This window comes from Nuphar pumila, chromosome 16 (genome assembly GCF_984573655.1).
Source record: "Nuphar pumila chromosome 16, dmNupPumi1.hap1.1, whole genome shotgun sequence".
NCBI classification, from domain to species: domain Eukaryota; kingdom Viridiplantae; phylum Streptophyta; class Magnoliopsida; order Nymphaeales; family Nymphaeaceae; genus Nuphar; species Nuphar pumila.
The window spans coordinates 48,994,761-49,283,118 of record NC_143264.1 but is presented as its reverse complement, the minus strand read 5'-3'; the positions used below and the strand labels follow the sequence as shown (position 1 = coordinate 49,283,118).

General features: G+C 37.7%; 3 protein-coding genes across 3 annotated transcripts; 1 reads left to right on the top strand and 2 right to left on the bottom strand.

Annotated features, from left to right (window-relative positions):
• Positions 1–109,893: 109,893 nt before the first annotated feature.
• Positions 109,894–112,027, top strand: LOC149813229 (sphingolipid delta(4)-desaturase DES1-like). The gene is made up of 2 exons (XM_089991087.1): positions 109,894–110,040; positions 111,125–112,027. Exons 1-2 carry the CDS (start codon positions 109,894–109,896, stop codon positions 111,947–111,949), a joined length of 972 nt encoding a protein of 323 aa, XP_089847213.1. The 3' UTR covers positions 111,950–112,027.
• Positions 112,028–116,377: 4,350 nt separating this feature from the next.
• LOC149813228 (tetraspanin-19-like) lies at positions 116,378–120,546 on the bottom strand. The gene is made up of 5 exons (XM_089991086.1): positions 120,310–120,546; positions 119,283–119,334; positions 117,477–117,557; positions 117,133–117,237; positions 116,378–117,054 (listed from the first exon to the last, which is right to left on the bottom strand). Exons 1-5 carry the CDS (start codon positions 120,474–120,476, stop codon positions 116,833–116,835), a joined length of 627 nt encoding a protein of 208 aa, XP_089847212.1. The 5' UTR covers positions 120,477–120,546; the 3' UTR covers positions 116,378–116,832.
• A 16,058-nt stretch (positions 120,547–136,604) lies between these two features.
• LOC149813227 (transcription factor-like protein) lies at positions 136,605–212,092 on the bottom strand. Its single transcript, XM_089991841.1, has 15 exons — positions 211,845–212,092; positions 210,745–210,912; positions 210,418–210,486; positions 205,945–206,038; positions 205,649–205,749; positions 205,462–205,507; positions 205,319–205,378; positions 172,196–172,264; positions 170,455–170,538; positions 170,261–170,344; positions 143,735–143,820; positions 139,857–139,947; positions 138,068–138,148; positions 137,860–137,934; positions 136,605–137,103 (listed from the first exon to the last, which is right to left on the bottom strand). Exons 1-15 carry the CDS (start codon positions 211,955–211,957, stop codon positions 136,969–136,971), a joined length of 1,356 nt encoding a protein of 451 aa, XP_089847967.1. The 5' UTR covers positions 211,958–212,092; the 3' UTR covers positions 136,605–136,968.
• Positions 212,093–288,358: the final 76,266 nt, after the last annotated feature.

Here is a 288,358-nt window from a genome sequence, read left to right as displayed (position 1 = left end):
GCAGGTGTTGTGCGTGTTGGAGAAATTGTAAAAATCCCCAAAATCGGGTGGATTTACCCAACCGATCTAGGCACCCTAGTATGAGTAATTCTAATTGTAATTTTCTGTTTTAACAAGTATGTAGGTTGTTGGTAATTGTTAATTAGTGGTTAATTAGGGTGCTTTAGTTTAGATTTAATTATGTATTAGTTGAATCTTGATTTAGTAGTGTTTAGATAGATTTTTGCAATAGCTAATTTGTGGGATTTAGATAGATTGTACTGTTTGTTCTTTCTTTGCAATTAGCAGTAGGTTAGTTGATGTTAGCAAGTTAACTTAGATTAATTCATAACTGTAGGTTAGTTCAACTTAGCCTAACCTAGCGTTTTAAATTAGCACCAGTTGTATTTCTCGCAACTAATGTAGATAGTTAATGTAGATTTTGTTGGTTTAGTGTAATTCAATTATTTTCTGTTAGTTTGTTAATTTTATAACTGTAAATGACTGTAAGCATAGGTGTTTTAAGCAACAGTGTAAGCTTTGTATTCATTTAAATGAATAGTGCATTGAAGCAGTAAGTCAGTTTTTGCATTGATTTTCACTCGCTACCTTACATGCAATAGTATAAGTTTTTGTGAAATTACTATTCTATGCTATTTATTAGAGTGTTAACTGCTTGCAAACCAAAAATCAACTCGTTCTGAGTTGATTTAGTTTGCCTTTTAAGCATTCTGCAAAATTAGGTTTTACGCGATTTTAGATTTCGGGTCAAACGATTCTATAATTTTTATCGAACTTGAAACGCTTATATCCGGAGTTCCCGGATGAGTTTTTCAATTCCGTAAAGTCCGTCAAACTCTTGAGTCTGTCAGAAAGAGAACAAAAGAGAAATACTTAGAATCGAACTTAGTTTTCCCCTTCATACTTCCTGTTTGCGAAAACCTATTTGAATTCAATTTTGCACTATTCAGGGACAAAACAGTCATTTACCTAGTTGTCTAATTTTACGTAGTTTTTAGTATTTTCTAACATATAGTTAATGAACTAACAATGGTTAGACTAGTTAGAGTGTGTTTACTTCGTTAGTTTAGTTAGAAACTATAATTTAGTTTTATTTATTTTTAACTATAGTTGAATTCAGTAATTACTTCAGAAATAGTCATAGATATAGCTTAGAATTAATTCTTGATTCCATACTGACTCTTTATTTTTGTGTTTTAGGTTAATAAGTTAGAAATAGATCTACAGGTATATTTACAATGCAAAGTGCAGATGCACGTGTGATGAAAAGACAGAATTACCCCTGGCGATCTGGAGAAGACTTAGCAACTCGTTTTAGTTCATTTTTACTTCTAGATTGTCATTTAATTAGAATTATAATATTAACATAGTTGTAAACCTTTGTGATGTTAATAAATTATAGTTTTAGATATAATGCGAATGTATCTCGTTCTCTGTGGATTCGACCCGTACTCGCCACATCTGTGGAAAGTCGGTTTTTATTATTTTTGGTTGACGATTTTTCAAATGCTTTTAATGAAAAATAATGTGTTAAAAATAACCATTACAAAAGTCAAACCAGGAGCCTTCATAGTCAGTCTGTTGTCACATCCAAGGGAGAGGAGCCCATGTCATTTGACTTGCAACCCACCGCTTCAGAATGGGAAGGTGTGTCACCTCACTCGAGAATTGACTCATGAGCCCCATATCATTTCCACTAACGAGTCGATCTCCATGATACCTCAGCAGAAGGGGCCAGGCCCACAGCATGCATTATCATCATATATTCATAGAGCCCCATTTTCTCAATCTTTAGGATCACCGATTGCTTTTAATAAGCAAGAGGTACAGATGCAGAAGGTGCTTGACCAAGTCAAGCTAGATCATATTCACCACTTGTCTGAAGTTGCATTCATTGATAGTCGGTCGGTCCTAGACTCTCATTTCTTGACCAGTCTCTCAGATGAGACTAATTTTCATTCTTCATGTCGAGGGAGTCATGATATCACATTTAGAGGTAGACAGGATGGAAACACAGTGCGTAGTGTCACAGATGACACTCTTTTTCATAGAGAGCCCAATTGAGCCTGACTTCATGTCCATTGATATCATGGATGATGAAGGTTTTTTCAGGGATCCATCTGGTTGGGGACGTCAAACTTAGCGCTTTATGGGAGGCAACCCATATCTTGTATATTATTAGATTTTCTTAGAATTTGTAGATTTTATTTTGTTCTTCCTTTTTCATTTTACTCATGAGTTTTTCATGTCATGTCATGTCATGTATACATTGCATTCATTACATTCATAGAACGTGCATTTTTAATTCATGTCAAGTTGATTCTACTTTTTTCCCTCATTTATTTCCTCTCATGTGCATTCACGTAGTTTCATATAAGCATGGGGGAGTGCCACTGGGACAGTGTCATTCAAGCATGGGGGAGGGTGTAGTTTGCACACCTTGATATTTTTGTTTACGTTCTTGCACATGTTTACACATCTCTCATGAAAAGTAGGTTTTTAAAGAAAAAGTTTGAACTTATATGAATGTTATTTCAAATATAATGTTTTTAGAGGATTTTTAAGCTCCATGATTTTTTTTTTCTGATATAGATCTAAAAATAATGGTTGTTTATGCGGATTTCGAAGAAATGATGATAGATATATGTTAGAATTTATTTTGAATCACAAATATGAATATGCACAGTTGTATTTTTGAAAAAGTAAGCAAATGAACAAAAGCGTAAAAAAATGAGGTCAAAAGTGAAAAAAAAAGAGCATGCGTAGGTTGTTTGGATAACTTCACAATCCTGAGTAGATGGGACTTAGATGTAAGTTGAAACTTTTGGATTCCATTTTAAAAAGGAGAGTGAAAAACTTTGTGATCCTAAGTAGCTGAGAACATATACAAGTTGAAGTGTTTGACTCTCACGTTGCAAAGGTAAATGAAGAAAGTCACTTTTATGTCTTAGTTGATATCTTTTGGTATGCATTGAAAAAGTATAGAAGATATTGACATTGCACAGGGCATAAAAGCAAACCACACGCAAGCTATAAGAGAAGAATGAATGTGCAAAAAGAAAAAATGTGAAAAAAAAGAAGAAAAAAAGAAAAGAGCTCAAAAAGAAAAAGTTCAGTGCTTAGAAGTGTGGTTGAGAAAACTTGTGCAGAAAACATATGAGTGAGAATGGATAAATAATAACTTGTTTTTATTAAATTTTCTAAGAATAAAACATAAATAATTGTGATATTTAGAAAAGTGAAAGAAATTCTTTTTCTGTGGTGGTATATAAAAGACTCTAATTATATTGTGATTTTAAAATAACAGGAAATATTGGTGAAAATAAAGTCTTTGATTACCTACTACTTATGAGGATGTGTAATATTTTGCATACATGACAGAGATGTTTGTGGGTAGCATCACTGCAAACCCTCACGAGACCTTACTCGTCCACTAGGGTAACCCAGGGGTTGAAAGGGCTTGTTGCATGAGCTAAATGCAACCGTGATTCCTACGAAAGTGAGTTAGGTGATAGTTTGATTTCTCGCATTTTTCTAGTTTGCTCGAGGACTAGCAAAACATAAGCATGGAGGTATTTGATCATGCATATATTTCAGGGTTAATTAACATTAAAATATGCATGATTTCATAAAAAAATATTTTAAAAACCCAATTTTATGTTTGTTTCGAGTAAAAGTGCTAAAAGGATTTAAAAATAGAAAATGCTTGAAAAAGTAGTTTTATTTTGCATTTTAGTACATATTTTAATGTTTGTTAATTACGTAGTAGTTTTAGTTTTTAATAAAAATAAATATATATAAAATAATAATAAGTAGAATTAGATTAGAGTAAACTAGTTTAGTTTTGAGGTTTTTAGCAAATAAAGTTTTTTAAAACAGTTTTTTTAATTTTTGAAAAAAAAATAACAAACCGGTTCAAACCGGTTTGCTGTTTTTAAAAACCGAAAATGGGGAAAAAACAATACGTCTTCCCCTATGCGCCTAACCCATTTCTTTTCCCCTCTTTTCCCTTTCTTCCCTCTCTTCTTCCCCTTCTCCACCACCTGCTATTCCTTACCTCTTTCTTCCCCTTCTCCCTATTTCTCTGTTTCTTTAGTCGGTGGTGCTTCTTCAGTCGGCGGCGACGTACGGGAGGAGTCCAATTTCTCCTCTAACCCTTCCAGCTACAGTCCACGGTAAGTTTTTTTTTCTTCACTTCTTCTATTTCTTCTTCTTCAGCTTCTTCATTCTTCTTATTTGTCTTTTCAATCGGTGCTGCGTTTATTTCAGAAAAGAAAAATGAAAAATGTATCAGATATAGATTTCCTGTTTCATACAATTTTTCTCATCTTATGTTTTTATTCATGTTCGATTTCTCACATTTCCTAAATTCTCTGTTTCACGTATCTGATTTTCTATTTCCTTATTGATTCCCTGTATTTCTTGTGTATTGTTTCAATTCCTGTTATGCATCCAATTTTCAGTTTTTTTCTTGTATACATTTAATTCCCTGTGTTGCTGTTTAGATTTTCCTATTTTGTCGATTTTCCTAATCTTTGTTTAGTGTTTGATTCTCTGCTCTTTCCTTGATTCATCTGTTACAGCATAGCATTTCATTTCATAATCTTCATTCATTCGTTGCTTTTGCATTCTCATTCATTCATCGCATGTTTTGGTTTTCTAATTTTTCTAATTTCCTGTATAATGTCTTGTTTTCAATTGTTGCATTGTTCTCTTTCTTGATTTTCTGCTTTTCTGCATTTTTTCATTTTCAGATTTACTGTTTTTCATTTGTTAAAGTTAATTTCCTGTTTCACATTGTCATGATTTCCTGTAATTTCCTGTTTGTTTTACTTCATGAATTTCCTGTTTGTTTGTTTTTTCCGAATTTCCTACGTTCTTCCTCTGTAATTTTCTGTTTGTTTTACTGTTTACATTAGGTAATCTTTTGTTTTGTATTTTTCAATTTCCTATTTCTTTATTATATGAATTTTTGTTTTACGGTGTTCTTCATTCAGCAACTTTCAATTCTAGTTTTTACATTCATCAGTTTATAGTTTTTCGGTTTTTTTTTTTGTTTCTAATTGTTCCTGTTTTTTTCTGTTTCTAATTTCCTGTTTTTGATTTTTTTTATTTTCCTGTTTTCTTTTCTTTCATTCAAATTCTGTTTTAGTTTCTCTTTTTCTTTACTGAATATCCGTTTTACAATTCCTTTTCATGTTTACATTCAGTTCTCTTAATTAGTTTTTTTTATTCAGTTATTACTTTTTATTCAGTAGCTTACATCAAGTAGTTTTTTTTTTCAAGCCTTATTTTTACGTGATTTCCTATTTTCAGTTTACAAGTATTCCTGTTTCATATTAATTTCTGTTCTTTATTCATCATTCCTTGATTTTACTGTTTTCAATTCCTTAATCATGTGTTTTTCACTAGTTCACTTTCATGTTTTGTTAATGAAGTGTTAGTTGTTAATTGTCTTCACTGTTAGTTAATTGAAATGGTTAGATTTCATGTAGTTAAGTGTTAGTGAATTGAAATTTAGTTAATTGTCATTTGTTCAATATAGTTTTAATTGTCATTAGATGTGTTTCTTATTATCTTTCATGTTGTTAGCACTTGATTAGTATAATATGTTTAGTATAGTTGTTATTTCTATCTCTTGTACTGCTCGTGTTCGTTTGATTTGTGCAGGATAGCACAGGAGTGGAGCTGAAGCGCATACGTGACACGGAAGGGTGCAAGAGTAGAAGCTTCTTTTTACTTTTCAGTTTAGAATTATGAATTTGATTTTGGGTTTGTAAATATCACTTTTTACGCCCTCTGCGAAGGGTATTTATTTGTTATAATATTTAGTTGTTTTTACTTTTCTCGTACATTTTACATTTTATAATTCAGCAATAAAGAAATAGTTTAGATTTGTGTGATTGAATATGAAATATTCCCGTTCCCTGAGTTCGACTCGGTCTCATCCACTAGTGAGAACCGATTTTTATTATTTGATGTCTGGTTTTCACATGTTTTACATATAAAAATCTTTTCAAAAATTACAACGATTTCAAAAGAAGACATCACCAGTCATCTCTCCATAGCCATGGAAGCACTCGCCTTCCTGTACCGAGGGTTGAATCGTTTCACACTCGGAGAGTCCATTTTAGTCGAAGGGTGCACTTTCACACTTCAGTCGTGGTTCTTCTAGCATGTTCCAGCCTGAGCAAGTTCTTTCAGATATAATGGCCAAGAACTCCTTCCCGTGGCGCAATATCGATCCTTGATTGACAACATCCAAGAAGAAGAAGTCATCTGGGACTACTTTGATCGTCAGATATCTCCTCACAGATACACATATGCTTATAGCAAGCGGTTCAAGTTACTGGGACCCTTCTTTTTGCACCTAATATTAGCCAGAGCGATGTGTTTGGCAATTCTCTCAGAGACAGCAGTATGTAGAAGCTCAACTACTATCAGGGGTTATGTCAGAATTTGACCTCACATCCGCGCAATGGTCTGAGGCATATGATTTTGCCCGCTACGGCTGAGATTCCTTTGTTACTCTCAACTTCTTTCCTGATCCTAAAGTGTCTGCCGACTACTATGAATGGTGACAAATTGTTTGCCCGCCTCCTCTTTGTTAAATTCATCATCAATGAAATAAAATTTTCTTTCAAAAAAATTCTTTGTCTCTCTACCATAGTTTGATGATCTCGCATATTTCCTATTCTCTCAAAAGAATGGCAACGTAATTGTCGTGACTCCCGCGACAGCTCATACTCTTCCAATTGTCTGCCATATTTCTAGTAAATACTTTCTTTCAAAATCAATTTTTTTTCTCAGAGTCTAACCAAGTCTTTGCTTGCAGAGAGTATTCTCCACATTTGATGGTTCAGACAAGGTCAGGAAGAAAGACAACCTCATCACAGTGCATCACATACTCATCAGCTTCAAAAGAAGAGATGGACTCCCCACGTTCAGTCAGGAGTCAGGGCCAACAAGAGGGCGATGGCATAGACCCTCAAATGTATGCCATGTTCTAAAAGATGATGAACAAAATGATGAGCGAGCAGGCTGAAACCAGCACAGAAAAGAACCCATTCAGACAAAAGGTTCAGGGTCGCATGGCCAAGAAACCGGTGGAAACTTCAAAGAAGCATGTTCAGCTAGAAGACATTTCAGATGAAGCAGATTCAGCATAAGATACTGATGAAGAATACGAGATAACACCAACTTTCCAAAAATCTACTCAAGAGCAAGGGGTTACATGCAAGATGAAGAATAAGGTCACAGAAAATCCACTGCAAGCTCAGTTCAAGGAAATGGCAAGAGTAGTCAAGGATTTACAAGCCCACGATAGGGGCAAGAAAGTCTTCACTAGTAAAGACTTCTATGATGGCTTAGAAGGGGACGATAATCTCGAAAACCTTTCGAGAAAATTCATCAAGTTCGATGGTTCAGGTGACCCCAAAGCACACCTTGCCATGTTCTTTGTCGAATGCTCCAAGTTCAAGAGAGACAATAGAGCTTTATTCCTTTGCTTTCCCCGCAGCCTAGAAGGAACCGCTGCAAAATGGTATGCGGAACACATAGACCCCATCGAGTTAAAGAAATTTGATAAGGTGGTGAATTTGTTTATTGAGCGATTTTTGTTCAACGCGGAGGCGCTCAAAACATTGAGTCATCTCTTCAACCTCAGGCAAAGAGAAGATTAGAAGGCAAGGGATTTCATTCACCGATGGAGGTCAGCTTGCAACAAGATGAGAGATCCCATATCAGAAAGACAAGCATTGTCACTGATCCTCAACAATTTTTCACAGCCCCTGAGAGGTTTAATCTCCACCTCGTCGTCCAGAACTTTTATTGAGTTGACCAAATGAGTCGAATGGCTCAAACTAAGCGTGGAGAACGAAGTCTATGAAGGCTTCACTTTCACCAAGAACCACCAGAATAAGCAGAAAAAGAAGGCTCATTTCACTTATTCCGCCAACAATAACAACAAGCATAATTATCATAAGGGGCAGAAGAAAGACTACTACTATGGCGCAGGCAATGCAAATACCAAGGGAGATCAGAAAGGAAAACTTGCTCCCCAATACAACAAGCCTCTTCAGCAGGACCAAGGACCAAAACTGCGTGAGAAGACCAAGCATGAATGGTGGAGTTATGACAAAAACTTTACTCCCCTTGACCAATCACTCGAGGATGTGCTCGAGTATATGTTGTCAAAAGAAATGATCAAGTTGCCTAGGTTGGATGATCCTCCTGTGCCCATGGGAAGGTTGAAGGACCAATTCTGCAAGTTCCATCGAGCAGTGTGACACAATACTGAAAATTGTTTTGTACTTAAGAACATCATCTAGGATTATATTGACAAGAATCTCCTAGTGGAAGGAGATGAAGAAGAAAAAATGGACATACTAAAGCAGCCTTTTCTTCGGCATGCTACAATGATGATTACATAACAACCTTTTCAGCCGCAAAAACACATTAAGCCATGTTTCAGTCAAGATCTTTGAGCCCAGTATCAAGTTTTAGTGTTACGGCAAGCACCACCCAACAACAAGAAAATGAACATCATTTCAGCCTTTGGTAAGCTGAAAGTATCTGTAGAACCAGCAAGGGCATCCCCTGAGGTAGCAAGAGGGATTCCCGAATTCCCTAAACATTTCATCAAGTCCATGACAGAAAAAGGAGAGACGTCGACTCAAAAGCCGCTAACCGCTTTATCCAATGTCTCAATTCTGGACTTAGCCCAAGCTTCCACCAAACACCAACAAGTACTGGACAACCTCCTAAGAAAAATCAAAGTAAAGCCCAGTACAACTCCAAAAGACATGGCCCAAATTGTCAATCAGGCCATGACTAATGCGCCGATCACTTTTTCAAATGAGGATCTCTCAAAGCCTCACGCATTCCATAATAATGCGTTGTACATCATTGTTCGAACAAGGGGGATGACTGTACCTCATGTACTAGTGTAAACACCCCAAATTTTCACTCACCTCCCTGACATTTTCACCAAACATCACAATTCGTCCTTTGAGATCGCTGGAGGGTAAAATGGTCATTTTCTGAGCCTAGAACTTATAAAAGTCCAAATTTCATTTGCAACTCTCAAAATTTCTCTATTTCAGCTCAGATGTTCATAATTTTATTCTTGACAGGAGACGGGAATCTTCAAATCCTTGTTCAGGATTGCATTTCATAAGACATGTCATTGCATATCATTGCATGAGCATTTCATATCACTACACTACACAACATGTCATTTCGAGGTCCAGAACTCTCGATTTCAAAACTCTCAATCCAGATTCGAGTCTTTAACTCTTTTCAAAATCGATTTCAAAACCCTGGGTCTTCAAAATTGTCAATTCTTTTCATGTTACCCCAGGACTCTGAATTTCAAAAAAAAATCTTAGGAAAGCGATCTGGATAGTTTTCAATATGGATTTTAGCTTTGAACTTAGCCATTTTATCTCAGATGTTTCCCTCTTGTCAGCAATTTCAAATATCATTCTTTTAAAAATCGCCTTACAGGGGCCACCTCTTTTCAAAATTTCGGCAATTAGGCCAAGTATTTCTTATTTGCTAGTTAATCTAGGTTTTTATGAAAATTCCAAAAAGAGGATTCACTATCTTGCTTTTATTCCAATAAAGAACCGATGTGGGGTCCACCCTGAGGTGTCGCCACATAGACTCTCTTCTTTATAAAACTTGGATTTTGAAAAACCCAAAAATATAGGAGCCTTGTCTCTGAATTGGCGCTTGTCATCATCGCAAAATGTTTCCTCTCGTAATGTTCTCTCTCTTCTTTCTCTTTTCCTTTCTAACCTCTATTTTCCTCCTTTTTGAAGGGAGAAAAATAAAAGAGAGAAAAGAAGAGAGAAGAGAAAAGAAAAGAAAAGAAGAGAGAAGAGGAACTCTTTTGCAGGGTCTCACTTGACCTTAATTTTGAAAATATTTGAGAAAATAACTCGCCTCCATTTTTGAAATATTTGCGGGAAAACTGGGAGACGGGATTCATTCGTCGGTACGACGTTCGACCATTCCTGGCGCCTTTACCAGGGGTAATCGAACCAAGGGTCAAATTTCATGCCTTTTTGCTTTGCTAAAATATTATCTAAGAATTTATCCTAAGTCTAAATGCACAAAGAATCATGCTTGTGCAATGCAAGAATGTATGCTCGCTTTTAAAAAATGATTTTGAAATTTTCCAAGTGTTTTTGAGATGAAAATAGAGTGAAGAAATGGTTTTTGACTCAGAACTTAAGATTTTAAAGTTTCTAAGTTTTTGGAATAATCAGAGTTTGAGACAATAAATTTGAACTTTGAAAGAGATGATTTTGAAGTTTTGAGATAAAAGGAGAAGAAAGGAAATTTCAAAGTCATAAATGGACTTTGAATCAAAACAGAGATGAAATTTGGAATGTAATTTTGGATTTTAATTGTAAAGTTTTGAAATTAAAATCAGATTTGAGAAATCAAAATAGAATTGAGGAATAGAATTGGTTTTTGGATTCAAAGTAAACTTGGAATGGAATTCAGATTTGGAGATAGAATTTGTTTTGAGAGTTCAAAATGGAATTTGAATCAAAGGTTTGGATCCCAAATAGAGTTGAGACTTTAAATTTGAATTCTGGATTTTTAGAAATCGAAATGGGAATTGGATATGAGATCTGGGATGAAATGGAATTGGATTTAAGAATTGGAATCAAGATGGAATTTGAGTCTGAAATTTTGAATGGAATTGGATCCAAGATTTGGAATCCGAGATGAAAGTTGGATCTGAAGTTTGGGATGGAATTTGGATCTGAAGTCTAAGATCCAAAGTAGAATTGGGTCCTGGATCCTAAAATGGACTTTGGATCTGAAGTCTGAGATCAAAAAATGAAGTTGGATTCTGGATCCTAAGATGGAATTGGATCTGAAGTTTGAGATCCAGGGTGAAGTTGGATTCGAGATCCTAAGATGGAATTGGATCTGAAGTTTGAGATCCAAGGTGAATTGGGTTCTGGATCCTAGAATGGAATTGGATCTGAAGTCTGGGATCCAAAGTAGAATTGGGTTCTGGATCCTAGAATGGAATTGGATCTAAAGTCTGGGATCCAAAGTAGAATTGGGTTCTGGATCCTAGAATGGAATTGGATCTGAAGTCTGAGATCCAAAGTAGAATTGAGTTCTGGATCCTAGAATGGAATTGGATATGAAGTCTGAGATCCAAAGTAGAATTTGAGTTCTGAATCCTAAAATAGAATTGGATCTGAAGTCTGAGATCCAAAAGTAGAGATTACACTTGGAAATCTGGATCCAAGTTGGGATTAGGTTTTAACTTTGGATTCGGATTCTGAAAAGTCTAGATAGGACCTTTAAAGATGGATCTGGGTTTTGAAAACCCAAATTGAATTTAAAACTTTAGGAAGATTTAGGTTTTTGAGATTCAAAATCAATCTCAAACTGTGATTGAAGATGAGAAGATAAACTTGATTTTGATTTTGAGAATAAATCAGAAACTTAAAAGTTAAATTTGAACTTTGAAATTTTGAATTTTGAATTGAATTGGAATTTTGAATATAAAATGATTTTGAAATTCCAAAGTCAAATTGGACTTTGAAATTGAGATAAAATTGGAATTTTGAAATAGAAGTTTGAAGAAAAGATGTTCAAAATCACTTGGGTATTTAAAAGAATTTTGGAAATATGATGCAATTCTATCCTAAATGATGAATGAATCTAAATAATTGAAATTGGATTTTGAAAAGCTATTCCATTCTTTAAATGAATTAAGAATGAGGTTGAAGGCATAATACATTCCTGACTATGGTCATTGAATGTATTATGTAATAACCACATTTAAATTCAAGTGAAGAATAAAATACATTTTGGTGCTTTTATAGAATTTAAAATGAAATTAACTCTCAATATACCCTGACTATGGCCATTGGTATATATATTGAGTTAATTTTAGATTAAATTCTGATAAAAGAGGAGAATATTTACAGAAAATATGATGATTTTTTTAAAAAGATCCAGTGTGGATCCAGTGTTATTTTATAAAAGATAAAAATCCTAAGTTTTGTTTACATCTTGACTATGGCCATTGATGTAAATCATCAACTTAGGATTAATTACCTCTTACGAAATGGTGCACGTGCCATTCGTGTTGCCATTTGTGAGAATTTAAGAAATAAAGGCAAAAATGCATGAAAACAAGCAATTCATGATTTTTACAATGCTCATCCATTCTACCTAAGACAGGAAATGTAAAATTCTCATTAATATCTAACTATTACATTATTTGAACTGAATCTGAAAATATCAAGGCTTTCTAGATCAAAGAAGAAATCCTGCAAAACAAAAGTTAGCCTAAACAAGAGACAATACATCACAAGAGATATCCTAATGGAAGCTTAAGACAGCATGATGTATATATCTAAACAAAATACATATATCTGTTATTTGGTATAATGCAGTCACACCTATTGAACTGATGTATAAGGGAAAGATGACATTATGCATATATAGCAGGTGGTTTTGAAAATGAAAATGCAAGGTGGTGAATGAGAAGAGGTACTGCTGCAGGTGAAAATACACAAAGATGCGGGGAGTAAATGCAACTAGTAAAGGCTGTGTGTGTGCCAGAGGACAAATGTAGCCGAGTTGAGAGTGTAAGTGAACATACCCTGTTGTAGGATACACAAGTTTATAGTGAAAGCAACGGGTATAATGATGTTGTAATGAAAAGTGTTGTGAAAGGCATGTATGTGGTGAGTAGCTGCATTAGGCTGGAGGGTGTCCTGGACATAGTTGACAGGTTGCAGGGGTGTTATGAAATAAGGTGCTGGAAGGTGACAGGTGTAACAACTGAGGGTTTTGCTGTTATGTGATATAGCAATGGCATCTAGCAGGATTGCCGTGACATGGAAATAGTGAATAGGAATAGATGCTGAGATAGTAAGGTACCATTGTAGGTGCTGGGAGCACTAACAGCAACATAAAGTATTTGCTGTAAGTGTTTACAGCAATATAAAATATTTGCTGTAAACACTTACAGCAATACAAAGTATCTATTGTAAGTGTTTACAGCAATATAATAGATTTGTTGTAAACACTTATAGCAACACAAAGTATTTACTGTAAGTGTTTACAGCAACATAAAATATTTGTTGTAAGCACTTACAACAATACAAAGTATCTGTTGTAAGCACTTAGGTGGTTGAAGGGTGGTGTACACAGTGGAGTGTAAAAGATGGGTGTGCAGGTGATCAACAATGTAAGGGTAGTGCACAAAGAGTAAAACAGGGAAATAGAGGTATTAAGAAAACAGGAGGAATCAGTGTATGTGTTAGTGAGTAACGATGAACATAAGGAAGCTAGTGGTGAACCTCCTTGAACCTGCCATTCTAAACTATTCGCTCAATGAATCAAATCTGCAATTCAGAGTGAATTCTGCAACCAAACAAACATGTTGTTGCGGCAAGTTGGGTTGAACACTTGCCTTCTCAATAAATCAGATGTAATGTTATAGCTTATCATGAGCCCTTTCCATAAGTAACTTGAATACCTGGTACAGACTATACCAAAACATGAGAAAAGATATCTATGAATAGTTATAAGAGCATTTATCTTTCTAATGAATAGACATTGGCAACTCTATCACTCATAGTAGCCAGAGTGAGATTCCATTAGTTAATGGATTACTCCCTGATTTGCCTAGTTTTAGGAATAATTATAGGGTAATCTGTATTTAAGCACAGCTTCTAAAGAACAAAGGTGATTCGGTGACCCCAGTTGATAGGAAGTCCGGTCTTCTCAAACCCAAAGGGGTGTCATCCTTCATTTTTCTCAGGAGAATTCGCTGGAGCTGGAAAGCAAAGTATCCCTCAACACTGAAGGTGACTAAGTTTACTGCATTTTTTTTTAGACAACTTGGAACTCACTCGCATACTGTAAATAAGAACATGCTGACTATCTGAAATCAAATCGATGAATCAGGAACACTCCACAAATGTCAATCAAGATATCAGTGAAAAGTAAAATAGAAAATAGATGAGAGCTTTGTTTTCCCCTCTTTTTTTTTTTTAGTTGAACCATAAAACCTCAATTGATGATAAAAATAGTTCGAATGTATGAGAACCTGATTATGTATGATGTAAGGCAGGCTAGTGGGTATTGACCTAAAAAGAAAAATATATTACCTAAGCATGAATCACCTAATAACATCCACGCAATAGAGGATGATGGTCATGATTCAATTGCAGAATAAAAATCAATGCTATCACGGTGCCAGGTTTGGAATGATATAATATTATGGTAGAAAAGTATATACAAAATGACAAAAAAAAATGATTCACATATAAACATATCTGATTATGACTAAAAAAAAAACAAAGGTAATTAATCAGAATGAAAAGGAAATAAAGACTAAGGATCAATCGACAGATGGAGAAGGAATCGAATTACTGAATCCGATATTCTGCATTTAATCAAAAAATGAAATCGCAAAAGAAAACAGAAGATGCGAGAAAGATGTAGGAACAAAATTGTTCCCTTTTGATTTTACTTGTTCGTAACTCAGTTTGTTATCCGTGAACTAATGTTACAAAGTATGTATCAATGGGCACAAGTTTGAAATACCAAAAAAAAGAATGTCGGAAAGAGAAAGAAAGGGGAAAAATGAAAGGGAAATGCAGTAAAAAAAAAGGAAATGAGCGATAAAGAGAAGGAGAAAGAAGAGGATGAGGCACCTCCAACATATAAGGCGATGTGAATCATATCAATAGATGCGATGGATTTTCAGCATCTGATGCTATGTATAAATGAAACTAGGAATGAAACGTAAATCATAATTTAGAATGAACATGAGAATCATAAACACTAAATGAGAAATCGCAAACAATGAGACGATTAGAATGCAATAAAACAGAAAGTCAGATACAAGTAAATATTCAAAACCCACGAAAAATCAAAGGGACTCAGAAATGATTTGCAAGGGAAAGAAGAAGAAAAAAAATATATTGGAATTATGAGATTCCATTTATTGTCGCACAGAAGAGGGATTTATTTCGCTAAAAGCAAATCAATGCCCTCGATAGTGCTTAAAAAAAGGGTCGAATTGAAAAGGAAGGAAGCTTAATCAGGAAAATCTAAAAAAAAAATGAAGGAACATAGATAGGGAACTCACCGTAACGAAACTGTGCTTCGATTGATCGAACGGTGCTGTTTTCTTTGAAATTTGAGGCTGGATGGGTCTTCTCCAATCGATCAGAAGGAATTGATCACAGTGTTCGGTAGGCAACGGGTGATGGATGCTAAGAAGAATCAATGGATGGTGCTCCGGTGGATTAGCAGAGAACTCTATCAAGCATGAAGGAAAATGGAGTGTCGATAATGGATGAATGCGATAAAAAAATGGATGATCCTTGTTTTGCAGAGCTTTTCTTTGAAGGAGAGAGCTCGGATGAAGGTGGATTGTAAAGGATCGTTACCGAAGAGACGGATGATCGGGGTGAAAGGATGCTGATAATGGATGCGATCAATTGTAAGAGATGCTTTCGAGAAGTGGTGGAGGCTTCTTCTTAAAGGAGCCGTGGAGGATTCAAGAGTGGGTTTGTTCAAGATCAAAGGTGAAAAAGGGGAAGGGACGTTTGAGATTAACGATGGAGAGAGAAGAAGAGAGGCGCAGGAGAGAATCCGTTAGATTTTTCCACTTTTTCATAAAAGAGGTCCCCTTTTTAGGAAATTTTTATAAAATGGTTTTAAAAATGAGGTTTTCGGCAAAATGACTTCAAAAAGCTTAAAAAACCCTTCGTTTTTTTTGTAGTTTTTCCCAATTTTTTTGGTTTTTTATGTTATTTTTCAAATTTTTTTGTATTTTTAGAATAAAATCCTAAAGTTTGTGAGAAAACAAAGATTAACACTAATTTTTTTGTGATTTTGCAAAAATATTTACAAAGGGAATTTTTCTGAGAATTAAAAAACTATTTTGAGAAAATTTCTTCAGAAATGGGTTTAGATCCGGATTTTGAGGAAATATGGATTTAAAGTACTGGATTCGGATCCGGAATTAAATTTGAATATATCAATATGGAATTTGATTCAGAAAATCTGAAGAATGACTGAAATTTAGCTTTGAAATTGCTTTGATTTTCTCAGAAGATGGAGTTAGGGGCAAAAGGGTCATTTTGCAAATCTTTGAAAAATTTGGAGTGTTCACAGATGCCCCTCTTTGCTACTAAGCCGGTTGAAAGCCGAGCTTAGTGGCAAAGATAACACTCCAAATTTTGAAAAATGCCCCAGTCAGCAGATCTGAACTGGGTGTGGAAGTATTAATTTTTAAAATATGACCTCTCAGGCTTAAAACCTTATCCTGAATGGTTTTGGGGAGCTGAAATCCTCGAAAATGATATGATTGAGTAGAGAATGAGGAAATTGTGATGGGACTTTGGGTGAAAATCCCGAAATGGTGGAAAATCAGAATTTTGATCTGGTCTCATGAGTGAGACGAGATACTCTTTTTGGAATGATTCAGGTTTAGCCCTTAACCTGGATGAGACGAAGATATATCAAGATGAATTTAAGATGAGGAAAGGAATACATGAGGACCTTGATGGGACATTTTTTGGAAAATGCCTCGTGAAATGCAACTCAAGTAGGATCCTGTCCTGGATGGATATACAAAGCATGGATTCCTCGATGGGAAGAGCCATGATGAGACTGGAAGAAAACATCTCGTCAAAACGAGGAATCTCGTTGAAACGAGACTCAGGTTTAACCCAAACCTGAAAGGAAGATACCTCGCGAGGCGAGGTTCCGGGTTAACTCTTAGCCTGAATAAGAAATCTACCATACGGATTTCTCAAATGGAGAAACCATAATGGGACCTTCGGAATTTGGACGAACAAATCCGAAAGGGGTTTTGCGAAAAGAGGAAAATAGGGTCTTCCTAAAGCTTAGAAAAAGGGGTGATTTTGGGCGTCTTATTGCTGAGACTAAAATTGCTTTTTTGAAATCAATGACCTCTCGCAGAAAATTCAGGTTTTGACCCTTAACCTGAGTGGGAACAACCATACAGATTTCTCGAAACTGTGATGGGACAGGAGAGATACTTCAACTGAATGGGGTAACTCTTCTGGAAGATATAAACAATGCTAGGTTGCACCAAAATCGATATTGAATGTTTATTTCATTCTTGGAATAACTAGAAAATTCTGCCCATAAGATAAAATTATAGCTGATTCAAATGCTTGAAAAATGTGCACGTATGTGCGAAGATATTCCCTCCTTTACCTAGAGTATTTCCTCCAATGAGGTTAACTCCTCAGTTCTAAGAGTCAAATTCAAAATTTTTGCGCTGGTGATTTTCTTCAAGGAAGCTATCCATTTCCTTGATATGAGAAGAGAAGAAATATTCTTAATTTCATAAAAGCAAGTAATGAAAAGATATTGATAAAAGAATTTTACATGAGAAAAGATAACTTCTGGCAACTTTGGCAGTTTGATATCTGGGTGTTTTCCCACGATGATCTTTTTTGCACTCTTTTTGAGTCATTGGGCTTTCTCGGGCTTTTACATCATCCTTCATTTGGAGATGTCCTGACTTTTCTCTCTTTTTCAGGGAAGGGTACGTCACAAACTCCTTCATCTTGGAGATGTTTTAATCCTTCTTTTATCTCAGGGATTCTATTGATGACATTGGCTCAAAAGGTCTTTAGATGATAGCAGAAATCAAATATCTTTTAGGGTTTGTCGGTAGGCTCATCACACTCACCTTCATCTTGACGGTGATCTGAACTTTCCCTGGAAGGATCCTTCACAAACTCCTTCATCTCGGAGATGATCCAAATCTTCTTTGACCCCGGGGGTCTGCTCGCATATTCGTCTTCATCTTGACGACAGTTGAGAGATCCCTTTTGCGGATATTTGATTGCAACTTTAAACGAATGAGAAGATATGGGTCGAGTGGATTCTTTCTATAGCTCGAGATATTTTCACTGCCTAATTGCCAAATAGTCATTTTAAAACATGCACCATAGCCAAGATCAATATCAATTCACTTCTGGCTTTTCAACATCATTGAAGATTTCTTTCATTGATCATATCGAGGACATTTCTTACATCCTTTTGGTTGATCAACAAGAAAAGATTTGAATTTTACCTCTTTTTCGCAAAAAGTTTCACCTTTTGGAAGGAAATACTGGAGGTAATCTGAGAAAATTCTTTTTGTGCAGTAAAAATATTTAGAATCAACAAATGCTTTTAGCAAATTGGCAAAGTTTTCATGAATTCTTTGTGAAATAATCACTCAATATAGATTTTGATGAGATCTTGAGTTGCAATCTTTTGATTCTGGAAATACATGACCAGCAAAAAGCTGGGACATTTGAAATACATGACCAGCAGAAGCTGGAACATTTGAAATACCTGACCAGCAAAAACTGGAACATTTGAAATACCTGACCAGCGAAAGCTGGAACATTTGAAATACCTGACCAGCAAAATGCTGGAACGTTTGAAATACATGACCAGCAAAAGCTGGAACGTTTGAAATACATGACCAACGAGTGTTGATCTTTTGGAAATACCTGACCAACGAAAGCTGGAACGTTTGAAATACCTGACCAGCAAGAGCTGGAACGTTTGAAATACTTGACCAGCAAAATGCTGGAACGTTTGAAATACCTGACCAACAAAAGCTGGAACGTTTGAAATACATGACCAACGAGCGTTGATCTTTTGGAAATACCTGACCAGCGAAAGCTGGAACGTTTGAAATACCTGACCAGCAAGAGCTGGAACGTTTGAAATACTTGACCAGCAAAATGCTGGAACGTTTGAAATACCTGACCAGCAAAAGCTGGAACGTTTGAAATACATGATCAACGAGCGTTGATCTTTTGGAAATACCTGACCAGCGAAAGCTGGAACGTTTGAAATACCTTACGAGCAAAAAGCTGGAACGTTTGAAATACATGCCCAACGAGTGTTGGATCTTTCGAAATACCCGACCAACAGAAGCTGGGATGTTTGAAATAGCTGACCAGCGAGAAGCTGGAACGTTTAAAATACATAACCAACGAATGTTGGATCTGACCAACAAAAAGCTGGAACGTTTGAAATACTTGACCAACAAGAAACTGGAACGTTTGAAATACATGCCCAACGAGTGTTGGATCTTTTGAAATACTTGACCAGCAAAAAGCTGGAACGTTTGAAATGCCTGACCAGCAAGAAGCTGGAACGTTTGAAATACATGTCCAACAAGTGTTGGATCTTTTAGAAATACATCAAATTTAAGTCAGATCTTGAATTTTGTAAAAGGAAAGAATTTGATCAGAACACTGAATTTAGAAGGTTACCGGCGCGAGAACTGGATTTTCCAAATGAGCTTAACATATGATTGAGAATTTTGAGAAATAAGATGAGCTAGGAAAGTAAAATTTGATGAGAGATTCTGAATTCAATGGACCATCGCATCCTAACTGCATGTGGTCTGTTTTCAGGATTTATCCTCTTATCCTGAACTGGAAAGGGAGGAAAGAAATACCTCGTTAGCATGAGGCATCAGGTTTATCCCTTAACCTGAAGGGGACAGAAGGATTTTTAAAGAGAGTAAACCTGAATCTTTGAATTTTGGAAATGGACTAGCCGGAAGGCTGGATTTTAGAAGAGGGTCCCGCCTGGCAGTTGGGGTTTCTTTGAAATAGAAGAGAGTCCAAGTTGAAACTCGAATCTTCAGAAATAAAAAGATAAAGAGAAACCCGAGTTTTGAAAACTTGAATTTCTAAACAAATGATTGTTTTCCAATGCGAGGATTGGATTCAAAAGGAAGTCCTGGTCGGAACTCGGAACTCAGAACTTCGAACAAAAAAAAATAGAGGAAAAACCCGAGCTGGAACTCGGATTTCTAAAGAAATGATTGATTTCAATTGCGAGGATTCGATTCAAAAGGAAGTCCTGGTCGGAACTCAGAACTTCGAACAAAAAATAATAGAGGAAAAACCTGAGCTGGAACTCAGATTTCTAAAGAAATGATTGATTTCCAATGCGAGGATTGGATTCAAAAGAAAGTCCTGGTCGAAACTTAGAACTTCGAACGAAAAATAATAGAGGGAAAACCCGAGCTGGAACTCGGATTTCTAAAGAAATGAATGATTTCCAATGCGAGGATTGGATTCAAAAGAAAGTCCTGGTCGGAACTCAGAACTTCAAACGAAAAAAAAATAGAGGGAAAACCCCAGCTGGAACTCGGATTTCTAAAAAAATGATTGATTTCCAATGCAAGGATTGGATTCAAAAGGAAGTCCGGGTCGGAACTCAGAACTTCGAACAAAAAATAATAGAGGGAAAACCCGAGCTGGAACTCGGATTTCTAAAGAAATGATTGATTTCCAATGCGAGGATTGGATTCAAAAGGAAGTCTTGGTCGGAACTCAGAACTTCGAACGAAAAATAATAATGGGAAAACCCGAGCTAGAACTCAGATTTCTAAAGAAATGATTGATTTCCAATGCGAGGATTGGATTCAAAAGGAAGTCCTGGTCGGAACTCAGAACTTCGAACGAAAAATAATAGAGGGAAAACCCGAGCTGAAACTCGGATTTCTAAAGAAATGATTGATTTCCAATGCGAGGATTGGATTCAAAAGGAAGTCTTGGTCGGAACTCAGAACTTCGAACGAAAAATAATAGAGGAAAAACACGAGCTGGAACTCAGATTTCTAAAGAAATGATTGATTTCCAATGCGAGGATTGGATTCAAAAGGAAGTCCTGGTCAGAACTCAGAACTTTGAACAAAAAATAATAGAGGGAAAACTCGAGCTGGAACTCGGATTTCTAAAGAAATGATTGATTTCCAATGCGAGGATTGGATTCAAAAGGAAGTCCTGGTCGGAACTCAGAACTTCGAACGAAAAATAATAGAGGGAAAACCCGAGATGGAACTCGGATTTCTAAAGAAATGATTGATTTCCAATGCGAGGATTGGATTCAAAAGGACGTCCTGATCGGAACTCAGAACTTTGAACGAAAAATAATAGAGGGAAAACCCGAGCTGGAACTCGGATTTCTAAAGAAATGATTGATTTCCAATGCGAGGATTGGATTCAAAAGGAAGTCCTGGTCGGAACTCAGAACTTTGAACGAAAAATAGTAGAGGGAAAACCCAAGCTGAAACTCGGATTTCTAAAGAAATGATTGATTTCCAATGCGAGGATTGGATTCAAAAGGAAGTCCTGGTCGGAACTCAGAACTTCGAACGAAAAATAATAGAGGGAAAACCCGAGCTGGAACTCGGATTTCTAAAGAAATGATTGATTTTCAATGCGAGGATTGGATTCAAAAGGAAGTCTTGGTCGGAACTCAGAACTTCGAACGAAAAATAATAGAGGGAAAACCCGAGCTGGAACTCGGTTTTCTAAAGAAATGATTGATTTCCAATGCGAGGATTGGATTCAAAAGGAAGTCCTGGTCGGAACTCAGAACTTCGAACGAAAAATAATAGAGGAAAAACCCGAGCTGGAACTCAGATTTCTAAAGAAATGATTGATTTCCAATGCGAGGATTGGATTCAAAAGGAAGTTCTGGTCGGAACTCAGAACTTCAAACGAAAGAATAAAGGGAAGAATCCCAAGTGAGAATTTGGGTTTTTGACAGAAAGTCTTTAATCAAAAGATTGAGTTTTGAAAATTTGCCAGTGCGAGGACCGGACCTGGGATTGAGAATGACCGTTTAGAGGACTGAATTTATTTGCATGTGATCTGATTGCCCCCTTATCTCGACTGGAGAAAAAATAAAATTTGAGAAGAACTGACGAGAAGAGATAGAAATTGTTGGAAGATTTGACAAAAGAGAAGAATCAAGAAAAATTTATGGAAATTATAAAAGAATTCTCACAGGTAGCGTTGTTGCTTCTATGAGGGGTTTCAGGATTATCTCTTATCCTGAATGGGAAAGGAATAAAATTTAGGCAAAAGTTGATGAAAAGCTTTGATAAAGAATTGGAAGAATTAAAATTTAATTAAAAAATAAAATTGATAAAATTGGATGAAGAAAAAGATTTAGCAGAGATTAATGAAGCTTTAAAAGAGAAAGACCTTCAGGACTATCCCTTATCCTGAAGAAAGAAGGACCTCGTAAGATGAGGTTTCAGATTTATCCCTTAACCTGAAAAGGGGGGGGGGGGGGGGGGGAGAAAGAAAGAAAAAGAAGGAAAAAGAAATACCTCATGGGAAAAGAGGCATCAGGTTTATCCCTTAACCTGAAAGGGTATGATTTTGAAATAAGAATTGACAATAAGAAATAAAAATGGATGAATAAAATTTTAATAAAATTTGATAAAGGTAAATAAAACTGATAAAGATTGAAAGAAGATTTGAAAAATTTTGAAAAAGAGTTTGATCCTGCCTGCATGTGGGATCTTTTAAAATGAGAGAAGAAGATGAGAAAATCATTTTTGGAAAGAAAGATTAACCGCGAGAGCTAATCTTTGAAAGGGGATCATTCATGAGAGATCATCATGAGGGTTAATTTTTTTGAAGCAATGATTTGAAAACCAATTTTTAGAAAATATGATCAACACGAGGGTTGATATTTGAATGTAATGATTTGAAATCAATTTTTAGAAAATATGATCAACACAAGGGTTGATCTTTGAATGCAATGATTTGAAATCAATTTGTAGAAAAATATGATCAACACAAGGGTTGATCTTTGAATGCAATGATTTGAAATCAATTTTTTAGAAAATATGATCAACACAAGGGTTGATGTTTGAATGTAATGAAATCAATTTTTTGGAAAATGAGATCAACACAAGGGTTGATCTTTGAATGCAATGGTTCGAAATCAATTTTTAGAAAATATGATCAACACAAGGGTTGATCGAATGTAATGATTCGAAGTCAATTTTTGGAAAATATGATCAACGCAAGGGTTGATCTTTGAAATGCAATAATTTGAAATCAATTTTCAGAAAATATGATCAACACAAGGGTTGATGTTTGAATGTAATGAAAATCAATTTTTTGGAAAATGAGATCAACACAAGGGTTGATCTTTGAATGCAATGGTTCGAAACCAATTTTTAGAAAATATGATCAACACAAGGCTTGATCGAATGTAATGATTCAAAGTCAATTTTTGGAAAATATGATCAACGCAAGGGTTGATCTTTGAAATGCAATAATTTGAAATCAATTTTCAGAAAATATGATCAACACAAGGGTTGATCTTTGAAATGCAATGATTTGAAACCAATTTGTAGAAAAATATGATCAACACAAGGGTTGATCTTTAAAAAAGGTTGTAATAAAATATTTGAACTAAAATTTTCATGATTTTTAAAAGACCCTCATAGGTAATAGCATTTCTCTCATGAATGATGTCAGGATTGTCCCAAATTTTGAAAAAGAAATTTAATGGCCCAATATAGCAAAAAGAAGAAAGTATTGAATATCAAAGATATAAAGAAAATCGACATTTCATTGATGAGCAAAATTTGATAACAAAACTGAATATTTACAAGTATTTTAACTAAAAGAAGTCACAAAGACTGGGCCGACTTGCCCCTATAAAGCGACTGACAGAAAGGGATGAAAGCGAAAAACTCTTGGCATCCTCAATTCTCTGATTGGTCTGGAAAAGGTCCGGTTGAACCTGCAGGCTGCTCTTCTCCTTCCTCTGGTACCAGAAGCTCTTTATCAATGTAGTCATGCACAATGTTTTTGAGGATGAAGCAGCGCTCCGTGTCATGCCCCCTTGCTCGATGAAACTTGCAAAAGTGATTCTTCCATTTGCCTTTGGTGACAGAGGAATCATCCTGCTTTGGGAGTTTGATCATTTCTTTCTCGAGCAGGTATTGGAGAACTTATTCGATCGGCTGACCTAGAGGGGTAAGCTGACGATCATAACCCCAACCTTCATGCTTTGCTTTCTTCGGCTTGCTTGACTTCTGTCGAGTGCTGACCCCTGCTTGGTAGCTGGACTGAGCTTGCATGTTTAGGAGATCTGGATGCCTTTCTTCTTCGTTTTTGACGAAGAGATTCTTATCAAGGCAATCCTGAACGATATTCTTGAAGATGAAGCAATGCCCAATGTCATGCCCTGTTACTCGATGGTATCCGCAGAACTGGTCTATATATTTTTCCATGATTGTGGAAGGGCTGGCGGCTTTTGGGAGCCTGAGTAATCCGCTAGACAACATGTACTCAAGGACTTTGTCGAGTGGTTCATTTAAAGGAGTGAAATCTCGATCCTTGCTCCAATCCTTACGCTTTGGTTCTTCTTGCTTCTTGCCTTTTTGCTGAGGACTGTATTGAAGAGGTCTATCACGGTTTTCACAATATTTCCCAATTTGGCCTTTATATTCTCCCAAGTTGCTGCCCTGGTTGCCTTGATTGCTGCCCCTGCTGGCTTTGGAATTTCCTACACTGATGTTGCTGCGTTCATTCATGGGGAAGGTGACCGGTGCCTTTCCTTCTGTGGGAGCTTTTCCGCAATTGGCTTCAGCTTGTTCAGACAATATCTCAACCATCATCCTTTTGAATAATTGGTATATCGCGGGATTGATCTCACTTTTGCTGTCCTGAACGCCCTTTCTGACAGATTTTTTAGAATCCATTCCTTTACTCTCTCTGCTTATAACTGGGATGGTGGAGCAGTGTAATCTTTGAGCTTTGTCTAACTCAACTGATAACGTTGATGCTCTCTGTAGAGCATAAATGGGGTTTTTAGAAAAGATGAAGAAATTTTAATAAAGGAGGAAATCATAATCTGAAAATGAAAACATCCCATTACGAGGGATCGAGTTGTCACCAAAATTTGCGACAACCGCACTGTTTTCTGAAAAAGGATAGACAAGTAAAATGTGAATAAAGATAAATTTTAAAATGGACATATCCTGACAAAAGATGTTTTCTTGTAAATGAGGGTAAGGAATAGAATATAGAAAAGAAATTTTTTGAAGAATTGCAGACAGGATAAAAAAGAATTAGAAGAAATTAAGAGAAGAAAAAGGAAAATACACCTGGGTTTTAAAACAAGGAGAGAAATTTTGAATAATATATACTTAGGGTTTTGGAAAATATAGGGAATATAAAATATCATGCAATCATAGATATATAAACAAGGATGCACAAACAGCAATCCCTAGAGGCTGACCCTAAATGCAATATTTTGAAATGGCTTGTAGGACCTTAATCCTAACTCTATGGTTCAAATCATCTGATTCCAATCAAGATATGCTGATATACCCAAGCCGAAGCTCAAAGTACGTGGCATAGAAATATTCCTCTGGTTGTAAGGTAATGGCTTCCCAACATCCTTGAGCACCTACCGATATACCTCGGACTATGGCCCTTAGGTACATGGCAGGGGGGCGCAAACCCAAATAAGTGGTCCAGTTGTGAGGCTCTCTCCCAAACTATGGTTCAGTGAGACAGCCCAACAACGTGAAGACCGGGACAATATAGGTAAGGAGGTTTTCAAAATATGCTCAACATGCAAGAAATCAGATGGCTCTGATGTAAGTCCTAAAGAGATAGATTAAAATGAAGAGAAGCATACACTTGCATACATTGTTTTGCATTCAATCCCTAGAATTGAGGAGAGTTGTATTTAAGACCTAAGTCTAATGTGAGCATGGAATAATCTCCTCAATATGGTCCTACCAAACCATACTTAGATCCTATACGCAATTGATGTCAGCTTAGGACAGAGTCTGGGCTCCTAAGGTTTGCATGGAAAATGAAGCTGACATATGTAGAATAAAGACTTAGAAAATATCAAAGCAAAAGAAAAAGGCATAATTCGACCGGACAGAGACGAGTCCCATCTCGGTCACCAAAACTGTGATCATCGCAAAATTTTTCATCTCGTAATGTTCTCTCTCTTCTTTCTCTTTTCCTTTCTAACCTCTATTTTCCTCCTTTTTGAAGGGAGAAAAATGAAAGAGAGAAAAGAAGAGAGAAGAGAAAAGAAAAGAAGAGAGAAGAGAAACTCTTTTGCGGGGTCTCACTTGACCTTGTATTAGAAAATATTTGAGAAAATAACTCGCCTCCATTTTTGAAATATTTGCGGGAAAACTGGGAGACGGGATTCGCTCGTCAGTACGAGGTTTGACCGTTCCTGGCGCCTTTACCAGGCGTAATCGAACCAAGGGTCGAATTTCATGCCTTTTTGCTTTGCTAAAATATTATCTAAGAATTTATCCTAAGTCTAAATGCACAAAGAATCATGCTTGTGCAATGCAAGAATGTATGCTCTCTTTTAAAAAATGATTTTGAATTTTTTCAAGTGTTTCTGAGATAAAAATAGAGTGAAGAAATGGTTTTTGACTCAGAACTTAAGATTTTAAAGTTTCTAAGTTTTTGAAATAATCAAAGTTTGAGACAATAAATCTGAACTTTGAAAGAGATGATTTTGAAGTTTTGAGATAAAAGGAGAAGAAAGGAAATTTCAAAGTCATAAATGGACTTTGAATCAAAACAGAGATGAAATTTGGAATGTAATTTTGGATTTTAATTGTAAAGTTTTGAAATTAAAATCAGATTTGAGAAATCAAAATAGAACTGAGGAATAGAATTGGTTTTTGGATTCAAAGTAAACTTGGAATGGAATTCAGATTTGGAGATAGAATTTGTTTTGAGAGTTCAAAATGGAATTTGAATCAAAGGTTTGGATCCCAAATAGAGTTGAGAATTTAAATTTGAATTCTGGATTTTTAGAAATCGAAATGGGAATTGGATATGAGATCTGGGATGAAATGGAATTGGATTTAAGAATTGGAATCAAGATGGAATTTGAGTCTGAAATTTTGAATGGAATTGGATCCAAGATTTGGAATCCGAGATGAAAGTTGGATCTGAAGTTTGGGATGGAATTTGGATCTGAAGTCTAAGATCCAAAGTAGAATTGGGTCCTGGATCCTAAAATGGACTTTGGATCTGAAGTCTGAGATAAAAAAATGAAGTTGGATTCTGGATCCTAAGATGGAATTGGATCTGAAGTTTGAGATCCAAGGTGAAGTTGGATTCGAGATCCTAAGATGGAATTGGATCTGAAGTTTGAGATCCAAGGTGAATTGGGTTCTGGATCCTAGAATGGAATTGGATCTGAAGTCTGGGATCCAAAGTAGAATTGGGTTCTGGATCCTAGAATGGAATTGGATCTAAAGTCTGAGATCCAAAGTAGAATTGGGTTTTGGATCCTAAAATGGAAATGGTTCTGAAGTCTGAGATCCAAACTAGAATTTGGGTTCTGGATCCTAAAATAGAATTGGATCTGAAGTCTGAGATCCAAAAGTAGATATTACACTTGGAAATCTGGATCCAAGTTGGGATTAGCTTTTAACTTTGGATTCGGATTCTGAAAAGTCTAGATAGGACCTTTAAAGATGGATCTGGGTTTTGAAAACCCAAATTGAATTTAAAACTTTAGGAAGATTTAGGTTTTTGAGATTCAAAATCAATCTCAAACTGTGATTGAAGATGAGAAGATAAACTTGATTTTGATTTTGAGAATGAATCAGAAACTTCAAACTTAAATTTGAACTTTGAAATTTTGAATTTTGAATTGAATTGGAATTTTGAATATAAAATGATTTTGAAATTCCAAAGTCAAATTGTACTTTGAAATTGAGATAGAATTGGAATTTTGAAATAGAAGTTTGAAGAAAAGATGTTCAAAATCACTTGGGTATTTAAAAGAATTTTGGAAATATGATGCAATTCTATCCTAAATGATGAATGAATCTAAATAATTGAAATTGGATTTTGAAAAGCTATTCCATTCTTTAAATGAATTAAGAATGAGGTTGAAGGCATAATACATTCCTGACTATGGTCATTGAATGTATTATGTAATAACCACATTTAAATTCAAGTGAAGAATAAAATACATTTTGGTGCTTTTATAGAATTTAAAATGAAATTAACTCTCAATATACCCTGACTATGGCCATTGGTATATATATTGAGTTAATTTTAGATTAAATTCTGATAAAAGAGGAGAATATTTACAGAAAATATGATGATTTTTTTAAAAGGATTCAGTGTGGATCCAGTGTTATTTTATAAAAGATAAAAATCCTAAGTTTTGTTTACATCCTGACTATGGTCATTGATGTAAATCGTCAACTTAAGATTAATTACCTCTTACGAAGTGGTGCACGTGCCATTCGTGTTGCCATTTGTGAGAATTTAAGAAATAAAGGCAAAAATGTATGAAAACAAGCAATTCATGATTTTTACAATGCTCATCCATTCTACCTAAGACATCTAACTATTACATTATTTGAACTGAATCTGAAAATATCAAGGCTTTCTAGATCAAAGAAGAAATCCTACAAAACAAAAGTTAGCCTAAACAAGAGCCAATACATCACAAGAGATATCCTAATGGAAGCTTAAGACAGCATGATGTATATATCTAAACAAAATACATATATCTGTTATTTGGTATAATGCAGTCACACCTATTGAACTGATGTATAAGGGAAAGATGACATTATGCATATATAGCAGGTGGTTTTGAAAATGAAAATGCAAGGTGGTGAATGAGCAGAGGTACAACTGCAGGTGAAAATACACAAAGGTGCGGGGAGTAAATGCAACTAGTAAAGGCTGTGTGTGTGCCAGAGGACAAATGTAGCCGAGTTGAGAGTGTAAGTGAACATACCCTGTTGTAGGATACCCAAGTTTATAGTGAAAGCAATGGGTATAATGATGCTGTAATGAAAAGTGTTATGAAAGGCATGTATGTAGTGAGTAGCTGCATTAGGCTGGAGGGTGTCCTAGACATAGTTGACAGGTTGCAGGGGTGTTATGAAATAAGGTGTTGGAAGGTGACAGGTGTAACAACTGAGGGTTTTGTTGTTATGTGATATAGCAATGGCATCCAGCAGGATTGTCGTGACAAGGAAATAGTGAATAGGAATAGAATGCTGAGATAGTAAGGTACCATTGTAGGTGCTGGGAGTACTAACAACAACATAAAGTATTTGTTGTAAGTGTTTACAGCAATATAAAATATTTGCTGTAAACACTTACAGCAATACAAAGTATCTATTGTAAGTGTTTACAGCAATATAATAGATTTGTTGTAAACACTTATAGCAACACAAAGTATTTACTGTAAGTGTTTACAGCAACATAAAATATTTGTTGTAAGCACTTACAACAATACAAAGTATCTATTGTAAGCACTTAGGTGGTTGAAGGGTGGTGTACACAGTGGAGTGTAAAAGATGGGTGTGCAGGTGATCAACAATGTAAGGGTAGTGCACAAAGAGTAAAACAGGGAAATAGAGGTATTAAGAAAACAGGAGGAATCAGTGTATGTGTTAGTGAGTAACGATGAACATAAGGAAGCTAGTGGTGAACCTCCTTGAACCTGCCATTCTAAACTATTCGCTCAATGAATCAAATCCGCAATTCAGAGTGAATTCTGCAACCAAACAAACATGTTGTTGCGGCAAGTTGGGTTGAACACTTGCCTTCTCAATAAATCAGATGTAATGTTATAGCTTATCATGAGCCCTTTCCATAAGTAACTTGAATACCTGGTACAGACTATACCAAAACATGAGAAAAGATATCTATGAATAGTTATAAGAGCATTTATCTTTCTAATGAATAGACATTGGCAACTCTATCACTCATAGTAGCCAGAGTGAGATTCCATTAGTTAATGGATTACTCCCTGATTTGCCTAGTTTTAGGAATAATTATAGGGTAATCTGTATTTAAGCACAGCTTCTAAAGAACAAAGGTGATTCGGTGACCCCAGTTGATAGGAAGTCCGATCTTCTCAAACCCAAAGGGGTGTCATCCTTCATTTTTCTCAGGAGAATTCGCTGGAGCTGGAAAGCAAAGTATCCCTCAACACTGAAGGTGACTAAGTTTACTGCATTTTTTTTTAGACAACTTGGAACTCACTCGCATACTGTAAATAAGAACATGCTGACTATCTGAAATCAAATCGATGAATCAGGAACACTCCACAAATGTCAATCAAGATATCAGTGAAAAGTAAAATAGAAAATAGATGAGAGCTTTGTTTTCCCCTCTTTTTTTTTTTTAGTTGAACCATAAAACCTCAATTGATGATAAAAATAGTTCGAATGTATGAGAACCTGATTATGTATGATGTAAGGCAGGCTAGTGGGTATTGAACTAAAAATAAAAATGTATTACCTAAGCATGAATCACCTAATAACATCCACGCAATAGCGGATGATGGTCAGGATTCAATTGCAGAATAAAAATCAATGCTATCACGGTGCCAGGTTTAGAATGATATAATATTATGGTAGAAAAGTATATACAAAATGACAAAAAAAAATGATTCACATATAAACATATCTGATTATGACTAAAAAAAAAACAAAGGTAATTAATCAGAATGAAAAGGAAATAAAGACTAAGGATCAATCGACAGATGGAGAAGGAATCGAATTACTGAATCCGATATTCTGCATTTAATCAAAAAATGAAATCGCAAAAGAAAACAGAAGATGCGAGAAAGATGTAGGAACAAAATTGTTCCCTTTTGATTTTACTTGTTCGTAACTCAGTTTGTTATCCGTGAACTAATGTTACAAAGTATGTATCAATGGGCACAAGTTTGAAATACCAAAAAAAAGAATGTCGGAAAGAGAAAGAAAGGGGAAAAATGAAAGGGAAATGCAGTAAAAAAAAAGGAAATGAGCGATAAAGAGAAGGAGAAAGAAGAGGATGAGGCACCTCCAACATATAAGGCGATGTGAATCATATCAATAGATGCGATGGATTTTCAGCATCTGATGCTATGTATAAATGAAACTAGGAATGAAACGTAAATCATAATTTAGAATGAACATGAGAATCATAAACACTAAATGAGAAATCGCAAACAATGAGACGATTAGAATGCAATAAAACAGAAAGTCAGATACAAGTAAATATTCAAAACCCACGAAAAATCAAAGGGACTCAGAAATGATTTGCAAGGGAAAGAAGAAGAAAAAAAATATATTGGAATTATGAGATTCCATTTATTGTCGCACAGAAGAGGGATTTATTTCGCTAAAAGCAAATCAATGCCCTCGATAGTGCTTAAAAAAAGGGTCGAATTGAAAAGGAAGGAAGCTTAATCAGGAAAATCTAAAAAAAAAATGAAGGAACATAGATAGGGAACTCACCGTAACGAAACTGTGCTTCGATTGATCGAACGGTGCTGTTTTCTTTGAAATTTGAGGCTGGATGGGTCTTCTCCAATCGATCAGAAGGAATTGATCACAGTGTTCGGTAGGCAACGGGTGATGGATGCTAAGAAGAATCAATGGATGGTGCTCCGGTGGATTAGCAGAGAACTCTATCAAGCATGAAGGAAAATGGAGTGTCGATAATGGATGAATGCGATAAAAAAATGGATGATCCTTGTTTTGCAGAGCTTTTCTTTGAAGGAGAGAGCTCGGATGAAGGTGGATTGTAAAGGATCGTTACCGAAGAGACGGATGATCGGGGTGAAAGGATGCTGATAATGGATGCGATCAATTGTAAGAGATGCTTTCGAGAAGTGGTGGAGGCTTCTTCTTAAAGGAGCCGTGGAGGATTCAAGAGTGGGTTTGTTCAAGATCAAAGGTGAAAAAGGGGAAGGGACGTTTGAGATTAACGATGGAGAGAGAAGAAGAGAGGCGCAGGAGAGAATCCGTTAGATTTTTCCACTTTTTCATAAAAGAGGTCCCCTTTTTAGGAAATTTTTATAAAATGGTTTTAAAAATGAGGTTTTCGGCAAAATGACTTCAAAAGGCTTAAAAACCCTTCGTTTTTCTTGTAGTTTTTCCCAATTTTTTTGGTTTTTTATGTTATTTTTCAATTCATTTGTATTTTTAGAATAAAATCCTAAAGTTTGTGAGAAAACAAAGATTAACACTAATTTTTTTGTGTTTTTGCAAAAATATTTACAAAAGGGAATTTTTCTGAGGATTAAAAAGCCATTTTGAGAAAATTTCTTCAGAAATGGGTTTAGATCCGGATTTTGAGGAAATATGGATTTAAAGTACTGGATTCGGATCCGGAATTGAATTTGAATATATCAATATGGAATTTAATTTAGAAAATCTGAAGAATGACTGAAATTTAGCTTCAAAATTGCTTTGATTTTCTCAGAAGATGGAGTGAGGGGCAAAAGGGTCATTTTGTAACTCTTTGAAAAATTTGGGGTGTTCACAGCGCCACTCGGTCCTTTCTCTCTCCTTCCATCCTCTGCCATGTGTTAGTGTGGGGTTCACCAAGAGGTGGCACCCCATGTCATTTTCTCTCACCTACCATTTATTTGCCATGTGTCAGTGTGGGGTCACCCTGAGGTGATGCCACGTGTCTCCCTCCCTACATCTTCCTCTTTTTATCTTCTGACATGTGTCAATATGGAGCTTCCCTAATGTAGTGCCACATGTCCACCACCTTTATTTCTCTCTCCCTTGCCACATGGCACCCTGGGGTCACCCTAAGTCGCCACGTGTCCATCTCTGCTTTTTTTAGAAAAAATAGATTTGTCTCCTCCTGAGGTGGCACCATCTGAGGTGTTCTCCCCTGCAATGGACACATGTCACTCTCTGCTCTTCTTAAAAAAAGCAAGTGACACATGTCACTCTCTGTTCTTCTCAAAAAAAGCAAGTGACACATGTCACTCTCGGTTTTTCTTAGAAAAAGCAAGTGACACATGTCACTCTCTGCTTTAATCAGAAAAAGCAAGTGACACATGTCTCTGTCTGCTTTTCTCAGAAAAAGCAAGTGACACATGTCACTCTCTGCTCCTCTCAGAAAAAGCAAGTGACACATGTCTCTCTCTGCTTTTCTCAGAAAAAGCAAGTGACACATGTCTCTCTCTGCTCTTCTCAGAAAAAGCAAGTGACACATGTCTCTCTCTACTTTTCTCAGAAAAAATAAGTGACACGTGTCACTCTCTGCCTCCTTTAGAAAAAGCCATAATTCAAATATTTGAATCCCTCCTGAGGTGGCGCAAATCCTGAACTTTACTTTTTTTTTCTGGTTTGAGATGGTGACACATGTCCTTTGTTCCTTCCTCCTGCCACATGGCACTATGGGGCCACCCTGAGGTGGCGCCACATGGCCACCTTCCATTCTTCCAGAGCCCACCCAATTTGAATTTCAAATTCCTCCTAAGGTGGCGCCATCTGAAGAGTCTCCTCCAGCAAGCTGACACTTGTCAGGTAAGGAACCACCCTGAATTGCCACATGTTCAATTTTCCTTTCTGCAGAAAAAGTAGAATCCCCCCTCTAAGGTGACGCCTATTCTGAAAAGACCTCCCCACAAAAATAGCTCTGCAGCCTGCTTTTAGGAAAAGTAGAAAACCAAAATTCAAATGCTCCTGAGGTGGCATCTTCTGCTTCCTCTACTCTTGCCTTCTGACACATGGCAGTGTGGAGCCACCCTGAGGTGGCGCCACAAGTCTGTCCCTGTTTCCTCCAGAAAAAGCAAAAATTCAAACATTCAAACTCCCTCTGAGGTGGCGCCATCTGATTCCTCTGTCTTTCCTTCTGACACATGTCAGTGTGGTGCCACTCTGAGGTAGCGCCACATGGCAGTCTCTCCTTCTTCCAAAAAAGCAAAATTTTGAATTTCAAACAGAAGCAAACTCCAAGATGGCATCCTCTGAGGTGGCGCCGTATGGGAAGCTCCTGTAGAGAAAATCAAGCCAACTCCTTTGCTGAAGTGTCTCACTTACAAAATTTGTATTTTATTTATTCCAAAAAATCCAAAGTATCGCCCTCTAAGATGGCACCACATGGAAGGTCCAGATTCACTCTGTTTGAATTTCGAAAATCTCCAAAAAGTCTACAAATCCCTAGCCCACACCCATTCCAGGAGGAGGCTCCTTTGGAGAACTGAACTTCAACTTAGAATTTCATTTTTTGTTTTCTTTGGTTTTCCTCTGAATTCACGCCCTCTCTAGAGTCCACTATCAAGGTAGCCGCCCGTCTCTGAGGTGTCAAAGCAGCAAAAGAATATAAGGTGAGTTTCTAATTCTAATTGGCTCTATTGAAATAATTCCCTTGTCTTGATTTGCATATTGAATTTTCGTTTTGAAGAAAGAGTTCGTCTGAATGATGGATTGAGCTATTCTCATAAAACGACATATATCAAAAATAATTATGCTTCCTTGATGATTTTTAATACTCATGCATTAGTTAGATTAAATTCATGTTTTATTTTGTTAATTAGCATATTTTATGAATTAGTTAGTCTTTTTTCAGCATTTATTCCAATTCTGTTCAGTTTCTGTAAGTCTCTGTTTTTGTCAGTCAGTCCACTCATTATTTCATGTTTTTATTTTTCTCTACAAATACCAAAAAACTCATATTACGTGACCTTAGATATTCCTAATAATCTACAAAAAAATAGGAATCATTTGAATTCGTTTGCTATGTTCAAAGTTCAAAATGACAAGTCGGGTTTCATGACCCGAGAAACGTTCTCAATATTTTGTCTCGACTTGTAAAATCGAAATATCCGTCATGTAAGATTTGATTTTCGATCCTAAAAATTCCTTGAACTCGAGATGAAGTCTAGAATTTAATCTGATTTTCTCAGATTTTTATAAATTGTTTTACTGTCTGAAAAAAATACGATAGTTTGGGACATGTGTCAGAGCCTGATTTGAGTCTTTGAGACTCTGGATCGACTTAAGTCGATGGGTTATCTATGGATATAGATTCAAATCTGAATTTGTAAAATGTGAACTTTATGCTCTGAATGTTCTCTATTTGATTCTGAAATTTTGTAATTTTTAGGACAGTCTTCATGTCAGTTTCATATTTTTAATCCCAGTCTCCTGTTTTAGCATTTACATCTGTTTTTCTGAGTTATGCATATAATGTTGTATTTTTATTTCTCATCCAGTTGATCAAATGTTGAATCCATACAAATAAAAGTTGTTTATATGCATGTCAGAAGTTACTCATTTAATTTTCAGAAATGTTTATGGTCTGTTAGTAGTTTTTACCCATTTTCACATCAGATCATACTTATTTTAGTCCCGTCAAAACCAAATCTCTGCTACCGAACTCACCATAGGTCAAATCCTGGAGATGTAAAAGCAAAAGATGTTCATTTTTATTTCCTTGAACATCCTACAAAATATCAGACATTTCTATGGTAGATTTCTGCATTATTGCATTAAATGCTAAGTTTGGTTTGTACCTGTGATCATCGCAAAAAATTTTTCTCTCTGTAATATTTTCTCTCTTCCTTCTCTTTTCCTTTCCAACCTCTTATTTTCTTCCTTTTTGAAGGGAGAAAGATAAAAGAGAGAAAAGAAAGAGAGAAGAGAAAAGAAAGAAAGCGAGAGAGAAGAGGAATTCTTTTGCGGGTCTCACTTGACCTTAATTTTGAAAATATTTGAAATAACTTGCCTCCGTTTTGAAATATTTGCGGGAAAACTGGGAGACGGGATTCGCTCGTCGGTACGAGGTTCGACCGTTCCTGGCGCCTTTACCAGGGGTAATCGAACCAAGGGTCGAATTAATGCCTTTTGCTTTGCTAAGAATTTATCTAAGAATTTATCCTAAGTCTAAATGCACAAAGAAACATGCTTGTGCAAATGCAAAGATGTATGCTCTTTTTGAAAATGTTCTGAAATTTTCCAAGTGTTTCTGAGATGAATCTGATAAAGTGAAGAAATGATTTTAACTTAGAATTTAAAATTAAAGTTCTAAGTTTTAGAATAATCAAGAGCTTGGAAATATGAATCTGGATTTTGGAAAATGATTTTGAAACTGGGAGAAAAGAGAAGAAAGGAAATTTCAAAGTCATAAATGGACTTTGAATTAGAAATTTGAACTTGGATGAATATTTGAAATGGAATTGAATTCTATCTTTGAAATTTTTAGGAGGAAAATGGGGAAAATAGATTTGAAAAATAGAATAGAGTTTGGAATTTCAAGATGAAATCTGAATCCAAGATCTGGACTCTGAATAGAGTTCAAAGCTGAATTTTGAATTTAGGATCTGAAATGGAAGCTTGATTTGAAATCTGGAATAAAAATGGAATTAGTTTTAAGAATTGGAATTAAAGTGGAATTTGGATTTGGAATTTTGAATGGAATTGGATTCAAGATTTGGAATCCAAGATGGTATTTGGATCTGAAATCTGAGATCCAAGATAGGGTTGGAAGATGGAGTTGGATCTGAAGTCTGTGATCCAAAGTAGAATTGGATTCTGGATCCTAAAATGGATTTGGATCTAAAGTCTGAGATCCAAAGTAGCATTGGGTTTTGGATCTTAAATGGAATTTTGGATCTGTGATCTGAGATCCAAAGTAAAAGTCTGGATTTTGGATCTTAAATGGAATTGGATCTGAAGTCTGAGATCCAAAGAAGAATGAGGATCTAGATTTTAAGTGGAATTTGGATCTATAATCTGAGATCCAAAGTAGAGTGGAATTCTGGATCCTAGAATGGATTGGATTCAAGACTTGGAATCCAAGATGAAAGGTGGATCTAAGATCCGAAGTGGAATTGAATTTATACTTGGAAATCTGGATCCAAGTTGAGATTTAACTTTGGATTTGGGCTTTTGAAAGTCCAACTGGGACTTTTGAATTATGGATCTGGGTTTTGAAAACCCAGATTGAATTTAAAATTTAAGAAAAAGTCAAGATTCAAAATCAATCTCAGACTTGTGATTTTTGAATTTGAAGATAAGAAGATAAACTTGATTTTTGAATTTGAAGATGAATAAGAAACTTCAAAGTTAAATTGAACTTTGAAATTGAATTTTGAATTGAGTTGGGAATTTGAAGTTTTGAATATAAAATGATTTTGGAATTTCAAAGTCAAATTGGACTTTGAAATTGAATCTTTGAATCTTGAAATGAAATAGAATTGGATTTGAATAAGATCTGATCTGAGAAATGAAGAAGAAGAATCACTTGGAATTTTGAAAAGTAAATTTTGAAAATATGATGCAATTCTATCCTATATGATGAATGAATTCGAATAAGTTTGAAATTGGATTTAAAAATCATATTTCATTCTTCAAATGAGTTTAAACAAGACTAATGATATAATACACTCTTGACTATGGTCATTGAATGTATTATATAATAGTCATATCTAAATTCAAATGAAGGATAAAATACCCTTTTGGTGCTTTTATAGAATTTAAAATGAAATTAACCCTCAATATACCCTGACTATGGCCATTGGTATATATTTTGAGTTAATTTTAAGTTAAATTCTGATAAAAGAAGAAAATATTTTATTAAAATATGATGAATTTTGAAAATGGATCCAGTGGGGATCTAGTGTTATTTTGTAAAAGATAAAAATGCTAAGTTTTGTCCACACTCTGACTATGGCCATTGATATGGATCATCAACTTAGTATTTATTATCTCTTACAAAGTGGTGCATGTGCCATTCGTGTTTCACCATTGTGAGAATTTTAAGAAATAAAGGCAAAAATGCATGAAAACAGACAATTCATGATATTTTATAATGCTCATCCATTCTACCTAAAGCAGAAAATGTAAATTCTTATTCAAATCTAGCTATTACAACATGTGAAATTAATTTTACAACTTCAAATGATAACTTTATCCACATATTTCCTGCAAAACAGGTTTAGCACTTGACAAAGATGATAAAAGAAATACAAGTGTTAATCATGTTTATGGAAGATATTTAGAAATGAGGAGGAGGTTACAATGCACATGAACCTACTATCTAGAAATAATATAAGGTTGCATTACCAATCGAGACCCAAAACATACAATTATGATATCCCCTGCATGTATTATGACATGTCGAACTTTGGAAAATGAGATAACTGGAAATGGGCTATACTGACATTTAAGGTGAATGGTAACCATCTAAGCTGGAAGTCTAAAGGTTGTGAAGTAATGCAGAGGGTAATGGTGCAGTGAGTGCTGAGAATGGAAATTATGCTGGGCAAATGATGTTACCAGCACAGTTGAGTGCTTGAGTGCATTTGGCAGCAATCACCACAGGTGATATGTTGTAGGCCTAAGGTATGAAGATGTTAGGGACAAGAAAAACCTAAAGAACCAAAATGCAAACTCATAATTGAAAAACAAAGGATCAGCAACACACAGACCTCCACAACATGCTAAAACCGAAGAGGATTTCAAAAATGAATTGCGGAAGAGAAGAAGACTGTAAAAAAAAAATAACAGGGGTTGTTGTTAATGATATGGTGTTACTGTATATGAGAGATAATGAAATGGGAATACCAAAATGTGTATGGATATAAAGATAATAATTTGTTTGTGGTAGTTAATGCAAATGTACAGCAGTGAAGTACTGCTATGAAGAAAGTGATACAGCAAATGGACATACAGGTGGATATGTACTTGCAGGAGACTAGCAGGAAGATGATGTGCAATAGTGATAAAAGGTAAAAAAAAATGAATGGAATATGACAATGACATGGGTGCAGATTGTTGAATCCGCAACAGGATATATATGCATGATGTACAGGGGGTGAAAAAGGTGCATAAGTGGCAGAGGAGTGGAGTGTTTCTCCTGTTTGTATTGCAAAACCAAGTGATTTTATCTCAGTTGCTTGTCTTGAGCGCAACCCTTCCAGAGACATATTTTACCAGTTAAAACTTCTTTCGCATCTTTCAGCACCTGGTATCTTGGGCTTGTAGATTAGCTTGGATACATTAACAGATAGTCGTGGCAATTCCAGGTTACCATATGGTTTCTTCACTATTAAGAGCAGAAAACCTCTTCTTACAGGGACCATAAACAAAGCCTGTCGACTCTTCTAATGTGTCTGGTATTTCAGGAAATATCTAAACACCTGCATCAATCCTTTTCAGCAAACCGAAGTGGTATGAAATCGATAGCCTAAAAAGAGAAACTCCTTAGTGTGACATTTTATTGATGATTACCTAAGCCCTTGTTAGAATGGAGAAGAAACAAGAGACGTCCTAAAACCCCTTTTCAACTACAGCAATCGGTTCCAAGTGACATACTCAAAGCTGGAGAGTGAAAAATTATGGATAGCTGGTAAGACATAATGCTAGAATCATATGTAGATCATGTACTTAGAGGGTAATCGGAACCTGAAAACATATCTGCTATTATAATGCTTTTACAACTTTTCACCCATAGTGCTATTGTCTGTCATGGTTAAAGGAAGATCATTGGTTTATCTTCCATCAGCCATGTTCTGAGTCGGGATCAACCACTGAACCCTGTTTGGAAACCCAGATCTGGAGTGGGAAAAGGATTTTAAATGGGTTTAGAATAGGAGGTATGTCCTATTGAAAAATACTTAATGAGGTCCAGACATGTCATAATCTGCATAAGCAATTCAAAAGTAAATATGAGATATGGCAGATTCAGAAGTCCATCCATCGGCTGATGTCTTGTAGATAAGCTCAATTAGAGCTTCAAAAAAAAAAAATGGTCATGGATGTTACTGAAGGCATAACGTCAAACAGAGAGAACTAGAATTTAAGACCCCTTCCTTATTGATAAACACGTCAAGCTCTTGACATTCCTGTAGCTTTTTTTACCTTCTTCTTTTTGAAAGCTGAATCCCAACATGATCTTGAACAACAACACAACCAGGATGTTTGAATGCACAGGATTGACATTGTACATTTATTAAGAATAGGAAACAGGAAGGCGCATATATCAATAAAGTTTCAGAAACAGCAAAATATTCATTAGTGAAATCATCAAATGACTGAAAATAAAATGGCAGGAACGTAACTCAAAAAAAAAAATCCAGAAAGGGAGGTTTACACAGTTTGAAACAGGGGAATGAAGGGATGTGAGGCTGTGATGCTACAACCCAAATACAGTAAAGCAGCAGAGACTATCAATCGAACCCTTCCTGGTTGACTCACATATCAACGATTATATCCAAATAAAACTTATAATGAGATGGAATGAAGTAATCGCACTATTGGAACAAAATGATAGATATACATAAAAAAAATGAATTAATGGGGAACAAGATGGGAAGGCCGTGTGGGATGAAAAATGTGCTGGTGCGAATGTTGCAGGGTAACATAAAATACAAATGGACTTAAAGGGGTTTAGATTCAGCAAGCAAATGATGCGAGTGAATCATCCTAAAAAAAAAAATGTGATATGAAAACGTGCGGGGGATTAGTATAACGTGATGTTGTGAAACCAACCAGATTGAATGGATGTTGGGGTGAATTAAAGATAAGAAAACACTAAAAGAAGATGAACTAAATATAGAATCAGGATACACCTATTTAACAAAGTAATCAGGAAAATTGAGACATTAAAGGGATTTAGAAACACAACCCACAGTAAGATATATAAAAAAAAGGGAGGATAAAATGCAGAAAACAAAAGAAAAATTGAAAGGGAAACCATGTTGGAGGGAAACATTCCAGTCACTATAGCACATTGGTGGATCAAATGCTGCCATAAGCGATTTTGACATCACCAAAGAGGCTTTGAAAACAGAATCATAGCATCAAAATAAAAAAAATAGTAAGCAAAAGGTGAAGATAAAACTAAAGTTCGAAATTCAGATGAATCGACGATGCCATTGTGAGGCATCGTCGATTATCAGTATGAAAGGAAAGACAATTAAAGTGAAAAGAAAATCGAAAGTCTCCATAGATTCATAACAGAGACAAACATCGAAGACTGAAACACAAAATTATAGATAAAACAGAAGGGATCGAATTCTAAACCAGCACTAATATTTCATGAAAATCAAGACAGATTCAGGGATGATAAAAAGAAAGATCCTTACCTGGTTTGCGGGGGTTTTGAGAAAAAAAGGAGTCCGGCTGAGAGATGTATTTCGATCTTGGGTGGATGGATGCTCCAGCAGAAGGCCAATGGAGGTGGGCGATGGGTATTTTCTTAAGGAGAGATGTCGATCAGAAGGCACGTTGAAGAGAAACCAGTTGAAGTTCATGGATTATAATGGGTGCCGAGAAGGAATTTGGAGGAATTGCTCGAAAGGACACTAGATGATCGACAATGGTGGTGAGTCTTGCTTCTCCCTCCCCCTTGAGAGTTGCTGGAAAGCGATGAAGTGAAGGAGATGGATTGCAAGATGGATGTCCAGAAAAAAAAAATGGGATGTCCAGAAGACAGGAGCTGGCCTCTTCTTAAAGAGGAAATGGAAACTTCGAGAGGGGAAATCTGTTAAGGATTGATGGTGGAAAAGAGAGCATGCGGTTTGAAGATGGAGGGTGGAAAGAGGAGGGGAAAACGCGCGGGAGGATTCCGTTGTAGATTTCCTCATTTTCCAATAAGAGGACTCCTTTTAAGAAATTTTTTGTAAAAAATGGTTGGGGAATGAGTTTTTTGGCAAAAAGGCTTAAGAATCCTTCGTTTTTCTTGTAATTTTTCCCAATTTTTTTGGTCTTTGGTTTATTTTTCAATTTTTTTGTATTTTTAGAATAAAATCCTAAAGCTTTGTGAGAAAACAAAGATTAAAACTAATTTTTTTTATGTTTTTGCAAAAATATTTACAAAAAGGGAATGTTTCTGAGAATTTAAAAAAAAAAACTTATTTTGAGAAAATTTTCTTCAGAAATGGGTTTGGATCCAGGTTTTGAGGAAATATGGATTCAAAGTTCTGGATTCGGATCCGAAATTAACTTTAAATATACCAATATGGAATTTAATTCTGAAAATCTGAAGAATGAGCTTTGAAATTGCTTTGATTTTCTCAAAAAATGGGGTTAGGGGCAAAAGGGTCATTTTTACAAAACTTTAAAAAATTTGGGGTGTTCACATATGCCCCTCTTTGCTACTAAGCCGGTTGAAAGCCGAGCTTAGTGGCAAAGATAACACTCCAAATTTTGAAAATGCCCCAGTCAGCAGGTCTGAATTGGGCGTGGAAGAATTATTTTGAAAATGTGGCTTCTCAGGCTTTGAAACCTTATCTTGAATGGTTTTGGGGGGACGAAATCCTCGAAAATGATATGATTGAGTAGAGAGTGAGGAAATCGTGATGGGACTTTGGGTGAAAATCCCGAAATGATGGGAAATGAGAATTTTGATCAGGTCTCATGAGTGAGACAAGATACTCTTTTTGGAATGATTCAGGTTTAGCCCTTAACCTGGATGGGACGAAGATATATCAAAAAATGAATTTGGAAATGAGGAAAGGAATACATGAGTACCTTGATGGGACATTTTGAAAGATGCCTCATGAAATGAAGCTCAAGTAGGAATCCTATCCTGGATGGATATACAAAGCATGGATTCCTTGATGGGAAGAGCCATGATGGGACTGGAAGAAATCATCTCGCCCAAACGAGGAATCTCGTTGGAACGAGACTCAGGTTTAACCCAAACCTGCAAGGAAGATACCTCGCGAAGCGAGGTTCCGGGTTAACTTTTAACCTGGATAGAAAATCTACCATACGGATTTCTCTAATGGAGAAACCATAATGGGACCTTCGGAATTCGGACGAACAAATCCGAAAGAGGTTTGCAAAAGGAGGAAAATATAGGGCTCCCTAAAGCATGGAAAAAAGAATGATTTTGGACGTCTCATTTGCTGAGACTGAGATAGCTTTTTGAAATCAATGACCTCTCGCAGAAAATTTCAGGTTTTGACCCTTAACCTGAGTGGGAACACCATACGGAATCCTTGACTGAAGAAACCGCGATGGGACAGGAAGAGATACTTCAACTGAGTGAGGCAACTCTTCTGGAAGATATAGACAACGCTAGGTTGCATCAAAAATTGATATTGAATGTTTATTTCTTTCTCGGAATAGCTAGAAAATTTTGCCAATAAGATAAATTGTAGTAAATTCAAATGCTTGAAAATGTGCACGTATGTGCGAAGATATTCCCTCTTTTACCTAGAGTATTTCCTCCAATGAGGTTAACTTCTTGGTCTTAAGAGTCAAATTCACAAAGATTAGTGCCGATGATTTTCTTTAAGGAAGCTATTTATTTTCTTGATATGAGAATAGAAGAAATATTCTTAATTTCATAAAAGCAGGAAATGAAGAGATATTGATAAAAGAATTTTGCATGAGAAAAGATGACTTTTGGCAACTTTGGCAGTTTGATATCCGGGTGTTTTCCTCACGATGATCTTTTTGCACTCTTTTTGAGTCATCGAGCTTTCCCGGTTTTTCACATCATCCTTCATTTGGATGGGTCCTGACTTTTCTCTCTTTTTTTTTTCAGGGAAGGGTACGTTACAAACTCCTTCATCTTGGAGATGTTCCGATCCTTCTTTTATCTCAGGGATTCTATTGATCTCACTAGCTCAAAAGGTCTTTAGATGATATCTGAAATCAAATACCTTTTAGGGTTTGTCGGTAGGTTCATCGCACTCGCCTTCATCTCGACGGTGATCTGAACTTTCCCTGGAAGGATCCGTCACAAAATCCGTCATCTTGGAGATGTTTCAAATCTTCTTTGGCCCTGGGGGTCTACTCGCTTAATTCGCCTTCATCTTGACGACAATTGAAAGATCCCTTTTGCGGATATTTGATTACAGCTTAGAAAATGAGAAGATATGGATTAAGTGGATTCTTTTGTAGCTCAGGATATCCCCACTGCCTGATTGCCAGAAAGTTATTTTGAAACATGCGCCATAGCCAAGATCAATATCAATTTGCTTCTGGCTTTTCAACATCATTGAAGATTTCTTTCATTGATCATATCGAGGACATTTCTTACATCCTTTCGGTTGATCGACAGGAAAAGATTTGAATTTTACCTCTTTTTTGCAAAAAGTTTCACCTTTTTGGAAGGAAATACAGGAGGTAATCTGAGGAAATTCTCTTTGTACAGTAAGAATATTTAGAATCAACGAATGCTTTTAGCAGATTGGCAAAGTTTTCACGAATTCTTTGTGAAATAATCGCTCAATATAGATTTTGATGAGAACTTGAGTTGTATCTTCGATTTTGGAAATACATGACCAGCAAAAGCTGAGACTTTTGAAATACATGACCAGCGAAAGCTGGAACCTTTGAAATACGTGACCAGCGGAAGCTGGAACCTTTTCGAGATACATGACCAGCGAGAGCTGGAACCTTTTGGAATACATGACAAATAGACGTTGAGATTTTTTTGAAATACCTGTCCAACGAAAGCTGGAACCTTTGAAATACATGACCAGCGAGAAACTGGAACCTTTTTGAAATACTTGACCAGTAAAATTGGAATGTTTAGAATACATGACCAACAATAATGCTGGAACATTTTGGAAATACATGACCAACGAGTGTTGGATCCTTTTGGGAAATACATGATTGGTTATGAAAAACTGAATTTTAATAAAAAGGTTGAGAATGGTCGAAATTGGAAGATTATAACCCGAGAGTTTGAGAAGATGGTGAATTTTTTAAAAACATTGTACCCAGAGATTGGAGAATTGATAATCTTGAGAGATTTGGAGATATGAAGGTTTTGGAAATGATAGATTTTGAGAGATTGAAACCCGAAGGTTTGGTAATGAGAGAATGGAGAAATTGCAACCTGAAAGTTTGATTTATGGAATAGTTTGATTTTGGGAGCTCGACAATTGTGAGCAGGGTTTTTTTTTTTTGAAATATATGACTAGCGAGAGCTGGGCCTTTTGAAAATATACGACCAAAAGCTGAGTTCTTTTTTTTTTGGGAATACATGACCAGCAAAGCTGGAACGTTTGAAATGCGCGACCAGCGAAAAGCTGGGACGTTTGAAATACCTGACAAGTGAAAAAGCTAGAATGTTTGAAATACATGACCAACGAGAAGCTGGATCTTTTTCGGAAATACCTGACCAGCGAAAGCTGGAACGTTTGAAATACATGACCAGCGAAATGCTGGAACTTTTGAAATACATGCCCAACGAGTGTTGGATCTTTTGAAATACCTGACCAGCAAAAGTTGGGACGTTTGAAATACCTGACCAGTGAGAAGCTGGAACGTTTAAAATACATAACCAACGAGTGTTGGACCTGACCAGCAAAGAGCTGGAACGTTTGAAATATCTGACCAGCAAGAAGCTGGAACTTTTGAAATACCTGCCCAACGAGTGTTGGATCTTTTGAAATATCTGACCGGCAGAAGCTGGGACATTTGAAATACCTGACCAGCGAGAAGCTGGAACGTTTGAAATATATGACCAACAAGTGTTGGATCTTTTCGGAAATACCTGACCCTGGGACGTTTGAAATACCCGACCAGCAAGAAGCTGGAACGTTTGAAATACATGCCCAACGAGTGTTGGATCTTTTGAAATACTTGACCAGCAAAAGCTGGGACGTTTGAAGTACCTGACCAGCGAGAAGCTGGAACGTTTGAAATAGATGACCAACGAGTGTTGGATCTTTTCGGAAATACCTGACTAGTAAAAAGCTGGAACGTTTGAAGTACCTGACCAGTAAAACAAACTGAGACGTTTGAAATACCTGACCAGTAAAACTGGGACGTTTGAAATACATCAGCTTTTGGAAGATTTTACATCAGAACTTGAATTTTGTAAGAAAGGATTTTGATCAAAAGATTGAATGTAGAAAGTTATTGGTGCGAGGGTCGGATCCTCCAAATGAGCTCAATATATGATTGAAGATTTTGGAAAATACCCTAGTGCGAGGACTGGGTTGTAAAGATGAGCTAAACAAAGTGAATTTTTGAGAAAATAAAGATTCTTTGGTAAAATTTAATGGACCATCATAGTTTATTTGCATGTGGTCGACTTTCAGGATTTTGTTCCCTTGTCCCGAACGGGGGAAATAACAAAAAGAATACCTCATTGATAGAAGGCATCAGGTTTATCCCTTAACCTGAAGGGGTACATTTTAAAGATAAAGGTAGGTGAAAATTTTAATAAGATTGAAAATTTTGTTAAAACTTGACAAAGATGAGCAATAGCTTGAAGAAAATTTGCTCAAACCAACAGGTAAATCAAATGAAATGAGATTTAACAAAATTTGAGAAAAGAGCTTTTGTCTAATCCTGCCTGCATATGATGAAGGGAGATGATTATAGATCAAAGTAAAATGCCCCAGTATCATGGAGGAGAATGTAAGAATTGATAGAAGATCTTTGTTTTATTGAAATGACTCTTTGAATAGTACAAAAAGGCTTTAGAATAAAAATTCTAAGTATAAAATTTCTTCAGATGCAGAGCGTTGATGGGGTCCGGCATTTCCACTCCGTCTGCATTGATTAGACGATATGAATTGCGAGGCAAAGCTTCCTTAACCACATAAGGGCCTTCCCAATTGGGTGACCACTTGCCCCGTGGTCGATGCTTGAGATGAGCTGTCGATCTGAGCACCAAATCGTTAACTCGAAATTTTCTCTCAATGACAGACTTGGCATAATGTCGAGCTATCCTCTGCCGATAAGCTTGAGCGTGCTCTGCTGCTTTGAGCCTCTTCTCATCCAGTAAATCCAGTTGCACCAATCTCTGCTGCTGATACTGATCAAGTGACAATTCTATAAGGGAAGCAAATTTGAGAGCGGGCTTATGGATATGGAGAGGTAATACCACTTCAGTTCCGTAAACAAGCTCTGAAGGAGTGGCATTAGTCGGAGTCCGAATGGTGGTCCGGTATGCCCAAAGTGCGTCATGAATTTTCTCATGCCAATCTCGACCTGTCTTCACAGTCCTTTCCAAAATACGAATCAAGATCTTATTGGTAGCTTCTGCTTGGCCGTTCCCTTGAGGATAATAGGGAGCTGAGAAATGATGGGAAATTCTGAATTTAGAACAAAATGTTTTCATCCTCTCATTTTTGAAATGAGTTCCATTGTCTGAAACAATGTCATATGGTATGCCAAAGCGACAAAGAATGTTCTTGTGAATAAAAGAAACCACATGGCGGCCTTCTACTGTGCGTAGAGTAACAGTTTCAACCCATTTTGTGAAATACTTTGTCGCAGCTAGAAAATATTTGTGACCGTTGGAAGCAGAAGGAGTAATCGGGCCGACGACGTCAAAAGCCCACATAGAAAATGGCCAAGGAGAAACAACTGATTGCAGATATGTGGCCGGAGCATGAATGTAAGGCGCGTGCAATTGGCACTTGACGCATTTTCTCACAAATCGATGACAGTCCTGCTGCATGGTATTCCAATAGTACCCTGCTCGAACGATCTGCTTGACGAGAGTTTGATAGCCGACGTGGCCACCACAAATCCCTTCATGTGCCTCTTGGATAACTTCCATAGCTTCTTCTTTGTCTAAACATCTGGCATATTCAGAACTGAACCCACGGCGGTAAAGGGCATTGGCAAGAATGAAATAACGGGTAGACATACGCTGAATCGCGCGTTGCTCCCTTTTTGGCATTTCTGGTGGAAATTCACCAGTCTCAATGAAATTTTTGATATTTTGATACCAAGGTTTCTCCTTCTGATTAACCTGGTTTTTTTGCATAATTGAATCGAAAGCAGGTTGCTCAAGTCTGCCAACTTCGAAAGAACGACATGATTCACCACCTTTGAAGGATAGAATGTAGCCCAGACTGGCTAAACCATCAGCTATCTGATTATGCTCTCTTTTGATGTGACTGAGCTGAAATTCTTCAAAGCTGTCTACAAGTGCTAAGACGATCTTCTGATACGAAATCAATTTGGAATCTTTCACTTGCCATTCAGTGTTAACTTGACTGACAACAAGTAAAGAGTCGCCAAAGGCGTGCACTCTCTTGACATTGAAATTTTGCAAGATTTTGAGGCCTTGTATTAAAGCTTCATACTCGGCCATATTATGAGTGCATTGGAAACCAAGTTTTAGAGAATAAGGGATCATTTCTTTTTCTGGAGTGATCAACAAAACTCCAATCCCGATGCCAGACATGTTTTTAGAGTCATCGAAGAACAAATTCCAAACTGGGGGCTTTTGGATATTGCAGATGTGCTCATCAGGAAAATCATCTTCTGCTTTAATTTTTTCCATCAAAGGGAAATCTGCCAACTGATCTGCAATCGCTTGGCCCTTAATCGACTTTTGAGAAACATACTCTAAGTTATATTGCATCAGAAGGACTTGCCACTTTGCAATTCGTCCAGTGAGAAATGGTTGTTCCAAAATGTATCTGAGGGGATTAAGCTTCGATAGGAACTTGATTTCAGAAGCCAACAAGTAATGTCTTAACTTCTGGCACATCCAAACCAGAGCTAGACAAGTTTTCTCCATCTGAGAATACTTCTTTTCATAATCAATGAAAGTTTTGCTCGCGTAGTAGATGGCGTGCTCTATCAGGCTGCCTTCTTCATACTGAGCGAGGAATCCACCACAGGCATTCTGATTGACAGAAATGTATAGTAGGAGAGGTTTTCCCAACTTTGGCGGCTTCAAAACTGGTGGATTAAGAAGATACTGCTTGATGCGCGCAAACGAGAGCTGACATTTCGATCCCCATTCAAATTTAACTCCTTTCCTTAGCAAATGGTTAAAAGGCTCGCATCTCATGGCCAGATTAGAGATGAATCTGCGAATAGACTGAATACGCCCTTGAAGGCTTCGCAGTTCTCTGAGATTAGTTGGGGGCGGCATGTCAATAATGGCTTTTGCCTTAGCCGGATCCACCTCGATCCCCTTTTTGCTAATAATGAAGCCGAGCAATTTGCCAGACTCAACTCCAAAGACACATTTCTGAGGGTTAAGTCTCAATTTATAAAGAATAAGTCTTTCAAAGACTTGACTAAGAGCATCGAGATGATCCTCTTCTTCTTTAGACTTAACCAGAATGTCATCCACATATGCATCCATATTTTTGTGCATTTGATCGTGAAAAATAACGGCCATTGCCCTCTGATAAGTTGCTCCAGCATTTTTGAGTCCAAATGGTATGACTGTATAGCAGAAGGTTCCCCATGGGGTAGTAAATGAAGTCTTGGACTGATCACGAACGGCCAACTTAATCTGATTATAACCTGAATATTCGTCCATGAAGGAAAACATGGCATGACCTGCTGTGCTATCGATCAACAGGTCAATGTTGGGAAGTGGATAATCATCTTTCGGGGTGGCCTTATTGAGATCCCTGAAATCGATGCAAATCCAAACTTTTCTGTTCTTTTTAGGGACTGCCACGATATTTGCTAACCAATCTGGGTAATCAATGGCCCGGATGAAGCCTGCTTTCAATAGATCTTCAAGTCCTTCCTTGACTTGTTGCTCAATTCGAGGGTCTAACTTCCTCAGCTTCTGCTTGATTGGTCTGGCTTCTGGTTTCAACTTGAGTCGATGCTCAACCAGCTTGATATCCAATCCTGGCATATCTTCGTAAGTCCAGGCAAATACTTCCTGATGCTTTTCGAGGAATTGGATGAGTCTAGCCTTTTCAATTTCGCTTAGACTCGACCCAATTTTGAGAATTTTTGGATCATCTTCCGACCCAATGTTGATATCCTCAGTTGGATCTTAAACCAAAGATGAGGGTTCATCCTGCTTCTGAATGTGAGCGAATTCTGGCAATTCCTGAATGGTGGAATCAAATTCGGCTGGATCTTCAGTCTGTTCTGCTGCCTGACTGACTTCTGCTCTGTCTTTCATCTCAAGAAACCTTGCCAATTTTAGATACTTGGGATTGATAACAAATCTTGTCATTGATGCAGGAGTTAATAGTCCTGAAAATGTAAGAAAGGTTGTTTAAGAGGAAGTACGAGCCAAATCAAAATTTTTGTATAAAGCAAGAGCAATGACATAGACAAAGTATAAGAAGGAAATAATGGATACTCGAAGAGAAAATTTTGATCTTTCATTGATTGAAGTAAAGTATTTACAAGACTTTAACAAAAGATGGGACTGTATTGTCCCTACAAGATAAAAAGAGAAGAAAAAGAATGCAGGAAAACTAAGGCATCATCTCTTCATTGGCTTCCTTTGACAAAAACTATCCTTTTGCTGGAATCCTGGCCGGTGAACCCCAACCCTGAATTGTCTGCATGCCGAACTGGAATGATGGGCTCTATCATGCCGTCTTCATCTTTCCCCATGCCTCGGAATGGCTGATATCCATGTTTGATCAACAGATCGAATCCCTTTCTTGCTTTAGAAAACTGAGGAAATAAGGGATAATCTTTGAAGGAGGTGTAATTAATGTGTCCTCCTAACTTGAAGAAACAAGGTCCCTGCCATTGGACCGTGGCTGCAACATTCTCTTCATCCATGACATCTTTCAGTTTCAGCATCTCTAGACTGTCACTGAGATTGATCTCATCCGCTTCTCGGATGCTTGGAATATCAGCTGTGAATGTTGGACAAGGAATCATAGGATGTGGCAGCCTTTCTTCAGGATCTTCGCCCAAAATGGTAGTAATCATTCCACCCTTGGACCACTTGATGCACTGGTGGAGAGTTGATGGAACGGCATTGGCGTTATGGATCCATGTTCATCCCAACAAAAGATTATAAGTTGGCGGCACATTGACGACATGGAATAGAACCGTGTGCACTGAGTAGTTGATGAAGATTTCCAAAAAGATCTTGCCTTTGGCAGTTTGCCCGTGATTGTCAAAACCGTAGATGGTGATGAGATCGGGCACGTACTCTTCTTCTTTTAATCCCAGTGCTTTCGCTGTCATCTCTGAGCAAATATTGAGGATGCTGCCTCCATCAACGAGCACATGCGGGACAGTCATGCCCCGGGTCCTTACTACGATGTATAATGCATTGTTGTGGAATGAATGAGGCTTTGGCAAGTCTTCATCTGAAAAGGTAATAGGCGCGTTTGTCATTGCCTGGTTTACAATCTGTGCCATGTCTTCGGGCGTGGTGCCTGGCTTCACCTTGATCTTTCTTAATAGATCATCCAACTTTTCCTGATGCTTGGGAGAATCATGAGTTAATTCGAAGATGGAAATGTTGGAGAGTGCTGTAATTGGCTTCTGAAAATCATCAGCCTGTTCTTCTGCTGCTTTAGAGGTTTCTGCCTTCTCTGCGCAGGCTTCTTTCTTAAGAAAGCTCTTTGGGAAGATTGGAATTCTTTCATCCTTGACTGGTACACTTACTTGGTCAAGAAGTGAGAAGATATCCATTTTCTGAGACATAGGCTGGTCCTGGTGTAGAACCATTACCTGATGCTAGAGTTTTAGCTCTTCACTAGAGCATGGGTGGATATGACTCTGTGGAAGGAAAGAGTGTTCGGAGATGGTTGATGTTGAATGCTTCGGGAATGGAGCAGATAAAATCTCCATTTTGCCCTCCTCTTCATCTTCTACGAGGATGCTTTTGTCGATATAGTCCTAGACCAAATGCTTCAAGACGAAGCAGTGCTTTGTATCATGCCCCATGGCTCTATGAAATTTGTTGTACTGCTCTCTGTATTTCCCCATGAATACTAGAGGGTCTGCAATTTTGGGCAACTTCACCATCTCATGGGACAGCAGGTATTCCAGCACTTTCTCCAGAGGCTGGTCCAAAGGAGTGAATTTCCTATCCCTGCTCCAATTGATGTGTTTTGGTTTTTCTTGAAAGTCCCCTTTTGGTTGAGGACCGGTTGGGAGAGACTTGTCATTGTTCTTGAAGAATTTGTCCTTTCTTCCCCTGCTCTGCTCGGGCCTCATGCTACTGCCGCTGTCATTCTTACTGTTGTTGCCCTGATTGTCTTCGGGGATATCAGCTTAGTAGGTAAAATGGGCCTTTTTCTTTGGGTCCAGGATGTTCTTGGCCGAAGAGACACCTTCGTACATCCCATTCTCTACCCCCATTTCGAGCCATTCTGCTCGCTCCATTAGTTCGATGAAGGATTTGGAGGGATAAAGAAAAAGGAGACTTTTTAGAGGCTGACAGAAATTGTTGAGGATGACCTGGAGGGCATGCTCCTCAGAAATGGGATTCCTCATCTTATTGCAAATACTTCTCCACTTATGAATGAAATTCCTGGCCTTCTCATTGGGCTCCTGTTTGAGGTTGCATAAGTGGTTCAGGGTAGGCAGAGCCTCTGTGTTGAACAGGAAGCGTTCAACAAACATATTAACAACTTTGTCGAAATCCCTCAGTTCAATGGGATTGACATGTTCAGCGTACCACTTCGCTGCTATCCCGTCCAGGCTGCGGGGAAAACAAAGGAAAAGGGCGTGGTTATCTTCACTGAACCGGGCACATTCTGCGAAGAACATTGCTAAATGGGCTTTTGGATCGCCGGTTCCGTCAAACTTAATGAATTTCCGGGGGAGGTTCTCCAGATCCTTGTCCCCTTCTAAACCGAGATAGAAATCCTGCCTGGTGTATGACCTCTTTCCTTTGTCACGGATTTGCAGGTCCTTGACTATCTTGGTCAAAGCTTGAATTGAATCCTCTGCGGGGGCCCCATACTTGGGCTTGTTTACTGATACTGGCTCTTCCACTGGCCTCTTGGACTGCCGCAGGTGCTTTGGAATGTAGATCAACTGCTCATCTTCTTCAGAGACTTCTCCTGCTGACCCGGAATCCTCAGAAGTACTGTCACGCTGCTTCTTCTGCTTGCTGATCTTGACTGGTTTCTTTATGGGCTTCTTCTTAGCCTTGGTCTTAGAAGCTGCCTTCTTGGGAGCAGCTTTGGCCTGCTCAGCCATCATCTTGGTCATCATTTTTTGAAAGATCTGATACATGGCCGAATCAACATCGCTTTCATCCCCGAAATTATTCTTTTTGGATAATCTAGGAGAATTCATCTCCTCTGATTCACTGTTGCTATGTTGTTGAGCAGCCCTCTTATCAGCCCTTGTCTGAACCATTTTCAGATGCCAAAGCTTTCCTGCAGAATATGGGAATGGTTAGAGTATGGAGAAGCTTTTTTGAAAATCACAATTTCTTTGAGAAAAAACAAGAAATGAAGGGATTTGGTAGACAATTTCAAGAGATTATCCCATTACCCGGGATTGGGTCATCACACGATTTGTGATAATTGTGTTACCATTTGATGATAACAGAGAAATGTGCCTTGTTACCTAGGCGAGGTCGTCAACCATGAGAAAAATATATTTGGAGAAAATGTGGAAGGAAAGTCCCTTTTCCTGGGATGAGGTCGTCACCCAAAATTTGTGACCATTTGTGCTATAAACAAAATACAAGAAATAAAATTTTGGCCAAAAAGTAATTTTTATTAATATTAATATTCAAAGACAAAGAGAGGGTGGGCAGACAGTTTGCCACCACTCTTGATATTCAGATGATATATTTGGTCCAGGAAATATAGACAGAGAAATAAAGGAATCCCAGGTATATTTGGCGACATGATATGCCCCAGACCACTAATCCGACTGCAGGTTGAATTCTGGAACGTTGCCCGTCGGGAAGCGGGTGTTGGCACGAACCTGTTGCTGCGAAAACTGCCTCAGACATCGTTCTGGCTGATAATCAACACAAAAGAAAGGGCCCATCAACTTGTAACGCTTGTCACGGGCATATGTGTATCGAGGAGCGGTCTCTCTTCTGTCAAAGAAGTCCCAGGTAATCTCCTCCTGATGCAGCTTCTCGATCAGAGCTCGGCATTGGATGACTGCCTTTGGCTGCTTACTGTTGAACCTGAAAGAACTGGCCTTCGAGGGAATGTGTCGCAGGAACCACGACTGCAGGGCGTAAGTGCATCCTTCTACTAGAATGGTCTCTCCGAGGGCAAATCGAGTCAAGCCTCTGTAAAGGAAGGGTAATGCGGCCATGAAAACTGAAAGCTGACGGGTCTGCTTGCTTCCCCATCTTCGAAAGAGCTGGGCGACTCTGATATCTATGAAATTTTGACCATCTTGGAAGAAAGCTAACCCCACTGTGCACAGGATCATGGCATGCTGAATTCTGTCTCTCGCTGCTCGAGATAAAGTGACAACCTCTTTGTAGGCTTCGTACTTTTGATATAGTTCAAACAGATCGATGAACTGATTCCCACTAATCTCAATAAGGGGCCAGGATCTGCTCCCCGTTGCTCTTGCTAAGGCTTCCCGAACATCCACCCCTTTGATGTTGATCAAAAACTGCTGCTCGACAGGATCATCTGGCTGACCAGCTGGTTCGAGCAATCCCATAATGTCATTGAACTCATCCATCAGTAGAGTCATCTCTCCCCAAGGAAACCAGAATGTGCAGGTACGTGGATTCCACCGTTCTGCCATGACCTGAATCAAAGCTTCGTTGATGGTTCGCTTGCCTACCGTTGATGCCATCTCCAACCCACAGTCATCCAAGTGGTTTGGGAACATACGTGAGAAGGTGGCGAACCATGAATAATACCACCGAGGGAAGAAAGGATGAGACTGGATGACCCGCAGATCTGGGGGTCCATCCTGAATCTGATAGAAGACATGATCTCGGGGAAAGACAGCATCGAGGGAATTTCATGCCATTGAGATGATACTGGGGTAAAGAAAAAATAAGGAGAATTAGATAAAATGCAGGACTTGCGGATAGACTCTTGAAGAATCAAACCTGGAAATTTTAAAAAGGTTGATGAAATTTTAAAGGAATTTTCCAGGGTTTTGAAGAAAATTTGATCTAAAAGAGAAAAGAAATGTTGGTAGAGAGAAATATACACCTGGGGTTTTTGAAAATAAGGGTAAGTTTTGAATAATACACCCAGGGTTTTTGAAAAAGGGTTTGATACATATATATGAGAGAATAAGAGAATTATCATACAACTAAAGCTGCACAAACAAGGATGCGCATTCAGCACTCCCTAAAGGCTGACTCTAAATGCAATATTTGAAATGGCTTGTAGGACCTTAATCCTAACTCTAGGGTTCAGATCATTTGATTCCAATCAAGATATGTCGATATACCCAAGTCGAAGCTCGAAGTACGTGGCATAGAAAATATTTCTCCGGTTCTAAGGTAATGGCTTCCCAACATCCTTGAGCACCTACCGATATACCTCGGACTATGGCCCTTAGGTACGTGGTGGGGGGCGCGAACCCAAATAAGTGGTTCAGTTGTGAGGCTCTCTCCCGAACTATGGTTCAGTGAGACAGCCCAGCAACGTGAAGACCGGGACAAAATTAGGTAGGGAGTTTTTCAAAATATGTGCAACATGCAAGAAATCAGATGGCTCTAATGCAAGTCCTAAAGAGATAGATTTAAATGAAAAGAAGCATACACTTGCATACATTGTTTACATTCAATCCTTAGAATTGAGGAGAGTTGTATTTAAGACCTAAGTCAAATGTGAGCATGGAATAATCTCCTCAATATGGTCCTACCAAACCATACTTAAATCCTATATGCAATGATGTCAGCTTTAGGACAAAATCTAGGCTCCTAAGGGTTTGCATGGAAATGTAGCTGACATTTGTAGAATAAAGATTTAGATAATGTCTAAGCAAAAGAAAAGGCATAATTCGACCGGACGGAGACGAGTCCCATCACGGTCGCCAAACCTGTGATCATCGCAAAAAAAAATTCTCTCTGTAATATTCTCTCACTTCCTTCTCTTTTCCTTTCCAACCTCTTATTTTCCTCCTTTTTGAAGGGAGAAAGATAAAAGAGAGAAAAGAAAGAGAGAAGAGAAAAGAAAGAGAGAGAGAAGAGGAATTCTTTTGCGGGTCTCACTTGACCTTAATTTTGAAAATATTTGAAATAACTCGCCTCCGTTTTGAAATATTTGCGAGAAAACTGGGAGACGGGATCCGCTCGTCGGTACGAGGTTCGACCGTTCCTGGCGCCTTTACCAGGGGTAATCGAACCAAGGGTCGAATTAATGCCTTTTGCTTTGCTAAGAATTTATCTAAGAATTTATCCTAAGTCTAAATGCACAAAGAATCATGCTTGTGCAAATGCAAAGATGTATGCTCTTTTTGAAAATGTTCTGAAATTTTCCAAGTGTTTCTGAGATGAATCTGATAAAGTGAAGAAATGATTTTAACTTAGAATTTAAAATTAAAGTTGTAAGTTTTAGAATAATCAAGAGCTTGGAAATATGAATCTGGATTTTGGAAAATGATTTTGAAACTGGGAGAAAAGAGAAGAAAGGAAATTTCAAAGTCATAAATGGACTTTGAATTAGAAATTTGAACTTGGATGAATATTTGAAATGGAATTGAATTCTATCTTTGAAATTTTTAGGAGGAAAATGGGGAAAATAGATTTGAAAAATAGAATAGAGTTTGGAATTTCAAGATGAAATCTGAATCCAAGATCTGGACTCTGAATAGAGTTCAAAGCTGAATTTTGAATTTAGGATCTGAAATGAAAGCTTGATTTGAAATCTGGAATAAAAATGGAATTAGTTTTAAGAATTGGAATTAAAGTGGAATTTGGATTTGGAATTTTGAATGGAATTGGATTCAAGATTTGGAATCCAAGATGGTATTTGGATCTGAAATCTGAGATCCAAGATAGGGTTGGAAGATGGAGTTGGATCTGAAGTCTGTGATCCAAAGTAGAATTGGATTCTGGATCCTAAAATGGATTTGGATCTAAAGTCTGAGATCCAAAGTAGCATTGGGTTTTGGATCTTAAATGGAATTTTGGATCTGTGATCTGAGATCCAAAGTAAAAGTCTGGATTTTGGATCTTAAATGGAATTGGATCTGAAGTCTGAGATCCAAAGTAGAATGAGGATCTAGATCCTAAGTGGAATTTGGATTTATAATCTGAGATCCAAAGTAGAGTGGAATTCTGGATCCTAGAATGGATTGGATCCAAGACATGGAATCCAAGATGAAAGGTGGATCTAAGATCCGAAGTGGAATTGAATTTATACTTGGAAATCTGGATCCAAGTTGAGATTTAACTTTGGATTTGGGCTTTTGAAAGTCCAACTGGGACTTTTGAATTATGGATCTGGGTTTTGAAAACCCAGATTGAATTTAAAATTTAAGAAAAAGTCAAGATTCAAAATCAATCTCAGACTTGTGATTTTTGAATTTGAAGATAAGAAGATAAACTTGATTTTTGAATTTGAAGATGAATCAGAAACTTCAAAGTTAAATTGAACTTTGAAATTGAATTTTGAATTGAGTTGGAAATTTGAAGTTTTGAATATAAAATGATTTTGGAATTTCAAAGTCAAATTGGACTTTGAAATTGAATCTTTGAATCTTGAAATGAAATAGAATTGGATTTGAATAAGATCTGATCTGAGAAATGAAGAAGAAGAATCACTTGGAATTTTGAAAAGTAAATTTTGAAAATATGATGCAATTCTATCCTATATGATGAATGAATTTCAATAAGTTTGAAATTGGATTTAAAAATCATATTTCATTCTTCAAATGAGTTTAAACAAGACTAATGATATAATACACTCCTGACTATGGTCATTGAATGTATTATATAATAGTCATATCTAAATTCAAATGAAGGATAAAATACCCTTTTTGTGCTTTTATAGAATTTAAAATGAAATTAACCCTCAATATACCCTGACTATGGCCATTGGTATATATTTTGAGTTAATTTTAAGTTAAATTCTGATAAAAGAAGAAAATATTTTAGTAAAATATGATGAATTTTGAAAATGGATCCAGTGGGGATCCAGTGTTATTTTGTAAAAGATAAAAATGCTAAGTTTTGTCCACACCGTGACTATGGCCATTGATATGGATCATCAACTTAGTATTTATTATCTCTTACAAAGTGGTGCATGTGCCATTCGTGTTTCACCATTGTGAGAATTTTAAGAAATAAAGGCAAAAATGCATGAAAACAGACAATTCATGATATTTTATAATGCTCATCCATTCTACCTAAAGCAAAAAATGTAAATTCTTATCCAAATCTAGCTATTACAACATGTGAAATTAATTTTACAACTTCAAATGATAACTTTATCCACATATTTCCTGCAAAACAGGATTAGCACTTGACAAAGATGATAAAAGAAATACAAGTGTTAATCATGTTTATGGAAGACATTTAGAAATGAGGAGGAGGTTAAAATGCACATGAACCTACTATCTAGAAATAATATAAGGTTGCATTACCAATAGAGACCCAAAACATACAATTATGATATCCCCTGCATGTGTTATGACATGTCGAACTTTGGAAAATGAGATAACTGGAAATGGGCTATACTGACATTTAAGGTGAATGGTAACCATCTAAGCTGGAAGTCTAAAGGTTGTGAAGTAATGCAGAGGGTAATGGTGCAGTGAGTGTTGAGAATGGAAATTATGCTGGGCAAATGATGTTACCAGCACAGTTGAGTGCTTGAGTGCATTTGGCAGCAATCACCACAGGTGATATGTTGTAGGCCTAAGGTATGAAGATGTTAGGGACAAGAAAAACCTAAAGAACCAAAATGCAAACTCATAATTGAAAAACAAAGGATCGGCAACACACAGACCTCCACAACATGCTAAAATCGAAGAGGATTTCAAAAATGAATTGCGGAAGAGAAGAAGACTGTAAAAAAAAATAACAGGGGTTGTTGTTAATGATATGGTGTTACTGTATATGAGAGATAATGAAATGGGAATACCAAAATGTGTATGGATATAAAGATAATAATTTGTTTGTGGTAGTTAATGCAAATGTACAGCAGTGAGGTACTGCTATGAAGAAAGTGATACAGCAAATGGACATACAGGTGGATATGTACTTGCAGGAGACTAGCAGGAAGATGATGTGCAATAGTGATAAAAGGTAAAAAAAATGAATGGAATATGACAATGACATGGGTGCAGATTGTTGAATCCGCAACAGGATATATATGCATGATGTACAGGGGGTGAAAAAGGTGCATAAGTGGCAGAGGAGTGGAGTGTTTCTCCTGTTTGTATTGCAGAACCAAGTGATTTTATCTCAGTTGCTTGTCTTGAGCGCAACCCTTCCAGAGACATACTTTACCAGTTAAAACTTCTTTCGCATCTTTCAGCACCTGGTATCTTGGGCTTGTAGATTAGCTTGGATACATTAACAGATACCCGTGGCAATTCCAGGTTACCATATGGTTTCTTCACTATTAAGAGCAGAAAACCTCTTCTTACAGGGATCATAAACAAAGCATGTCGACTCTTCTAATGTGTCTGGTATTTCAGGAAATATCTAAACACCTGCATCAATCCTTTTCAGCAAACTGAAGTGGTATGAAATCGATAGCCTAAAAAGGGAAACTCCTTAGTGTGACATTTTATTGATGATTACCTAAGCCCTTGTTAGAATGGAGAAGAAACAAGAGACGTCCTTAAACCCCTTTTCAACTACAGCAATCGGTTCCAGGTGACATACTCAAAGCTGGAGAGTGAAAAATTATGGATAGCTGGTAAGACATAATGCTAGAATCATATGTAGATCCTGTACTTAGAGGGTAATCGGAACCTGAAAACATATCTACTATTATAATGCTTTTACAACTTTTCACCCATAGTGCTATTGTCTGTCATGGTTAAAGGAAGATCATTGGTTTATCTTCCATCAGCCATGTTCTGAGTCGGGATCAACCACTGAACCCTGTTTGGAAACCCAGATCTGGAGTGGGAAAAGGATTTTAAATGGGTTTAGAATTGGAGGTATGTCCAATTGAAAAATACTTAATGAGGTCCAGACATGTCATAATCTGCATAAGCAATTCAAAAGTAAATATGAGATATGGCAGATTCAGAAGTCCATCCATCGGCTGATGTCTTGTAGATAAGCTCAATTAGAGCTTCAAAAAAAAAATGGTCATGGATGTTACTGAAGGCATAACGTCAAACAGAGAGAACTAGAATTTAAGACCCCTTCCTTATTGATAAACACGTCAAGCTCTTGACATTCCTGTAGCTTTTTTTACCTTCTTCTTTTTGAAAGCTGAATCCCAACATGATCTTGAACAACAACACAACCAGGATGTTTGAATGCACAGGATTGACATTGTACATTTATTAAGAATAGGAAACAGGAAGGCGCATATATCAATAAAGTTTCAGAAACAGCAAAATATTCATTAGTGAAATCATCAAATGACTGAAAATAAAATGGCAGGAACGTAACTCAAAAAAAAAATCCAGAAAGGGAGGTTTACACAGTTTGAAACAGGGGAATGAAGGGATGTGGGGCTGTGATGCTACAACCCAAATACAGTAAAGCAGCAGAGACTATCAATCGAACCCTTCCTGGTTGACTCACATATCAACGATTATATCCAAATAAAACTTATAATGAGATGGAATGAAGTAATCGCACTATTGGAACAAAATGATAGATATACATAAAAAAAAATGAATTAATGGGGAACAAGATGGGAAGGCCGTGTGGGATGAAAAATGTGCTGGTGCGAATGTTGCAGGGTAACATAAAATACAAATGGACTTAAAGGGGTTTAGATTCAGCAAGCAAATGATGCGAGTGAATCATCCTAAAAAAAAAAATGTGATATGAAAACGTGTGGGGGATTAGTATAACGTGATGTTGTGAAACCAACCAGATTGAATGGATGTTGGGGTGAATTAAAGATAAGAAAACACTAAAAGAAGATGAACTAAATATAGAATCAGGATACACCTATTTAACAAAGTAATCAGGAAAATTGAGACATTAAAGGGATTTAGAAACACAACCCACAGTAAGATATATAAAAAAAAGGGAGGATAAAATGCTGAAAACAAAAGAAAAATTGAAAGGGAAACCATGTTGGAGGGAAACATTCCAGTCACTATAGCACATTGGTGGATCAAATGCTGCCATAAGCGATTTTGACATCACCAAAGAGGCTTTGAAAACAGAATCATAGCATCAAAATAAAAAAAATAGTAAGCAAAAGGTGAAGATAAAACTAAAGTTCGAAATTCAGATGAATCGACGATGCCATTGTGAGGCATCGTCGATTATCAGTATGAAAGGAAAGACAATTAAAGTGAAAAGAAAATCGAAAGTCTCCATAGATTCATAACAGAGACAAACATCGAAGACTGAAACACAAAATTATAGATAAAACAGAAGGGATCGAATTCTAAACCAGCACTAATATTTCATGAAAATCAAGACAGATTCAGGGATGATAAAAAGAAAGATCCTTACCTGGTTTGCGGGGGTTTTGAGAAGAAAAGGAGTCCGGCTGAGAGATGTATTTCGATCTTGGGTGGATGGATGCTCCAGCAGAAGGCCAATGGAGGTGGGCGATGGGTATTTTCTTAAGGAGAGATGTCGATCAGAAGGCACGTTGAAGAGAAACCAGTTGAAGTTCATGGATTATAATGGGTGCCGAGAAGGAATTTCTCGAAAGGACACTAGATGATCGACAATGGTGGTGAGTCTTGCTTCTCCCTCCCCCTTGAGAGTTGCTGGAAAGCGATGAAGTGAAGGAGATGGATTGCAAGATGGATGTCCAGAAAAAAAAAAACGGGATGGCCAGAAGACAGGAGCTGGCCTCTTCTTAAAGAGGAAATGGAAACTTCGAGAGGGGAAATCTGTTAAGGATTGATGGTGGAAAAGAGAGCATGCGGTTTGAAGATGGAGGGTGGAAAGAGGAGGGGAAAACGCGCGGGAGGATTCCGTTGTAGATTTACTCATTTTCCAATAAGAGGACTCCTTTTAAGAAATTTTTTGTAAAAAATGGTTGGGGAATGAGTTTTTTGGCAAAAAGGCTTAAGAATCCTTCGTTTTTCTTGTAATTTTTCCCAATTTTTTTCGTCTTTGGTTTATTTTTCAATTTTTTTGTATTTTTAGAATAAAATCCTAAAGCTTTGTGAAAAAACAAAGATTAAAACTAGTTTTTTTTATGTTTTTGCAAAAATATTTACAAAAAGGGAATGTTTCTGAGAATTTAAAAAAAAACTTATTTTGAGAAAATTTTCTTCAGAAATGGGTTTGGATCCAGGTTTTGAGGAAATATGGATTTAAAGTCCTGGATTCGGATCCAAAATTAACTTTAAATATACCAATATGGAATTTAATTCCGAAAATCTGAAGAATGAGCTTTGAAATTGGTTTGATTTTCTCAGAAAACGGGGTTAGGGGCAAAAGGGTCATTTTTACAAAACTTTGAAAAATGTGGGGTGTTCACAGTACCCGTACGCGAAATTTGCTTATTTTAGGGTTTTCTTTAAAATTTTGCATCTAGGCCATATCATTTCATGCATTTTCTCATTCTATATTGTTTTTAAAGGGCGAAGGATGTTCTCTACAGAATTTGGAATGATTTGAGCATCGTTTGATGATCGATTTAGTCGTATTATCAAAACAGGGTTCCCGCGGGACCCTGATCCAAGCGAAAAACAAGCGAAATTCATTATTTTGGCCAAGTTTCAAACTCAAATTCTGATTTTTACAGTTCTAATATATTTAGCATCATGTCATCATGTCTCATCATGCATTTCATCATTATTTGGTTCAATTCAAATTTTAAAATCTCAAATTTTATCAAAATTCCTTAAAAAAACCCTGATTTTAAAGGCATAACTTCAATATTAGGGGTATTTTGGTCATTTTGACCCTAATTCTGAATTTCAAACTATTTATTACTGAATTTTCTTGCATTTGCGTCATTTCAAATATCAAAGAAGTGTGAAAATAGGGTTTATATCCAACTAAGTCCAATAATCTCAAGATATTATTGGAAAATCTTGAAAAAACCCACATATTTGAGCTAACCCCATTCCAAGTTTGGCAGGGACATTCAAAGGAAGGAGCTGATGTCTGCAATTCTCTTTATTTCATTTTATTTAGTGAATGAATAATTTAATGAAATTTTGGAATAAGAGCTTTATTTTTCTGCTTAGATTAGGATGCATATCATATAGTTTGAATTGTTGCAATATCCTGATTATGTGATTCATGCATTTTATTTCAAAATCACTATGGATGTACATGAATGGCATGTGCACCAACTCATAGGGAGTTGATGAACTCGGTGGAGTCCATATTTACGGCCCTAGTCGGAATATGGACGAGACCCAGATTCAGCATCTTTCTACTAGTCACACTGAGCCTACACTCTTAAGCTATCTTCCAAAATTCATTGCATGTCTTCAATAATTACAAAGTATTTTAGAATTAGCTAAGTAAATTACAAGCATATTTACGGCCATAGTCGGAATGTGTAGTAATCTTACCTTAGTTTAATTCTAAAATTACATATTTTCCTTAAAAGAAGCTTTCATAAAAAGACATTCATTCATTCAGGATAATTCACATCATGAAATTATATGCATTTATGTAAAAATTTCATTTCAAGGAAGTCGATTTCTCAAGATGCTCTGAAAAGGTTTTCAAAGATGTGTTTTCCGAAGCTAAGTTTTCCCTGATTCTCCTAGAAAATATTTTTTATCTTAGAATTCATTTCCAAATTTCCAAAGGAAACTTTCCCTCATTTTCCAGAGTCAAAATCGATTTCCAATTTCTCAAGGCTAAGATTTTCTGAATTTCAAGTTCCTAAGATTTGATATCTTTTCTCAAAAGAGTTTTCCTATGAATCTTCAATCATTTTCCAAAGAAAATTTTTGAAGTTGGAGTTCTCCTGACAAGCATTTTCTCTCCAATTGTTTGCCCCTTTTCTCAAGAATTCTCTCTATTTTCTCAAGATTCTCATTCCGTCATGATTTTTCTAAAATCTTTATAAACTTTCTTGAGATTTCAAATCCTTTTATCAGAGTTTTCCTGAGATTGATTTTCATATTTTTCCTTAGAAACATTTTCCAACTCCAAAGCATTTTTTCATGCATACATCATGTATTTCAACCTACATTTTACAAAATTTCATAGCACATGCCTGAATTCTCTATGCATTTAGGATAGAACACGATTTTGTTAATTTAGCTAAGTCAAGCACACATTTGATCCTTGGTTCGATTACCCCTGTTAAAGGCGGCAGGAATGGTCGAATCTCGTACTGATAGGTCGAGTCCCATTCTTTGAAATATTTCCCGCTATTTTCAAATTGGAGGCGAGTATTTCAAAACAATTTTCAAAACTCTGGTCAAGTTTGACTCGCGGAAACGTTTTCCCCTCTCTCCCGCAGGGAAGGGAAGATGAATTTTTGTGATGATAACAGGTTTGGCGACCCAGATGGGACATGTCCTTGTCTGATCAAAAGTGTGCTTAACTTAGTTCAATCATCAAAACTGTGTTCTCAAAATGTCAGTTCTTCTACTTTCTGATATCATGCGAATTTAGGAGCCTAGATTCTGACCTAGCTGACATTGATTGCATATAGGCTAGGCATGGTTTGGTAGGACCAGATTGAGGAGATATTTTCATGTTCACATAGACTTAGGTCTAAATACAACTCTCCTCAATTTAGGATCTAAATGCAAACAATGTATGCTTCTTCAAAGGTTTTCAAAAATCTATCTCTCTAGGACTTAGAGCCCTCTATTTCTTGCATGTGATCATTTTTTTTTCAAACCCCCCTTACCTATCTTTACTCGGTCTTCACATTGCTGGGCTCTCTTCCGGAACCCTAGTTCGGGACAGAGCCTCACAACTGGGTCACTTATTTGGGTTGACGCCCCGTACCACGTACTAAGGGCCACAGTCCAAAGTATATCGGTAGGCGCTCATGGATGTTGGAAAACTTTACCTTAGAACCGGAGTTGAAATTCTATGCCACGTACCTCGGGTCTCAACTCGAGTATATAGGCATAACTGGATTGGACCAAGATGATCTGAACATAGAGTTAGGATTAAGGTCCTACAGCTGCTTTTCAAAATGATGCATCTAGAGTCAGCCTTTTAGGGAGTGTTGTATGTGCATAAGTGTTTGTGCAGGATGTGATTGTATGCACCTTATTTCCTGAATTCCTCATATTTCCCATTTTTTTCCAAACTATTAGACTATTTTTCAAATATCCTCATTTTTCCATTTTCAAAAAATATTTCTCTTATTTTATCTAAACCCTGGACGATTTTCTAAAGTATCCCATTTTCTCAAAACTCCAGGTGATTTTCCATTTCTCCGTTCTACTGGACCTCGAATTTTCAGCTGCATTTTTATCCTACCTGCAATTTTCTAAAATCATATTTTTCTCATACAATTTTCTCTCTTTTATCATAGTTTGACTACCTCGCCTAGGTAACGAGGCACATTTCCCGTTGTTCATTTCTTTTGCAAAGGATAACAACACAATTGTCGTGATTTCCGCGACGACTCAATCTCTAGTAATGGGATAATCTTTCAATGGTCTACCATGTTTTCCTCAATATTTTCTTCCAAAAATCCAAAAATTTTCCTCAAAATATGATCTTGTATCTGCCCTGCAGAGACCTGCAAAGAAAGGGAAAGAAAGAGACACAATAGAGCCTTCGCAGCATTTGATGGTTCAGACAAGGTCAGGGAAGAAGACCGCACCACTACAGCGCATTATCTATTCCTCAGCTTCAGAAGAAGAAATGGACTCACCAAGATCAGTCAAGAGTCAGGGCCAACAAGAAGATAATGGCATAGATCCTCAGACGTATGTCATGTTCCAAAAAATGATGAAGAGGATGTTAAGTGAGCAGGCTGGCACCAGCTCAGACAAAAATCCATTCAGTCAGAGAATTAGAGATCGTGCGGCTAAGAAAGCAACCAAGTCTTCTGAGAAGCATGTTCAAGATACTTCAGACGAAGGAGAATTAGCCGATGATGCCGAGGAAGAATGTGAGTTCATTCAGGAAGCAACTCACAAACCAAAGGTCCAAGCAATGAAGACCCACTGCAAGCTCAATTGAAGGAAATGGCCAGAGTAGTCAAGGATTTGCAAGCCCGCGACAAGGGCAAGAAAGTCTTCACTAGCGAGGACTTCTATGATGGCCTAGAAGGAGACGAAGATCTAGAGAATTTGCCCCACAAATTCATCAAATTCGACGGTTCTGGTGATCCCAAAGCCCACCTCGCCATGTTCTTCGCTGAGTGCTCCAAATTCAAGAAAGACAATAGGACCCTATTTCTCTGTTTTCCTCGCAGCCTGGACGGCACCGCAGCCAAATGGTATGCGGACCATATCAATCCTATAGAACTGAAAGAGTTTGACAAAGTCATGAATTTGTTCGTTGAACGATTCTTGTTCAATACTGAAGTGCTACCAACGTTAAATCATCTCTGTAATCTGAAGCAAGGAGATAGTGAAAAAGCCAAAGACTTCATTCGCAGATGGAGAGAGACCTGCAATAAAATGAGGAGCCCGATTTCAGAGGAGCATGCACTCCAAATTATCCTGAACAACTTTTCACAGCCATTGAGGAGTCTCATTTCTACCTCACCCTCCAAGTCTTTCCTTGAACTCATTGAACGAGCTGAATGGCTCGAGATGGGACTGGAGAATGGGGTCAATGAAGGCATTACTATTGCAAGAAGCAATCAAGATACCAAGAAGAAGGCTCATTTCACTTTTTTGACCAAAAATAGCAAAGGCAACAAGAATAATCATGGTAGCAGTTTGGAGAGATTCAAAAGGCAAAAAGGGAAGGACGTCAACAATAATAAACCTCTCCAATCCAGCCCTCAGCATAAGGAGAAAGATCAAGGAAAACCAAAGCGCAAGGACTGGAGCACTGATCGAGAATTCACTCCTCTAGATCCGACACTCGAGAGTATCCTGGAATATATGCTTGCAAAAGACATTGTCTGTCTGCCTAAAGTCACTAATCCCCCTGCAATTATGGGCAGATTCAAAGAATAGTTTTGCAAGTTTCATCGAGCAGTAGGGCACGATACGGAAAACTGCTTTGTCCTTAAGAACATTGTTCAAGACTGCATTGACAAGAAGCTCCTCGTTGAAGATGAAAATAAGGACCAGCCATCCTGACTAAGCTTTTTCCACAATCATTCCAGAAGCTGACAATGTTGGCACTCTCCCATTTCTCATCTTGCTTTTTCAAAAGACTAATGTAATCCCATTCTCTTTCCTTGATTTTAAAGCATCAATAAAATCATCAAATTTTTCAATAACTTGGCGCCATCTTATTTGTTTCTCCTTCCTTTTCACAATGTCTCTCTTGTGAGAAATGATCTTGAGGACGTCTATCAGTCAAGGAGTTTGTCGCCTTATTCATCAATTATCCTTCTTTTATTCAAAATTTTCCTCCCTAGTTACACTGGGGCATTTTTTGAAAATTTATCTTTACCTCAAAACATCCTGTATGCAGGCAAGATAAACCAATCTCTCATTTTGCATGTATATGCACCCATTTGCATTAATTTTGCATTCATTTGCATCAATTTGCACTCATTCTTCTTCATTTGCACTTCATTTGCATTTCATGCGCATTTGTGTTTCATTTGCATTTATTCTTCACCCAATTCATATTCTCATTCAGGATAAGGGATAAATCCTGAGACTATGAATGATTTTTCATCTTAATCATCAATCCCTACCTTCAGTTTATAATCTCTATTGATTTTTCTCAAAATTCTTCAGATAGAATCCTCTTTCCAAAATCCAGTCCCCGCACTGGCAATTTGCAAAATTTTGATCCTCTAATCGTGTCTTCCTCTGAAGATCTGAATTTCGATTCAGACTTCTTTTTCTTTCAAACCTAACTCTCAAGTTGGTCCATTTTTCTTTTAGAAATTTGAGTTCCGACTCAGATTTCTTCCTTTTCAAAATCCAATTTTCGAGTTGATTTATATTTTTTCCTTAAAGATCCGAGTTCTGACTCGGGTTTTCCTTTAAATTATTTTTCATTTGAAGATCCGAGTTCTGACTCGGGTTTTCCTTTAAATTATTTTCCTTTGAAAGATCTGAGTTCCGACTTGGGTTTTCCTTTAAATTATTTTTCCTTTGAAGATCCGAGTTTCGACTCGGATTTTCCTTTAAATTATTTTTCCTTTGAAGATCCGAGTTCCGACTCGGATTTTTCTTTAAATTATTTTTCCTTTGAAGATCCGAGTTCCGACTCGGATTTTCCTTTAAATTATTTTTCCTTTGAAGATCTGAGTTCCGACTCAGGTTTTCCTTTAAATTATTTTTTTTTTCTTTAAAGATCCTAGTTCTGACTCGGGTCTTTTCTCAAATTATCTCTCCTTTGTTGATCTGGGTTCCGACTCGTGATTTCTTTACCTTGTTCGAGCTCTAACCCGAGCTCTTTATTCTCCTTTGTTGATCCGAGTTCTAACTTGTGATCTCTTTACTTTATTCGAGCTCTGACTCGAACTCTTTATTCTCCTTTGTTGATCCAAGTCACTTTGATCTTCAGGGTTAGTCAATTTCTCTAATTTGACCTTTTGTCCACCAATTTCCAATTTAAATCTTTGGATCATTCAATTCTTCAATTTTGACCCTCGGATCATTCAATCCTTTAATTTCGACCTCCGGGTAACCCAATTTCCAATTTCCAATTTTCAAATTACCAAATTCTCAATTTCGACCATCAGGTCATCCAATTTCTATTTCCCCATTCAGGATAAGAGGATAATCCTGAAACCATTCATAGAAGCGATCCAACTCTCTATAATGGTCCTCGTTCTTCACTGAATTGATAGTGTTCCAAGTGAATTGATAGTCGTTCTTCATTGAACTAATAGTGTTCCAACTGAACTGATAATCGTTCTTCATTGAACTGATAGTGTTCCAACTGAACTGATAGTCGTTCTTCATTGAACGGATAGTGTTCCCAAGTGAACTGATAGTCGTTCTTCATTGAACTGATAGTGTTCCAACTGAACTGATAGTCGTTCTTCATTGAACTGATAGTGTTCCAAGTGAACTGATAGTCGTTCTTCATTGAACTGATAGTGTTCCAAGTGAACTAATAGTCGTTCTTCATTGAACTGATAGTGTTCTAAGCAAACTGATAGTCGTTCTTCATTGAACTGATAGTGTTCCAAGTGAACTGATAATCGTTCTTCATTGAACTAATAGTGTTCCAAGTGAACTGATAGTCGTTCTTCATTGAACTGATAGTGTTCCAACTGAACTTATAGTCGTTCTTCACTGAACTGATAATGTTCCAACTGAACTGATAGTCGTTATTCATTAAACTGATAGTGTTTCAAGTAAACTAATAGTCGTTCTTCATTGAACTGATAGTGTTCCAAGTGAACTGATAGTCGTCCTTAATCAAGCCGATATTGTTCCCAGTGAACCAATGATCGTTCTTAATTGAACTGATATTGTTCTCAGTGAACCGATGATCATTTTGATATAGTTCCTAGCGAACCGATGATCGTTCTTAATTAAACTAATATTATTCTCAGAGATGGTCGTTCTTAATTGAACTGATATTGTTCTCAGTGAACTGATAGTCGCCTCCTTTGGGAAAATGAGAGGATAATTTTTGTCACGGATGGGTTAAGCAGGATTTCAAATGCTCTCTTTCACCAAGGATTTCAAGAACATTTTTTCAATTTGTCAATCATTTATCTGTTGATTTCAGAATTTTATTGCACAAATCTTTACCTTAGTTTACCTTCAGCATTACTTCCAAAAGAGTGAAACTTTTGCGAAAAGAGATTCAAAATTCAAATTCTTTCTATTGGCCAACCAAAAGGATGAAGGATAAATCCTCGATATGGCCAGAAAAGAAGATTCAATGTTATTGCAAAGCCACAAATGATTGATATTGATCGCAGTTATGGCACATCTCTAAAGATTATTCTTGTAAAGATGAGGCAGTAGAAATATTCTGAGCGCTAGAAAAAGAGAGAATTCACCCAAGCCCTGTCTCCTCAAAGTCACCTAAGTTGCAATTAAATATCTGCAAAAGGGATCTCTCAATTGTCGTCAAGATGAAGGCGAATTAAGCGAGTAGACCACCGAGGCCAAAGAAGATTTGAATCATCTCCAAGATGACGGAGTTTGTGACGGATCCTTCCAGGGAAAGTCCAAAGCACTGTCGAGATGAAGGCAAATGCGATGAACCTCCCGACAATCCCTAAAAGATATTTAATTTCCGCTATCATCCAAAGATCTCCAGCCCCATAAGCCAATATCATCAACATGACCGCTGAGGCAAAGAAGGATCGAAGCATCTTCAAGTTGAAGGAGTTTGTGACGTACCCTTTCAAAAAGAGAGAAATAGAGGGAAAAGAAAGAGAGAAAAAGTCAGGACATCTCCAAAATAAAGGATGATGTAATAAACTCTCCTGAAGCCCAAGAGAGCCCAAAAGAGTGCAAAAAGATTATCATGAGAGAAGCTCCCAGGATATCAAACTACCAAATCTATCAAGAATCTTCTTTAAATTTGTGAAATTCTATTATCAATATTCTTTCATCAATTTCTTTCATAATATTAAATTCTCTCTTTCTTGTTCATATCAAGGAAATTGATAGCTTCCTTAAAGAGGGTCAATCACAAGCAATTTGAATTCCAAATCTTGATTCTATGAAGTCAATCTCGTTTGGAGGTAATACTTCAGGTAGAAAAGAAAGAATATTTTTGCAACAATGTGAATCATCTTCAAATACTTTGAATCAACAACAAAATTCTCAATATTTTGACAATACTTTTTAGCTATCCTAGCATGAAGTGAGAGATTGATGTCCGTTCTTGACATGTCCTGACCCCATTTTCCTTCCTTTTGCAAAAACCCATGTCGGATTCATTGTGCAAAATCCGAAGGTTCCATCATTGTTTCTTCCTTCAAGGATTCTATCCATTTTCTGCCCAATCAGGTTAAGGGTACAAACCTGAGCCTCCTTTGATGAGGTATTTCATTCATTTCCTCCCAATCAGGTTAAGGGTACAAACCTGAGCCTCATTTTGATGAGGTATTCTATTTTCTGCCCAATCAGGATAAGGGTACAAACCTGAGCCTCCTTTGATGAGGTATTCCATTTTTCGCCCAATCAGGATAAGGGTACAAACCTCAGCCTCCTTTGATGAGGTATTCCATTTTTCGCCCAATCAGGATAAGGGTACAAACCTGAGCCTCCTTTGATGAGGTATTCCATTTTTCGCCCGATCAGGTTAAGGGTACAAACCTGAGCCGCATTTTGATGAGGTATTTCATTCCCCAATCAGGCCGAAAGTTAAACCTGAGCTTCGTTCCATACGAGACATTTCTGTCCCATCCAAGATAAGGGCAAAAACCTGAACTTCACCCTCGCAGAGTGAATCTTTCTTTGTTCTCCATTTCATATCTACCATCTTCACCAGGCTAATATCTCTATACCCAGTCAGATCTTTCTAACTGGGGAATTTTTGTAGCCCAAATTTGGTGTGTTTTTCTTTGCCACTAAGCTCGGCCACAAGCCGGATTAGTAGCAAAGAGGGGCATCTGTAAACACCCCAAATTTTCACTCACCTCCCCAGCATTTCCACCAAACATCACAATTCATCCCCTAAGATCGCCGAAGGGCAAAATGGTCATTTTCTGAGCCTGGAACTTACAAAAGTCCAAATTTCATCTGCAACTCTCAAAATTTCTCTATTTCAGCTCATATGTTCAAAATTTTATTCCTGACAGGAGACGGGAATCTCCAAATCCTGGTTCAGGATTGCATTTCATAAGACATGTCATTGCATATCATTGCATGAGCATTTCATATCACTACACTGCACAGCATGTCATTTCGAGGTCCAGAACTCTCGATTTAAAAACTCTCAATCCAGATTTCAGTCTTTAACTCTTTTCAAAATCGATTTCAAAACCCTGGGTCTTCAAAATTGTCAATTCTTCTCATGTTACCCCAGGACTTTGAATTTCAAAAGATTTTCTCAGGAAAATGATTTGGATAGTTTTCAATATGGATTTTAGCTTTGAACTTAGCCATTTTATCTCAGATGTTGCCCTCTTGTCAGCAATTTCAAATATCATTTTTTTAAAAATTGCCCTACAGGGGCCACCTCTTTCCAAAATTTTGGCAATTAGGCCAACTATTTTTTATTTGCCAGTTAATCTAGGTTTTTATGAAAATTCCAAAAAGCGGTTTCACGATCTTTCTGTTATTCCAATAATGAACCGATGTGGGGTCCACTCTAAGGTGTCACCACATAGGCTCTCTTTTTGTAAAACTTGGATTTTGAAAAACCCAAAAATATAGGAGCCTTGTCTCTGAATTGGCGCCACTGGGCCCTTTCTCTCTCCTTCCATCCTCTGCATTGTGTCAGCGTGGGGTTCACCCAGAGGTGGCACCCCATGTCATTTTCTCTCACCTACCATTTCTTTGCCATGTGTCAGTGTGGGGTCACCCTGAGGTGACGCCACGTGTCTCCCTCCCTACATCTTCCTCTTTTTATCTTCTGACATGTGTCAATGTGGAGCTTCCCTAATGTAGCGCCACATGTCCACCACCTTTATTTCTCTCTCCCTTGCCACATGGCACCCTGGGGTCACCCTAAGTCGCCACGTGCCCATCTCTGCTTTTTCTAGAAAAAGTAGATTTGTCTCCTCCTGAGGTGGCGCCATCTGAGGTGTTCTCCCCTGCAGTGGACACATGTCACTCTCTGCTCTTCTTAAAAAAAGCAAGTGACACATGTCACTCTCTGTTCTTCTCAAAAAAAGCAAGTGACACATGTCACTCTCTGTTTTTCTCAGAAAAAGCAAGTGACACATGTCACTCTCTGCTCTTCTCAGAAAAAGCAAGTGACACATGTCACTCTCTGCTCCTCTCAGAAAAAGCAAGTGACACATGTCACTCTCTGCTTTTCTTAGAAAATGCAAGTGACACATGTCTCTCTTTTCTCTTCTCAGAAAAAGCAAGTGACACTTGTTTCTCTCTGCTTTTCTCAGAAAAAGCAAGTGACACGTGTCACTCTCTGCCTCCTTCAGAAAAAGCCAGAATTCAAATATTTGAATCCCTCCTGAGGTAGCGCAAATCCTAAACTTTACTTTTTTATCTGGTTTGAGATGGCGCCACATGTCCTCTGTTCCTCCCTTCTGCCACATGGCACTATGGGGCCACCCTGAGGTGGTGCCACATGGCCACCCTCCATTCTTCTAGAGCCCACCCAAATTGAATTTCAAATTCCTCCTCAGGTGGCGCCATCTGAAGAGTCTCCTCCAGCAAGCTGACACTTGCCAGATAAGGAACCACCCTGAATTGCCACATGTCCAATTCTTCTTTCTGCAGAAAAAGTAGAATCCCCCCTCTGAGGTGGCACCATTTGTGAAAAGACCTCCCCACAAAAATAGCTCTGCAGCCTGCTTTTAGGAAAAGTAGAAAACCAAAATTCAAATGCTCCTGAGGTGGCGTCTTCTGCTTCCTCTGCTCCTGCTTTCTGACACATGGTAGTGTGGAGCCACCTTGAGGTGGCGCCATCTGATTCCTCTGTCTTTCCTTCTGACATATGTCAGTGTGGAGCCACTCTGAGGTGGCGCCACATGGCATTCTCTCCTTCTTCCAGAAAAGCAAAATTTTGAATTTCAAACAAAAGCAAACTCCAAGATGGCATCCTCTAAGGTGGCGCCATATGAGAAGCTTCTGCAGAGAAAATCAAGCCAACTCCTTTGCTGAGGTGTCTCACTTACAAAATTTGCATTTTATTTATTCAAAAAATCCAAAGTAGCGCCCTCTGAGATGACGTCACATGGAAGGTCCAGATTCACTCAGTTTGAATTTTGAAAATCTCCAAAAAGTCTACAAATTCCTAGCCCACGCCCAGTCCAGGAGGAGGCTCCATTGGAGATCTGAACTTCAACTTAGAATTCCATTTTTTGTTTTCTTTGGTTTTCCTCTGAATTCACTCCCACTCTGGAGTCCACTATCAAGGTAGCTGCCCGTCTTTGAGGTGTCAAAGCAACAAAAGAATATAAGATGAGTTTCTAATTCTGATTGGCTCTATTAAAATAATGACCTTGTCTTGATTTGCATATTGAATTTTTGTTTTGAAGAAAGAGTTTGTCCGAATGATGGATTGAGCTATTCTCATAAAACGACATATATCAAAAATAATTATGCTTCCTTGATGATTTTTAATATCATGCATTAGTTAGATTCAATTCATGTTTTATTTCGTTAACTTAGCATATTTTATGAATTATTTTTTTCAGCATTTATTTCAATTCTGTTCAGTTTCTATAAGTCTCTGTTTTTGTCAGTCAGTCCACTCGTTATTTCATGTTTTTATTTTTCTTTAAAAATACCAAAAAAATCATATTATGTGCCCTTAGATGTCCCTGATAATCTGCAAAAAAATCGAAGTCATTTGAATTCGTTTGCGGTGTTTAAAATTCAAAATGCCAAGTCGGGTTTCATGACCTGGGAAACATTCTGAATATTTGGTCTCGACTTGTAAAATCGGAATCTCCCTTATGTAAGATCCAATTTTTGATCTGAAAAATGTCCTAAACTCGGGATAGAGTCTAGCATTTAATCTGATTTTCTTAGATGTTTCTAAATTTTTTTACTATCTAACAAATATCCAATAGTTCGGGACACGTGTCAGAGCCTGATTTGAGTCTCTGAGACTCTGAGACTCTGGATCGACTTAAGTCGATGGGTTCTCTATGAATATAGCTCCAAATCCAAATCTGTAAAAAGTGAACTTTATTTTCTAAATGTCCTCTATTTGATTCTGAAATTTTGCAATTTGTAGGATAGTCTTCATGCCAGTTTCGTATTTTTCATCCCAGTTTCCTGTTTTAGCATTTACATCTGTTTTTCTGAGTTATGCATATAATGTTGTATTTTTATTTCTCATCTAGTTGATCAAATGCCGAATTCATACAAATTAAAGTTGTTCATATGTATGTTAGCAATTCCCCATTTACTTTTCAGAAATTTTTATGGTCTGTCAGTAGTTTTTACCCATTTTCACATCAGATCATATTGATTTTAGTCCCGTCAGAACCAAATCTCTGCTACCGAACTCACCATAGGCCAAATCCTGAAGATGTAAAAGCAAAAGATGTTTATTTTTATGTCCTTTAGCAGCCTGAAAAATATCATACATTTCTATGGTAGATTTTTGCATTATTGCGTTAAATGCTAAGTTTGGTTCGTACTCTTACGCGAAATTTGTTTATTTTAGGGTTTTCTTTAAAATTTTGCATCTAGCCCATATCATTTTATGCATTTTCTCACTCTATATTGTTTCTAAAGAGTAAAGGATGTTCTCTACCGAATTTGGCATGATTTGAGCATCGTTTGATGATCGGTTTAGTCATATTATCAAAACAGGGTTCCTGCGAGACCCTGATCCAAGCGAAATTCATTATTTTGGCCAAGTTTCAAACTCAATTTCTGATTTTTACAGTTCTAATATATTTAGCAACATGTCATAATGTCTCATCATGCATTTCATCATCATTTGGTTCAATTTAAATTTCAAAATCTCAAATTTTACCAAAATTTCTTTAAAAAAAACCTGATTTTAAAGGCATAACTTCAATATTAGGGGTATTTTGGTCATTTTAACCTTAATTCCGAATTTCAAACTATTTATTACTGAATTTTCTTACATTTGCATCATTTCAATTATCAAGGAAGTGTGAAAATAGGGTTTATATCCAACTAAGTTCAATAATCTCAAGATATTATTGGAAAATTTTGGAAAAACCCACATATTTGAGCTAACCCCATTCCAAGTTTGGCAGGGACATTCAAAGGAAGGAGCTGAAGTCTGCAATTATCTTTATTTCATTTTATTTAGTGATGTAATAATTTAATGAAAATTTGGAATAAGAGCTTTACTTTTCTGCTTAGATTAGGATGCATATCATATAGTTTGAATTGTTGCAATATCCTGATTATGTGATTTATGCATTTTATTTCAAAATCACTATGGATGTACATGAATGGCACGTGCACCAACTCTTAGGGAGTTGATGAACTCGGTGGAGTCCATATTTACGGCCCTAGTCGGAAAATAGACGAGACTCAGATTTAGCATCTTTCTACTAGTCACACCGAGCCTACACTCTTAGGCTATCTTCCAAAATTCACTGCATGTCTTCAATGATTACAAAGTATTTTAGAATTAGCTAAGTAAATTACAAGCATATTTACGACCATAGTCAGAATGTGTGGTAATCTTACCTTAGTTTAATTCTAAAATTGCATATTTTCCTGAAAAGAAGCTTTCATAAAAAGACATTCATTCATTCAGGATAGTTCACATCATGAAATCATATGCATTTATGTAAAAATTTCATTTCAAGGAAGTTGATTTCTCAAGATGCTCTGAAAAGGTTTTCAAAGATGTGTTTTTTTTCAAGCTAGGTTTTCCCTGATTCTCCCAGAAAATATTTTTTATCTTAGAATTCTTTTTTAAATTTCCAAAGGAAACTTTCCCTCATTTTCCAGAGTCAAAATTGATTTCCAATTTCTCAAGGCTAAGATTTTCTTAATTTCAAGTTCCTAAGATTTGATATCTTTTCTCAAAAGAGTTTTTCTATGAATCTTCAATCATTTTCCAAAGAAAAATTTCGAAGTTGGAGTTCTCCTGACAAGCATTTTCTCTCCAATTGTTTGCCCCTTTTCTCAAAAATTCTCTCTATTTTCTCAAGATTCTCATTCCTTCATGATTTTTCCAAAATCTTTATAAACTTTCTTGAGATTTCAAATCCTTTTATGAGAGTTTTCCTGAGATTGATTTTCATATTTTTCCTTAGAAATATTTTCCAACTCCAAAGCAATTTTTCAAGCATACATCACGTAAACCTGCATTTTACAAAATTTCATAGCACATGCCTGAATTCTCTGTGCATTTAGGATAGAACATGATTTTGTTAATTTAGCTAAGTCAAGCACACATTTGATCATTGGTTCGATTACCCCTGTTAAAGGCGGCAGGAACGGTCGAACCTCATACCGATAGGTCGAGTCCCATTCTTTGAAATATTTCTCTCTATTTTCAAAACAGAGGCAAGTATTTCAAAACAATTTTCAAAACTCTGGTCAAGTTTGACTCGCAGAAACGTTTTCCCCTCTCTCCCGCAGGGAAGGGAAGATGAATTTTTGCGACGATAACAACTAGTCGATGAAGGCAATAGCCTCAACATATGTCGTGAGATGACCACCAAGGCACTTGACATTAAGGAAGAGGATTACATTCTGGATCCTATCACTATCTACGAATTTGACAACCACGACCAAACGGCCAGAGAAAAGATCTTCTTAGAGGTCTTCATCAATTACTCAGTACATTCAGTCATCTTCCATGTGGTTAATGTACCACCTACCTACAATCTGCTGCTCAGAAGGACCTGGATCCATAATGCGAATGCAGTACCTTCTACTCTGCACCAATGCATCAAGTGGTCAAAAGGTGAAATGATCACAACCGTACTAGGAGAAGATTCAGAAGAAAGGCTTCCACAACCTATGATCCCCAGACCCACATTTACTACAAATATCCCTAGCATCAGGGAGAAAGAAGAAATCAGTCTCAGAAAGAGTCCAGAGATACTTCAAGCATCGGCACCATCACTGCATACAATAGCCATGATCCAATGGAGGGGTCTTCAATTTTTCAAGATCGGAGGTCGGCTTAATTACAGTACTTTCAGAGATCATCCATTGTTTCCCCAGTATATGAAAGCTAAGAAAGGATTCGATCTACTACTGAAACATGAGTACCAACCTTTTAAAGGCTTGGGCAAAAACGAAGATAGTTGAATTGAACTAGTGATCCCAGAGCATCATCCTCGCAGAGCAGGATTGGGCTTCTCCGAAAAAAGATCACAGAAGAAGACTATTTTCATCAAGGGGGAACATTGAGAACAATATTTGTCATTCTATTCTTTTCCATCAAAATAATGTCTCATTCTATCAAAGTCTTTGATCAATTCAAATTCAAAAAAAAATCAAGTTTTCTTTGTTTATCTGGATGTCATCTATCTCCTTGATCTATCTCCTCATTTTCTGTTGTCAATATTTGCGATTTCATTTCATTCATGCACCTTTCCAAAAGCTATTTATCTTATAATGGGCAATCTTCCCTGAATAAAGTTTCTTCTCCAATTTTCAGAATGTCATCCCAGTCAATTAAGAGGCTCGTTCTCAACCCGAATGCTTTTTCAAGACCAACAGTAATTCATCGAATCAAAGCAAGAACAAAAGATGGTAAAGTTTCAAGGCAGTCAGAAGAACTTGCGTAGTTTCACCCATCTCTTCAAGAATTAGCAGAGTTTGCCTCAGTTCAGAAGCAAAATGAACCGTCAACTTTGGTCCAAGATCCGACTGAAGATATCAATATTGGTTCAGAAGATACTCCTAAGATTCTCAAAATCGGCACCAGTCTGAGTCCGACAGAAAAAGAGAGGCTCACCAGTTTCCTCAAACAGCATGAGGAAGTGTTCGCATGGACCTACGAAGATATGCCCAGACTAGATCCTAAGTTAGTCGAGCATCGTCTCGTTCTAAAGCCAGACGTCAAGCCAGTCAATCAAAAGATGAGAAAAATGGATACCAGGGTGGAACAACAAGTCAAGGAAGGTCTTGAAGACCTACTCAAGGCAGGATTCATCCGAACAATTGACTACCCGGATTGGCTAGCCAATATCGTCGTCGTTTCCAAGAAGAATGGCAAGGTGAAGATTTGCATAGATTTCAGAGATCTAAACAAAGCAACTCCGAAGGATGATTATCCACTTTCAAACATTGATCTCCTGATTGACAGTACGATGGGGCACGCCATGTTCTCATTCATGGACGGATATTCTGGCTATAATCAGATCAAGTTTGTCGCTCGTGACCAACCCAAGACTTCCTTCACTACACCATGGGGCACTTTCTGCTATACAGTTATGCCATTTGGGCTCAAGAACGCCGGAGCCACATATCAGCGCGCAATGGCTGTCATCTTTCATGACTAGATGCGCAAAATCATGAATGTATATGTTGATTATATCCTCGTGAAGTCTAAAGAGGAGGAGGATCACATTGAAGCTCTTGATCAAGTTTTCAAGTGGCTCATTCTTTATAAATTAAGACTCAATCCACAAAAATGTGTTTTTGGAGTCGAATCAAGCAAATTGCTAGGCTTTCTAGTTAGCAAGAAGGGGATAGAAGTTGATCCCACCAAGGCAAAAGCCATCATCAACATGCCGCCCCCAACTAATCTCAAAGAGCTGCGTAGCCTTCAAGGACACATGTAATCAATCTGGTGATTTATATCTAACTTGGCCATGAGATGTGAGCCCTTCAATCATTTACTCAAAAAAGAAGTAAAATTTGAATGGAAACCAAAGTGTCAGCAATCATTCGATCATATCAAGAAATATCTCCTCAATCCTCCTGTTTTAAAGCTGCCAGAATTAGGGAAACCTCTTTTACTGTACATCTTAGTTAATTAAGTTGTCTGCGGTGGATTCTTGGTGCAATATGAAGAAGGCAGTCTGATCGAGCATGTCATCTATTATGTGAGTAAGACTTTCATAGATTATGAGAAAAAATACTCTCAATTAGAGAAGACCTGCCTAGCCCTGGTCTGGATGTGTCAGAAGTTGAGGCACTATTTGCTGACATCTGAAGTTAAGATCCTGTCAAAATTAAATCCTCTCAAGTACATTCTCGAGCAACCCTTTCTCAGCGAACGGATCACCAAATGGCAAGTCTTACTGATGCAATATGACTTGAAATATGTCTCTCAATAATCGATCAAAGGTCAAGCAATTGCAGATCAATTAGCCAACTTTTCTTTAATAGATGAAGTGAAAATTGAAGATGACTTCTCTGATGAACAAATTTGCAATATTCAGCAATCGCCAGTATGGAATTTATTCTTCGATGGTTCCAAAAACATGGCAGGAATAGGCATTGGGATCTTATTAATCACTCTTGAGAAAGAAATGATTCCCTTCTCCCTCAAGCATGATTTTCCATGCACCCACAACATGGCCAAGTACGAAGCCCTGATACAAGGCCTAAGAATTTTGCAAGACTTCAATGTCAAGAGAGTACACGCCTATGGCGACTCATTGCTCGTTGTCAATCAAGTCCAAGCAGAATGGCAGGTTAAAGATCAAAAGTTGCTTCCTTATCAGAAAATTGTTTTAGCCCTTACCAACAATTTTGAAGAATTTCAGTTATTCCATATCAAAAGCAACTTTAATCAAATAGCCGACAGCCTAGCCAATCTGGGCTCCATTATGGCATTAAAAAATGAAGAACTTTGTCGCTCCTTTGAAATTGGCAGACTTGATCAACCTGTCTTCCTTCTAGCAAAGCAAGTAAACCAGGTCAAGCAAAAGAAGAAGCCATGGTATCATGACATCAAAATTTCCATAAAAATTGAAGAATTTCCTCCAGATCTCTCTAAGAAAGAATAGCGAGCAATTCAGTGCATGTCTATTCGCTATTTCATTCTTGCAAATGTCCTCTATCATCGTGGGTTCAGTTCTAAGTATTCCAGATGCTTAGATGAAGCCCAAGAAGTGGTGCGGGAAGCACACGCAGGCATTTGTGGTGGTCACATCAGCTACCAAACTCTTGTTAAACAGATCATCCGAGCAGGATATTATTGTAAGACCATGCAGCAAGACTGCCACCGATTTGTAAAGAAGTGTGTCCAATGCCAGATGCACGCACCCTCCATCCATGCACCAGCAACATACTTGCAATCTCTTGTATCTCCATGGCCATTTTCTATGTGGGCCTTCGACGTCGTAGGACCCATCACTCCTGCATCAAATGGCCGCATGTATTTCCTTGCTGTAATTGAATACTTCACTAAATGTGTAGAAGTTGTCACTCTTCGTACAGTGGAAGGACGGCACATGGTCTCATTCATCCACAAAAATATCCTTTGTCATTTTGGCATACCGCATGACATCGTGTCGGACAATGGTAGTCATTTCAAGAATGAGAGAATGAGGAAATTCTACTCAAAATTCATCATCATTTCTCTGCTCTGTATTATCCTCAGGGAAATGGTCAAGCAAAAGCCACCAATAAAATCCTGATTCGGATCTTGGAGCGAACTGTGGAAACAGGTCGCAATTGGCATGAAAAGATCCACGATGCGCTCTAGGCATACCGAACTACCATTCGAACGCCAACAAGTGCTACCCCATCAGAACTTGTCTATGAAACAGAAGTAGTGTTGACCCTGCATGTGCAGAAACCCGCTCTAAAATTTGCATCACTTCTAGAATTACCTCTTGATCAATACCAGAAGCAACGATTGGTACATCTCGATCTACTTGATGAAAGAAGGCTAAAAGTAATGGAGCACGCTCAGTCCTACCATGAAAGGATAACCCGATAGTATGCCAAATTTGTCATAGAAAGGAGATTCAGAGTCAATGATCTAGTACTCCGATCCACAACTTATCTCAAGCACCATCCTGGTGGCAAATGATCGCCAAATTGGGAAGGCCCCTATATCATCAAAGAAGCATTACCCCACAATTCTTATCGGCTCATCAATGTTGATGGGGTGGAATTATCAGATCCCATAAATGCTCGACATTTGAAAAAATTCTATACTTGAAGCATCTATACTCTCTTTTGTAATTTTCCAATTTCCTTCAATAATAATCAAATTTCCCTTTCCCAGTTACACTGGGGCATCTTAACTTTTTATCTCTATCCCAAAAATGTCCAGTAGGCAGGCAGGATAAACAAATCTCTCACTTTACACACAGGTATATTCATGTGCATTAATCTGCATTCATTCGCATTTATTCATATTCATTTGCATTCAAGTACATTGATCAAAGTTAACTTACCCATTCAGGATAAGGGATAATCCTGAAACCCCTGCCATCATTCTCATCCTAATTCCTAAACATCTTTAGGACGCTGGTCTCCTTCCAAAATCCAAATTTTCAAATTGGTCCTTTCCAAAACCCAGTTTTACTGGTTAATGTTTTTAAACCTAAGTTGTCACTGGTCTAGTTTCTCCTTCATTAATCCGAGTTCTGACTCATGATCTCTTTCCTTTACTAATCTGAGCTCTCACTCGAGCTCTTTATTCCCCTCTGTTGATCCAAGTTTTGACTCATGATCTCTTTCCTTTATTGATTTGAGCTCCCACTCAAGCTCTTTATTTTCCTTTGAAAACCCGAGTTCCGACTCAGACTTCTTTCATTTTCAAAATTCAACTCTCAAGTTGGTCCATTTTCCCTGAAAACCTGAGTTCCGACTCAGATTTCTTACATTTTAAAATCCAGTGCTTGTACTGGTACATTTTCAAAATTCAGAGCTCATGTTGGTATGTTTGCAAAATCCAGTGCTCGTATTGGTACTTTCCCAAAATCTAACCCTCATGTTAGTGTCTCATCGGTCGCACTAGTCGATCTTTTAGGTTCAGTCTTCGTACGAACCTCTCATCAAAATTCAATTCTCAATTTCGACCTCCGGGTCACTCTATTTCCAATCTTGACCTTCGGGTTCATTAAACTCCAATTTTGACCTTCGGGTCACTCAGTTTCCAAAATTTTGACCTGCGGGTCATCCAATCCAATTTTGACCTTAGGGTCAACAAATTTCGACCTTCGGATCAATTATTTTCGATCTTTGGATCACCCAATTTTGACCTTCGGGTCATTCAATTTCCAATTTCAAATCTTCGGGTATCAATTCTATCCCAATCATTTTAGACCTGTGGGTCACACTTGCCAATCATGGTCATGCATGGCTTGATCTTTGCATCAAATTCATTCCGCCAATTGGCTCAATATCTAATTTCAATCATTTTCTCTTGCGAGAGACCCTTTTTACAGGGAGAGTTCAAGGGAGCTCGTTCTTTTCGCATGCTATCATTCTTTATTCACATAGCCCCTTTTTAGGGAGAGTTGAAGGGACTCGTGTCTTTGTGAACCATTTGCAAAACAATCTTCCAATTTCACACAAGGAACCCTTTTTACAAGGAGAGGCTCGACGGAGGCTCGCTTTCCTTGTGGCCCCCCAATTTTCATACTAGGCCATTTCGTCATGTAGGACCCTCTTTTCAGGGAGAGTGTGATGGACTCGCTCCTTCGTGACCAATTCACTGACCTCACCATTACCGGTCCCTTTCCATAAGAGAAGCCTAATGTTAGGAAGTTTTGACGAAAGCTTAATTTCTCTTTGGAAGTTCATTTTGCAAACACCTCCTCTTCAGGGAAGAGAGGAGTAATTTCTATTTTTCATTTTGAATCTTCTCCTTTGGGGAAAGGAGTGGATAAATTTTGTCATGGATGCAATAAGTCGAACTTCAAATACTCGCTCTCACCTATGATTTCAAGAACATTTTGTCAAGTTGTCGTCAAATACTTATTGATTTCAAAACCTTTATTCCACAAGACTTTACCTCAGAATACCTTCAGTATTACTTCCAAAAGGAGCGAAGCTTTTGCGAAAGAGGATTCAAAATCCAAATTCTTTCTATTGGCCAACCAAAAGGATGAAGAATAAATCCTCGATATGGCCAGCAAAAAAAAATCAATGTTGTCGCGAAGCCATAAGTGATTGATATTGATCGCAGCTATGGCACATCTTTAAAGACCATTCTTGTAAAAATGAGGCAGTCGAAATATCCTAAGTGATAAAGAAAAATCCACTCAATTTTCATATCTCCCCAATCACTTGAATATCCAAAGCTGCATATAAATATCCGCAAAAGGGATCTCTCAATTGTCGCCAAGTTGAAGACGAATATGCGAGTTAGACCACTGGGGCCAAAGAAGATTTGGATCATCTCCAAGATGAAGGAGTTTGTGACGGATCCTTCCAGGGAAAGTTTAGACAATCTCCAAGTTGAAGGCGAATGAGATGAACCTCCCGACAAACCCTAAAAGATATTTAATTTTCGCTATTATCAAGAGACCACCATCTAATGGGCCAATACCGTCAATATAATTCCTGAGACAAAGAAGGATCGAAACATCTCCAAGTTGAAGGAGTTTGTGATGTAGCCTCCCAAAAAAAAAGGAGAGAGAGAAAAGTCAGGACATCTCTAAAATGAAGGATGATGTAATAAACTCCCCAGAAACCCAAGAGAGCTCCAAAAAGTGCAGAAAGATCATCATGAGAAAAGCATCCAGGATATCAAACTGTCGAATCTGCCAATAATCTTCTTTAATTTTGTGAAATTCTATTATCAATATTCTTTCCCAATTTGCTTTCATGATATTAATTCTTTCTTTTTTGCTCATATCAAGGAAATTGATAGCTTCCTTGAAGAAAGTCAGTCGCAAGCAATTTGAATCCAAATCTTGATTCTACGAAGTTAACCCAATTGGAGGTAATACTTCATGTAGAAAAGAGGAAATAATTTTGCACTGATGTGCACCATTTTCAATCATTTTCAAATCAACAATAATTTTCAACATTTTTGACAATATTTTCTAGTTGTCTCAGCACAAAGCGAAAGCTCTATGGTTGGTCTGACGCATTCTGACATCATTTTAATCCCTCTTTAGGACTTTGATTATAAGAGTTTTGAAGCTTTCTTCTCTTCTTTTTATAATCTGAGCACTCGGGCTTTCAAATTTGCACACTTCCCTGTGTTCCCCACTGTTCAGCCATAGACAATTCAATTTTGGTTCGAGGTCGAACCACCAATCATTTTCTCGCAAAAGGCAATTTCAAAAGCTATTTAGTCTCAGCGATGAGACGCCCAAGACCAATCCCTTTTCAAGCTTTAGGGACCCTTTTTTCCTTTCTTTTGCAAAACCTTTATCGGACTTATTGTGCGAAGTCCGAAGGTCCCATCATGGTCTCTTTTTTCGAAGATTCCATTCTTTTACCCAATCAGATTAAGGGTTTAAACCTGAGCCACATTTTGATGAGGTATTCCATTTTCCGATTAGGTTAAGGGTCAAACCTGAGCTTCGTTCCCTACGAAGTATTTTTGTCCCATCCAGGTTAAGGGCAAAACCTGAACTTCACTCTCGCAGAGTGAATCTTTCTTCTTCATTCTCCATTCAGCTTTTCTGCTTTTCCTAACTTGTAGCATATCTTTTTTAAACCCCCTAGCCGACCCCCCTAGGGGGCCATTCAGCTTCTTTTGAATTCCCATTTTTTTCTCTCTCTCTCTCTCTTTGATCCTTAGCCTCCTCCACGCCTAGCCCTTTAGCCTCCGCCATTTTTCTTCACCTGGCAGCCATAGTTCTATGACAAATCACCAACCGGGACCATCACCTTCTCCATTGCCCCAGCCATATCGACTGAAGTATCATCTCCAGCACCACTCATACCGGCAACCATCTCCTCCAAGATAACCTCTACACTGGTGCCGCCACCTCCCTTTAAGTTGTATCTCCCACTGCTGCAAGCCCCACTAGCATACAGTCGATCCTTACCAGCTCAAGCCAATACAAGAAACGCCAAGGTAATAGTCTCTATCCCTTCTTCAATTTTTTTTTTTTTTGTGAATTCATATATAAAATATCATGAGATCAGTTTCAATATTGGGTTCACATTACCGTAATTTGACTTTGAGACATCATTTGAAAAGAAGGACTCGTCCGATCAATGGACTAAACCCCTTCATTAATGGTGTAACAACAAAAGAAATTGACTCCCTTGATTCATTGGGCATCATATCATCATAATCATATTAGATGTATTTTTTATTAATATTTTTGTCATTTATTTTAGCCTGATATGCATATCAGGTGGTTTCATTGCTTTCTGTATGATTTCTGTAATGTTCTGAATTTAGCTTGCAGTCCAGTGATCATTTCATGTTCATATTTTATTTAAAAAATCCTCAAAAAAATCATATATCAAGCGAGTGCTTGTGCCTGATATTCTCCAAAAAAATCAAAAGCATTTGATATCGTTTACTTTATGCAAAGTCCGCAGTACTGAGCTGGGTTTTAAGACCCAAAAAATGTTAAGAGTGTTGGATCCTGAATTATAAAATCGTGATCTCCCTCATGGGAGATCCGATCACTAATCTGAAAAATGTAGTAGTCTTGGGACTAAATCTAGTATTTAATATGATTTTATCATATATTTCTGAAATATGTTGCTGTCCATCAAAAATCTGAGACTACAGGACACGTGTCATAGTCTGATACGAGTTCCTAAGACACTAGATCAACTTGATTTGATTGTTCCTCTATGGGTATAACTCGAAATCTAGGTTAGTAAAAAAGGAATTTAATTTTTGAGATGTCTCCTATTTGGGTTTAAAATTTCATAATTTTTGGGATAGATTTGATCCCTTTTCCATAGTTTTAGAATAAATCAGTAGTTTCAGGACTCATACCCGTCTCTCTGATATGTGTGCCTTTTATCGTATTTTAATTCTTCTGCCAGTGGGTCAAATGCCAAATCTGTAAACATGAAAGTTGTTCATCTGCATGTCAATAGTCTCCCTTTTAAATTTTGGAAATTTTGGTGGCATATTACTATTTTTTTATCTATTTTCATAGATGATTTTGTTAAATTCTTGTGTGTCAGAATTGGATCCCTGCTACCGAACACACCATAGATTAAATTCCAGAGCTGTAAAAACCAAAGTTGTTCATTTTTATATCTGTTAGCAGCCTGCAAAATATCAGACATTTCTATGATGGATTGCTTTGCTATTATGTTTAAACATTGTATTTAGCTCGCGCCCGCAGGTAAAACTCGCATGTTTTAGGATGTTGTTCAAAATTTTATATTTAAATGATATCATTTCATGTATTTTTTTATTCTATTCTATTCGTAAGAGTAGAGGGATGTTCCATGTCGAATTTGGCATTATTTGAAGATCATTTGATATTTGGTTTAACTGTATCATCAAAACAGAGATCCCGTAGGACCCTGACCCAGGCAAAAAACAAGTGAAATTCACTATTACGGCCAAAATTTCAATATTAATTCTAATTTTATAGTCCCATCATGTTTATCAGCATGTCATTATATCCCATCATCAATTTCATTATCATTTGGTTCACTTTGAATTTCAAAATTCCCAACTTTTATCAAAATTTCCTTCAAAGCCCCTAATTTTAAAGTCACACCTTTGTCATTAAGGGGTATTTTGGTCATTTTGACCACAATTCCGAATTTCAAATCCTTATTACCCTATTTTCTGATATTTCTATGATTTCAAATCCTATTCATATCAAGGGAGCATCAGATTGGGTTTATATCCAGGTAAATCCGATAATTTCTGGATATTATCAAAAAATTCTAGAAAAACCTACATATCTACACTAACCCAACTTCGAGTTTTGCAGGGACATTCGAGAGAAGGAGTTGAATTTTTTATTTTATTTTTTTATTTTAGCAATGTAAATGTAAAACAAATATTTGAATAAGAGTTACTTTTGTGCTTAGAATAGGATGCACATCATATAGTTTATTTTTTTATAATATCCTGATATGTGAATCATGCATTTTCTTTAGAAAACCACCATGGATAAACATGAATGGCACATGCACCGACTCTTAGGGAGTTGATGAACTCGGTGGAGCCCGTATTTATGGCCATAGTCAGAATACGGACGAAACCCAGATTCAGCATCTTCCTATTAGACACACTGAGCCTACACTCTTAGGTTATTTTGCAAAGAAATTCATAGCATATTTTCATTTAAAAAAAAACTTTTAGAATTAACTAAGTTAAATTTCAAGCATATTTACGGCCATAGTCAGAATATGTAGTGAGTTTGCCTTAATTCGATTCTAAAATACATATTTTCTCAAAATTTCCATAAGATTTCTTCATAAAATGGCATTCATTTATCTAGGATAGCTTGCATCATTTCTTTTGATAAAAATCAAGACAATCTCATTTCAAGAAAATCGATTTCTCAAAGATATCCTGAAATTTCTTTAAAATTTGATTTTCTCAAATATTCAAATTTTCCATTCTTAAAAGGGTTTTCCAAGAATTCTCGACTATTTTTCAAAGTTCAAAATCGATTTGCAAAGTTGGAATTCTCAGAACATATATATTCTCAAGGATATTTAGATATCAATTTCTCAAAACCCTTTCAATTTTCCAAAAACTTTCAAGAATTTTCCAAATTCAATTCATAAGTTTCCAAATTACATTTTGATCTTGAATTCCAAGATTAGGAAAATCGATTTTTCTTAAATCCTCATGGTTTTCTCAAGGTTATTTTCATCAAAATCATTTTATCAGGATTTCTTTAGGAAATTGATTATTCTTTCTTTCTTGAAAATTCTATCTTTTTTCAAGATATTTTCAAAGCATACATCATGTTTTTCAGTGTGCATTTTACAAAAGTTTCATAGGACATGCCTGAATTCTCTGTGCATTTAGGATAGAACACAAATTTTGATAAGTTAGCTAAGCACATATTTGATCCTTGGTTCGATTACCCCTGGTAAAGGCGCCAGGAATGGTCGAACCTCGTACCGACAGGCGAGCCCCATCCTACGGATATTTCTGCTAATTTTTAAAATGGAGGCGAATATTTTCGAAATCATTTTCAAACTTTGGTCGAGTTTGACTCGCGGACTGGTTCCCCTTTCTCTTGCAGGAAAGGAAAAAATTTTGCGACGATAACAGAGAACCTGTAGCGAGTATGAGAGAAAGTTATCTCGACCTTTTTGTTGTTTAATGTTTGTGATTTCGCAGACGAAATCCTTTTTAAGGAGGGTCGGGTGTAAGACCCGAGAATTTTCTGAGAAAAATTCAATTTATGATAAGAATTTCATATGTATTTTTGAGGGCATACATATATATTTGTATATATGTATATGCATGTGTATGTATTCGTGTGTATATATATATATATACATATGAAACCCTAGAATGAATCAATATATATACATATATGCATACATCGTAATGATATTATACTGAATTCTTAAGTTTTTATTTAACATGCATAGAAACATTTGAATTGATCTACCGAAAAACTTAAATGCCTAAGTTCAATGTATTTTAAAAAATTCTGACAAGAATCGAGGTTTTTAAGAGAATGCTTGAGTTTTTCGAAAGTATAGAAAGACACTTTCAAAACCTAAATGCAATTTCACAAAAAAAAAAGATGGAATAAATAAAATAATGAAAGTTAGTGGGGCCCTTCATGAATAGTGCATGAATAGTGCATGAATAGTGCCTTGGAGGGGCACTATTGAAAGATTTTTAAATTAATTCAAATGAAATAAGCCTAATGGGGCATTTTTGGCCTGGAGGGTTTATTTACAAAAGTATCACCGCCTAGAAGGGTGTGACACTTAAGTGAATGAACCACAATTCTTTATTTTTTAGATTAAGTGTCAACCGTTGGAACAAAACCCGAACTTATAAAACCTTAAGAAAGAGAGAGAAATCGCATTTTCTCTCCTCTCTTTCTCTCTCTCTCTTCCCCCTTCATTTTCTCTCTTCTCTCTCTCACCGAATTCGTGAACCTCCATTAGACCTACATTGAGCTTGTGTGTAGGGCTGGGTACCGAAGAGGGACTCCTCTCTACACTCTAAGCCAAGAGTAGAGTTCGGTTTCCTCCATTCCATGCATCAAGGGTGGGTTTTCTTTTATTCTCCATTTGCATTTTCATTCTTTTCCATGAAGTAATGTATTCTCGTTTTATTGTACACATGAAACCAAATCCTCCAGTGCATGACATGCAACGCATGGTGGATTAGGTGGATTAGAATGGTAATAGCAGCTTTACTTTGTTTTTCGGTGTTGTATGCTATCACATGACAATGACACACACACTCACAGTTTCAAAAAAAAGGGGTATGCATTTAGGTAATTGAAGCATTCGGTTGGCTCATTTTTATTCTTTTGTTTTTTGGCTGTTTGATGGTCCTAACCAGGGTATGAACATTCGGTTCAGACCTGGTTCGATAGCCCAGTCTATACTCGGTTTCTGTCAAGAAACGAGTTTCCTGAATCTAGAGTTGTTAGATATGTCTTTGAGACTGTATCTCTCTAGATACTGGTCAGTTTTTTATGTTCTTGGACATTCTGGAAAGCTCAGACTTAGACCGCTAACTTTGTAGTTAAAAGCATGGCTTGATTCGGTCTGCATCATCCTCTAAAATACTTATCAAAAATATAGTTTTTGCATGCACTGTTTCTTTCCGATTTTCTGAGTTGTCAAAGACAACTCTGCTAAATTGACTTTATCTCTCTGTATATAGGTCGGTTTTTAGTGTTCTTAGACATTATGAAAATCCAAGACACACTCCTACAACTTTGTAGTTAAGAATGTTTCCTGATTCAATCTGTAGGGTCCTTCAAATCTCCTATCAATATATTAAATATTCAAATTTTTGTCAGTCCCTGTTCAGTCCAGAATGCCTTGGACAACGTCCCGTATTTTTGGAATTTCTCATGACTCCCTCAATGAAAAATCGATTGGTTTGATTTTGTGGAAAGCTAAGAGATAGCTCTAAAACTTTTGTGTTTAAGGTCAGGGCTGAATCTTTGCCTAAATATCTCATAAATATTGATCTTTCTTATATTGTAGGAAGTTATGGTTTTTTTTTATCTTGTTTGGATCTTTCTCATTTTTGGCTGAGTTGGGTGCAGCCCAACCGAGGTCCCTAGTTACCCAGCTCACTAGGGTCTGCCCCAATGTGTTGATATCTGCATATATATATATATATATATATATATATATATATATATATATATATATATATATATATATATATATATATATATATATATATATATATATATATATATATATATATGTTAAAGTACGACAGACCCGAGTCAAACCATTTCTTCAAATAACTATAGAAACGCATGAGTTTTCGGTAGTCACTTTTCCGTTGCTCCCAGACCTTAGGGTTCAGTTGGGAAGCATTGACTGAGGTCTGAACCATATGGTTTAGACCTGGTCAGTCCATTGGACAGGCCCTATACTGGTCCAAACACATTCAGTTCAGACCAGGGTGCCTAGGCAACCAGTTTGGGCGGTTGCCGCACAACGGGTGCACCATTCGGCTGGACCGAGTTGGGTGCACCAACTTGCTGCCCTGAAGGCATCCAAACACCTTGGAGATGTGCTTAGTCTGGAGATCCGTCAGTGGGAGTTGGCTGCAATCAAAATTATAAAAATATATTTATAGAGATATGTTATTACGAAATGCGATGACAAGGGAAAATCGGGTAGGCTTTGGCAAATCAGTTTGCATGCAAACTGATTTGTAGCCTCCGAGTGTTGATATTTTGATTGCGTAGGCTGAGTGGGTGAGCTCAGTCCAGTGGGTTAGACCAAGTGGAGGTCTGCCCCTCCTTGTTGCGGCCACTGGGTTACGTGGTACCATATTGTCCTTGTGTGCTACATAGATGAAGTATCGGTTGACCCTTTTCTTGTCGTCGTGGTAGCACCTTGATGGTTGTCATATGTTGGCATCTCACCTTAACACATGAGATATACATTTTATTCGTGCCTAGGGTCATATTTAAAGCAACTCTACGATTATTTGTGCACTTAGATGGATGCTAAGTTACGCTCCACATTTTGGCATGACCTTGATGCGAAACACGTATGGCATACTTAGTTGGCACGATTCATTAAATACGTAAGAAATATGTCAGTGGCATGTCGATGAAATTTAGACACTCACCCAAGCTCTTGATTCATGAAATGTGCAAATGGAATTAACGCTCTTTTTACATCTCACACGATTATGCCACATCACTTGGGCACATCTTGACACGGTTGTGAATTTCTATCGTATGCATGATTATTCAAACATTGTAATGTTTTGAATTATGCTTAATGACGCACCTTACATGGCATAGCTACTTTATAAGCATGATGGTTCAAGTTCGTAAGTTATTTAACTTGTTGTATAAATGATAGTGAATGACAACATGCTTATTGATAGTTCATGTGCAAGTGTCACACATTCTGACACATTTGCAAGTACACAAAAGAACTTGATGTAACATGAAAATATTAATGTTATGGCACGAATGAATATGTTTCACTTGCACATCTTGTCACCAAACTTAGACGTATTGAATGAATTATGTTGATAATTCAAGTGTCTTATATGCAATAACATTTCTCCGCGTATAATGAAAGATAGAATGTTTTTGCGTTTGTCTACTTTGAACACATGATTCACCTTGACACTTGGTTTGTTCCATAAATATAAAGGGGACTTCAGGCACCTTGTAGGGGCGTACCTGTCTGTGAGACCTTATGGAATGTTAGCAACTCCGTGTCGAGTTAGTGTGAGCGATGGACCCACCTCGTGAGTCAAGCTCACTTATGTTAGAAATGTGGGGTTACACATACTTTCACATCTTGTATGATACATTTCATAAATTCTCATATTAGGGTTCTGACACTGGTTTGAAAGTTGTGTTATGTTTGAACTCCGTTGCGAGTAAGCATGGGCGATTGGACCCATGTTGTGAACTAAGCACACTTATCTAAGAGTATCACACCCTGAATGTTAAATGATTGTTATTGACTTCACCGGCGAAGTACTCCTTTTGGTTTGTAGAGCTAGAGCTCTTAAATGTTCTAGTGTGACCTCGACATTTTGATCGTGTTGTCCTGCGAGGAACACAAGGCCGGATGGGCCTAAGTAGCTCGGAAGGAGGGAATGTTGCTAGATATGCCTAATTAAGATTAACAGTTGATTTATGATATAATGATTTTTATCATCATAATTGCTTAAATTGTTCAGTTGCTTATTTACATAATTGCTTAAGGGCTAAAATGCTCAAGTACACTTATGCAATATTTTATTTGTTCTGTCATGATATATTCTCTTGTGATGTTACCTTGGTTATTTATGTTATTGGATGTGTATCATGTTATAAATGCTATGTTTTTTGCAAATGGATAGTCGTGGATGATATCTCACCACCTCGCATGAGTACTAACCCTGTTTTATGGGGATGCAGGTGCTTGACTTCTTGTGGTGCGATGGAGCTTGATGTGCGACGGAGGACTAAACCCACACTCTAGAACTCGATATCTTGGTAGTTGTCTTTTGAAAAGGGAAATGATGTATATTTCTCCTGTATCGTTTTGTAAACTGTGATAATAAGAATGTTTCATGTTCTTGTTGTTCACCCTGTAACTCGCCCAGAAATTCCAACCGATTTTCCTTATGTTTTTCCGCTTTGCATAATGTTTAAAAAAAAATACTCTAAAAATCTAAAGGATTTTCTAAGTTGGAATTTTGGGGCGTTATAGTTGAAACTCTCTCAAGAGGTTTTTTTCTTGTTCTTTTTCTTGAAGGAACCCTTATTTGCCCCAAGCCTATATTTTTCTTGATGAGAAGTTATATGTGCACTCAACACCGTCTCACCCTTCAATCTTTCTTCCTCTTCAACACACTTAGTCAAGATGTTATTAAATGACCACTCATCATTATGTGTGTTATAAGAGATCTTAAAGGGTCCGTATTCAATAGGCAACGAGGTCAAAATTAGATAAACTAGAAAAGAGTATGAAATGACAAACTTCATGTCATTCAACTGAGATGCAATGTTTCTTATTTTCAAGATGTTCTGTCGGATGTGACTATCACCAGAATATTTTATAGACACCGACTTGGACATCAAGGTATTGGCCCTATTAGAACTAGCAAACTGAGTCTTAATGGCTCCTAGGAATTCCTTTACTGTCCTGCAGTGAGGGATGGCATCTCAAATGTTCTTAGCCACTCTAGATTGCAGAAGCAACAAACTAAGTCTATTTGAGTGTTGTCACTTCTTAGAGGTAGCCTTTTGTTCGGTTGTACTCTGCTCTGTAAGCGTGATAGGTTCATCAATTCTAAGAGTCAAATCTAGGTTCATGTAACTCAGAGTGAATAACACTATATTTTTTCAATCCAAAAAATTGGATCTGTCCAAGATGGGGATATTACTAAAAGCATTATTGATCAAAGAACCTCATACTACAAGAACGAAAGGAAAACACCTTATAAATGCTTAAACGAGACTAATGTTGAAAAGGTAAAATTGAGACCCTTTATTTGTAATATCTCATAAATTTTCTTGATATTTTCAAGTTTAAAATATAATTTAAATTAAATACTTATATTTAATATATCTAAAATTAAAAATAATAATTTATTATATATGGGCTGACATCAATATGGGCCTGGACATGGTCCAGGGCTCATTAACGAGATCCATATATAAAATGTAACACTTGTGAATTTTAATCATTTTGACTTTTAAATTCGAGTGAAATTCAAGTTAAATTCAGGCAAAATTGAAGAGTTTAAGTTGAACTAAGACTCGTGTTAGATCCATTATGAGTCGTAGATCTCATAGCAGATTCAATTTGGCGATTTTGTATATAGGTTGGTTTAGAAAATACATTTTTCAAATTAGACCGACCTCTTTTTTGTTTTTTTTTTTAACTTGGATCGGAGTCGACCGGCCTCTCTCTCTCTCTCTCTCTCTCTCTCTCTATATATATATATATATATATATATATATATATATATATATATATATATATATATATATATATATATACATATATATATAGGTTGATGTCAATATGGATCTGGACTTGGTTCAAGATCCATATTGACTAGTACCCATGGATGAACTGAAGTCCAAATGGATTTGAATTTGAGTCATGGTCCAGCCCAGACCCATAATCCATCCATACAGTTTCAAAAAATGAAGAATGAATTTAAACCTTTAAGAAACACACACACACACACACACACACACACACACACACACATATATATATATATATATATATATATATATATATATATATATATATATATATATATATATATATATATTAAAGAAGAAGTTTAGATTTAAGAAGAGTTCTACTCATAGTAGAACTCTACCCCAAATAATGTACTAGAAGGGGAGGGGGCGTCCCCCCTAGAAGGCCTTTATTATATAAAGAGAGAGGCCAAGCTTCTCTCTCTAAAAAAAATGTCAAGTAGAGAGAGAAAGAGATGGACGAAAAGAGGGAAAAAAAGAGAGAGAAAGGAAAAGATGAGAGAGAAAGAGAGAAAAAAATAGAAGGGCACCACCTTCTTCTATTCTTTTTGCATATTTTCAGCAAAGTAAGGTACAAGCTCCTCTCTTTTTTCAATAGAACGAGGGTTTAGCATGGCTTAAATAGTATGAGTTTAAGGGTTGAACATGTCTGCAAATTTTTGCATGTATATTCCATATATTTCTAGTGTTCTTGATGCTTAAAATTGATTTTTTACATCTCTGAATATGTCTGCAAATTTTTGCATGTATATAGTATGTATTTTTGGTATTTTTGAAATTGATTTTCTGCATCTCTGAACATGTTTGCAAATTTTTGCATGTATATATTATATATTTTTGGTGTTCTTGATGCTTAAAATTGACTTTCTGCATCTCTAAACAGGTCTGCAAATTTCTACATGCATATTTCATGTATTTTTGGTGTTCTTTATTGTTTAAAACTTATTTTCTCTGTTCCTCAATATGTCTGCGATCTTGTTGCTGATCAGAGCATATATATATATATATATATATATATATATATATATATATATATATATATATATATATATATATATATATATATATATATATATATATATATATATATATATATATATATATATATATATATATATATATATATATATATTTGTATGCAATTTGGTCAGTGTTCACAGAATATGTGTGTGTGTGTGTGTGTGTGTGTGAAATTTTGATTTCTGTCTCGCAGCATATATATATATATATATATATATATATATATATATATATATATATATATATATATATATAGTGTCTGGATTTTGATGATCGTTCACAACTTATATACATATTGTTGTCTGCGATTGTTGCGATTATACCGTGAATTATGAATGTGAAAATTTTGTTATTTATGTGTGTTTCACATTCACTGAGAAATCTTGCAATGCTAATTTATTGTGGTATTGTCTGATCCACTGCCGTTGAGGGCTATGAGCATGTGTTGCTTACGAAATATTAAATTATGATTTTTGCATTGCAAAATGATTCTATCAAAATTTGGTTTTTTTGAATTAATTAAACTGTTGAAATTGATAGAGCAAGGGCCCAAATTTGTTATTGCATGTGGATTTGCATAATTGTAATTGTGTAAAAGACTCTTAATTAATTAAGATAGTGAAAAAAACTAAACAGTATAATAATTTTTTTCCCTGGCATCCCTTTGAAAGGGTGAGAACCTTGGATGCCAGTCATGAGATACTGTGAGGATACTAAACACTGTGCATTTATTGTCCCTAAGAACCCGATATATAGTTCGTGTTCTCGACCATGGTTGTAGGGAACTTTCAGTCACTTTGCCAGGGGGTAGTGTTATTGACTCAATTGTAGTTATTGGTATATCAAGAAAATGGTGTCAATGATTATGGATTTTTATTGGTATCCCGACATTAAGTATAGATTCCTAATGTTTCGATGGATGATGTGGATTCTTGATATCGATCGGGGAACAAGTATGAAACCCAGTAGTTAAAATATAAATTGTGTATTAAGTTACAATTGAGAGTTGCCTTAAACCTCAAGAACTTTATCCATTTTGAGTATTTGTGTATTTGTAAGAAAGTGAAAATTAAATTTGTGTTTATTAAATAGGGACACACATGCAAAAACAATTTTCATAAATTAACTTAAAAAGTTATTCATGCATGTTGCATTGATTCATACAACCTTAAATGTTTAGTTAATATAAAATTGTTGGTTGCTTGCTTGAACTGCTTAGATGGTAAGTCTGATATGATGATATATACGAGAACTTCGGTTCTTAGCCGGTTTTTAAAAATGTTTTTCAGGTATTGAGGCTCCGTGAGGAGAGGAACCGGTTGGCTAGCGGACTCGAGGTTTATGGTGTGGTGGCCTAGGTTCTGATGTGCACATGATTGGCTAGAGTTGATTTTGGAATTGTTTGAAACTTTATTGACAATTTTTTATTAAATAAATAAAGTTTAGTTCATGGTTTAAATTTATGCTATGTCTGAAATGGTTGATGGGTTGTGAATATTAAATCTATAATGTGCTCCTAGTCATTAGGAGGTTTTTGCAATTGTTTAAAAAAAAAATGTATTTTTTGAGGATCAGTTCGGGGTCATTACATTATTATTTACCTTTTATAAGACAATCATAATTGGGTCATTATCGATCCACTTTGGTAGAAATAAATACTCAATGATGTTTCATCTCCTCAATTCTCAAGGAATCGACTTCAATTGGTAAAACTAAAAGATCATGCAATCAAAGGTAATTCAAAACTATATCTTTGGGTACAAACATGCTTCATGAGCTGGTATACACATCTACTATTACACCCCGTGTGAATTTAGAACACAATGACCTACCTTTGGGTACAATCATTGTTTCATATACTAAATCTTAACATGGTTCAAAAAAAAAAATCAATCAACACAACTTAGATCACTTTGTTGATTGCATGAGTGAGTTAATCGAGTTTTTTTACCTCAACATACTTGAATTATAGAGCATGCTCATGCACACGTGATAATGCATGTATATTCATGATAAATTATGTATTATATCATCAAAAACACAAATTCATGCTTTAACTTATATGAATAAATAAAATTTTGATGAAACACATCACATATGTCATGAATTTAGTCATAATTCATGCTTAAACATCATGGATAACTAAAAATAACATAAAATGTATGCATGAGTCATGCAAAAGTTATGCATTCATGATAATAAATACACATAAAGCATGAGAAAATGACAAAAACATTCTTTTACAGGTAATACTCAGGGTCTCTATGCATGAACCAACAAAAAAGTACTCAGAGTCGGTCTGAAACGGCCTCAAACCGGCCAACCAAGGCTCTGAATCGATCCTGGAATAGTCTAACTGGTCTAAAACATGTACCAAAGCCTATGAACCCCTAAAATCGGATGAGAAACCCCATGTCCCTTTACTAATTCATGAAAACAAAGTCTCTACATGTAGGAACCGGTGAAAGACTTATTGAAACCGGTCAAAAAGGACTCTGAACCGGTCCTGAAACATCCCATATCGGTCACTGAACCAGTTCAGTTCTTTAAAATGGGTAAATAGTGTATGGCCCTATTTTGGACCTGATCTGATCCAGTTTAAATCCATATCTGGCCAAAAAATGGATCCTGAGTTGGATCTCACGATCCAGACCTGATCTGGATCCATACGCGATAATAACCAAATCTCGGGTTGGATCCCATGATCCAAACCTGATCTGGATCCATACACGATAATAACTGGATCCCGGGTTGGATCTCACGATACAAACCTGATATAAATCTAAACCCGACCCAAACTAGATCTTGAGTTGGATCTTATGATCCAAACTCGAGCCCAAACTAGACCCAGTCTAAGCTAGATATCAGATTGGCTCTGGATCCAGGACCCGAAACCGTATTGAATCAGCTTTAGACCTAGACCCGTAATGACAAACAAGTTTGGGTCTGGATCGAGTCTCGGGTCGGGTTTAGACCCGATCCACTCAACGAATCTGAGTCTGGATCGAGTCTCCTCAAGATGGGTGTAGACCCGATCCACCTAGAATCAAGAAATGGTTCAGATCCCCCCTGAGACAGGCGCAAACATGATCCACCCAGAACTAAGAAACGATTCTGGGTTCGGATCGGGTCCCCCGAGATGAGCGCATACCCGATCCACCCAGAATCAAGAACCTGGTTTCGGGTTCGGATCGGGTCCCCGACCTGGTAGGAATCCACTATAGATGCTACGGTGGAACCCGACTGTCACTATCCACAGAAATAATTTTTTTTTTTGCAGATGACCTCCGTCGGTTGTAGCCGTCATCGGTAGCCCACGACGACAGTCGATTGTCGACGATCAGCCTCCAACGACCATCACCATCCACTGATGGCTGTTGTGGTGGAGGGATGCAAACGGGGAACAACGTTCCCTGTTCCCTTCACAGCCTCCGCCAGTCGGTCCTAAATAATGTTGACGTCAGCCATGACCAGAGGTCAATGATGGAGGGTTCATACCCTAAACCAAACCTGTTTTTGGTTTTTCTGTGAACCAGTCCCCACCCAGCGACATCCGGCCTCCGCCGTCGCTAGCGGCGATTAGTTATGGGTAGCCACCGGCGTCGGTCGGCCACTGGAGCGTCGATCGACCCCAATAACTTTGAATGGGGTTCTACTACCCCATCGCCTGATATGCCAACGACAACGACCCTGATCGCTAGTGACAACCACCACCGCCTCCGCAGGGAGGCAACAATAGTTGTCGGCCCGCAGGCGGTGGTGTGTTGGCCTACTCCTTCCCTATCACCATCCGACATCCCAAAGACTGAACAGGAGTCCAGCGAGGAGAAAAGAAAACTAGAAGAGACTTTTCAGCGGGCATCCGGAAGAGCGCGCCAATGCACCCACACGTGCAGCGGTTGCGAAGAGTTTAGGCCCATAACTCATTGTTGGTGAAAACTAGATGGAGAATGAAAACATACCGAAAGCTACCATAGTTGATCTCGATGATGCTAGCGTAGACCCAGGTGCTCAGCGTTCTCCTCAGTCTATTGAGCTCACGATGAGCCCAAGTCGTGAGGTCGAAAAGTGAGCAGAACCCTTGAACCCAAATGAGAGAGAAAACTTCTTGGTTGCACTCTTCAAGCAACCATGCCTCTCTTTATATAAGGGAGAGAGAATGGGGGTTACATGCATGGCATTCATGCATGTGAACCCTTCACATGCCCTTATTAAATGTGAACATTAACATTCATGTAACCCCTTTCCTACTTATGTCTTTCATTAATTGTGCCTTGTGTCAAACTCGGTCACTTTATGTTGGATCTTATCCAAAATGTCCAACACGCTGTGCATTATAAGAAATTTTTTTTTTTCATTAAGCAATCTAAAGGATAACCATGTGGGGTTGTGATAGTTGACCTGAACATCCAGCTAACTCTTTTGATCTTTGTAAGAAATTCTGTTATCTACGATTGTTGTGTAAAACAATGCTGTCAGTATCGGTGAGTATTGCCTGTATGGGCCGATACTTAACGTATCAGCAGAAAATTGATAAGAATCACCCCTGAATCAGCTATTTCTAAATAAATGTAAAAATACTAAAAAATATTTTTAAAATATTATTTTAATGGTTTTAACACTATCACGTTATGATTAACACATAATGTTTTTCTCTTTTTTTTTTGGCCAATACAGAACAATTCACTTGAGGCCAAACGATTCAGGCCTGATACCATACTGACAACATTGGTGTAAAATGTAAGTTGCTTCATCCAAAAATATCTTGAAAAGTGGTGCATATACCAACAAAAATCTTGTCATATGTCTTGGTGTTTAATGCATGTGAAAAAACATATATCCCAAGAGTGTATTGGATACCAATGGGGCTCAGCTCCTTTAGTAGGAGCAGATAGTGCATGTCACTTTGTGTTGGGATGTTGCAGGTTCAAAACCCAATGGTACAGCTGTATAACTGGTAGGGGTCTGCCTAACCCCAGCTTGCCTTTAAAAAAAAGAGTGAATATCATTTTAAAGCTTAATAAATACATCAGAGTGCCTAATGAAAAAAAAAACTAATCCAAAAAATGCATCAGGGTGCTTGGTGTTTTTTTTTATGATGAAGGAACCCTTGTCTAAGCAAGGAAAACTTAGAGTGGGGTTCCAATACAACCCTGACTTACCTGGCCCACCTCTAAAAGGTAAGACACACTCGTGTGCCAGTGGGGTTTGATCAGGTACCTTTATCTTAGCACCCTGACAACCACCACCCCCACTGGCCAAGCTCGCGACTTTAAGCCTCATATTTCAAAGCAGGTTATATGTTCCCCCGCCCCCGAACAGGGCAGTTAGCTACATCTCATGTTCGGGGGTCCCAAAGAGCACCACGTATGTAAGCATGTGTGTCTCGTATCCCCATGTTTGTCCGCATTAATTAGCATTGGAGTTTGATGCGATTGCAAAGACTTAAGTACCCTCTCCTCCATTGGTGCCAAAAAAATGACGATTCTTGAAAAGGAGTGGTTGTAAAGACTTAAGTGCCCCGAAGATGATTATTTAAGACCCAGTCTCTGCACTGCAGGATTATCTGAGAAAGAAATCTCCTCTGGAGATGACCATGAACATCAACCCTCTCACTCTCTCTCTCCCTTCTATTTCTGCTTCTATGCACATCTAACAGAAGATCTTACATTGCTCCATGAAGCACCGACTGACCTGCACATTGACTGTTGTGGAGCCTGATTCAGATTTTTTACCCTTACAGGAGGAGGGTTTGGGGGTTCATCCCAGCGTGGGTAGCATCATTCAACTAAATGAGTTGTAGATCCTGATTCAGAGTTTTTACCCTTATAGGAGAGGGGTCTGGGGGCTCCTCCCAACGTGGGTAGCATCATTCAACTTGAAGAGTTGTGGAGTCTGATTCAAAGTTTTTACCCTTACAGAAAAGGGGGGTCTGAGGTCTCCTCCCAGCGTGGGTAGCATCATTCAACTTGAAGAGTTATGGAGTCTGATTCAGAGTTTTTACCCTTACAGAAGGGGGGTCTGAGGGCTCCTCTTAGCGTGGGTAGCATCATTCAACTTGATGAGTTGTGGAGTCTGATTCACAGTTTTTACCCTTATAGGAGGAGGGTTTGGGGGCTCCTCCCAATGTGGATAGCATCGTTCAACTTGATTTGTTGTGGAGCCTGATTCAGAGTTTTTGCCCTTACAGGAGAAGGTTTTGGGGGCTCCTTCCGATGGTCATCCGACGAAACAAACCTGAGCCATAAAAAATGTTTGTTTGAACTTTTCATCATCATCTTTTTCTTCTTCCTTCTCCGTAAAACATTGTAAAACCCGCTCTCTCTCTCTAGAGAAGAAATCAAGGGAGGCAAAGAGTTCCCCCTGGAGAAGGACATGAACATCAACTATCTCACTCTCTCTCCCTTCTCTCTCTACTTCTGTGCACATTCAACAAACGATCCTGCATTTCTCTATCAAACACCGACTGACCTGCACACTGACTGTAGCATCGTTCAACTTGATGAGTTATGGAGCCTGATTTAGAGTTTTTGCCCTTACAGGAGAGGGGTTTGGGGGCTCCTCCCAGCGTGGGTAGCATCATTCAACTTGAAGAGTTGTGGAGTCTGATTCAAAGTTTTTACCCATTCATGTTTTAAGGCATTTAGATCTCTTGTTTGAACATCCACGCATGTGCAGTTTGCTTTCATCATGTTCAGTTGCTTTCTAGATTATACTTTGAATTCTGGTGCATTTTAGATCTATCGATTTGTATGTAACCAGAGTTCATTTTAATTTGAATTTTTTACTGAAACTTTATGCATATGTCTTCATGCTCTCCACCAAAAATCAGATCATTCTTAGTTTGTTTGACCCACTTTAAAAATCAAGATTCAGAACCTGTTATTTTATACCGTCAGGATTTTAGCAGAATCAGGACCAACTTGCGGGAGTGATTTTTCCCTAACCACAGATGATTTTTCTGATCCGTAAAAAGAGTTGTTTTCTAAATTGAATCTAGTTTGTTTATACCAAATTTTAGTGATTTTTATGGTGTTTTCATACCGGTTTTGGGTCAAAAACCATAACCATGTCACCCTGTGTCATTTTAACGGCTCAGATTTTGATCCATTTTGTTTGAATTTTATTTCCCTAATGGGAGATCATGTTTCAATTCTGTAAAACGGGTTCTCTTATTTTATGTGTCTAGTTTATCCATATAAATTTTCAGAATTTTTCATGGTCAATTACTATTTTATTTTGATTAAATACCAGAACCTTGTATCCAGATTTTATAAATGCTCTGATTTTAGCCCCCATATCATGACTGTTATAGCACTTCTTCAACAAATCGTTATTTGATTGGCAATATTCTTCATCAAATTGTTGTTATGATTTTTTTGGGTCTCTAATGAGTCCCTACTATGATTTGTAGTATTTTTGGGTCTCCAACGAGCCTCACAATGATTTATAGTGTTGTCCGGTCTTTTAACTATGATTTATAGTGCTTTGGGGTCTCCAACGAACCCCACAGCGATTTGTAGTGTTTTTTGGTCTTTTAACTATAATTTATAGTGTTTTCGGGTCTCTAACGAGACCCACAGCGATTTATAGTGTTGTTGGACCTCGCTATAGCGATTTGTAGTGTTTCTCGCTAAACACTACAGCGATTTGTGATACAAATCGCTATCCGAATCAGGACCAACTTGTCAGGGTCATATCTCCCTAACCAAAGATCAGATTTCAAATCCGTAAAAAATGGTGTCTTTTTTATAAAGTCTAGTTTATTCTTGTAAATTTTCAGCGATTTTTATGGTAATTTGCTACCCCATTTTGATTTAAAACCAGACCCCTATCAGTCTGCCTTATTTGAGTGACATAGGTTTTTATTTCATTTTGTAAGAGTCATATCTCCCCAACGGAAGATCATTTCCCAAATCCGTAAAAAGGGTTTTCTTTATCTTTGTGTCTAGTTTATATCTGGAAAGTTTTATAACTTTTTATGCTTATTTCATATTTCAAACCTGTTAAAAACCGAGACATGTCTCCAACAAGTTATAATTAACTTTCATCCACTCTGTTAAAAGGGAATAATAACATGTCTTGGTTTTTAACAGTTTTGAAATATCAAATGAGTATATAAAGTTATAAAACTGTTCAGATATAAACTAGACACATAGAGGAAGAAAACCTTTTTTACGGATTTGGAAAATGATCTTTCGTTGGGGAATTATGACTCTTACAAAATGAAATAAAAACCTATGTCACTCAAATAAGGAAGACTGATAGGGGTCTGGTTTTAGATCCAAATGGGGTATCAAATGACCATAGAAATCACTTAAAATTTACAGTAATAAACTAGACTTCATAACAAAGACACTACTTTTTACGGATTTGAAATTTGATCTCTGGTTAGGGAGATATGGCCCTGACAAGTTGGTCCTGATTCGGATAGCGATTTGTATCACAAATCGCTATAGCGAGGTCCAGCAACACTATAAATAGCTGTGGGTCTCGTTAGAGACCCGAAAACACTATAAATCATAGTTAAAAGACCGAAAAACACTATAAATCGTTGTGGGGCTCGTTGGAGACCCCAAAGCACTATAAATCATAGTTAAAAGACCGAACAACACTATAAATCATTGTGAGGCTCGTTGGAGACCCAAAAATACTACAAATCATAGTAGAGACTCATTAGAGACCCAAAAAAATCATAAAAATGATTTGCTGAAGAATATTGCCAATCAAATAGTGATTTGTTGAAGAAGTGCTACAATAGTCATGATATGGGGGCCAAAATCAGAACATTTATAAAATCTGGATATAAGGTTCTGGTATTTAATCAAAATAAAATAGTAATTGACCATGAAAAATTCTGAAAATTTACAGGGATGAACTAGACACATAAACAAAGATAACCCATTTTTTAGAATTGAAAAATAATCTCCCATTAGGGAAATAAAATTCAAACAAAATAGATCAAAATCTGAGCCATTAAATGACACAGGCTGACATGGTTATGGTTTTTGACCCAAAACTGGTATGAAAACACCATAAAAATCGCTGAAATTTAATATGAACAAACTAGATTCAATTTAAAAAACAACTTTTTTTACGGATCGGAAAGATCATCTCTGGTTAGGGAGAAATCACTCTCGCAAGTTGGTCCTGATTCTGCTAAAATCTTGACGGTGCAAAATAATAGGTTCTGAATCTCGATTTTTAAAGTGGGTCAAACAAACTCAGAATGATCTGATTTTTTATGGAGAGCATGAAGACATATGCATAAAGTTCCAGTAAAAAATTCAAATTAAAATGAGCTCTGGTTACATACAAATCGATAGATCTAAAATACACCATAATTCAAAGTATAATCTAGAAAGCAACTGAACATGATGAAAGCAAACTGCACATGCGTGGATGTTAAACATGAGATCTAATGCCTTAAAATATGAATGGGTAAAAACTTTGAATCAGACTCCACAACTCTTCAAGTTGAATGATGCTACCCATGCTGGGAGGAGCCCCCAAACCCCTCTCCTGTAAGGGCAAAAACTCTAAATCAGGCTCCACAACTCATCAAGTTGAACGATGCTACAGTCAGTGTGCAGGTCAGTCGGTGTTTGTTGGAGAAATGTTGGTTCGTTTGTTGGATGTGCACAGAAGTAAAGAGAGAAGGGAGAGAGAGTGAGATGAGGTTTTACCCCTCTCTTGTAAGGGTAAAAACTCTGAATCAGGATCTACAACTCATTTAGTTGAATGATGCTACCCACGCTGGGAGGAGCCCCCAAACCCTCCTCCTGTAAGGGTAAAAACTCTGAATCAGGCTCCACAACAGTCAATGTACAGGTGAGTCGGTGCTTGATGGAGCAATGTAGGATCTTCTGCTGGATGTGCACAGAAGCAGAAAGAGAAGGGAGAGAGAGTGAGAGGGTTGATGTTCATGGCCTCCTCCAGGAGAGATTTCTTTCTCGGATAATCCTGCAGTGCAAAGACTGGGTCTTAAATAATCATCTTTGAGGCACTTAAGTCTTTTCAAGAATCCTCCCTTGATTTCTTCTCTAGAGAAAGAGAGGGTTTTATAGTGTTTTACGGAGAAAGAAGAAGAAGACTTTGAAGAGTCAACATCATCCTCGACTTTCTGGATGGAGGACATGTTTATCCTTTTTTTGAACTGTTTGTTTTTTCTTTTTTGAATGAAGGGCATTTTTGTCATTTTCTCAAACCATCACTTTATGAGAAGAATAGCAAGAAAGGGTACTTAAGTCTTTGCAACAACACCAGAGTTCGATGCAAAGTTATGTCAACATACACGGGAATACGAGCCCCATGTGCTTGTATACGTGGTGCTCATTCAAAGGCCCGAACACAGACGTGGGATTCAGTGAATCATCGGGGGGGAACATACACCACCCTCTCCTCAGATTTGTTTTGACCAACAGCTAAAAATGAAGTGTGAAGATTAATAAATGATAGGGAAAGGCGATGAGGGAGGCATGATTTTAGGTTTTTCCTTTTCCCTTTTTTCTCTTTCTAAAATTAAAAATGTATATATAGTTAAAAACCTTATAAAAGATAGACTTTGACTACATCCATCCTACAAGTGCCCAATGACTTAGGCTACATGGAATACCGTAAACATAAGAATGTGCTTGAATTGGATCCAACAAGAGCCCGCTTGGGTGACAACCATGTTAGTGTCGGTTCATGTGGTTTTCATTCAAATCTATCATGAACTTAGACGCACCTACCCAAGTGGACCTGATCAAATTAGAGAATCTATGTTAGGCTACTCTTATGCTTGAAAATATAGAAAAGCAGGAAAAATATAAGAAATTCAAGAAAAATGATTAAAATCGCTTGAAATAAAAAAATTTGCAAAAAACTGGAAATACTAAAATTTAATCTCAAATCAACTTTCAACTACCCACTCTAAATAGGGCTTTCATCCTTTTATAGACAAGGTCTCTCAAATATGAGAAATTCAAGAAAATTATTAAAAATTACATGAAATAATAAAATTTAAAATAACTGAAAATACTAAAATTTAATCTCAAATCAACTCTCAACTGCCCACTCTAAATAGAGCTATCATTCTTTTATAGATGAGGTCTCACAAATTTCATTCCAAGTAAACTACTTAATTTGATAAACTCTTAAAAAGATAAATCTTATCTTAATCTAATTAAATTTGAATATTTGATTCAAGATCCATTACAAAATGATCTGAATACTAAAAATATCTAAACTAAATACTATGGATCTCAAATGATCCAATTAAAGAAGTGGACCCTGCTTCACTCCTTCATCATTCTTTTCGGGTTGAAGAAGACTTGCCCTCAAGTCTTGATCTCGCTTACGCTTCTTCTAGTTGAGCTTTAATTGTAATAAATAATGGACTATTAGAACATCTGAAAGGCATAGATCCGCTAGGCACTGGTGCGCTCTGATCCAAAGAATGTTCAAACAAGTGCAAACTGAAAAACCAATCATCCACTGTCTAATGTGGCATGTAACCAAATGGGTCTTCATGTAGAACATCAATAAATCTAAGAAGATCCATCTTAAAATGCACTTAGATACAAATAGAATCAACCAAATCTAAGCTAATCTTAATAAGACCTAAGTGAGTTATGGTAGGTTCAAGGTCAAATGGATAGGTTAGGTCAAGTTGAACTGGATCCAATAGAATTTGGGATGGGTAAAAGTTAGAAATGGGGTTCAAGGGCTCATATGGGTAAGGAAACTGGATTTGGGTCAGATACTTTGGAGTGAGACTCAAAACTTGAGTTTAAAATTGATTCGAAAGAGAATTTGAACTAAAATCAAGGAGTTGGACCTAATCCGGAGGTGGGACCTCCAGGACCAGACCCACAACACATGGAACTGTGGTGTTATGGGTCAGAATCGGTGAGAATCGGTCAGAATCCGAACCCAAAACCACTTGAACCTGGTTTTGTACTTGAGAACTGGGTTGGTAGTCGGTTCCTGGTTATGGAAATTGGTTCGATCAATTCCCATTTCACGTGGTTCCCTACCCGCATCAGGAAACCATGCAAGGGTTTCCTTATACAGGACGGGCGAACGATGGCTTACCTCCACTATCGCTAGCACCAATGGTGCACCGGCAAGGGGCGGACCCCAGGCAGCAGGGAGCGCAAGAGACAAGGGTGGTGGTGGTGAGAGGCATTAGGTGGGGTAGGGTTGAGACCCAAGCCCTTGGTCGGCCACTGTCGACAGCGGGGCTAGTTCCTGTCGGCCTACGCCCTTAGGAGAGTCGAAGGAGGCAGGTGCATGAGAGAGGGCAAACATTCTAGGAGGGAAGGGTAGTGGCAAAAAGGGGAGAGAGGATGGAAACCCTCTTCCTATGTTCTTTTGAGCCATGATGGATGAGGGGTCACTGGCAGTGGTGGTGGTAGTGGTAGTGGGTTTATTGGCAATGGTGATGGAGGACATACCAACATTGGATTTAGCGATGACAGGGTTGGGAGGGCCGGTTGATTCGAGTTCTTGTTGTCATCTCCTATTTTATGCTTGATCTTCTTCATCCAATACTTTGAACGTCGTATGTACTTTTCAAGTATCAAGGCAAACTCTTGATCTACCTTCTTTTGTTGCTCTTCGCTAGCATGCTCTATCATTATAAGTTTCTTACTTATCAGCGCCAATTATTGAGAATGTAAAGAATCTAGCGGTCACGAGGTGTTGTCAGTTGTGCCTCTTGAACCAACTGCCTTGTGATTGATAAAACCAACAAAAACGTCTCTCGAATGAAATCGAGGTGATGATCCCTCACTCTGATACCAAATTGATATAAAATTGAGAGAGCTCTATTTATGAGAAGATCTAAAATAGGCTATTCTTACGCTCTGAAATCTAGAAAAGCAAAAAATATGAGAAATTCAAAGAAATTGCCAAAATTTGCAGAAAATAAAAAGGAAATTAAAATAACCAAAAATACTAAAATTCAATCTCAAATCAACCCTCAACTGCCCACTCAGCATAGGGCTCTCATTCTTTTATAAGTGAGGTCTCCCAAATTTCAATCTAAGTAAACTACCTAATTTGATGAACTCTTAAAAAAAATAAAATTCATCTTAATTATCCTAATCTAATTAAATTTGAATATCAGATCCAAGATTCATTACAAAATGATCTGAGTACTAAAAATATCTAAACTAAGTAATATGGATCTCAAACTATCCAATAAAAAAAGTAGACCCGGATATGCATCAGATGCAGCACGGGCGCTTACTTGAGTCTTGACCAAACTTAGTTTATATAAGAGATTGACTTGTATAGAGTCATTCTTTACTCTAATGTCTAATGGATCTAAATAAAAGCAACCACTGATAAAAGGAAATAGCTACACTACAAGTATGTTAAGGCAAATAGGTCTAGGTTCAAATTCCATGGGCGTCACCACTTGTGCAAGCCAAAGCGTGGCAACTCACTGGGGTGAAGGGATAATTTCAAGTAGTTTTAGGCTATCAAGGCAGCAACCGTAAGTATGGCAGGCAAAACTACCACAACTAGGTCTCTGATTCTGGGGGTGATTTCTCTGTGTAAATATAAAAAAATAGGAACGGGGGACTCGGGGGAGTAGGTGTCTACTAAAGTTAGGTGCTTACCATGTGAATAGGGGTTTTGGAGGTGTTTTCACAAATCTGACTCTACAAATATGTTAGTCGATTTTGCTAGAAGATGATCCTTAATCGTATTTTTTTTTATGAAAAACATGTTTTTTTTTTATGCTTGAATACTTGTAAAAGGTTTAGGCCATTGATTTTCAAACTTTATTATAACCTACCCACATATCGGGATCGGACAAATCAATAATGCATTCCAATAAAATCAACATGTAGAACACATCTCTGTAGCAAGATTTGAGAACAAACATGAACTTTTTTTTTTTACTTCAGAAACCTGGTATACCGGTGGTAGGCACAGATCCGAGTAGGCAGCTACCCCTACCCTCATTCATGGCACAAATCAGTTGTGTAAGTATTTACTCGGCTAGAATTGTAATTGGTGTGTCTGTATTTTGAAAACCGTATCATATAGTGCACCCTTGGATCTGGCGATGGAATGAGACCCTGCAGCAGTAGATCCACTGTAAACTGGTAGTAAAATACATTGATGCTCAATAAGTAACGCAATATTCATCTGGTTGCGCCCTGTTTCAACCTGGATCCAAACGTTCATCTACCCAATTTCAACCTGGATCCAAATGTACACCACCAAATCATTGCCCCAAAGTGGGGTTGGCGTAGTGGGGTGGGGCCTTAGCAGCTAGACGGGCTGTTTAAGGTTCGATTCTCCTGAATGTCACCGCTCTGTGCAAGTCAATGCCTAGCTTAGGCCCCAGAGGTAAGGGTCATAGCCTGAAATTTTATGCTGTCAGTACTACAACCGTAGGTTTGGCAGGCTGAACCAGCACGACCAGGTTTTCATGCCGGATTTTTCGGATTATAAATTTTAAAAAAAGTGCCAATCATTCAATCTGTCGGATCCCGGCCCGACCCATCTCCACCCCGAGGAATAAGCTCCACCGATAATTTTCGTAGAACTATAGGCACCGTCCTTTCAGCGGTGGCTGATCAGGTCCAATGTAATAGCACTCTTTTACCGTGCTGCTTCACCTGATCTCCCTCCACAATTTGCGTGGGCTCCACACTCAAAACTGGAGGGTGATCAGGTACAGCAGCACACTAAAAGCGTGCAATCACATTGCACCTGATCCTCTCTCTTTTCAGCCAATACAAGAAAAGAGGGAGGCTATTTCTGTAAATTTGTCGAAGTACCTCCATAAACCCAGAACGTTTCTCCCGTTCGGTTGCCTCCTCTTCTTCCTCCTCCTCTTCCTTCGTCGTTTTTTTCTTGCTGAGAAGAAGAGAGGAAGGAAAAAGGAGAACAAAGGAATAAATCTTCGTTCTATCCTTGAGCGGCAGAAGGGGGTTTCTGATGGCGAAGGGTGTGGAGGGAGTGATGGCGACTGACTTCTTCTGGTCCTACACAGACGAGCCTCACGCCTCCAGGAGGCGCCAAATCCTCTTCCTCTACCCTCAGATCAAGCAACTCTTCGGCCCCGATCCCTCCGCTCTTCCAAAGGTAACCATCTGTAAACGAAAAAAAATGGTCATCGTTCTTCGATCTTTTGTTTTTATTTTATTTTTCCTTCTATTTTCTTTGCTGTTGTTTTTCACAGAACTAGAAATGCTGATTCTTCAGTATTTCCATGTCCCAAACGATTAAAGGTTTTCTTCTTTCGGGCTTTCGTTTCTCCATGATGAAAATCTTCCGGAATTATTTCACGTTTGCGTAGGAACATATCCCAATATGGCATTGGAACCGTACGTCTGGAAATCGCTGTTCTTGTTGGAGTTTGTTCGAGGTGTCCTGCTATTAGGCCGCCATTTTTTTTTTCTTTTTTCCGTAAAAGATCTGGGAGCAATCCAATGGAAAAAGATTCCGTTGTTGAAAATTACTGGACAAAGCGCATTGATGGTGTTCATATAGCGTGTCTTTCTAGCCATTTCTAAAATGAATTGTCATTTTGTTAAGCTTCTTGTACTTTTTACGAGATTGGTATATTGGTACGATCAGTCCGTCCCCATTTTCAGTTTGATATTGGAAAAGCCAGATTCAATCAAATATTATAATACCGCCTTCTGATCATAGGAGACCGTGTAGGGTTGAACTTTAGTGGTGGGAACCCCATGTGAAAGCCATGTGCTCTCTCCCTCTCTCAATACAGCTTGCACATGTCATTTCTAGCTCGATAGGTCTGTACCTCCAACAGTACCAAATCAAATATTTCCCCTACTTTTAGTATCGTGGTAGGACCCATTCCCATTCTCTCTCTCTCTCTATCTCTGCTAATCAATTTGTTAAAATCAGTCTGAATCGACCTGAATCAGCCAATTCAGATCATATCGGCCCAACGACGATCAAGAGGGGGCCGATTCACAACCGATTCAATTCATTTTTTTAATATTTTTTAAGAAGCTAAAAAATGGTTTAATATTTTATTGTTTAATGACATGTTTCATCTGATAGTAAAAAGTTGTCGATTCACAAACGATTCGATCTTAGGTTTTTTTTAGGAAACCAATTCACTTAGGTGAACCGATTTTAACAACATTGCTGCTAATTAATTACTAAACCAATTGCTTAAAATCTGTTCATGTCACAGATCGCAGCGGTGGTGCTCCTCCAACTATGGACAGCAGCTTCCCTAAGCCACTCGAGCTGGGCCACGATCCTCACGGTGGCCTACTTCTTCGGCTCCTTCCTCAACCACAATCTTTTCCTGGCCATCCACGAGCTCAGCCACAACCTCGCCTTCTCGACGCCGGTCTACAACCGCTGGCTCGGCATATTCGCCAACCTCCCCATTTGCATCCCCATGTCCATCACCTTCCAAAAGTACCACCTCGAGCACCACAGATTCCAAGGTGTTGATGGCATGGACATGGACGTACCCACCCACACGGAAGCGGTCCTGGTCAGGAACGCCTTCACAAAATGCTTATGGGTCTTTCACCAACTCTTCTTCTATGCCCTTAGGCCCCTCTTCGTAAAGCCAAAGCCACCAGGTCTGTGGGAGTTCACCAACCTCCTTGTTCAGCTAACCCTTGATGTTGGTCTTGTCTATTTCTATGGCTGGAGGTCTCTATCCTATCTCATACTGGCCACCTTTCTTGGTGGTGGGTTGCACCCTATGTCAGGCCACTTCATCTCGGAACACTATGTCTTTAAACCTGACCAGGAGACGTATTCTTACTATGGCCCACTCAACCTGCTGACTTGGCACGTTGGTTACCATAATGAGCACCATGATTTCCCAAGGATACCGGGCAACAGGCTTCATAAGGTCAGGGAGATCGCACCTGAGTTCTATAAGGACTTGGATTCTTATAGCTCCTGGAGTCAGGTCATTTACATGTACATCATGGACCGGACCATGGGACCTTTCAGTCGAATGAAGAGAAAGGTTGAGAACACCAAGAGAGAATAGACAACAGGGATGCTTTTTTTATTGCTAATTATTGACAATTAATTATTTGTACGAGGTTGAGGATGGCTATATTTCTCTGAGCTTGCTTTTCTCTTATGCTCTATTATTATGTTTTTTATTTCAAACCTTTTGTTTAAGAAAACGAAAAGTCCAGAGTATAAATTATTGTAAACTGATCACCCAATTGTTCTGGCTATTTCTCTCTCTCTTTCTTTGGGACCTCCTTGGTTACAAATCCAAAATTTTTATATTTTCTTTCTAAAAAACCTATAATGTTCGGATGGAGTTCAAAATTTGGAAGAAAAAAAAAAGAAGATACTTGCATGTTTGCTCGGTTATTTGAAATTCTTGAGAATTGTTTATAATTACCAATAAATTATGATGATAAGCCATTCGTGCACAAAATTATGTGAATCACCCTCGGTTGTAACATAAAAAACACCTAAACCACAATTAATACTTTTCTAGGACTCGAACCAAACTTCCATAAGGCTATGCTCCACGCAGTCTATTGAATCGGACATAATCAGCTGGATCAGAATTTGGAAACAAATCAAAGGAAAAGGAAAGCGATAAAATAACTAGCCAAAGTAAATGTAGGATATAACTAGATAATAATTAGTGAGATGGCAATCCATGCATTTCAACAAAATGGTGGCACACAACTTCGCTTTCTTCGTATGTTCCTAAAAGAAGAATTATAACATTCCAAAAGGACATAATCATGCATTTCAACGAAAAGGTGGCACACAATTACTCCTATCATGTATAGTGACGACAGAGGATAGAATACTTTTAGTCAATTCACATTTTTCTCTCAAAACCAAATGCTTTAATTGGTGCCCCAAAGGGAGGGTGGTGTGTGTTCTCCCCTGGAGACCAACTATTTCCTACAGTGAGTGTTGGGGGGTCTCAATAAGCACCACGTAGGGCTCGTATTCTCGTGTGTGTCGGCATCACTTAGCATTGTAGTATGGTGTGGTTGCAAAGACTTGAGTACCCTTTCTTGCTATTCTTTCCATGAAATGATGATTCGAGAAAATGACAAAAATGTTCTTCATTAAAAAAAAAACAATGGTTCAAAAAAATGGCAAAAATATCCTTCATTTAAAAAGTCGAGGATGATGTTAACTCTTCAAAGTCCAAACAGCGAAACAAACATGAAATACTCTCTTTCTTTTTCGTTTGAACTTTTCATCATCATCTTCTTCTTCCTCCTTCTCCGTGAAACACTGTAAACCCCCCCCCCCCCCCTCCTTCTCTTTAGAGAAGAAATCAAGGGAGGCAAAGAGCCGACGATCCCATGATGATCATCGTCCTCTTTTTGCTAGAAATGACTGAAATGTTGCCCTCATCTAGCGAGCAACCGACTGCGGCGGCCCCTCCGACGCCTTCGAGGGACACCTACAACAGAATCTTCCTTCAGTACACTTACAACGGAGTCTTTCAAAGTACAATCCGTCTACCCCTACATCAACAATACTTCCGATCAGGGCTATGCCTTCCAGGCCACCCTGACGTTGCTCAACACGAGCGTTCGCACTCTCAAGTCTTGGCGGGCATTCATCGGTTTCTAGCACCGCGAGGTCCTCATCTCGACCTCCGACGCCATGCTCTTCGACAGGACCCACCTCCCCGCCAACGTCGGGAATGGCACGTTCCTCTCCAGCTTCCCATCACGAACCTCAAGATTGCCATCGGTACAGCTGGCGACTACAACCTGATCACGGTGAAGATCATGCTCAAGGGGGCAGTGTTCGACATTGCGATTTACAAAAATCGCATAGTATAAAAAAAATGGCAAATCGCAAAATTGAGTAGCGATTTATGAAAATCGCATAGCAAAAAAAAAATGGCAAATCGTTATACAATTTTCATAAATCGTTATATCGAGTAGCGATTTACGGAAATCGCGTAGCAAAAAAAAATAGCAAATCGCTAAATCGAGTAACGATTTACAAAAATCACGTAACAAAAAAATTTAAAAAAATCGCTAAATCGAGTAGCGATTTACGAAAATCACGTAGCAAAAAAAAACAGAAAATTGTGAGAAAGGGTATTACAAAAACCTCGAGCAAGAAACAACCGAAGGAAACATATGAGTGTCACGATCAAACAAAACACTTTATTATTTTTTTTCAACAGTTACAAGAGAGAAAGAAAAGAAAGAATTTATACAAGGCCCAAAAAAAAATTTGTTCTGGGGAGGCGCTGCCCCCCAGATACCCCCCCGCCAGGGGCGGCCCCCCTGGACCCCCGATGACCGCACAACGAGACCCGCACCAGGGAGACCCCCCTCCTGTAAGGGCAAAAACTCCGAATCAGGCTCCACAACTCATCAAGTTGAACCATGATACAGTCAGTGTACAGGTCAGTCGATGCTTGATGGAGCGGCGTAGGACCGTCTGCTGGATGTGCACAAAGGTAAAAAGAGAAGGGAGAGAGAGAGAGGGTTGATATTCATGACCTTCTTCATGGAAATTCCTTACTCGAATAATCCTGCAGCGTAGGGTCTGGGTCTTAAATAACCATCTTCAGGGTACTTGCTTTCCAACCGCTCCTTTTTCTAGAATCATCGTTTTATGGCACCAATGGAAGGAAGGGTACTTAAGTCTTTGCAACCACACCGGACTCCGATGCTAACTGATGCCGACAAACATGGGGATACAAGCCACACGTGCTTACATATGTGGCGCTCATTAGGACCCACGAACACGCGATGTAGCTAACGGACGGAGGGGGGGACATATAACTTTGCCCATTCAAGTATCAAGAATAACTCTATATATATAGTAGAAATTTATTGATTTTGCTCAAAATTTATGAGAAATACGTGAATTCAATGAGAATCCAAAATAAAATGGAGGCAGGAAGAAGAGAGATTTTGGTGAACCTAGTTGTGGGTCGAGCAAAACAGTCAAGAGATTAATGAAAAACGATGGTAAATAGCAGAGAGAGAGAGAGAGAGAGAGAGATAACCATATCACCATAAGGAAACACAGGATGAGGACACATTTTGGTTGGGCAAGAGGTAGCCCGCGTTTTTACAGAACATTTTATACCAAAAATTTTCAGTTTTCCAGAATGATGTTGCAGGCCAAATAAATTTAAAAAAAAAATCATCTCTTTCTTCAGCATCTCTCATATTTGTCATGTCTTTCTCTATTTGTTTATATAATTTTCAAACTTTTTTCAAATATTAAACACGCCAAGTTTTTTGAAAGAAAGTCAACTTATCACGAAGTGATCTCTTGCCCAAGAAAATCCAAATTCCAAGATTTGTAACTATGAATGAAACTAATGTCAATCATCAAAGTGGGACGAGAGCACTGAGACGATGAAGCAAAAAAAAAACTGCAGAGAAATACAACCGTTGCAGCTCACAAACACTAAACTTGCTACAGCAGGATGATATTTAAATTGAGCATAGACAAACTTGGAATTGAAAATCTGAAGTAGATCAACAGAAAAGGGAAAGCTGCAAGACAGCCTGCTCATACTACCTTCACGTATAAGAAGATTACCAGGCAGCCCTGTTTGACAAACCAACTCCAATAAAAGTTTGATGCATGGCATAACGGTGGACAGTGGATATTTTGTCTAAAATACCATCCCTTTTTTATTTTAGTGATGCCTAACACATAACTGACGAAGTAAATGGCAGCAAGAAAATGCTGAGCTGAGTTTTAGATTCTACAGGCGGCCTATAATTACTCGAGAATATAGTAGCTATAGAGAGACTCCAGATAGAATATAAACAAGCCTCCATTGAATTGCTGGCACGTGTATGAAGACGGCAATGCATAGAAAATTCTAGAAACAGAAAGAACATTTGGGAAAAAAAATGTTTTGCTGTACGTACATGGCAGAACAGCAATTAACAGCTTTCTTCCCTGTTTGAAATGCAACAAGGTGGCCATAAAGAGTCTTTTTCTTACAGATAGGTTCATTAGTTTCCCAAAAATAATCTCGTTGCTTCATATTTTCCACTCCTAAAGCAAAACCTTTTGTACCCATGTAATGTATCAAACCAGCTAATAAATATACATGGGAATCAAGATGCACGCATTATCAAACCAAATCAAGACCAGCATAAATGACAACTGAGCGAGTACTTACGGATGCAGCAGCTTCAGGATCACAGATGGAGCCTTGTATGCAGCATCTTTGCATTCTAACCTAATGTTAAAATAAGCACCATTTCTTTATACTGACATGTAATGACAATCCCATGGCTTGCAGTGCGTTGCAAAATCAATCACAAAATTCTACTACTTGTCAAATATTCTCCATGTCGTTCAGACCATAAATGGCCAAAAAAGTTAAATGAAAGAACTAAACTATGCAATAAATGGCCCTCGCTATGAACAAGTTGGAAAGGGCCATTCCTGCACATTCTCCATGAATCATGAAACTGTCAGAAATTAGTACTCATTTGATCGCATAGCAAAAACATCAGTTGTTGATTAGTATTTCAAACCTAAACAAATTACTAGACTTGATCTCATATTCAGATTCCTCCGAGCCAAAATTTAAACATGATTTCCACTATCTGAATATGGTGCCCAGTAGAAAACTTTTTACCTGTAAGACTGTGCATGCAGACAGGAAATCAGTGTCAGAAAGATATCAGTGAAAAAACCTTCAGAAAATCTGTAATCAGGGCAGCTACAAGTAGTGGTAGGCCTTGAATCAGTCCACTCCCAGAATAAATACTGATAAAGATCATTTTAACAAAGTATCTTGGCGACTCAATGAGTTAATTGGTCCTGCAAGTACCAAGCTCCTCAAGGTCATAGGAGACTTGACACAAGCACACGCGCACGCGCACGCGCACACACACACACACCGACTCTCTGCCTGAATACCAAGATGATCTTTACTCAATGGATTTGAGTGATAACTAACTTCTCTTGTATTATGATACCCCAGACTTCATTTTGAGGGGGTAGATGATGCGGGTCAGTAGTGAAAGTGGGTGGCGGGGCAAGATTCCTTAATAGAGGAAGCCTTGCAGGAGCAGAGGAATCATCATCGCTGTCATAGTATTGTCCAGGATCCGGCCCAAGAACTCTGAGGACCATGGCCAAAAGTAGGGAAAAGGCCTGAAGGATGCTAGGATTAATCATCAGAGTTGAAAAATGCTTGGAAGAACAACGAAACATTAAAGATAAACAACGTACCTGTGCAGCCACAATCAACAAGCCTACCCACTTGCACATTTCGAAATTTGATCTTACAAATTCTTTGAACTCATCAAATCTCTCAGTGGGATCTTCAGGGAAATCCTGAAACCGGTGGTGGCAATCAATTAAAAAAGATGGGGACACATTAAGACTAGTACTTTCAACAACTTTTATGAGCACAAACAAGTTCCAGTCATTTCTTTGGAACAAGAAACCCTAATCATATTGACCTAAGAACATTCTATGCCACAATGGAGAAGGTACTTTAATGCCTCCCAACGTCACTTAGTAGCAGGGCAGTTGTTGGTCTAAAATGGACAACAAGAAAGTTTGAGAAGTACCGCTTCCCAGTCTCGATTGAGAAATATGTCTACAGTTATACCTGCCTCCATCAGTATGAGCAAAAAGACAAATGCCATGTACTGTAAACCAATCAAGGCCTCCAATTAAATATTACAATTAACCTCTAGAAGATGAAATGTAACCATTATAACATGGACAAGAAAAGTTCATGATCATTTTATTATGATATAAGCCACAAGCTCCAATAAACAAATGATATGTGTGGCACCTAGCTGATGTTTCTTTCATAATTTGCCTTAACTTTTTTCTTCTTGCATTGCCAATATATGCCTCATAGCCCTCTTGAAGGAATAAGTGATGGCCTTCTAGCTGCTGCTCTTGCAAAAATACAAAGTCTGCCATTGCTGCAGGAAAGGATGCAAACAGCAGAAGAAGAAGAATGCAAATGAGGTTACAAGAAAAAGGGCTAAACAGGCTTCCCCTTAAACCAGTGGCGGATACAGGATTTTGCTTAAAGGTGGGCAAAAAATCAATAAAATTTCATTTTGTTAACATCTTCCACAACAAGACTAACATAATAAAAAATCATGGTAAAAAAATCCTTTTATATATTAGTCAATGGAGCACTAGATTAGTGAGGGGAGTCCTATTCAATATGGGATAGCAACATTTCAGTAAATATCAATGGATTTTGAGTTGTACCAACGGGAGTTGCTTTTTCGTATGGTCTAGATCAAAGTTACCGGAAGCTTCTTAGATAGGTGGAAAGCTCGCTTTGGAAGCATGATACTCCGCGCTTTCGAAACTTGATGAGAACCTCGATTCCCCCACGCTTCTCCTATGCTTTCCACAAGCTTCATCTATTCTTCTAATATTTTTTTTATGTGTATTCTCTCGCTCTTCTCACTCACTTTCATGTGCTTTCTCTAAATTGGTAGTCATCATTTTTAGATTTTATTAAAATTTTAATTCTTACATTAAAAAAATATGAAATTTAATATTTGTCACTTTTATTTTAGTTTTTATTTGTGTTTCATTTTGATTCCCATTCAATTCTTATATTTCTTTTTTTTATTCCTCGCTTCTCGCTTCTTATACATTTTAAAATGCATCGCTTCTTGCTTTCTCTTCCCGTATTGTTTTCCGCTTCCACTTCTTAGTTTGGCAACCTTGGTCTAGATCATTCATCATTGTCAAACTCAAGCTTTTCTCATTTGCTAATGGTGAAAGTTGATCCCTGGAAAATACAAACTGTTTTTATCACAATTGGATGGGTCGAGTATTTGGTGAAGATTTGTTGAGAGTCGCAGATTCAGTACCAAACACAAACTAATGTGGGGAAAACTACAAAGCAACTGAAAAAAAATTTATCGATTGTCTATGAAGCGAGAAAATGATAATATTGTAAAGAATAACAATGAAAGCTAAGATTAACTAGCAGCTACGGTTGTCTAATCAAGCTACTAGAGCAGCTGAGCTAAACTTGAATTTGTTTATTAAACACTTCTTTGAGCTTTGTCAAGCTAAACATGCACTCAAAACACTTTTACACGTTGGAAAGGAATCATGCCAAGCTCACGCAACACCGATCATGGTTCGGTTTGCTAGCTAGCTTGACACTTTTTAAGATAAGTTTAGTAAGATGGCCGTTAATTTTGACTATATTAATTTTCATAACTTTAGAAGGGGCTGGAGCCCCTCCTTGCCCCCCTGGATCCTCCCTTGCCTTAAACCACGTAGGCTAAAAACAACAGCCACCCAAATAAACATTTGCTGAATTCCTAGGCACGTCAAACCACCACCATTCTTCTCAAAGTGCAGTGATTGCATCAATTCAAAAGTACCCACAACAAACTCAATGTGGAATAGACCATTGCAAGTTTCTCCAAAATGCAACTATCAGAGATGCTCATAACTAGAAAACATCTGCCACACAAACGCAAAATGCTTCAAATGAAGAATACATTTCAGGAGTTGTCAACAGTTCAGCAGCGTGAGTTCTACAATTATACAGGAACACTAGTTCGTGTACATGCTTGCCATAAGGACCACAAACAGAAGAACATAAATAAAAAGAGAAAGAGATACAAGTTTTGCTAAAAGAAATGAAACCATTTTACAGTATTATGCTGCCTCACTACGTGGTAGGCAAGAACACAATCAGTAGTCGCACAAAGGCTTTACATAGTGACTCAAGAACTATGCTAAGATAACTCTATTTCTCGTCTACATGCATGTGTAGCCATCGATCATAAAGAAATACAGAATACCCATCAAATAGCATGAGTTAATACAGACTCGAAGAGTAGAGAATGCAAACTCGACGCCAGCCTTGCTATTACATGCATAGCAATTCTGGGGAAAAGAACAGGCAAAAGAAGCCTCTTCAGCATAGCGAACATCAAAATTTTGCAAAGAGATAACTTCATTGAAAAACGAATTCTTCACTACGTTTCCGAACAAACGCTTACGCAATTTACATCGTTATCAAACTCATACAACAAAAAAGGAAAATTAATCTGTTTCACCCAAAAAAGGACCAACAAAAAAACAAGAACCAACAAATTCTCTACAAATGAATATTAAAAATCCTTCATCGGCAAAGAAATTAACGACCCAATTACCCAAAATATTAGACTGCATCGTACAAGGGGGGAAAAACCCTAGAACCAAAATCAAGGCTCGATTCAGATTTCTCACCGAGGTTGAAACTACACAACTCTCAGAAGGAATCAATCCATCGTCCCGACTTGATTGGTCAATCAATCAATCAAAAGAAGAAGAAGAAGAAGAAGAAAAAGAAAGTCTTGCAAGAAGATACGGAAACGATGCAAAAAAATCCTCTTGTTCTTTCCTTTTTTCCCTTCTTACCATGGAGCAGGCGACTGGAAAAGTTTGAGCGAGGGGTCGTGGAGGTGGGAGTTCCAAAGCCTGATCATCCAGAAGGAGTAGAGAATCATGGCGATCCCCTCCATCCCTATGATTGAATTCAACAGTTTGAGCATCGATTGAAGGCAACTCCTCACAACCCTCACCATTCTCCTTCCTCACTTATTCCTGCAAGAAGAAGAAGAAGTATTTTTCAGGAAAAAACGAAAATGAAAACCAAAGTTATATATGTCTAAGGCTTTGTTTGGGAACCAGTTTTGGAGGGATTTGCTAGGAGTTGGTAAATACAAAAACTAAAAGGAAAATGGATTTTAAAAAAGTTGTGGATTCGTTTATAATCACAACTCTAAGAATTTTCAGGCTTTCAATTCCTCTGTTTCGTCACGTTTGGCTGGGTGTGCGTGTAAGCCTTTTGACTACAGCATTATTGCTGTCACGGGCCTATTTCCTTCAATGGGCCAACGCGGCGCGACGGTCCTTCCTTACCGCCGCAAGCCTACTCGTCAGCTCGCTTGCCGGTCGCGGAAGCTTATGATCAGAGTGCAAGAGAGCAAGAGAGAATAGAGGGAGAGAAGTTGCAATCACAAGAAGCAATCACAACGAGGGTGAACAAAAGAAAGCTCAACGCATTTAGTTCATTCACAATTTTGCCCGCAGGCTATTACAGTTCAAGTATACGGGCTGCCCCTTCGGGGTATTAATTCACCTGAACCGGGCAGCTTACATCAGACTCAACAAAAGCAAAACAGACTCTAGCGCAACTGTACACTGTAAGTCGCAAGGGAACATGCTCCCCCCTTCAAATCATGCGCCGTCCTCGGCGCCATCTGTTTCGTGGTAAGCCCTGACTTCAGCTGGGTAGCGGCTGTTCATTCGAAATGCAGGCTCCCACGTTGGTTCCGCTGTTTCCTCCCACTGCACCAAGTATTTCTTCGCTTGTCCCAAGTAGTTGACCTTGTGGCGAAGGATCTGACTGAGGTGCTTCTCGGCCCGTTGTGCTGCCGGGGCCCTCTGCATGATGGGAGCGCGTTGCGGCACATTGCGTTCCGGGTCTCCATCATCTGGATGGAACTGCTTGAGGTTGCACATGTGGAACACCGGGTGCACCTTGAAGTCTGGGGGCAACTCCAGCTTATATGCCAGCTTGCCCACCTTCTTTGTGATGGTGAAGGGTCCCTCATACTTTCTGAGTAGTCCGCGGTGCCGCCCGCGGAAGATGCCTGTGCGACCAGGATATAACTTCACCAACACTTGGTCCCCAACTTGGAACTCTGCGGGCCGACGGTGTTTGTCCGCCCACTTCTTCATTCTCTTCGCCGCTTTGTGTAAGAATGCCTTCGCCAACTCATTCTGCTCGTGTCAGTCGCGAACAAACTGATAGGCGAAGGATGGCCTTCCTTTTTCTTGTGCGGCAAGAGTGTGCGGGGTCAGTGGCTGCTGCCCCGTGGCTATCTCAAACGGGCTGTGGCTTGAAGATTCGCTCTTCTGCAGATTATAACAAAACTGTGCCACATCAAGGAGCTTCACCCAATTTTTCTGATTGGCACTAACAAAGTGCCTAAGGTACTGCTCCAGTATCCCGTTGATGCGCTCTGTCTGCCCATCTGTCTGCGGATGGAAGCTTGTTGAAAACAGCAAATCAGAGCCAAGTAACCGAAATACTTCACGCCAGAACTTGCCCGTGAAGCGAGCATCGCGATCGCTCACAATGCTCTTTGGTATGCCCCAGTGCTTCACCACATGCTTTACGAACAACTCTGCAGGGCACTCCTTGGAAGCTGAGATGAAGGTGGCATACTTTGAGAAACGATCCACCACGACTAAAATAGAACTGAGGCCCTCTACCTTTGGCAGACTAACGATGAAGTCCATAGAGATGCTTTCCCAAGGACGTTCTGGAATTGGTAGAGGCTCAAGGAGACCGGCAGCCTTCTGGTTTGTCCCCTTATCTTGCTGGCAGATGAGGCATGTCCGCACATACCCCTCAACATCGTCTCTCATCTGCGGCCAATAGTAGCCGCGCTCAAGGAGTGCTAAGGTCCGCTCCTGACCAGGATGGTCGGCCCATAGTGTATCATGGCACTCCTTGAGTAGCTCTCGGCGAAGGCTTCCCCACCGTGGTATAAAGATGCGTCCCCCTTTTGTTACCAGGATGCCATCCTGTAGCCAAAATCGTCGAGTCTTCCCTGCCTGCGCCAGAGAAACAAGGTGTTGTGCGGTCGGATCCTGCTGTGTACCCTCGCGGATGCGAATCAGCAATGCACCCTTCAAATGCACTTCAGAAGGCTCTGCGCGCGCAGCAGCTAATTCAGCCCTACGGCTCAAAGCATCCGCCACAACATTGGTTTTTCCAACCTTGTACTCTAAGGCAAAGTCGAACTCAGCCAAAAACATCTGCCATCGAGCTTGCTTGGGCGTCAACTTCTTTTGCGTCTGAAAATAGCTCGTGGCCACATTGTCCGTCTTGACGACGAACTCGGCACCCAAAAGGTAGTGCCGCCAGGTCCTGAGGCAATACACAATGGCGGTCATCTCACGTTCGTGCACTGTGTACCGCCTCTCTGCATCCTTCAGCTTACGACTCTCATATGCGATCGGATGCCCGTCTTGCATAATAACCCCGCCAATGGCAAAGTCTGAGGCATCAGTGTGGACTTCGAAGGGTCTCGAATGATCAGGCAGTCGCAGCACTGGCTCTCTCACTAAGGCTTTCTTCAAGCCCTCGAAGGCATCTTGGCACGCTCCTGTCCAGAGCCATACCCGATTCTTCTTCAACAAATCTGTGAGGGGCGCAGCAATGAGGGAATAACCTTCGATGAAACGCCAATAATAATTTGCCAAGCCGAGGAATGACCGCAATTCTGGCACTTTGCTTGGCGGAACCCATTCCTGGATGGCCCTTATCTTCTGCCCATCCATACGCAGCACACCACGCCCCACAACGTGGCCAAGGAAGCTGATCTCCTCCTGCCCGAAGAGACACTTCTCTCGTTTAACACAGAGGTCATTCTCCTTCAGCACCTGAAACACTGTTCGCAAGTGCCCGACATGTTCCTCCATGTTACTGTTGTAGATCACGATATCATCCAGATAGACTACCACAAACTTGTCTAAGTAAGGGTAGAAAATCTGGTTCATTAAAGTCGTGAACGTGGCTGGAGCATTTGTCAACCCGAATGGCATTACTAGAAATTCGTAAGCACCATAGCGGGTGACACAAGTTGTTTTCGGCTCATCACCTTCGGCAATCCTCACCTGCCAGTAACCCGATCGCAGATCTAGCTTGGAAAAGATACGGGCACTGCCTAGCTGATCGAACAAGTCTGCTATCAATGGCAATGGGTACTTGTTCTTCACCGTGACCTTGTTCAAGGCCCGGTAATCCACACATAACCGTTTAGAGCCATCATGTTTCATCTGAAAAAGGATCGGGGCACCAAATGGGGCTTTTGATGGACGAACAATGCATGCGTCCAACATCTCGTTTAGCTGCCTGCGCAGCTCCTTCAACTCTGCTGGCCCCATACGGTATGGAACCATTGCGGGAGGCTTTGCTCCCGGGGTCAACTCAATCTTGTGGTCGACCTCGCGTCTTGGCGGAAGACGCTTTGGCAATTCCGGAGGCATCACCCCCCGAAACTCCTCCAATAGAGGGGCTAGGGTCGGCGGCACTGCTGCTTCTACCTTCCCTTCATCTGCACGCACTGCAACTAAGAATGTCTGCTCCCCATGCTTGACACCCTTCTTCAGTTGCATTGCTGATAACACTGAAGACTTGCCTTTCTGCGTAAGGCACTGCACTGTGTGGGACAGGTCCGATCCCATGATCGTCAACGTGTTAAACTTTGGCAGCATCATCACATTCTGGCTTCGCAGAAATTCCATACCCAGAATCACCTTGAAATCGTCCAGGGGCACCACAGAGAAGTTGGCTTTGCCGACCCAACTCCCCACTTGAGTAGCCACATCTCTTGCTTCACCAAGAATGGGCTTGGCCTCAGAGTTTACTGTTTTGATAGTCCTCTGCTTTGGCCCTGTTTTCAAGCCCAACCGCTCTGCCTCTTCCCGCGAGACAAAGTTGTGTGTGGCCCCGGAGTCTACCATTGCCGAAGTAGATTTTCCATTCATAATGACTTCTACGTACATAAGTTCCTTACTGACCTGCATGTTCTTAGCTGCGCAACTTCTAGCTGCGTTAATCGATCGCATGGTGCCCATCCTCGGTTGCATGGTCTCAGTGTCACTGCCTTCAGTATCGCTGCATTCTTCCTGTGCAGCATTGGCTTGCCCGTCGTCCTTTACAAGGCGCTTTGGGCATTGCCGGGCGATATGTCTATCACCACAGAACCAACATGTCACAACCGCACCCTTGTTGCTGTTGTTATGCTTTGTGTAGTTCTGTTTCTTTTCGGATTGATGGCGTGTCGACGCCTCACCTTTATCGTTGCGCTGCTCATCCTTCTTGCCTCCGTGGTCAGGCTTCTTCCCAACTTTGGTTGATGGGGTGAAAGGTTTGCGTTGAGTATCAACTAAGCGCTCAGCCGCCACGTATGCATCTTCCAAAATACGGGGGTTGCTCCTTTCCACTTCGGACTGTGCCCATGGTTGAAGTCCCACAATGAACCAGTTGAGCATGTCGTCTTCTGGCATGTTAGGTATCTCCAGCATAAGCTTCTGGAACGTTCGGACATAGTCCTGCAACGAACCAGTATATTTGAGTTCACGAACCATTCGGTAAGCCTGTCTCTGCGCATTTCTTGGCATGAAGTAGTTGCGCAACTCTACTTTGAAGTCGTCGAAGGTGTCTATCACACATTGACCCCTCTCCATGTCATTGCGCTTCCGCCTCCACCAAGCGATAGCATCACCATCAAGTAAGGCCGCTGCAGCCTTGATCCTCAGATCTTCAAGGGTCACATTTTGGATATCCAAGTAGTCTTCTACTTGGAACAAGAAGTTCTCAATGGCCTTGCTGTCGCGAGAACCATTGAATTTTGCGGGTCTAGGTACATCAATCCTTGATGGTCTCTCACCATTTCCGCCATTCAGGGTCACCGTCCGCTGCAACGTACGGTTCCTCAACTCAAGATCGGTCACTGTAGTCGTCAACGAAGTGACCTGCCCCATTAGTAAGTTCACCTGCTCTTGCAGGCTCGCCACCACATCATTCAATCCATTGAATGATTCACATGCGCGTGAAATCGCTTCATCATGCGAAGTCACATCTTCCACCAACTTGTTAACAGTTGCAGCCAACTCTTCTTGGCCCCGAGGTGAACCCATCTCCTCAGCTTCGGCAACTGCCTTGCCTCTGGTGTTGCGCAAGTGTTGATAAGGCGCCACGATGTCTTGCTCACAAATCGCAGCCTGTCGGCGTGTCTGTCGACACCGACTCCGGAGTCCCTTCCCCAGCACGAGAACGGGCTCTGGTACCACTTGTCACGGGCCTATTTCCTTCAATGGGCCAGCGCGGCGCGACGGTCCTTCCTTACCGCCGCAAGCCTACTCGTCAGCTCGCTTGCCGGTCGCGGAAGCTTATGATCAGAGTGCAAGAGAGCAAGAGAGAATAGAGGGAGAGAAGTTGCAATCACAAGAAGCAATCACAACGAGGGTGAACAAAAGAAAGCTCAACGCATTTAGTTCATTCACAATTTTGCCCGCAGGCTATTACAGTTCAAGTATACGGGCTGCCCCTTCGGGGTATTAATTCACCTGAACCGGGCAGCTTACATCAGACTCAACAAAAGCAAAACAGACTCTAGCGCAACTGTACACTGTAAGTCGCAAGGGAACAATTGCAATCAATACTTAATATAACTTATTTTCATACTTGTTATTTTTAGGTTTTTTGAAAATTTGGTTAAGTATAGAAGAAAAATTATTTGTTTCTTTATTTTTGACTGATGCTTTTGAGTCTCGGCTTGGCCCAAATCTCATCAACTAGGTCTAAACGAGTCACTTAAAATGTGAGAAAAAAGTTTAATTTTCAACTTTTAAATTCAAGCAAAATTTAAGTTATATATCGTTAGATGCGTCTCGAAATTCTAAGTGCAATGATATTTTATTTTCTTTGATTCGGGCTACAGTTGGCCTAAAAATTATATTTTTTCAAAAATTGAACAGTTTGTCAGTTCAGATCTAGATTTGGATCGGATCGAATCTGATGAATTTGATCCAAATTAATGTGGATTTGAACTCTATCCAAGATCCATATTATTTTGAATTTGATCCAGCTCAAGACCCATTTGATTTTTTTAAGATGGATTTGGATCTTGGATCCGGATTTAGATCTAAATTCATGCCCAACAAATTTTTCAACTTTAAATTCATTAACAATCTTTAAATTGGGGTTTATTAATGTTAAGAAGCCTCTCAAGTTACTTTGGTAATTTTGGAAGCTTCTGAAAATTTATTTAATATTTAATATTTAATATTTAATATTTAATATTTAATATTTAACATTAAATAATTAATTAATTAATTAATTTAGTATAATTTCAAAATTTTAATTTGACTATTGTTTAGGACTCTAAGTAGAGCACTTAAACCCATATAAAATCACTTTAGAAGTGTTCTAGTTCAATAATGTGATTTTTGGAAGCTTTTAGGTATTTATTTATTAAAAATAATTAATTAATTTTGAGATTTATTTTTAGAAAGTTTAAGACTCTTTATAGAGCCCTTGTTCATGCCTTAGAAGCTTTAAGAAAGACTTAAAAATACTTAACTTTGAAAAGTCAACATTGGAAGAGTTTCAAAAAATTTGAGAAAGTGGGTGGGAAAGAAGAGAGTTCTAGATGAGGTTGCACTCTCTTCTTCAGCCCATCTAGAGCTCTATAAATAGATCAAAAAAAATAAAGAAAGAGAAAGAAAAAGGAAAAAGAGAGGAAGAGAATGAGAAAAAGAAAGAGGAGAGAGAATGAGAGGAAACAAAAGAAAAAATGAGGAAAAAGATAAGGAGTTTGGACTTCTCCAACCATCCACCCACATTTTTCAACTTTCACAATTAATTTTTTTCAAGTTTTTATTTATGGTATGGGTTTTATCTCTTGAATCAAGTGAGAAATTGATATAGATTAGATGTCCATGCAATATTTTGATGGAAATCCATGGAAAAAGTGTTTTTATGCATGTTTTCTCAAATATACATGGAGGATGATCCATGGATCTTCTTCCATGTGTATATTCTTAGTTCTTTTCATCTTTACAATAAAATAAAACTTTGTACATGCTAAAACAAATTTTTTATTGGTGGTAAAAGTGTTTATTTAGAAGTTATTTTTTTATGAATATTGATTTTCATGGATGTATTCTTGGTTCTTTATATCTTTTCAATGAAATAAAATTATGTACATATCAAAACAGAATTTTATTGCGTGATAAAAGTAACATGTTGAGCGGGTGTTCTACCATTGTTTGGATTCCCATGGAATTTTCATCGAATGGGACGTTGGATGCATGTATGGTGGTGTGAAAAAAAAAATCTGTGTAAGCATGTATATTTTCATAGAAGTTTGCATGAGCATGTTAATAACCAATGCATACTTGATTTTGATCATGATATACATGTATATTCCATGGTAAATTATTGTTTCATGAGTATCATCATATAAATCTGCATGAGTATAGTTGTGAATGGCTATATATAAATATACTTTGTTGTGGGCCGGTTGGCAGCCTGTCAGGCCATGGCATTTCATTTTAGGCCCAGCCATTCGTTGGTTGGGCATGGTATTTAAAAAGGTGAACTGAAAATATATATATATATTGAAACACATACAATCTGTTGGGTGTGTTGCAACTTGGTCATGTCCATATATGTTGAGCTCTTATGTGGTTGAATTTCGAAGAACGTTCAGTAATAACCTGTGGTCTCCATATTGACATGATTGCTGACAAACAAGACAACTTCATCAATCTATAGTTGGATGTTGCATTCATCTTACAAATTTTTTTGTCAGCATTTTTTTTTCTTTATCCTTTTGTTTTAAGTTAACATTTCCCTGACCTAGTCTTGTTTCTTGTCATCAAATTTTGTTGGTTGAAGAATCTATTTTATGTGAACTGCAAAATTGAATAAGAACAAAATGTGTGTAATTATTTCAAGGTTGTGAAAAGCTTTTGTGTCTTTTTGAAACTATACATGAGCTAGAGTACAACATTTTTTCCTTTTGGACTCCACCTGTTGTAAGTCAGTCCACATGTTTTGTGTTGCATATCCTGTGTCGTTGAAAGTTTTACTTATTTTCGTATTTCCTTTGTTCTTGTTATATCCATGGTCTTTTTCTTTCAAACATGGATCTGGGCATGTGCTTTTGCCTGGACCCAGCCGACTGTGTTGGTTGGGTGAGTTTTAGCAGGGCACAGACCCAACCAACTGAGTCGGCTGGGCAAAGTGCCTGTAAATAGAAAAAAAATATTAAGACACATATATAAATTAAAAAGTTTTCTTTTAGTTGGCCTCCAACCGACTCAGTGAGTCAGCTGGACTAAACTGGGGCCTGCTTTGGAGTTACAGTAGTAAAAATAATAATCCAAATTTTCTATGTGTTTTGCATGAACAGTTGTGCATAGTTGAAATTCAAACTAGTATCTTTAGTTGTTGCATATGTAGAATCTGGGAAAATTTTCAATGTGCTAAATTATAACTTTACTCATGATAATGGATTTGCTTCTATGCCTGTTAAGAATGAAAATTTCCTCATATTCTATTGGATATGTTATGTTTGATCATGATATCATTACATAGTTGTTTTCGTGTGGATGAGCATATATGAAAGTGAGGTGTTATTGCATGAACCTATGTGCATGGGCGTCCACATGTTTTAAATTAAAAAGAATTATGAATGAAAGCATGCATTTGACATGAATACATGTATTGGATGAAAGCATGCACTTGACATAAAGGCGTGAACCTATGCACATGCATATGAATATTATTGTTTCATGCATACCTTCAAATTTGTATGTATGAGTGTATATTGAAAAACATGTAAAAAAAATGCATAGTGGCATGTGATTCATGATTTTTGCATATGAATGCATCGATGATCAAAATGAATCATCCTGGGTTGTGTGAGCCTTGAGCATGTGTTGCTCTTTGTTTTAGTTGTTCTATGCATTACAAAAATCAAATGTGATATTATTGTTTGAATTGCACTATTCTATTGTTGCCACGGGTGAAAGGCTGTGAAGAGTTGTGCATATGGATATGCGAGCTTATGTTGTTAATTTTGCATGATGAATTGCAAATAATGAAAATTAATATTAATAACAAGATAAATAAAGAGAATAATGTAATCTACTATACCTTGATGTTTCTTCTGCGAAAAGGTAATATTGAGCTTAGCGATTTAGGGACCGTGAAGATACTAAAACTTTGTGTGCGTTATTGTTGCTCGTAAACTCGATATTGAGGTTCTTCTTTTGACCACAGTTTTAGGAAGAATCTGTCACTTTGCCTGGGGGTGGTGTGTAAACACAACTATTTTTTCAGCCTTAGAAACTCAGTGAGACGACTTGCTTTTGAGATGAGTTATGAGGGGACTATACGTTTGCTTGACAGATTCTTTTGAACAGCGTGACTTTTCTTTTTGTTTTATTTACAGTTTATTTACTTATGTTTCAAACTCTATGCATTTTAATAAATAAAGTTTGCTTGGTTTGGTATAAAAGATAAGTATAAGATCTTTTATTGTGATGATTGTATTTAACTGTAAAGGCCCGGGTCTTTAAAAATGTTTTTGCACTTATAAAAAAACAAAAAAATTTATTATTTTTTCGTGGGTATGAGTTGAGGTCGTTACACAATAGTAGAGTAAAATAGGTGAATGTAAGATTTATTGAGATAAATGAAGTAAAGATTTTGAATCATTAAAAATTTAGGAACTCACAAGAATCCTTATGATGGAAGTAGTTGTAAATACCTTTGTTTTATTAGAAAAGTTGACATTTAAAATTTCTAATATTTTGAGTTGGGTGAATCCCAACCGACATTCACGCCCTTCCTCTACTTTCCTCTTTCAAAAACACTCCAAATCAGTTTGAACCCCTACCACTTACCGTCTCCCACACCCTCTCAGTTCCTCCAGTACCCTTTTCCCAAACATAGCCTAAACGAGACGGCTTGGCAATTTTAATTGATCAAATGACACGCTTCATGATGTCATGCCCCCTCCCTCTAAAGATCCTCGACCTTTCGGCAAATCATTTTTTTTTTGAAAGCCAAGTTAGGGTTAGGCAGACCCTTACTAGATATCTCGCGAGCCCCATGTAGCAGAGGGATTAGAACCTGGGCCTTCAGCTTGGCACAGGACCCCGCTTACCACATGGGATACCACCTCGATGGTATGTTTTATGGTTTTACAAGTGAATCATAATCAACCCAGATCCAGCAAACATTCAACTCTCAGTACAGTTTTTTTTTCTTTATTTATAACCTGAACAAACGGCACCTGGCACAAAGACATGGTCTCGCTGGCTCAGCATGTCATACCTGCTATAGTGCATGTTGAATCATATTTTTTGATCTGATCAAACTCGGATCAACACAAAAATTCTGTTATTTAAAAATATTATTTTTTTGGTTAAAAAATTGATCTGTGGGTCAATTCCAATTGAGTTGAACCCATTGAATCCATCTACGGAGTGGGATTTGATCCCAACAAATTGCATCAATAAGATCTCAAGGGGTACCACGGTGGTAGGGGATGAAATAGGGAATGAGTGGAACCGAATTGACCCTAAAAAAAAAAGGTGTGTATTTTGATGACGGAGTTTTATGCTGTCAGGACAGTGATCGTAGGTACGGCAGGCAGAGTCAATGCGGCTAGGTCTCTTGATCGTAAAGGCGGTTTCTCCGTGTAAATATTAAACAAAAAAAAAAACTCACAGTTAACTTGGGTTAAATGGAGCGAGGTCACGGTAGGCTCTTGTTTGAGAGAGTTCATTCAAAATACTGAGCTTGTATTTGGCCTTTTAGAATCAGTTGGACTATGAAATTACGACAAGAGATGACTGTAAGAAAATTTTCTAAACTTTAGGTTTGATCGAAGAAAATCCCCTCCAAAGGAACAGGTATGATCAAAGAAAAAGCGAGACAATAACTGCGGAGGCAGTTAAACATCAAAATCATGATCCTGTGACGGATAGATAAGCATTGCAAGCATACATAGGGATGTCAACGGATCCAACTTTATCCCATACCCGACCAAATCCTACTCCATTTAGCTGGATTAGGTAAACTAAAACCAGATTAGATTATAATCGGATTGGGCAGTTTTTTTATTTTTGCAACTGAATCCTGTGGATATATGGATTTGACTGATATCTGAATCCGACTACATGTAATAAAAATCAGATCTATTAAGAGTTTTTTTCCATCCAAATTCGAATCCACTTAGCCAATCCCTAAGAGTACAACTTGAGGACTTAAATTACACATGATTATGAATACATAAGCAGCTTTTGGTTACTTATGTTGGATGAGCCGTGGGCCTCGAACAACTAACGCACCAAATTCTCCATTTATGAGTGTTTTTTTCACAATTGTTCCTTTCTTGTTTTCTTGTTGACGATGGTCACCATCAATGTTGTCAGTATCATTGCGAATCGGCCAGTTCATATCATATCGGGAGAAAATCGATACGAAAAAACGACTTGAACCAGCTTATTTTTAAATAAATCTTAAAAATGGTCAAAATAGCTATTTTAATATTTTTTGTGACACGTGTCATTTTGTGGTTAAAAGTTGGCCGACTCAGTTCAATTCAGTTGGAATCGCCTGATTCCCTTAATCGTTTTGAAAATTGATTCAGGTTCCAAGACGATTCTTACAACATTGGTCAAAATACTGAAAAACATCCTATACTTGTTTGATTTTCCACAATAATATGTCAAAATCTATGGACAAATGCACCCTTCCATTGTGTGACGTCTACTTGCATGAATGATGGTTTTACCATGGCTGAAAAAAGGGGGATGATTTTGGAAATTAGAGTAAGGATGATTTTGGGTTTGTAAGGGAGAGACGATTATGGAAAAAGCTCTTCATTTATTGGTGGCCAGGAATACGGATGTTCCATTCAGAATGAGCAGATCATCCAACAGAAGCAACCCATGAATCCTTGCTAGCAAGCAAGGATCTTGACTGCCCCACGGATGTTCCATCCAGAATGAGCAGATCATCCAACAGAAGCAACCCATGAATCCTTGCTAGCAAGCAAGGATCTTGACTGCCCCAAGGGGGTTGGCTTAGTGGGGTGGGGCCTTGACTGCTAGACGAGCAGTCAAGCTTAGATTCTCATGGGTGTACCTTCTGCACAAGCCAATGCAAAGCATAGGCCCTGAAGGCAGGGGTCCTAGCCTCAGAGTTTTACGCTGCCATCACGATGACCATAGGTATAGCAGGCTGAGCTAGCGCGACCAGGTCTTCGGGCGTGGATTCTTTGGGTTATAAATTCAAACAAAAGCAAGGATCTTGACTTGAGAATAAGAAAATGTTCTTAACAAATTGCAAAGAGCCACCTGACTTGAGAATAAGAAAATGTTCTTAACAAATTGCAAAGAGCCACCCAAACATGACAACTACTTGCAGATGGATGTACAAATTCTCAGTTATTACATTTAACCACTTAGAAACCAACTCAGTTTTTGTTTTACACTAATGTAGCTCATTTTTTTTTCTTGAAAGGCAAGCTGGGGTTAGGCAGACCCTAAACAGTTATACAAATATACCATTGAGTTTTGAACCTGCAACGTCCAACACAAGGTGACGTGCACTAGCTGCTCTTTACCAGCTAAGCGGAGACCCTGTTGGTATGTAGCTCATGTTTTTAAGAAATAGACATTAACGACATTTTAATTGTTTTGTTCGCCCAACCTAACTGACGCCAGTACTAAGTGTGCGTTCACAACAAAGATGAAATGTATAGGGGGTTGAGCGCACTAATCCAAAAGTTGGCAGACAGTTATTTGTGAATATGTACTAAATTCTGCACGGTTTTGTAAATTGCATTTTTAATCAAAATCTCCTACCTTAGGTTCGACAATGATCAGTCAAACATTGACAATTAACAGAATATTGTATTTTGAGTGGTTAACATGCATTATCATGCACATAACATTCTTTGCTTGTTCAAACTTTTGAATTTTGAATCTTCATTATAAAGCTCAAATGGCTACAAATGAAGAGAGGATATCAGGTCAGAGATGTGGAACTAGTAGGGATGAAAATGGGAAAATTCATGATGAACGTTTTACAATTTTTAGCTGTTTCAGATCCGATTCGAATCTCCGTGTATTTAGCTGTTCCGTTTGCATCACTAAGTGGAAGGCACTCACCATGAGATGAACTGCACCAAAGAACCCCCCGACGTTCAGCTTACTCCTAGTCTTCCATTTGATATGACTTGGATGCCATTGATCTAAAGCACAAAAGGCTTGGGAGAAAAAGATAATAAAACAGGAGTATGACAGCAACACATGAATATATTGGTTGACTGGAAATGAAATTCTTGTTGATATCTGAATAATCAGTACCAACATAAGCAATGTATGCCTTTTCGTAGCCAATGTGGGGGTATTGTCTCTTATCCTATCCTAAACAATATTAAAAAAATAATGAAAGTAGCCGATTCCAAAAATTTGATTCTTTATGACCTGACGTTAAATGACAATTTCTCCATGTGTTTTAAGAGTAGAGAAGGGGATGGTCCTGCCAATTTTTTTTGTCTCATAAGGACCTTCCTAAAATTGTACTTTCAAGTATTTTTTGCTCAAATAGAAACATGTATTTGATTGAGATTTTTTATGCTCAAATGTGTATTTTAAAAGGTAAAAGAATCAATGGATGATATTATACTAAAATTTAATGATAGAATATTTACATTTTTACAACAAATCAATTTGAAAAAAAGCTCGCCTCCTAGTAAACAAGTAATGATAAAACACATCTAACGATTCAGATAAATATGATATTTAGAGTCTTAACGAGACCCAATGAAAAGGAGTGTGACCATCCCCCTTCTCATGAGAGCAGATCAATTGATCTGTCAAACCACTTTAAGAAAGTGATCTTCACCGCCCATTGCTTCATCCCACAAGGACCTCGTCCTTGTGTACACTGTGGACGGTGAGGATGCCAAATCACTTACCAACGGGTAGGAACAGCTAGTGTATATAACCTTGTGTTGGGATGTTGCAGGTTCAAAACCAAATGGTATAGTTGTATTGTTGGTAGGGGTCTGTCTAACCCAGCTTGCCTAATAAAAAAAAAGTAATTTGGCAGGGAAAAAAATTATAAATGTTGGTTGAGTATGTGTACATCTTTCTCAAAAATAAAAAAGTGCTAGCTACATGGGATGTTAGAATTTTTAATCTCTCTCTCTTCTCACTCTCAGTGGTCACATTTGGAGAGTTACCGCTAAGATTATTTGAGATAATTACTTTACTTATACTATTTAGGATTTTACCTCCCACCTTTCCAATGAATGACATTTTTTTTTGTTTTAAAAAAATAATTATACATATATATATATATATATATATATATATATATATATATATATATATATATATATATATAGAGAGAGAGAGAGAGAGAGAGAGAGAGAGAGAGAGAGAGAGAGATTGGTAACTGCTCACACTTGGGTACTAAATGAGTTTTTCAATCATTTTTTTTATTTATAAATTCTGACTGCACATATGTGATCTATGTACTTGAATTCATAGGAATCAGCTCTTGAAGCATTCAATTTTGACACATGGGTGGGTTTTTATAAGATTCAAAAAATCAACTGTCCAAAATCTTTGTAAATTTTCAAGGCTATCATTTTTTGTTATCGAAAACACATGATCCAAGTGTAGATTTTGTAATTCGATCATGCCCAACCCATTTATGAGGTCAGAACTACGAAAAAACACCGAAAGAGCAGAAAAGCCCATTTAGCACCTAACGCCTCAGCATCTCTCTCTCTCTCTCTCTCTCTCTCTCTCTCTCTCTCTCTCTCTCTATATATATATATATATATATATATATATATATATATATAAAACAGGTCCATGCTAAACCCATTTGGTGCTAAACAGCATGATAAATGGGGTTTTCAGCTTCTTTGGTGCTTTTTATGCGGTTTCGGCCCTATAAATGTGTTGTGCAAAATCCATACTACATCATGTATTTTCAATAAAAAAAATGATGTTTGGAGCCTCAAAATTTTACAAAGATTTTGGACAATTGATTTTTCAAACTTTATAAAAACCCACCCATGTGTTGGAATAAGTGTGACAAATATCGCAAGATTTACGAAAATCTTGCGGTAATATCACGAGAAATTGCCTAAAAGTTTAAAATGGCAATTTCTCGCAAGATTTTCAAAATATCACGACATTTATGAAAAAAACATAAATACCACAATTTAAACACAATATTTATGTTTTAAACGTCGCAAAAAAAGCATGTATTTTTATTTTTAAATGATTTTTATTAATATTTTCTTATAAAAAAAATTATAATTTTTAATTTATTTTTTTATTGCCAAGATTTTGCCAAAAAAATGCAAGATTTATGAAATTTTTTCAATTACTCACAAGTTTTTGAAAAATGAGAAATTGTGATAAAAATGTTTGTCACTATGGTTGGAATTAAATGCTTCAAGAGCTGATCCCTATAAAATCAAGTACATAGATCACATCTGTACAGTGAGAATGTCAAAATAAAATGAAAAAAGCCCCAAAAAACTATTTAGCACCAAATGGGTTTAGATTAATGGGTCTGTAATAAACCCATTTGGTGCTAACTGAAAGATAAATGGGTTTTTTTCATTTTATTTTTAAATTCTGACAGTAACTTTATAAGGATCAGCTCTTGAAGCATTTGATTCCAACACATGGGTGAATTTTTATAAAGTTAGAAAAATCAATGGTCTAAAATCTTTGTAAATTTTTTAGGTCCAAAGCACATGATCCAGGTGTAGATTCTTAGTAAATCTACCAAGCACAACACATTTATAGGGCCAGAACCGCATAAAAAGCAGAGAAGCTGAAAACCCCATTTAGCAAGTGGTTTAGCACTGACCCATTACTCTCTCTCTCTCTCTCTCTCTCTCTCTCTCTCTCTCTCTCTCTCTCTCTCTCTCTCTCTCACACACACACACACACACACACACACACACAATGGTGAACAAGCTGGGGTTTTAGGTCGGTCACTAATAAACGATAGCAGAGGACACCCAATGTAAAATTTGCCTTTCCAGAGTACGAAATCCAGAAACGGAAAGGCTTGGCTAGCGTTCTAAACATGCATTTTGCACAGGCAACTGATTTTGGACATGTAACCCCAACAAATCAGAGGAAAACATCCCTTAAACATGTATATTCTTTTTTATCTTGTTGGCTAAAGATAATAACCGTAGCACAAAATCTTATAAGAAAATGGAAAGGAACCTCGATTTGGAACCAGCAACAGCAAGTTCTGAGACTGGATTACTTTACCTCGGACAAAAAGAAATCTTCCGCAAAGTGGGGAAAAAACAATCAAGCTGTAAATCCAAGTTCGTGATCTTCCCTTGTCTGGTGAGGCTGAGACCACCCACAAACTTGTACATTGGCTAGTCAAGAGATGAGCATACTACTATTCATAAATTACCTCTGCCTCCGGAGATAATTACGCATTTCCTCGTGATATTCTCCACGCAAAATTAGAAGCATCTTCTGGGAATCTGCCCACAACAATCCACCAGTTTCTCTTGCAAAATCACATGCATTCTCAAATACTTCCTGAAACAAATTAAGGACTGAATTTAATGAGATCATCTCACACGAGTTCTCTGGTATAAAGTGCCCTAAGAGCATAGGATATTCTGTGAAATCCAAACCACAGATGATGTTGGAACACCATCTTCTGAAGTGGACCATTATTCGTCATTTTCCATAGGAAATATAGTAAAACATTCTAATCGAACAGGAGACCAACCAGGCAACTCAAAAAAACACTGTACGAGACTTGGAAGTGAAGAAGAAAGGAACAAAATGCCTTTGGAAAAAGTGGACTCAAAATCCAATACAGAAAAATGTCCAAGAACTTCCGTTTGAAATAGGTGGTTATTGATAAAAGAGGTGGGATATAATTTTAAAACTGTCCAAGAACTTCCGTTTAAAATTGTCGAGGAAGGTAAGCCTGTTGAACTATCATTACTTATCTCATTAGCCACCAGACACATCTACCACTTCCATCTTTGTTCTTCTCTTTCCTTTTTCCCGTAGTTACAAGTGAGGTATGGTCAACAGTGCATTTGGGCCTTAATTTTAAAATTTTCATTGTTACAAGGAGAATTTTGGTCGTCAGATCCATTTGAGGGTCATCTTTTCGCTGTAAGCATCATCTCTCACTTGGTAATACTAGTAGAGCCGATACCATAACACCTTTAGATATGCACAGAATTTGGTTGATAAAAGATATGAAAAGAAAAAGAACTTGAGGGAAAGAAACATATGTATGCAAAACATGAAGAATAATAAGACTTGGGTTGTAACCATTGAGGGGAAATCATCATAAAGATGTGACGGAATCATCTCCACTCGATTTCGATCAGCCTCCCACAACCTAATCTGTAAGCAAAGAAACAACACAAACATAATGCCACATTCTTGAATATAAAAAATTGGAGATCGAACAAGGCTGCAGGTCATTACTCATTTATAAGGTGGGGGGAAAACATATAATGAGAAATTGGTTGGACACCTGATCTGTAACATTTTCTGGTACTACAGGTATTCTTGTTGCTATACGAGGATGAGCATTTTGTTGAAGAAAAGATATTATCTGCAAGATATAAGCATCAGTGCAGAACCTCCAAATGAACCTTAGCTTAATACACACCAGAAAAGGAAAAGGCTATATATATATATATATATATATATATATATATATATATATATATATATATATATATATATATATATATATATATATATATATATATATATATATATATATATATATATATATAATGGATATCAAAGGTAAAGCAACCTAAAATTTTCCAAATACTGTTAAATGAAGGGCAATTATACTAAAGCCAAAGACAATTTTGGTTAACTATTAACGAGCATTCTGTCACGAAGAAAGCATGTTAGACTGTGCAGTTTTCATGTACAATACAACTTTTTCTTTTATTTTTAGATGGGTAAGCAGCTACAAGGGACACGTTCAACATGAGTCCTAGATGACATGGTGTGGTACCATGTAGGACGTGAAGTATATCTTGACAAGATGAGGATTGTTAAAGCTGCATGTGTCCTGTTCAGTGATATGTTGGGAACACATCAACTATTGTTTAAAGGATATCAATCTATTCCTAGAAAAAGATAAGGATCAAATAAGGTTCAATGTGAATTGAAATATTGCAAATGCTTATTGAATGATTGTTTGTGTCCACACACACACACACGGCATCATGTCCTAACTTTCAAAAACTTCCAGAATCCATGAAGGAATGTCCATGTCAATATCCTTGTGACATGTAAGTAGTGTTAGCACTTCGTGTTCTGAAAAGTTCAAATCCATCTATATTCTGTTTTGCTAATCTCAAATGCAACTTTTCATCATAGAATAAACATGGTCAAAATATTACTATAGACAATCAAAAGAAAATCCTGCCACATCTTAAGCATGTAAAGCAGCACATGCTGTGTCAAAAAGATGCTCTAATTTTTTCTCCCATATTGTATCAGAATATTGTTTTGAAAAGAAACTCAGCAAATTTGACATAAACTATGACTTATCAACCAGAAATCACCAATCTTTTACTTATATTCATGAACAAAGATGCTGACAGAAATCAATGCATGCATAATAGAAATTCAGGGATAACCATATCTCTGTCATGGATCATGAAATAACCAGTATACAAACACCTACATACTTGTACAAACTGATACTGCACATATTGATGCATATTAGAAATTAAAGGATGTACTGCTAATAGCTATGGTCCTATGAAACTACTATAAATTATCAGATCGGCAAGGCAATTAAATAAATTAATCCCATATCTGCCATTAAATTCAAGGGAGATTTCCATTTAGGGGCAAATTTTTTGCCCCTAATTCCGAAAATGGGCCATAGGTCTCCTAACTGTCAAATAGGCACCTGAGGTCAACATCCATTATCTTTGAAAAATGTGATTCTCTTTCTGTTTCCTGTATTGTCTTCTGAAATTGAAAAATCCTCATTCATGAAAGAAAAAGGTAAATATTTTAAACATTTGATTATGAAGGTCATTATTGTAATTTGAATTACTATTTAACTTGATTTAATACACTAATAAAGGTAAACCTCTATTTGGCAGTTTCCAGGAAAACAGAGGCCCGTATCAGGAAATTTGGAAATGTAAGACCTATTTTTTTTTGAATTAGGGGCAAAAGGTTGGGTCTAAATGGAATTTTCACTAAATTCAACTAGCAAGTAATCGGGTACAGCATGCTACAGTAGTCCAATGAGTAACCAAAAAGCTTCTGGAAACTTTTACCTGCTCTGCTGTTATGCCCTTCCCAAAGGCAAAGTATAAACTTTCTTTATTAATAGCCCCAACTATAAGGTTTGGAATTTGATATTCAATCCTGCATTTCACAAAAAAGAGAACCACTTGAAACAAATAATCAAGGAACAAGACAATGAAGATAAAGTAACTCTCCAACTCAGAGTGCATCTGCGCATGTCCACGAGTTTGTTGCAGTATCTATTAAAGCTAAAGTTTAGAAAAGATTTATTTAGACTAAACCTCCAACTTCATGCTGTTATACATCTTTTAGCATGTCAAAGGTGCTGGCTGCAAGGTTTGTTGGATACAGAGAAACAATAATTATAATTTGGGACATAAATTCTGGTTTGTTGCAGTCCAAAAAAAATATAAGTGTGATAACAGCCACACGAAAATCCGCAGGGCATCTCATATATATATATATATCAAGAATCCTAACTTCATGCTGGCTTTATTATTTTTCTCATGAAAAATTATCAAGAATCATAAGTGTCAACAAATCTGAAATATATTTACATATATTTCCAGATTTGCGTATATAGGAAAATTGATTTATGTATGAAAAATGATATGAATACGTTAATCGGCTAAAATCGACAATACATATACCTAAATATATGCTGTTTCGCAACCAGATTTTACTTTTCCCTCAAACCCATACATGAATCAGATTTCTACCTATTCCTTCCCGTAAAAAAATAGAGAAAAACCCGTACCTTAGATTAGAAACGAAAATAGATAAAAAAAAATAGTCGGATATTGGGTGGAAAGGACATTTTTTTTCTTTTTCCTTCTTCCTTCTCTCTCTCTCACTAGAAAACGAAATCTAGAGAGAGAGAGTTAAACCCTTATAAATATTTTTATTTATTTATTTTTTGGTCTTCTAGAGAGAGGGTGACATCCTCTCTAAAGTCATCTATCCTCTAACTTCTCCTATTTATCCTCTATTATCTTTATATATATATATACATTTTAATTAATTAGAGATCTATCTAGAACACCTATCTAGGTAGAGTTCTACTCCATGTAGAATTCCACTTTATCCAATAAATAAAATTTTAAATATTAATTAATTATTATTTTTTATTAATTAATTAATAATTAATTATTAAATAATTAATTTTTTGAATATTCCAGAGGGTGTTGCCCCCCTTTGGAAGTCCTCTCATAGCAGAATTCTCACTCAAATTAATCTTTAAATTGATTTTAAAGTTTTAAATTGGTTACATTTGGATTTCAGATCCATATCCATATCCAAAATCCATATGGATCCTAACCTAGACTAGATCCTAGTTAATATGGGTCTTGGACTAGGACCAGATCTATATCAACTCGAATCAAATGGATCAGATCCGATCCGATCCAAAAAATGATAAAATTAGAGCCGGGTCATTTTTTAAAAAACGTGATTTTCGACCCAATCGTAACCCGATTTCAGAAAAATGAAATACTAATGTTTTCAAAATTATGAGACGCATCTAACGGTATACTTACATGATTTTTGCCTCTAAATTTTGACTGAATTTAACCTGAATTTCGCTCAAATTTAAAGGTTAAAATGAAAAGTTTTACAAATACTAATTGTCTCGTTTTAGTCTTGTCAATGGGCCCGGAGTGTAAAACCCAAGATTTTTCTTTGACAATTAAAATGAATAAATGATGAGCTTTATGTGCATCTATGACATGCGTGCAATTTCTTGGTTTTCTTGAACTTCTTCATTTTCTTGATTTTCTTGATTTCGAAATATTATGAAATTAAGTCTCAAGTTATGAAGAACATTACAAGAATAATTATAAAATTTAAAATATGTGGACTAAACAAGAAAGTAAATGATTTGTATATGTTTAGATTATAGATATTAGATTTCGGTCTAAATTCTAACATTCGGGTCTAATATTGATTTAACTCATGATATTTGGATCCAACCCAAGGTTGTCAAACTAGGAAGCGGAAGCAGCAAACGATGCGGGAAGCGAAAAGCGAAGCATTTTAAAATTTATAGGAAGCGGGAAGCAAAGTATCAATTTAAAATCAAAATATTAAAAAAGAATGAAGCAATATGGTAATTGAATAGGAATCAAACAAGAAACAAATAAAAACTAAAATAAAATAAATCATTCTTATATTTTGTGATTTTTCAGTAAAAGAGTTAAATTTTTGTTAAAATCTTACAACGATGGTTACTAATTTAAAGAAAGTATATGGAAAGTGAGGGAAAGCGTGAGAGAAAATACATGAAAAGAAACGTGAGAAAAGCATATAGGAAGCATAAACCATGTGTGTGGGAAGCATAGAAGAAGTGTAGGGCAATCAAGATTATCATGAAGTTTCGAAAGTGAGGAGTATCGCGCTTCCGAAGTGAGTTTTCGGGAAGCAAGCTTCCCACCTACCTAAAAAGCTTCTGGTAACTCTGATCCAACCCAATTAGGTTAGATATAATCTATGACATTTGGATATAATTAAGGATTAATTGGGTTAGATATAACTTAGGATATTTGGATCCAATCTCATTGAATTGGACCCATAGGGTCAGACGCTCCGAACAACGTTATTATTGTTTTGACAAAAATTTTAGTCGATCGGTGGCTCACCTATTAGATCGGAGTTGACCTTGTCATTCCTTATTTCAAGGGCATCAAAATCGACTATCTACACTCCCAAATTGGTATTGATTTGAGTGTTTTATCATCGACCGAAGTTCATGCCAAATTGTATGTCATCTACGAGATCCATTTAGTGTGTGTGGATCTGGAATCAATTAAGATCCATATCAAGAAGTGGGTTGAATGAGGGGCATTTTGGACTTTTTCCCTCTGACCAACTCTCTCTCATTAAATAAAAGGAAGGTTATGAAACACCCCTTCAAGGAGGGAGGAGGGAAGAGATTTGGTACCTTCCTTTCCCTTCTTTCATAAAAGAAAAGGAAAGGGGGGTATGCTCTCTCTCTCAAAAAGAAAAGAAGAAAAAAGTAGAAAAAAATATAAAACAATCGGGTCTAGATATAAAGTCAGAATTAGGTCTGATTCAAGTATTCTAGGGATGCATGCGTAGCCATGTGACATAATAGGAAGTGATTTGAGCCTGTGAAAAATTAGGTATACCAAACCCATCCCACGTCTCTATCGAAAGAGTGCAGTCAGCAACAGACCATGGTCCCTTGTTTCTCACAAAGGGATATATCATTTTAATTATTAAAGATAATAAGAAACTCAATGCTAGCTAAGGACACGAACCTAAGGTTTTTGTTTAGTCTCCACCATTCGTTGAGCTCCTTCATGTACAAAGATTTTTCAATTGGTTAAAAGTCCCACTTGCGCATGGGCAAGTATCTGAATAAATTTTTCCTCTCATAGAAAGTCCTAGAGATATTAAAGGTAAATCTGGACTAAGGGAAGGGCATAGAGAGCATCCAACAATCAAAACCAAGAAGGCTTGGAAGGTATATTGACATCATCACTTTTACAGATGGGCAAGCCACCTCAACCGCTCTCTTAGCACTCCCTTCTCCATCTCCAGATAACTCCACACCTAAACCTCTGTCGGCTCTCAACCTCAACTGTGGCGTCTTAACCCTGGTCGATGGCCATCAGGGAAGTGGCCAACAGTCCGTAAACCAACCATCCCTCTAACTGATGGAAGGGACTACTATTTAAATACAAGACCTTAGCCAAAGACTGCTTGAAAGATTAGTGTGTAAGGTCAAGAAAAGTCCAAACGCATTAATGACATCATATGGCACATGTTACATGCTACTAGCCACTGCTACAGAACCTAACATCTTTCTCTTGACATAATGTTGAGAATAGAATAAGATATCTTTATTAAAGTCAAACCTACAAGAACTTGAGAAAACAGTTTACGCTACCTTGAGAAAAGGTCCAATATCTCACAGTGTAGCTTTGATGATGAATTTGCATACAATTTGAAGTTTGTTTCCACAACTATAAATCCCTATGAGTAACGCATGAAAAAACATCACCAATACTGCAGATATAATCCCATAAAGTTCTCAACATGATTACAACCAGTTTTGAAGAAACAACAGCAATCAGACAAATGTTAACATTATCAACTATCATACAAACATAGCCTCAATAAGCTTGTGAGAAAATATCATATAGGGACAATTCAACAGTCAGTTTCAAGCACTTAAAAGGCTAAATTATCTACACGAGCCATGAAAATGTTGCACAAGCTACTAATCATCTTGTATGAGGGGTAGGAAGCCAGATATCAATTTACATGGTCATACAAATTCATGCCAAACACACCAACATACTTAAAATAAGCACATGTGCACATGAGCACGTGTATGCAAAATTGCAGAAGTTACTGTGTTTAAGCATGTTTTATCTTTGTGTATAAACTCCATAATTCTACCATATGTGAGATATTAGTTTTAGACAATACCGAATTTTATGAAATCATCAATCACATCCTCATTCAAATCATAGTCACATAATTGTCCATCAAATAAAAATTTTGATGTATCAAACCTTACATTCCCCAGTTTGACATGATAGGAGACATCATTATTGCCAAACCAAATGCTAACTTCGCATTCAAGGGTAAAAGAGTATTTGAACAAATGCTGAAAAAGACAGTAGCTGAGGCGGAAGAAGTGCGCTATTCATTCCAAAATATCATAATGCTATCACAATATTATCAAAAACCAATATAATACAGGAAGGAAGGGATATTCTCATGATATAATCTGTACTGAAGACATGTCAGGCTCTCAGCTTTGATGTCCCATCAACATTTTTAATTGTTTGCAATTTACCTGCTTTTATATACTTATGTATTTTCTTATCATTTTAAAATTGTATAATGCCAATATTTGCATAAATTTCAGGTACTTTTTATTGGAAAGATTAACTTTCACTCCAAAGGAATATGAAAATGTCACCACAAGTAAGAAAACAACAAGAGATGGATAGACAGAAAAAGACAATCTAACCCAAAAAGCTGAGAAAGGTATAATACTTAGACAGAAAAGACAAACTCATAAAGAACTAGGATGCGCAGTTACAAAACAGAAAGAAAAACTCAGGTACATTAGAGATGCCTACACGTGACCAACCAAACCAAACTTCCTAGAGTGTCATTTTTGTAATACTTAAACAATGTTGACTTTTTTGTTCTGCCCTAATTAGGGCTTCTCATATTAATAAGGAAGTAGGCCTCCACAGAAAGGAAACTCATTTTGAGAGTAGAGCTCTCTCCCTCTACAAGAGTCATCTTCTTCCTTCCTCTCTTCTCAAAAATTACCATCTATGTCACATGGGTGGGGGTGCGGGTGTGGGGGTGGGGGTGCGGCACTTTCAAAAAACTTGGGTGCGGGGGTGCGGCAAAAATATAAAAAATTATATATATATATAGTCCAAAAGTTGGATATAAATGACCCTGGGTGCATTGACTGCACCCAGGGTCAGGTTGACTGCATCGGGTGCGGGTGCGGCACCTAGTTGGAGAGTCCTTGTGACATAGATTACCATGGTATCAGAGCCACCATCTTGTGAGAATCATCTAAGGTAAGTTCTTCCCACTATTCTCTATCTTCTTTTCTTTTATTTTGTATCCTTTCTTTCTTCTCCTCCATGGTAAATTTCTCTTTCTTTCTTCCTTAATTTCTCTCCTTTTCTCCTTCTATCCTTCTCCCCATATTTCCCAAATTCTCCTAACCTGGGATTCACCTCCCGACACGCATCCCGAGGCCATTCATTGGCTTGCCAACACCAGCAGATATGTTGCTCATGCTGGCATATTGGTGCTAAGCATTGACTATTTAAAAAAAAAAAAAGAGAATAAGAAAAGAATCAAGAGGGTCGCTATTCAAAAAAAAAGGAATTGTGTGAAGCATCTTTGAAACTAGCAATAAAAATCAAAATGCACATATTGCACCTACTAGTTCCATTCCCACTACTTCACTATGCATCCTCATGCACCTATTTTGGGCTCTACCCTTATTTCTTCTTAAATGAACCTCCAAAATTCAAATGCTACTAATCTTGTTTAAATTCTCCCACTCAAATCTCTTCTCTTAAAGTGCATATCAAGCTCAATGATATTGTTAAATCTCATAGATGGTGGTGGCAAGTCCCTACAGGAAGTGAAAGAGGACAGCTCCAGAGAGTCCAAAATGCATATGAAGAAAGGATAGTTTGTGACTAAGGGTTGAAACGGATGTATTAACTCAATGCCATCAGAAGACACACTGGCTCAAGCTGTTGACCTCTCCATGGCACAAGATCTATGGAAATGCCTTGCATGAGTCATATGTGCAAGTATGTGTTGCTAATGTCACACACCTGAGGCAACCATCAATGGAGTGCAAGAAGCAGAACATGTTGGTTGGATCGGATCTAGATCCATGAGATCGTGACGTAATATATATATTGTAAATACCCAGCTAAGTGAAGGGTATTATTGTATATAAAGCATTCAAACATAAATACAGAAACACGCCACCCACAATGGGTGACGTCTCATTTGGGAACTCCATCTTTTCTCTCTCTTCTTCTTTCTCTCTTGTTTATTGTTTGTGCAGGAAAACTTGTAAAGCCTGTAAAAAAAAATATATGTGTCGGACACGTGTCGAGGTTAGTCCGCTGTATCAGACCCGGATCCGAGTCCGACCCAGACCCGAGCCTGACCCGGACCCGGGCTCTCGAATGTTCGAGAGCTTGCGTCTTTAAAAGATGCAGGCTCAGGCGGGCGAGGGGTAAAACCCTCGCCATCCTCTCTCTCCTCCCTTTCGCCTCTCCCGTCTCCCCTTTCTTCGCGGCCACCGGCGATCGTGCCGACGACCTTCACCCGCAGCTAACACCCCCTCTGTCGCCCTCTTCTTCCCTGTGTCCGGCAGACGCCTCCTCCACCCTTCGTCGCCTTTCTTGCAGACGTCGGCAACCCACGGTCGGGCTCCCCTGTCGACGGACGTCCCCCTCTCTGGTAGCCTTGTCGGCAGCCTCTGGTAAACCCACCAGCTTTCCCAGTAGCGAAACCCCAGCTTCGTCGTCGGTTGCGCCTCACCGACTCCCCCTCCTCCCTTCTGCCCGAGTCCCAGCGACGAGACCCTCCTAGCTCTCTCTCTCTCTCTCTCTGTTACCCCCGTCGGCAGCCCTGGTGTCTCCTCTCGTCCGACCACCGACCGTCGTCGCCCTTGCTCCAGCAGCTCGGCCAACGTCACCGACGTCGTCGCCATCACCTGTGTCGTTCGTGGACTCCCCCGTCGCTGCAGTCTTCCCAGGTAAACCCCACCCATTTTCCCGTTTGGTGGTGGTGGACCAGAACCACCATCATGGGTGGCTCTGGGTCTACCAGGAGGGTGGTGCCGAGCACCCCTCCTCGCTGTCTCCTTCTCTCTTCTTCGTCTCCCTCGACCCTCCTGTTCTCGGGTCGGTGGATCGGAGCCACCATCGTGGTGGCTCTGGGTCTACCAGGGAGGGAGGTGCTGAGCACCTCCCCGCCTGTGTCGCCCCCTCTTTTTGGCAGAGGGCTCCCGGGTGGCCCTTGTGCCTTGGTCGGCAGTGTGGCAAGGGCCCCCTACCTGCCACTTGTTCAGGTAGGTCGGCCACCTCCCTTTTGGTTCTCAGTAGGTTGGCAAGGGTCGAGCCCCTGCCACCTCCTTAAGTCTGGAAACGACGGCAGGGGCCGAGCCCTGTCGCCGTCTCCCTCTCTTTTTCTCACTGGGTGGGCAGGGGTCGAGCCCCTGCTACCTCCCTGTGTTCAGATGGGTCGGCAGGGGGCAGCCCCTGTCGTCTCTCTGCGTTCAGGTTGGTGGGGAGTGGTTGAGCCCTCCCCGTTCCCCTCTTTGCTCCCCCTCTTACGCTTTCGGCGTGTCTGCTGCCCCTGGCTTGCTTGCTCACTTGTTTGGCCGCTGTGCCTGCTAGTGGGTAGAGCTTTGAGCATGCTACTCATGCTTTGGGCATGAGTAGTGTGCCCAACATCATCGTGGTTGTGAGCTATGCTGGTCTGCCATGAGGTGCTTGGGTCTTCTGTAGACAGGGAGTGCCTGCTCCTTGTCTCTGTCTTCTCGGGTCTGGCAGGGGTTGGGCCCCCTGCCTCTGTAATCCGTCTGACAGAGAGCAGAGCCCCCTGCCTCTTTTCGTTTTCCTTGCCCTTGCCACTCCCGGTCTATGCTTGTCTGGGAGGGGAAGTCCCTGCCTCTGCACCTCTTAGCCCCCTAGCCCTCTCGGTTGTTTGAGCATGCAAGGAGCAAGGCTCCCTGCCTCTGCCACTGCTTGCTGATAGTGGTCAGCAAGGCCCTGTCAGAGGGCCTTTGCTGTTTCAGCACGCAGGAACCCTGGACACCCTGCCGTGCTGCCCCTGCAGGGAGCTGAGCTCTCTGCCTACCCTCGAATCGGGGTCCGATACTATTGCAGGTCTTACCGGACCCGCTTCTCGATTGTATTTGACATACTAACCTTTTTAGCATCGCAGGTGGAATGGCAGAACTGGCTCACCCTTTCCGTGGCTCGAGCTCGTACTTACCTACGCTGCAGGCGTACGAGAATCGCAACCCCTCAAGGTAGGGGATTCTTGCGTAAAAGGACAATGAACGGATAAATGCTAAAATAAGAAAAGATAATTAAAAATAAAAGAGGATGATGATATACGTATACGTATAAAATATATACATATGTCTTTTAACTCAAAGACATGGTTTCGCGGTCCTTGTCCCATTTACTTTCCTTGCATTTTCTTTTTCTGTTGCCCCCGCACTATATGTGCCCAGGCTTTTAATTCATGTCTTTACATTTAATGCCTTTTAGCTCAAGGACGCGGTTTTGCAATCCTTGTCCTCTTTACTTTTTTGCGCTTTATGCGCCATGGCTTTTTACTTTATTGTTTTTACTTTATCGTCGCACTATATGTGCCCAGGCTTCTGTTTCGTATTTAATTGCTATACTTTCCTTTTTGTTGCCCCGCGCTTTATGCACCAAGGCTTTTCTTCTGTTCTCTCTGCTTTTTATGTTGTTGATGCTCTTTTGCCTTGAGTATTACTTGCTTGCATGTTTGTTTAGTCAAGGTGCGGTTTTGTACTTCGTGCGTTGTCTTGTGTTTTCATTTGTTTGCGTGTTTGTTTGGCCGAGGTGTGGTTTTGTACTTCGTGCATTCCTTTGAGAATTCACGTACCTGTCAGGTTGTTTAGCTAAGGTGTGGTTTCGTACGTTGATGTATGATTTCGTACCTTGTGCATTGCTTGCGAGGTTTTGCACTCGACATAGTTTTGCACTTAGAGGATCGATCGTACTTTATCATCGCACTGTAACGTGCACGGGCTTGCTCTTTGCTAGCTTGAACTCACTGAGTGCAGCTTTGAGCATATTTCAACTTGTCCATTTGTCTTAAAAGACACGATGCACACTTATGCACTTGGTTCTCCAAAAATGATGACTTTTAACTTATTTTCAAAATGTATAGTTTTGTGAAGCAGATTTCAAAAGTCTTTTGCGAGATAGCGGCTGGATCTCCCAAATCAATGCATTTGGAAGAAGTGTTTACAACTTCGATTCGTGCTTTCGACACAACTCGAATAACCCTGTTTATGGGCATGTGCATTAGGGGTGAGCAAAAAAACCACAATCCAACCAACCCAGACCGGACCGTACCCAACCGGCTAATTTTGGATCGTAACCGGCGGGTATGGTTCGGTTCTTGGTTCTAATTTTTCAAAACCACTGATACCAGTTCGGTTTCGGGTGAGAACCACCCAACCAGCCCAATCGAACTGGTCCTATATATACCATGAACTTATATTTTTTAAAATGAAATCATTTGCCCGAAGGCCCATCTCTTCACTCCAAAAGAAAAGCAGCCCAAACCAAAATGAAAAAACCCTACCCTCAACTCCTCAACCTTCGCTGCAGCCTCCTTCTCTCTGTCCTCCTCTAGTCTTGAGTCTCAGCTAATTCTCCCCGGACTTGTTTATATGTCAAACAGGCTCAAGGCCTTTGTGTACCTATGGCCTGATCTTTGTGAAGTTTCAAGATATTATGGTTTATATGTTATGATTTTAGGATGTTCCATTTACAAAAAATGTTCCATTTCAAGATGTTTCGGGATGTTATGGTTATAGTCCCATTAACAAAAAAGGTAAAACATAACTTCTTTGCAGAAAATTGGGTAAGCATTAAGAGCGTAACCGGGATTCAACCGGAACCAAACCGGACCGATGGTTCGGTTCTTGGTTGGATCCATGAAACGAGTGGGTGGTTCACGGTTCACAATTTGCGAAACCGGCCCCTAGCGGATGGTTTTCGGTTCTAGGATAGGAACCATCCATCCTAGAACCGATCACCCCTAATGTGCATGAGATGGGCGAAGGTTCTATGCAGGAACCTGCGCCATCGCTAGACCGATGTTGCATCACCCCTGATGCGAGACCTGGTTGTTGGGTTTTCTGGTCAAACTAAGATAGTTGGCACTTTTCCTTTCTTCGCGAGATTATTGCTGATAGATTTTTTTTGAGAAATTCATGCCCCTCTCTTAATAGTCGTACTCTTAGTCATGTATGATATGTTTAGACTACGAGGAGCAGGATAAGAGGTCTGTAGTAACCTCGAAGCGTGTTTTGACACTTTATGGTAATCATGTAATATCGACGTTCGCCTAACAGGCAAGAGGGTCATGACGGTCTAAAGGACTTGAGCATGATAAATTTGAACTTGAATGGTTACACCATATCTTATTGGCAAAGCATTGTTGTGGGGATTTTCTTTTGAGAAATTTATGCCCCTCTCATCGTAGTTGTACTTTTGAACAGGTACATTGAGTACTACGATGAGGAATATGAGAGGTTTGTGTTTACCTCAAACTTGCAATGGCACGTGTTTGAGATCACAAATGGTGATGTTACCCTCACTATGAGTTGACCCCTCTCATCGCGGTTATACTTTTGAACAGGTACGTTGCGTACTGCGGTGAGTAGGATGAGAGGTGTGTGGTTGTCTTGAATGTGCATTGACACGTATAATTCACTAAATGGTGACTATGCGCCTTCACAGGCAAGATGCTCGAGCGGGCATAATGGCCCCGAGCATGTAGAATGGGGCGGCGATTAAGAAACCCCCGTCGTGCTCGTTCAACATGGTTCATCAAGAGAGACGATGGTTGGTACAAAACTCCGATGGACAGGCCATTAATGGTAGTTACGGGCAAAAGACTCGGCTTTCTCAATCATCGAAGTTAGGAAAAATGCTACAAAGATAGCCTTTAGGCCACTTCTGCAAAAGTTTGGATGCATCCACGGGCCACGTATGCCTTTGGGGATTTACTCTCTTGGTCACTGGTCGTCCCCTTAGGAACGGACTCAGTCAGTCATTCGGGGTATCATAAAACATTCAACTCGGCAAATCTGATGAACCACATACCTCTCATCCTACTCACCGCAGTACGCAATGCACTTGTTCAAAAGTACAACTACGATGAGAGGGGTCCACTCATTTTAGAGGGTGAAAACATCATCATTTTGATGATCTCAAAACACATGCCATTACACGTTCGAGGTAGATATAGACCTCTCATCCTACTCATCGTAGTGCGCAATATACTTGTTCAAAAGTACAACTACAATGAGAGGACGTGGATTTCTCAAAAGAAAATCCCCACAACAATGCTTTGCCGATAAAATATGGTGTAACCATTCAAGTTCAAACTTGTCATGCTGAGATCCTTTAAACTGTCACGAGTTTCTTGCCTATTAGGCAAACATCGGTATCACACGATTACCATAAAGTGTCGAAACACGTTTCGAGGTTACTACAAACCTCTCATCATAGTCCAAAACATATCGTACATGACTAAGAGTACGACTATAAAGAGAGGGGCATGGATTTCTTAAAAGAAATCCATCAATAATCTCGCGAAAGAAGGAAAAGCGCCAACTGTCTTAGTTTGGCCAGAAAACTCAATAACTAGGTCTCGCATCAGGGGTGATGCAGCACGGGTTTAGCGATGGCGCAGGTTACTCAGAAGAACCTCCGCCCATCTCATGTGCATGCCCTTAAACGGGGTTATCCGAGCTGTGTCGAAAGCACGAACTGAAGATGTAAACACTTCTCCTAAATACCCAAATACATTGATTTGAGAGATCCAACTGCTACCTCGCAAAATGCTTTCAAAATCTGCTTTATGAAACTATACATTTCGAAAATAGGTTAGTGCCTAAAAGTCATCCTTTTTGGAGAACCAAGTGCATAAGTGTGCATCGTGTCTTTTAAGACAAATGAACAAGTTGAAATACGCTCAAATCTGCACTCAATGAGTGCAAGCTAACAAGGAACAAGCACATGCACGTTACAGTGCAGCAATAAAGTATAATTGATCCCTAAAGTACAAGACTGCATGTCGAGCGCAAAACCTTGTAAGCAATGCACAAAGTACAACATCATACCTCAGCTAAATAGTCAAACAAATACGTGAATACTCAAAGCAATGCACGAGGTACGAAACCATACCTCGACCAATCAAGTACACAAGCAAATGAGTACAAAAGACCGTGCACGAAGTACAAAACCGTACCTCAACTAAGCAGATATGCAAGCAAGTAATAGTCAAGGCAAACGAGCATCAACATAAAGAGCAGAGAGAACAGGAGAAAAGCCTTAGCGCATAAAGCGCAGAGCAATAGAAAGGAAAGTACAACAATTAAATACAAAACAGAAGCCTAAGCACATATAGCGCGACGGCAAAGTAAAGACAAATAAAAAGCCATGGTGCATAAAGCGCGGGGCAGCAAAAAAGTAAAGTGCAGAAAAGTAAAGAGGACAAGGATCGCGAAACAACGTCATTGAATTAAAAGACATGAATTAAAAGTCTGGGCAAATATAGCGCGACGACAACAGAAAAGGAAAATGCAAGGAAAGTAAAGAGGACAAGGATCGCGAAACCGCGTCCTTGAGTTAAAAAATCATACGTATATATTTTATATGTATACATATATCATCGTCCTCTTTCATTTTTAATTATCTTTCCTTATTTTAGCATTTATCCGTTCATTGTCCTTCTATGCAAAAAACCCCTACCTTGAGGTGTTGCGGGTCCTCGTACACTTGTGGCGTAGGTAAGCATGGGCTCAAGCTATGGAGAGCGAGCCAGCTCCATCGTGCAACTTGCGAGTTGTAAAGGGGTTAAGCATTGCATGATTCAAAACAAGAGGCGGGTCCGATGAGACCCGTAATGGTCACCAAACCGAACCCTGATACACGACTAGGCAGGGAGCTCAGCTCCCTGCAGAAGAGCAGCAAAGGCAGGGAGCCCTCGGCTCCCTACTTGTTGAAATAGCAAAGGCCCTCTTGCTAGGGCCTTGCTGGCAGAAGATGGCAGGTAGGAGCAGAGGCAAGGAGCCTTGCTCCCTGCATGCCCGAACAACAGAGAGGGTAGGGGGCTCGGCCCCCTGCCAGCCCTGCGAAAGCCCACAGAGGCAGAGGTTCTGCCCCCTGCTTGCTGGAAAGGAGTAGAGACAGGGGTCGGGCCCCTGTCTGCCCAACAAAAACAGAGAGAGAGAGACGAGGGGGACAGGGAGGGCTCGACCACTCCTCGCCAACCAGAATGCAGGGAGACGGCAGGGGTTGGCCCCTGCCGACCCATCCGAACTCGGGGAGGTGGCAGGGGCTCGACCCCTGCCCACCCAATCAAGAAAAAGAGAGAGGGAGACGGCGACAGGGCTCGGCCGCTGCCGTCGTTCCCAGACTCAGGGAGGTGACAGGGGCTCGGCCCCTGCCGACCTATCTGAACAAGAGGCAGGCCAGGGGCCCTTGCCACCCTGCCCACCAAGGCACGAGCAGCCCCTCCCCCGGGAGCCCTATGCCCGAGAGAAGAGGCGACGCAGGCAGCAGCCCTGCCGCCTGCCGAAAAGGAGAGGGGGAAAGAATGAGGGGACGTGCTCAGCACCTCCCTCCCTGGCAGACCCAGAGCCACCACGATGGTGGCTCTGGTCCACCGACCCGAGAACAGGAGGGTCGAGGGAGACAAAGAAGAGAGGAGACAGCGAAGAGGGGTGCTCGGCACCACCCTCCTGGTAGACCCAGAGCCACCCACGATGGTGGCTCTGGTCCACCAACAACAAACGGGGAAAAAGGGAGGCAAGAGGTCGACGACCTCCTGTCGGCGTCTCCAATAAGAAAACAACGAGAGAGGAGAGAGAGTTACCTGTGAAGACGGACGGCGAGGGAGAACCCAGGGATGTCGGCGACGACGAGGAACTCAGGCAGTGAGGGTCATCGCGCGATCGTCCGAGATCCCAACAGAGGGGGCAGCGGTGTTGTCGAAGAACCCAGCTACGAGCGAAAAAAGGGACGAGAGGCAGAGAGGGGTTTCTTCGAAGAGTCTCGCAAGGGGTCACCGGACTGGGGTGGTTGCCGACGACAACAACACAGAGAAACGGGGAAGGGGGCAAGGGAGGTGCGGCTCACCAGAGCTTCGGTGAGGGTCACCCGATGGGGGGGAAGCAATGGGAGAAGAGAGTGACAGAGGTAGAGGAGGGGGCGTCGTTGAGGTCGTCGACGGCTGGAAGGTCGTCGGTGACTTCGATCGCAGACAACAGCAAGGAGAAACGGGAGAAAGACGGTGACAGATTCCGGTGAGGGTTGCCGCAGGTGAAGGTCGTCGGCACAACTGCAGAGGAAGAGGAGACGGGAGGCACAAAGGAGAGAGAGTAGGGGGTGAGGGTTTTACCCCTTGCCTGCCCAGCCTACGTCTTTTAAAAACGCAGGCTCTCGAACATTCGAGAGCCCAGGTCAGGCTCGGGTCGGACTCGAATCTGGGCTCGACATGGTAGACCAACCTCGACATGTGTCTTACACGTGCCCTGCACGTGTCTGACATGATTTGTTTTTATAGGCTTTACATCCTACCCTCCTTAAAAGAATTTCGTCTGCGCAATTTCATGTGAAGGTTATCTACAGAGATCGCAGTCTAAGTTAATCGGTGTTAACAAGGATGCACAACTTTTGTGTGATCCTAAACATGTATGCTTCTAAAATGATCAGGACAACACATAATGAGTTCTTGAGAAAAGTTCGAAGCCAACAACTCAGTCGAACAAAATGTACGTGTGATTTCATTATTAAACTGTTGTCTTTAGCAAGAGTTTATACAGAGTCATAAAAAAAAGGGTTTAGCAGAAGACTATAAGAATGTTTATTTGTTATCTTCTACTTGATTCCACACGGATGAAGAAACACAACGAGACATTGCTCTAGCTTGTTTACGTTCCTTAAACGGGGTCTCTGTATCATAATCAAGGCGTCGTTTGTCGCTCTCACTATTTCTAACAAACTCTTTGTCCTGAATAACCTTAATTTATTCCCATCTCTCAAGGCCTTACACGGCCAACTGTCACCTGTTATGACTCACTTAAGGCGTCATACTTTCTCAGAAAAGCCCACCCTTCCATAGAAGGTCCAAAACATGATCTTTTATCATGATCTAAAATTAATAAAGATCTGATTTTCATAGCTGAGTTCAGCATATAATCATGCTATAACAGAAAGCCAAATCTATAGATTCATAACTGGCTATTTCAATCTATATCAGAAGATCATGACAGCTCACCATAACTTTTCATGTAATCAAAATTCAAAAGTTCTACGCCGAATCGTCTGGTCTGAGAAATGTATGACCTCGCAAGGAATTACCGCCCTAGATGGTATACCTGGTCTTGGAAAATACACTTCCTCACAGGAATTTCACTGTCTTTGTGGCTACCCGCTCTTGGACAGTGTACTTCCTCATAGAGATTCTACCGCTCTAGCCGGATTACCAGATCTTGATCATACATACCCTCGCAGATAATCCTTTAGAGATCAGGTCCTCGACAGATACCATACTTAGTGATACATGCATCAATACAATTGACCGCTCTCAGGGTCAGTAGCCACCAATATGGGCACAAGCATGTATACCAGCAATACGCACCGCATCACTTCGTATGACACTTAAATCACAAAATCATACATTCCTCAAATAAGGTTCCATGAACCATAATCATATATTGAACTTAAAACATTGATCGCATGCTTTCCATATTTCTTATCACGTGACATTTCAATCACATCATATAAAAGCATATCACACATCGCATTGTATCATTGTCTTCCTCAAATAGGACCTCGAAGCATGCGTAAACAAAGCATGAGTTCTATACACATGAGAACACGCACATAATATGAATCAACTAAACATCAACATATGTAACTCCTACGTAGTTCGAGTTATTCGCACAGGATTCATGTCATATATACATCTAAGACAATTCAGATCATTGCATCATTAGCAATCTCAATCAAACCACATTCGCATTCTACCATTTTCGCGTAAAACACGCTCGCACATATCATCAAGACATTTTAGTTAAATTTTCATGATACTCATCAATCATGCTATACATGGATGATATATTCATATAAACAATCCTAATGCAATCATTTGCAATACAACTGTGTAGCGTGATGTATCATTCAAAAACTAATTGTTTGTAGTCAAAAGGTGGCATTCACCTTAGAGTCAGAACTAATCATTTGTAGGCGTAATATGTTGTCCACCCATAAGTCAGAACTAATCATTTGTAGGCGTGACATGTCATTTACCTATATGCTAACATAAGCATCATAATCATAAGAATCTCGGAGACACCATAGTCGTACATAATTTCATCGATAAGCTTTTACTTGACAAAAATACGTACCCAAAACACATGAAAGTCTTAACTAAGACTATCAGAGTATCTATTCGTTGTTCTCTATGTGTTCTGCCATAATGGAGTAGACATGAGTTACTGCTCGGGTTATTCGGTCTACTACTTTAGGCCTTTACTTGTGTTCCGTTTCTTCAAATTTGTCGTCTTTTAACGACAAATTCGGGCGAAGTGCCCCATCTTAACTAAGACTATCAGAATATGTTCATGGATTGATTTGAAATTGTTGAAGGTCGCTGAAACACATTTTTCGTTCATCATTGTGATAATGAAGAGGATTAAAAGAGTGGAGAATGCTTTGATTAACATGGTGACTGATGAAAATTGGACATTTATATCATGCTGATGATGATATCAAGGCTCAAGAAATTAAAAAATTCATTCTTGATGATGAATTTTGGGACAGAGTGGTATACTTCCTTCAATTTACGCAACCTATTTGGGAAATGTTAAGAGAAGTTGATAAGGATGAGCCCATGCTTCATAGAGTTTATGAAATGTGGGATAATATGATTGAAAAAATATAAGCTATAGTTTTCAAGCATGAAGAAAAAAATCCTGCATTGGATGATTCAAATTTTTTTAATCATATTCATTCAATTTTAGTCAGAAGATGGGATAAGAGCAACACTCATTTGCATTGCATGACACATTCTCTTAATCCAAAATATTATGCAAATAAGTGACGGGTTGATGGTATTGGTCGTGTCCCTCCAAATTTAGACCCAGAGCTATCAAGACATAGAAATATGTGTATGACAAGACTTTTTCCAGAAGCATATCTTCTACATCAAGTAACACAAGAGTTTGAAAATTTTTCATCTTCGAGATTATATGGACCGACATTATTCGCGAGAGAAGAAGATAATATAGATCCTATCACATGGTGGTCAACATTTGGATCAGAAACACATCTTCTCCAACGTCCTGCATTAAGATTGCTATCGCAGGCTGATAGTTCATTTTGTTGTGAAAGAAATTGGAGTACATATTCTGAAATCCACAACATGAAGAGAAACAAACTCACCAGCAAGCGTGCAGAGGATTTAGTATATGTTCATTTAAATCTTCGATTACTTTCGCGAAGCAATGATGAATACATGTACTAATTTGTTTTCTTAGTTATTTGATTATTTCTTAGTTTTCATTTAAATATACTTGTATTGTATTTAACATTTTCAAATTGGGTTTGTAACGCAGACAAGGAACATCCAAATTTTGGGATGTAAACCCAGAAGAGTGTGACTTCGAGGGAGAGCATGATTTCAACATAGCAAACATGGATTTAGCTGAGCCCAGTATTCCCTCTAACGATGTATTTGATTATGAAGAAGAAAATTATTAACATTCATTACTTCATCAGGATATACTTTGGTATGTAATTTAGTTCTTTTATGCTTTACTTATTTGATTGATATTTAGGTTGATTTATGTAATTGCTTTACTTATTAGATTGATAATTTGATATTTAGGTTGATATACTACATGCATAATGAATGATATTATGACAATGTTAACTGTTAAATGTTAAACTATTAAAACTTCAAAATTATATATATATATATAATTTTTTTACATTTTTGCCCCTGCCGCACCCCCGCACCTGGGTTTTTTGGAAGTGCCGCATCCCCGCACCCGCACCCATGTGACATAGATGCAGATTAATTATTGTGAGATTTTGTGCTCAAGCAAATCCCATGATATACACCAATATATATTCAGGTCTGTAGAGTTCTCTTGCTCACGCAGCCTAAATATATATGTATATAGATATATTTATAAATGTCAGGATTTGTCGGGCTTTATGATTATGCAAACGGATGATAAATATTTTCAGATCTGTGTATTTCCATGTTCCCGCATCTAAATATTCATATTTGGTTTAGGTCTGCCTATTCTGTATCCATCTAAACGTATCTGTCGATTTAGATTTGTTGTGTGGCATAATCATGTATCGAAAAATATATGCAAATCATGTTTCATAAGCATACAGCTGAATATGGTTTACTGTTTTAGAAATGATGAATCTCATGTATGTGCATCAGAGTAAATATATGCTTTATTCAGATCTGCCGAGCATATATACACTCGGGCAGATCTGGTTCAGATCTGCCGAGTACATACTCAAGCAGATCTGGTTCAGATCTGCCGAGTACATGTTCGGGCAGATCTTGTTTAGATATGTCGAGTGTATACATATGCAGACCTGGTCCAGATCTGCCGTGTACATGCTCTTTTGATTTGGAATCAGACCAGTAGATACACATGTTTATCTGCCAAATGATGTCTTTTTTGGATCAGTTTTACTGTGACTCATGTTCATGTACTTACATAAATTTGTATTTAGTTTTTATTGAGTTTAGCATAGATGATTATGCAGTCCATCATGTATAGTAGTGGGCTTATGGCCTGCCTGGCCGACCCAGTAGGGTTTGGTACATATTTGAGTGGGGTCTGGCCGACCCATGTATATGTTTGTGAACATGTACATGGATCAGCCAGCAAGTTGGTACAAGATTTCTTATGGTTTGGCTGACCCATGTACATGGATCAGCCAATATGTTGTAAAAGTGTATTTCTCAGCATTGGTCGACCCATGTACATGAATTCGAACATGTACATGGATCAGCCCCGGTTGTTGGCATAGTAAAAATTTCAACATAGGTCAATTCCGCCTGTGTATAACTGTTTAGTTATACACTGCCGGTCCCAGGCCCGAATAAAGGAGGAGGGTTGCAGTAGGCCAGTGACAGCCAAACATAAAAACTTAGTCACACCCTATGAATATAAACCAATATGAGAATTTCGTTGGGGCGTTCCCTACTGAGCGATGCGATGTACTCTATAGGCCCGGAAGCAATGATAAATGGGCAAGGGTTGCTAGGTCGTCGCCCAGAAGCGACGCATCACACTGGCGCCCGGGTGTGGTCAAATAGGCAAGGGTTCCCTCACTTTGTTGGACGGGTGGGGGTAAAGAAGATAGTTCAAGACCATAAAATTAGGTTAGCCACTTGGAACATAGGGTCTCTAACTGGTAAGTTGGTAGAGTTAGTAGATATTATGTGTATGAGAAAGATGAATATTTTATGTCTACAAAAGACCAAATAGGTAGGTGAGAAAGCAAAAGTGATAGAACCTTGGGGATATAAGATTTGGTATACAGGAATAAATAGGAATAGGAATGGAGTAGAGATTGTTATTAGTCGTGAGTTTATAGATAATGTAGTTGAGGTTCGTAGGAAGGGTGATAAGATTTTACTTATTAAATTAGTATTAGGTACGGATATTATTAATATTATTAGTGTTTATGCACCTCAAGTAGGTTTAGATGATTCCATTAAGCATCACTTTGGGAAAGATTAATATGGAGTAGTACAAGGGATATCTTATGGAAAAAAGCTTTTCATCGGCAGTGACCTTAATGGATATGTAGGCATTAGTAGGGATGGATTTGAGAGTATCCATGGAGGCTATGGTATAGGAGAAAGAAACGAAAGTAGAGAAAGGATTTTAGATTTTGGTTTGTCCTATGATATGATCTTAACAAACACTTGGTTTAGGAAGAAAGAGTCTCACCTAGTAACATTTAAAAGTGGGGTTAATACGAGTCAGATAGATTTTTTCCTACTTAGAAAGAGAAATAGGGGTTGTTGCATCGATTGTAAGGTTATACCGAGAGAAGGTGTAGCTACACAACATAGAGTCTTAATTTTAGATCTTAGAATTAGAAAATGCCGCAAAAGGGATAGACATAGGATAGATCTTAGAATTAAGTGGTGGGCACTGAAATGAGCTAAACAAGGAAGGTTTGTAGAGCAAGTAGTTAAGGAAGCTGATTGGTGTCTCGAGGAGGATTCTGAATCAATGTGGGATAAAATAGCAGGTGGCATGAGAAAGGTGGCTAAGGAGGTATTGGGTGAGTCTAAAGGCGATGCACCGCTAGGTAAGGATACATCAAGGTGGAACGAGGATGTCAAATTAGCTATTAAGGTTAAAAGAGAGTGTTATAGAAATCTAAGTAAGAGTCGTGATAATGAGAATTTGGAGAAGTATATGATAGCAAAGAAGGAAGCTAAAAAAGTAGTTCGAAACGTGAGGGATAAGGTATATAAGAAGGTTTATGACAAGTTGGATACCAAAGAGGGCGAGAAGGATATTTATAGGCTTGCAAAGATGAGAGATAGGAAATCGAGGGATCTGAGTATGGTTAGATGTATCAAAGATGAAACGCAAAGGGTTTTAGTCAAAGATGAGGAGATTAAGGAGAGATGGAAAGATTATTTTGATAAGCTATTTAATGAAAGTCATGCTCAGGATCTTGGAGACTTCTCCATTCCTTTTCATGAGATGAATTGTGACTTCATGCGCAAGATTCAAAAGAAAGAAATTGCAGAGGCTTTGAAGAAAATGAAATAAAAAAGGGTAGTTGGCCCAGATGGTATACCTATCGAGGCTTGGAAATGCTTGGGTGAAAAAGGTTTAGAATGGTTAACAAATCTTTTTAACAAGATTTGGCGGACAAATAAGATGCCTAATGAGTGGAGGAAGAGTACTTTGGTGCCTCTATATAAGAATAAGGGTGATATACAAGATTGCACAAACTATCGTGGTATAAAACTCATGAGTCATACTATGAAAATTTGGGAGAGGGTGATTGAGTATAGGTCGAAGAAGGTTGTCATGATATCGGAGAATCAATTTGCTTTTATGCCTGGAAGATCAACTATGGAAGCTATACATCTTCTTAGACAACTTATTGAGAGATATAGAAAGAGGAACAAAGATTTGCATATGGTTTTTATTGATTTAGAGAAGGCATACGATAGAGTACCTAGGAATGTTTTCTGGTGGACAATGATGAAGAAAGGTGTTTCTCTCAAGTACATTAGTATAATTAAAGATATGTACGAAGGAGTAGTAACCAATGTCCGCACTTGTGGAGGGGTGACAACCAATTTTCCTATAACGGTTGGGTTACATCAAGGATCTGCATTAAGCCCTTTCCTATTTGCTATAGTGATGGATGTGTTAAAACATATGTAATAATACCATAATACCCGATAGGGGTATTATGGTCATTTCACAAAGTACCCCATAGGAGTACTTATTTTGTTTCTCGTATTTCACTATTTTTTATTTTTATTTTTATTTTTATTTTTGTATTTTTTGGATACCGAAAAGGGGCCCCACAATGGAGTCGTTGGAGCCCCCAACGGTCACATATGTGACCGTTGGGGGCTCCCAACGACTCTATTGGGAGCCCCTTTGGTCTCCTCTTCTTATAAATAGGGGGAACCCCCCATGTATGTTGTATTGCTCTTGAGAGCTCCTCTTCAATAATAGTGATATTATTTTTCATGTGTGTAGCCTTTTTATAAGGCCCTTTGTATATCCCTTAGTGGATTTTCTCTCTTGTGCTTGTTGCATTTGTCCGTGTGGGACATAGTGAATGCTTTAGCATTCTTGGTTTCTTCCGCTTATTTCATTACATGGTATCAGAGCCATAAGATCTTCTAAAGGTAAAATCTTGTCTCTCTCTACTTCCTTTCTTTCTCACATCTTTCTTGTGTAGCAATGGAAGTCAAGATCGATCTATCATTCAAACTCAATGGAAAAAATTACATGATGTGGGCATCCGCAATGGAGAATAATCTCAAAGGCAAGAAGCTTTGGGGTTATGTAATGGGAACCGTTCCGGAACCCCAACTTAAGCTCACAAAGATGGAAGGAGATCAAGAGAAAGCACTTGAAGGCGATGCTCGTCTCAAGGCCATTGAAGATTATAATCATCAAATGGAAGATTGGGAGAGCAACCATGCAAAAATCCTTGCATGGTTTATGAATAATGTCGAACTTAAGGTATGTGTAAATATTGCAAAATTCCGCCGGGCAAATGAAGCTTGGTTTTTTATGAAGGGTATGTTTACCCAAAAGGATCTTGCAAGAGCTTATTTCTTGCAAGAAAAAGTAAGAACCACAAAACAAGGCGACATGAGCATACAAGATTACTATAGTGCTCTAAATCCTTTGTGGGATGAATTGGCTCTTTTAGAGCCTAAATGGGTATCTATGGAGGATGTGGTTCTAAGACAAAAACAAATGGAACAAGATAGATTGTTTCAATTTTTATTTGGGCTTCGTCCCGAATTTGAACAAGTGAGATCCTCACTTCTCCATAGATCCACGTTTCCTCTCTTAGAAGAAGCTATTGCCGAGATTACTCAAGAAGAGACTAGGCATAGCATGGGTAAAAGCATAGAGGAAGTTCTTGCCGTATCTAAACCCGGCAATCATGTTAAAACATACAAACCACCTCATTTTGGTAAGCAAGGGAGTGGTGGAAGAAAAATGATTATATGTCACCATTGTTATGAGCCGGGACATATTAAACCCGTTTGCCCAAAGCTAAATGGGGCATTCAAGCCAAAGGTGGCTTCCGTTGAAGAATCCACCACCAAAGAAGATGACGGCAAGAACGGGGATCTCAAAGACACTCTTGGACAAATCTCCTTGGCTCTTCAACAAATCTTAAAGGTCACTTCTTCCACCTCCGGTGCCGCCATTGCCTCATCATCACCTCCCGGTACGTACTCTTGGATTTTAGATTCCGGAGCTTCTTTTCACATGACCCCTCATGAAAATGCATTAACCAATGTGCACACCAATTCAAAAATGTCTTGTGTCTCTACGGCCGATGGAACTTTTCTCAAAATAAATGGTGTTGGAACTCTTGATTCTAAAAATGTTCAAAATTTCCTTGTTCCAAAAGTTAGAATAGTTCCAAAATTAAATCTTAACCTCTTTTCCGTTTCTCAAATAGCCGACCATGGATGTGAAATATCTTTCTCATCCCAAGGGTGCTTTGTGCAGGATCTCCGGTCCGGGAAGCGGATTGGGCAAGGCCATAGGAAGGGAGACCTTTATTTTATGGATAATTTAATGCTTCCAAATACCTCATTTTGTACTTATGTCCAAGACAAAAATATTGAAACTTGGCATAAAAGGCTTGGACATCCAAGTTACTCTAAAATGTATCTTTTTCCTTTTGGACACAAGTTTTGTAAAGAAAAAGATATCAATTGCAAAGATTGCATTTTTGGCAAAATGAAGTCTACTCCTTTTCCTATTAGATCCTTTGTGACAACAAGACCTTTTGAATTGGTGCATTCCGATGTTTGGGGGCCATCTCCGGTTCTATCTAAAGGTGGTTATTCATATTATGTTACTTTTATTGATGATTATACTAGATATGTATGGATTTATTTTCTTAACTTTAAATCGGAAGTTTTTAACTTCTTTAAAGAATTCCATGCAAAAATTCAAAATCAATTTCAAAGTCAAATATCCATTCTTAGATCCGATTCGGGTGGAGAATACTTATCAAATGATTTTCAAGCATATCTAAAACAACATGGCATTTGTCATCAAAAATCTTGCCCAAGAACTCCTCAACAAAACGGTCTAGCGGAAAGAAAACATAGGCATATTTTGGAAACCACTAGATCCTTACTCATTTCTAAAAATATTCCTAAAAATTTTTGGGCCGAAGCCGTGTTAACCTCCACCTATTTAATCAATAGGATGCCATCTTCAAAATTGAATAATATCTCTCCTTATGAAAAACTTTTTAATATGACACCCGACTACAATCGTCTTCGGATTTTTGGGTGTAAATGCTTTGTTCTTTTACATAAAAGAGATAAATTGTCACCTAAAGCAATAGAATGTGTATTTTTAGGATATGGTGAAAATCAAAAAGGCTATAGATGCTTTGATCATAAAAACAATAAGTTATTTGTCTCCAAAGATGTAACCTTTTTAGAAGATGAAAATGGATTTGACATATTGGAAAAATCAAATGAAATTGATTATATGTTTATCAATGATCTTTTAGAAGATTCAAATGATGACTCTTTGAGTCATCCGGAAATTTTAGAAAATACTCATGATTCTCATGATGATGATGTATCACCAACTAATGGTGACAATCTCCAAGTATACACTCGGCGTGAGGAAGCCCAACCTATTAGTGCTTTAGAAAAATTCTTGCGGCTTAATGAACCCCTAGAAGAAACCTCCCTTAGGCGTTCTTCTAGATAATCAATTCCACCTAATAGGTTTGTCTCATATGAAACTCTTTCACCTAAATATAGAGCTTGTCTAATAGCCTTGCATTCTTACTATGAACCCTCCCATTATAATCAAGCAAAAAGTATACCTCATTGGGTTGAAGCAATGAAAGTTGAACTAGATGCTTTAAATAAAGCTAAAACTTGGGAAATAGTTCACCTTCCTCCAAATAAGAAAGCTATAGGATGTCGATGGGTCTACAAAGTCAAAACAAAAAGTGATGGTTCCCTAGAGCGCTATAAAGCTAGATTAGTTGCTAAGGGATACTCACAAGAATATGGCATCGATTATGAGGAGACTTTTGCTCCCGTGGCTCGCATGACAAGCGTTAGAACTTTAATTGCGGTAGCATCATCTAAGAAATGGCCTATATTCCAATTAGATGTTAAAAATGCCTTTCTTAATGGTCAGTTGAATGAAGAAGTATATATGGATCCTCCGCCGGGAATCAGTGTTAACCAAGGTCAAACCCTTCGGTTATTAAAAGCCTTATATGGTCTTAAACAAGCCCCTAAGGCTTGGTATGATAGATTTAGTGCTATCATGTTATAATTGGGATTTCGCTCATGTTATACTGACACTGCTCTTTTTGTTAAAAATGCAGGTAATAGTATCATCATCCTTCTGCTTTATGTTGATGATATGATCATCACTGGCAATGATGAAAGCGGTATTCTTAAAGTTAAAAATATGTTAAAACATAATTTTGATATGTCTGATCTGGGTTTTCTCAGGTACTTTCTTGGCATAGAAGTTGCATACTCTCCTCGAGGGTATATACTGTCACAGATGAAGCTTGTTGCAGACATATGTTCCAAATCTGGGATTTCAGATGATAAAAAGGTGGAGACTCCCGAGGTTATCAATGCTAAACTACGACTGGAGGATGGAGTTCTGCTGGACGATCCTACGCCCTACAGGCAACTCATAGGCTCCCTCACCTATCTGACTATCACCAGGCCCGATATTGCTCATGCTGTGCACTCTGCAAGCCAATTTCAGCATGCTCCTACATCTGTGCATATGAGTGCTGTGCTCCGGATCATTCGATAGATTAAAAATACTTTGACTAAAGGGCTATTCCTATCCTCAATCTCTTCCTTAGATTTACTAGCTTATACTGATGCTGACTGGGGAGGAAACCCAAATGATCGAATCTCAACTACTGGCTTTTGTGTATTCCTAGGAGATTCGCTAATTGCTTGGAGGTGCAAGAAACAGCAGAAAGTCTCGTTGTCTTCTACTGAAGCAGAATACAGGGCTATGGCAACCACTACAATGGAGCTGGTGTGGCTTCGAAGTCTTCTTCAAGATATGGGAGTCGAAATTACCGGGGCTTCGAAGCTTTGTTGCGACAACAAAAGTGCTATCTACATTGCCAGCAACCACACTTTCCATGAGAGGACGAAACATATTGAAATGGATTGTCATTATGTACGTGATGAATATCTTCGTGGGACAGTAACACTGCCATATGTCACTTCAGAATATCAACTTGTTGATTTCTTCACCAAAGCCCTGCCTGCTCCTCGCTTCTTGTTCCTCCTTGGCAAACTTTCGGTCATTCCCCCGTAAAGTTTGAGGGGGGGTGTTAAAACATATGTAATAATACCATAATACCCGATAGGGGTATTATGGTCATTTCACAAAGTACCCCATAGGGGTACTTATTTTGTTTCTCGTATTTCACTATTTTTTATTTTTCTTTTTTTTTATTTTTGTATTTTTTGGATACCGAAAAGGGGCCCCACAATGGAGTCGTTGGGGCCCCCAACGGTCACATATGTGACCGTTGGGGGCTCCCAACGACTCTATTGGGAGCCCCTTTGGTCTCCTCTTCTTATAAATAGGGGGAACCCCCCATGTATGTTGTATTGCTCTTGAGAGCTCCTCTTCAATAATAGTGATATTATTTTTCATGTGTGTAGCCTTTTTATAAGGCCCTTTGTATATCCCTTAGTGGATTTTCTCTCTTGTGCTTGTTGCATTTGTCCGTGTGGGACATAGTGAATGCTTTAGCATTCTTGGTTTCTTCCGCTTATTTCATTACAGGATGAGCTTACGAGATCAATTCAAGAAACTGTGTCGTGGTGTATGTTATTTGCTGATGATATTGTTTTGATTGATGAGTCTAGAGCTGGGGTTAATGCTAAGTTAGAATTATGGAGACAGACATTGGAAGCAAGAGGTTTTAAGTTGAGTAAGAGTAAGACAGAATATATGGAATGTCGGTTTAGTAAGCAACGAAGTAGTGATGAGAGTGTAGTGAAGCTTGGTGAGCAAGAAATACCGGTGGATGACTGTTTCAAATATTTGGGATCTATTATTCAAAAGTACAGAGAAATTGATGGAGATGTAAATCATAGGATAAAGGTTGGGTGGATGAAATGGAAAAGTGCAACTGGAGTGTTGTGCGATCGTAGAATGCCATTGCGGTTGAAGGGAAAGTTTTATAGGACGACAATTAAGCCAGCTTTACTATATGGCACGAAATGTTGGGCTGTCAAGAGACATCATATTCAAAAAATGAGTGTAGCTGAGATGTGTATGCTTAGATGGATGTGTGGAAATACAATAAAAGATAAGATTCGAAACGAGGAGATACGTAAGAAGGTAGGCGTTGCATCCATTGAAAATAAGATGAGAGAGAATCGTTTACGATGGTTTGGACATATTCGACGAAAGCCTAATGATGCTCTAGTTAGAAGGATGGAAAAATGGGAAAATATATTAGTTAAAAAAGGTCGAGGTAGGCCTAAGAAGACTTGGATGGAGATGATAGGAAAGGATATGAATGCTTTGAATCTCACCGAGGACATGGCATTGGATAGAAATGATTGGAGGAGAAGAATTCATGTGGAAGACCCAGAATGATTTTCTTTTTTGGTTCATATCGCCGACCCCAATTGTTTTGGGATGAAGGCGTAGTTGTTGTTGTTGTTCTTGGTGTTCTTGTTGTTGTTGTTGATTGAGTACATAAATTTGGTCATGTAAATGTTTAAGATTGAAGTATGCATTTTGTCAGAGATGATACATAAACATGACTTTGATTTAATCGACTTGCAAATGTATATATCATACGCATGAATCTGAAATTTATTTGATGTTTGCATAATTGTGATCATATGCATGTTTGGTTGTTTATGCATGGAATTGATCATGATAATGTATTATGGAAGAATCTATTTGCATGTGTATGCGTTTGGCTTTATGTGCATTCATTTTGTATGTTTTGAATGTGCATTGTGAATATATTTGAAAACAATGTGTGTATTGCATCTTCACTGAAATTTCCCAAAGATGTATAAATCACTTTTAAGATGTGCTAGTGGTCATATGTGAACCATTGCGAGCTGTGTAGACCAGGAGCATGTGTTCCAAATTATTGTAGATTTTATTTATGCATTGCAATATTTATTTCTAAAAATTTATTGATTTTCCAATTTTAATTACACTATTAATTGTAACGGGTAAGGGCCTGAATTTGTGTGTTTTGCATGTGGATTTGCAGAACGGTTCTTGCGTGAAGAACCTGAAATTTGTTTTGAAATGGTAAAAGAGACCAAACTGTATAATTAATTTCTTCCTTGATGTCGCTTGCACAGTGTGAGAATTTTGTATGGCGGTCATAGGGAATCGTGAATATACTAAAACTTCATGTGTGATTGTGTCCCTAAACCCAATATGGTAGTTCACCTCCCGACTACGGTTTTAAGGAGATTTCAGCCACTTTGCATTGGGGGTGGTGGTGTTGACTCAACTGTAGTTTTGTATACCAAGAAAGTAGCGTCAATGGTTGAGGATTTCCATTGATGTCCCGGCATTAGGTGAAGATTCCTAATGTTCCGATGAAATGTGAGGATTCTTTATATCGGTCAAGGAACAAGTGTGAAACCCAATAATAAAATACAAATTGTGTGTTAAGCTACAATTGGGAACGTAACTTGGACTTCGAGAATTTGTGCCCGTTTTGATTATCCGCAGGTTTAAGGAAAAGTGAAAATTAAATTTGTGTGCATTTAATAAGGACATGCATGCAAAATTAACATAAATAACTTAATAAGTTATTCATGCATGATGCATTTAATCATGCACATTTTACTGCTCAACATTAGTTCATGCATTATGCATAGTTGACTTTGCATAATATTTGTTTCTGCGTGATATCTGATTGAATGCTTGAATGATAAAGTAATTGTGGTAAGTTGTTGCTTGTGATTCCTCTAAAATTTATGCATGATTTGATTTATGCTATTTCCTTTAATGTTTGGATTTTTAAAAGAATTTGTACAAAGAACTTTGGTTCTTACCTGTTTTCTTAAAACTATTTTACAGGCGCGAATGCTCAATGATGTCCTGACTAGCGGACTGGAGACTACGAGTTGTGTGACTGGTTTCTAGGTTCTGACAAGGTGGCTAATGATATAGACAATTTTTGTGTTCTAGTCCGTTTGACTCTTTGATATAAATAAATAAAGTTTGATTTATTCTTCAATTGATTCAATGCACAGTTTGGTTTGTGGTTCGGTATATTAAATTTGTGATGCCTCGGATCCTTGGGGGAGTTTCCGCAATTGTTTAAAAAAATCACTATTTTTACAAGAGTCGGTTGGGGTCATTACAATTGAGGAATCTGTGCAAGTCAATCCACTATCTATTGTGATAACAAAGTGCCTCGGCCTTAGCTGCAAATCCAGTGTTCCATGATAGACCCAAGCATATCGAAATTGATTAGCATTTTTTGTGGGAAAAGACAGAAAATGAAGAAAACAAGACAAAGTGTGTGAGATCAGAAGTCTCCGACATATTCACAAAGGGGTTATCTAATGAAAGATTTAGATTTCTAGGAGCAAGTTGTGCATGTTAGAGTATATTCAGACCATATAGGTATTTTGGTCTTTTTGCTATTTATAGCACCTCTATATAGATGCCAGCCATGTCATATGCATTCTCATATTGCTCTTATTGCCTTGTTGTAATTTCTTTGTTTGTTTATTTCATCATGCATAGTTTGTATAATACTTCCTAGAGTGGCATTGTTGGAATACTTAAAACAGTATTGACTTTTTTATACCACAATAGTTGGGCTTCTCATATTAATAAAGAAGTGTGCAACCTCTACACTAAGGAAACTCGTTTTGGGGCTAGAGCTCTCCCCCTCTACAAGAGATCTTGTTCCTTCGTCCCTTCTCAAAAATTAAGAACCAACCTAGTGACAGCCTTACTTGCTAGCCCCTCTATGGCATGGCCATAAGAGAGCAATACTAGAATGAAACATCCTTTGATAGTCGCCCATAGACCAATTATCAAAGAAATAATGAAACAAAAATACAGACAAACATATATTATCAAAAGAAAAGTTAGTCACAAAAATATCATGATCATGGGCAATAAGATCACTGCTTACATAGTGATACAAGTGACTTCAGAATAATAATAAAAACAAAGTGATTAAATATTATTCCAACATTTAGTAATGTGGTGCATAAATTTCTTGTGAACGTCTAAAAAGCCAAGCTATGTAAAAATTTGCACATTCAACATGACGTATAATTTGCATACCTCCTTGCGTGATGTTAAATCTGACAAACTCATAGCAAGATTGGTGACAAATTTTGTTGGAATAAACCAGCTTTCTTTCCTTCCCTAGGAAGACGAGTAATCAAATTTCAGAGTACTTGATGAAAATATGACCTAAAAGAAGTATTATACAGTACAATTTTGTTTGAAAAGGATAATCTTAAGCTTCCATTTACCTGCTGAAGTTTGACCAGTCCAAGATCAGAAAGATCATTAATAGCATCCTGTTGTACCTCTGTCAAGGTATTCATATTATAAGCCTACGATGATGTCAAAGAAATGTGTCAAACCCAGCACATCAAGACATTCACAATAATTTACAGAAAAAAGTCACATAAGTACAACGCCATAGCTACTCTTACCAATGAAAATGTAGTAACTACATGACAAATGATTGTTCAAACAAAATGAAAAAGGGAAAAAAATAATGCAAAATGAACACTATGGCATAGAAATAGGTTTAATGAATGTATTTACTCTGAAGATTCAACAGAAAAGAAACAAAAATCCCCAAGGGCAACCACAAAGGAAGAGTGCACTGCTAAAGATATTTTACAGAGGTAGACAACAAACAGAATGGTTGTAAAAATAGAGGATAAAAGATAATAATTATTGGGTCAGTTTCAAAGTTCATGCCACTGCCAGGAGACTATTTGCACTACATATTAGGCTCTCAACAGGTTGGGTATGACCTGATATTGACCAGGTTTGGATTGGATAGAAGATCCGGATCTGGAATTAAAGATGTAAATCCAATTAGTTAATCTGGTCGGAATCATAGAATTTTAGTATGGTATATGCCCAAGTCTGCTTAAGAATTTTTCACAGCAGGCCCGGTTGTAGTCTGATCCAATTATTTTACCATTTTCAGGTGAAGAATAGAGGCCTCAGAGTGGTTGCGGGATGATGTACGGGCTGTGATGCATGAATTCTTGATGATCTCGAGACATTTAGAAATAGATTAGTTAATTTCATTTCTACTATTGTAATGTTCAGAACAATTAGTTTACTATTAAATTTCATTGGAAATGGGATGAATGGTGTTGCTTTGATTTTCCTGAGACATACCCAAGATGCTTAACCTGGAATGAACTGAATATTTCCGCTGTTATATAAAAAAAAAATCTTCAAAATTTGGGTTAAATTTCGGGTTGTTACATATAGGATATGTTGTACAAGATGAAGGATCATCTAGTTTCCAATGTATCACCATACCTCAGTCCAAGAAAATTAAGAATAATAGATCATGGGACCAATACAAAAAAAGGATTCATCATGCTGGCAGTTATTAAGGCCCAGCAATCAAGCAAGCAGCAAATATGAAGAGACAAGGCCTTAGAAATGGAACTACAACAAAGTTCAACCATGAATTGGCAGTGTCACAGGAAAGAATAGGATAATCTCAAGATCCGAATACTGCTCAACGGTCCCAAGGATGGGAAGTCACCATTCGTCATTCCACTGGACAACGGTAGAGAACTCTACCTACACAGTAATATGGCAGCAAACACCTCACTCCATACCATCTTCTAGACTTCTAGTCCTCCAGAGCATGAATTCCTGACCCAAATGGAACAGATGACCCTGGACTATCACAGTGGCTGTTGAGAAAGGTGAAAGATTTTAGCAGTTGCAAGCAAAAATTTGATTCGGCTATGTTCTAAATCCACAAGTCACCTACTAGTTTGAGTCTTTATTGCTTGAAACATGGACTAAATCCTTATCAAACACCACCAGGACAAAAAAAAAGAAATATGTAAAGAGGAAAATAAGCATCACAGCCAACGGTCAAAAATGAAGAACAGACCTGAATATGGTTTAGGAAAAAAAAAGACACAGAGGAACTGAATCAATCAGTAAATCTAAAAAGTAAAGATTCTTAGGACAACAGCATCATTAACAAAACAAAAGTTCTACCTCGCCAGTGACATGAAAACTAAGCTCAAGAAGAAATGAGATCAAATCTGTTGAATCTGCTCCTCTATCCTGCAACGAATTGAATCAGAAGCAAAAGATTAAAAATGTAAAATATGCATTGGTATTGAAAATAATGTGTTGTAATGAAATAATAAGTGCACAAACACAATACCACAAAAGGGCTACAAATGTGCACATCCACAAATACAAAAGTCACTTATGGGCCAAATACAAAGAGCCACTAAGGGCTAACACATAAACCTCACAAAAGGAAGAAAGAGCACAAATACAAAATAAAAAACATTATTCAAAATGCTTAGAACAAGCATGAGCCAACAGCCCTTTCACATACAAGTGGGGGCATTGAGGAGCTCCCAATATAGTCGTTGGGAGCTCCCCAACGGTCCTATTTATGACCGCTGGAGAGCCCAACAACTCTATGATCATATTGACCATAGAGCCCTAAACAAAAAAGGAAAATACAAAATATAAAAAAAGATTAAAAAAAACAAAACTGTTCCTAATGGACAACACCTATTACATGTATAAAAAGACCAAAGTACCCTGGTCATTTACCCAAACTACATAATCCAACAAATATATATATATATATATATATATATATATATATATATATAATCTTATACAATACATTTTAACACCCTCCCTCAAACTTACAATGTGATCACCGAAAGTTTGTCAAGAAGAAAATTGAATCAAGGTAACGAAAGCACATTGGTAAAGGAGTCTGTCAGTTGATGCTCAAAAGTGACATATGGTAAGATGATGGTCTTTTTCAGAAATTCTTCACGCACATAATGACAATTCATTTCTATATGTTTGGTCCTCTCATAAAATGTATGGTTGTCAGCTATGTATATTGCACTTTTATTGTCACAACATAGTCTGGATGGTGACTGTAGATGAACGTTCATATCTTCAGGTAATCTTTGCAACCAAACAATCTTTGATGTTATAGTAGTCATTGCATGATGCTCACTTCAATGGATGATAATGATACTTTTTGCTATTTTTTGCACTTATACAATACCAGAGAATCACCTAAAAATACACAAAAGTCAGTAATTGAGTGTATCATTTCGATCTCCTCCCCAATCTGAGTCAGAATAAGCAATCAACTTAAGAAAAGAGGAAAAAGATAATAAAAGAGCTCTAAAGGTAGAGGTTTGTAAATATCAAACAATCTTCATCATAACACTCGTATGAACTGTGGTGGGAGAATGTTGTAATAGAACCACATGTGCAATATCAAGCCTATTAATAGTTAAATAAGTTAATGTGTCAATCATTTGATGATACGGAGTAGGATCATCCAAAGGTGTCCCATAATCAATCTTTATTTTGGCATTAATAACTTTAGGGGTATCCTGTAACGACCCCAACTCATTCCCGTGAAAAGTGATTTTTTTTTAAACAATTGCGAAAACCAAAACCCAAGGATCCGAGACCTCACAGACTTAAATATATTTCAAACCATAAGGAATCTCTATATTGAACCATCAAATTAAATAACTAACTTTATTAATCAATAAATCAATGTCTGAGAACAAATTTAAAATAAAGAATATAATCCAGAGCCGCACTGTCCAAGAATAATAGAACTAAGTCACACGATCTTGTAAACTCCCTGATGTAGTCATCCTCATCACTGAGCTCTAGGTCCTTTGAAAAACATATAAAGTACTAGGTAAGAATCAAAGATTCTTTATACGAATTCCTCTAAAAATCCAAATAGCCAAGAAAAGGCATAAATCGAATTAATAAAGTATTCAGAGAAAATACAACTATAACAATCTTATAAACCATTACTATTCGAGCATTTGAAAGCAATTATCATGCAATAACAATTTCTCACATGAAACAGAACAAGTAAGAATGCATGAACTAGTGCAGAACAGTAAAGATGCATGATTCAATGCACATGCATGAACAATGAATTAAGTTATTACCAGAGTTCTCTTTTGCATGCATGTCCCTATTAAATGCACACAAAGTTTAGTTCTACTTTTTATTAAACCCGTGGATACTCAAAACGGGCACCATAATTCCCAAAATCCAAAATAGGTTTCTAGTTGTAGCTTAACACAGAATTTTTATTTTTATTATTGGGTTTCACACTTGTTCCTTAACCAATATTAGGAATCAACACCATCTATCAGAACATTAGAAATCAATATCTAATGTCAGGACATCAGGAAAATCAACATTCATTGATGTCACTTTCTTGGTATACCAATAACAGTTGTGTCTACAACACCACCCACAGGCAAAGTGGCTTAAAACTCCTAAAACTGTGGCCAGTAGGCGAACCACCATATCGGGTTTAAGGGCACAATCACACACGAAGTTTTATTATCCTCACAGTTTTCTCAAAACCACCAACCAGAATTCTCACGTTATGGAAGCGACATCCAGGAAAAAAAAAGTATTAATTACACTGTTTATCGCCTTTATCTTTTTAACAAAAGTCAAATTCTCTACATGAGAATCATTTTGCAAATCAATATGCAAAATACAACATGGGACCTGGCCCGCAACAATTTAAATAGTGCAATTAATTTAGAAAACCAATAATATCAAGAGTAAATTTTGCAATGCATAAACACTAATCTTGGAGCAACACATGCTCCTGGCCCACATGGCCTATAGTACTTCACATCTGACTACTAATGCATTTTATGCAAAATCCTCAGTGAACATACACACACAACTATTGAAACATGTCCACCATGCACATTCATTCACACACAACAAGAATGTGCATATAAAATGAATTGCATATGCATACGAACAATTACTTGAACATGCATTTTTCTTTCATGATTCATCTCATGCATAACATTCAAACATGCACATGATCATGTTAATGCAACATCAAAATAACTTCAGAAATTATGTATTCATGATATGCACATCTATGCTAACATAATATTCAATTGCATGAGCATACATAACCAATAAACACTTTTGCCAATCATATAACAAATTTGGGCATGCTTGAGATACCCAACATAACCTCAGAGTCATAGCCATGCTGCCATCATGCAAAGGACAGCATTAGCATACTGGTGGTAGCATGTTTTTCATGCAGCCTAAAGGCGCTGGTAGGGATGGCAGTGGGGCGGGGCGGGGCGGGGGACAAGGTCTCCACCCCCGCCCCGCCTCAAGATTTTATCCTCCATCCCCGGCGGGGAATGGATTTTATCCTCCATCCCCGCCTTCATCCCCGTTTCATGTCCTCCATCCCCGGTTCAAACGGGGATGAGGCGGGGACGGGGCGGGGCGGGGCGGGGAAAAGTGCACGTCCATCCCCGCCTCCACCCCCGGACGGGGATGGATTTTAACCTTTGTCCCCGCCTCCATCCCCGTTTCATACCCTTCATCCCCGGTCCAAACAGGGCGAGGCGAGGCGGGGCCCCACTTTCCCCCGGTCCACTGCCATCCCTAGGCGCTGGAGAGCAGACAATGCTGCCCATAAATATATAGCATTGTTCTGCCCTATAACAGCCCACCAAAAATCATAAGTAAAACACATTTACCAGCATTAGAATAACTCATTTGGTAGCATCAAGAAATAACTAAAAATTCAGCTGATTATGACATGCAGGGAATATTTTATCAGGGTACCGACATAGATCGAAAATTACGATATCGAGGTGGTTTCAATGCCAACCCATATGGTAGCCTTCCACCAACATAGTAACAGTTAAATCATAGCTAAAACAAAATCAATGCAAAGGATATTTAGTTACAAAGACATGTAACAAAACATGTTCGAAACCAAAAACTGATAGAACATGTGTTCGGCGAAACCTGGACCAGAATTAGATTTACATAGAACTCGGCAAGTCTGATCAAATTTGCATATAGTCAAATCTGAACAAAAATGTGTACATACATATCTATGTATATATATAGGTATGAAAAAGAAACAAAATCTTAATCATGTGATCAAAACATGCTGAAAAATATAGTCATCAAGGAAGAATCGTACACAAATATAGATCGAAAAGTCAGATTAGATTGCTCATTAAACAACGTCTCGATCTGGTCATATTTGTACCTCATAACCTCTGGGTAGATCTGATCAGATTTACACACCAAAACAGTGGGCATATCTGATCAAATTTGCATGCAAAAACAGCAGCCATATTTGATCAGATTTGCATGAGAAAACAGCACGTAGATCTGATCAGATTTGTGTGCGAATACAGCTGGCAGATCTGATCAGATTTGTGTGCGAATACAGCGGGTAGATCTGATCAGATTTGCATGCAAAAACAAGAGGCAGATCTGATCAGATTTGCATGCAAACACAGCGGGCAGATCTGATCAGATTTGCGTGCGAATACAACGGGCAGATCTAATTAGATTTGTGTGCGAACACAACAGGCAGATCTCATCAGATTTGCATGCAGAAACAGTGGACAGATCTGGTCAGATTTGTGTGTGAAAACAGCAGGCAGATCTGATCATATTTGCATGCGAAAAAAGCGAGCAAATCTGATCAGATTTGTGTGCGAAAACAGCAGGCAGATCTGATCAAATTTGTGTGCGAAAACAGCAGGCAGATCTGATCAGATTTGCATGGGAACATAGCTGGCAGATCTAATCAGATTTGCATGCGAACACAGCGGGCAGATCTGATCAAATTTGAGTGCGAAAACACCCCCTTCTAGAATCCCTATATAATAGGTAGAGTTCCACAAATGTAGAACTTTGCCATATCCAAAATAAATTTTTAGAATTAATTAATTTTTAATATTTAATTAATTATTTATTAAATAATAAATTTTTAGAAAGTTCCAGAGGGTGTCTTCCTCCTTTGGGAGTCTTTTTAATATGAAATTTCACTCAATTAACATTTATATTGAATTTAAAACTTTAAATTGGTTGAAATTTGATTTTGGATCTGAATATGAATCTAAGATCTAAATCCATATCCAATATCCATATGGATCGCAGGTTGGACCAAATCCTAATTAACATGAGTCTTGTACTGAGTCTAGATCCATATTAACTTGGATCAAACGGATCGGATCCGATTCGATACAATCCTGAACAGGTGACATCGAGGTGGGTCATTTTTGAAAAAAAAATGTGATTTTCGGGTCAACTGTAGCTCAAATTCAAAAAAACAAAATATCAATGTTTTCATAATTTCGAGATGCATCTAATGATATATTACCTGAATTTTGCCTTTGAATTTCGCTCGATTTTAAAGGTCAAAAATAAAATGTTTTATCAAATCTTAATTGGCTCGTTTAGGTCTTGTCAATAGGTCTAGAGCCATGCCCAAACTCAGCTGACGCTACCTAAAATCAAGGAAATTATCAACTTTACCAAGATAGACAAATTTTTTGAAATCTCATAATTTAACTTAGTAGAAAAACACACGATATTAAATATCCACCCTTTTTTCGTCAGTAATTCTTGACCTGTCAATAATATCATTAGCAAATTTGGTTTGAGAAAGTAAATATCCCCTAGGAGAATAAGCAACCTCAATTCCTAAAAAATCTAAGAAATCCAAGATTATTCATTTCAAAATATCTTTTAAGAATACATTTAATATACTTTACTCTCTATTTGTCTTCACCTGTGATGATCATGTCATCAACATAAAGGAGAATTACAATCCAAGTTAAAATGATCATACTAGGCGTTGGGAGCATGTTTTAAACTATAAAGAGTCTTTCTCAGTCGAATCACCTTAACAGAAGGAGTTTTACATCTAGGAGGTGTATCCATATAAACTTTTTAAAACGTCATTTAAAAAAGCATTTTTTACATCCATTTGATAGATAGCTCAACCTTTAACAGCAACAATAGTTATGATAGTCCTATTTGAAGTCATCCTAATTACAAGTGCAAATGTTTCATCATAGTATATCCCGTATTCTTGTGCGTAACCCTTTGTAACGACCCCAACTCCTCCCCCTTTAAAAATGCAAATTTATATATATATATATATATATATATATATATATATATATATATATATATATATATATATATATATATATATATGCAGAAACCTTCCCAAGGATCTGGGGTCCTCACAGTTCCACTTTCCTTTGGATATCCCATCACCACAAATGTACTGACAATCATCATCAATGACTAGTAACACCAACCATTTATTTATGAACCGAAGTAAATTGTTATTACCATTCTTTATTCAACCAAAGAGTACAAAAACTGAAGATAACAATGGAGCCAAGAACAAAAATAAAACCCCTCTGCCACTGCCGAAACTGTCTAACCAAAAATGTGACCCTCGTCCATCCTCCGTGAACAGCCCATCCCTCACTGTTCACCATTCCCTGTAAAACCAACGAAGTAGAAGGGTCAGAACAAAATTCTGAGCACTACTATTTCAAGGAAATTAGGTGAGACAAAGATCATGAATAAGATTTCATATGTTCATTTGAGTGAATGCAGATACAACAGACGTGCAACATCTGACCATGCATATATGTGACAGATTGTATATACTCACAGCTAAAGAACAATAAGACATTAACACATAGCAATAACAAAACATTTCACCATGCTTTTAAGAAATGAATTGCATACATTTACCATACCATGAACTTCAGATTATTTTGAATTATGCGTGACTTAGTGCAAAGAAGAAAATGCATGACTTCCTTATTATCTTACCTTTAAGTTTGATTTTTCTTTCCATATGCATGTCCTTCTTTAATGCATACAACTTTAAGTTTCTCTTTTAAATTTTCATCGCCCGCGGATACACCAAACGGGTAAAATCCCCGAGGTCAAGCAGGTTCCCAGGGTAGATTAGCACACAAATTGGTATTTTATTACTGAGTTTCAACCTCGCCCTCGATCGAGACACCCTCGAAACATTAGACTTCCACATCTAATGTCGGGGACACAAGGGACACCCCACGCCCACAAGTGCCACTTTCTTGGTACCAAACAAACTCACAGTTGTGACCAACACCACCACTCCCGGGTAAAGTGGCGGACTCCCTAAAACCGTGGCCAGGAGAAAGAACCTCCATATCGGGTTCTGGGGACCAATTTCACGCACACAGAGTTTTTGTATCCTCACAGCCTCCCCAGGACTGGAAACTCTAAGATCTCCATTCTCCAGATGGAAGAACTCAGATCAATTGTTACACTGTTCTTTATTATGTTTTTATTTAACTCAGTTCTTAGTTTTGCAACACCCTATGCAAAAGTGAAGTGTAAAGCTCGCATGCCCCCTGCGAGAACTCGTATGGAACTCCCGCCCACGAATACCATGTGAACAGTGTAGTAGTGTATCATACCATCTTACGTTGTGTAAGTGATGCAGTCAATATGGAAACAAAACTCACTTTCTTAACAAAGTGCATGAGTTATCACACCATATGCATGTACCATCCATGTACAAGTGTCTCCATGACACCACCTACCTCTTATGCATTCATCCATCGTTCATAAATTCATGATAACAATCCATGCATGATATCACATTTTAAAGCCCACATTGATCCATATATGCACATGAGGGCATTAACCAATACATGCTTCCATGTAACATTCCACATGATTCAACAAATATTCATGATTAACACGCACAGCAATTTTCTAATCATGCTCACATTTAATTATCATGAAATGAAATGTTATCATTCATCCATTCATTGACAATGGTGTAAATCACAGCACCTACTAGGAGGAGTGATTGGGCTTGCCAATCCCGAGCCTTTCGTTCTACTGTCTAAATAGTTCATACTACTTAGACTGCTGGCTGGACTAGCTAGAAGGGATCATCCAGCACATCCACCGAACAGGTTACTGCACACACCTTCATAAAAAGAGGAAAAATAAACAGACAGTCTATTCCCCTACGGCTGATGGTCTATACCACAAGGAAAACACACCATTAGCAGCCGATTATAGAGGAACAGTAATAGCATTTAGAAATAATGTTGATAGTGGCAACCATCGGTACCCAGTGAATGTATCCAACGGGTCAGGCTGCTGTCATGCCTGTTACAATATTTGTGCAACCCTTGCACCTAACCTTTTTCTACAATAGGATACACAGATTTCATACAGCTACCATAATCTACCAATGGTTTCTCTGATTTCAAGAATACAATATGTAGGTTCAGACACAGCAAGATTTCATGCATGTAGCAATAACAAGATTTAATCCCACAACTATGTTTTCCTTGTTCCAGTGAATAGCAAGAGTCACGATCTAAATACACACTAAACTTCATCGAGTTTTCCTGCTTTTAAACTACCATTTCCACGTTATATTCTAAGCACATAATTTCAGATAAGCCAAAGAAAATATCATGTTATGTATACCGTAATCCACTATAGATCAGAGCACACGAGTTTTAGCAAAACCTCTAGTTCAACACACCCCATACACACCCAGCCTGTGTTCGTCGATCTCCAGGCTAAAGAACCCCCAAATCCGGGGTATTCCAAGCAAGAACTGGGTTGTCGTAACCCGCTGTCTTCGCCCTTCACCGATCCCATGTCGGCCAAATTGGAATTCTTAGGGTTTAGGGTTGGACCAGCATTATCCCCCAACCCAGATCGCTACCCCTAAACACCCCTTTCCCTTTTAATTTCTTGAAAGAAAACACTAGTAATAAACCGAAATCCTATTCCCATACCCTCTCTCTCCTCAAACCCTCATACAAGATCGAACCCACGTTCGATCCCTCACCCATATCCAAGAATAGCCGTACCTTTTTACGGTGATTTTCCGGTGGCTGGAGGCTTCCGTCGCGAAGAGATGCAGGCTAATAGCTTTTCCCCCCTACTGCCGTGAAGGAAGACCCTTGACAGGTGCGGATGGTCGAAGCTCTTGTCGTTGAAGGGCTCCTTCCTCCACCGTGCGCACCAATCGTGAGAGGGAGGGAGATCGATTGGAAGAAATCAAAAGCCTGACTGAGGGAATTCCCCTCCCTTTTAAGCCGAGCTCCCCCTTTCCTCCTCCTTCCGAGAAAAGAGGGGTTGGTTACGTTCTGCGTAACCCCCCCTTTCTCCCCCTCGAGTTCTTGAATGCAAGAATCGTGCTTAAGGCACGATTCTTGTTCTTATTTTCATAAGACTCGTACTCGGGTCCGGGTCCAAACCCTGCGACCCGAAATACCCAATCCAGCATATGCATGGATCCGGGTCTTCCTGAACTAACGGATCCTCAGTTGGATCTTTGCGGGTCCAACTGGGGGTCCGACCCTAATACGTAAGTATTTACTCAATTAAAATTATTATTAGAATCTTAGTTTAACACCCATTTACTGATTCCTTCACGGATTCGGATATCGGGTCCTAGATCCAAATTGATTAAGTATACCTATTTCTTCCGGATATTACACCCTTGGCAACTAACCGGACCTTGTACATTTCTAGGGTCTCCCCACTCTTAGTTTTAACTTTATAAACTCATTTGCAACCTAGGGTTTTCTTTTCTCTAGGAAAATCAAATATTTTCCAAGTCTTAGATTTTTCAATTGCTCTTAATTCTTCATTTATAGCTTTTATCCATTCAAGATATTATTTTGCCTGAATATATGTGGCAAGTTCAAAATAGGACAAAATCTTAGCTAGACAAGCTCTATATTGTGAAGAAAGTGATTCATATTAAACAAATCTATCAAGGTATCTAGAGGTCCTGTAATATCATGTGTTTTTCTATAATATTAAATTCTAACAATTCATAAAATTTGGCTAAGTGATTCGTAAAGTCGATAGAAATTCTCGATTTTAGGTGGAGTTAACTGAGTTTAGGCTTGGCCCAGGACCCATTGACAAGACCTAAATGAGCCAATTAAGATTTGGTAAAACTTTTTATTTTTTACCTTTAAAATCGAGCAAAATTTGGGTTAAATTCTGGCAAAATTCAAGTAATATATCATTAGATGTGTCTCGAAATTCTGAAAACATTGATATTTTGTTTTTCTGAATTCGGGCTACAATTGGCCCGAAAATCACATTTTTTCAAAAATCACCTGCCTGGATGTGACCAGTTCCAGATTGGATCAGATCGGATCCGATCAAAATGGTCCAAGTTAATATGGATATGAACTTAGTCCAAGACCCATATTAATTAGGATCTGGTCGGGGTTGAGATCCATATGAATATTGGATATTAGAATTGGATCTTGGATCCAGATCCAAAATCCAAGTCCAACGAATTTAAAGTTTTAAATTCAATATAAAGGTTTAATTGAGTGAATTTACAAGTTAAAAAGACTCACAGAGGGGTGAGAAATCCTATGGAACTTTCTGAAAATTTATTATTTAATAAATATTAATTAATTAATTAATATAAATTAATTTATTTCGAAAATTCTTTTAGATATGGCAGCTACCTATTATTTAAGGATTCTAGAATAGCCCAAATAGGGTTAAAGTAAAATAGTAAAACAAAATAAAATACGAAATGAATAAAAAATTAGTTAAAAAGGAAAGAGGAGGTTAGAGATAGAGTTTTACGTTAGAAGAATTGTATCTAATAGCCAAATAAGTGAGAAACTCGAGAAGGGACATCACTCACTTTCTAGAAGACCAAAAAAAACAATTATAAAAGGGTCTAACTCGCCCCTCTCTTTAGATTTCTTTTTCTAGAGTGAGAGAGAGAGAGAGAGGGAGAGAGAGAATGAAGAAGGGAAAAGAAAGAAAAAAAAAAGAGAAAAGAGGAAAAGGAAAGGAAAGAAGGAATAAGGAGAGGAGCTCCTTCCTTTTCGATCATCCGACGTATTTTCGATCTTTTTTGTGTTCAAACAAAGGTACAATTTTTTCTCTAAGTCTTTACGAGGAAGAATGGGTACAAATCTGATTTATGTAAGGGTTTAAGGAAGAAGGGAAATCTGGTTGCAAAACAACATAGATTTAACCATAGGTAATGTTGATTTTATCATATTTATGTATTTATATATATGGAGACCGATTTCCCTACGTGCGCAAATCTGAAAATATATGTAAATATTTTTTAGATTTGTCCATACCCATGGTTTTAGTTTTTTTTTCTGAAAAAAAAATGTATATAATGAAAGAAGCATGTAAATAGATTTTTTTTCAGTACCTCAGTTATGTAGATGGGTATGAGATCTGTCATTACCGTGTAACGACCCCAACTCATACCCGTTGAAAATGCAACAAATTTTATTTTTTTAAAACAGTGCGGAAAACTACCTAGAGACGCAGGGTCCTCACAGTTCCATCTTCATCTGGATAGCCAAACACCACAAACGAACTTACAATCATCATTCATAAGAACCAAAACAAATTCTTTATTTATGAATCAATTTCAACGACAATGTTCTATTCAATAGAAAGTAACGTAACAACTGACTGAAACAAGTAAATGAAAAGAACACTACAACTGAAAGACCAAAAGAAAGAAAGAGTCACTCTGTCCACCAATAAAGTTGTCAAAACCCAGTGTGACTCTTGCACCCTCTCAGTAGTTGTCGACTTCACTGATCACCTGTTCTTGTGAAAAACCAATGAAGTAAGGTGTTAGAATCGAAATCCTGAGCACGGCTACTTCTTAATGAAACAGGTGAGATAAAGAGTTAAGATAAGATTATCATGCAACATTCGAGGAAAATACATACAGGATAGTTTATAGCATTTAAGAAATTTCCATGCAACAGTTATAATGCTAAGCATGCAGAAACAATAAAGCAGTAGCAAGTAATAAAACTTCAGCATGCAATAAGAAGTAAACATTTCACATTCATCATCATGTATTGATTGAGAGAATAATTAAAATATGCATGATCTAATGCACAACAGGAAAATGCATGACTTCTGTGCAATGCATGTTTCACTTTGTTATCTTTCAATTAAATTTTTCTTTTTCCATATGCATGCCATATTAAATGCATACGACTTTGAGTTTCTCTTTTTAATTACCGTTGCCCACAGATACACCAAACGGGTAAGATCCCCAAGGTCAAGTTAGGTTCTCATGGTAGTTTAACACACAATTTTTAGTTTATTACTGGGTTTCAAACTTAGCCCTCCACCGAATCACCTTCGGAACATTAGACATCCACATCTAATGTCGGGGACACAAGGGACACCCCAGGCCCACAAGTGTCACTTTCTTAGTACCAAAAACAACAGTTGTATCAAAACACACCACCTTCAGGTAAAGTGACGGACTCTCCCTAAAACCGTGGCCAGGAGATGAAACCTCAATATCAGGTTCAGGAGACAAAATAAAACACACGGAGTTTTTGTATCCTCACAGTCTCCCTAAGACCGGAACTCTAAGGTCCTCATTCTCAAGATGGGAGATCTTAGAACGTATATTACACTGTTCTTTATTAATATATTTTATTTAGAGACAATTTTTTAAGTTTGGCAACACCATATGCAAAAGTAAAGATAAAAGCTCACATCAACCCCTGCGAGAATCTTTTCGAGACTCTAGCCCCGTGAGGACAACTAGAACAGTGTAGTAGTGTGCAATACCAATATCTGTGGTTCATGTGATGCAATTAAATATATAAGGAAAACAATCCAACTCACGGCTCTCCAGGCCGATGATGGTCCATTTAGGCCATCGATGCATCACATACCAAAACCAAAGCAATGTCTTATATAACATCATACTAATGTGTCAAATGCACATACACACTCATGCAAAACAAGGCAAATCATAAGCATGTAATTTCCCAAATCATATACATCTTTGCCATGTGTATTTTTTACTTCAATATAGACATATATGTGCTAATGCATACTCCCTTGAGTGCGTGTACACGTGAACCAACCTAATCATTATGCATGTTCATGATTAATGAAACGCCAGTCACATAATATTTGCATAACCACATAATTTTCATGATTTGTTGCATGACCATAGCACTAATATCAAATTAAATTCTGCATGTAGTACATTCGCATTCCACCTGTCAAGCACGCAATCCATCATGACATTGAGCTACTGGTTGGGTGTGACAACCCCAGACCGATCAGCCTGCTGGACGACTAACCCAGCCAGCCCAACTCACATGAGCATACATAATGGCCATTTTAACAAGAAATAAAAATTTGGATTTACCTGCATACATTTGTATACTTATAAAACTTATATATATATATATATATATATATATATTCATGATTTATTGCATAAACGTAACAATGCCCTTGGCAAATTAAAATTTGCATATAGCATGTTTGCACTCTACCTGTCAAATCAAGCAATTCATCAAAAGGTTGGGCTATTGGTCGGATGTGTCAATCCCGGACCGAATGGCTTGTTGGTCAGCTGACCGAACCAATCCAACTCACATGCGCATACACAGTTTGCAATCACAATAAAAAATAAGATTTGAAAATCTAACCAAACCCATCCAGCTCACATGAGCATGCCCAATTCCAAAATCCTCTATTCTGCCATGGATTTTCATCAAACGCATGCATGAAAATCCATCTCTACCCGATCCCTCAACCATTTCACAAAGAAGAACCTGTACCTTAGAATCGACGTTTGAAAGAAAAGCACAAGGATGCCAATAGCAAGGAACAACTCAATCAGCATCGTCGGTGGTGTTGCCGAACGTAGGAAAGAGGTCACAGTAGAGAAAAGATGAAAAGAGAGAAGAAAAACAGGAAATAACTTCCTAGAGCACGGACTTAGGTCCACAGCCTGCACTTATGGTTGTTGCCTTCATAGCGCACTCGGGCTTATCCCCTAGCCCCAAAGCATCACCATACTTCGGCTCGCACAAGGGCTGATGCCCTTGAGATTTGAACCTAGATCAGTTGTCTAGTAGCTTAGGACCCATGCCACTACGCCAACCGCCTTTGGGGCTGGAGCTTGCGACCTCCCAACGCAGGGTGACATGCCCTTATTGCTCCTGCCAATACAGGCCAAGCCCCTGTTGGGTTGATCTAACCGATGTAGATCGAGCGCCATAACTATCTGCAAGGCTAATGATGGATTAGGGCCGAGACCGGGGCTCCACACGCGTCTCAGCCCTGCCCTCTCGCGAGGGCTTGGTGGGAAGCTCGAACCCTCCCCGTTCTCGAGGATGCAATTTTTGCAGGAATCACCCCGGGGACTTTCCTTGGTTAATGGAAACCAATGCACTCCATCCTGTGTCCCTCTTGGCCTTAACGGAAGAAGAGGGAATTTGCGGCGCCTCAACACAAGTGACGAGCACCTACTGCTCCTGCCAGACTTGCGAAGCCCAGTAGGTGCTCCCCGAAAAAATGACAACAGGCATAGGCTGTTGGTCGGAACAAGGGAAAAGAAAGGGGAAAAAGATGGGCGGCACGGCAAGGCCTCCGGCTACCTGTCGACCTCCCGGCGAACGCAGAGAAATGAGAAGGGAGAGGGACACGGTAGGGTCGCCGACCACCTGTCGATCTCCCGGCCACCCCAACCACGGCTCAGAGGGGAATCGCAGCAAGGAGCTGCCGTCGGCTCCCAGCTGGTCTCTCGACGCACGCAGAGGGGAGAGATGAGAGAGAGAACAGAGGGACGGAGAGAGGAGGTGTACCTGTATCTCACCGGCGCCGTCGGCTGCTGCACGCATGGAGATGAACGATAGAGGGAGGGAAGAAGGGAGCTGTCGTGAGGGCCTCCTCTCCCTCTGTGTTGCTTAAAAGGGACGGCACATAAGGGGAGGGGGTCGTGGCTCCGTCGGTTACGGGGAGCCCCTCTCGTGCGAGGCGGCTATAGGGAGGAAAGGGAAACACTCGGGCAGGGTTTTAAAACCCTACTAGGTTATGGATCCGAGTGGGGTCCGACCCGGGTCTAAGAGTTCTTTTTTTTTAACAAAAAAAATAGGTTTTACATCCTACCGCTCTTAAAAGAATTTTGTCCACGAAATTAGAACGTACCAAAGAAGTGTGGGTAGTGTTGACGTATATCCGCCTCAGGTTCCCAAGTACATTCATCTAGCCCATGATGCTGCCAACGCACCTTCACGAACGAAATCGTCCTACTGCGTAGCACCTTTTCCTGGCGTTCCACAATTTCTACCGGCTTTTCGTCCGTAGTTAAGTCAGGTTGTACCTCGATCGCCTCATAGTGAATCACATGGGAGGGGTCCGGTACATACTTTCTTAACATTGAGACATGAAACACGTCTTGAATCTGTGAAAACTGAGGAGGAAGTGCTACTCGGTATGCAATCTCTCTGACCCTTCCAAGGACTTCGAAGGGGCCAACATACCTAGGACTCAGTTTTCCTTTCTTACCAAACCGGAAGATACTTTTCGCAGGCAAGATTCGAATAAACACGTGGTCGCCTACCTCAAAACTGAGCTATCTACGTCGTCGATTAGCATAACTCTTCTGCCTACTTTGAGCTGCAATCAACCTTTGCCGGATTAAACGCACCTGATCTACATATTGCTGTATGATTTCGGGAGACTCCACTGCTCTCACTCCAACCTCATCCCAGCACACAGGAGATCCACATGGTCGACCGTACAAAGCTTCATACGGTGTCATTCCAATACTAGCATGAAAGCTATTGTTGTATGAGAACTATGCAAGCTTCACATGCTTATCCCAATCACCAGCCCAATCCAAGGCACACACTCTCAACATATCCTCGAGCGTTTGAATCGTACGTTCGGATTGCCCGTCTGTCTGTGGATTGAAAGTCGTACTGAATTTCAAGGTAGTGCCAAGGGCCTTCTGAAGTTGGCCCCAGAATCGAGATGTGAACTGCGGATCTCGATCTGATACTATCGAACGAGGCACTCCATGAAGCCTAACAATCTCATCCACATAGAGATCGGCCAAGCTCTCCAAGCTTTAACTGATCCTGATCGGAAGAAAATGAGCATTCTTCGTCGAGCGATCCATAATCACCCATATGGCATCTCGCTGTCGTCGGGTCTTAGGCAACCCTACGATGAAATCCATCGAAATATCATCCCAGTTCCACTCCGGAATCTCGAGTGGCCGCAAAAGTCCACCAGGTCTCTGGTGTTCAATCTTCACTTGTTGACAAGTGAGACACCGGGACACGAACTCCGCGGCGTCCCGCTTCATCCCATTCCACCAATAAGTCCTCTGAAGATCTTTGAACATCTTAGTGGAACCAGGGTGAACAGAATATCTCGACTTGTGAGCTTCACTCATCAACTCCTCCCGTAACGCTTTCGGAACCCACCATTTATCTCCAAACATGATGGTTCTGTCTTCCTCTCGGCGAAACTGCGCTTCTGGCTTCGTGGCACTTTCGCATAACTTCTCAAAGTTTGGATCTACTGACTGAAGTTCTTCGATCCGATCTATGATCTCTAGTTGTGCCTGCATCCCAGCACAAAGGATGCGTCTGGAGTCATCAGCAAAAGGCTGCCACCTAACGAACTCCGCGACCAAATCCCAACTACGTCCAATCAAACTAGCTGTTGTGACCGATGCCTTTCTGCTAAGTGTGTCTGCCACTACATTTGCTTTACCCGGATGGTAAGCGATGGCGAAGTCGTAGTCCTTCAAGAACTCCAACCACCTCTGTTGCCTTAAATTTAAGTCTCGCTGAGTAAAAATGTATTTGAGGCTCTGGTGATCAGACATAACCTCAAATTGTTCGTCATAAAGGTAGTGGCGCCAAATCTTCAGCGCGAAAACTACTGCCGCTAACTCCAAGTCATGTGTGGGATAATTCTTCGCATGCACCTTCAATTGTCGGGAAGCATATGCTATGACCTTTCCATGCTGCATAAGAACACAACCCAATCCAGTCCCCGATGCATCACTGTACACCACAAAACCACCCAGACCGGAAGGTAATGCTAAGACCGGTGTTGTGGTTAGCCTCTTCTTCAATTCTTGAAAGTTGTCTTCGCATCGAGAGGACCACTCGAACTTTACTCCCTTCTGCAACAACCGAGTCATCGGAGCTGCTATACGAAAGAAGTCCTGGATGAATCGGCGGTAATAACTTGCCAATCCCAAGAAACTCCTAATGTTTGTCACTGTCTTCGGTTGTCCCCATGACAAAATTGCCTCTACCTTGGCCGGATCAACCTCAACCCCTTTCTCGGATATCACGTGACCGAGAAACATCACTCTATCGATCCAAAACTCGCACTTTGAGAACTTAGCATAAAGTTGATGTTCTCTTAATGTCTGCAGCACAATCCGCATATGCTCTCGATGATCTTCCACGCTCTCCGAGTATATCAGGATATCATCTATGAACACGATGACAAAAGAATTCAGTCACAAGCTAAAGACCCGATTCATGAAGTCCATAAATGTTGCAGGGGCATTGGTGAGTCCAAAAGACATCACCAAGAACTCATAATGTCCATATCTAGACCTGAATGTTGTTTTAATAACATCCTCTGTCTTGATCCTCAATTGATGGTAACCAGAACGAAGGTCGATCTTCGAGAGCACCTTTGCCTTTCTCAACTGATCGAACAAATCATCGATCATCGGCAGAGGGTACTTGTTCTTTACCGTCACTTGATTCAACATGCGGTAATCAATACAAAGCCGCATTGAACCATCTTTCTTCTTAACAAAGAGAACCGGTGCACCTCAAGGGAACACACTCGGTCTAATAAATCCTTTGTCAAGAAGCTCCTGCAATTGCATCTTCAGTTCCTCTAACTCTGCAGGAGTCATGCGATACGAAGCGCGAAACACTGCTGCCATACCAGGCACTAGCTCGATTGAGAACTCAATTTCCCGATGCAGCGGCAAGCCCGGTAAGTCCTCCGGAAAGACATCCGGGAACTCGCAGACAACATCTAACTGCTCCAAGGGTATCGCCTGACTATCTTGGGCGGACACACTGGCCAAGAACACCATGCAACCCTGCTTGTGGTACTTGAAGACCTTCAAGGCTGAGACCGTCTTTACCCCATTGGTCAGTCTCAGCGAATGATATAACAATGCAGACAAATCGGGACGCTCCAAGATCACCTTCTTGCCCCAACACTGGAGGGTCACATTATGCCTGGACAACCAGTCCATACCCAAAATGACATCGTAAAATGTCATATCCAAAATGACTAAATCAGCGAACAACTCATGACCTTCTATCACAACGCATACTGCTGGAAAATACTTCCCGCAAGAAGAGGATGCACCCATAGGTGACATCACATCAAGAGCCCTTTCGAGGCTAGACAGAACCAAATCAAGCAACTTTGCAAATGAAGAAGAAATAAAGTTGTGTGTTGCACCCGAGTCAAACATTATCCGTGCAAAGTGTTCAGCAACTAAGAATATACCTTCGATCAGATCAGCCTGATCGCCCTGGGAGGCTGTTGTCGCTGCATAGACCCGCCCATTGGTCTTTTGCTGCCCCTGCGGCTGATGAGGCCTTTGCTGCTGCGGTGGCTGTTGTCCTCCCGGAGCCGCAGGCTTGTTCAGACAGAAGGGAGCAATGTGCCTTGGCTGCTGGCACTGATAGCAAACCCCCTTGAATGATGGGCAAAAACCTAGTGGATGATTCTTGCCGCACCTGCGACATGCCGGTTGGGCCTTCCCCTGCTGTTTCTGCGGCTGAGGTCGACCCTGTTGACACCCGTCACGGGTCCGCTGCTTCTTCCCGTTATGCACCCCCCTCCTGCTGGTGGGTTCTTCCTGGTCCCGCCCGAAGAACCCCCTCTGTTGCCGCCTCCCTTCTAAGAGCCACCTCTGGATCGCTCCTAGTCCTCGGTCATAACTGTAGCTGACTCTATCGCCTCGGCTAGGGTAGAAGGACGACTCCCGAGCACATGAGTCCACAACCCATCCTTCAGTCCACGCACGAACTTGGCCGCCCTTGCCTTCTCATTCTTGAAGAGGTTCGGGCAGTAACTCTCAAGACTCTGGAACCTAGTAGTGTAGTCCACCAGACTCATGGTCCCCTGAGTCAAATAGAGAAACTTTTGTTGCATCTGTTCCTCGGCGTAAAAGGGAAAGTATGTGTCCAGAAACTCCTCTCTGAATGTCTCCCAGGGAATCTCGTCTCAATCGGCGAACTTCACCATTCGCAGGGTGTCCCACCACTTCTTGGCATCACCCTTCAGACGGTACGTGTCAAACGGTGTCTTTTTGTCCTCAGGGACAGGTAGGACGTCGAACGCCCGCTCAATCTCCTCGACCCAGCTCTCTGCAGCCTCTGGGTCTGTCTTTCCTGAAAAAGTTGGTGGATCCAACTTCAGGAACCTTTCAAAGGAAACGTCGCACGTGTTTGAACCAACGTCGACAGGAGGATCACGCGCAGCTGCCTGCGTTGCCTGTGCTGCCTGAGCAACCTGTGCTACCTGAGCAGCCTGTGTCGCCTGCATGGCCTAAGCCGCCTAAGCCGTCTGTGTTGTCTAAGTCGCCTGAGCCGTCATGGTCTCGGTCAGGGTGTGGATGGCTTTCATCATAAAGTCCATCTGCTCCTGCCAGTTCGCGGGAGCAGCAGTAGAAAACGAAGCACCTCGGCGTGAGTACGACATCTACAACGCATATATCTTTCATAAATTAGATTCTTACTGATCCTTCCCCCTTGGGGGTTCATCATGAACAATAATTGTTCGTACCATTACATTAAGACTTTTAATTTCACACAAATAAAAATTTAACTATAATTGCAATCAATCATACAAAGCTCACATACTTTAAATAAAAGTATTAAATAGCCTTACCAGTGAAGAAGACTGCCCTGGAGGACGAGTCACAACTTGTTGACGCTTCAGGACAGGGCTCACATACCAAAAAATAAAAATTTTAATACCAAAAAGATGATAAAATTACAAGTCTATGTGGTGGCTCTGATACCAAACTGTAACGACCCCAACTCACACTCGTTGAAAATGCGACAATTTTTTTTTTAAATAATGCAGAAAACTACCCAGAGACGCGGGGACCTCACAGTTCCAATTTCATCTGGATAGCCAAACATCACAAACGAACTTACAATCATCATCCATAAAAAATAAAACAAATTCTTTATTTATGAATCAATTTCAACGACAATGTTCTATTCAATAGAAAGTAACGTAACAACTGACTGAAACAAGTAAATGAAAAGAACACTACAACTGAAAGACCAAAAGAAAGAAAGAGCCACTCTGTCCACCAATAATGTTGTCAAAACCCAGTGTGACTCTTGCACCCTCTCAGTAGTTGTCGACTTCACTGATCACCTGTTCTTGTGAAAAACCAATGAAGTAAGGTGTTAGAATCGAAATCCTGAGCACGGCTACTTCTTAATGAAACAGGTGAGATAAAGAGTTAAGATAAGATTATCATGCAACATTCGAGGAAAATACATACAGGATAGTTTATAGCATTTAAGAAATTTCCATGCAACAGTTATAATGCTAAGCATGCAGAAACAATAAAGCAGTAGCAAGTAATAAAACTTCAGCATGCAATAAGAAGTAAACATTTCACATTCATCATCATGTATTGATTGAGAGAATAATTAAAATATGCATGATCTAATGCACAACAGGAAAATGCATGACTTCTGTGCAATGCATGTTTCACTTTGTTATCTTTCAATTAAATTTTTCTTTTTCCATATGCATGCCATATTAAATGCATACGACTTTGAGTTTCTCTTTTTAATTACCGTTGCCCACAGATACACCAAACGGGTAAGATCCCCAAGGTCAAGTTAGGTTCTCATGGTAGTTTAACACACAATTTTTAGTTTATTACTGGGTTTCAAACTTAGCCCTCCACCGAATCACCTTCGGAACATTAGACATCCACATCTAATGTCAGGGACACAAGGGACACCCCAGGCCCACAAGTGCCACTTTCTTGGTACCAAAAACAACAGTTGTATCAAAACACACCACCTTCAGGTAAAGTGACGGACTCTCCCTAAAACCGTGGCCAGGAGATGAAACCTCAATATCAAGTTCAGGAGACAAAATAAAACACACGGAGTTTTTGTATCCTCACAGTCTCCCTAAGACCGGAACTCTAAGGTCCTCATTCTCAAGATGGGAGATCTTAGAACGTATATTACACTGTTCTTTATTAATATATTTTATTTAGAGACAATTTTTTAAGTTTGGCAACACCATATGCAAAAGTAAAGATAAAAGCTCACATCAACCCCTGCGAGAATCTTTTCGGGACTCTAGCCCCGTGAGGACAACTAGAACAGTGTAGTAGTGTGCAATACCAATATCTGTGGTTCATGTGATGCAATTAAATATATAAGGAAAACAATCCAACTCACGGCTCTCCAGGCCGATGATGGTCCATTTAGGCCATCGATGCATCACATACCAAAACCAAAGCAATGTCTTATATAACATCATACTAATGTGTCAAATGCACATACACACTCATGCAAAACAAGGCAAATCATAAGCATGTAATTTCCCAAATCATATGCATCTTTGCCATGTGTATTTTTTACTTCAATATAGACATATATGTGCTAATGCATACTCCCTTGAGTGCGTGTACACGTGAACCAACCTAATCATTATGCATGTTCATGATTAATGAAACGCCAGTCACATAATATTTGCATAACCACATAATTTTCATGATTTGTTGCATGACCATAGCACTAATATCAAATTAAATTCTGCATGTAGTACATTCGCATTCCACCTGTCAAGCACGCAATCCATCATGACATTGAGCTACTGGTCGGGTGTGACAACCCCAGACCGATCAGCCTGCTGGACGACTAACCCAGCCAGCCCAACTCACATGAGCATACATAATGGCCATTTTAACAAGAAATAAAAATTTGGATTTACCTGCATACATTTGTATACTTATAAAACTTATATATATATATATATATATATATATATATATATATATATATATATATATTCATGATTTATTGCATAAACGTAACAATGCCCTTGGCAAATTAAAATTTGCATATAGCATGTTTGCACTCTACCTGTCAAATCAAGCAATTCATCAAAAGGTTGGGCTATTGGTCGGATGTGTCAATCCCGGACCGAATGGCTTGTTGGTCAGCTGACCGAACCAATCCAACTCACATGCGCATACACAGTTTGCAATCACAATAAAAAATAAGATTTGAAAATCTAACCAAACCCATCCAGCTCACATGAGCATGCCCAATTCCAAAATCCTCTATTCTGCCATGTATTTTCATCAAACGCATGCATGAAAATCCATCTCTACCCGATCCCTCAACCATTTCACAAAGAAGAACCTGTACCTTAGAATCGACGTTTGAAAGAAAAGCACAAGGATGCCAATAGCAAGGAACAACTCAATCAGCATCGTCGGTGGTGTTGCCGAACGTAGGAAAGAGGTCACAGTAGAGAAAAGATGAAAAGAGAGAAGAAAAACAGGAAATAACTTCCCAGAGCACGGACTTAGGTCCACAGCCTGCACTTATGGTTGTTGCCTTCAGAGCGCACGCGGGATTATCCCCTAGCCCCAAAGCATCACCATACTTCGGCTCGCACAAGGGTTGATGCCCTTGAAATTTGAACCTAGAGCAGTTGTCTAGTAGCTTAGGACCCATGCCACTACGCCAACCGCCTTTGGGGCTGGAGCTTGCGACCTCCCAACGCAGGGTGACATGCCCTTATTGCTCCTGCCAATACAGACCAAGCCCTTGTTGGGTTGATCTAAACGATGTAGATCGAGCGCCATAACTGTCTGCAAGGCCAATGATGGATTATGGCAGACACCGGGGCTCCACACGCGTCTCAGCCCTGCCCTCTCGCGAGGGCTTGGTGGGAAGCCCGAACCCTCCTCGTTCTCGAGATTGCAATTTCTGCAGGAATCACCCCGGGGACTTTCCTTGGTTAATGGAAACCAATGCACTCCATCTCGTGTCCCTCTTGGCCTTAACGGAAGAAGAGGGAACCTGTGGCGCCTCAACACAGGTGACGAGCACCTACTGCTCCTGCCAGACTTGCGGAGCCCAGTAGGTGCTCCCCGAAAAAAATGACAACAGGCATAGGCTGTTGGTCGGAACAAGGGAAAAGAAAGGGGAAAAAGATGGGCGGGCACGGCAGGGCCTCCGGCGAACGCAGAGAAATGAGAGGGGAGAGGGACACGGCAGGGTCGCCGACCGCCTGTTGGTCTCCCGGTCACCCCAATCACAGCTCAGAGGGGAATCGCAGCAGGGAGCTGCCGTCAGCTCAGGGGGGAGATGAGAGAGAGAACAGAGGGACAGAGAGAGGAGGCGTACCTGTATCTCACCGGCGCTGTCGGCTGCTGCACGCAGGGAGACAAACGATAGAGGGAGGGGAGAAGGGAGTTGTCGTGAGGGCCTCCTCTCCCTCTGTGTTGCTTAAAAGGGAAGGCAGAGAAGGGGAGGGGGTCGTGGCTCCGTCAGTTACGGGGAGCCCCTCTCGTGGGAGGCGGCTACAGGGAGGAAAGGGAAACACTCGGGCAGGGTTTTAAAACCCTACTGAGTTATGGATCCGGGTCGGGTCCGACCCGGGTCTAAGAGTTCCTTTTTTTTAACAAAAAAAACGGGTTTTACAACCGAGTGTATATATATGTATATATATGACTAGGTGGTAATTTACCGATTCAAAAAAAAAAAAGTCGGTATTCACGTTGGATTTTTTTTCTTAGCTGAAATATAGAAGTTTGTTTTCTTTGTTCTCACGTATGTTTTAAAACCATAAAATAAAAACTGTATGGCTTTAAATTTCACATTGAATTTAGAACACACAAGAAGTCTGTTTGTCTTATAGTATCCATATGGAGGTTCATGTCATTAAGCATGTGTTTAGTTTCTTTTTATTAACAGTGCATGTTTTGATCGATCAAGCTTTTGAATTCTTGACTGTTTTGACTGATGCTCATGTTGGGTTTTGAATTCAATACAACTGCTACGATAGATGTCCAGAAATCTGTATGGCTTTGGGTTCACGCACAGATTTGTTATATTCTGTGAACATGCATGTTGTTTGTTTGTTTTTTATTATGCAGAACTGCAGTTTGTCTTTTAACTGTGCTTATGTGTTGTCGGTGCACATCTGAATATGCTGAATGCTGAGCTTTCATGTGTTCACATGGGTAATACCTGGACAGATCTGCCGATTTTCACAGATGTGCAGATCTGGTCCAAATCTGCTGATTTTTAAACGGTTATCAGAGTATACGTAAAATTGCCATCAAAATATCTTTCTTTACACGCTGAAAATCGTTGGTTGTTAACAGATCGGGGTTCCGATTTTCTATTAAAATGTATATGCAGTTTTCGATTTTTATCATGTAATTTTTTTTATATGTTCATATCTATCAAGCGTTACATGCATATACAATATCGATTCAGACCTGCTGTATGCACATGCAGATCTGAACCGATCTGTTGTGACGCACGTTGCCATTGCGGGTCGATTGATTATGCAAATCAGTTTTCAAAAAAAAAACTGAGTTTGTGAGATCGAAGCTTGACTTGGCCATTACACTTATATGTGTGAAGCCTGTCGAGAAGTCTGTATAATATTGGTTTGGTTGGCTGTTATGCCGGGAATAGAAATAACCCAAAAATCGGATTAGGCCATTAATGTCGATTTGATCAAGATAATGTCTTTTTGCTTGGTACATAAACCGACCGTTGTGTGGGTCAAGAACAGACCATTTATATTTGTTTTCCAGCAATGAGATGAATGTCATTACGATATTCGAGGGTGTCCTACGGGTGAACATCGAAACAACCTTGAAATTTTAATTTTTAATCTATGTTAGCATTATGTCAAAAAAAATTTATGTATGGTGTCCTGATTAGGCTGAATATTAATTTGTTTATTATGCTGTTAAATGTGTTATATGAATGAGTTATGTGGGCTGTTGTAGGGCAGGGTAGTGTTGCCCACTTATGTGTAAGATTGTCTGTTGTCCACTGCTTTTGACTGCATGCTTATGCATGAGAACCATGCTCCAATAGCCTTCTAGTGTTGTCCTGTGTACGGGGGCAGCATAGCTTTGAATCAGTAGTTATGTTTTGTATTTCGAGTATGCCCGAAATGGCAAAGGTGTTTATTAGTTATGTGTGATGAAATTGAATATTATGTTGGCATAAATATGCATATCATGAATACGTAATTTCTGAAGTTATTTTAACATGATCATGTGCATATTGAAAGTTATGCATAAGATGAATCATGAAAGAAAAATGCATATTGCATAACAAGTGTTCATATGTATATGCAATTTGTTTTATACATACATTCTTGTTGTATATGAAAGAATGTGAATTGTGAACATGTTTGAATAACTGTGTGGTTACATGTTTACTGAGGATTTTTGCTTAAGATGCATCGGTGGTCAGATATGAACCATTGTAGGCTATGTGGGTCACGAGCATGTGTAGCTCTAAGATTTGTGGATATGCATTGCAAAATCCATTTTTGAATTTATTGGCTTTCTGAATTAATTGCATTATTAAATATTATAGCGGGCCAAGGTCTCGTGTTGCATTTTGCATGTTGATTTGCAAAATGATTCTTTTGGTAAAGAATTTGATTATTGTTAAAAAGATAAAAGAGATAAATGATGTAATTAATGTTTTTCTTCTTCAATATCTCTTCTACAATGTGGGAATCCTGGATGTCGGTTTTGGAGAAACTGTGAGAATACTAAAACTTCGTGTGTGATTGTACCCCTAAACTCGATATGGTGGTTCGCCTCCCGACCACGGTTTTAAGAAGTTTTCAATCACTTTGCTTCGGGGTGGTATTGTAGACACAGCTATTGTTATTGGTATACCAAGAAAGTGACATCAGTGATTGTTGATTTCCTTCGTGTCCCGACATTAGATGTTGATTTCTAATGTTTCGATGGATGGTGTTGATTTCTGATATCGGTTGAGAAACAAGTGTAGAACCCAGTAATAAAATACAAATTGTACGTTAAGCTACAACTGGGAACCTATCTTGCACTTCAAAAATTTGTTGTGTCCGTTTTTAGTATCCACGGGTTTTAATGAAAAATGAAACTAAACTCGTGTGCATTTAATAAGGGCGTGCATGCAAAAAAGAACTTTGATAATAACTTAATAAGTTGTTCATGCATGTCATTGAATCATACATATTTACTGTTCTGCATTAGTTCATGCATTCTTACTTGTTCTAATTTATGTGAGATATTGTTATTGCATGATAATTGATGTTAAATGCATGAATGGTTAATTGAATTATGAGATTTTTGTAGTTATGTTTTTCTGAAAAATTGCATAAATTTGATTTATATTTTTTCTTGCCAATTTGGATTTTTAGAAGAATTCATACAAGAAATCTTTGATTTTTACCCAGTAATCCTTATGTTTTTCACAGGACATGAAGCTCAGTGATGAGAACGACTGCCATAGGGAGCCTACGAGACTGTGTGACTTACTTTTATTATTCTTGGACAGTGTGGCTTTATAATTTTAAATTTTAATTTAATTATGTTCTCATACTTTGATTTTTAATTAATAAAGTTAGTTATTTTGATTGAATGGTTTAATGTAGAGATCCCTTAGTGGTGTGGAAGTTGTTAAGTCTGTGAGACCCCGGTTCCTTGGGTTTGGTTTCCGCAATTGTTTAAAAAAATCACTTTTCAACAGGGATGAGTTGGGGTCGTTACAGGTCTGATACGATCTTCTAACTCCTTTTAGTTATTGGGTTTCTAAAGTGAAATAATTTTCTAGAGTACTTGGTTGTCTATCATTTTCACGTCTTCTATATTGAATTACACTAGCCCTTCATTATCTCAAATAAAGAATCATCACTACTTTGAGGTAATAACTCAAATAAGAAAGAATACTTAGAGTTTTTCTTAGGCATATTTTGAAAGAAACTTTCGTTCTCGAAAAAATAAGCATTCCTTGAGATATAAAGCTTGTCATTTTCTAAATCAAAACATCGAAATCCATTTTGAGTTTCCCCATATCCAAAGAATGCACACGGTATAGCTTTAGGAGAGAGTTTATCATTTATATTAGTGATTAGAAAACACTTACATCCAAAAGGTCTTAATCTAAGATAATCAGGAGAGAGTTTTTCATAAGAAGAAATATTTTGAAGCTTAGATGATGGAAGTATGTTAATAAGATACACATGAGTCAAACAAGCTTCAGCCCAAAAAATGTTTTGGAACATTTTTTGAAATTAAAAGACTTCTAGTGGTCTTAACTATGTGTCTATGTTTTATTTCAGCTAATTCATTGTGTTGAGGTGTATAAGCACATGATCTTTGATGTAAAATCTCATTGATTTCAAAATAAATTTTGAAATCATTTGACATAAACTCTCTCCTAGAGTCGGAGCGGAAGATAAAAATTTCAATTTTAAATTGATTGTTTACAAGGTTATGATATTTTTTTAAATTTTCAAAAACCTTCTAGTATAATCAGCAACAAATATCACATAATAAGAGTAATCACCTTTAGATAAGATAGGGGAAGGTCCTTATACATTCAAATGCACTAATTGAATCAGTTTAGAAAAAAAAAAGGGTCATTTGGGGAAAGTAAAGAACTTTCATTTTGCCAAAGAAGACAATCCTCGTAATGAAATTTTTCATTGCAAAATTTGTTTAAATGTAGTACATGAGATAACTTTGATAAGTTAGGATGTCCTAGTCTTTGATGCCACAAAATTATGTCTACATTTTAAACATTATAACAAAAATTATAAGAAGATGATCATAGGGGTCTCCTTCTCTATGTTATTCCCCATTCTGCTTCCCAGACTAGAGATCCTGCAACCAACATTGCTTAGATGATAAGGAGGCACTAGACCCATGGTCGGTAATTTGAGAAACAAAAATAAGGTTTAAATTTAATTTTGGGACAAATCTAATTTTTGAAGTACTTTTGAAATTCGCAATGCCTTTTATATTAAGAGCAGTGTTGTGAAAAGCGTTGAGGCATAGCGAGGCGCTCCACCAAAATCTGAGGCGAGGCGTAAGCCTCGAGGCGCAAAGCGTAAGCCTCAAAAAAAAATTTAAAACTTAAAAAAACAATAAAAATTATCTAAAATTATAAATAAATAAGAAATGCTTTATTGATGAAGCACCAACCAACACGAAATAAAAAATCTCAAATAAATACGGAAAAAATATGAGATAATTAATATAAAGAAAAATAATGTCTATTTTTTTATAGAAAGAAAAATTTAGACAAAACCTTAGCGTATATTAGCATCTTTTCTGGGGTACATTAATTCACGGGAAACAGAACCCTTATGGTAGTCTTTTCATGATGCACGTCAACAAGAATGCTAATTTTTTCATGATCTTGTAAACTAGGAATGAAGTTTTTTTTCAAGAAGAAAAGAAAAAGAAAAAACGAATACAGAGCTCCCAGCCATCCTTCCTTCAGCATTCTCAAAGAGGAAGAAGTCGTAGGGAAGTGAGTAATTAAGGAACTTCAATACTGCCTTGAACACATCTATGGAGTATCCTTCTACCTTGATCTCATTAGTTACTTTATCCCTTATCACTCCCACAAACTGTCTGTAACCATCTTTGACTGGAACTCCAATTCTCAACCTCTTCCCCTTTGTTGGAATCATCCAACCTCTTGGAACATCAGTGGTGCCGCTGGGCCAGATGACGGATTTAAGAACACTGGCTGGACATGAATAGTTTGTGGTCGTATTCATGTTCTGCCCGTTCAAACTTTGCGAGAGTCCGAGATCCAGACTCCAAAATCTAATCTCTCTTGCTCCCTTCTCCATGACATTGATAATTTGGAAAATTCTAGTCTGTAGCTGACCATCTACAAGCCGGAATTCACCACTCAATCCTCTGAATCTAGTCCCCAGCACTGCTTCCAGCAGTTTCGGACCCGAAGGGGAGATCCCCAACATCGAAAGGTCGGTCGAATCCCCAGTCATGTTTGGATTGATGAACTTGGAATTGCCAGCACCATTGGCTTTCTCTACTGCAAGAGCCAGTGCATATGTTGATTAATAGGCCCATACCCCGAACACGTTCAGTTCTGGTGGAGCTTCTATTGCAGGATTGTTCGGCCGGAATCTACGCCTCCATCTCTCTGTGAAATCTCTCAAGGCTTTCGATGGGGGCACATATGTTTTAACTCCAGTGACACCTCTCATGGATGCTATCACCGAAGCATTCATGGAGCCCAACAGATTCCCTAGTGAGTTTGTGATGATCCAGACATAGTCTTCACTCATCATGCCATTGTTATTAACTAAAGTGAAGAACTTGGCACCAAGAGACGAAGGCAAGTGCACAACAAAGACCCGGGTCTGCATTGAAGCAAGCTGGTTGAGTTCCTCCTTGATGAAGTCATTGGTGGCTGAAGGTGGAAGAAGAGACCTGTAAGGAACTGCAACACCAATCTGCTCAAGCGCATCGGTTAAGAACGGGATCATCCCCATCCCGAAATTCGAGTCTTCGTAGACGGGTACCACTTGTAGCCATCCATACGCTTTAATCGTTGCGACAATTGCATCTACTTGGGACGAATCGATCTCCACAGTCCCTACGAAGTAAGGAGTCTTAGTTGTTGACAACGAAGGGCTTGTAGCAGAGAAGGAAATGATGGGAACTTGAGTGCTATCTCCCAATCGAGCGACGAACTCTGCATCTCCCGATCTTTGTGGTCCTATGATGGCTTCCACCTCCACATTCTTCAATAGATCGATAGCTAACATAGAGTAAAAAAAGAGGATTAAAGAGGGAGAGGGGCTGCGGGAGAGAGGGAGAGAGAGAGACTGTGAGAAATGGGAAATGGGCTGCAAGAGAGGGAGAGAGGCTGCGAGAGAGAGAAGGAGAGATTGTGAGAGACGAGAGAGAGAGAGGGGCTGCGAGAGACTATTTAGGGCCCCCGACCCTCGTTAGGGTCGGGGGCAAGATTTTAATTATGGTCAAATGAGGGCTTTGACCCTCATTTGACCATAATCATAAGGCGTGCGCGCCTCACCCTGAGGCACGCCTCGCCTCGAGGCGTACGCCTCAAGGCCTCTGAGGCGTACGCCTCTGTGCATTTGCGCCTCAAGGCACAAAGGCCCTCGCCTTGAGGCGAGGCGCATTTTTAATAACACTGATTAAGAGAGGACTCATCCGCGGTAAAAACATTATTTTGTGTTAAATTAGTGTGATAAAATGAGGCTCTGAAATCTAAAAGCCAAAAAACATTACCAGGAGGTGAAGTTGTAGAGACTGCGGCTCCTGAAAGAGAAAAAGAGAAGTTATTGACTAGTGGATGAAGAACCTCCATAATTTGAGAGAACATGGTTCCAATGGATTTTGAATATTCGTTGGTTTCACTTCTTTCTTTGTGAGACGTTCCCACGGATGGCACCTTTTTATCTTCTTTTCCCTTAAACTTGGGACAATAGGGTTTGATGTGTCCCGGTTCTCCACAACTATGACATATTATTATTTTTTCTTATTATCATGTAGAAACTGCGTGAAAAAGAAGAAGAGTTCTTGATTAGTGGACGAAAGGCCTCCATGATTTGAGAGAACATGATTCCAATGGATTTTGAATCTTCATTGGTTCCACTTCTTTCTTCGTGAGATGTTCTCACGAATGTCACCTTTTTGTCTTCTCTTTCCTTGAACTTGGGACAATAGGACTTGATGTGTCTCAGATTTTCACAACTATGACATTATTATTTTTTCTTGTTATCATCATATCTAGGTCTCTTGGAGATTAAGGAGAGATGGAAAGATTATTTTGATAAGCTATTTAATGAAAGTCATGCTCAGGATCTTGGAGACTTCTTCATTCCTTTTCATGAGATGAATCGTGATTTCATGCGCAAGATTCAAAAGAAAGAAATTGCAGAGGCTTTGAAGAAAATGAAATCAAGAAGGGCAGTTGGCCCAGATGGTATACCTATCGAGGCTTGGAAAGGCTTGGGAGAGAAAGGTTTAGAATGGCTGACAAATCTTTTTAACAAGATTTGGCGGACAAATAAGATGTCTAATGAGTGGAGGAAGAGTACTTTGGTGCCTCTATATAAGAATAAGGGTGATATACAAGATTGCACAAACTATCGTGGTATAAAACTCATGAGTCATACTATGAAAATTTGGGAAAGGGTGATTGAGTCTAGGTTGAAGAAGGTTGTCATGATGTCGGAGAATTAATTTAGTTTTATGTCTGGAAGATCAACTATGGAAGCTATACATCTTCTTAGACAACTTATTGAGAGATATAGAGAGAGGAACAAAGATTTGCATATGGTTTTTATTGATTTGGAGAAGACATACGATAGAGTACCTAGGGACGTTCTCTGGTGGACAATGATGAAGAAAGGTGTTTCTCTCAAGTACATTAGTATAATTAAAGATATGTATGAAGGAGTAGTAACCAATGTCCGCACTTGTGGAGGGGTGACAACCAATTTTGCTATAATGGTTGGGTTACATCAAGGATCTGCTTTAAGCCCTTTCCTATTTGCTATAGTGATGGATGAGCTTACGAGATCAATTCAAGAAACTGTGTCGGGGTGTATATTATTTGTTGATGATATTGTTTTGATTGATGAGTCTAGAGCTGGGGTTAATGCTAAGTTAGAATTATGGAGACAGACATTGGAAGCAAGAGGTTTTAAGTTGAGTAAGAGTAAGACAAAATATATGGAATGTCGGTTTAGTAAGCAACGAAGTAGTGATGGGAGTGTAGTGAAGCTTGGTGAGCAAGAAATACCGGTGGATGATTGTTTCAAATATTTGGGATCTATCATTCAAAAGTATGGAGAAATTGATGGAGATGTAAATCATAGGATAAAGGTTGGGTGGATGAAATGGAAAAGTGCAACAGAAGTGTTGTGCGATCGTAGAATGCCATTGCGGTTGAAGGAAAAGTTTTATAGGACGACTATTAGGCCCGCTTTATTATATGGTACGGAATGTTGGGCTGCCAAGACACATCATATTCAAAAAATGAGTGTAGCTGAGATGCGTATGCTTAGATGGATGTGTGGAAATACAATAAAAGATAAGATTCGGAACGAGGAGATATGTAAGAAGGTAGGCGTTGCACCCATTGAAAATAAGATGAGAGAGAATCGTTTACGGTGGTTTGGACATATTCGGCGAAGGCCTAATGATGCTCCAGTTAGAAGGATGGAGAAATGGGAAAATATATTAGTTAAAAAAGGTCGGGGTAAGCCTAGGAAGACTTGGATGGAGATGATAGGAAAGGATATGAATGCTTTGAACCTCACCGAGGACATGGCATTGGATAGAAATGATTGGAGGAGAAGGATTCATGTGGAAGACCCAGAATGATTTTCTTTTTTGGTTCATATCGCCGACCCCAATTGTTTTGGGATGAAGGCGTAGTTGTTGTTGTTGTTTGTTGTATAGCTTTTTCTCTTTCAACTCCTTTGAGGCTCTCCTCCTTAGATTCACCATAAACTCCAACAACCATTTTTGTGAGAATTGGTTGTGGTTTCAATGCGGAACCATCAACAAATTGCCACATATCTTTGATCATGAGGATTCTTTTCACCGTCGCAGCCTACATATTGTAGTTTTTTACATCAAATTTGATGGGAACAACGGTTACAATATATTTATCAGCCATAGCGGAGAAGAAGAGGAGAAATAAAGGAAAAAGAAAGAGATAGAGAGACAAGAAGAAGAGGAGAAGTCTCAAGTTGACGTAGATGCACCGTAAGCTTCTTAACACATTCCAAGCTTTCAACACGTTCTCTTTTCGAATCCACAAACCTTCAAGAGCTTCTATCTCTGATACCATGTAATGAAAAAACAAGTGCACAGACGCAATGCCACAAAAGGGCTACAAATGTGCACATCCACAAATACAAAAGCCACTTATGGGCCAAATACAAAGATCCACTAAGGGCTAACACATAAACCTCACAAAAGGGAGAAAGAGCACAAATACAAAATAAAAAATATTATTCAAAATGCTTAGAACAAGCATTACTACAAGGACCCAACAGCCCCTTTATATACAAGTGGGGGCATTGGGGACCATTGGAGAGCCCCAACAACTCTATTGTCATATTGACCATAGAGCCCCTAAACAAAAAAGGAAAATACATAATATAAAAAAAGATTAAAAAAAACCCAAATTTGTCCCTAATGGACAGCACCTATTACATGTACAAAAAGACCAAAATACCCCTGATCATTTAATTACATAACCCAACATATATATATATATAATCTTGTACAACACATTTTAATGGTGTGTGTGTGTTAGCATATACAAGTTACTATACCTCAGAGGTAGAAATGTACTCCCTAATGATATACCAAAGTTGAGCATGGGTGTCCATCAGCTGTTGTTTAGAGAAAGAGAAAAGTGGGCATAAAAGAAAAGCAAACTAGCAAGCCAACAGGTTAGAATCTGAACAGTGCATACCAAAAACTGAAAGCCATTCTCGGTCAACTTTAGACCATCATTGTCTCTGCAGATTTGACAGAGTAGAACATATTATCTTTCGACAAAGCACTCCTAGTTTAACATAGAATAAGATTCAAATAAAATAAAATAAAACAAGAGCAGAACAGCTCAGGCAAAACTGCATTCACAGTAAGAAGAGGTGAACCTTGAACTAAGAAGACCCCGTTGGACAACTTTCATCATGGAGGAGCTAAAAGTTGCTGATCTTTCTCCCTTGGTTAATCTAATAAGTTGAAGAAGGAAGCTCTGATCCATAAAACAGATAATAAGAAAAAGACAAGAAACAAGCTCTCATAAGTTTACAGTAACTACAACAAAATTCCAATTGAAAAGAAGAAAAATCATTGATAGAGGGGATAGAAACAAAACAGCAGCAGCACATGCTCTTGACAAAATATATACGAAAAAAAAGTTAAAATTTCAAAACACAGAAAGGGCAACCTCCCACTGATCAAGAGCATAGGCCTCTAGATCCTCCAATCTTGGGAGCCTCACTGTGACACTTGAAGGCATTGGTTCTCTTGGCAAGGCCTCACTGAAATTGTCAAATTTATAGAACATAAATATAAACAAAAAATCATATTTGGAATGGCAAGTGAATAGGAACTAAAACCACTGTTGCTATAGCAGCAACTTTTGAATGCATGTATGTATGCATGCACCTGTGTCTTCTCCTAAAGTAACTCATGCTTCCACCTAGTTGCTCATAACAACAGCAATTAACGTGTACAAAATATAGATGCTGAAGAAACAACACAAGAATATCACAAGCTGATATGAGTCATTTTAATGTTATTATTATTAGAGAAGCGAAAATGACTACATTTCCCAAGTGCAAGACGTCATTATAAGTTATTGCACAAGCACATGCACATGCAGATGCACACAAATGCATGCAAGAAACAGGGATTCATGTATGTGTGTGTGCACACACACATACATGTTAACAAGTTCACAATCTCTTGCCCCAATCCTATCTAGAAATACCATGACGGCTTCATGCTTCAATTGTCACCACCAAAGGGTATTTCACATAATTTTGGAAAGACTAAGAGACATTTACTAGTTGTTCCTTGGGAATATAGGCCATCTCTTAATCTCCTCTGTTCACAAATTTACTAATATACCCTGGTAATGACAGCTAATGCATGAAAAGAACATTGTATTTTTAAATTCATGAGGCAAAAAAATTATAATTTATGGCATCCATAAAAAGGTCATGGACATCCACGCAAGCATGCACATGCACACACACAAGGACATGCATACACACATGTGCGCACATGCTCGCTTATCTATCAGCCATCGAGTGAGAGGGGATGGCTAAACTACATGCACACAGACCAACAAATCGCTAATGTTTAATAGTCCTAGAGCTATGTTACTTGGACACTGATACAGGTGTCAATGTTGAACACAGCTATATATATAGGGTAAATATGACTACTAATGAAGGTACGAAACTAATGAGCTAGAAACCATAGGTGCAAGTTGTATCGACTCAATCTAACCACATAGATGTATTCAGCATGGTTTGTTTGCTAAGGATCAAGTCTTGGATCGTGCTTTTCTGATGTAAAATGTGATATTTTGAGTTATGAAATTTTGGCACATTGTGGGCCATTGATTTTTTTACCCCTTTAAAAATTTAATTGCTTGTCATAATCACATGATTCAAGACAAGTTTCCTACTAAACAAACCATGTAGATCACATCTGTAACATTTGAACTACAAAAAATCAGAAATTTTTGAAGAAAAAAGTGATTTCTACTCATTAGTTTTGTACCTTCATTAGTAGCCAATATTTACCCATATATATATATATATATATATATATATATATATATATATATATATATAAAATAAAGATTTAAAGAATTATGCAAACAAAACCATAAAATACAAAATGAATGTTCCTTTCTCATTTGTAATTTGAACCTTGATGATTTACACAAATGTGATTGTAAGTAAAAAAAACAAATCATCAAGACTAATCAATAACCACGCTTCTAAGGCAAAACATAGAGCAACAAAAACATATACTCCACACTTCCATGTTTAACAAGTATCCACAAAGTTGGACACCCATGTCCATGATGCACCGAACAAGATACTCGTATGGACACTCGCTGGACACAGCGTGTCCAAACACATTTTAAGGTGTTGGACACTCGCTGGACACAGCATGTCCAAAGTTCCAAACACATTTTAAGGTGTTGGACACCCGACACGCATGTCCAAAATTTTGGACACTCCTGATTTTCAAAATGGTGTGTCGGTGCCGTGTCCAAGAGTGTCGGTGTCAGGAAGTGTCCGAGACCGACACTTGAGACTAGGAGAAGTGTCCATGTAACATAGTCTAACTAGTTCTAAATGGTTTCTGGCCGTAGCTTTTCTTGGACTAACAAAGCCATCAAGGGTAATTAATAAGCATCAGCTATCTTCTGATTTCTTATTTGCTAGACATTTCCCAAAGTTTTGCATTATGTAGATTCTACCATTATTTAACCTAAAGATATAAGGTACCACCATTATATTTCACGAAATACTAAAAACAAGAACTTACAAAATGTGGTTATCTTCATATAGATCATTAAAACAGAATTTTATACAAAGCAAGATGAACTGAGACACATGGAGCTAACTGAACTTTTTATTATTATTATTATTATTATTATTATTATTATTATTATTATTATTATTATTATTACTATTATCATCATTATTATATATGAATGGGACCATTTATTTGAAAAATCAAGACAAACAAAGATGCATGTGGCTAACTGAACTTTATCATTATTAGTATTATCATCATCATCATCATCATCATCATCATCATCATCATCATCATTACTGCTATTAAGGATTTATGGTGCCTGGAAAAAGCAAAGTGAAGTCTTTATTCAAGACATATTTTCTGAAGCAAGAATTATGCATGTGACAAAGAAGTACCAAATGTTGCCTCTGGATCCGACTCAGGCCTCTAGGTCAGGTACCAAGCAAGCTTCATAGCCAAGCTTGAATATTCTCAGGCCCGACCAAAATAGAACTTTTGACAGGCCAACAATGATTTCCTATCAAGCCCTAATGGGCTTTAACTCAAGCCAAACTAGGCCAGTCTAAAGCCCACACCTGAAAGTAGGGTGTTCATACCCTCCTCGCTTTCATTAACCTCCAAAAACTCTCCTATTCTGAACCAGAGAACTCATATTTATCCTCGTGGGTACCCTATTTCTATTAGTTCATATTTTCTTTCCCTAACTAGGATATGATCCTACTACTAATGAAAAGGAGAAATACTTACCTAATTAAGTAAGTCACAATTACAACTTACATGAGTCCATGTTCATATAGAGCTTGCCTACTACATCAGTTTTCGCCATATTAAAACCTTTTTTGGATAGTCTTAGTAAATTTTACTATATAAACTTTGACAAGCTTGTTTGACCCACTGAACAAGCTTGGATAGCCTCTGAAACTGTGGCAAACGTATTCATTAGTTTGTCATTTGTAGTACTGGAAATAAGCTTTCCAATGGCAAAAAAGTCATCGAATTCTGATATCTGTAGCCAAATTTATTCAAAGACTCATGCATTAGTTTGCTCTTCTAAAGGACTCGAATGTTGATCCAATTGGTCACATTACTCGCAGATCCACCAAGATCAACCAACTAGAAGTACATAAGAAGATGTCAATGATACCATTGCTTCACTGAAGCACCAATAGAAAAAGAATGCAATATGCTACAATCAAACAGATAGTCAAAAGCAAGGTTGTAAAAAGCATACCATAGCCCGTATCAGCTGGGCACAAAATAAGATATGTATCCTATCATATCGTAAAAAAAAAAAAAAATCATGAAAAATCTAAACAAATTCATAACACAAGAAACAATGATGAATTGCATAAGATAAAACTATAAATATCACATATCAAACAATTATGAAGTGTTTTTTCACATATCAAACAATTATGCGATAAATGGTATGCATATCTCACAAGAAGAATGTAAACTATGAAATAATACGCATATTAAATAATGAAATTAAGCTAATAAGTCACAAGATTCATAATAATGTGTGTTACTGTGTTTACATAAACAAAAAAAATATTATAAAGTGTTTTTTCAATACTTGAAAATTTTATATAACCAATTTTTTTTCAAAATTAAAAAAAATGAATTAGAAAACGTCAATCATGAGTATCACCTTCTTTTTTTGCAAAAAATCTCCCTAAATCACTCTTACTCTCTTTAGGGATGAATATAAACTAGACCCAAGGGGCCTTATATGTTTTCAAAAAAAAAATGAAATGAGTGCACTTAAACTGCATTTATAGTGTATCTTAAGATACGCCCTGTATCAGAGTGTACCGCAGAAGATAGATACAGGTGTGTAGCATATCGGACAACCACATAAATACATTATGTATCATAGCGTATCGTACGATACTTACAACATTGGTCAGAAGCACTAGCTAATGCTTAGGCACTAGCCTAGTCAATGACTAAGAGTTGCCTAGAAGCCCATTACAATGCACTAATTTATAAGTTAAAAAAACTAAAGTGTTTTTTAAAATATGAAAAATCTAAATGAAATACAAAAAAAAAACACTAAGCATTATAAGTGAGAAAGAAATTTTACTTATGTGCCCCCGTAATTGCTTGCCTACAATTTCCAACTCAATATTCTGTACCTTCATTAGTACCAAGTATTCATCACGCACGCACACACATATAATTAACCTTTACTAGAGGGGCAAAAAAAGACAAAGGAACAAAAGAGAGTCAGGTTTTGTTTTTAACATTGGACTGTTATCTATTTCTACTTCACATCTAACAGAAAAAGGGATGATAAAATTTAATAAATATCTATAAAACATTAAACACTGATAAATATACCATTACTTACCCATTCACCAGGTTCTTTTGAAGGTTTCCTTTGAACTTTTCGTTCAATGTATAACTAATTTCTTTTCTCCTGTTAAAAGCAGGGAGAAATATTCAAAGAATCTTGATAAAATAACTATTGAGCACAAAGGCAAGGACTCTGAGATACCAATTGTTCCATGTTAAGATAATCCTAACATGAAGATATCAATGAAGTATAGTTTACAACCCCATTCAACTGAGAAAGCACATTAATGAGCAATGAACGGTTAACTCCAGAGCATGAAGTTACCACACACACACACACACACACACACACACACACACACACAAACACACAGAGAGAGACCTGTCAGTAGTTTCAATAAATATTCTTAGCTGCAATAACCTATCAACGGCAGCTCTATGCTTAGACGAACCATCCAGAAGCACCCATTCTTCCATCAACTTAGCAGTTATTGGGACATCGATGTACAACATCTGCAGAACATACTTCTTGGATAATGGAGGCAAAGATCTGCATGGAGGATAAAACATGAGATTGCACACAACCAATTTCACGCAATCATGTAGACCATGACCCCATGATAAGAATTGCTAAATCACAAAGGAATAACGGTAGTATAAGGATAATTCAGAATGAAAGTCAATTCGTGGTGAAAGTTAAGAAAATTGTTCTCCAGACTACCATTTTAACCTCAGCCTGTCATTCCCCTGATGGATTTAGAAATTGAAACTTGTGTACCATACTTGCACTTCGTACATCACAATCTCTGAAATCCAAATTGGCATAAACAGGATATTCTATTCAGTTGGTTATTACCAAATTATGCTCCAATACCAACTAAGCAATTTGAAAGGGTTCAGCGGGGAAAGGAGACACCAAACAATAAAGTCTAGTCCGGTTATCAGATAATGGCAAAAGAATCAATCAGAAACTTTTCTACGGAAATAATCATCTAAAAAAAGAGTAAAAGCATGCACTTGTATTTATAACATCTACCACATTATGTTATCATTACCATGTCTCCGATCATATCTTTATATCATTCCACATACTTCAATTCAACCTTCCCAACAGACATTTTTACTTCTTTCATAAAGAGATCAAAAAAATCTAGCAAGGAAACGAATTTCCCATGCGTAACCTATTTCCTTAGATGCTAAACCCCACCAGGCTAACTCTCCAACTCAGCCATTCCGAAACGAAGTCTCCCGAAACGACGAAGATTGTGATCATAGCAAAATTGTACATACCACCAAAGTATATTTTGAAAGCAAACAATCGATCAGGATTCCAACCCCGACACTTGAAAGTAGAACACAGACAAAGGTTTAGGGTGACCGGTTTTATGCATCAACGGATTCACAAGAGGGAATAACCAGATTGGCGAATACAAAACTCGGAGTTTTCTTTCTTTTGATTCGTGCGGCGAAGAGGATTTTTACCTCAGGATCGCTTCGCAGACGAAGATACTCTCGTAGAGCTTGTCGAGCTTGAAGGCGGGCAAGGCTGCGACCATGTCCATGAAATTCTTCGCGATGATCCTCACCTGCGGCATCTTCCTTCATTCGAACAGATAGCAATGGGGAAGGAAGGTCGATTGATCGATCGGGAGAATCGGAGGGAAGGCCACGGGATGAGAGAGGGAGAGCGCGCGAAGATAACTTCTCTTCTTTTTTTCGGTGGGAGCAGACTGAAGAGTACGACGGACTGCTTCGAAACGAGGCGGCTTGGAAAACTTTAGATGCCGGGGGAAGTTATGCTCGGGTGTAATGTAGGGATGCAAACGGATCGGATTCGGGCAGGAACTTGCTAGATCCGAATTTGAAATATAAATAGTAGATCCGATCCGGATCTGATACAGAATTAGATCCTATAAGCTAAAGTTCAACTCCAATCTGAAATACATGTGATAATACTGTATCCGGGTAAAGTAGAACAAAAACAAACTATTTACATGTAAAAAATGCGATTGAGTTGGATTTTGATTCTGAGCGATTATATAACCGACTTAAAATGTTGATCTGAATTCGATTGAACAGACCGCTTGTGGGGTGACCCTCCTCCTGGAACCCTTCCTGAAACCCGTATTCCTCCCATTTGAATACTCAAACCTCGTGTGTATGGGATGCTCGTAAGCCCTCATTAACCATATAGTTTCTTGCTTAAACAATAAAACAGAAAAAAGGGAACGCAACAACTTGAAGCAATGCCATTGTTATAATATTAATATCATTGTAGGCCCAAGGGGTTTGGCGTAGTGGGATGGGGCCTAGACTGATAGATGGGCAGTCTAAGTTCAAATCTCATGGTCATCACCCCCTCGCAAGCCGAAGCTTGGCGACTCTCTAGGGTTGAGGGATAAGCCCTTAGAGTTTTATGCCGACATGAACAGAGACCTTTGTGCGGCATGCTGAGCCAATGCGGCTAGGTCTCTGCAGTTGGGGCAGTTTCTCCGAGTAAAGCTCAAAAAAAATATTAATATCATTGTAACAAAGTTAAGAACCTACAGCAGGCAGACAAGTTTGGGGAGTGTAGATGCTTTGGGCACCGTCAAATTGTTAGAAAACTTGAATCATGTTTTTTATTTTAAAAAACACTTAGTTTCCCGCTTGATTTGTTTATGATAATTATGAACCATCAATTTTTCAGCCTTATAAAAGACTACCCACGTGTCAAAATCGGACGATTCAAACGTCCATTTCCTATGAAATCAAAATCAAAGAGAAAAATCTACATAGGAACCAGCCATTCTCCCTAATTTTAAAAATGAGACTCACTTTTTAAATGTCTAAATATAAGCTGTGCTTTAATTAAAAACAATCAAACAGGAACATCAAGTTTCTACGTCTAAAAAAAATGTGATTCTTTTTAGTTTTTTATATTGCCCTTTGAAATTTGAAAATAGTCATGTATCCTCATAAAAAAGAAAAATAAAATGCTACACAACCATAGTTGCCATAAACATGTATAGGGTCCGGGTAATGGCACTAGTGCATTAAAAAAAGATTTGAGCACATTTTTATTTGAAATGTATATTGTTACGACTTTGAGAAATATTGATACGAGTTTCAAAAAAACATTGATATGGTTTGTAAAAGAATTATATGAGTTTCCAAAAAGTTGATACAAATTGTATATTTACATAATTTTGCATGAAAATTTAAATAATTAAACATACATATGTAATCAATCATTATTGTCCTGTAATTTTATTTTTATATATTATAATATCTAAAAGCCTTAACATTTTACAAGACTAAATTGTTTTTTATTTGAAAAATGCTAATAAAAGTGAGTTTGATACTCATTTATAATGTAACAAAAACTTGTTTCTAAGTAAGATGAATTTCTTTGTGAGGTACTACCTCCTCCGCTTGAGGTATACTCATTTGAAATCTGAACTGAATGCACATTTGATTATACTCATTTATAACATCGTCCACCCTTGTATGTATAACGCCCAAAAAATCCAAAGATTGAAATTTTCACTAAAAATGTTTGCTTTTTGAAACACAGCAGAAGACATAAACCAGGTCTGAATCTTAGAACTCGTCACAAGTAAAAGAAATATCACAATAATTATTTCAAAAATATTTCTTGGAATTGAATAAATATCATAGTACATACAAGCCAAAATCACAAAAAACTCATATAGAGTTCAAATTAACCCAATTTACAACAAAAACACACTTGAGTCCTCGTGTACTGTTGCATCCACTTGTTCATCTCTATTGATCATGCATAATTTATCCATGTGTATATACTTTTTATGCATGATATGACACATATTCAATGTTAAAAGCATGTGTTTAATCAAGTTTGATGCATTGCCCTCTGTGAAAACGAGTGATATGATATACCGCATTTAAATGAAATAAAGAAACAATTTAAACCCACTTGTATTTTGAAATAATTTAATTTTCTAACTATTTTTTTAGAAATAATTGTTTAGGGAGGCTTTTTGAAAATTGTTGGAATTTGAATACTTCTTAGAAAAAATCTAAATCAGCCCCTCTTAACCTTAAACTCAATTGTAAATATTGGTTTTAGAGGTTGAGGAGGGTGTTTTCCCCTCTTGAGATCCATGCCTCCCCCCTTCTCTCTCCTCTCTTTTTTCTCTAACCGGCCCCTCTTCCTTTTCTTCTTCTTTCTCTTATTTTCCTCTTACCCTTATCGTCGTTGGTTCCTCGTATCCCCATCATCGGAGATGGTGGCACACATGTGATCACTACAGAAGACCGCTCTTCTTCTCAACCCATTCGTCAGAGGCGAGCCGTACGGTAAGTCTCTTCTCCCCCACTTCACATTGGATTAATGCATATAGTGGAGTATAGCCTTTTGCATATTCATCGCATTTATTTAGGATGATACGTTCTTTGTTGTAGTTAAGATTTATTTATTCTCATTATAGCATATTGTATGGCTTATGATAGATTGCATTTAGTTCAGAATAAATCAGGAGTCAGTCTGCATATAGTTAGTTGTTGATTTTTTTGTTGTTTGTCGCATTGTTTATTTTCTTTTATTGATGTCTATTTTGAAATCGTTTGTAGTTTTGAAAGATTTTTAAATAAAGAACATGTGAAAACCATACCTCAAATAATAAAAACCGGTTCTCACTAGTGGATGAGACAGGGTCGAACTCACGGAACGGGAATATTTCGTATTCAAGCACACAAATCTAAACTATTCTTTATTGCTGAATTATAAAATGTAAAATGTATGAGAAAAGTAAAAACAACTAACTATTACAACAAATGAATATCCTTCACAGAAGGCGTAAAAAGCGATATTTACAAACCCATAATTAAATTCCTAAATTCTAAAATAAAAGTCAAAAATCTTCTACTCTTGCGCTTTCGTGTCACTCAATCGCTTCCGCTCCACTCCTGTGCAATCCTGCACAAATCAAATGAACACGAGCAGTACCAGAGATAGAAGAAATAACATGTATACTAATCAGGTTATCCTAGTTAAATGTTAAAAACATGAAAGAAATAAGGAAAGACATCTAATGACAATTTTAAGTGAACACGATTTCTAATTGCATCTAACAACTACTTAAAACTCGATTAACTAGGATCTATCAGTTAATGAATTAATTCACTAATCAAAACAGGGAATCAATGCTTGAGAAAGACAAGAAATTTAGTACATAAACACACAGGAAAAACTAAGATTGACAGTAATGTAAACCAGAGAACTCATTATGTAAGAATAGGAAAAACAAAGATTGAACAAACAGAATTTCAGAGAATGACAACACAAATTCATGTAAAGAAGAAACAAGAAAATCAAGGAATGAATAAAAAAACAGGGAAAATGCAACTGCTAAACAAGGAATTATTTAACAACTAGAAAATTGAAAAGAAGGGAAATGATTGTTACAAGAATAAAAAAAAATGAAATGACTTGAAAGAAAACAAACAAGATAATAAAAAACTGAGGAAAAACATGAAATTACAAAAAAAAATTATTACAGAAATGAATCAAACAGGAATCTCAGAATGAACAAAACAAAAATAAAAATTACAGAAGCAATGCAACGAATTATGCTGAAAACAGAACTTTACACAAAAGAAATTAGAAATTGTGGAAAATCAAAAGATGAATAATCATAAAATCAAAAGCTAATAGGAAATTACAATGATCAAAACAAGAAATTTCAGAACTTATGAATCTAAACTAAAAAAAATAGAATATCATTTGTAAATTGAAACAGAATATGAAACTTAAAACAACATCAGACTATACCTTGAAACAGAAAACAAGAATAAAACGATGCATTAAACCTGGAAACAATTGAATTGAAAACACAAAATTAAATGACAATGTAAAACAGGAAATAACTAGAAACGTGCCATAGAAAATTTAGACTTCAATGCGATGAATCAATTGAAATGCAGAACATCAAACAAGTGCAGAAAATTCATAACGACAATTGAATATATTGGAAATCAAAAGAATAAGGAACATGAAATCAAGAAAGTGGCAAAATCAGGAAAATAAAAAACAAAACAAATCAGGAATTTATTGCAAAACAATGAAAATCTGTGTGATGAATGAAAACAGAGTGAAAAAGACAGGAAATTAAGGAAAATTGCATTAAACAACTAATGAATGAATGAAAATTGAAAATGTAATGTTGTAACAAACACATTAAATAGAACTATGAATGAATCAACAAAATCTAACTAAAGAATCAACTACAGAATAAAAGATCAGACGATGAACAAAAAATTTTCCTGTCGTTGACGATGAACAGAATCAACAAAATTTTTGGCGTCGTTGCCAGGGAATGGCGAAATACTAGTATTCACTTTATTGCCTAGTGTTTGTTTGCATTTAGGAGTAAAACCACATATGTGCATATCGTAGAGACAAGCTTACTTTTCTGCACAACCCACCCACTAGGATCTCCTTAGAGGTGACTGTGTACGATTGATACCGTACACATAGATTTTATATTTTCTTTGCATAATCTCTGCTATGTGCAACTGCATGATGTTTGTTTAGTTTTTGTTGTTTTTAGTTTACTCACTTTGTGGTTTGCGTGGTTTGGCCGCTTAGTGCGTTAGTTAGGTAAAAAACCCAAAGTTAGGACGTGTGCTACACCGGTCTACTCCAAGGTGTACGCAATGGCTGACGATCATCATTTGATCCGTCCTTTGAGGGAGTACTTCATGCCTAACACCTATACTTTCGCCTCCTGCATCACGAGACCTTATGTAGGAGCGAGCCATTTTAAGATAAAGGCTAGTGTGATTCAAATGCTACATTCTTTTTATGGCCTTAGCAATGAGGACCCATATCGTCATCTCGACGAATTCCTTGAGATTTGCTCGACAGTGCGAATCAATAACTTTGGAGATGATGCTATTAGGTTAACTTTGTTTTCGTTCTCTCTCAAGGATAAAGCCAAGCACTGACTAAAAGCTCTTGAGAGGGTTCAGATTACCACTTGGGAAGGAATGCAGCGCGAATTTCTCAAAAAGTACTCCCCAATTGGTAAAACGATTCAGTTTTGTAAAGCTATAACCAGTTTTTCTCAAATTGAGGAAGAACAATTTCACGAGTCTTGAGAGAGATTGAAAGATCTTCTCCGCAAGTGTCCCCATCACCAGGTGCCTCGTTGGCAGTTGGTGCAGTATTTTTATGACGGGCTTACTGAGAAGCACCGTCAAATGGTTGATTCGTCTTATGGGGGCACTTTTATGCTCAAGAGTGAGGATGAGTTGTGGTCTCTATTTGATACCTTGAGTGAAAACACTATGCATCATGCTTTGTCTTCACGACTCGATAGGACTACACCTGTGTCTAGTGGTCCTAGGAAAGTAGGGATTTTCGAAGTAAGGTCCGAGTTAGAATTGCATACCAAGGTTGATCAGTTGACTAGGAAGTTAGATAAACTCCTAGCCAAGTCTTCGCGAAGTCCAGTAGGAAGAGTGTGCGAGCTTTGTGCTAGCCCTGCACACTGTGTTTCAGAGTGTCCGACAGTATCGCTATATCCCGAATTCGTTCAGGAGCAGGTGAATGTTGCCTAAGGTTTCGCTAGGACCGAGCAAGATTCATTTGCACCTTCATATAACTCGGGATGGCGAAACCACCTCATCAGTCCACCCCCTAACCCTTCCCAGACCCAACCCAGGCAAGGCGGTTATGCGCCTAGATTTCAGCAATTGAGTTATCCTCCAGCCCAACCTGCTTATACTCAACCCCATTCTCATGAGCCTTTACCTAGTCAATCCTTCCAAGATAGGATATTACAAGTTTTGAGCTCCCATACACAGTCAATAGCCAAGCTAGAGACTCAAATGGAACAGTTGGTTGAGACCTTCAGTAGGCAAAGTGAGGGGAACCCATCTAGTAGGTTTGTTGTCATCTCAAAGGGAGAGGATTCTGTGTCATTTAACCTGCATCACAACGATTCACATCATGAGCATGTTAAATTTGTTGCATCCCTTCAGTATGGGAAGGCGTATCATCCCATTCAGAAATTGACTCATGAGCCTCATATCATTTTCACTGACGAGTCGATTTCCATTATACCTCAGCAGAAGGGGCAAGGCCCTCAGTTGTTACAGTCTTCACATAAAGCCCCGTTTTCTCAATCATTAGGATCACTGATTCCTTTTAGTAAGCAAGAGGTACAAATGCAGAAGGTGCTTGACCAAGTCAAGCCAGATCATATTCACCACTTGTCTGAAGTGGCATTCATTGATAGTCGGTCGGTCCTAGACTCTCAATTCTTGACCAGTCTCTCAGATGAGACTAATTTTAGTTCTTCATGTCGAGAGAGTCATGATACCACATTTAGAGGTAGACAGGATGGTAACACAGTGCGTAGTGTCACAGATGACACTCTTTTCTTCATAGAGCCTGATTGAGCGATACTTCATGTCCATTGATCTCATAGATAATGAAGTTTTTTTTTCAGGGATTCGTCTGGCTGGGGACGTCAAACTTAGCGCTTTATGGGAGGCAACCCATATTTTGTATAGTATTACATTCGTTGTTAGGATTTGTAGATTTTCTTTGGTTTTATTTTTCATTTTCTATCTCTTTCTATGAGTTTCATGTTTTGTCATGTACACATTGCATTCATTACATTCATAAAACATGCATTTTTAATTCATGTCAGGTTATTCTACTCCTTTCCCTCATTTATTTCCTCTCGTGTGCATTCATGTAGTTTCATATAAGCATGGGGGAGTGCCACTGGGACAGTGTCATTCAAGCATGGGGGAGGGTATAGTTTGCACACCTTGATATTTCTGTTTACGTTCTTGCACATGTTTACACATTTTTCATGAAAAGTAGGTTTTTAAAGATGGAGTTTGAACTTATATGAATGCTATTTCAAATCTGATGTTTTTAGAGGATTTTTAAGCCCTACGAAAAAAATTTCTGACATGAATCTGAAAATTATGATTGTTTATGCGGATTTCGAAGAAATGATGATAGATACATGTTAGAATTTATTTTGAATCGCAAATATGAATATGCACAGTTCTATTTTTGAAAAACTAAGCAAATGAACAAAGGCGTAAAAATGAGCTTAAAAAGTGAAAAAGAGCATGCGTTAGGTTGTTTGGATAATTCCACAATCCTTAGTAGATGGGACTTAGATGTAAGTTGAAACTTTTGGATTCCATTTCGAAAAGGAGAGTGGAAAACTTCGTGATCCTCAGGAGCTGAGAACAGATACAAGTTGAAGTGTTTGACTCTCACGTTGCAAAGGTGAATGAAGAAAGTCACTTTTATGTCTTAGTTGATATCTTTTGGTATACATTGAAAAAGTATAGAAGATATTGACATTGCACAAGGCATAAAAGCAGACCATACGCAAGCTATAAGAGAAGAATGAATGCGCAAAAAGAAAAAGAAAAAAAAAAGCATGAAAATGAAAAATCAAGAAAAGAGCTTAAAAAGAAAGAAAAGTTCAGTGCTTAGAAGTGTGATTGAGAAAACCTGTGCAGAAAACATATGAGTGAGAATAAATAAATAATAACTTGTTTTTATTGGATTTTCTAAGAATAAAACATAAATAATTGTAATATTTAGAAAAGTGAAATAAATGTTTTTTCTGTTGTGGTATATAAAAGACTCTAATTATATTGTGATTTTGAAATAACAGGAAATATTTGTGAAAATAAAGTCTTTAATTACTTACTACTTATGAGGATGTGTAATATTTGACATACATGACAAAGATGTTTGTGGGTAGCATCACTGCAAACCCTCACGAGACCTTACTCGTCCACTAGGGTAACCCAGGGGTTGAAAGGGCTTGTTGCATAAGCTAAATGCAACCATGATTCCTATGAAAGTGAGTTAGTTGATAGATTGATTTCTTGCATTTTTCTAGTTTGCTCGAGGACTAGCAAAACATAAGCATGGGGGTATTTGATCATGCATATATTTTAGGGATATTTCATATAAAATATGCATGATTTCATGAAAAAAATATTTTAAAAACCCAAATTTATGTTAGTTTCGACTAAAAGTGCTAAAATGATTTAAAATTAGAAAATGCTTGAAAAATTAGCTTTATTTTGCAATTTTTTAAATGTTTGTTATTTACGTAGTAGTTTTAGTTTTTAATAAAAAAAAAATAAAAAATTTATAAAATAATCATAAGTAGAATTAGATTAGAGTAAACTAGTTTAGTTTTGAGTTTTTTAGCAAATAAAATTTCATTAAAACAATTTTTAGATTTTTGAAAAAAAAAATGTAACAAACCGGTTCAAACCGGTTTGCCTTCTTTAAAAACTCGAGAAAGGGGAATTTTTCCCCCGTCTCCCCATTTTCGCTTAAGCTCTCCTCTTTCCCCTTTGTTCCTTTTCTTTCTCCCTTCTCCAAACCATCGGATTTCCCTTCTTTTCCCTGTCTTCATCTTTTCCCTACTTATCTTCTTCCTCAATCCGATGGAAAACACTCAGTCCGGCGGCGGTGTGAGCGGTGGAGACCGCCTTCTTTCCTAACCCCTCTAAGGTTCACAATAAGATTCATTAACTTCTTCTTCTTCTTCTTCAGATTTCTCATCTTCATCTTCTTCTTCTTCAATTAATTCTGTGTAAAAAAAAACAAAAACGAGAAAAAATAAATAGATAGTTGCTATTCCAGATTTTTTTTCGTTTTTGGTTTTTTTTACACAGAATTAATTGAAGAAGAAGAAGATGAAGATGAAAAATCTGAAGAAGAAGAAGAAGTTAATGAATCTTACTGTGAACCTTAGAGGGGTTAGGAAAGAAGGCGGTCTCCACTGCTCACGCTGCCGCCGGACTGAGTGTTTTCCACCGGATTGAGGAAGAAGAGAAGTAGGGAGAAGAGGAAGACAGGGAAAAGAAGGGAAATCCGGTGGTTTGGAGAAGGGAGAAAGAAAAAAAAAAAAGAGGGGAAAGAGGAGAGCTTAGGCAAAATTGGGGAGACGGGGGAAAAATTCCCCTTTCTCGAGTTTTTAAAGAAGGCAAACCGGTTTGAACCAGTTTGTTATATTTTTTTTTCAAAAATTGAAAAATTGTTTTAATGGAATTTTATTTGCTAAAAAACTCAAAACTAAACTAGTTTACTCTAATCTAATTCTACTTATGATTATTTTATATATTTTTTTATTTTTTTTATTAAAAACTAAAACTACTACGTAAATAACAAACATTTAAAAAATTGCAAAATAAAGCTAATTTTTCAAGCATTTTCTAATTTTAAATCATTTTAGCACTTTTACTCAAAACTAACATAAAATTGGGGTTTTAAAACATTTTTTTCATGAAATCATGCATATTTTATATGAAATATCCCTAAAATATATGCATGATCATTTATTCTATTTTATTTTTTTTAAGAAGGTGTGCATGCCGCAAATCAGCATACATTTACGTTAAACCAGATTTGTCATCATCAACAGATCTGGTCAGCGTTCTGCATACATGTTGAAGAGTGAGGACGAAGCGTGAGCCATGTTTGAGACGCTTAGCAAGAATTTGATACACCACGCTTCGGCCTCACGATCTGAGAGGGTTGCACCAGCTCATGATGGACCGAAGAAGGTTGAGATTTTTGAGATAGGGATACACCTTGAGTTGCAAAACATGGTCGACCTGCTGACCCAGAAATTAGATCAGTTGTTGTTGAATCCCTCACCAGTCGTGCAGATGTGTGCATTGTGTGCTAGCTCAGCACACCATGTTTTTTATTGTCCCGCGGCACCGCAGTACCTTGAGTTTGTTCAGAAACAGGCTCAGGTGGCGCAAGGTTTTGTTAAACCCGTGCTCAATTCATATTCCAACACCTATAACTCGGGTTGGCGAAACCATCCCAATTTCTCATAAAGGAGTCCACAACAACACCCCCCCGTCCATTCTTAGAACCAACCCAGGCAAGGGGGTTATGCGCCTGGTTTTCAGAGATCTAGCTACCCTTCAACCCAGCCTTCCTTTAGTTAGCCTCAGTCCCAAGAGCCTACATCTATCCAGTCCTTTGAGGACAAGATGCTCCAGGCGTTTATGAACATCAAGGCAAACCTGAACTCCCATACTCAATCCATTGCCAAATTAGAGACACAAATGGGATAGCTTGTCGAGGCGCTTAGCAGGCATAGCGAGGGGACATTACCTAGTGAACCGTTGGTCAACCCTAGGGGTAAAGAACCAATGTATGGTCTACATATGACATATGCTCATCAAGAGCAGGCCCAGGCGATTACCACCCTTAGGAGTGGGAAGGAGTTTCATGGATCTAGAGAGACTATAGTAGAAAGTGAGAGACCGAGTGTTGAGCAGTCAGTCCCTACTGAGATACCCCAAGAAAGTGGGAGGGATCTTTCACCTGAGCCTTCCAGATCGTACATACCAAAAGCCCCCTTTCCTGAAGCTTTAGAGAGACCAAAGTCGTTCGACAAGCAAGGGGAGATGCTTAAAATTTTTAAGCACGTTAAGATAAACCTCCCCTTGCTTGATGCCATCCAGCAAGTCCTTGCATATGCAAAGTTTCTGAAGGAGCTTTGTACGTAGAAGCGAAAGTTGTTGTCCAATATGCCGAAGAAGATTTATCTTACTAAGAAGGTGAGTACGGTGTTACAACACCAAACGTCGCCCAAGCTTAAGGACCTGGGGACTCCTATTATTTTGTGTGTCATAGGAAACATCACTGTTGAGTGTGCTTTACTCGACCTTGAGGCAAGTGTGAATATCTTGTCAAGTTTCTTTTATGATAAATTCAGATTAAAGGAGATGAAGCTGACACCTATGACCTTACAACTGGCAGACAGATCAATCAAGGTCCCGCAAGAGATTCTTAAGGATGTTCTGGTCAAGGTGGAAGACTTCTACTCCCCTGTTGACTTCATTATTTTGAATATAGAGGGAGTGGATGATGTGAGGCAGACACCCATCATTTTAGGTTTCCTCTTCCTAGCTATTGTTAATGCGTGCATCAATTGTTGCACGAGTGCAATGGATGTTTTGTTTGGCAACAGAAAGATGAGGTTGACTATCTTTAACGCTGCGATGGGCCTTGCAGGTGAGGATGCTTCTTTCCAGGTAGTTCTCATTCAGAACCTAGTGGAAGTAAAGCCGATTTGGATGTTGAGTGATTCACTTCAGGAGGAGGATAATGAATCACTCGAGGGAGAGAGCCTTGAATTGATTGATCGTTTGACAGGAGAGTTGTAGTGGACCTGGCAATTCGAACCCCTCACAGAGTTGGCAAAGAAACCTGCTAGACCTTCCATCGAGAGTCCGCCCAAACTTGAGTTAAAGCCCTTGCTGGCCTCGCTCAAGTATGCCTATCTAGGCAAGGATCAAACACTCTCCATCATCATTTCAGCAAACCTGACTAACACTCAGGAGTTTCAGCTTCTGTCAGTTCTGCACGAGCATAAAGAGGCAATTAGATGGTCTGTGGCAGATCTGAAGGGGATAGACCCCTCCTTTTACATGCATCAGATCATCATGGAAGAGGGCGCTAAACCCTCTAGAGAGATACAATGGAGGCTGAACCCCTACATAAAGAAGGTGGTGAAGAAAGAGGTAGTCAAATAGTTGGACGCAGGGATCATTTATCCCATCTCTGATAGTCGGTGGGTGAGCCCTACCTAGGTTGTCTCCAAGAAGTTTGGGCTCACTGTCGTGATTAATGAAAAAAGAGAAAGTGTCCCCATGAGGACTACCATGGGGTGGCGAGTATCTATTGATTATCGAAAGTTGAACAATGCAACACTGAAGTATAACTTTCAATTATCGTCCATCGACCAGATTTTAGAGAGACTCGTAGGCCAACATTAATTTTGTTCTCTAGATGGTTATTCAGGATATAATCAAGTGGTCGTTCATCCCGAGGACCAAGAGAAGACGACATTCACCTGTTCATATGACACCTTTGCGTTTAGGAAAATGTCGTTCAGGCTCTGCAATGCCTTAGTAACATTTCAGCAGTGCATGATGGTGATTTTCTCCCACATGGTTGATGATGTCCTTGAGATATTCATGGACAACTTTTTGGTGTATGGCTCTTCCTTTGATGATTGTCTTAAAAAATTATCGAGAGTGCTTAAATGTTGTATGGAGACAAATCTTGTGCTTAGCTAGTGGAAGAGTCATTTCATGGTAGAGTATAGGATTGTTCTTGGACATATTGTGTTTGAGAAAGAGATTGAGGCCGATAAGGCCAAAGTGGAGTCGATTGCCAAATTATCTCCACCGACCTCGATGTGGCAGGTATGTTCATTCTTAGGGCATGCAGGTTTATATCAGTGGTTCATCAAAGATTTTAACAAGATTTCTAGACCGTTATGCAACCTGTTATCGAAAGACCAGCCGTTTCATTTTGATGATGTCTGTCTGAAGGCATTTTTATCTATGAAAGAGGCCCTGACCACTGCACCTATTCTTTGAGCTCTCGATTGGTCGATACCTTTCGAAATCATGTGCGATGCTTTGGATTATGCAATATGAGACATTTTGGGCCAAAAGATAAAACAGAGGTCTCATGTCATTTATTACGCTAGCAAGACCCTCCCTAATTATCAAATGAATTATACGACCCCTGAGAAGGACCTGCTAGCTGTGGTATTTGCCCTTGAAAAGTTTCGTTCATATTTATTGGGCTCCAAGGTTATCGTTTACTCTGATCATGCCGCTTTGCGGTATTTGATGAGTAAAAAGGATACCAAACTGCATCTCATCTGGTGGATCCTTCTGCTACAAGAATTTGATCTCAAGATTTGAGATAAAAGTGGATGCGAGAATCTTGTAGCAGATCATCTGTCCAGACTGACTGTGGAGACATCCACTGATCAGGGACAGATTGATGATTCTTTCCCGGATGAGTAGCTTCTTTACATCAAGCGTCTGCTCTGGTTCGTGCATATCATCAACTTTCTGGTGACCGGAGAGTTCCCTGCACATTGGAACAAAAATGAGAGATCGCTTCATGTCGCAGGTGAAACATTATTTCTAGCAGGATCTAGAGTTGTTTAGATTATGTCCCGACCAAATGATTCGAAAGTACGTTCTCGAGGAGGAGTTAACATCCATTCTTGAGTTTTGTCATTCCTTGGCCTGTGGAGGCCATTTTTTTAGTCAGAAGACCGCTGCAAAGGTCCTATAGTCTGGATTTTGGTGGCCAACACTGCATAGAGATGCTCATAATTTCTGTAGGAGATGCTTATGCTATCAATAGACAGGAAGTATTTTCCAACATGATATGATGCCCTTTCTTTCCATTCTTGTTGTAGGGATTTCCGATGTTTGGGGCATCGACTTTATGGGCCCCTTCCCGCGTTCGTTCGATTATGGTTATATTTTGGTGGTGGTAGACTATGTTTCCAAATGGATCAAGGTTGTAGCCACACAAACTAATGATCACAAAAGGCGCTTCGATTTATCAAGCACAACATCTTTAGAGCTATGATTAGTGATGGAAGTAAGCACTTCAAGAATGTGCATGTTGCTTCCTTAGGAAGTATTCTATACATTATCGGATTGCTATGTCATACCATCCACGGACGAGTGGCCAGGTTGAGGTCTCCAACAGGGAGATCAAGCGGATTCTTGAAAAGATAGTCCGGCCAGACCGAAAGGACTAGTCCCAACGCCTAGATGATGCATTATGGGCAAACAAGACTGCTTTCAAGACTCTGATTGGCATGCCCCCTTACCGATTGGTTTTTGGGAAGCCATGTCATCTCCCTGTTGAGTTGGAGCATAGGGCATATTGGGCGATTAAGAAGTTCAATTTTGATATGGCCCAAGCTGGCGTAGTGCGCAAACTACAGTTGAGTGAACTTGCAGAGTTGCAAAATGATGCATATGAGAGCGCCAAAATCTACAAGGCTCGAACTAAGCATTTTCATGATTAGCATATTTTGAGGAAGCAGTTCAAGACTAGTCAAAAAGTTTAGCTTTTCAATTTGCGACTCCAACTATTTTTAGGAAAGTTGAAGTCTAGATGGGATGACCCGTTCATAGTGCAGACAAATTTTCCATATGGTACTATTGATATTTTGGACCCACGAACGAGTATCACATTCAAGGTAAATGGGCAACGGTTGAAGCCCTAAATTTTTTAGCTTGTTATTAGTTAGGACATCAAGGTTATTAACCTCGTTGATGTGTGAGGCAATGCACAATGTATGTATGGTGTACCATTAGTATTTAGGTTGATTTATTTCATATTTTTTCACAATCATTTGCATATTTCTTTCTGACTTGTTTTACGAGCATGTATGATAGATCATGTATACATTTTATTCGTTTTGGAGATGATTTATGAGTTACAAGTAACAAGACAAATTCCATAGCATGGATCAGGTGACTTCTACTCCTTCCCTTACATGTCTTTTGTTTCATAGTGTGCATTCATCTAAGTTTCATGTAACCATGGGGGAGTGCCATTGAGGACAATATCATTCAAGCATGAGGGAGAGTGTCGTTTGTACACCCAAATATTTTTCTTTCTATCCATGTATTTGCACTGATGAAAACTAAAAAAAAAGTGATTTTTAAGGAATGAGTTTGATCTTATATGAATGTTTTACACAATCTAACATTTTAAAGTCTTTTTAAGCTCCAGAGGAAAAATTTTTTTGACACCAATCTAGAAAAACGTGGTTAGAGTTTTATTTTAAATTACAAGTATAAATATGCACGGTTTATTTTTAAAACTAAGCAAATGAACAACAGTGAAAATAAGAGCTCAAAAAGTGAAAAAGAGCATACATTTAATTCTTGATGTCTTCGTATTCCCTAGTAGCTGGGCTCAGACACAAGTTGAAGTGTTTGATTCCCATGTTAAAAAGGATAACGAAGAAAATTACTTCTCTGTCTAAGTTGATATTTATGACCTATTTGGTTCAAGAAAGTAGAGTCTGAGGGATGTTTATACCTGGTGCCCTAAAGTCATCTGGTTTTTGAGCCACCGACCCAAAAGCCCGTTACAGGAACTTTATAGAGGGCCTAATAGATGTTGACATTGCACATGACAAGAAGTGGACTATACATAAAATTATGAAGATTAAAGGTCTAGTGACTCAAGCAATTAAGTCCGAGGAATACTTTGTATCTGGTGCCCTAAGGTTGTCTGGCCTGAGAGTCACTGACCCAAATCTCATTACATGGGTCACAAAAACTGAAAATTTGATGTAGTGCTCAACAAAAAGAAATAAAAAGAGTGAAAAAATTGAAAATCTAGAAAAAGAAAAAAGAAAAAGAAAAAAGAAAAAAGAAAAGAAAATTAAGAGCATAAAGATAAAGTTCACTGCTTAGGAATAATTTTTGATAAACCTGTGCAGGAAAACATATAAGTGAGGATAAATAAACAATGACATGTGTATACTTGATTTTTTTGAGATTAAAGCATAAATGATTATGATTTTTCTTAGAAAAGTAAAAGAAAAAGTTCTACTCTGTGGTGGCATGTAAAAGACTCTAAATATATTTTGGGAAGTGTAATGACATTAAATATTTATGAAAACAAACTCCTTAGTTGCCTAATGTTCTTAAATTTGAATCTTTATGTATACATGACAAAGATGTTTGTGGGTAGCATCACTGTAAATCTTCACGAGACCTTTTCGTCCACTGGGGTAACCCAGGGGTTTAAAGGGCTTGTTGCATACGCTAAATGCAACCGTGATTCTTACGAAAATGAGTTAGGTTTTTGCTTTATTCATTTTGCTTTTTATTATTCAGGGACAATTTGCTCGAGGACTAACAAACGATAAGCATGAGGGAATTTGATCATGCATAATTTATTCATATGAGTATATACTTTTTATGCATGATATGATGCATATTCAATGTTAAAAGCCCGTGTTTAATCAAGTTTGATGCATTGCCTTGCGTGAAAGCGAGTAACATGATATACCCCATTTAAATGGAATAAAGAAGCAATTTGAACCCACTTGTATTTTAGAATAATTTAAGTTTCTAACTATTTTTTTTTAGAAATAATTTTTTAGGGAGGCTTTTTGAAATTTATTGGAATTTGAATACTTCTTAAAAAAATTCTAAATCAGCCCCTCTTAACCCTAAACTCAATTATAAATATTGGTTTTAGAGGCTGAGGAGGGTGTTTTTTCCTCTTGAGATCCACGCCTCCCCCCTCTCTCTCCTCTACCTCTTCTCTCTCCTCTCTTTCTTCTCTAACCGGCCCCTCTCCCTTTTCTTCTTTTTCTTCTTCTTTCTCTTCTTTTCCTCTTACCCTCATCGTCGCCGATTCCTCATATCCCCATCATCGGAAAGGGTGGCACACATGTGATCGCTATGGAAGACTGCTCTTCTTCTCAACCCGTCCGTCGTTGGAGAGCTGTACAGTAAGTCTCTTCTCCCCCACTTCACATTAGATTAATGCATATAGTGGAGTCTATCCTTTTGCATATTCATCACATTTATTTCGGATGATACATTCTTTGTTGTAGTTTAGATTTATTTCTTCTCATTATAGCATACTGCATGGCTTATGATAGATTGCATATAGTTAGTTGTTGATTTTTTTGTGTTGGTCATGTCGTTTATTTTCTTTTATTCTATTTTATTTTTTTTAAGAAGGTGCACAGACTGCAGATTAGCATGCATTAACGTTAAACGAGATATGTCATCATCAATAGATCTGGTCAGCATTCTGCATACATTATCAGGCTAGCCAACAGACTGACCTGATCTGAATTTTTTGTCATGATCTGCGAGTTTAGCTTGATCCATACTGAGATTGATTGAAGTTCAGTCTGATCAACAAGTGTTGCATACAATCCAACCATCAAGGATTGGCTCAGTAGGCACTGTTGGGTGTTGACATATTTCTTGGCCTCTGGCATGCATTGAAAATCAGTGTTTATGCGTGCATATGCCAATTTACGTGGATCCAACATTGGGCTGAATTAGTTTGGATCTGACAAGGGATCTGCTAGGCCGAATAACACCCATTAAGGCAAGCGAAAACATTTTTTTTACCTGTCTATCGTCACTTGTGTTGAGAAACTATGTTTTGATGATACATAATATGATATACTGTCATACATGCTTTAATATGATATGATGATATGCTGTCATATATGCCTTAATATGATATGATGATATGCCTTCATGAAAATGTTATATTATGACTGGATATGATTTGTCATGCATTTAACGAGTATTTGATGCAAGGTTATTTCCCCTAAGAAGAATTAAGAAAACCTGATCAAGTACAACTAGTTGATGAAATCATACTCTCTGAAGAAAAAGCTTGATGGGCCATACATTCATAAAGTCTATCCTAGAAGATCGGCTACTTCAAGATGAAGATTTTTCTTCTTCTTTAGAGTCATATGTAACAGAACCTTCAGAAGCATGCATATTGCATATTTCATATTACATATTTCATATTACATGCTTTAAATATCATACAAGCCATCTATTTACAAAAAGCAGAGTTTTCATAAAAAAAATACGATATTTCAAAAACATCTTTTTGAAACAAATCATTGTACTTTCTTACAAGCATTTATGAAAAAGACACTTAAAAAGATATAAAAGCTAATGATTTCAAGTATAAAATAAAAAGACAAAATGAATTAACTCATAATATATAATCGTCCATCTTGAATTGACAAATTGAGAAAACAAATACTATTTTATATACAAAACAACTTATTGTTTAATCAAGACAATTAAGTTTTGAAAAGACCTTTTATTTATTTAATATACACTCAAGAATGTCGACTTACTTAAAGCCATCATTCTTTCTATAAACATTAAATGTCATCTCAAAAAAGCATTTAAGAAATGACCATTTATGTAATAATAAAATTCACACTCAAGAATGTCGACTTACTTAAAGCCATCATTCTTTCTGTAAACAGTAAATGACATCTCAAAAAGCATTTAAGAAATGACCACTTATAAATAAAGTACTTAACAAAGCATTTATTGTACTTACATTTATTTAACTAAATAAGTGACAATTTGTAAGAAAAATATTAATATACTACAAATCATTAAATTGAGTAAAGACAAAATTACATGATAGATTACACTCCAACGTTCAATGTACTACAAATAATTTATTATGAGAATAAACCCATTACAAATTATATCTTATTTAAAAAGCAACAACAAATAGTGTACCCCAAATGCTACACTTGTGAAAAGAAGACTTTTTGAAAAAGCAATATAGTACACTTATCATTTCACATAAATTTGTTTTTGAAATAACCTGACACCTTTTATCCCAAAAAGACAATCATTTCAAAAAGGCAACGACTATTTTCTCAAGACTATATATATACAAACAAAATAGTCTTTCAGACATACACATACAAACGTGAGCTTACAAAGAGAAAAACTCCTATTCAATATTCGAAAAAGAGAGCTTAGAAAGAGAAAGAGAAAAGAAAGAGAAAAAGTCAAGAAAAGCTCTTTGACAAAAGAATCTACTGTGTGTGAAAAGAAAAGAACATTATGAGAATCTTCATTTGTGCATTCATATCATTCTGAAGGTTCTATAGGAAAGTATTGTAACTTTCTATTTTCTGTTGTTCCCTTCTCTGTTGAGAGAAGTAGACCTCTGTGAAAGAGGGTGTGTTCCCTTTTCTGTTGAGAGAAGTAGACCTCTGAGGAAGAGGGTGCTGTACTATTTATTTCGTAACACGGATGTTATAGTGAAAAGCTCAAGTGTTTTACTTGGGGACTGGATGTAGGTCAGTAACTCGAACGAACCAGTATAAATCATGTGTTTTATGTGTTGTGCCTTATTGCCTTTGATTTTTATTTTATCGATCTTTATCATATTTCACTATTCACCCCCCCTCTAGTGGAATTTCATTTGGTATCAGAGCAGGTTTTGCTGGTTTCGACCTAACAAGTCTTCCAACACTAATCACATCAACTTCAACACGCATCTCGCCCTCCTTTCTTCAACGGCTCCAACTATGGATATTGAAAATGCAGGATGACCATATTTCTCAAATCTATAGACTTTGCTGTATGGAAAATTGTTGAAAGTCCATACACATCTTCATCTTCAGACTATAGCTTATGGTCTGATGAAGAAAAAAAGGTGGCTAATCTTAATGCAAAGGCCATGAATGCTTTGTATTGTGCCATTGATCAAAATGAATTCAACAGAATATCAGTCTGTGAATCTGCATATGATATTTGACTCTCTTTGGAGGTTATCCATGAAGGAACCAACAAAGTAAAGGAAGCTAAGATCTCATCTCTGGTTCAAAAATATGAGCTATTCAAAATGAATAAAGATGAACCCATCACAGAGATGTTTACAAGATTCACCAACATCACCAATGATCTTAAATCTCTGGGAGAAACCTATTTCCAGACCGATAAGGTGAAAAAAATCTTGAGATCTCTCACAACTGATTGGGAGAAAAAGACAACAGCTATTGAAGAAGCTCAAGATTTATCCAAGCTTACTCTGGATGACTTAATAGGCAATCTTATGGTCTATGAAGTTCATATGAAGGAAAGAAGGGAAGAGGAATAACCGATAAAGAAAAATCTCGCCTTTCCAGCCATTTCTGAGAATGAGGACTCAGAAAAGAAATCTGAAATTGCGCTACTTACTAAAAAATTTCAGCGCTTCATGAGAAAGAACAGGCTATCAAATAAGCACAAGGAAAAGAAAGATTCTAAGAAAGATACCATGTGCTATCAATGTGATAAGCCAGGTCACATGAGATGTGACTGTCCTCTTCTAAAAAGAAAATCCAAAACTGAGGAACCAAAGAAAAGGTTCTTCAAGAAGAAGGCTCTGCAAGCTCAATGGGATGATTCAGAACCATCCACAAGTGAAGAGTCAAGTGATGATGAAGCTGAAACAACTAACATGTGCTTTATGGCAGAAGAAAGCTCTGTAAGTGAATCTTTTGATTTTTCTTTTGAAGAACTTCAAAATGCTTTTCAAGAACTTTTTGAAGAATCAAGAAAAACGATTCTCAAAAACAAAATTTTAAAATATGAAAATCTAGAGCTTCTCCAGAAAAATGAAGAACTCAGTGTTGAAATTTCTGAGTTGAAAAAAAAAAAATTTATTCTTACTTCTGAAATCAGTTCTACTAGTTCCAAGACAAAAAATCTTCAAGTAGAAATTTCAGAATTAAAAAGCAAAACTGAAAATCTTATGAAAACAGTTTTCAAGTTTACCAAAGGGAAAGAGAACCTGGATAAACTCCTATCCTCTCAAAAATTCTCTTTTTACAAGAATGGTATTGGTTACTCTCATATAAATAAACCTTCTTGTATGAATCAAAGGACTACATTTGTCAAAGGTTCTGCTGAGCCTAAACAGAAGTATTACAACTTCAATTTTAATACCATGTACTCCTCTAAATCTGTAGACAAACCCAAATCTAAATGGATATGGGTTCCAAAGTCTAACAAAAAGAGACCCGATCGGGTACCAAAAAGAAGTTTTACTTGATCTTTTGCAGGCTCTAAAGAAGAAGAACAAACGAATACTAGACAGTGGATGTTCAAAACATATGACAGGACATCTAGATCTTTTTGTTGTTCTTCATCATAAAGGAGGAACCGTCACCTTTGGAGATAACAACAAAGGGTTGATAATTGGTATTGGCAATATTGGTAATATTGATAAACCTCTTATCAAAGATGTTCTCCTTGTTAAAAGTTTAAAACATAACCTCTTAAGTATAAGTCAAATGTGTGACACAGGTTATAACGTTAGCTTCAAACATGATGCATGCCTCAAAGCAGACACCAACAAAAATATTATTTTAAAAGGTATAAGAAAAAATAATATATATGAATTATACCTAGAGAATATTACTGAACACTGTCTTATAGCTAATAATGACTCTCAAAATTTATGGCACATGAGAATGTGTCATGCTAACTCTAAATATATGTCTAAATTAGCTAAAAACAACTTGGTACGTGGGTTTCCTAAAATATCATTTAAAAAGGACTATTTTTGTGATGCATGTCAATTAGAAAAATTGTCAAAATCATCTTTCAAATCAAAAAATATTGTTTCAAGTAAAAGACCTTTAGAGCTTCTCCACCTGGATCTTTTTGGTCCTTCTAGGGTAGCTAGTCTTAATCATAATAAATATGCTTTTGTCATTGTAGATGATTACTCAAGATTTACTTAGGTAATATTTTTGAAAAATAAAAGTGATACATTTTATGAATTTGAAATTTTATGTAAAAAGTTACAAAATGAAAAATCTTCTACAATTATCAAAATTCGTAGTGACCATGGAGGAGAATTTGATAATGACCTTTTTGTAAATTTCTGTAACTTGCATGGTATCTCTCATAACTTTGCCTTTCCTAGAGCTGCACCTCAAAATGGTGTAGTAGAAAGAAAGAATAGAACCCTTCAAGAATCTGCTAGAATTATGCTCCAACATAATAGTCTTGCTAAATATTTTTGAGCTGAAGCTGTTAACACTGCATGCTATATCTCAAATAGAGTTCTTATCAGGCCCTTATTGAATAAAACTCTCTATGAACTATTCTATGACAAAACTCCAAGAATAGACTACTTCAAAGTCTTTGGGTGTAAATCATTTATCCTTAACACAAAAGATAGCCTTGATAAATTTGATACTAAATCTGTTGAAGGCATATTCTTAGGATACTCAAGTCATAGTAAAGCATACAGAGTTTTTAATAAGAGTTCAAATACTATTGAAGAATCTATGCATGCCAGTTTTTGTGAATCTATTGATCAATCTGTTCATAAGCAGACTAACGATGATGATCTTGAAAGTACAAATTTTTTCTTAGATAACACAGCTAAACCAAATGAAGATGATCTTCAAAGAACATTTGCTGAAATCAGAGATCATCCTCAAAAGCAGATTTTGGGAGACCTGACTAAGGGGGTTCAAACTAGAGCTCAACTAGAACGGATTGCAAATATGACATTCATTTCTCAACTTGAACCAAAGAAGATTGATGAAGCCATCATTGACGAGTTCTGGATGCTAGCCATGACTGAAGAACTGAATCAGTTCCAAAGAAATGATGTATGAGATCTTGTACCAAGACCAAAAGATCATCAAATCATTGGGACAAGATGGATCTTCAGAAACAAGCTGGATGAAACAGGTAATGTTATAAGAAACAAGGCAAGGCTAGTGGCTCAAGGATACAATCAAGAGGAAGGTATTGATTTTGATGAAACACTTGCTCCTGTTGCTAGACTTGAATCTATAAGAATGTTTTTAGCATATGCAAGCTATATGGATTTCAAACTATACCAAATAGAGGTTAAAATTGCTTTTCTAAATGGTTTTATAAATGAAGAAGTTTATGTAAAACAACCTCTAGGTTTTGAAAACAAACAATTTCCGGATCATGTCTTTAAACTAAAACGTGCTTTATATGGTTTAAAACAAGCACCTCGTGCTTGGTATGATAGGCTTAAAACCTTTTTATTAAAAACCAGATTTTCTATATGCAAAGCAGATTCAACCTTATTTGTAAAAATAGTGAATGATCATACCTTAATCGTTCAAATATATGTGGACGATATCATCTTTGGATCTACTAACAACAGTCTTTGTGAAGATTTTTCTAAGTCCATGCAGAAAGAATTCGAAATGAGTATGATGAGAGAACTCACTTACTTTCTTGGACTGCATATTAAGCAAACCAAGGATGGAGTCATCATCAATCAGTCTAAATATGCTCATGAACTTCTGAAGAGATTCAACATGAACTCAACTACTTCAAAGAATACTCCTATGAGCACAACTACTGTATTGGACAGAGATGAAGATGGTAAGACTGTGGATACAAAGTTATTCAGAGGTATGATAGAATCACTACTTTATTTAACTGCTAGCCGTCCAGATATCATGTACAGTGTCTGCTTGTGTGCTAGATATCAATCAAATCCAAAGGAATCACATCTTAAAGCTGTAAAAAGAATAATGAGATATCTAAAAGAAACAGTTGATTTTGGGTTATTTTATTCAAAATCATCAACATTTGATTTAATCTCATACAGTGATGCTGACTTCGCTGGAAGTAAATCTGACAGAAAAAGCACAAGTGGAACATGTTATATGCTAGGGCACTCACTAGTTTCATGGTTCAGTAAGAAACAAAATTGTGTATCATTGTCAACTACTGAAGCTGAATACATAGCTGCAAGCCTAGCATGTACACAAGTCATCTGGATGAAACAAACTTTAAAAGATTTTGGTTTAAAATTTAAAAATACTACTATTTTATGTGATAATACAAGTGCTATAAATTTGTCTAAAAATTCTATTCTTCACTCACGAATTAAGCACATTCAAATTAAACACCGCTTTTTAAGAGAACAAGTCTTAAACAACATAATTAAACTGGAATTTATACCCACTAATAAACAATTAGTAGATATTTTCACTAAACCTTTAAAAAATGAAGACTTTATAAGAATTAAAAGAGAATTAGGAATCTGTAAATTAAATGATTTATAAATTTAACTTTTGTGACTAATTGAGATATAGTAAAATCATTCTACACGAGTTCACCTTTTCAAATAATAAACTATAATTTAATTACAAACTTTACTTGACAAAATAAAGCTTAACATGTAAGGATGTTAAAAACTCTTTATGTCAAATCATCTTTTGTCTTCCCACACTCATTTACGAATTGCATTTTAGACTATCATCATAATTTACACTCGAGTGTTTATATATTTTTATTCTTCTCATGTTTTGTTTTCATTCCTTTTTATCACCTTTTTCCTTTTTCAAAACCAAAAAGAATCTTTCATGTATTCACGTACACCACAAGCTTTTTAACACAAAAACAAATGCTTTATGTCACTCTTCTTTTCAAATATATCATATCTTTCAAAGTACACTCACTTTATGTCCAATCACCTCTTTTACACATCTCTATAAGAATCCATACAAAAACTCATTCTCAACAATCATGTCTCTCCTCTTATATTTTTTTAAATCAATTAAGTATTAATTGTCATTTTCATTGGTCCCATCTTTCTCTCTTTTACGAAATTTGAATCCACCTTTTGCCATCTCAAAACCGTGGATTTGGCCCCATGACAAGATTTGACAACCTCATTTTTTTATTCTCCAAAACAATGAACTCTCTCTCATGTCGAGTTTCTTTAAAAATGACCTTCAACAATCTATGAGCTATAAACATTAATTCAAGACAATCATGACATTTCTTTATGTCTTTCATCTCATGTCAATCATCAATTATTTTTGTCTTCTTCTCCATACATGTCTCATTCGAAAATCCATGTATGTCATCACTCCTTTCTTTGACTACTCTTGCTCTCTTCTCTCATAAGTCGCTTTTGTCTCTTTCTAAATGCATCCCTTACGAATATAGAATCTATCCTCTTTAAGTAAAATTTTTTTTCTCAACTTGTTGTTTGTCTTATTAGGCCATTATTCATCTTCCATCTCACATGATATTGCTTTATAACACTCTTACACACTCTCGTGTCACAAAATTTTTATCCCAAGGTTCTTCACATCTCATCACCTCTTTAATGGAAATCTTTAAAATCTATGGATCATTATTTACATCGTGGAACTCACCTCTTTGGCTCTATTCATTTCTCCTATTTTATCCATCCGTTTTCAATCACACACTATACTTCTAAAGAGCACTCCATACTCAAACCATGACAAATTTCACAATACGATGGACTCTCCTATATTAAAATTTCCTTATATAGAAAAATAATTTTTGAAACTATGTTCTTCTTGTCATCTATCATAATATAATATACTTTCATCAACACACTCTTCCAAAGAGTGATTTGATCTATCATTCACAAGTGCCTTAAGTTACAATTTACGAGTTCTCAATTCAACTAAAATCCCAACTTCCTTCACTTCAATAGTCATTCAATTGTTATTATAATAAATTTCATCCCTCTATTTAATGAAATGATTCACTCTTCACGAATTCATTCGAAAATTTCTATCAACCTACAAGCTCTCATTCTCTCCAAGCTTTTATTCTCTCAAGTTACTTGCAATGGCATCTTCTTCAAGATCTTCTGATGTCAACATGATTGAGGCAGCTGATTTGAGATATCCTGATCTCATTCACCACTTCCACTCCATTAACTCTTTGCTGATCCAAACTAGTAAGCTATCCACTTTGAAGCATTCACCTCCTTCGACCTAGAAACCTCCCTTCAAGACTTTGTTAATATCTTAGGATCGTCCAACTCTATGTCCTATTATCCTCATCTAATCAAAATTTTCTACACCAACCTCTCTGTCAACCATGACCAATCGACTATCACATCCATGGTCCATGGTAAAATAATTTCTTTCGACATTCCCCTGTTAGGCTGTATTATTAACATTTCTTCCTATGGCATCGAACTACCAAACATAGTACCTCTAGATCGTACTGTGTTTCAAAAGGTCCTCCACTCCACTCGATCCACCCACCTCCCGTGGCATACGAGCAATCTGAAACCTCATGCTTTGCTGTTCTCACAAATCCTCTCCTCCAATGTCTTCCCCAAACAACCATCCAAGGGATTCGTGGCAAACGAAATCTCTCTTCTCATCTATGCGATCTTCTATAACTTCCCCATAAACTGGTCCAACATCATTTTCAATAACATGATTAATTTTCGTACCTTCCGTTCTCTCTCATTCGGTTATTTCATCACCCATATTCTTTAGTATTTCAAAGTGCCACTTCAAAATGATGTCGTCTCTTATTCCATTCATGTATTTGATGACTCCGACTTCCCTGAAGAAGGGTCACCTCAACATCATTTTGACGACGAAGGCCATGGTGAGGCAGATCCGGCCACAACTTCTCAACTAGACATCTTCTCAACCCTTGTCGACGTTCAGAACTCTCAGGATCTCCTACTGAGGAACCAAGCTTTTCAATCATTGAAGATCAGCCAAGATGCTCTACTCCGGAAGTTTAATCACACATCCGATTCTGAATGAACTTTTTTTTGGGTCTGTAATAATACTTTTTATACTCTGATCCCCTTCTTTTTGTCTATGACAAAGGGGGAGAAAAACCTGTCTCTCCTATGTTGGAGAAATTCTCGCTTTTTTAAACTCAAACTTTTACTCTACTTTCACTTTTTATGCATTTTTTATGATATCATTATTATTATGCATATGGCTTGTTGACAGTGGGAGCATATATTGTCATCATCAAAAAGGGGGGAAATGTTGAGAAACTATATTTTGATGATACATAATATGATATACTGTCATACATGCTTTAATATGATATGATGATATGCTGTCATATATGCCTTAATATGATATGATGATATGCCTTCATGAAAATGTTATATTATGACTGGATATGATTTGTCATGCATTTAACGAGTATTTGATGCAAGGTTATTTCCCCTAAGAAGAATTAAGAAAACCTGATCAAGTACAACTAGTTGATGAAATCATACTCTCTGAAGAAAAAGCTTGATGGGCCATACATTCATAAAGTCTATCCTAGAAGATCGGCTACTTCAAGATGAAGATTTTTCTTCTTCTTTAGAGTCATATGTAACAGAACCTTCAGAAGCATGCATATTGCATATTTCATATTACATGCTTTAAATATCATACAAGCCATCTATTTACAAAAAGCAGAGTTTTTATAAAAAAAATATGATATTTCAAAAACATCTTTTTGAAACAAATCATTGTACTTTCTTACAAGCATTTATGAAAAAGACACTTACAAAGATATAAAAGCTAATGATTTCAAGTATAAAATAAAAAGACAAAATGAATTAACTCATAATATATAATCGTCCATCTTGAATTGACAAATTGAGAAAACAAATACTATTTTATATACAAAACAACTTATTGTTTAATCAAGACAATTAAGTTTTGAAAAGACCTTTTATTTATTTAATATACACTCAAGAATGTCGACTTACTTAAAGCCACCATTCTTTCTATAAACATTAAATGTCATCTCAAAAAAGCATTTAAGAAATGACCATTTATGTAATAATAAAATTCACACTCAAGAATGTCGACTTACTTAAAGCCATCATTCTTTCTGTAAACAGTAAATGACATCTCAAAAAGCATTTAAGAAATGACCACTTATAAATAAAGTACTTAACAAAGCATTTATTGTACTTACATTTATTTAACTAAATAAGTGATAATTTGTAAGAAAAATATTAATATACTACAAATCATTAAATTGAGTAAAGACAAAATTACATGATAGATTACACTCCAACGTTCAATGTACTACAAATAATTTATTATGAGAATAAACCCATTACAAATTATATCTTATTTAAAAAGCAACAACAAATAGTGTACCCCAAATGCTACACTTGTGAAAAGAAGACTTTTTGAAAAAGCAATATAGTACACTTATCATTTCACATAAATTTGTTTTTGAAATAACCTGACACCTTTTATCCCAAAAAGACAATCATTTCAAAAAGGCAACGACTATTTTCTCAAGACTATATATATACAAACAAAATAGTCTTTCAGACATACACATACAAACGTGAGCTTACAAAGAGAAAAACTCCTATTCAATATTCGAAAAAGAGAGCTTAGAAAGAGAAAGAGAAAAGAAAGAGAAAAAGTCAAGAAAAGCTCTTTGACAAAAGAATCTACTGTGTGTGAAAAGAAAAGAACATTATGAGAATCTTCATTTGTGCATTCATATCATTCTGAAGGTTCTATAGGAAAGTATTGTAACTTTCTATTTTCTGTTGTTCCCTTCTTTGTTGAGAGAAGTAGACCTCTGTGAAAGAGGGTGTGTTCCCTTCTCTGTTGAGAGAAGTAGACCTCTAGGAAAGAGGGTGTTTCCCTTCTCTGTTGAGAGAAGTAGACCTCTGAGGAAGAGGGTGTTGTACTATTTATTCCGTAACATAGATGTCATAGTGAAAAGCTCAAGTGTTTTACTTGGGGACTGAATGTAGGTTAGTAACTCGACCGAATTAGTATAAATCCTGTGTTCTATGTGTTGTGCCTTATTGCCTTTAATTTTTATTTTATCGATCTTTATCATATTTCACTATTCACCCCCCCTTTAGTGGAATTTCAACTTGTGTGGCTGCTTAGAATCTACGTGCTTTAATCTAGCCTGGGTAACCAAACTGGGTATGTTAATTTATAACATATAGATCTCTGTGATCCAGCATTCACGCAAATCTATATGATTGAGTGGCTTCAACAGAAACTGTGGCTAAAACTGGTTCTTTTAGGCTTGCCAAAAGCAGGTTATTCAGACCTTTGTCTGAATGCCGTTAGCCAAAGCAATCTTCATTAGTGCAACCAGATTTTGGCCTGTAATTGCTGTCCAACATGTTATTTCATTGGCTGTATATAGTTTGCGCCCTTCTTGTTTTAATTCATATCATCAAGTTAGATATTTCTTTAGTTTATTAATGCATTGCAGGACAATTCATTTTAATTACTGGTAGTCATATTAATTTAGTGCATCATTGAATACTAGTTTGTTACAACCAGTCAGTCACATGTTAGTTAATTAGTTTGAGTTGATTGAGATTTGTCATAACTAACTCTCTTGTTTTAAAAAACCATTTCCTTTTTGTTTTCATGTTTTGTTTCCTTTTTTTCTTCTTCTTTTATTTTTGTCTTGCACGAGGGTTTCCTTTGAAAGATAAGAGCACGCTAGCGAAGTGCCATACATGCTTTACGAAAAGAAGGCTAGATCACAAGAAAAAAATGCCCTGCATATTTTTACTTTTCTTTCTTTTTATTTGTTTTTAGGGCGAGAGGGCCATTTTAATTAATTGAGTTGTAATAAGGCCTTTTTATTCTTTGAGCCCTTTGCAGAGGGTAACTTTTGTAATTAGTTCATTATTCTTTTTATTCTTATTAAAAGGCAACAAAATTCATTTTGTGTGGGGTACAAAAGTGATTAAATCTGTTCCCTGAGTTTGACCCGGATTCACCACTAGTGTGAGCCGGTTTTTATGATTTGATGCACAGTTTACACAAACTCTTTTATTGAAAATATCTTTTAAAAATACTTTATTGAAAAAGTTACATCATTTATGAACCTGATTTTTTTTTATTAAAGACAAGTAAGGCAACTTTATGTCATCGTATGTACTAGTAGACCTCTCTCGGGTCTCTAGTGTGTACGAAATTATATACACAAAATATATCATAGTACTTATATGTGATATTTTAAAATACATCCAAAAGATATTTGTTTCAATCATTTTTTCACAATCACAATGCATATTCATATGGAAATTTCTTTAATTGAGTTGAATCAAATTTTAATTAAATAATCATAAAGAATTGTTTGCATCTCATAAGTTTTTATGAATTACATATATAATCAAAATAATTTAATCTGAATAATCGTAAAAAACTCCTTGCTTTTTATAATTTTTTTAAATATAAAAATTAATTTATAAAATTTATAAAATAGATAATTATATATTTACATGCCTATTATATATGAATGAACCATATTATTATTCATGTTAACAAACAATTCACGAAATTTAAGTGACTATCTTTATTTAATTAACATCCTGAGGCACCACTCACTCAGTCTATTGTAAGCATACACACTTCCAAGGGATGGTCATTCATAAATTTATTTTACATCTTACCTTTGAAACTAGAGAGGCCAGCACCAGAGTAAAGGAACATTCATCAAGGCTTCCCACGACTGGCTATGAAGCATGTATTCAATCATAAATGGATCTCTGGACAATTCCAGAATTCCTAGTTAACACTCATGGCTCAACCACAATCTTGTATGCAATTCTTAGCATGCATATCACATACAAGTCTCATAAATAATTCAATTAGTTTTAGGGTTTTAAACTCATAATCACTACAGATAAAAGTATCAAATATTTTTGATTAATTTAGAAAAAAATAGTGCCACCTCAGTATCTTATGATAATAATTTAAATTTCTTAAAATAACAATAATTTTCTTTTGAGTATTTCAAATTCAAATCAAACAAAATTCTTCATTCAACATTATTTACCCTATAACAGATTACGATATAAAAATTCAGGTAGTATTTGCATTATGAAAAACCTAAAAATTATTTTAGAAATTTTAGCAAAACATGTCCTAATTTAGTATGAAAAATCTCAAAATTTATTTAAGAACCTCTTATATATATGGGAGTAAATGGACTGAGATTTTGACATAATAACTGCATTTTAACATATAAAAGAAATCCTAAGGGTTTAGAAGAAAGCTTTAGGAAAGTCATATAAATCCATACAAGGGACCAGATGAGTCCTATGGGTGCATACTTTGTTTGTGGGAGTTTGGGCATCATTTATGTAGCGTGGTTTCAAAGCCTCTGAAAATTATGTCAGTATATATTTAAAAATGCAGATTTATGCATTGTTGTTGTAACTCGATTTCAAAAGAATCTATATGCAAAGTTTCAAGCTCACATTACCCGATGTCTCGAAAAGCAAAACAAGTGTTTTGCATTTGCATATTCGCAATGTCCAACAATTACATACATAACTTATCCTAAGTATAAAGCAAGACTCCCATGGACCCTTGTATCAATGTTGTCACATCCACGCTTATCAGACAAACTCCATAGCATTGGAGGTTTATTCTAAATACCTTTCCAACCAGGTTCAAACTTTAAAATAAGTTGAGATTGACATGACTCAAGAATTCACAACTAGGTTTACTTTTCGAACCAACATAACAAAAAGGCTTTGACTACGTAGCCTTCGATGGTACATATGTCAGGTCCTTTTTTTATGTATCCAAAATGACTCGGATATTTCCCAGCGTAAGGTACAGAATATCGTTATTTTCAATATTGTGTTTGGGTTTCTTTATGAGAAACCAATATCTTTCTTATCATAGTAGTACTATCAGACATGCACGACATGTTAGTACGACAATGAATAGAGTAGAGGTTTATGGTAATCTCGTAGTGCAATAATGCACAATGTTAAAGAAAATCACATAAACGGAGATAATCGCCTTCACAAATAAGATGCTCGATTTGGTTTAATAGACCAGAGCATATTGAATGCATTTATCCTTTGGTTCTGTCAGGAGAGATGATAGGAGGTATAAGCTCCGATGAAAAAGTTGTTAACGACTATGTTTATCGAGTGACAATGGCTCGGCATCTCCAGTCATAGAAGTTAGGAGACTGGGCTACCAAATAGTATCCTAGGTGGTAGATTTCATTGACTTCTGCAAAAGTTCATATGCATCCCCCGGTTAAAAGTTGCCTCTGAGAAATTCTCTCTTGGTCATTAGACCGTCCACTTTGGAGCGGATTCAGCTAGTCGTCAAGAATATCAAAATACATAGAGTAATAAACCTACGAAATGTTTCAGTTGTTTCTATGTATTGTCCTATGAGTACATGCATGTCATAATTATCAAAACGAGATTATCATGTTCACTTTACTTTTTTTGAAATTACATGTGAAATGTGTTAATGCATATGTTAGTCTTGTTTTAACATCTGATATCGATGCACCTACCAGGCTTTTATGAATCTGAGCCGTTTCATGGGATACAGGTGATGAGTAAAATAATGTTGCAGACGATGACACAATGATATCAAGAATTCACTTTCTCAATTGTTCACTCATGAGCATGTTTTGTAATTTTATATAAGAATTCTTTTGTAATAACTCTTTTTATATAAAATCTTGTTTTTGAATCTATATGGTTTCGAACGAATGTATAGAGATACAAATCTAAAGTGTTGAAAATAAAGTTTGCCAATAACCCACCCAAGGTCCATCGACTTATTCTTTTCAAATATTGTTTTTTGCTGAACTATCATTTTTAACTCTGAAAAATGATTTATTGTAAAGTTCCAAAGTTTTCCTAAAATTTTATAAGTTCAGGATTTTAGGGCGTTATGGCTGCCAACCATCACTGCCATTTGTTGGCTGTGACAAGCCAGTATAGTGGCACGCAGGGCACTGAATGGCTTGTGAGGTACCTTATAGGGGGTACAAAAAACATGATGGATAAGCTGAGATTCCAATGAGTGCCACATGAACGCCTGCGCACCCTCACATGTAGCGAATGCGAGGTATGTGCCCATAACCCAATGTCAACAAAAAATCCATGAAGAATAAAAACATATTGAAAGCTGCCATAATCGATTCGGTGGATGCTTGCGTAGACATGAGTGTTCAGCATTCTCAGCCTATCGACGCCCACAATGAACCCAAGCCATTAGGTCAAAAAGTGAGCAAGACCAAGGTTACCAGAAGCGCCTAGCTAAAAGGGGAAGCGCGCTTCGAAAGCGCGAAACGTTGCGCTTTCGAAGCGTGGGGGGAAGCATCCCCCTTTTTGGGAAGCGCATTTCCCTTTAATGGGGGACACGCTTCCCTTTAATGGGAAGCACGCTTCCCTTTAATGGGAAGCACGCTTCCCTTTAATGGGAAGCACGCTTCCCTTTAATGGGAAGCACACTTCCCATCACGCTTCCCCCTCGCTTCCCTTGTTTTTTTTTTTTTTAATTTTTTTGTATTTTTTATTTTTTATTTTTTATTTTTATTTTTTTCGCTTCCCCCTTGCTTCCGAGACGCTTCCTAGGTCGCTTCCGAGACGCTTCCTAGGTCGCTTCCGAGACACTTTCCGAATCGGTCCTAAGTGGTCCCACGCTTCCCCGCTTCCTAAAATTTTGAAAGTGCCTCGCTTCCCGCTCCCGCTTCCCGTATCGCTTCCCGCTCCCGCTTCCTCAACTGGCAACCATGAGCAAGACCCTGAACCCAAATGAGAGAGAGAGAGAGAGTTCATGCATGTGAACCCTTCGGATGCCCATATTGAATGTTAATCGTTCACATTCATGTAACCCCCTCCCCACTTATGTCTTTCATTAAGTGTGCCCTGTGTCAAACTGGGTGACTCACGTTTGGACCCGATCCAAAATATCCAACAGGTGGCTCCCTAAGGTTAAGGGGTGCGCCCGGGTTTACACCCTTGAGGTGGTTTTCCCGTTACTATATAGGAAAAAAAACTAAATAATGACTGAAAATATTGAGCCATTTTGCACTTTCATCCACCACAAAAATTGATCTGTTACAAGTTTTGTCAACTTCAATAATTTTCCATCCACATGGAAGATAGCAAGCAACAACTTTCTTCAAGTTCATCAGGTAATGCACATTGGAGTGAAAAAAAAAAACAAGAAAAGATGCCTCAGGTTATTATCTGTATCTTGCCCGCAGAAAAACATGCTGGTATCAACAAAATCTTCTAATAAACTTTGCATGCAAAGTCCAGAGTTGGAAGTCAATCTCTCCAACAAAAGCTAATCTCCGGTAATATCATGGATATGTTCAATGTTTGTCATTATCTGCAAAACTTAATTTGTCCCGTTCAACATCCTCCAGCCGGATAACTATTGTTCCTGGATTCCCTTCTTCTTCATGCCACTTGACATGTTCCTTGTCCAGAAACTTGGTAATCTGCAAATAAGTTACATTTTGAAATTATCTGCAAGAGTTGGAAAATCAAACTTATAAAGTTTTTCAAGAAACACTCGGAAGAAAAAGAGGCAATAAATCATTTATATAATGTTGGTTACAAGAAATGCCTAGTAATCCATGTCTATTATAAAGTCCACAAACATCATAATCAGTCGCTATTGAAACTCTTGGCATATAGAAAAAGCTCCGACAAGTGGCCAATGTAAAGGAAAACATGTAAACCGATTATGCAAGAGCATATTCTTCGCCTTCATGCAAGCATCCCTTGATTGTAAACACAAAAAATAAACTCTTAGGCATGCGTCTGGGAGGATAAAATCTTGAAAGTTGAAACCAGTCACATGCTTAAGGCTAATCTTGTCATAATCGCATGATGTGAAGGAATTATGGAAAAATGGAAAATAACTACTTGAAAATACTCAACTCAAAATTGAGCCCATCAAAAACTAACAATTCCTGGATCACTATTGCTATCCACAAACGAGAACATCATCATCCGTACAAGACATCGAGTAGTGTTCTCACAAATACCTCTGTGATCATCGCAAAATTTTTTCTATTCTCTAGTTGGTTTCTCTCTCTTCCTTCTCTTTTCCTTTTCTAACCTCTATTTTCCTCCTTTTTGAAGGGAGAAAAATAAAAGAAAGAAAGAGAGAGAGAGAAGAGAAAAGAAAGAAAGAAAGAGAGAAGAGGAACTATTTTGCGCGGTCTCACTTGACCTTGATTTGAAAATATTTAGAAAATTACTCGCCTCCGTTTTGAAATATATTGCGGGAAAATGGAGAGACGGGATTCGCTCGTCGGTACGAGGTTCGAACGTTCCTGGCGCCTTTACCAGGGGTAATCGAACCAAGGATCGAATCTATGCCTTTTGCTTTGCCTTAATATAATCTAAGAATTTATCCTAAAAGATCTAAATGCATAAAGAATCATACTTGTGCAATGCAAGGATGTATGCTCTTTTGAAAAGAATGTTTTGGAAATTTCCAAGTATTCTGAGATGAACTTGATAAAGGAGTGAAGAAATGATTGAATCTAACTTTAGAACTTGAGATAGATCAGAGAAGTTCTAAGTTTTTTGAAGTAAATCAGGTTTGGAAGAATAAATCTTGATTTTGAGAAAGAATGATTTGAAGTTTTGAAATGAAAGGAAATGAAGTTTCAAAGTCGGAAATGGACTTTGAATTTGAACTTTGAGTTTAGGAAAGGAAATGAATACTTGAGATGAAATTGAATTTAGATTTTGAAGTTTGAATTTGGAATGGACTGAGAAAATCAAATGGTATTTAAGAATAGAAATGGATTTAAGAGATTTAGATTAGATCCGAAAATGGAATTGAAATCTAGAATTGGAGTTGGATTCCAGATCCTAAACAGAATGGGATCTGAGCTTTGAAATTCAAGATGGGCTTGGGTTCTGGATCCTAAAATGGAGTGGATCTGAAGTCTGAGATCCAAATGTAGAGTTGGACTCTGGATCCTAAGATGGATTTGGATCTGAAGTCTGGGATCCAATGTGAAAGTGGATTTTGGATCCCATAAGGAAATTGGATCTGAAGTCTAAGATCCAAATGTAGAGTTGGACTCTGGATCCTAAGATGGATTTAGATCTGAAGTCTGAGATCCAATGTGAAATTAGATTCTGGATCCTATAAGGAAATTGGATCTGAAGTCTAAGATCCAAAGTGAGTGTTGAATCCTAGATCCTAAAGTGGATTTGGAGTTAAATTCAGAAGATGAATCAAGAACTTCCAAGTTTAAATTGAACTTGAAAAATGAAATTTAGACTTTGGATATACAAACGAATTTCAAAGTCAAATTAGACCTTGAATTTTTGAATTTGGAATTTAGAAGATGAATCAGGAGTCTCAAAGTTAAAATCGAACTTTGAGTTTGATTAGAGTTTTGAATATAAAATGAATTTGGAATTTCAAAGTCAAATTGAACTTTGAAATCTGATTTGAATTTGAATATAAAAATGACTTTGAAATCTCAAAGTTAAATTGAACTTTGAATTTGAAAATGAAAGGATGAATTGGATTTTATAAGAATTGAAGATAGTTTGAGGAAGATATTTACATCACTTGGAGTTTTTGAAAAATGAATTTTGAAAATATGATGCAATTCTATCCTAAATGATGAATGAATTTAAAGAATTTTGAAATTGGATTTTTGAAAAGCTATTCCATTCTTTTAAATGAATTAAAATAAGATTGAAGATATAATACATCCTTGACTATGGTCATTGAATGTATTATATAATAATCTATATTTAAATTCAGGTGAAGAATGAAACACATTTGGTGCTTTTATAGAATTTAAAATGAAATTAACTCTCAATATACCCTGACTATGGCCATTGGTATATATTTTGAATTAATTTTAAGTTAAATTCTGATAAAAGAAGAAAATATCTAAGGAGAATATGATGAATTTTGAAAAAAAGAACAGATCCGGTGTGGATCCAGTGTTATTTCGTAAAAAATAAAAATCCTAAGTCTTGTTTACATCCCGACTATGGCTGTTGAGGTAAATCATCAACTTAGGGTTAATTTACCTCTTACGAAATGGTGCACGTGCCATTCGTGTTGCCATTTGTGGAAATTTGAGAAATGAAGGCAAAAATGCATGAAAACAAGTAATTCATGATATTTACAATGCTCATTCATTCTAATCTAAAATAGGAAATGTAAATTCTCATTTAAGATCCACTTATTATATCCTTCAATGGAAATCAAAGTCCTACCCTAAGACCAACAAGTAGCACCTCTCTACATATTTTCTGTAAAATTGGGTCAGCACAGGACAACAAAATGCAAAATATAAAGCAAAATCGAAAATGCTATATTAGAGCCAAAGATATACTCAAAATACCTATTCTAATGAAGAAAAGAATGTACCAGATGCAATGCTTAGCTAAAATAGAGAATGCATATGCATATATATTTTATGCTAACAAAGATATATATATATATATATACATATATATAGGTGATATTTTAGTCCAATGAAACCTGTATGTGAGAAGGCATACACAATGCCCTAATTTAATGAAAATTTGTGCAATGAATGATAAGTTTTGCAAATCACTGAAAAGGTGAGTGGTATGTTATGCATTTGCACAACAATATTCTAAAAAGGTGGGGATGATATGCAGTACAGTGAGGGTGCAACAAACTACAACCATGCTTGGTACTGCTGTGTCTACTAGGAGGAAGGCCACAACAGTGCCTGTCACTGTTGTAGGTATATAGGAAATTACAGCATGAGATGAGGATAAACAAAGCTTGACACAGCAGTGGAGGTGCACGATGCTAACATGGGTAGTTAAATGATGACAGAAGATGGACAATGCCTTTTTGCAGAATATGCAGGTGGATGACATATATGGCAGGTGATTCAATGATGCACTTATGAATGAGAATGTACAAAGAGTAGATAAATTTATGAATACGTTGAGAGTGAAGTGCAAAACAGGAAAACAAGAGATATAGGTGCATGCAATATTTGAAGTCCAGCTGGACCTGGTTTATGGGTTTGAATGAATGCTATGCCTAGTTACAGAGCACTCTGTATTTTAACAGAGACTTAAAATAATATACAGGTGCTATGTACAGAAATGACAGTAGGATGAGGTGAATGAAGTTTAACAACAAGTATGGTGGGTACGGTGGGTGCTGTGAAGAAAGTGCAGGAAAAGTGAACACATTGGTGGATAATGAACATGTGTACAAATGGGTATTCAAGTGAAGCAGGCAAAACAGATACTGTGTAGGTGGGCAAATAAGGTTATCGGAGGAGCTTGTTAATACAAGAGATGAACATAGAAAAAAAAATGGTCATTCACATCAGTTAATATGAGGAAGATCATCTAAGAAGCCATGTCCTCTTATCAGAACTTTTATCCCAAACAATAAGCTTTTGCTCCTGGTTGTCTTTTAACAATGTGGCTCAGACATACACAATAGATCGATCATCTATCCCTTCATCAATTTCAGTAGTTGGGCTTTAGCAGCATCGCATCACTGGTCTAATTTGTAGATGCAACTTCCAGTGGCCCTTATAGATATATATTTTATTGTCAGCACCAAACAATGTTGAATCACCCAGATCTTAACATTATGGGTAATATACCTCTACACCAGGCTTCAAAAGGGAATGAGGTGGAAGGTTGGCATAAGGGTATAGGTGGTAAGGGTATAGATGTAGTTGTGGGGGTTGTATTGTAGTAATGGTGAAGATGAGGTTATGAACTGAGTGCTATGAGATATGCAGAGGCGTGTGTGCACAGGAGGTGTGGCGATTGCAATCTTAATATTGAATTCACCCATGGAATGACCGACCATGATGATATCTTTGGGTAACCTTTCCAGAGGCATCAGCCTCTTCTTTGGGTGGTACATTATGAGACTACATGTACTGATCAAGACCAATTTCTTGATGTCAATCCACCTTTTCTTACCATTCATGACAAAACAAACACAGTTGATGCCTGACTAGTTATTTTTTTTTTAGACAACGCATATGACAGATAGGCCATGAGTATCATTAATGCAACTTCATTTTCTGTGGAACGCCTTCTGAAATACAACTTCTTTATTATATATACACTTAGAAATCCAACAATTACTCCAAGTAAAGTGCCCATCACGAATAAATAAAAGAAGTTGAGAACCAACTCTCAAGCAATGGTAGAGTTTGTGTGACTAAGGTCAGAATTCCAGATAACATAAAAAGCAACATTGAAATAGCATTATTCATAGCAATAATATCAACAAAATATCATCAAGCAAACAAACTTTCGGGTAATTTTGAAAATGGCTTTGTAGAGAGAGAGAAACCTCTTTCCCCCTTTTTTTTTTAGAAAACAAACAAATCAGATCTGTAATTGGAACTTATTCCCCCCCCCAGCAAACTGAATCGGTTATTCAAATTTATTTCCATGGCGAATCAGATTTGCTATTACAGCAGCTCAGATCGACTCACAACATCTATAAATTGTGTGGGTTTCTGAATATTACAGAGATGCTGAATAATGAATCGGCCAACAAAACTATAAAGACTTCTTCAAACTAATAACTGAATTTAAAGGGGCTTATACAAATGAGCTGAAAATATATGATTGCAGAAATGAGAATATTAGGGTATTCACAAACATACTTGGCGCCAGAAAAAAAAATCATATATATATATGTAGATATATATATATATATATATATATATATATATATATATAAAAGAATAAAAGGGTATGGATATCGTACCTGTCAATAAATCAGCAAGCAATCCTTCACGTATGGATTATCCTCCAGGCTTTTATTCCATATTCCTTGGAATACCAGGAGCTGGTTTTGGGAGAACTGGTATACGAACTCCTGACAAACAGATTTTCAGAGTGTTAAACAATACATGGGCTTCTGCTATTTAAGCGCAGGGTGAGTTGATCCTTGTTTGGGGAAAAATCTGGGTCACCGCAGGGTCGAGTGAAGTCCTCTGACAGCCAGACCCAACAAAGGATTCCTTTCATCTCAGTCAGCATAAATCTCACGAAAAGGAGCTGGTCCTCTTCCTTTCCATGATCGCCACAAGCCCTTACAGTAAATTTCCATCGCAATGCTCATTTCTAGAATATAACTTTACACCTGTTTAAAGGTTCATGTAAACCAACTGTTGAAGATTCATCAGATTATTCTGACAAATTAACCCAACGCAATGGGCTCGCTATAATGGGATTCTATCCATGCGACAAATTCAGATCTAAACCAGGGGAAACCGAATCAACACCTAATCAGATGAAAATAAGAACTAGCCCAAACAGTATTAGTGAACCATGAAGATAAACATATGAAGAAGATGACGCATATGAATGACATAAAATGGATGGCAAACAACTAAGATCAATGCTGAGTAGAGGAAAATGAAGCAGATAAAGGTTGGAAATACCACCTGATGGATGTCGACGCTCACATGCACAAGAAAAGAGCAAACCATGAAACGGGAAACCGTATAACAATATAAGATGTACAAAGAATAAGAGAAAACATGTTGTAGAACATTTTATAACACAACAAACACTCATATCTCTGAAATGAACATGCAAGGTATGCGCCAGTTGATGGGTATTAAAATGAGTATGAGAATGTAGCCAATGAGCGCAACAGAGGGCATGATTCCAACTCTGAATCCAATGCAAGTGGTGAATGCTTGAAACAGTAAAACAATCTAAGGGAATGCAAAACAACTAATGGTGAGAATCTAAATTAATCTCGATTTAGAAGTCCCCTGTATAATGTACTTTTTAATGCAGGAGAGATATTTAAATAGTGAAAGTATAAAGCTAAATCAAACCAACATTGCTGAATCGAACAGTACTGCTGAGCATCCACATTGTTGTTATGCCCAGAATAAAAGGGAAACAGGGGATCATTCAGAAGCTTAAAAGAAACCTGGTGTTGGCCGAATGGTCACAAGGTAACGGATCAAAAAGAGTACAAAATAAAATATCCATCAGAAATCAAATGGGGACAGAATATCACACTGAGAACAACCTCAGATACGATGAACCATTAAATGCCAGAAGATGAAATACAACATTATGAACAGGATGAATAAAATGTAACTAAAAGATCAGTCGAACGTAATAGAAAATCAGATATAAACAGGAAATCGACTTATAATGGACAATCTAAGTATTAAAAGCAAATGCAATTTGCAGGAATGATGTTAAAATTAAAACTGGAAAGAAAAGATCAGACACAGATAAAAAATTAACGATGATAAACAAAGAAAATTTCAAAGTACGGGGGATAAAGGAAGCATCGATATCACTAAAATTTAATAACAAAAAAAGAAGAAAAGAGGAAGAAAAAAAAAATGTGGGAATGAGGCCATTCCGTCAATGTCGCAATGGGTGGGTCGATCCTGCTATAGGCAGGCCGATCCCACCATTGTGCAAAAAAAGAAGAAGAAGAAAAGTGAAGAAAAATGAAAGAGTAGAAAAGGAACGAAAAACCCAAAGAAAATAAGGTGATGCTATAAGAAGAAAAGGCAATTTCTGAAGGAATCAGAAAGAGGAGGGTTACTTACCTGCAATAAATTTTTTTGGAATCGATCGACTTCTTTTGTTTTGCAAGGATTTCTCTATTGCAGTACTTGAAAGGGGGTTGAAGTTTCTTCGATCAATCAGGGAGGATCTGAGATTCTGGATCCAACTCGGTCATCTTTTCAAGAGGTGCCGATTACTGCAGGGGATGATCGCGGTGTTTCCTGTGACTACAGATACTATGTGGTCGCCTTCCTTTGATCCGATGGAAGAAAAACTCAGAAAATGAGAAAATGGGAACAATGGGGAAATGAGGAAGCAATTGTTTAGAAGGGTGTGATGGTAGGCTGAAGGTGGATTGGAAAGAATGAAGAAGGATGCTATGTACAGGAAAAGGGAGGGGTGAAGACGATTGGGGTTTAGAAGAGGTGCTGATGTGTGAACATGGAGGGGTGAAAAGCGGATCCGTGAAGGAGAAGAAGGTGGAGGGGTGATAACGGGTGATCCTTGAAGGTTTGCCTCTGCTGGTTCTTAAAGAAGAGGAAGAAGAATCTCGAAGGGTTTCAGTTTGTAGATGGGTGGAGGGGAGAGAAGCTGTTGCAGATTAGTGGTCGAGAAAAGGGTGCGGTTGGTCCCATGGGCGAAGCCGAGAGAGAGTTTGAGGAGAGGAGCCATGGAGGGCTCGGCTAAGGGTTTCGAGAGTGAAAGAGAGGGGCATTGTCTTCCTCATTTGAAAACCCTAAAAGGAAGTTTTACAATGGGCCCCTTTTATTTTTAAGATTTTACAAAGAGGGGCTCGAAAAAAAAGTGTTTTCAAAAAAAGATTGTTTTGCAAAAATGATGGTTTTCAAAAAGAGGTTTTTCAAAAACTAATTCTTTGTTTCTTTTCTTATTTTGCATTTTGCATTTTTTTTTGTATTTTTGTAATAGAAAAACTAGGATTTTATGAAAACAAAGTTTAACCACTAAATTTTTGTATTTTTCTAAAAAATATTTAAAAAAATGTCTTCTCGAGAATTTCAGGCCATCTTGGGGAAAATTTCTTCAAAAAAGGGGTTTTGACCCAGGTTTTGAAAAAATGTTTGAGTTTTGACACTCGAATCGAGAAATACAATGTGATGGATCCAAACGAATGTCGGATGGACTGTCCGAGCTATTTGAAAACTATTTTTGGTATTTTCTTAAAACTTGGACCATGGGACTCAATTTTGGATATGGACAATGGATTCAGATCCAAAATCAATATAAACATATAAAATGAATTTAATTTCAGTAAAGATTGAGAAAAGAACTGGAATTTAGATTTTAAAATTACTCATTTGCTCAAAAATGAATTTAGGGGCAAGAAGGGAATATTTAAAAGATTTTGAAAAATTTAGGGTATTCACAACCTCCTTAATGCATGCAACCCTCCATGTCAAACGGTACTTGAGCAAACACTAAGTATGCTGGTTTAATGATCCCAACTTCCTTGGCATCAGCGAACTTGCAAATGATATATTTAAAAAGATTTATACTTTAGAGTTCATAATCCATGATAGTAAACAAGGATCGGGACCCTGCCAAAAGATTGGCACAGAAATCACCAGAACAGGGTGAAAAGTCATGAATAAACAAAAGATTGGCACATAGTTCAGGCCTCAAAACAAGATTAAGAAAAGCACATTACAAGAAATTATCTTTCTGGGTTTCTTTTCTAGCAACTTTTCACAAATTAAGGTGTAAAGCATCACTTGCTTACATCACCCGGTTGATGTCAATACAGATGGAGAGACACGAAAGGATGTAGGCATACATACATGAAAGAATGAAAGTCACAATCCCGCCAATTAATAAAACCCCTACAAATAAAGGAACCACTAGAAAGATTTCCTCATGCTCAATGCCATGCATGTTGAAGTCAAGGACATATGAAAATTACTTTATTAGATTATAAATGAAACAGTAAATGCATGAAATAACACAATGCAAAAGAAAGGCCTATGTAACATGGGTTTTATTACCAGGCCCTCACACCCATATCGTACCATGTCAAAATGGGTACTGGTAGTAGGCACTTCTAGATATGATCAATTGAGTATTGAAACCGAACCAATCCATTTTCTCTAATTATATGATCTGCTGAACTTATGATCAACACATGGGATCAAAAGTACCTCATGTTATCCTTAGTACTGATCTTTCCTATAAAAAAAGGCCATCCGTTTAGAAATTTCTGTATAGCAAACTTTATTCCCATGTTGAACCCCATATCCTCACCCATATATATGCTAAGCAGGTTATATGTTCCCCTCCGGAACACGAAGGTACGTGTGCTCGGGTCTGAATGAGCGCCATGTATGTAAGCACGTGGGACTCGTTTCCCTGTGTGTGTCTGCATCACTTAGCATCGAAGTCCGGTGCGTTTGCAAAGACTTAAGTATCCTTTCCCGCCATTAGCGCCATGAAACGACGTTTCGAGTAATGTATTAGAACATGGAACATATATGGGGATATGGATCTAGTAGAGGATCCATATCTGATACAACACATACATGTTTTGCAGTTTAATGTAATATATATTACTAATACAGGGCAGTTTTGTCCATGTAAAATATTGTAACCCTATTAAGTTAATGACGTATTAGTGCTGCAGCTATCAAAAAAGAGTGTGGCTGCCGATTTCCCAAGAAGAGCCTGTTCTCTCTCCTCAATCCTTCATCGTTTCCTTCACCAAATACGACTGCTCAAAGCAGTTTTTACATGGTATCAGAGCCACAACATCTCTGGGCATAAAAAAGGATCTTCATCAGGAACGTGACAAGCCAAGTCCCTCTTCTTCTCTTCAGGTAACTTCTATAATTTTGTCCTTCCACTTCCTTTTGAAAAATCAAGTTTCTTCTCCTCATCAATCTTTCTTCTCATTTTCTGTATTGCTTCTTGTTTCACGCACAACAGACTTTTCCTTTTCTCTTCTTAGTTCATGCAAAAGCCGAGTTCATGCAAAAGCCAAGTTCTTCTTATTCCACATGACTTCCTTCTCCTCTTCTCTTCTTCTTTCATGCACAACAGACTTTCTTTTTATCTTCCCTCTTTTTTTTTTCTTGTTTCACGCACAGCAGATCCTCCTTTTTCTCTTCCTATTTCACGCAAAAGCTGAGTTCCTCGTATTCCACGTGACTTTTCCTAGTCACGTGAATCTGATTCAGCAACTGCTGGTCACACATTCTTCTTCCCTATTTATTCACAAATCTGAATACATTCAGATCTACTGTGAATCCTACACAGATCTGAATCGATATCTAAAAGTCCAGCTGTTCACGTCTTCCCTTCATTTCTGTCGTGTTCTCAAAATTTTTTTTGGGTACCAATTTCTGTCATAAATCATAAGTTGTGTCATTCTATGATAGCAGTTCAACTCATTTCTGTCATAAGCTGCATCATTTTATGATAGCAGTCTACATCTAGTCACTCTTATATATCATAAAGCTGCATCATTTTTTATTCTTTATTTTCAGCCACAGTTCTTTTTCTATCATAAGTCTACAAATGGATACTTCAGGCAATTCTGGTCTTCCAATTTCCTGGGGCAGTTAGTTTCAGAAAAATTGAATACAAATAACTATTTAACTTGGAAAAGGTAGATTACCCCTTTTATTCAAAGTCAAGATCTTTCAGATCATTTGGATGACTCTACTCCAATGCCTCCAGAATTTATCACAACCGAAGCAAAAGATGACAGAGGATTGTCAAGCATCATTCGCAACCCTGCATTTGTTGCTTGGATGTAGCGCGATCAAGCTCTTGTCGCGTACATCACTTCCACACTGTCGCAAGAAGTTTTGGTTTCTATCCCTGATGATTGCACATCTAAAGTATTGTGGGAGTCTCTAGCTCAGACCTACTTTCAGATATCAGAGGCTAAGGTATTGTCTCTCAAGCATGAATTTTAACTTTTAAAGAAGGGGGGCAATGACCATTATTGAGTTTCTAAACCAAGTCAAAAGCATCACAGATCAATTAGCCATTGTTGGATATCCAGTGTTAGATAAAGAAAAGGTGCAACAAACACTGAATGCCATGGGATCAGAGTATCATGTACTTGTCACTTCTTTATTATGTTTGCCTTCGTTGCCCAATTTTGAGGAATTATGTGCTAAACTCTTCAGGTATAAGATGTCTTTGAAAAGCATATCTGATGCTTCGGCAGGGCAATCATCTATGCATGAGGTTCTTGTCACAGGGATGTTTGCTGATCGTGCACGAGGAGGGCGTGGTAGAGGCAGGGGAGCCCAAATCCAGGGAGGACGTGGGTTGCTACCTACTCCAAATTCCACTGCCAGATTTTCAAAGAATGTTCCCACATGTTACCAATGTAACAAACAAGGTCACATCAAAGCCAACTGCTGGTTCAACCCATAAAATCGTAATAGAACACAAAATAATAGAAATGTTGCTACATTAGGAACTGCAGGTACCTTTCGGGTCAGTGATGATGCTAAGAATCTTCTCTTATCTGCTATGGCCAACTTGAATCTGAAACATAATGATGATGGAATATGGTATGTAGACTCTGGGGCAGCAACTCATGTCACTGGCAATGCAGGTAAGTTTTCTACTTTGACTGCCTATTTTGGAAAATCTAATATTGTAACTGGAGATGGGACTCACCACCCTATTTCAAACGTAGACAACGTCCTCATCCCTTTGTCTGAGTCTTCATACATTCCTTTATCTAATGTTGTTCATGCACCAAACATTAAGAAAAATATTGTCTCTGTTTCTAAGCTTGTTGACTCTACCAATTCATTTGTGGAATTTACTCCTACTTCTGTCTTTGTTAAGGATCTTTAAACGAAAGAGATGTTCGCTAAAGGAGAGCAACGTAACAACATGTATATCTTCAATGAAGATCCAGCCGCCGGTGTCCTGAAGCCCAAGTTCGATCATGTCTCTAAAAGCATAAGTATATCCAAATGTAATAAGCCAGATATTTGGCATTCTCGTCTCAGTCATTATAGTCAAGTCTTTATTGAAAAATTAGTGTTCAACGGTTTCCTTTTAGAATCTGTTCTACCTTCGTTGAAAGACAAAGTGTGTCTCAGTTGTCAGGTCTGCAAAAGTCATGTACTCCCTTTTCATCAAATAAATAAAAGAGCTTCCATGCCTTTTGAGATAATATGTTTTGATGTTTGAGGCCCAACTCCTAATCCTTCTTCTTCTGGAAGTAAATATTATGTATCCTTTATTGATAGTTTCTCTCATTTTACCTGAATATTCTTTATGAAGCACAAATCAGAAGTTTTCCTCACTTTTCGTTATTTTTATGCCTACGTTAAAACCCAATTCTCCCAAAATATTTAAACTCTCCAATGTGATGGAGGTGGTGAGTATTCCTCCAAAGAATTTTTAGATTTTCTCCAAGATAATGGGATACATCATAGAATTTCTTGCCCGTACACTCCACAGCAAAATGGAATTGCTGAACGCAAACACAGACACATTGTAGAAAGTGCAATGAGTATGATGCATGGTTGTAACTTGCCTATTGGACTTTGAATAGAAGCCTTTCATACTGCCACTCATGTGATAAATCATCTTCCTATGCCTATCCTTGAAGACCAGTCTCCCTATTATGTTCTCTTTGGTGTACATCCTGATTATGAGGAATTACGAGTTTTTGGATGCATATGTTATGTACATATTGATAAATCCATAAGAACTAAATTTCAGGACAAAGCCTCTATATGCCAATTTGTAGGCTATGCAGATGAACGCAAAGGTTATAGGTGTTATGATCCTGCCAGTAAGAAGATCAGAATCTCCAGAAATGTTGTTTTTCATGAAAATAGTTTTCTGGGAAATAAAGTTGATCACAATCATGATCATATTGATGCAGCTGCTAGTTGGTATGATCCATGGCTCAACGCTGAACTTATTTCACACACTGCAAAACATACTACTCTGGCTCCTGAAAGCATACATGATGAGACGACTTCAGACAAGGTATCAGAAATAAAATGTCTGAGATATAAAGGAAATGTCTATACCAGAAGATCCAAAGAGCAGATAGATATACCTGTTAGAGAACATATGGGATTTGCCAATGACAGAGAGGCACCTAGAAGATCAGGCATGATAAGGCATCCTATTGAAAACTGGGTAAGTTATGACAACTTTTCTATGGATTTTTTAGATCTTTCTATCCAAGATTGAAAAACACGAGGAACCACTTGGGTTTTGTCAAGTTATTTAATCTAATAAATGGATTAAAGCGATGAATGAAAAGATCAAGGCACTTCATGAGTGTCAAACATGGGAGATAGTTGGTCGTCCTCCAAATAAGAATGTTGTTGGCTTAAAATGGGTATATAAGATTAAATATAAACTGAATGGTAGCATTAAACGATACAAGGCACATCTTGTTGCCAAAGGTTTCACTCAAGAATATGGCCAAGATTATGATGAGGCATTCAACCCAGTGGTGAAAATGGGAACTATTCGTATTATTCTTGGCCTCACAATTGAACATGGATGGACCCTTAGTCAGCTTGATGTTAAAAATGCATTCCTTCATGGGGATTTAAAAGAAGAGGTCTACATGGAGCAACCTCAAGGTTATGCAGAAGGGGACTCAAAAGAATATGTATGGAAATTAACTATAGCATTGTATGGTTTGAAGCAAGCCTCCAGGTCATGGTTTGAAAGCTTCTCCTTAGAGATTCAGAACCACGGTTTCTTCCGCTCCCAACTAGATCATTCTCTATTCATATACAGGGATGGAACCACTATGGTTTTCTTACTTATATATGTTGATGATATTGTGACCACTGGTAATGCTCTAGACCATATTCAACGAATCAAAATTTTACTAAGTATGCGATTTAAGTTGAAAGATCTTGGAGAACTGAGATATTTTCTTGGTGTAGAGGTGGATAGACAGGATGGAAAAATGCTATTAACTCAACACAAATACACTCTTGACCTTCTGGCCAAAGCTGGAATGACAAATTTTAAACCTCTACCCACACCTAGTGTTGTCAATCAAAAACTCAATCTTTGTGATGGTGAGTTATATCCTGATGCAGGAAAGTATCGCAGTTTAGTGGACATGCTACAATATCTCACTTTTAGTAGACCAAACATTGTCTATTCTATAAATCAAGTATCTCAGTTCATGAATGAACCAAAAACTGGTCATATGGATGCCGTCAAATGCATTCTTCGTTACTTAAAAGGCATGGTGGGTGATGGACTCACATATGTACAATCTTCATGGGGAATACCAAAACATGACATATTGGCCTATACAGATGCAGACTGGGCAGAGGACCCAGATGAGAGGAGGTTTGTTTCAGGATACTATGTTTTTATTGGAGAAAATCTTGTTTTATGAAGTAGCAGAAAACAGAAGGCAGTGGCGAGATCTAGCACAAAGGCAGAGTATAGATCCATGACAGCCACCACAACAGAAGTGACCTGGATTAGGCATTTACTTACAGAGATGGAAGAGAATATCTCAAGTTCAACTCTTATGTGTAATAATAAAAGTGTTATACAATTTGTGTTCAATCCTGTTAATCACAGTCGGACTAAGCATATTGAGATTGACCAACATTTCATCAAACAAAAGATAGCAGACAAAGAAATTGATCCGATTTATGTGTCTTCAAAAGACCAAGTCGATGATATGTTCACAAAAGGTCTCACAAGTAACCGTTTCCGGTATCTGAAGAACAAGTTACACATGGTTTACTCCCATGCGCAACTTGAGGGAGGGTATTAGAACATGGAATGGATATAGAGATATGGATCCAGTTAAGGATCCATATCCGATACAACATATACATGTTTTATAGTTTAATGTAATATGTATTACTAATACAGAGCATATTTGTCCATGTAAAATATTGTAACCCAATTAAGTTAATGACGTATTAGTGCTGCAACTATCAAGAAAGAGTGTGGCTGCCGATTTCCCAAGAAGAGCCTATTCTCTCTCTTCACTCCTTTATCGTTTCCTTCACCAAATACGACAACTCAAAGCAGTTTTTACATAATGTACCAAAATGTCCTCCAGCCAGAAAATGGAGGATAACCTTTTGTTTTCACCCTATGCAGTAAACATCTCTGCTTGAAGAGTCTCAACCATGAAATATGTCGCCCTCTCCGTTCTGGATCACCCTTACACCTCCGGAGGAGCACCTTTTACCATCGTCTGCTGCCAGACCACATTTTACAGTCGTCTGTTGTCGGACCACCCTTTGTCGTGCAGTTAAGGATCTATCATATATTAAATCAATAAAAGTAGATTAGAAAGTATACTCTGCAACTGGTAGCTCCATGTTCTTCTGCAGAAGTTTTGTCAACTCTGTATCAGGGGTCAGATCCCACATATCCTTTACAAGCAAACGAACTCATTCGTAATGGTTGTACATACTCATCAAAGAGAAATAATTGAAGATCTTTACAAAGAATGGGTTGACCCTGCCAAAGGAAAGGTGGTTGGAAGCATGACAAAGCATGATAAGGTGGTTGGAAGCATGATAAGGTATCACTCGCGATGAGTGTAATAAATTGAAGTTTATTAACTTAGTATACAAACTTTGTAAACTTTGTAAACTTTATAAACTTTGTTCAACATTCAATGCCATTCAGTTATTTGTAATGATCTTCGAGTTATTATTTACCATGCCAATAAAACTAACGATTTATAGTATTAGCATGTTTTGATGCGATTCATACGACAAATATCGTAATAATTGACACTAGCAAATACATAATATCTATTTACAATGATTCATACTTCAAATAATGTGCAACGATTTTAATAGAAATCACTAAATAAGCAACGATTTGAACACACAAATCGATGTACATATCACATAATATACTACAAATCAATACGACAATTCAGCATAATCGCTTATTCATATTACAAATCAATACGATAAATGTAAGCTTAATAGCTTACAAATCGATATTAACAAACAAAACAATATCTCTCAAATCGATAGTATATTACTACAACCGCGATTTGCGTTATACTATTCTAATATTTTCTATACAAAAGCAAATCGTTGTGGCTGACATAGACGTTATTGCATAAATCTCATAAATCGTCAACCAGAATACAGGTCTCACAAGGCATATCGATTTTTGACAATGAGCGAGATGTGAAATGATGTTTCTTTTATAAATGAATGACACATATTTTGGTAACAAAGCCAAATCGACACGATTTATGATTTATGATTTATGATTTATACATTTAAAGTAGCAACAATTTATATATTTAACGCAGTAGCGATTTATGATATATAAAGTTACCAAGATTTGTAAGTTTGCTAAATCGTACAATGAGGTTTACTGTTGAAGCCCAAATGTTACAATGATATGTACTTATGAAGGCTGCAGTTTCTACATCGATTTGTAAGTTTGAAGCAGTGATTTGTACGTTTAAAGTAGGAACAATTTATACGTTTGATGCAATAGCGATTTATACTAACCCTAAATGAGCAAAGATTTGAACACGCAAATGGCCACCTCATGTCGCTACAATTTTTATTCCTCACGCACAGGTTTTAATTACATACTACAAATATCTAACCCTAACCCTAAACCCTATACCCTCACCGTAAACCCTAAACCCTAACCCTAAACCCTAAATATCTTACTAACCCTAATGACAAACACTAAACCCTTAATATATTACTAAACCCTAAGCCTTAAACCCTAAACTCTAAACCCTAGAACCTAAACCCCAAACCCTAAACATCGTGTCAATTTGTTCTTTAGTAAGTCTAAACATCATGTTGATTTATTTATTGTTTTTCCTTTCCGCCTTTTATGAATCGGTATCAAGTAAATCACTATACGACATATCATTCACGTAGAAAATGCTCGTAAAAGCAAAACATGATTGTTATAAAGCTGTAAATCGATTTGTACTTTACTAAGTCTAAACATCGTGTCGATTTGTTACTATACCTTAACCTAAACCCAAAACCCTAAACCCTAAACCCTTAATATCTTACTAAACCCTAACGCTAAACCCTAAACCCTTAATAAATTACTAAACCCTTAACCTTAAACACTAAACCCTAAAACCTAGACCATAACTCTAAACCCCGAAACCCTAAACCCTAAACCTTAAATCCTAAACCCTAAACATCGTGTCGATTTGTTCTTTAGTAAGTCTAAACATTGTGTCGATTTCTTTACAGCTATTTCCTTTCTACCTTTTATGAATCAGTCAATAGGTACATCGTGATACGATATATCGTTCACGTAGAAAATGCTCATAAAACCAAATCGCTATAGGATATCGTTCACATAGACAAAGCTCATAAACACAAATCACGATAGGACATTGTTTTTTATTTAGGTCCGTTGCTATACAGATCTTGATAGAACACTTCTTCTATAAAACAGTGATACTGATTTGCAACTTTAACTTAATGTTTGTTGCTGTACAGATCATGATAGAACACTTCTTCTATATAACAATGATAGCGATTTGCAACTTTTTAATAGTTATCAAGTTGTAAATCGATTTGTACTTTATTAAGTCTAAATGTCATGTCGATTTGTGTACACGTGCATAAAATCCTATTCTATGTAAAACCCTAATATAGATCTGTGTAAAACCCTAATCTATGTAAAACCCTACCCGACCCGTTATCCATGTCTAAAACCCTAATCTATTTATCCTCTTTTCTGCGACAACGCAACTTCTTCTTCTTCTTTTTTCTCCTCCTTCTTCTTCTTCTCCCTTGTATTTTTCTTTCTTCTTTGTTCTCCTGTGTTCCTTCTACCTGTGCTTGATAGATGGGTTTTGATGCTGATAACGTAGTTGTTTCACGCCGTGAGGAAATATCTGTATAATCTTCAATAATGATTATGGTTGTTATCTTCTGTGTATACATCGATATATTCATGACACATACGACTATGGCGTATTTATCGTGAAGTATATCAAAGCTTACGCAGAATATAACGACCATAATCATCTTTAATCATTGCCACCATACCAGAGCAATCATAGATATTCTACATGATAGACATGGGGTGATGTTGATGTTCATCTATTTAATCTATTCCTACTGTTGGACCCTCTATTGTTCGCAAACCATAATTCATAGTTGGAAAATATCTGTCTACCTTCGATATACTTCATGTCAAATATGCACATAGAATCAGTTCCTTCTAGCGGTGAGTGCCTGAGCTGAAGTTTATGAAGCATATTCTCAAGAGTGCGCTCATTTCCTACTGCAAAGCGATTCTATGTGCCGATCGAATATATCTCTCTAGAGCTCTTGCTAGCTGGAATATGAACTCTGTGCCAGGAGTGATAACATTGGAGGATCTCTAAAAACAAAGAATGTGCAGCACTCTGAAAGCAAAGAATGTTCAGCTGAGGATATTTGCATGAGAAGCAAAGAATGTGCAACACTCATATATTTTGTAATGAATGTGGTTGTAATGTATCGTTAAAGTTAACTCGATTTATAGTTTACTATGCCTAAACATCGTGTCGATTTGTTTATTGTATTTTCCTTTTCGCCTTTTATGAATCAGTCATTGTATAAATCGTGGTAGGACATGTTGTTCACATATACAAAGCTCATAAAATTAATTCGCGAAAGGACAATCGGTATCAAGCAAATCACTATATCAATTATCGTACTGTGATATCGATTTGCTACTAAGTCAGAATTTGTAGTTTACTAAGTATAAACATCGTATCGATTTGTTTATTGTTTTTCTTTTCCTTCTTTTATGAGTCAGTCAGTGTGTAAATCGTGGTAGGACATATCGTTCACATAGACATTGCTCGTAAAAGCAAATTGTGATTTGTTTAGTTTTCTTTCCGCCATTTATGAATCAGTCATTTTGTAAATCGCGATAAAATATATCATTCGCTTAGACAAAGCTCTTAAAGGCAAATTGCGATAGTTCATAGTCTTGATACGTACAAATCATTTATACATTTAAAGCAACAATGATTTATATATTTAATGATTTATGATTTATACATTTAAAGCAACAATGATTTATGCTTTATATAATGAGGATTGAGAGTGATAAAAGAAAGGGACTTATAAATTATGTCATATCTTACTAAACCCTAACACTAAGCCCTAAACACTCAACCCTAAACCTAAATCCTAAACATTATACCTAAACCCTAAACGAGGTGTAAATTTGAAGGCTAGATGAGACAACGATTTGTCTATGAAATTGTATCGTGATTTGTACTCATGCCAATAACGATTTCTATCCAGTTGTGGCAGTCATAGACGTCATTGTGTAGGTCACGATAAGACAATACATGGTATAACATCTTAAAAATCAATACTAGAAAATACCTAATATCTTACACATCGATATACATATCGCATAATATATTAATCATTGATACGGCAATTCAACATAATATTCTTAATATTGATTTAAGATATTGTTTTGATTCGTAATATTGATTTCTATCGTGATTCTATATATCGATTTAAGATATTGTTTTGATTATTAATATCGATTTAAGATATTGTTTTGATTCTAAATATCGATGTTTAAGATATCAATATGAATTTTCAAATCGATTTAAGATATTGTTCTGAATCTTAATATCGATTTCTATGCTGATTCTTAATATGGATTTAAGATATTGTTTTATTCTTAATATCGATTTATAAGCTATCAACAATAATTTTCATATCGATTTGTATGATATTTGAATATTCGATTGCGTTATACTATGACAATATTTTCGCAACAAAGACAGATCTTTGTGTCCGACAACGACGTCATTATAAAATCTTGTATTATAAGATGTGAACTGCCAAAAACGTGAAACGACAAAAAATCTTTGGCGGGTCCCATAAGCATTAAACTCCTCGGCTATAAAAGGAGTTCTTTGCAATATTTCCCCCTAAACATTCCATAAAAATTCTAATGCTTCATCTTGTTTCGCCGGAGCACCCTTTGTTGTCTTGGTACGTTTTTATGTTGTGCAGGTTTCCAATGGCTTACATTCCTAAGAGAAGAAACACTTCGTCATCAACAGGAAAAACTCTTGACGTAATCGTCCAAAAGCATGCTTTGTATGAGCAAGTAGAAGCGTTCTACAGAATAATAAAGATTGAGAATGATAAAAAAATGGAGCAATTGTTGGTAAAGTATAGATCAAAGCCTAATCTGTCAAATATCTAAGGTGATAATCCAACGATGAAAAAGAAGAAGAAGGATGACAAAGACAAGCAAAATAAAAGCAAGGAGGAGGATAATGAAAAAAAGCAAAGGAAACCAAGGCAAAGGAAGGAGGAGGTGGAGGATAGGGGAAAGCAAAGGAATAATAAGGAGGAGGAAGAGAAGCGAAGGCAAAAGGAGGAGGAGGAGGAGGAGAGGGAAAAGCAAAGAAAGAATAAGGAGAAAGAGGAGAATAGAAGGCAAAAGGAGTAGGAGTAGGAGAGGGAAATGTAAAGGAAGAATAAGGAGAAGCAAAGGCAAAAGAAGGAAGAGGAGGAGGAGAGGGAAAAGCAACCTACGGGCCTTGATAAATAGGAATTCAACCTAAAGATCGACTGAAGGAATGGTCCTAAAGGGGTTCAACCTAAGGACTGCGGATCAGTAGGAGTTCAACCTAAAGATTGCGGATCAGTAGGGGTTCAACCTAAAGATCGACTGAAGGAAAGGGTCCTAAAGGGGTTCAACCTAAGGACTGCGGATCCGTAGGAGTTCAACCTAAAGATCGCGGATCAGTAGGGGTTCAACCTAAAGATCGACTAAAGGAAAGGGTCCTAAAGGGGTTCAACCTAAGGACTGCGGATTCGTAGGAGTTCAACCTAAAGATCGCAGATCAGTAGGAGTTCAACCTAAAGATTGGTTGAAGGAATGGGTCCTAAAGGGGTTCAACCTAAGAACTGCGGATCAGTAGGAGTTCAACCTAAAGATCGCGGATCAGTAGGGGTTCAACCTAAAGATCGATGGAAGGAATGAGTTCTAAAGGGGTTCAACCTAAGGACTGCGGATCAGTAGGAGTTCAACCTAAAGATCGCGGATCAGTATAAGTTCAACCTAAAGATCGATGGAAGGAATGGGTCCTAAAGGGGTTCGACCTAAGGTCCGCGGATCAGTAGGAGTTCAACCTAAGGATCGCAGATCAGTAGGAGTTCAACCTAAGGATCGCAGATCAATAGGAGTTCAACCTAAACATCGATGGAAGGAATGGGTCCTAAAGAGGTTCGACCTAAGGACTGCGGATCAGTAAGGGTTTAACCTAAAGATCGACTGAAGGAATGGGTCCTAAAAGGGTTCAACCTAAGGACTGCAAATCAGTAGGAGTTCAACCTAAAGACCACAGATCAGTAGGAGTTCAACCTAAAGATCGATGGAAGGAATGCGTCCTAAAGGGGTTCGACCTAAGGACTGCGGATCTGTAGGAATTCAACCTAAGGATCGTGGATCAGTAGGAGTTCAACCAGAAGATCGTTGGAAAAAATGGATCCTAAAGGGGTTCGACCTAAGGACTGCAAATCAGTAGGAGTTCAACGTAAAGATCGCGGATCAGTAGGGGTTCAACCTAAAGATCGACAAAAAGAATGGGTCTGTTATCATCGTAAAATTTTCTCCCTCTCTTGCGAGAAAGAAACAAATTTTGTGAGTCAAACTCGACCAAAGTTTTGAAAATTGTTTTAAAAATTAACTCGCCTTCATTTTGAAAATTTGCAGAAAAATTCCGTGGAATGGGATCCGCCTGTCGGTACGAGGTTCAACCGTTCCTGGCGCCTTTACCAAGGGTAATTGAACAAAGGATCAATTATGTGCTTTAACTTGACTCAAATATCTAAATTATGCTCTATTTTTTTAGAATGCACAAAGAATCAGGCTTGTGCTATGAAATTTTGAAAATAATGCAAGTTTGAGAAAATATGATGTTTGCTTTGAAAAATTGAGATATGCTTGAAAAATGATTGGAAAAGTGCTTGAAACTAGAATTCCTGCAAAAATCATTGAATTTCATTGGAAATCAGAAAGTGGATTGGAAAATGAATTCTCAAGAAAACTTGAATCTTGGGAAAATCGGTTTTTGAGATTTGGAATTTGAAATTCAAGAATGTTAAAACATTGAAAAATCTTGATTTGAACTTGGGAAATGCTTTGAAATGTCATTTGAAAACTCAGAATTTTGAGAAAATCTAGTCCTTAGAAAGACTTGGTAAATCCTTGAGAAAATAGATTTTTCTGAAATTGAAATTGAAAATAATGCAATTTGAATGATATGAATGAATGAATATGAATTTGAAAGGGAATTTCAATTAAAGAATTGGGAAATCCTTTTGAAACTTTGAGAAATGAGTGCATTTTTGAAGTTAGCCTAAGAGTGTAGGCTGAATGTGGCTAATACGAAGATCATAAATCTTGGTTTTCTTCGTATTCTGACTATGACCATAAATACGAATCCCACCGAGTTTATAAACTCCATAAGAGCTTGTGCACGTGCCATTCGTGTCAACCACAGTGGATTTGGAAAAACGTGCATGAATGATATATTCAGATATTGAATTTGCAGAAATTAAACTATATGCAATGCAGTCCTATTCTAACCAGAAAAGTAACTCTTATTCCAAATTATTACATTTGATGTTACATTGAATTGAAATAAAAAAAATAAAACTAAGTCTTCTTCTTGAATATTCCTGCAAAACTAGAAAACAATGTTAGCACAAAAATATAGGTTTTTCTGAATTTATCCAAAAATATTAGAAATTATCGGATATTATTCAGATATAAACCCAAATTCATACCCCCTTTGATATAAACATGATAAATAATGAATAAATTTTAAAAATAAACATGAAAATTCGAAATTGGGGTCAAAATGACCAAAATGCCCCTGATGACCTTGAAATCAGGGTTTTCTGAAAGATTTTTTATAAATTTTAGAATTTTGAAAATCAAATAAAATAAATCAAACACAATATGATGAAATATGATGATATGCATGAAAATTTATGTAATTAGAAATTAGAATTTCGAAATTATGGTCAAAATGACCAAAATGCCCCTGATAACAAGACTATGGCCTTGAAACCAGGGTTTTATGAAATAAATTTTGCAAAAATGGAAAATTGAAATGCAAATGAGATTGAAATTAACCCTAATATGACATGAAATACTTATTTACATGAATAAAACCCAAAAATGATGAAAATATAATAAAATATCAACTTTAACTTGATTTTCGCTTCTGAATTTAAAGATAAACTAACATGTAAATCAAATGAACTTGGAATTGAGCCAAATTTGGCATGGACACCTAGACTAACCCTAAAAACAGAATGGATCTAGAAAATCTAATTTTTTTGTATTTTCTTAATATGGAAAATAGCTAAAATCCTAAGAAAATCAAAATTTTGCCTAAAATGCTGATTCTAAAGGGGATTTTGGATATCAAACTTCCATAAAAATTTTCCAAATTTTATGGGGTGATAGAGGACAGTAAGGCTAGGATTTTGTTCATTTTACACTTTCTGATTTTGACCTATGGTCGGAGATGTACAGCTCCGGCAAGTCGGATCGGAATCCGGCGACTCTAGGATTTGGGGAAAACATACAGGCTTTGGAAGAAAATGTGGGAAAAATAGTAGACAGATGGTAAAAATGCTGAAATTGTGGGACAAGTTTTCTGACAAATAGAGAAAAATTTGATCTTTTTGCATCATTGGGATTCGGGTTACGGTTTGAAAAAGGGCACACTGTTATCAGAGACCCAAATCTCTGGAATTTCTGGATATTGGAATCTGTCAGACAGAAAAGAGTTTTTTGGAAAAAATACTGAGACAATTCCAAAATTTCCCAAATTTTGTGAAATGACAGGAAAATATGTCAGTAACAACTTTTATGTTGAAAGTTTTTGCAGACGGGCTACGGGTTGAGCGGACACAACACATTAGGGTCTGACTATACCCAGACAAAGGAAAATCGAGATTTTCTCAGAGGTCTAAGAAAATCGATTTTTGACAGAGAGTAAATCTACTTGTACAGATCTCAAAATTTCCATATCATTAGTAGATTTGATTTTGAATCCACTGTGACTTTTAGAAGACGATTCGAATGCCCCACAGAGGTGAATTCGAAGGTTCTTTTCTGCTAAGGCAGAAGTTAGAATTTTTGAAAATGTGAAATCCCAATTTGGGATTCGATTTATTCAGTGAGATTTAGGAACTCCATTTACTTCAAAATTTTGGCAAGATATCAATAACATGTAAACCTAAACAATATAAAATTTTAATATTTTTTTTAACGAAGATTTTTGCATGAATCAACGATCGGACTCTATGCTTAAAATCAAAACCTATAACAATTGATGAAATTTTAATGGGTTAAACTAAATGAATGAAATAGGCATGAAATCTACATAAATATAATGATGCAATTAAAGAAAATGATCAGGGATGCAATTTGGATTTAGTATTGGCCATCGTAAGGAAGGATTCAATCCATCAAAAGGATGAATCGCCTCTTTACGTAGCCGTTTACCATGACACAATCAAATAAAAACTAACGATAGATTAATAAAAAAAATAGGAAGAGTAGTAACCTTACCATAGGGATCCAGCTACCACAATTGAGGATGAAGACTGATGCCTAATGGAGAGGATGAACCAAGTGAAAAGGGCTGCAGCCGTGATGTTTATAGGGACCGCTTCAAGGTGGGAGGGCCGGCTGGAGCAAAAGTTGCAGGAGATGGTGTTGATGTGCTTGCTGTTGTAGGGGCTGGAAATGGGTAGACCGGCTGAAGGCACTCCTGTGGTGCTGCAAATGTGGGAGTGGCTGGAGGTGCTGAAGGAGGCGGTGGCTGCAATGGAAGCACCAACCGAAGGTGCTGCTGAAGATTGGAAGGGCTACACCAATGGTTGGAGGAAGTGGCTGGAGCAATGGATGTTGGAAGAGGATGCTTCAAGATGGGAGGATCGGCTGCCTCCAAGGCTGCTGTAGATGAGCTGGAGAGTGGCTGCAATGAAGGCTATGATGGCTGTAGCTAGAGCCAAAGGGGAATCAAGAGAGTGGGGGGAGAGAGAGAGACAGAGAGAGGTGTGAGAGATGGGAAGAGGTGAGTGAGAAAAAAAGGCAGCCGTATGAATATTTTCTTCTCTCTTTTTTTTTGGTTTTCAACTTAGGTCTTAATTGGCTTCTACCTAGCGTTTAATGAGAAGGGGAAAAAGGGAGAGAACTCTTTACGTGAATGGCTGGGCAAGGGGGAAAGGAAGGAAGGAAGGGAAGAAGGAAAGAAAAGGAAAGGAAAAGGGAAAAGGAAAGAAAGAAGGAAGAAAGAAGAGGGAAAAAAAGAAAAAGAAATGGAAAGAAAAGAAGGGAGAGGGGATGGAGGTTTGGGCAACCACCTTGTCGGTCCAACCTCTCTAAAACGCAAAATAAAATAAAAAAAACAAAAATGAACAAATAAAAAGAAAATTGAAAGGAATAAAAAAACATTTTTTTTTAATAAAAAGGAAATACAAATGATTAAGCCATCTCAGAGTGGGATCATTTTTCAAATTTGAATTTCGTTTTGAGAATCATAGGGGTAGAATAGTCTTTTTAGAAAGATTTCCAACGAAATGAGCTATTTTTGACAGTTTTTGAAACGAGCTTGAAATTTGAAGTTCAATACCCCGTTGCGAAGCAAATCCAGTGTCGAATTTGAAAATTTGAGTTTGAAATGAATCCAGATTGTTTTTCTCGAGAAAATATTTCCAAATTTAGACTCCCAAGGGTAAAAATGTCAATTTTGGAAACCCGGGTTTTGAAATTGATTTCTGAAAACTTTTAAAACTCGATCTGGATTGAAATTTATAAAACTGGAGTTCTGGACTTCGAAAATGAAATGAAATGAAATGTGATGAAATGTTGAGAAATGATATGAAATGATGAGAAATGACATGAAATGATATGCTAAATGCTAACCCTAAATGAAAAATTTTGGATTTTAAACCCCGATTGGCAGTTGTACCTGTTCAAAAAAGTGTTAAAATTGACAAAATTTGCAAAATGGTTTGAGAAATGGTTTTTTGGGCTCTACTGGGACGAAGTGACATTGAAAATTAGGGTTTAAGCTGGATTGAACTGAAACGATCTAGATTGAGCTAGGTTTTAGAGTTTCAGAACTCAAATGAACTGACAGGACACTAACTCAACTGACCTTTCCGATTAAATTTTCAAGAAAAGTTGCCATTTTTAGAGAAATGGTACAGAATGGTCACTAGAGTGAAGTGAATTACGAATCTGAGTTGAGTTTGAGTTGAAACAAAGGTGAGTAATATTGTCATGAACTAAAATTGAAGCTTGAACACTGCCTCAAATGACTGAACTCAGCTCAATTTCAGCTGAAAGAGCTGAAATAGGCTAAAATGGGCTCCTAGACACTTGGAAATGATTTTGAATTGGAACTGGAGCGCTTGAACTCCTGGTGAGCTTAGGCTACACTCTGGAAAATATGACTGACTGTGAATGACTGACTCAGAGACAATTGACTTGGATTTGAGTGAGAAATGAGTTCATTTATGAAGAAATGATCCCATTTTGGCAGGAATTGTCAGAAATGAAAATGTCCTTCTCACTGTGAGTTCAAATGAGCTTGAAATGACTGATCTTCTAACTGTTCTGAACTGACCAATGAGCCTGGTTGACTCTGATTGACTGGGGTTCAGGATGTCCTAGGGGTAAAATGGTAATTTTCCTAATAAGAATGGGTAAAGTAGTAGTTTTTTAAACTGACTCAGGGTCTGACTCCTATGCTGACCTAACAGGGTTGACACTGCACGAGGAGGGTTGTCTGAAATGGGTGAGGAAAATTTGAGGTGTTTACAGATGCCCCTCTTTGCTACTAAGCCGGCTTGAAGACGAGCTTAGTGGCAAAGAAAAACACACCAAATTTGAGCTATAAAAATGCCCGAGTTAGAAGAATCTGACTGAGTATGAAGAAATTAGCCCTTGTGAAAATGGGAGATATGAAATGAAGAATGAAGAAGAGAAATTTACTTCAAAGAAGTGAGATTCAGGTTTTGCTCTTAACCTGGATGGGACGGGAAATACCTCGTGTAGAAAAACGAAGCTCAGGTTTGACCCTTAACCTGATCGGAAGATGAAATACCTCATCAAAGTGAGGCTCAGATTTAACCCTTAACCTGACCGGAAAAATAGAAAATGGTAAGTTGGCGAATAAGACAACTTTTTTTTTTGAAGAAGAATAAGGCGACTCTTTCGACAATGCGAAAGATGAATTCTTTCGACAACGCGACAGATGGCAAAGGCGATCCAAAGGAACAAGGCGATTCTTTCAACAACGTGTAAGATGACAAGGCGATCCAAAGGATCAAGGCGATTCTTTTGATAACACAAAAGATGAATTCTTTCGACAACGCGAAAGATGACAAAGGCGATCCAAAGGAACAAGGCGATTCTTTCAACAATGCGAAAGATGACAAGGCGATCCAAAGGAGCAAGGCAATTCTTTTGACAACGCAAAAGATGAATTCTTTCGACAACACGAAAGATGACAAAGGCGATTCAAAGGAACAAGGCGATTTTTTCAACAATGCGAAAGATGACAAGGCGATCCAAAGGAGCAAAGCGATTCTTTTGACAACGCAAAAGATGAATTCTTTCGACAACGCGAAAGATGACAAAGGTTATCCTTTCAGAGAAAAGGCTAATCTTTCAACAACACGAAAGACGATAAAGGTTACTCTCTCAAGGAGGTAAAAGGTGATATCAGGATGTGTCAAGATGGACATCGAGCTCTTCACTTCATGTCAAGATAGTAAGAAAATATTGCCAAAATGTTAAAATTGTTTGTTGATTCAAAATGCTTGAAATTGATGTATATTGGTATGAAAAATTTTCCTCTTTTCTACCCAGAGTATTACCTCCCATTGGGCTAACTCTGTAGAATCAAGATTCAAATTTAAATTGCTTGGGATTGACTTTCTTTCAAGGAAGCTATCAATTTCCTTGATATGAGCAGAAAATAGAGTATTCTTGATATTGTGAAAGCAATTGGTGAAAGAATATTGATAATAGAATTTCACAAAATTTAAAGAAGATTCTTGGTAGATTTGGCAGTCTGATATCCTAGGATTCTTTCTCACGATGACCTTTCTGCCCATTTTTTTTATTGGCAGAATTAGAGCTTTTTTGGGTTTTTGGGAAATTTATTACATCATCCTTCATTTTAGAGATATCCTGACGTTTCTCTCTTTTTTTTTGGAAGGGTACGTCACAAACTCCTTCATCTTAGAGATATTCTGATCCTTCTTTTCTCTCGGTGATTATATTGACGGTTATTGGCTTTGGTTGAAAATCTCTTGATGATAGCAGAAATTAAATATCCTTTAGGGTTTGTCGGGAGGCTCATCGCAGTCGCCTTCATCTTGGCGGTGATCTGAACTTTCTCTGGAAGGATCCGTCACAAACTCCTTCATCTTGGAGATGATCCAAATCTTCTTTGGCCCCGGGGGTCTAACTCGCATAATTTGTCTTCATCTTGACGACAATTGAGAGATCCCTTTTGCAGATATTTAATTGCAGCTTAAGTGATTGAGGAGATAAGGAAATTGAATGATTTTTTTTTGTATCACCGAGGATATTTTGACTACCTTATTTTCCAAGAATGATCTTTAAAAATGTGCCATTGACTGCGATCAATACCGATCACTTATGGCTTTGCGACAACATTGAATTTCCTTTGTTGGCCATATCGAAGATTTATTCTTCATCCTTTTGGTTGGCCCATAGAAAGATTTTGAATTTTGAATCATTTTTTGTGAAAGCATTGTCCTTTTAGAAGTAATACTGAAGGTATTCTGAGGTAATAATTTTGTGCTATAAAGATTTAGAAATCAACAAATATTTAATGATAAATTGGCAAAATACTCTTGGGATCTTTTGTGAAAGAAATTGCTTGAGGTTTAATTGACACATCCCTGACTAAATTGAGTCCTGAAAAGACTCAGTAAAAGATCAGCTCGAAAGCAGGATTTGGGTTAACTGACCAGCTCGAAAGTAGGATTTGGGTTAACTGACCAGCTCAAAAGTAGGATTTGTTGACTCACCAGCTCGAAACCAAGATTTGTTGACCGACTAGCTTGAAAGCAAGATTTGGGTTGACCGACCAGCTCGAAAGCAGGATTTGTTGTCCGACCAGCTCGAAAGTAGGATTTTGATTGAAAGAATGAATTTAATGATTTGAAATTGATTGACATTGATGAAGTTGTAACCCGAAGGCTTAGAAAGTGATAGATATTGATAAAGTTGTAACCCGAAGGCAGGAAAATGACTGATGTTGGTAAGATTGTAACCCGAAGGCTTGAATTTGGAAATTGATTGACCCGAAGGTCGAGATTAGAAATTAGTTTACTGGGAACGACATGGGTTCAATTGAGAACAACATTGGTTCTCTGGGAACAACATGGGTTCAATAAGGATTCGACCTAAGAACGACATTGGTTCAGTTGAGAATGACATTGGTTCAGTTGAGAACGACATTGGTTCACTGGGAGCAACATGGATTCAATAGGGATTCAGCCTAATAACGACGTTGGTTCAATTAAGAACGACATAGGTTCAATAGGGATTCAGCCTAAGAACTATCATATTCACAAGATTTTAACCTAGGGAACACATCGGTTCAACAGGGATTCAACCTACGCACTATCAATTCCATAGGGATTTAACCTAAGGATCACAGTTTAAGAAGGATGAGTTCAACTTGTGGGCTTTGAATGAACCAGGTGCTAAACTGGGTTTTGAAAGAAGATTCGAATAAAAATTCAAATCTTCAAGGAAAAACTAAATGAATTGGGTTTTGAAAGAAAATTCGAGTCGAAACTTGGATCTTCTAGACCAATTACTAAATTGCAGAAAAGTTTGAGTAGGAGTTCAAACCTTTAAAGGAAAGCTAAACAAATCGGATTTGGGAGAAAATTCAAGTTGAAACTCTAATTTTCTAGACCGATTCTAGACATTTGAATTGGATTTGGAAGAAAATTCGAGTCGGAACTCTAATTTTCTAGACCAATTCAGAAAGAAAAGAAAACTCGAGTCGGGACTCGAATCTTCGAAAGAAAACTAGATCCATCGTGGAAGGAAAAGAAATTCGAGTCGGAACTCGAATCCTGAAGGAAAAGTAGACCAATTTGGAAGGAAAAGAAATTCGAGTCGGAACTCGAATCCTGAAGGAAAAATAGATCAATTTGGAAGGAAAAGAAACTCGAGTCAGAACTCGAATCCTAAAGGAAAAATAGATCAATTTGAAAGGAAAAGAAATTTGAGTCGGAACTCAAATCCTAAAGAAAAAATAGATCAATTTGGAAGGAAAAAAATTTCGAGTCGGAACTCGAATCCTGAAGGAAAAATAGATCAATTTGGACACTGAATTTTAAAGTGTACTAGTGTGAGCACTGGATTTTGAAAATGTACTAGTGCACGCATTATGTTTTGAAAAATTACCAGTACGAATACTGGGTTTTGGAAAATTATCAGCACGAACACTGAGTTTTTGAAATTTTACCAGCACGAACACTGGATTTTTTGAAAAATTACCAGCACGAACACTGGATTTTTAAAAAAATTACCAGCACGAACACTGGGTTTTGGAAATTTACCAGCACGAACACTGGGTTTTTGAAAAATTACCAGCACGAACATTGGGTTTTGGAAAACTAATAGCACAAACACTAGGTTTTGAAGAGTTACCAGCACGAACATTGTTTTTTTTTTTTTTGAAAAATTACCTGCACAAACACTGGTTTTTGAAAGATTATCAGCACGAACACTGGTTTTTAAAAAAATTACCAGCACAAACACTGGGTTTTTGGAAGGACCAATTCAATGATTGGTTTTGGAAAGGACCGATGCTAAATCGGGTTTTGGAAGGACCAATTCGAAGATTGGTTTTGGGAAGGACCGATGCTAAATCAGGTTTTGAAAGGACCAATTCGAAGATTGATTTTGGGAAAGACCGATGCTAAATCAGGTTTTGGAAGGACCAGGTGCTAGACTGGGTTTAGAAAGACCAGGTGCTAAACTGGGTTTGGAAGGACCAATTTGAAGAGTGGACTTTGGGAAGGACCGATGCTAAATCGAGTTTGGAAGGACCAGGTGCTAGACTGGGTTTAGAAGGACCAGGTGCTAGACTGAGTTTGGAAGGACCAGGTGCTAAACTGGGTTTAGAAGGACCAGGTGCTAAACTAGGTTTGGAAGGACCAATTCGAAGATTGGTTTTGGGAAGGACCGATGCTAAATCAGGTTTTGAAAGGACCAGGTGCTAGACTGGGTTTAGAAGGACCAGGTGCTAAACTGGGTTTGGAAGGACCAGGTGTAAACTAGATTTGGAAGGACCAATTCGAAGATTGGTTTTGGGAAGGACCAATGCTAAATCAGGTTTTGGAAGGACCAGGTGCTAGACTGGGTTTAGAAGGACCAGGTGCTAAACTGGGTTTAGAAGGACCAGGTGTTAAACTGAGTTTGGAAAAGGCTTAACTCGACGGTTGATTTTGACGAGATTGGCAAAAATGGTTTTGATAAAGGACTTGACTCGTAGGTCAAATTTTAAAAAAAATTAATGTTTTGAAAAGTGTTTGTTGGTCACGATAGGAGATTTTCAATCTTCATCTTTGCGATGACTTTTGAACGACTTTGTCGAGGTCTCAAGATTTATCCCTTATCTTGAATGGGTAGTTTAGGTTTATCCCTTAACCTGAAGGAGAAATTCAGATTTATCCCTTAACCTGAAGGAGAAGTCGGACGCAAATGCAAATTGATGCAGATGAATGCGAATGAATGCATGCAAATGCAAATGAATGCAAATGCTGCAAATGGGTGCACATGGATGCAAAATGAGAGATTTGTGTGATTCTACCTGCATACAAGACGTTTTAAAGACAATTTTCAAAATAATTCCCAGTGTAACTGGGAAAGAAGAATTTGACCATTATTGAAGGAAATATATTGAGAAATTATAAAGGATGGAATAGAGGATTTAAGTATAGAAAATTTTCAAATGTTGAGCATTGATGGGGTCTGATAATTCCACACCATCGAAATTAATGAGCAAATATGAATTGCGGGGTAATGCTTCCTCAACAACATAGGGCCCTTCCCAATTCGGCGACCATTTGCCACCTGGGCGGTGCTTGAGATAAGCCATGGATCTGAGCACTAGCTCGTTGACTCGAAATTTCCTTTCAATGACGGATTTTGCATATTGTCTGGCTATCCTTTGACGATACGATTTAGCATGCTCTGCTGCTCTGAGCCTTCTTTCATCTAGCAAATCAAGTTGTACCAGTCGCTGCTGCTGATACTGATCAGGCGGTGACACCCGGAGTGATCCGAACTTCAAGGCAGGTTTCTGAACATGTAGAGGCAGTACTACTTCAGTTTCGTAGACAAGTTCTGACGGAGTAGCATTAGTTGGAGTCCGAGTGGTGGTTTTGTATGCCCACAATACATCATGAATCTTCTCATGCCAGTCACAGCCTGTTTCCAAAGTTCGCTCCAGGATTCTAATCAAAATTTTATTGGTGGCCTCTGCCTGACCATTCCTTTGAGGATAATAGGGAGCAGAGAAACGATGTTGAATTCTGAACTTTGAGTCAAATGTCCTCATTCTCTTATTCTTGAAATGACTGCCATTGTCCGACACGACATCGTGCAATATGCCAAAATGACAAAGGATATTCTTGTGAATGAATGAGACCATGTGTCGACCTTCTACTATGCGTAGAGTGACAACTTCGACCCATTTAGTGAAATATTCTGTTGTGGCAAGAAAATATTTGTGACCATTTGAAGTAGAAGGAGTGATAGGGCCTACAACATCAAAAGCCCACATAGAAAATGGCCATGTCGAGACGACAACTTGCAAATATGTCGCTGGCGCATGAATGGAAGGTGCATGCATCTGACATTGAACACACTTCTTTCCAAAATGATAGCAATCTTGTTGCATAGTTTTCCAGTAATATCCTGCCTAGATGATATGCTTGATAAGAGTTTGGTAGCCGATGTGACCAACACAAATGCCTTAGTGTACCTCCCGCACGACTTCTTTGGCTTCATCTTCGTCTAGGCATCTGGAATATTCAGAACTGAATCCACGATGATAGAGGACATCCGAAAGAATAAAATATCGAGCAGACACATGCCAAATCGCTCGTTACTCTTACCAGTGATATTCTGAGAGAAGGAGATAGATGTCTTCTCCTTGATGAGAGCATTTCTGAGACTGTCTTCAACTTGCTCAGACATCATCCTAATCATCATTTTCTTGAACATTTGATGTGCAGCAGGATCAATGTCATCCCTATCATTGAGACTTTGTCTTCTAACAGTTCTTGGAGAATCCATTTCTTCTTGCCTGCTTCTAAAATCATTGATGCACTGACACAATGATGTCTTCTTATCTGATCTGGACCACTTGGGAATACCGATATTCTCTGCAGAATGTGATGGATGATTAAATTTCGATAATGAAGATTCATGATAGAAATGAATATAGGAAAAATATTTGATGAGAATTTGGTAGATAATTGAAAGAATATCCCATTACTAGGGATTGGGTCGCCGCTGGAGTCACAACAATTGTGTTGCCATTCTTTGTGAGGAGAACAAACAACTGCAAATATGCCTTGTCACCTAGGCGAGGTCGTCAAACCATGATAGAATGAAAATTGAAGGATTTTTTTTTATTGAAGGAAAAATCTGATTGCATCAATAGTGGACTTGAGAAAGGGGGAGCATATAGACAGTCTGCCACCACTCTTAATGATCAGCAACGATACAAGGACCAGGGAAAAAAGTGAGAATGATGAAAGAATCCCAGCCATATCTGGCAGAATGGTATGTTCCAGACCACTACGCTGATGCAAGGTTGAACTCTGGCATAACCCCTGATAATAGCCGAGCTTCTATGCGCTTCTGCCTTTGAGAAAATTGCCTAACGCATTGCTTTGGATAGTAGTAGGTACAGGAAAATGGGCCAAGTAGCTTGAACTGCTTGCCATACACATATGTATATCTGGGAAGAAAGCAAGCCCTTTAGTGCATATGACCATCGCATACTGAATTCTTTCTCGAGCTGTTCTGAATAATGAGCTGACTTCTGCAAATGCTCCATACTGTTAGTAGATCTCGATCAGTTTCACATATTCATTTCCATTTTTCTCAATCAGTGGCCAAGACTTATGCTCTGTCATGCGAGCTAAAGCATCTTTAGGGTCCAAACCCTTGACATTGATCAGAAACTACTGCTCTAACGGATCTCCAGGCTGACCTGCTGGCTCGGGCAGTCCCATGATCTATGAAAACTCATCCATCAGCAGGGTCATCTCGCCCCACGGGAACCAGAATGTGCAAGTGTGCAAATTCCACCGCTCTGCCAATGCATGGATCAGATTGCTGTTGACTGCCAACTTTTTCACTGCGGATGCCAGTTCCAACCCGCAATCGCTCAAGTGGTCCAGAAAAATACAAGAGAAGTTCTTGAATCAAGTAGAGTACCATCGGGGAAAGAAGAGTCCAGTGCTAAGAGCTTGATGCTTAGGAAGATTTTGTCGCACCTCATAGGAGATGTGACCCTCAGGAAAGACAGAGTCGAGCTGACTAAATGCCATTGGACTAAAAGATAAGAAGATTGAAATTAGACTTTGGAAAAATACAAGAATTTTGAAAATTGCAGGCAGGATAAAGTGAAATGCTGAAAATTCAAAGTCCAGAGGAACAAAAGAATAAAAAATCACTTGGAGTTTTGAAGAAAAAGTGGATAATTTGGAAAAATCGTCCAGGGTTTACAAAGAAATACTTTATAAATGGGAAAATGAAGTATTTTGGAAAATTATCCAGTATTTTGGAAAAACTGGAAAAAATATGAGAAAATAAGATGGAAATGAATATCATACATTCAATCACAAACAATTATGCATATACAACATTCCCTAAGAAGCTGACTCTAAATGCATCAATTTTGAAAGAGCTTTAGGACCCTAATCTTGACTATAGGCGCAGATCAGCTGTGTCCAATCATGCTATGCCGATATACTCGAGCCGAGGCTCGATGTACGTGGCATAAGATTCATCTCCGGTTCTAGGCTTATGTTTTCCCAACATCCTTGAGTGCCTACCGATATACATTGGACTATGGCCCTTGGTACGTGGCAGGGGGGCGTTAGCCCAAATAAGTGGCCCAGTTGTGAGGCTCTGTCCCAAACTATGGTTCTGGAAGCGAGCCTAGCAACGTGAAAACCAGGTAGACATAGGTGCGGTGGTTTTTGAAAACATGAGCACATGCAAGCAAACAGAGGGCTCTAAGTCCTAAAGAGATAAAATTTTGAATTTTTTTGAAGAAGCAAACATTGTTTTCATACAAGTCCTAGATTGAGGAGTATTGTATTTCAGACCTAGGTCTAAGTGAGCATGCATAATTCTCCTCAATATAGTCCTACCAAGCCATGCCTAGTCTACATGCAATCCATGTTAGCTGGGTTCAAGTCTAGGCTCCTAGGTTCACATGATATCAGAAATTAAAAGCTGATAGTTCATAGAGCACGATTTTGATAATTGAGCTAAGTCAAAGCATACAATTGATCAGACAAAGATAGGTCCCATCTCGGTCGCCAAACCTGTTATCATCGCAAATTTTTCTCCCTCTCTTGCGAGAAAGAAACAAATTTTGCGAGTCAAACTCGACCAAAGTTTTGAAAATTGTTTTAAAAATTAACTCGCCTTCGTTTTGAAAATTTGCGAAAAAATTCTGTGGAATGGGATCCGCCTGTCGGTACGAGGTTCAACCATTCCTGGCGCCTTTACCAAGGGTAATTGAACCAAGGATCAATTATGTGCTTTAACTTGACTCAAATATCTAAATTATGCTCTATTTTTTTTAGAATGCACAAAGAATCAAGCTTGTGCTATGAAATTTTGAAAATAATGCAAGTTTGAGAAAATATGATGTTTGCTTTGAAAAATTGAAATATGCTTGAAAAATGATTGGAAAAGTGCTTGAAACTAGAATTCCTGGAAAAATCATTGAATTTCATTGGAAATCAGAAAGTGGATTGGAAAATGAATTCCCAGGAAAACTTGAATCTTGGGAAAATCGGTTTTTGAGATTTGGAATTTGAAATTCAAGAATGTTAAAACATTGGAAAATCTTGATTTGAACTTGGGAAATGCTTTGAAATGTCATTTGAAAACTCAGAATTCTGAGAAAATCCAGTCCTGAGAAAGACTTGGTAAATCCTTGAGAAAATAGATTTTTCTGAAATTGGAATTGAAAATAATGCAATTTGAATGATATGAATGAATGAATATGAATTTGAAAGGGAATTTCAATTGAAGAATTGGGAAATCCTTTTGAAACTTTGAGAAATATAGTGCATTTTTGAAGTTAGCCTAAGAGTGTAGGCTGAATGTGGCTAATACGAAGATCATAAATATTGGTTTTCTTCGTATTCTGACTATGGCCATAAATACGAATTCCACCGAGTTTATAAACTCCATAAGAGCTTGTGCACGTGCCATTCGTGTCAACCACAGTGGATTTGGAAAAACGTGCATGAATGATACATTCAGATATTGAATTTGCAGAAATTAAACTATATTCAATGTAGTCCTATTCTAACCAGAAAAGTAACTCTTATTCCAAATTATTACATTTGCTGTTACATTGAATTGAAATAAAAAAAATAAAACTAAGTCTTTTTCTTGAATATTCCTGCAAAACTAGAAAACAATGTTAGCACAAAAATGTAGGCTTCTCTGAATTTATCCAAAAATATTAGAAATTATCAGATATTATTCAGATATAAACCCAAATTCATACCCCCTTTGATATAAACATGATAAATAATGAATAAGTTTTAAAAATAAACTTGAAAATTCGAAATTGGGGTCAAAATGACCAAAATGCCCCTGATGACCTTGAAATCAGGGTTTTCTGAAAGATTTTTTTTATAAATTTTGGAATTTTGAAAATCAAATAAAATAAATCAAACACAATATGATGAAATATGATGATATGCATGAAAATTTATGTAATTAGAAATTGGAATTTCGAAATTGTGGTCAAAATGACCAAAATGCCCCTGATAACAAGACTATGGCCTTGAAACTAGGGTTTTTTAAAATAAATTTTGCAAAAATGGAAAATTGAAATGCAAATGATATTTAAATTAATCCTAATATGACATGACATGCTTATTTACATGAATAAAACCCTAAAATAGCAAAAATATAATAAAATATCAACTTTAACTTGATTTTCGCCTGATTTTCGCTTCCGAATTTAAAGATAAACTAACATGTAAATCAAATGAACTTGGAATTGAGCCAAATTTGTCAAGGACACCTAGACTAACCCTAAAAACAGAATAAAGCTCGAAAATATATTTTTTTTGTATTTTCTTAATATGGAAAATAGCTAAAATCCTAAGAAAATCTAAATTTTGCCTAAAATGCTGATTCTAAAGGGGATTTTGGATAACAAACTTCCATAAAAATTTCCCAAATTTTATGGGGAGACATAGGACACTAAGGCTAGGATTTTACATTTTACACTTTCTGATTTTGACCTATGGTCGGAGATGTACAGCTCCGGCAAGTCGGATCAGAATCCGGCGACTCTAGGATTTGGGGAAAACATACAGGCTTTGGAAGAAAATGTGGGAAAAATAGTAGACAGATGGTAAAAATGCTAAAATTATGGGAACATGTCCCTGACAAACATAGATAAATTTGATATTTTTTCATCATTGAAATTCGGGTTACGGTTTGGAAAATGGCACACTGTTATCAGAGACCCAAATCTCTGGAATTTCTGGATATTGGAATCTGCAAGACAGAAAAGATTTTTTTGGGAAAAATATTGAGACAATTTCTAAAATTCCCAAGTTTTGGGAAATGACAGAAAAATATGTTAGGAACAACTTTTGTGTTAAAAGTTTTTTCAGACGGGCTACGGGTTGAGCGGACACAGCACGTTAGGGTCTGTCTATACCCTGACAAAGGAAAATCGAGATCTTCCCAGAGGTATGGGAAAATGGATTTTTGACAGAGAGTAAATCTACTTGTACAAATCTCAAAATTTCCAAATCATTAGTAGATTCGATTTTGAATCCACTGTGATTTTTAGAGGATGATTCAAATGCTCCACAGGGGTGAATTCGAAGGTTCTTGTCTGCTAAAGCAGAAGTTGGAATTTTTGAAAATGTGAAATCCCAGTTTGGGATTCGATTTATTCAGTGGGGTTTATAAACTCCACTTACTTTAACATTTTGGCAGGATATCAATAACATGTAAACCTAAACAATATAAAATTTTAATATTTTTTTTAACGAAGATTTTTGCATGAAATAATGATCGAACTCTATGCTTAAAATCAAAACCTATAACAATAGATGAAATTTTAATGGGTTAAACTAAATGAATGAAATAGGCATGAAATCTATATAAATATAATTATGCAATTAAAGAAAATGATCAGGGATATGATTTGGATTTATTATTGGCCATCATAAGGAAGGATTCAATCTATCGAAAGGATGAATCGCCTCTTTACGTAGCTTTTTACCATGACACAATCAAATAAAAACTAATGATAGATTAATAAAAAAAAATAGGAAGAGTAGGAACCTTACCTTAGGGATCCAGCTACCACGATTGAGGATGAAGACTGCTGCCTAATGAAGGGGATGAACCAAGTGAAAAGGGCTACAACCGTGATGTTTTAGGGGACCGCTTCAAGGTGGGAGGGTCGGCTGGAGCAAAAGTTGCAGGAGATGGTGTTGATGTGCTTGCTGTTGTAGGGGCTGGAAGTGTGTAGACTGGCTGAAGGCACTTCTGTGGTGCTGCAAATGTGGGAGTGGCTGGAGGTTCTGAAGGAGGCGGTGGCTGCAATGAAATCACCAACCGAAGGTGCTGCTGAAGATTGGAAGGGCTACACCAATGGTTGGAGGAAGTGGCTGGAGCAATGGATGTTGGAAGAGGATGCTTCAAGATGGGAGGATCGGCTGCCTCCAAGGCTGCTGTAGATGAGCTGGAGAGTGGCTGCAATGAAGGCTATGATGGCTGTAGCTAGAGCCAAAGGGGAATCAAGAGAGTGGAGAGAGAGAGAGAGAATCTTTTCTTCTCTCTTTTTTTTTGGTTTTCAACTTAGGTCTTAATTGGCTTCTACCTAGGGTTTAAGGAGAAGGGGAAAGAGGGAGAGAACTCTTTACGTGAATGGCTGGGCAAGGGGGAAAGGAAGGAAGGAAGGGAAGAAGGAAAGAAAGGAAAGAAAAGGAAAGGAAAGAAAAGGAAAGAAAAGGAAAAGGGAAAATGAAAGAAAGAAGGAAAAAAGAAGAGGGAAAAAAAGAAAAAGAAAAGGAAAGAAAAGAAAAAAAGGGAGAGGGCTGGAGGTTTGGGCGACCACCTTGTGGGTCCCACCTCTCTAAAACGCAAAATAAAATAAAAAAACAAAAATGAACAAATAAAAAGAAAATTGAAAGGAATAAAAGAACAAATTTTTTAATGAAAAGGAAATACAAATGAATAAGCCATCTCAGAGTGGGCACATTTTTTGAATTTGAAATTCGTTTTGAGAATTATAGGGGTAGAATAGTCTTTTTAGAAAGATTTTCAACGAAATAAGCTATTTTTGGCAGTTTTTGAAACGAGCTCGAAATTTGAAGTTCAATACCCCATTGCGAAGCAAATCCAGTGTAGAATTTGACAATTTGAGTTTGAAATGAATCCGAATTCTTTTTCTCGAGAAAATATTTCCAAATTTAGACTCCCGAGGGTAAAAATGTCAATTTTGGAAACCCAGGGTTTGAAATTGATTTATGAAAACTTTTAAAACTCGATCTGGATTGAAATTTATAAAACTGGAGTTCTGGACTTCGAAAATGAAATGAAATGTGATGAAAAGTTATGAAATGCTGAGAAATGATATAAAATGATGAGAAATGACATGCTAAATGCTAACCCTAAATGAAAATTTTTGGATTTTAAACCCCGATTGGTAGTTGTACCAGTTCAAAAAAGTGTTAAAATAGACAAAATTTGCAAAATGGTTTGAGAAATGGTTTTTTGGGCTCTACTGGGACGAAGTGACACTAAAAATTAGGGTTTGAGCTGGATTGAACTGAAATGAGCTAGATTGAGCTGGGTTTTAGAGTTTCAAAACTCAAATGAACTGACAAGACACTAACTCAACTGACCTTTCTGACTAAATTTTCAAGAAAAGTTGTCATTTTTAGAGAAATGGTAAAAAATGGTCACTAGAGTGAAGTGAATTACGAATCTGAGTTGGGTTTGAGCTGAAACAAAGGTCAGTAATACTGACATGAACTAAAATTGAATCTCGAACATTAGCTCAACTGACTAGACTCAACTCAATTTCAGCTGAAAGAGCTGAAACAGGCTAAAATGGGCTTTTAGACACTTGGAAATGGTTTTGAACTGGAGCGCTTGAACTCCTGGTGAGCTCAAGCTTGACTTTGGGAAATATGACTGACTGACTCGGAGACAATTGACTTGGATTTGAGTGAGAAATGAGTTCATTTCTGAAGAAATGATCCCATTTTGGCAGGAATTGTCAGAAATGAAAATGTCCTTCTCACTGTGAGTTCAAATGAGCTTGAAATGACTAATCTTCTAACTGTTCTGAACTGACCAATGAGCCTGGTTGACTCCGACTGACTGGGATTCAGGATGTCCTAGGGGTAAAATGGTAATTTTCCTAATGAGAATGGGTAAAGTTGTAGTTTTCTGAAACTGACTCGGGGTCTGACTCCTACGCTGACCTAACAGGGTTGGCACTGCACGAAAAGGGTTGTCTGAAGTGGGTGAGAAAAATTTGGGGTGTTTACAGGGTCCTAAAAGGGTTCAATCTAAGGACTGCAGATCAGTAGGAGTTCAACCTAAAGATCGCGGATCAATAGGGGTTCAACTTAAAGACCGACTGAAGGAATGATCCTAAAGGTGTTCAACCTAAGGATTGCAGATCAGTAGGAGTTCAATCTAAAGATCGCGGATCAGTAGGAGTTCAACCTAAAGATCGATTAAAGGAACAGTCTTAAAGGGGTTCAACCTAAGGACTGCGGATCAATAGGAGTTCAACCTAAAGAGCTACTAAGAAGAAATTCTGGTTCATAAAGGGATTCAACCGGTGAGCCATATTGGTTTGACAAAGGTTCAACCTATGAGTTATTGATTCCATAGAAAATCAACCTAGAGATCACAAATTAAGAATGAAGGGTTCAACTTGTGGGTTGAATGGACCATCATAGTTAGCTGTATGTGATCCAATTTTCAGGATTAACCCCTTATCCTGAATGGGGACTGAAGGAAAGGAATACCTCGTTAGAAGGAGGCATCAGGTTTATCCCTTAACCTGAAGGGGTAAGAAGGAATTTTGAAGAGAATAAACCTGAAGCTTGAAATTTGGAAGGGCTCAGCCGAAAGGCTGGATTTTGTAAGAAGGTCCAACCTGGCAGTTGGTTTTTTTGAAAAAGTCTGAGTCGGAACTCAGACATTTAAAAAAAAAGATGAACCAACCTAAGAGTTGGGTTTTTGAAAAGGAAAAGAGTTCGAGTTGGAACTCGGATATTTAAAAAGAAAGATGGACCAACCTGAGAGTTGGGTTTTTGAAAAAGAGAGAAGGAAATCTGAGTCAGAACTCGGGTTTTTTTTTTTAAAAGAAAGCTTTAATCAGAAGATTGATTTTTTTGAAAATTTGCCAGTGCGAGGACCGGATCTAGGATTGAGAGTTCTGAGAATGACCGGTTCGAGGACTGAATTATTTGACTTGCAATAGAGAAGACCATCATAGTTAATTGTATGTGGTCTGATTTTTATGATTAACCCCTTATTCTGAATGAGAAATAATAAAATTTGAGAGGAATTGATGAAAAGAGATAGAAATCGATGAAAGATTTGACAAAAATGAAGAGAAAAATCAAGGAAATTGATGAAAATTGTCTTATAAAAGAATTCTCACAGGTAGCATTATTGCTCTTATGAATGATCTCAGAATTATCCCTTATCTTGAATGGGAAATGAATAAGAATTGAGAAGATCGAAAGAGATAGAATAAAAATGGAGAAGAATTGAGGAGAAAATTTGTATTGAAAAAGAATTCTCATAGGTAGCATTGCTGCTCCTATGAGTGGCTTCAGGATTATCCCTTATCCTGAATGGGAAAATAATAAAATTTGCAAATTTGACAAAATTGATAAAAGATTGAAAAAGAATTGATAAAGAAAGGTAAAGAATCAATAAAATTGATAAAGAATAAGAATTAATAAAGAATTTGACAAAGATTGACAAAGATCTGGTAAAAATTGATAAAATTTAGTGGAAAAACTGAGGATACTTGGAAGATGATGAAAGACTTCAGGACTATCCCTTATCCTGAAGGAAGAAGGACCTCATAGGACGAGTTTCAGGTTCATCCCTTAACCTGAGTGGGAAG

Coding starts and splice junctions, on each gene's coding strand:
- LOC149813228 (XM_089991086.1), bottom strand. CDS start 120,476: ATGGTGAGGGTTGTGAGGAGTTGCCTTCAATCGATGCTCAAACTGTTG. Junction 119,335..120,309: donor TTCCAGTCGCCTGCTCCATG/GTAAGAAGGGAA, acceptor CATCTCTGATAG/TTGCATTTTGGAGAAACTTG. Junction 117,558..119,282: donor CCACATTGAGTTTGTTGTGG/GTACTTTTGAAT, acceptor ATTGGTTTACAG/TACATGGCATTTGTCTTTTT.
- LOC149813229 (XM_089991087.1), top strand. CDS start 109,894: ATGGCGAAGGGTGTGGAGGGAGTGATGGCGACTGACTTCTTCTGGTCC. Junction 110,041..111,124: donor ATCCCTCCGCTCTTCCAAAG/GTAACCATCTGT, acceptor TTCATGTCACAG/ATCGCAGCGGTGGTGCTCCT.
- LOC149813227 (XM_089991841.1), bottom strand. CDS start 211,957: ATGCCGCAGGTGAGGATCATCGCGAAGAATTTCATGGACATGGTCGCA. Junction 210,913..211,844: donor GTCTGCGAAGCGATCCTGAG/GTAAAAATCCTC, acceptor TCCTCCATGCAG/ATCTTTGCCTCCATTATCCA. Junction 137,935..138,067: donor CAGAAAATGTTACAGATCAG/GTGTCCAACCAA, acceptor CTTTGCTTACAG/ATTAGGTTGTGGGAGGCTGA.